Source organism: Eulemur rufifrons, chromosome 27 (assembly GCF_041146395.1).
Source record: "Eulemur rufifrons isolate Redbay chromosome 27, OSU_ERuf_1, whole genome shotgun sequence".
NCBI classification, from domain to species: Eukaryota; Metazoa; Chordata; class Mammalia; order Primates; family Lemuridae; genus Eulemur; species Eulemur rufifrons.
This window is the reverse complement of record NC_091009.1, coordinates 13,767,174-14,041,586: the sequence shown is the minus strand read 5'-3', so window position 1 is coordinate 14,041,586 and position 274,413 is coordinate 13,767,174. Positions and strand designations below refer to the sequence as shown.

Below are 274,413 nucleotides of genomic sequence, written 5' to 3'. Positions count from 1 at the left end.
GCCTTTTAGGTTTTCCAGAGAACCTATTCAGAGTTCAGCGCATTGGGTTTTTTCTTCCTCCCCACCCACACCCCCAGAAAAATAATTAGAAAAATTTTAGGAGGGAAATCAGAATACCAGCTGTAAACCAACATGGTTTCCAGAAGCGCAAGTAAAGGCTCAAACAGAAGACAATTCCCCTGAGAGGCTGGAGGAATTTGGGGCTGAAGGCAGTTTTCCTAGCTGAGTGGCTCTGGCCCTAGGCTTAGGGGATCCCAGATGGCCCTTGCTGCTCCTGGGGGCTAACTTCTTTTGCAAGACCCTCACACCTGCCCTGCTAGGTGCAGCCTGGCATACTCAACAGCAACGCCAGCCTTCTGGACCCTTGGAAAGATCTTAGCTCAAACGCCCACTCTTTTCCCAGATAGTCCTCTGGCTCCTGACTGAGGAATTTCTAATTCTGTGCTTAATGGCTCCCACTTGAATATTCCACAGGCCTAGGTGTTTGGATCAGAATTTGGCTAGGGGCGATCCTGATGCTGGAAACCAGCAAACCTTTGGCCTCTAACTCACTCACTTTGAAATTAGAGCCCTGGAAGGTCCCCTTGGGGCTGCGTGGTCATGGAAAATAGGCCAAGTTTGCCTTAGGGCACCCTCTCCCCATTTTCTGCCCTGGCCCACTTCCCACTCAGCTCCACCTCATTGCCAGGAAGGGATCAAAATGCCTCCGTGCCAGTCACCAATGTCTGCGTATTTGTTCTTCCCAAGGGTATTTGCACTTGATTTAGGAACATGGCCTTACATTCAAGGAAAACCTAGCGGCAGGATTACAAGGCATAAGCTCTCAATCAGGTGTGGCGGGTATCGTGGGGCATTGCTCTTCTGAACACCCGCGAAGGCTTCAGCCCAGAGGGGGCCTCCCTAACCCGCTGCCTGCACAGGAACTCTGTGAAGCAGTGGGCACCCGTCCGTCGCAGTCACACATGCCCATCAGCAAAAACTCAGTGAGCTGCACCCCCTCTGTATGTTCATTCATTTGTTTAAAGCATATATTCCTTTACTTTTGTACTAACATGTTAGGTACATTATAGAAAGTACACAGCATAGAAATGTTAAATGAATGAGATGCAAAATATTATAAACACAGGTTCTGGCATTTTCTCTCAGAACCCCAGAGGGGGACCGTGGGCACCTCCTGGTAAGTGCACACCCCACTTTGAACACCACTGCTTTCGTGCAAATCAGCACACCTTAACGGCTTCCCACACCACCGTGCGGCACTCAGCCTGCGGAAAGGCAGAATCCCCAGGAACTTCTAATCTGGGAGATGAGGCAAAAAAAAAAAAAAAAAAAAACCCACAGACAACATAAATTTAAATAATTCGAAAGCCTGATAGGAGAGCTGTCCCCAGACAGTAGTGGCTACAGGTGCTAAGAAAAGGTCAGTACACTGTACAGAGCCGTGGGGTTGTTCATCCTCCCTCTCTGGGTCTCCAGAAAAGGACACTGGCCATATCCCAGCTCTCTCCTGATTGGAATTCTTTGAACCCTCAAAGTGCTTTGGCAGTACTACTCCCCACGGCGCCGTGGGCCCATGTCGCTTGAATATTATTTTTGATTTGACCACCAAGATGTTAATGATGATTCTGTTCCATTTTGAAAAGGATCTGAGAAAGTGTACAGGTCTAATTATATATACATATTTATACATGTGTATTTTTGTTTATTGTTACATTTTGACATTGAACTTTCTATTAAATAATTTTTAACAGTTGGCCTGGCTTTGTACTTTTTTTTTTTTTTTGTCTTTCTTCTTTCCTGTATCCCAGGGAGGGAGGCTGTTATAAATGTCTGCAAAAGACCCTGCTGAGGTCCTTGTCCCTCCTCTCTTCTGCCCTCTTTCCTATTCCATGTGCATAAGGGCTCCTCCTTTCCATTCTTATATGTTCTTCTGTTTTTGGAAGATATGTGCTACATCAGGATCCTATTTGGAAGGTCCCCAACCTTGTTTTCATCTCCAACTTTCAGGGACAGCCCATGCTGTCCCATCAGCCTCAGCAAATGGTACAAAAGTTGCAAGAATGGGCAGTGGTACAAAATGATGCCATGAGCCTTTTCTCTTACACGCGCCCCACCACACACACACACGTGTGCATCTGCACGCATACACGGTCCTGTCTGTGAGGACCTGGACAAGTTACTTAACCTTTCTGAGCCTGAGCCAACTAAAGACAAAAGTTTTCTCATGGGTTTGATTCGAGGGGATCCCATAGTAAGTGCTAAATAAACAGCCACCTAGTTCACAAAGACTCTTTTTGTTGTTGTTCATTCACTCTACTCATGCAGCTGGCGTTTGTTAATTGCACAGTGAATGCCGGGCACTGGGGCCACCCGCACAGGACGTGAGGGACGTGAGGGTTTAAGGAACTCCCCACTCCAAAGTCAGAGGCCAGATGGGGCAGGATGGAGAAAGAGGCCTGGACCTTCCAGTCTCTCGCACACCCCTCTCTCAGCTCGCTGACCCTCGGCACGTTTTGGAGGCTGAAAACAGCCGGTTCTGCTCTGGCCTTCCAGGATTCACTGGACAGAAACACACACACGTTCCCGGGGCACTTTGTCAAAGCAGGAAGCCACAGACACTTTCCCGTTGCTCTGTCTGCTGTCCAGCCTGTTGACCGCGGTGAGCGCCGGTCTGATGAGCCCGGCCAGCCTTCCGCCCCCCACCCTTGCTCTGGGGAGCAGGCCGTCTTCCTGATTTCCTAATGGTGTGGCGAGAGGCAGGCAGGGAGGGCTCCGCCAGCCATGGGGGAAGGAGTGGATAACTATTCCCAGGCTTTTCCCTCCAAGCCATAGAGCTGGAAGTTTGGATTTGCTGCCGAGTTTTACAAGCTGTTGAACAAGGCAAAAGTAAAACCTGGACCCAAACAACAAACCTGTTCCTCCGAGCAGAGGCTCCCTCAAAACCACAAAGGCCAGCCAAGCTCAAAAGGCTAACAGCACCCACCTCCCCCCATATCTCATACATGCGTGCACGCACACGTGTGCACGCGTGCGTCTCCTGAACCCCTGATTGACTTGGGGGCTTCCTTTAACCTCATGCCAAGGAGGAGTGGAGCTCCAGAGACCACTCGCCGCCCACTGGTGCTCACTCCCCAGCTCTTGTTGGCTGCTCAGCTCCCACTTTACTGGTAATAGCTGGACGGCAGCCCGAGGCCAGTTGCCTGGGGTTCTCTTGTTGGAAGCAGCTGTGGGAAGTGGGACGTGCCGGGTGGAGGGAGGGGGAAGCCACAGAGCCTGGACGCGTGGTGGGTGGGGAGAAGTGAGGCGCAGACCACACAGAACCCAGGCCTGAGTGGCGTAGGAGCAGGGACTGGTGTTGGGGGTGGGGGCTTCTGCTCCTCAAGGGTCTCCAAGCCACCGTCAACCCTGCCACTGGCGCGGCCCCAAATGCAGTGATCTGGTGGAGGAGATACAGCTTTAACTTCCTCAACCCACATCATGGTCCTAATCCAACCACCCACTTCCCAGCAGAACTTGGCTTCCGTCCTCTGGTCTGCTCTCCGCCTGGTCCCCACCCGACACTGCCACGTTCATTGCCCACACTGGCTCCAGCTGCCCATCACCAGGAAAGCCCTCCCCTCTCTACCTGCATCCTAACCCTAACCCCAACCCTAACCTCAAACCCCTAACCCTAACCCTAACCCTTCCAGGTCCTGTTAAATTGACCACACACACACGAGGCCTCCTCACCCCACGGCCCAACCCAGGCCAGTCTCTCCTGCCAAAGAACATTCCCTCCAGGCGGGGCCGGGTGTGGGTGGAAGGTGGGGTAGGGGTCCCTGACAAGGCTTGAGCCAGGGAGAATTCCGGAGTAAGCCTAGGTCTCCAAGTGCAAGGTGGGGCCCCGAGACCCAGCCGAGTTCACACACTCACTGACTCCGCCACGCTGCCGTGCTGAGGAGGGGCGATCCCACGACAGAGCCGGGTGGGTGGCAACTCCGAGAGCTGAGCCGACGACGGAGAGAGTGGAACGCGTGTGTGGGAGCACACAGCATCAGAATGTGCATTGTGAATAATGCTGTGGCATTATTTCCAGTAGGAAAAATGGGATACAATCTCAATACTCATCAAAAAAAAGAATGGATAAACTAATGAGGTCCGTGTTGTGTCAACGGGACTAAACCACAAACACAACAATACAGCAAACAACAGTGAATGAAAAATATGCAAAGGATACAGCATGACACCACTTCTAAAAAGTTGGAAAGCTTGCAAAACCGTATCACATACCACGTGTGTGGACACTCCACGTTTAGTAAAGGCATAAAAACATGCCTGGGGAAGAGGAATGCCAATTTCAGGAGAGCAGGGCAAGGGACGGAATGGCACGGGGGAGGGTTAACAATGTCCTAGTCGTTTAAAAGATCAGCTGAAGCAAATATGGAGAAATAGAGTAGTTGCATATTTGGACGATATTCTCTCCACTCTCCTGTGTGCTTGTAATATTGTAGCATTTTTAAAGGAACCAAGAGTGGTCCAGGAGCAACTTGATGTCAGTGTCTAAGTGCAGCTGGCTTCGGCTCAGGTGCTGCGGTCGGCCACAGGTGAGAACAGTCACGGGCTTTTCAAATCTGTGCTTCATCTCATATGTCTATGTCCTTGTCTCTAGTTTTCCCGTAGAGATAACAGATCCCCTGGGGTCCCAGACTGTGCCTTCCTTTGCGTCCCACAGCTTCAGTGGGCTGGGCGTGGAAATGGGCCTCAGCCAATGCTCTGGGATCAGATTCGCTCATCTTTGCCCCAGATGAGGCTCTGTCCAATCTTCTTGGGGTGTTGAAATTTGGCATAAAACACCTTGTCCACATGCCTTTCCCCGAGGGCTGCGTGACCCACCCGGACCCACACACACGGCCCCTCGGACTTGCCCGCAACCGCTTTTCACAACATCTCAGAATCCTCAGGGCAGAGCAGTCCCCAGAACCTTGGCCAACGTGGACTGAGCAGCTGGCATGACCCATGACCCATGACCCATGACCCATGACAGTGGGTCCCACCGGCAAATGCATAAGAAGAATCACCTGGGGGATATATTTATATAATATATGTGTGCATATATACACACACACATATATATGTATGCTGACATATCCGACTCTTCGAGACATCCCATTTGTCACTTCCAAACTGCCAAGTTTGGGAAGCAGGGCCTGCAGTCCAGAAACCACTGGCAGGTCCGGGGTGGACGGGAGAAGAGGCGAGAGCACCCTGCTGTCGGGAGAGGGGTTCCGTAAGACTCGGTGAGTTTCTCTGTGCAGTTCCAACACACCAGGGGAGAGACGCCTGCCAGTAGCTCTCCTTCCAGAACTTGGTTCTGCAGGAGTGTCACGGCTCAAACAAATGGAATTAACTGTGGATAAATGCTGGGGGGGGAGGGTTGAGAGTCTGCCCCCCCACCCCTCCGCAAACAGATAAATAAATAAATAGAAGGTGCCACCTGGGCAAAGCTGCTGGTTCATTGGGGATCTCCCCGGGGGTCCCCACTGGGACTGCTCCCCTAGGGAACGGAATGGCCTGGGGAGCTTCTCAGAGCACCAGCGCCCAGACCTCGGGGCGGCTAAGTCCGAGCCTCTGGGCTGGGGCTGAGCGCTGGCAGTTTTCATGTCACCTCGGGTGACGGCAAAGCGAGGGAGAGTTCAAGAACCACTGCTCCACCCTGCATGCCACCAAGCTGGGCACTGGCAAACCAAGCTGAGCAGGCCAAACCCCGTCCCCGAGGAGTTCCCCAATGGTAGGGTGCCGGTCTGTGAACACACACCCCACGGGGCTGAGAGAGCCGGGCAAGGACACTCAGCCCTTCCTGGAAAGAATCCTTCAGGGAAGCGTGGCGAGAATGAGTGGGGGGGAATGTGCGGGCCCTGTGGAGGGGTCCCCCTCCCCTGGCCCCCCTCCCCGTGAGTGTCCCCCATGTTGATGTGGGACAAGAGAGTGAATCACCCCTGGATGACCAAGAGCGGGGGCTAGGGAAAGGCCTGGAGGGTTCAACTGGCTTCCAGATGTGCTTTTGCTCAAGCCATTCCACAGAGAGAGAATTTCACGAAGCCACCCTGATAGGAAACCAGCTACCCACCCACCCCCACGCCCCTGCCTCCACCCACAACTCCTTTTCTGGGCAGGGGTTTCTGCTTCATGGCCGGCATCAGGCAACAGCCAGCCTGCTCCTGCCCTGCCAGCTCCGGGCCGGCTGCTCCAGCCCTGGGAACAGCCCTGGCTGCGGGAGCCACGTGAGGTGGGAATTCAGCATGGGGAATAAGCCCCGTCCCCACAATCCCGCCCCAGGAAAGCCTTTGTGACGAGGGGGATCCCTGGCTGGTTCCAAGGGACTGAGCTCAGCGCTGCTCACTCATCCTCCCTGCAGGGCTCCCCCTGCCGCACACACAGAAAAGTAGGACTCAGCGCCCACCGCCTTTGGGAAGGGGAGCTGGCTCGTCAGGGTTATTACAACTGGGCCTGTGGTGCTTGAATCCCCGGTGAAGGAAGGTCATCCTGGTGACTTTGGGAACTGGCAACTGGCGTGTCACCCAAGGCATGTGCAGCGCCCAGGCTCATGCTGGAATTCCAAGCACCAGATCCAGCTGTTTGCAGAGTTCTGGTCATTGCTATGCTGGGCACTTGGTCACTGACCTGACGCTGCGTCCTCCTGATTTGCTGTCCTATCGGGGCCGAGAGCCTTGAATACAGGGAACACAGGGAAGATCCAGTAAAGAGCAGTCGTAGAGAACGATCTGCCACCATCCTTCTCCCCAGGGGCGGCCGGGGGTGACGATGCTGGCAGGGGTGCCGGCTGGTTTCCCCAGAGCACTTTTGTGTCAGCTGACGGCTCCCCTGGACGTTTCCTGTCCGTCAGTCCCAGTCCCAGGCTGGGGCCCGCAGGGATGCAGGTCTCCCATGATCAGACTGGAATACAAATGGGGCTTCGGATTTAAAGAGCAGGTCTGAGTGGCGGGAAGAACGCGTGAAGGAGAAACCCCTTCCCAAAGCTCCATCGTTCTGCAGTGAAAATTCAAGTCACTAACAAGGCTCCGTCTGTTTTAGTTCCAACCCCTACTCCCAGGCTTTGCCCAAAAAAGGAAAAAGGGAAGCTTTAAATTAAGTCACCCTAAATCCTCTTTTATCCTTGCAATTATGTCTGGTATTTGTGTCTCTGCCAATACAGTGGGACTCTGATGCCCCCTGTCCCCTCTGGCTCCTGCTACGGGCTACAGAGGGGCCCCAAACACCTCTCTCCTCCCCACCCCACCCCCAACACACAATTAGAAGGAAAAGGCTTGAGAAGCCTCCAAAATATAAACACTTAAGTAGAGTCATCAGCATCAGCAGGAAGACCCCGGAGCAAACTAAAGCCTCTTCACACATTGAAACATGGTCACCGCCAGCCCTGAATTCCCACCCTCATGTTCCAGGTGAGATGTGCTTCTTAGCAGAAGCCACGTCCACCAACTCTGGCAAAGTCCACTTCATACAGGGGAAAAGTGGCATCAAAGTCATCGCTTGGTCCTCAAATGATCCATCCTCTGAACAGTCGCTGCCACTTACTGAGCAGTGTCTTAAGTGTTCTCTCCTGGAACCCTCTTGATAACCCCGTGGAAATAGGTGCTGACCACTTATCTTCAGTTGGGGAAATTGGGCCTCAGAGAGATTGAGCAACCTGCCCAAGGTCACACAGCAGTAAGTGGTAGAGCCATGATGCGAACTCAGGTCCACCTGCCCTTAGAGGCCTGGTTCATAATTCTTCAGCTGCAGTGCCACTCACGTGTGTGCCCAGGGTCATCGTGCCACCGTGATCACACTTTGCTTACGCTCTTTGCCAGGGCCACCACTGAGCCACCTTCTCCACCTTCCTTCCAGTATGTCCTGGCCCTCCCTTCCTTCAACTGAAACAGCTGTCCTAAATTTGTCCCTCCTGGACTGAATCCCACCAACGTCCCCTCATGAGTGGACACACCCTGCTGAGAGGCATGTGAGCGGATCCAGCCAGTCCCTGCAGCCCGGCCAGCCTGGGGCCCAGGCCACCCTTTCCTCCCAGCAGCTACCACTTGGGGATTCCCTGACTTCCTTCTTTCCTCCTCACTGCCTTGCCAAGCTTTCTACTCACCTCGCGAGCTTTTCTGCTCACCAGCTGAGTGACATGGAGACCGTCTGCACTGGTCACCCCAAGGACTCTCCTGAGTTGTGCCCACCTCTCCCCAGACCATTCGCGAGAGACCTGTTCCCGTGACAGTCCCTGCAGCATCCGGGCCTATCAGCCCAGGGCCTCCCACGACTCCCGGCAGACTCCTAAAGGACCTTTGTCCGTTTGCCAAGGACTGGTTCATGTGTTGTCACTGAATTTATTTACATTTGCTACATGTCGTATTGGAGTAAGGGACAGTGAAGGCAGGCGTCCCACTACCCACAGAGCCACCTCTGTCCTGTCCCTTGGGGAGCTCAGTGCACCCTGCCCATTGGCTGAGCCAGGCGGCCACTAGGAGCTCTCCCCACCCCGCCTGGGCTAGTCTCGTGTCCTGGAGCAGGGGGAAGCTGGGGGCAGGCACTGGTTGGGAAGGTGACTTTATCAGATTAATTCTGCTTGGTACAAACCCTGTCTCCCAGCGTCTGTGAGCAAGATGACCCAGCCTCTTGTGTACCCAGTGGTTTCCAGGCTGGTGGGTGGTTGTTTTTCCTCCAAAGCCCTTGGCCAGCCCTTCCTCTCACCCGAGGGCTGTGGTTTGGAGAATGTTTTCACTTGAAACATTCAGGCCTATGGTGGTATTTGGAGTTGTGAGACCCTTCTGTGCTAAAAGGGAAAGATGACTGGTCTATTTAGAAGCTGCTAACAATCCGCAGTGTGAAGAACAGGCAACAATTCTGCTGCCGAAATGCCAGCTTTCTGAGAGCAGCCCCAGGGGAACTGGCTGTGTGGCAGTCTCGGCCCCTGCGAGGCGTGTTCCATCTGGAAGACCCCACACTAGAGGTGGCAATGCTTCCAGAACATTGTGCCTCTGTCCTCAACCTCTTCCCAGAATACTCTCCTCCTGGGGCCTGTGGTGCTCTCCTGCTGTGAGTGAGATCACTTTTCCCAAACCAGACGAACTTTGCTCTGGACAAACGAGAGAGAGTGGCCGTTTGGAAACGCCTCCAGCAGCTTCTCTCGGGTCTGGGTTGGTAGGCCACCTCCCCATCACAGATGTAGGCAGAGGTCACCCGAGGGACAAATCTGGCTTTCTTCTTGGGACAAAAGGGTGGCCCCCGGAGCCGTGGGTACATTCCAGAATGAGGCTTCACTTCACTGCAGCCTGGGATCAGGAAAGAAGGTGTGAATCACAGGTTTCTAAGCATTCAGCCTAATTAAAAACTGACCAGTTTACTAAAATACCAAAAAGCTTGTTTCAAAGATTATCCACAATTATAGGAATGGTGTTCGTCTAATTTATCAGAATGATTTTTTTAAGGTAACAAGAATCCTAATTAAAATCCTGATCTGCTTTTGTGTAAAAATTGGCAAACTGATCCTAAAATGTATGCAGAAAGGATCTAGAATAGCAAAAACAATGTTGAGAAGGAGGAACAAATTTGGAAGACAAACACTACCTGATCTGAAGACTTACTATAAAGCTACAGCAATCAGGGAAATGTGATATTAGAGTATAGGAGGATTAATGGAACAGAATAAGAATCTAGAAATGGGCCCCAACATATGTTGTTAATTGATTTTAAACAAAGGCGTCAAGGTAATTCAATTGGGGAAACAATGGCCTTTTTAATAAATCGTGCTGATGAAATTGGACATTCATGGGCATAAAATGAACCTTGACTCTTACCTCAAACCACACACAAAATTAACTTGAAATGGATCACAGTACTAACTGTAAAAAGTAAAATATAAAACTTCTGGAAGAAAAGTAGAAGATAAAGCCTTTGTGAACTTAGATTAAGTAGAGATTTTTAGAACACAAAAATCATGAATCATAAAAGTAAAAATGGGCAAATTCGACTTCATCAAAGTTTAAAATTTCTGCTCTTCAAAAGACAATGTTAAGAAAAATGAAAAGTCAAAGTACACACTGTAATAAACATGTGCAAAGCATATATCTATTACAGATGTACATGTGTACCTATTTGGTAAGTATATGCAACATCATTAGCCATTAGCAAAATACAAGCTAAAACCACAATGAAATATGCACTCACTAAAATGGCTAAAACTAAAAAAGACTAAAAATAGCAAGTGGAGCAACTGGAACTTTCATATTTTGCAAATGGTTTAACAAATTATGGTCTAGGCGCAGAATGTAAAGCTACTTGATAACCAAATGATAAAAGGGATAACTACTCACAGGTGCAGCAACACGGACGAATCTCCCAAGTATTGTGCTGAGTGCAAGAAGTGGCTGACCAAGGATTGTGCACCACCCGATTCCATGTATATGACGTAATGGAAAAGTCAGAACTCTAAAGACAGAACACAGATCAGTGGTTGCAAAAGGCTTAGGGTGGGGAGGAAATTGCAAAGGGGGACATGAGGGCACGCACTCTGTGGAATGATAGAAATGTTCCATATCTTGAGTGTGGTGGTGGTTTCATGACTATATACATTTGTAAAAACTCCTTGAGCAAACTGAGCACCTTAAAAGGGTGAATTTTATGGTAAGTAATTATACCTCAATAAATCTAACTTTAAAAAATAAATCTCCAAACAAGCTTAGATAATAGAAACTCATTAATTTGGATCCCCAATATTCATATTTAACGACAATGTATGCCGAGAGAGGCCAAATGTTACATTTACTATATCTAAAAATGGTTATTTGGCACTTTTGTTATCCCACTAGGAGGAAGGAGGAGGGACATTCAAATTACTACGTAGCAGGCAGGCATCATACTAGACATTTTGCACATGATTTTATTTAGTCTTTGTTGTAGGTCAAGCTGTGGCCTCCCAAAATGCGTATGTTGAACCCCTAACCCCTAACCCCTAACCTTAAAATATGACCGTATTCGGAGAGGAGGGCCTTTCAAATGATAAAATGAGGTTGTTAGGATGGGCCTGAGTCTGCCTGGTGTCTGTAAAAGAAGAGATTGGGGCACACACAGAGACACCAGGGGTGCGCTGGGGAAGGACCATGTGATGATGACACAGTGAGAAGACAGCCACACTGCAAGCCAAGGACAAAGGCCTCAGAGGAAACCAATTCTGTCAACACCTTCAGTTTGGACTGCTACCCTCCAAAAGTACAAAAAAATAAATTTCTGTTGTTTACGCCACTCAATCTGCGGTATTTTGTTGTGGCAGCCCTGCAAACTGTTGGCAGTGTAGCCCTTCCAATACTCCGACAGGCTGGAGAAAAAGCCCAAGGCTCTGACAGTGTCAGCAGCCCGCCCAGACTCCAGTGGCCGGAGGGGGTGCCCTGGGGGTGGGACACAGGCCTGTCCCACACCCAGAGCTCCCACCACTACTACCCTCCCTGCGCCTCCCCAAACCCTCCACCACCGAGATTCCAATCTTAGGGAATCAGAACTGGCTCCTTCTCACTCTCAAACAACCTACGCTGCTCTTAGTAAATGTTGAATTGATTTGAATAATTAAAGTAATAAGATTTCAGGATGCAAGACAGACCTACTTTAAATATCCAGCTAGTTTTCAGGACAAGGAAATATCATTGATTTTTATAAACAGCAAATGTGATTTTAAGAACTGATAGCTCACCCACCCACCACGTCCTGAGTTCTGTGAGTGCTGGGCCCAGTGACAGGCACCAGGAATGACAAGGGATGGCTCCCGGCCCTATTGTATTGTCAGGTGGGTCTTAGAGGACCGGCTGGGCTCGGGGACAAGCCCTTCCTCCTCACGCCACTCAAACCTGACAAGACAAATGCTACCTCTTGAAGTCTGTTTTTTAAAAAGGAGGAATAAATAAAGCAAGAGGCTGAAACTGAATGAAATTCAATTCTCCCATCTCTTCGTCTCCTGCCTATTAATAGCCTCTTTGAATGAGTCACATTGAGACATTTCTTCACTGTCTCTGAGAGTGCTTCGTACTAAAATAGTTCCCGAGCCATTTTTCTGTGTGCCATGACGCTGGGACAGCCCGGACAAGCACGGCTTCTGGAAGAAACATGCATGTAAATCAGGCTTCACCTGGGCAGGGTGGGCTGGGGCCGGGGTCCAACACCGGTTGGCCCCTCACAAGCTCAGAGAACCGAGGGGCACAGCCGCCTTGTGTTCTGGACCCTTCTCCAGCCTCCTGGCTGCTCATTGAGAAAACACCGCATTTTCTCCACACGCCTTGGTGTTGTCTAAACGTTTACCTGGTTCCTTTAATGGCTTTGTGGAAAAACACTGTCTTGCTTCCTTCCACATATGTGGAATGAAGGGACAGAGAGAAACCAAATGAGATGTTCTTTCTCCCAGGACCCTAGGGCCGGGGTCTGCCTGTCCCATCCTTGTCCTTCAGATCCCAATCCCTCCTCAGCAAGCGCCTCACTCTCCTCACCTCATGCCCACCCACCGCCACATTTTCTCCTCTGTCCCAAGCCATTTTTAACTATCTGACTGGGAAGGATCTGACCTGACAGGACAATTAAATATTAATACCGTGATTGAAGAGTCTGTGGGCAAATCAATTAAACATAGGACATGGGGGCTGAGGCATTTTTAATCTATTTCTGTCTTTCTGTCAGGAAAGTTCTTGCCTCAGATCCTGGTGCCCAGGAGCTGGTATTGATTCTGGAAGGTGGGGCCGGCTGGCTGGGTAGCCCCTCACCACCCTCCTCGGATAGAGGCCAGGCCGGGGGCTGATGTGGCCTTTCTCCTACCGCGAGGACAGGACACTGACTCCATGTGTCAGTCCCCTCATCCTCCAGAAAAATCTTCCCAGGACCAGCTGTCACTCTCTTTGGGCTCCTACCTCGTGCCAGCTCACATCTGCCATCTGTAATTAGTTGATTTTCATATCGCACTGCGCCCTAGAATTTGGGGACACACCGAGGGCAGGAACCGTCCTCTTCATCTTGCTACACAGGTCCCCACCCAGTGCCTGGAATCAGTGGGCACTTAGTAAATGTTTGTGCAACAACAAGGTGATGAAATCTGCCGCTTGTTACAACTTCCTTATTTCTAACAGCAAATCTGTCCAACGACAATTAAAAGCTTAATTCTTCCACCCCTTTCGAGTCAACTGGAGGTAGCATACAGGTGACAACATAGCTTCCACAGAGAAAGTCTGGGGCTTTATCCAACCCATGACCCTCCCTCTCAGCTAGTTCAAAACAACCTCCCATTTATACAGAATTCTTGATTTGTAAAGAATTGTATCTTTAATGATACAATGAAGCTGAGGGTCCAATGGGGAGTCTGCATCACGAAACTTTCTAATGATTGTTTTCTTTTCTACGAATATTTCTGATTCTGACTGAGGCACTGACTTACCCTTAAAGAAAGTTCTGAGACTCCTTCTCAGCAGTAACAGGGACTTCTCAGAAGAAGTTACCTGTTGTTACCATTGAAGTAGCTCTTCCCAGGGCAAGATGTGGCCCCCAAAGTACAAAATGATGGCAGCATGAGTCAGAAACAATGTTTTCCTGCATTTTATTTGATTTATGGTGTAAAAATAAAAAGTCTAGGTTCTGCATTTCTAAAATGTGCTGGTTAACGAAATGTCATTTGTAATTTTTTTTTTTTCTTTCCATTCTTTGGAAAATGTGAAGCATTAGCACAGGGGAGAAAATGTAGCCTCTCTTCATTTTGCTTAAACCCAGGAAGGTTTTATTGAGTAGCACCTGTTTGGGTGGACCTCAACAACCATTTCCAAAATAGAAGAGTTCCATTTGTAAACTGTTCAGGAAACAGACCGTGCTCAAAACTGAGCTCGCTGAAAAGAATTTAGCAAAGTTATCCTGCTGTTTCGTCACTTGCTTATTTTGCCCCCATGGAATTTCATGTCCTATTTTTACACTATATTTCACCTTAAGATGACAAAGAAGGCCTTTGAAAATTATATAAAGTCCATTATTTTATTTGTTTATTAAAAAGTATTTTGTCTTTTAATTAGCATTAGATCTGAAAGAGTGCGGCTGTGTATATTTACATATTTATTTACATATGCACATATGTTATGTATATTTGTATGCTATGCAAACGTTTGTATGCTAGGCATATTATGTATAAACATTGTACATTATATATTATATAAATTAGATAATATATAATTATAACAATTGTTATATAATATATAAACATTTATAGCTATGCATATGACTATATAGGTATATTTATATGCTATGTATGTAATTATATATATATATATATATGTACAGGGTCTTGCTCTCTTGCCCAGGCTAGAGTATAGTGGCATCATCATAGCTCACTGCAACCTCAAACTCCTGGGCTCGAGCAATCCTCCTCCCTCAGCCTCCCAAGTAGCTGGGACTACAGGTGTGCGACACCAAGCCAGGCTAATTTTTCTATTGTTTTGTAGAAAAGGGTCATCTGATTCTTGCTCAAGCTGGTCTTGAACTCCTGGGCGCAAATGATCCTCCTGCCTCGGCCTCCCAAACAATGGGATCGTTTGAGCCCAGGATTTTGAGGCTGCAGTGAGCTATGATGATGCCACTGTACTCTAGCCTGGGCAACAGAGTGAGATTCTGTCTCAAAAAAGATAAAATAAAAATAAAATAAAATAAAATTGTGAAAATCTCTCCCAGTCACCTGGTAAAGCTCTATTTAAAGATTGCCCAATATTATTAATAAAAGGTTAGGAATATGCCATATTTTTAGTCATTCACCTTTATAAGTTCTCAGTTTGTTTCCTGCTGTTTTCCACAACAGGAATATGTAGTGAATATCTTTGTACTTGGGGCTTTATTTCTACAGAATAGGCTTCCAGAAGTTGAACTGATGAGTCAAAGTATTCTTAGACTTGAAGTGCTAAGAAATATTGCCAGAATGCACTCCAAAAATGATGTGACATTCCATGTTTTCACTAGCAATGAACTCTTTTCCATGAATCCCCACCAGCAATGTAATTGCTCTTTTAATGTTTGCCAACCTGACGGGTGAGGAGTGCCATTGCACTGTCATTCTGCTTTGCATTTCCCTGACTCTTAACATTAGCAAGCACTTACATAATGATCTGCTCTGTGTGGGGCTTAGTTTGCACCCAGGCTCTATATGGAGCACTTTACATACATTAGTTCTCAATCCTTACAACCATCCTGTGAGACACATATTATAATTATCTTCCTTTGTAAGATGACAAAACTGAGGCACAGGAAGGTTCCATAACTTGGCCAAGGTCACACCACCAGGCAGTCTGTCTCTACAAGAGCTTACCCCAAGTACTACACATGGCTCCTGGGTACACAATGTTTTCATTTGATTGTGGATACTTCGGAACGCTTTCTATTACCTGCTTTTTGTATATTTTACTCACTTTTCTACTAGATTGCCTTTTTTTTTTTTTTTGAGACAGAGTCTCACTCTGTTACCCAGGCTAGAGTGCCGTGGCATCAGCCTAGCTCACAGCAACCTCAAACTCCTGGACTCAAACAATCTTTCTGCCTCAGCCTCCCAAGTAGCTGGGAATACAGGCATGCGCCACCATGCCCGGCTAATTTTTTCTATATATATTTTTAGTTGTCCAGCTAATTTCTTTCTATTTTTAGTAGAGACGGGGTCTCCCTCTTGCTCAGGCTGGTCTCGAACTCCTGAGCTCAAACCATCCTCCCGCCTCGGCCTCCCAGAGTGCTAGGATTACAGGCTTGAGCCACCGCGCCCGGCCCTAGATTGCCTTTTGAGTCTCAATTTAAAGAGCTCTTTGATATACAGATAGTTACTATAAATTCTTTACCTATAATCTTTATTACAAATACTTTTTCCTAAATTTATTATTTGCTTCTTGATTTTATGTTTTACATGTGAAAGTTTTTAAATTTTATGTGTCAATATCTATCTATATATTAATATAGATATATATATAGAGAGAGCACACTTGTTTCCATATGTGTGTGTGTTTGTGTGTGTGTGTGCCTAAATTTCTTTTTAAATTTTTTTCATTAGTTTAGGGCTTTAATCAATCAGAACTTTATTTTTGAATATGATACGAGATACGGGTCCAACTTTACTTTCTTCCAAATGGATAGCACATGGTTCTGGTACCATTTATTATAGTATATTAACTGTCCTTTCCCTGCTAGAGTAAAATATGCTCTTTTTCATGTAGTATATTATATTGCTGTATGTATTCAGATCTATTTCTGGGTTCTTTATGTTGCTCCGGGGATTTTATTGATTTTTCTAAAATTCTCTATGCTACATTGTACTGTTTGAATTACAGTGGCATTAGCAAATGATTTATTTTTTGGCAGGAAAGTCCTCCTTCACTACTGTTTCCTTATGATTTTATGTCTATTATTGGACATATAATCTTGAAACTATGTATCCAATTAAATAAAAACTCTACTTAAATTCTAATTAGAATTTCATTAATTATACATTATGTATAATTATACTATTGAGTATATATACTCAATATGTATAGTAATACAGTATACTATTACTGAATAATTTTCCTCATAATTATACTATTGAGGAAAATGACATTTTTATGGTATGAAGTTTTCCCTTCCATCCTATATCTTTTGATTGTTTTTCTGATCTTGCTTTAGATTACTTGATAAAATATTATAGTTTCTTTCATATGGCTCTTGTGCCTTTCTTGTCTATATTTATATTCCACAAAATTTTTTAATTAGTTCTAATATCATGATATTTCTTGGATTTTCCGTGTACAAAATTGTACTTCTAAAGGGTGATGCATTTCACCTCTTCTTTGCAAATATTTATAATAAAGTATTTCAATGTGTTGTTTTCTTTTCTTTGTTTTCATTAATCAAGATGTATTGTTTTCTTGCATTTACTATAACTTCAAACAAATGTTGAATTATGATGATAATGAGTATGTCTGTTGTGTTCTTGACTTCAATGAAAATGGTATTCTCATTTCATTATTTATAATGATGTTTGCTATTGATATTTGTTGAACTTTGTATTTACATACTTTTCTTCTATTTATATTTTTACTTAGAGTTTTTTTACTAATAATGTGCTTTGATATATTGATATAATGAATTATATTGATTTATTGATATTGAATCATTCTTAGAATAAGCCCTCTTGGTCAAATATTATCATTCTTATGATACATTGTTCTATTTGCTTATTCTTTCTTCAACATTTTTGCAATAATATTTATTGGTATGGTACTATTTAATATAATTTTCTTGTTTTAAACTTTTTGAAGCTTTCTCACAGGTTATTCTCAATTTATTCATAGGATTTTTTTTCTTATTTTAAAAGTTATTTGTATCCTTTATGGCTTTCTGTAGCTAGAATTTGCTCCCTAATTTGTTTTTTAATTTATTAAATAAAAGCTGGGGAAAATAATGATTTTAAAATGCAAGCCACTTTTTCCTGAACAGATTGAAATTCAAATTCACTTTTGATCAGACTACCCTTTTGTTCTGGGAAAACCATGTGACTAAACCCTGTGGCTTCATAGAATTCACTCAGAGAAAATAGTGAAATTATCCCTATCGTAAAGGAAATATTTTTGCCTAAGATGCTAAATGTTCTGCAGGGCAATACAAAGGTGCATGCGTTTGCATGTGCTTGTCACTCCAAGTGACAAGTCTTCCCATCTCCTGCAGTCTCATCCTCTGTGTTTTAGAAGCATAAATGAAAACTCCCCTGGTTTACATTTTTAGGTTTCCGAAAGCATATCCTTCCCTATTCCTTCTTCTAGTTAGAGCCAGAGCAATCACACCAAGATTTCAGCTCATGTTTATCACACACCATCTCAACAAAATCTGCTAATGCCACACAAGCCCTGGGAAGCAGTTCTTGCAGGGCTCTACCACTTTGGGAAGCAGCAAAGCCTCTTTGGATTATCCCTACTGGGGTGTGCTGGTATATCAGCTCTCTGTAAAGTAAATAAACAAACAAATAGCTCTGATTTGTAGCATTTGCTGATTTTCAATTTCTGTAGTGTAAATACTCCCACAATAAAAGATTGCAAGTTACCAATAAAATTCCACAGCCTTTAACAACCAGCTTGCAAAATTCCTGAATATTTAACAATTGGTTTCTGAGATCCTGTAGAAGCTGACTCCAGCATACCACCTGCAGGGCTGTCCTCCAATTCACCAGGCCACCCCCAATCAAAATCCATCTCATTCTCACAATTTTGTCATTACTGAGAACTTACCATGGGTCACACGGTCCTAAAGACATTGCAATCTGATCTCATCTAATCCTCACAAAATCAACTATCCCCATCTCCATTTCACATATCGTGGTTACTACTGGAGAATTATCACCCTCCTCCTGGCCCATGTTAGACATGAAACATGACACTACACTGTTGGGCAATGGATTTCTTTTAAGCATAAATTTATTTTTTTTTCCATTACAAAAGTAATGAAGCAGTTTGCAAAGAAAATTGGAAAGCAACCATTAATTCTTACATGTTTTAAGATTATTTGATGTCATGGAAAAATGTTTATGACATATTGCATAAAAGTGGAGTATAGAAACCTACAATATGATACCAATTCTATAAAACAGTAAAGATATTAATGCAACACTGGGAGTAAAGGAAAAATGTAGTAGTTATCTCTTTTGAAATATTTTTTATTAATATGGAATAGTTGTACACATTTTGGTGCACATGTGATATTTTGACACATGTAGAGAATGTGTAATAATCAAGTCAGAATAATTGGGATATCCATCACCTTAAACATTTCTTTGTGTTGGGAACATTACAAGTCTTCTAGCTGTTTTGAAATATATACTAGACTACTGTGAAGTACTAATATAATTTCCAACAGTAGTTACCTCTGAACAGTGAGAAGTAAAGTTTTTCTCACTTCCCCTCTTGCAGTTTTCTGTATTTCCCATCAATGCATCAACATATATTACAATTATGAGAATATTTAATGTATATATTATTTTTAGTTGGAAAATATAAAATGAAAACAAAAACCTATGGCCTCACCATTCAGACTCAACAACTGTTCCATTTTGATGCAATGTAATGTTTTTGAAAGAGATTGAATTTAAGGCCCGGCGCGGTGGCTCACGCCTGTAATCCTAGCACTCTGGGAGGCCGAGGTGGGCGGATCATTTGAGCTCAGGAGTTCGAGACCAGCCTGAGCAAGAGCGAGACCCCATCTCTACTAAAAATAGAAAGAAATTATATGGACAGCTAAAAATATATATAGAAAAAATTAGCCGGACATGGTGGCGCATGCCTGTAGTCCCAGCTACTCGGGAGGCTGAGACAGGAGGATCGCTTGAGCCCAGGAGTTTGAGGTTGCTGTGAGCTAGGCTGACACCACGGCACTCACTCTAGCCTGGGCAACAGAGTGAGACTCTGTCTCAAAAAAAAAAAAAAAAAAAAAAAAAAAGAGATTGAATTTAAAAGAAACGGCATCAGGAAGCGTGGGCTCCAGTCTACGAGGCAGCTGAGCACCCCCAGCCCCGCCGAGCTGTGTGTAATTCACAACCCCCTGAGCGCCCACCTTCACCCACAGGACCTCTCCCACGTAGCTTTTTCCATCATCTCTAATCGTCACAAAAGTCCCATTGCAGAGATGAGGAAACTAAGACACTTGCTCTCTGTGAGGACAGGTACTGTCTGTGTCTCCGCACAAAGCACCTTTTATGGAAGGCCTGATACGTAAGAGCACGCACCGCTATCAGACAGAATTAATCATGTTCGGGGCACCGCCACTGTCTGGCTATGCCTCCCTGAGCACAGAGCTTCCATTTCTCATAAAATAATGATTGCAAGATCGTGTCCCTTAAGAGCTGTTGTGAGCATTAAATGCCACCGTGATGAAAGACCCTCGCGCAACGCTCGGTAACTTGGCTACGGTCCGAGGCGCGGCTGGACCTGAACACGGACGCAGCTTGCTCCGAAGTCCGCGCTCCTCTCCGCTGCACAAAACCGTTTCTCTTCTCCACCAGAGCCCGTCTCTGGGCGGGGTTTGCTCGTCCAGGTCCCCGAGCTGAGCCTTCCGCTGAAGCACGTCGCCCCCCGGCGTCTGCAGGCCCGAGGTGCGGGCGCGGGCGCGGGCTGGGCGCGGCCACCTCCCTGTCCCCTCCCGCCAACCTGGGCTCCGCGGTCCTCCCGCCGGCAGGTGGCTGGAGGACAAGCTCCCCTCTGTCCCTTCGGGGACTGTTCCCTCCTGCAGGTCCAGCCTCCTCCTTGCTGACCGAGCATCTTGAGCAGCTGGATGTCCCTCCTCCGGGGGTTGTCTCTGTCGGGCTGTCGGGACCTGATCTAACACCTTCGCCAGGCAGGTGGTGGCCTCGCCCCGGCCTCGGAAAAACGTCGGAGCGCGAGCTGGGAACGCGGCCCTCCCGCTGCTGGCGACCAGGCAGCGCCAGGGTTCTTCAGCGTTTGCAACAGCCCTGCCAATTAGCTCGTACCCTGCCCACATGCCCGGGACTAAAAAGGAAGCAGGCCAGGCCTGAGCAAAATTAGACAATGGGCTCCGGGAACACCGAGGGCGAGGGCGGCGGCAGCACCTGCTGTTCTGTCCCCTCTGGGCTGAAACCGGGCAGGGAGTCGGAGAGGGAGGGCTGCGGGGAGGGTCCGGCGAGCTGTGCATTTGCTGCAGGAAGGGCTTCCTCCACGCTCCAGATGGGACTCAAAGGGACTCAAAGGAAGCGGCCCAGGGGAGGGTGTGGGGAGGGCCAAGCTCCGCGGCTGGAACCTCTCCAGGCCCACAGAATGTTGGTGCTCACACCTGGGGTCAGTCGCATTTCTATTCTGCCTGGAGGAACGACCTCAGGACGGGGCTGTGCATCTCCCTTCTTGTGTCGTGCATAGCACCCAACACAGTGCTGGTCACTCAGAGCCGGTGTGTGTGTGTGTGTGTGTGTGTGTGTGGAAGATGGTCTGGTTCAGTGGTTGAGGATGGAAATTTCTGGAGAGAGGCACATGTGGGCTTTTGCCCCACATCCCCTACTCCCCACTCTGTAACCTCGGCTACTTGACTTCTCAGTTACGGTTTCTTCCTTTAAAAAGCAAAGAGAATAAAAATATCTAACTCGTAAGGTACCTTGTAAGGATGAAAGGAAAGGAAATGTTGGATCCATATAGTATGTGTTTATAGAATTACTGGACTCTCTTACGGGATGAAGAAATATTCAAGCCTTACAAAGGTGATATTTTATCTCTGAAGCACCAGTAGGTAAGAAGGCAAAGACATAAAAAGGAGACGTGTTACGAACACTTCTCAAGGACCTGCCAGGTGGCACACACTGGGCCAGGTGCCCTACCTATGTTATCTCATTTTACATGGCAGGTAACATTTTTGAAAGATTGGGGAGCTCAGAGTCAGATAGCTTGCTGGTGCACTACAGAAACAAAAGAAATGTTAAAAACTGGAATGCCTGCTGTGACAAGACACCTAATTAGAAAACAACGTCATAGTGAATTAGCAGAGCAAGTCTCCAGCTCTGCCAGAAACGCTGAAATAAATGTGCCACCGAGGAGTCACAGAGCAAAGTCTGTTACCACCCTGGTGATTCTGGTGATTCTATGCACGAGTCAGAGGTCTGACGAGGGACTGGGCATGTGTTATGTCTTAGCGTGATGCTAAATGCTGGTGCTTCCAGATCACTGAGAGACTCCTATAGTGATCCGAGATCTTCACGTCGATTGAACTTGTTATAATGAGGAAACATGAAGGTAACTCAACCCACCAAAATAAAACACTTTGACGATGACTCAGCAGCCACTGAATGGTAGATTTATATAAAGATTCTTTCAACTTGCTGAGACGTTTCACAAAAGAGAAGTATAGATTATCCTCAACTTACGTTTGGGGACTCAGAAATCCATCGTTACAAAGACAGCCAGTGCTGGTATCATCCCTTCATTCCCTCACTTATTTTTCCATTCATTTAACCACAGAGGGTAAGTGCCATATCACAATGAGTGGAGATGAGGTGACACAAAATGCCAAAGAAGAGATGGTACCTTCCCTTAAGGGACAATGTCATTAGGGAAAAATCCAGTGGCAAAAACTGGCAGCTATGCAAATAACTATAACCCAGGTTTGGGCTCGGATAGGGCGTCCGTGCTAAGAAGTTTGACGTTTATTGTGCAGGTGATGATGGCACCATCAAATGATTTTGAGCCTAGGAGGGTGTGTTCTAGGAGACAGTGGTGGGGCAGAGGGAAGGGGGCCAGTTAGGAGGAGACTGCAGCCGTCCTTCATGGACTCACCCCTCCCTGCCCAGCTGCCTCCCCACCCACTTCCTCCTCCTCCACCCACGGCACTCAGACTTTCCCTCCAGCGCTTGGCTGAAACTCTTCTTTCCTGTCACCAATGAACTTGTACTGGTCAAAGTCCAAAGACTACTTTCCCAGGTTCAGTTTAGAGATCTCTCTATTCCACTTACACAGTTAAACACTAACTCTGGCTGGAAACTTTCCTCTGAAACACAGCCTCTCGCTGCTTTGCCTGCCACCCCTCTGGCCGCTGCTGCTCTGATCCGGGCTTTGCATCAACCTGCCCATCGATAAATACCGGTGTTCTTAAGACTCGACCTTACCTCACTTCTGATCTGAAACATTCCCTGGCAAATGTCTTGCTTATTTGCAACTTCTACAGCTAAAATCCCTCCTCCATAGAAAACTCTCTTAATAAATAGAACCTGCAAATGGAGGACTCTTTGGGGGAAATTTTTATCACTACAGTTCGTGTCAGCATTATATTATAATTAATTCATCTCTATCTATATTAAGATAAAGACAGAGGGTCAGATAAATAATGTCCCCTTCCCCGTAACCCTCATTGTAGGTGTGCTGGAACTATTTGTGTCCACAACTGGACTAGTGGGATTGACTGGTGGAGATGAGGTACAAAAGAGACCGTTTAATCTTCTGGGTGACTTTTTGCTGAATGAAGGTATTTTAAAGCATCATCGCTGGTCTCTCAAGAGATAATCTGCTTCTCTCTAGCCTCTATCAGCAAATTGATGATTAAAATAAGAAGGGAGGTTCCACAAGGGTTGGAACTATGCTTTGTTCATTGATGTTTCCCTAAGACCTAGGAAAGTGCCTGGCACAGACTCATAAACACATGGGGAGTGGCTGTGTGGTTCAGTCCGTTTCATATTTGAGTGAATGGAAGTTGTACCCAGCTGAGGCCATGGATTAATAGATTTGGAAGAGATCACTGGGATTTAACAGCTTCCTATCTTACATAAATTTCTTACTGCATCCAAAAGACTCCAATCTTTGTGGGAGGCCCCTGGCTTGGCCATCACAATAGTGAATGAGGCAAGGTTTAGGGATGGAATTAACTAGGCATGAATTGGTCGTCGAATATGAACATGGAAGCTCAAATCCAGACTGACAGATTTTTTTCAATCTCAGCACCATCAATCTAATTACAAACAGACGAAGTCTTTCTAAAAGAAAGAGATATTTATTCAGGAGCAGGGCATTGCAACAGGAACACGCGTGCCATAGTAAACTATGTGCATACTCGGAGAGGTAAAGACGAAAAAATTTAAAGGAATAATGAAGAAGATTATGTAATTGTTTTGAGATAATGATCTTTGGCTACAAAGATCAATAACAAGGGTCACGCCAGTCCAAGGTTTTTGGGCAGATGTCCTTGCAGAAGTACTTTTTTGTGTAAGTTTGTGGTTTTGCAGTCTTTTGTGATAGCTTTTTTGTTAGCAGGCATACAAACGTGAGAAAATAGCATTTCCTGGCTGTATGTTCAGATTTTTGGTTTTTTTTTTTAAGCACTAATGACTCCATTTTGATTCTGACAACTTTTACACTTTCCCCTTTGGATTAAGGTTTTTTTTTTCTGGAAACATCTCTGATCAATCATCCTGTAGTTGGTTTTGATGTACCTTGGTGCTAGGATGGACCTGTCCTGGTTCCTGGTCTCATCTCACGTTGGGAGGAGCGAATGGTGGCTGAGACTTAGTGTCAAACCCTTTAAGCCATATTTGAGCAAAAAGGGAGGTTTGAAGGGAGTGGTTCTCAGACTAAGTATACCAGGAAGCCATTATTAGGTTCAATTTTATCTGTCCCATAGTCTTTTGCTAGCATCTCAAAGTGCTGGGCCAGCATTATTCTATTAGGAGTTGCAAAAATTTTAACAAGTATCAGGGCCAGGCGCGGTGGCTCACGCCTGTAATCCTAGCACTCTGGGAGGCCGAGGTGGGCGGATCGTTTGAGCTCAGGAGTTCGAGACCAGCCTGAGCGAGAGCGAGACCCCATCTCTACTAAAAAATAGAAAGAAATTATATGGACAGCTAAAAATATATATAGAAAAAATTAGCCGGGCATGGTGGTGCATGCCTGTAATCCCAACTACTCGGGAGGCTGAGACAGGAGGATCCCTTGAGCCCAGGAGTTTGAGGTTGCTGTGAGCTAGGCTGACGCCACGGCACTCACTCTAGCCTGGGCAACAAAGTGAGACTTTGTCTCAAAAACAAAACAAAACAAAACAAAACAAGTATCAGATACAAAGTTTAAGAAGGGAAAATACATAGCAAAAATTTAATAGTAATATGACAATCTCAGTTTGCATAATAGTTTTGAGCCATGAACCTAGGCTTAAAGACAACCAGTTGAATAAATCAAATGACCTTAGGTACTTAAGTGAGAACTGATGTAACCATGTGACCTGTTTTATTTTTTGACCAATAGATATTAAAGTGTCTCTTAGGTTCTGCAGAGCTACTAGCAGAAGCTACTGATTGTGAAATTTCACTTACACCATTATCTTGCCAAGTGAAAAGGATAGGAATTAGGAAGGGTAAAAGTCTCATGATATCAAGTCATGTTTGACCTTTTCGGGAAAGCTGTCCACAGTGTGAAAACGTTAACTTCTCCTCCTGGTTTGAGTTTTGAATGTCTGTGGTCATGACATCGGGTGGTTTGGTGAACTTCTTATGTGGCCCGTGCACCAGTTCCAAGAATCGCTGACTTTTTTGGTAGTGATATTTCTTCAGGTCCCATTTCTGACACCATTTCTGTCAACCTGAATAACAAACAGAGAAAGGCTCTCTAAAAGAAAAAGATATTTATTCAGGAGGAGGGCACTGCAATGGGAATAAGCATGCGTATTTGGAGAGGTAAAGGAAGACAAAAGTTTTTAAAGGAGAAATTAAAAGGATTACATAATTGTTTTGAGATAATTATCCTTGGCTACAAAGATCAATAATAAGGGTGACACCAGTTCAAAGTGGGACAGGCAGTTGTGGGTCAGATATACTTGCAGAAGTATTTTTTGTGTAAATTTGCAATGGCCTTTGTGCAACGTTGTGGCTTTTGCAGTCTTCTGTGATAATTTTCATTATCAGGCATACAAGTGTGGTAACCTTCTCTTCACAGCTTTTGTCAGATCTATTTGTCAGGTTTTATTTTGTTGGGTTTTGTTTTGTTTTGTTTTTTAACTATAGTGACTCCATTTTGATTCTGACAATTTTGACAGCTAAATGTCTTAAAACTTGTAGATCAGAGGCTCCTCTCTGATTGGATTCTGGGCATGTCTTCTCATTAAATATAATTTAGAACCTCAAAAAATTTTTAAGCACCTAATAAAGACATCTTCTCCAAAGAGCTGTTTGGAGTCTGCTCTAACTGGCAGGGTCCAATGCAACTTGCTTACCAATTTGAACTCATTAGAAAGTGCAATGAGTGCAGTAGTCTACCTCCTCCATTATTGCCCTATCGGTTTACCAAACGTATTACCTAAATGCTATGCTCATTTCCTTCTTGGTAAGGGCCAGCCTAAAGTTCCCAGGGCAACTTTGCCCAAGTTGTCAGTGGACCTTGGGCACTATTCTAGGCCATGCCACACACCTGCTCCCCCTTCACCTTCTGCCTTGATTGGAAGCTTCCTGAAGCCCTCACCAGAAGCAGATGCTGGCACCATGCTTCTACAGTCTGCAGAACCATGAGCCAAATAAAGTTCTTTTCTTTATAAATTACCCAGTCTCAGGTATTCCTTTATAGCAGCACAAAACGGAATAATACAGCATTTAAAATGTGATATGTTCCTGGTACGTTGTTAGAATTTTTCTGTAGATGAGATGAATGTTTGCTAACTATTATTCTGAATGTTTTGTCATGAATTATGCTCTCTGGTGAAAAACATGAGCATTTCCTATATGTAGGGTGTGTGGGGGGGTATTTTTTTGGGAAAAGTCTTAAAACTATTTTGTAAAGAGACCTGCCCACATGATATGTTTCCCTCCATCCTCCTTTTTCTTTCTTTGTCAAACCTTTTTTAACACTATGTACCAGGTACCGTGTCCTCCCCGTCATTACTCTTACATCATATTGGAGCAAGTCTTGAGTTCGGCTCTTTAAGTTTTATGAGAAGATGCAAGCATTCCTGCCCATTCGGTTGGTTTTGAAATCACATGGACCTGCTCTCGGCATTGCAGAATCCACATCTAACCTCATTCTGCTTGACTCTGCCATCCCAAAGGTTATTCCAGACTTACCTCTCTTTTGTCCTTTTTTCCATTAAGGTCAAAGGTTCCATTACTGGTTTCCAAACTTTCTTTAAGACAGAGAATATTTTTCTTCAAAAGAAAATTGATTTGGAAACCAAATATGTCAAATAGACTATTTTGACGCTACTCTATTTCTGTCTAAAATAGGGTGGAATGTTAGCTGCCTCCCTCACTCTCCTGCTTTCTCCAGAGCCCTGAGAGAGCTCTGCTAAGCCTACTTGGCAAACCACTGTCCCATGGAGGACTGATTTACCTGGAGCTCAGCCTCTGAGAGCCTCCGTCCAGGCTGACTATAAATCTGGAGTTGGGCTGAGAGTCAATTTGGCCTTCAAGCTTATCAGTTCTGTTCCTTGTTTTTTTGTATATTTTAAAATGAGCTGCCTCCTTTCTCAGAATCGATGGGCAAAATCACACATTCTTGTGTCCATCTGGTGCGCTGTATCACATCCGAGGCTACTGCAAAGTGATAAAAGCTAGGATTCAATTTTGAAACAAGAGGCAAGCAAGGTACTGTTATTGAAGCAGGCTTTCCAATCCCTAGGACTTCGAATTTCTTTTTCTCTGCAGTGCTTGTGCAGGGAACCCCACACCCCACTCAGTGTAACCAGGGGCTTCTTACCCTTAGTCAAGAAAAAAAAAAAAACCCACTAGATAAGCAGGTCAACTGTCAGATACTTGCAAAGAGAGTAGCTTGGGCACACATTGCAGAGAATAAAAATCTGGCTGGTCCAGTGTGTATCTCAGGAGGTGGGGGAAGGGGGGAGAGAGAGAGGTATTTCTAATTCAGACCAGCAGCATAATTCTACCATCTGCTGGAAAGAGTCCCCATGCCACAAAATTCTGCAGTTTCCCTACCTTCTCACACCCCCACACTGTTTCCACTTCATTCCTAGGACAGGCTTTCTAGAACTGGAGAGATTTGAGAAGCTGTTGGTAGAGAAATAGTTTTTTATACATCACCTCCCAAATCTTTCCCAGCATTTAGGAGAAAGGAGGGTGAGGCAGTTTTGTTTTTGTTGTTGTTTGTTTTGAGGAACATTCTTCTTTTCCTCAATATAAAAGTAATACATCTGAACATACAAAATGCTGGTAAGAATATGCATCCATAGGGTCTCTTATACACTGCTGGTGGGAATGCAGTTTGTTGCAATCTTTTTTATTGTTAATTGATAAATTATAATGTGTATATTTATGGGGTACAATGTGATCTTATGATATGTGTATATAGTGTGCCATGATTCAATCACGTGAATTAATATATCCATCACTTCAAATTTTGTTTTGTTTTGTTTTTATTTTTTCCTTTCCTTTTTAAAAATTGTAATAGATTTAGAGGGTACATGTTGAATTCTGCTACATGTCTATGTTGTATAGTGGTGAAGTCTGGGCTTTTGGTGTACCCAGCACCCAGGCAGGGTACGTTGTCCCTCATAGGTAATTTTTTGTCCCTTACCCACTCCCAACCTCCCCCCTTTTGAGTCCCCAAAGTCCATTACATCACTATGCTGTGTGTCCTTCTATAGCCATAGTTTAGCTCCCACTTATAAGTGAGAAAATGTGGCATTTATTTTTCTGTTCCTGAGTTACTTCACTTAGAATGATGCCCTCTAGCTCCATCCATGTTGCTGCAAAAGACATTGTTTCATTCTTTCTTATTGCCGAGTAAGTACTCTACTATATATACGTGTAATGAATGAAACGGGATTCCTGTCTCTTACCATATATAAAAATTAACTCAAGACGGATTAAAGACTTAAATGTAAGACCCAAAACAATAAAAAAAAATCATAGCATAAAACCTAGGAAAAACTCCTTTGGACATTGGCCTAAGCAAAGAATTTATGACTATGACCCCAAAAGCAAATGCAATAAAAACAAAAATAGACAAATGGGACTTAAGTAAACTAAAAAGCTTCTGCATAGCAAAAGAAATACTCAAAAGAGTAAATAGACAGCCTATAGAATGGGAGAAAATACTTGCAAACTATGTGTCTGACAAAGGACTAATATCCAGAATCTATAGGGAACTGAACAACTCAGCAAGAAAAAAGCAAACAACCCCATTAAAAAGTGGGCATATGACACGAACAGGCATTTTTTTAAAGAAGCTATACAAATGACCACCAAACATGAAAAAAATGCTCAACATCACTAATCATCATGGAAATGCAAATTAAAACCACAATGAGGTACCATCTTACTCCATTTAGAATGGCCATTATTAAAAAGTCAAACAACAATAGACGTTGGCATGGATGCAGTGAATAGGGAATGCTTATACACTGCTGATGGGAATGTAAATTAGTACAATCTCTATGGAGATTAACATGGAGATTTCTTAAAGAATGAAAAGTAGATCTACCATTCAATCCTGCAATCCCACTATTGGCTATCTACCCAGAGGAAATGAAATGATTATATCAAAAAGATACCTACGCTTGTGTGCTTATTGCAGCACAATTCACAATCACAACAATATGGAATCAACCTGAATGCCCATCAACTGATGCGTGGATAAAGAATGTGGGGTTGGGGTGTGTGTGTGTGTGTGTGTGCGCGCGTAAAAGCTCATCTCGGAGTGTGGAGCCTAGTGGCTTCTCTTTTACTGTTTTCCTGAGTCCAGGAGCTTCTTCTGGCTCTTAGCCAGTCCCTGGCTGGGCAAGTTGCCTCGAACGTTTTCCTTACCCACTTTCAGTGCTTCCCATTGCTTCCCTGGTGAATCCTAATGTTCTCTCCTAGATGATCTGTTCAAAATGTGAGAATCTGCTTACTATTCTGGTCCCTTTCTCTGGAGGAGGCACATACTATCTGTGTCTAATCAGCCATCTTGATCTTCAAATACTCATTTTTTTGTGGTGAGAACACTTAAAATCTACTCTTTCAGCAATTTTCAAGTATACAATATATTGTTATTAACTATGGTCACCAGGCTGTGCAATTGATCTCATATTCCTCCTGTCTAACTGAAACTTTGTGACCGTTGAGAATCATCTCCCCATTTCCCAAACCCCTCAAGTTCTGGTAACAACCCTCCTACTCTCTATTCTGAGTTCAATTGCTTTAGATTCTACACACTAGTGAGATCATGTAATATTTGTCTTTTTGTGCCTGGGTTATTTCACTTAATATACTGTCCTTTAGGTTCATTCATGTTGTCAGAAATGACAGAATTTTCTTCCTTTTTAAGGTGGAATAGTATTATATTATGAATACGTATATACTTTTTAAGCCATTCATCTGTTGATGGACGCTCAGTTCATTCCACACCTTGGCTACTGTGAATAATGGTGCAATGGACATGGGAGTGCAGATATCTTTTTAGCCTACTGAGTTCAAATCCTTTAGATATATACCCAGCAATAGAATTGCTGGGTCATATGGTAGTTCTATTCTTAGTTCTAGTCTTAGGTTTTTGAGGCACCTTCGTACTGTGTTCCATAATGGCTATACTAACTTACATTCCCACCAATAGTATACAAGGATTCCCTTTTCTCTACATTCTCACCAAACACTATATTTCATTTTTATTTTGATAATAGCCCTTATGACAGGTATAAGGTGATATCTCATTGTGGTTTTAATTTGCAATTTCCCTAATGGTTTGTGATGCTGAATGTTTTTTCATATATCTGTTAAAGGGATTGCATCAAACCAAAAAGATTCTGCACAATGAAGGAAACAATTAACAGAATGAAGAGACAACCTACAGATTGAAAGAAAATATTTGTTACCACCAAAAGCAATCAACAGATACAATGGAATCCCTATCAAAATACCAATGACATTCTTCACGTTCTTCACAACTAGAAAAAAATCTTAAAATTTGTATGGAACCCACTAAAGAACCCAAATAGCAAAAGCAAGCCTGAGCAAAAAGAACAAAAGTAGAGGCATCACACTACCAGACCTCAAAATATACTAGAAATCTGTAGTAACCAAAACAGCACAGTACTAGCATAAAAACATATACATAGACCAATGGAACAGAATAGAGAACCCAGAAATTCATCCACATATCTACAGCCAGATGATTTTTGGTGCCAAGAACACTAACTGGGGAAAGGGCAGTTGCTGGGAAAATTGGATATCCATAAGCAGAAGAAAAAAATCACACCCCCCACCTCTCACTCTATTCAAAAGTCAACTGAAAATGGATCAAAGACCTAAATGTAACACCTGAAACTATGATACTACTAGAGGGAAACATAGGAGAAACACTTCAGGACATTGGTCTGGGAAAATACTTTATGAATAAGTTCTCAAAAGAACAAGCAGTACTCACCAGAAAATTGGTTTCCCTGATCATCACCTAAATACACATCTGGGAACGATACCAATCGGATATCAGACTGAGGTGGGGGGTGAGGGTAGGGGATGGGTGTATGCCTACATGATGAGTGCATTGCGCACCGTTTGGGAAATGGTCACGCTTGAAGGTGCTGACTCGGGGAGGGGGAGTGGGGAGGGAATGGATATATACCTACATGATGGGTGCAATGCACACGGTCTGGGGAACAGACAAGCCTGGAGCTTTGACTTGGGGGGACAGGCGGTACATGGGCAACGTATGTAACCTGAAATTCTGTATCCCCCATAATAAGATGAAATAAAAAAAATGTTTTGAAATACAAGATCAATATAGAAAATTTTTACAATTTCCAACTGTCAGTTGCTTACTCCAAAAAAAAAAAAAAGAAGAAGAACAGGCAACAAAAGCAAAAATAAGCAAATGAAATTATATCAAACTAAAAATATTATGCACAGCAAAGGAAACAATCAACAGAGTGAAAAGACAACCAACAGAATGGGAGAAAATATTTGCAAACTATTAATCCAACAGGGGATTAATATCTAGAGTATAGAAAGAACTCAAACATCTCAACAGCAAAGTAACAATCTGGTTGAAAAATAGACAAATGATCTGAATAGACATTTCCCAAAAGAAGACATACCAATAGCCAACAAATATATGAAAAAATGCTCAGCATCACTAATCATCAGGGAAATGTAAATCAAAACCACAATGAGGCTCACAGTGGCTCACACCTGTAATCCTAGCTCTCTGGGAGGCTGAGGCGGGAGGATTGCTTGAGCTCAGAAGTTCAAGACCAACCTGAGCAAGAGCGAGACCCTGTCTCTACTAAAAATAGAAAGAAATTAGCTGGACAACTAAAAATATATATAGAAAAAATTAGCCGGGCATGGTGGTGCATGCCTGTAGTCCCAGCTACTCAGGAGGCTGAGACAGAAGGATCGCTTGAGTCCAGGAGTTTGAGGTTGCTGTGAGCTAGGCTGACGCCCCGGCACTCTAGCCTGGGCAACAGAGTGAGACTCTGTCTTAAAAAACAAACAAACAAACAAACAAACAACCACAATGAGATATCATCTCAACCCAGTTAGAATGTCTATTATCAAAAAGACAAAAAATAAATGCAGAAAAAAAGGAGCTCTTATACACTATTGGTGGGAATGTAAATTACTACAGCCACTATGAAGAACAGAATGGAGGCTCCTCAAAAAACTACAAATAGAACTACCATATGATCCAGCAACCCCACTACTGGGCATTTATCCAAAGGAAAGGAAATCGGTATATCAAAAAGACATGTGCACTCCCATGTATTGCAGTACTATTCACAATACCCAAGATATGGAATCAACCTAGGTGTCCAACAACTGATGAATGGATAAAGAAAATGTGGGGCCAGACACGGTGACTCATACCTGTAATCTTAGCACATTGGGAGGCCAAGGCAGGAGGATCACTTGAGGCCACAAGTCCAAGACCATCCAGGGGAATAGAGAGATCCCATCTCTACAAAAAAATAAAAATAAAAAAAGTAGCCAGGCATGGGGTATTCACCCATAGTCTCAGCTACTCAGAAGGCTGAGGCAGGAGGATTGCTTAAGCCAAGGAGTTTGAGGTTGTGCTGTACTGTAGCCTGGACAACAGAATGAGACCCTGTCTAAAAAAAAAAAAAAAAATGTGGTATATACACACAAAAATGTGGTATGAACCCACACACATATACGCACGTACACATATACTATTCAGCCATAAAAAAGAATGAAATCCTGTCATTCACAGCAGCATGGCTGGAACTAGAAGACATCAGGTTAAGTGAAATAAGCCAGGAACAAAAAATTAAACACAAGAAAAATATAAGCAAATTAAACTCAAAAGGTGTAGAGGGAGGAGATAGCAAAGATAAGAACGAAAATCAATGAAATTGTAAACAAACTGTAGGAAAAAAAATAATAAAGCCCAAAATTTGTTCACTGAAAGTATTGCTAAGTCCCTAGCTAGACTGATAAGGGAGGAAACACAATTCACCAATGTTGGAAATGAAAGAGAGAATATCACTACAGATCTTATGACAATAAAGATAATTAGGGATTATTGTGAACTTTATATCAATAAATTCAACAACTTAAATGAAATGCACAAATTCCTTGAAAAACATGACTTGCCAAAACAGACAAAAGAAATGAGAAATCTGAATAACTATCTATTTTAAAAATTGAATTTGTTATCAAACCCTCTCGTAAAGAGAATTCAAGGTCCAAATGGTTTCACTAGTCAATTCTATCAAAAACATTTAAGGAAGAAATAACACCAATCTTAAATTCTTTCCAAAAATAGACGAGGAGATATTTCTCAGCTTGTTTTGAGGCTAAAATATACCAAAGCCTAATAAAGACATGATAAGAAAAGAGAATCAAACACATCCCATACAAATACTGACACAAAAATTCTGACCAAAATATTAGTTATTCAAATTCAGCAATATATAAAAAACCAAAATACATCATTATCAAGTAAGGTTCATCCCAGGAATACAAGACTGGTTTGATATTTGAAAATCATGTATATATATATAGATAGATAGATAATATTGAATAATTTCTCCCTAGTTTCATGAATAAGGCAAAAATATCCACTCTCACCTCCTCTAATAAACATTGTACTAGATGTCCTAGCCATTTTCATGAGCACAAAAAGTAAAATAAAGTCATTGATAAAGATTGGAAAGGAAAAAGTAAAACTGTTTTTTCTTCAGACAGCATATTTGTTTGCATAGAAAACCCCAAAGAATCTACACAAATGTTACTAGAAGTAATAAGTGAATTTTACAAGGTTGTGTAATGTAGGTCAAAATAAAAATCAATTACATGTCTATATATTAGTAACAATTTGAAAATAAAATTTAAAAACAATTCCATATCATAAGCACAGAACATTTAGGAATAAATTTAACAAAAGACATGCAAAAATTCTACACTAAAAGCTTTAAAATATTTTGTTGAGAGAAATTAAAGAAGACCTAATTAAATGAACAGACATACTATGTTCATAGAATGGATGACTCAATGTTGTTAAAAGAGCCCGTTCTCCCCAAATTTAATCTCAAGATGCAATATGATCCCAATCAAAATTTAATCAGGCTTGAAGTCCATTCTAAAATTTATGTGGAAAAGCAAAGAACCTATAATAGGCTGAAAAGGGGCATCAAGATTAAAAATAACAAATCTTGAAATAACAATCCTGAAAATAGCAAAATTGTAGGACTCACGCTACCTGATTCTAACACTTACTAGAAAACTACAGTAATCAAGAGAAAGTGAAAGTTGCATAATTGCCATGAGAACCTACTAATTTGATGTGACTGTATAATATTGTTTAAGGCTCATTTCAATGTAGTCGATCATTTCTTATCACAGGACAATAATAGACTATCACTGTCAAAGCAAACAAATAAAAAAAAAAAAACAAAAAAAAACAAAGCAAAACCCACAGGCCACATAGGTAGCACAGTATTTTCTAAAGTGATTATCCAACGCTTAAAGTTACAAAGACCATTTTTCTATTAAAGATGGTCACCTAAAGTTGCATTCTGAATAATGCCCATGAATAAAAAGCCCATGAATTTATGGACTAATATGGGAGTGCTAACACGTCCTTTGGGAATTAGGCACTTACCCTCCCACCCCCCAGGGACTGGCAGAGCAAGAAAACCCAGGCTTCCCCCATCACACACCCCTTCTCTTCCCAGGCTGAGACTCCCTGCACCACACAGCCCAAAGGAGACAGGAAGTGCCTTCTCCGCAGACAGGCAGGCTGGCTCCCAACTCACCAGTCAGGTAACTAACTGGTGGATAGAGAGGCCAGCCAGAATGTTACCTTAAGGAGGACCCTCTCTATTGAACCACGGGGCGTAGGAAACACATGTTACACACACACACACACACACACACACACAGCATCCTTGGACCCAGATGTTTTCACTGTCTCTGGAGACTGAATGCAATGGCTACCACCGCTCTCACGTGAACAGATTTTATGTGACTCTGCCCCAGATTCGAAGCTCCAACTGGAAGTCCAGGACACGTGCCCCTGCCTGGCAGAATGCGAGCAGTGAGCCTACCCCACCGCTGCAAGGCAGGCCCTCAGAGCAAGCCTGTATCTGACAGCCTTTAGTTCTACAGTGGCATTTCCATGGTGGGCGGGGTGGGGCCCACCAACGGAGAGAGTGGAGGGAAGCATTGTGAGCGGACAAAGCTAGTATTCTACAGAGGAGAAAACCAGGTCTCAGAGAAGTTAGGTAACTTGCTAGGGTCACACAGCAAGTAAGTGGTTCTGCATTTATAAGATCAAATACTTCCTAAGCAAGGTCTGGGAACTAGAGGCTTCAGGAATTTTGGTTCTTACACACGAAAGAGAAATTTGGTGTGTGGGGGAACGCGGAGGGTGGGGGAGAAATAACAACAACAAAAAGCGCAGTTCTCAAGAACCAAGGAAAAATGATGTCCCACTCTGAATCTACAAGGCTCTGTGTGGTCTAAGGCTATGCCAAGGAGATGCTTTCCCCTATTTTTTCCAGGGAGATGAGTTGTGCAGTGTCCATTTTTTTTGACGGTCAAGTTAGAATTCCCAGGAAAGCAGCTGTTTTTCTTGTGAAGCCAGCGCTTTGTTGGAATAATTGTTTTGCTTCTATTCAAAGTCCCCAGTGGTGATCTAGCACCTCTTATATTATCCTGGATACAGCTGGAACCCATTCTGCTAAGTGAAGTATCCCAAGAATGGAAAAACAAGCACCACATGGATTCACCATCAAATTGGCAGTAACTGATCAACACTTACGTGCACCTGTGATAGTAACACTCATCGGGTGTCGGGCAGGGGGGAGGGGGACGAGGGGATGGGTATATTCACCCCTAATGGGTGCGGTGCGCACCTTCTGGGGGATGGACACGCTTGACGCCCTGCCTAGGGTGGGGCAAAGGCAATACATGTAACCTAAAGGTTTGTACCCCCGTAATATTCTGAAATTAAAAAAAAAATTTAAAACAGATAAGCATATATTTAAAAAAGTCCTTTTCACCTGTGTTCCCATAATCGTCTTTGACAACGTTAAGCTCTTTTTCTGGTTTTGGAGATTGTGCAAAGACAGGACACTTTGCAGCCTCATCCCTCGGGCACTGGGTGCGCGACACTCTGGGCGGCTCTCGTTCTATGCGGGGGAGAGTCTCTGCGCGGCCGCCCGGGCTGTCGCCTTGTCCATCCGTGCCAGCGCCACCAGGAGGCCGCTTTAGGTACTGCGCGGGAGAGCGAGCCAGCGTCCGGCTTGGCCGGACCGATCCTGGGCTCTAGGGGTGGGAACTCCGAGAACAAAGGCTGATGTCTTGAGGACGTGCCCTCCCTCGTGTGTACTTTGTTTCGTGCTGAGATTCAATTTATTACTCCGGTCTCCAGTCACACCGATCTCTATAAACAATCCAAGCCACTCCTTTATTGTTTCTCCCCCAAACACCTGGCTTCTGAAAGCTTGTTACTGTTTCAAGCCATCTTTTTCTATTGTCTTTTGAGAGATTGAAACAATTAGGTTTGTTTCAGCTGGTGGGATACGCTCCCCGCATGTCTACCTGGACCTATCAGAAATCAGAAGATAGATCACCCAGCCAAAGCCGCCACTAGCGGTGACACAGAACTGATTGATACAGTTAAAACTTGTAGGTGAAGCTCTAGGACAGCAATCTGGAGAGAGGAGGGTAGAAGGAGGGGACTTCAAAGCACATTTACATACAGTGCTTTGCACAATTGTGGTGAGTTCTCACAGTAAGTGTGGCAATGAGCCAACTGCTTTGAATACAGCCACGCTTTGAAACAGGTGCTAACGTTATCCTCACTCTACAGAGGAGGAACTGAGAGATCCATGTTCAAGGTTATACAGAGTAAGGCGTGGAGCTGGGATTCTAACCTCGGCAGTCTAACTCCAGGGTCTGTACTCTTAACTTCTCTATTAGGCATAATATTACCTGTCCTCTCCCAGATCCTTGGTGCCACCGCTAGGACCCTCCCTTCTCAGAGACTCCTTTCTCTTTCCAATTTCTCCCCCACCTCCACGCGCTTAATTTAGCCAGAGTGTGTTTCTTTGGTTGCAGTTAACAACCCCAACTGCTAAGTCCCAGTTTTCTCATCAGTAAAATGGGAACAACAAAAGTATTAGTCTCCTACAGTTTTGTAAGTTCTAAGCACCCAATAAAATTAAACATCCAATAAACGAGCATTGCTATTACAAGATAGTAGAGAGTTTCAAAGAGATTTAGAAAGTACTGGCTTAAAATGAGATCTCTGACTTGGTTAATCTACAATGTTTCATGATTGCCTTACCAATACAGAGATAAACAGGTTACCAATCTTCCCTGCAGCTCCCTATGTTACTGAGAATTTCAAATTTAGAGATGTCAGAATCAGTGATTCGGGTCTAAAGAGAATCATTTCTGCCATCACCACAAAGCTTGGGAGCCTGTGGGTTTGAGACCCACGAGAGAGTCCATCCAACAAAGGATCTGCATCTCGGTCTCACCATTTGGAGCTCTGCCCACACATGTTAACCCAGATGAATAACAGCACAACAGAAAGTACAGAATGTGTTCTTTTATTAATGGGTTTATTCATCAGGAAAGGAAGAGAAGAATAAATGCTGGCAATGAGAATAGCCAGTTTTCAGGGAATTAAAAGACAGTTTTTGCTCGAACATGCTGTAAGTTTAAATCAGGAACAATCAATTATCTAAGTCAGTAGTTTTTAAACCGTGTTCAGTGGAGCCCTGGAGTTTTGCAAAGGCATCTCGGGGGCAGCTCTGAGGTTAGTAATTCTCTCTGGCTGAATGTTAACTCACGGAGGAATGGAGGAACCGAGGCTACAAGGCATGAGGATGACTTTGAAGCAGATGGACCAGAACCCTCAGGCTTCCTAAGGGCACAGTCATTCTGGACACGTGTGACCTTGTTCAAGTCACTTCCCCCCTCTGCCTTCTGTCTTCTTTTCTGGCCAATGAAGAGAATCGATGATATGATAATCACAAAAATGTTTTGTCTCTGAAGTTCTGAGACCCCAACATGCACTGTGTTCTCTTCAATATCTATTGTCCACAAAAAATGTTTTCAGGATTACCTTTGTCCAGCTGTCTTCAAAGCTGGTCCATCATTTCTTTGACATTTCCCAGTGACTACAAATCCTAGCCCTTTCAGGATAAATGTGATTTGGGGAACTGACAAAAAATGTTCATTCCTGAACCAGCTCCTGGCAGATGTGAAACCAAAGTGAATAAGGCCACATTTTCCCTTTCTTCAAGGGGATCCTAGGCCAGTGATAAGCTGGTAGAACACACTGCAAGCAGATCTCTTGTGTGGTTTATAGATCTCTTTGGCCATTCTGAGGGGAGATGATGAAATGTTTGAGCCAAAGATCAGAAACACTGGTAGTTGCCTTGAAAAGAAGACTTCTCTCCTGTCTACCATTTTGAAGGGTTCTGACAAATACCCTCTTACTCAGGGACCACAAGGCCTGAATCTGCAAGCAGTTCATTCTCCTAGTCCTACCCTTGTGGGTAAGTGACAAGCATCCTCAATTCCCAGATCCCCTTGGTATCTGGCAGGTTCGCAGTTGAACATTGTAAAGTCTCTGAATCAGCCTTTGTGGCAGCCGTATTACATTTGGCTCAAATGGATTATTGTGCATAGTTAGGAGTCTGCCTGTGTAGTAGACATCAAATTTTAATGTAGGTTCAAATCCCAGGCCCATCTAACTGGCCTGGTCTTCCTATCTCTCCAACTGCTCTTTTCCATTCACATCCATACAAGTCCTTCCTCTTCTGCTGTCCTTAACTGCCAGGAATCCTAGGGCTACAGATTCTCTTTTCCCTATTCCACACACTTTTCCTGGTAAAGCTCATTTCTTCCCAAGGCTTTGAACCCTGGCCAAATGCTGCTTACATCCGTGGGAGGCGTGCAGTGTGCATGGGACTGGCTGAATTGCGCAGAAATCCAAGATGGGAGGGCTCTGGTGTGACTTTTGTTTTTGAGATGGGGTCTCACTATGTTGCCCAGGCTGGTCTTGAACTCCTGGGCAAGTGATCCTCCCACCTCAGCCTCCCAAGTAGCTGGGACTACAGGGCCATACCACCATGCCCCGCCTGGCAATGATATTTTTCTTTTTCCTTTTTATTCGTTAACTGACCTACACTTATTTTTAAAATCATAATGCTTATTTTATAAATTATGAAAATACAGAAATATATAAGGAAATAGCAATTGCTTATAATCCAAGATAACCACTGTTAATGTTTTGGCTATTTAAAATAGAACCTCACTCCGTGATGATTTCCATCACTCTAACCCCTTGCCATAATTTTTTTTCTTCATAAATTTATTGTCCTATTTATTTTCCTCTTTATTTTCTATCTTGTTTACTATGTTTTGTCCACTGCTACAACCCTAGGTCCTATGATAGCATCTGGCATATAGAAGACACTTACTCAGTAAGTCATTGTTGAATAAATGAGTCAATGCTATATATGTATATATCTCATACTTTATATGCAGTTCTAGATTTTCCTTCAGTGAGTATATTTTGGCATTCCACAGACTTGTTTAAAATTCTTCAGTGATTTCTCATTACCCTTAAAACAAAGTCCAAAATCCTTACTATAGTCCACAAGCCTGAGTTTCTAAACTCGATGTTCCCAAATTCACTGCTCAAGATAAAATGAAAGGTTAAAAAAAAAAAAAAAAGAAAGCAAAGTGGTAAAAAAACTTCAAGACATTAAAGTATAAAGATATATATATAAAAAAAGTATAAAGATATACACAGTGATTCTTAAAATTCAAATTAAAACTAGACCAGAATATTTACATATTTTATTAAATCTTTACAATCAGTAATTATAATCAAATACACAATTATATACAGGATTATATACATTTTGCCCAGACTTTTACATCACAGTACATAGTTTCCCTTAGAAATATTGTATACATTTATCACCAAACAATAAAATCCAACAACAGTAGTGTTACAGCACCTGTTAGTACAGACATCTTTTTCATAAATTACATCATAAGAAAATATACGGCTGTAAATTGGGCTTTTAAAAATGTCTTTTATAAAATCTGAACATACAATATTTCATTCACAGAATGTTTTTTTTTTTCTATGTTCTGACTGAAGCCTTGTGCATAAAACGACCGGTTGGAATATTTACTAAATTCTACACCCCTCCCCAAATTATAAGCACTGTTTGAATTACTTATGCTGAGCTTTCTTTATGATGAATTTGGCATGGGAGAATTTGCTGAGAGAACAAATGCTGGCTTTACTATAAAAAAGGTTGTGTGGTGGTAATTTAAATTTAAAAAACTTCTTGCAAGAATAATTATACTAGTGAAGTTAAAATCAGAATGCACAATTTTTCATTTTACTCTCTAATACTGTAAAGAAAAGGGGAAAAGTATAATGTCAAAAAATAATTTATTCTGAAACAATTAAACTCTTTTTGGAAGCCTCTTACAGGTTAATAAAAAAGAAAACCTACCCAACAAAATATCCCATCCCAAACATACCTAGTAAATTATAAATCTTTCACACTTAAAACTTTATGGGAAAAGTACTGCAAATTAGGGCATATCATTTCAATGGACTTTTTTATAAGCAGAAAAAACTATCGCTATTTTATTTTTAGTAGGTAAACAAGTTTTAAAACTCGAAAATACCTGAATTAAATACTTGTCTAATATCTAACTTTTAACTTTCAAATGAAATCCTTACTTGATTCCGGGTTTGTAAACATTGTATAAATCTTTCTTAGTCAAACAATTTTATGGCTGTGGTGATCACTCCAGCTCTATTTCTAAGCAGTCAACATTTAACTGAGGTAGACCAGATGTTTCTAATTCAGGGCCTCATGGAAGCCCCTGAATCTTTAGCAAGTAAATAAAATGTCTATAAAAGGTATTTAAAATACAAAACATAAAACAAAACAAAACAAAACAAAACAAGACTAATGTTGTCGGGGTTTTTTAATGAACTGCAAAAACAACTTTGTGGCAGTATGTCAAATAAGTAAATGAATGTAGAGTCAATTACCATGTTGGAGTTTGGAAGCTGAACATTATATCCTCTTTTGTTAACTAGGGGAAAATTGAGTATAATTCTTTTTGGGTATTAATGCTGGGTATTCCTTCAATTGTTAAGCATAGTTGGTTAAATTTTTTTCTTTTCTTTCTTTCTTTCTTTTTTTTTTTTTTAAGGATTTAGTTCTCTAAACAAGTGAACAATTTACTTCTAACCACCAATGAAAGGCAACAGCTCCCCCTAGCGGTCAAAGGAAGGGAGATTGGCAGTAGGTTGGCTTTTCCTAGTGTCACACAATCCTTCATGCCATCAAGTTCTCCTTGTTGGAAAATAAATTAGGTTGCTTTCATAACTTAGAAAAGTTGGATTGGGACAACAATGGCTTTGAACTACAAATACAAAACCAAATCAGTGTATATAAGGCTTCTATAATCAAAGTCTTAGAGGAACATCTGCTCCTTTTCTCCAAGCCCCAGTCCTATAAATCAAGGCAAGTCAAGTAATTAAGCTTTAGTTATTTTGGCAGCTTTGCAATTAAGATGAACAAAACACTATGTCTACCCTTCTGTATACAGTATGTATTATAGTTCTATCATCTTACACCAAATTTCACATGCACAGAGACTAAAAATATCCATTTTGGTTTCAGGCTTAATTAAGAGCCAATAAAGAAAGATCTTGTATACTACTCTTTTTTTCCCCCCCTCCCCAAACTGAGTTCTCTATTAGATTTATTACTCACTGACCCAATTATGTTTAGCTGGAATTTCTGAAAGCAGGTATTTATCCCTTTATGAGAGAATATGTCTACCTGGGCTCTAAGACATACTGTACATGAATATACATAACGACAACACAGCACTGCTGCTCTCCAACAGCTCCGTTTATAGTTTAAGTTCACCAGTATCTCAAAACTGTGTTTTAGGAAAAAGTTAATATGTAATGTCATGGTAAAGAGAAAGGAAATTAAGTCTCTCAAATATTCCTTTAGAACTGATTCAGGTAACTTTTAAAAATAAATAAAATGAGGAAAGCCATGATTTCAACGACAGGGCTGTCTACAGATATGAACAACAAAATTTTTAAAACTTAAATGTGGCCAGCTCCAGACTGCCACCAAAAACCAAAAAAAAAAAAAAAAAAGGAAAAACATTTTTCATTAATAAGCTATATGGCTATATGTAGTTGCTACTATGTACATTTTTTACACAGGTCACCATAGACTAATTTTCAAGTCCATATCAGAAGGAATATTTGTTTAAAAAAAAAAAAACGCTAAAAACCATGATTCAACAGAAAATGTGACAGACTCCTTAGGTGCAACTTTAGAAACCAAAGTTTCAAAGGAAAAGACAGTAGTTACCCCAGGAATTTTAGATCACTACCACAGTTATATCATGGCTCCGTAAGATAGAAAAATGGAAGAAAAATGTATTCGGCTGTTGGCGATATGGGCCTTGTGGCTCAAATTGCATACCAAACATGGGATGGAGTAAGGCTGATGGCGAGAGGTAACCACCTCTAAGTGAAATGAACTGGAAAAGATTTATAATCTACCCTACAGGGATATAATGCTAGTTCCATTTCAGAGTAGTCATAGCTTTCCCAATGGAAGGCCCAATGGGAAGTTCATATTGCAACATTATAGTTTCTCCATTGCTCCATTTTTCAAAAGTATTAAGTAACCAATTTCCACAATATGTTATATGACCTTTTTACCTGGTCCCACTGATTAGTCTTTGTGCACAGAACTCACTGAGAAAGTACACTGGCTTCACCTTTGGTTTAAATGAAAAGGACATTTTTAAGAAGGAAAAAAATATCAAGTTATCTTGATCATTTGTCACAAAATGAAACAAGTGAAAGTGATGTGCAAAGACTGTTTTCACCATGAATGTATCTGTGTCACCACTGAGGCCACTTAGAGTGTTTTCGTGAAGGCAGCATAACCAGAATGCCACAATACTCGTATATGTCTTCCCAAAAGAGCCTCTAACCCCAAAACCAAGACAGCTGAACTTCCTTTAATCAGAAAGTTATCCAAACTCCTATTCCCCACTCCACTATTAACTGAATTCGTTTTTTGTCTATCCAGAGAATGTAGAAATCTGGTTCCCAAGAATGCCCAGGATCTTTCCCTGGCCTGAGGGGTTGCAGGGTGGTATAATGCTGTCATTTGAGGGGCGAATTGTGGATTTCCATTTTTCATGGGACAGTTTGAAACAAGGTCAATTTTAACACAGCATGTTCCAGATTCCTATAATAACTATGCCAGTCAGAACGTGGTTGTTCATCACCATACTTAAAGCCTCCCATTAGAGAGCCTGCTTAGTATTAGGGTGTCTGTTGACCACAGTTTACCTTTTCTTTTTAAATACCTACCACCAGATTCTTCAGTGGGTCACAGCTCACCCTTCTCCATCATTTCAAAGGCTTCTATATCTTCATTCCAGTCTGCTAATATGGAGTCTATAGGCTGGCCCTTTTTACCCCAGCTAACGTTAGGATTGGAATCTTCCTCAGTGTCTGATTGTTCTTGAAGTTGGTTATCTAAATCTGTACATTCACCATCAAGATTTGTAGTCTCAGGGTATTCTGTGGGATTAGATATCTGTTCAGAAGGGGAAGGGCTTGCAGCATTGTCCGTGTCTGCTGGAAATAATGATTCTGGGTGAGAGTTTAGAGAACTTTCCTCAGAAGACTCTTGATCAACCAAATCAACCTCATGAGAACCTGACGTCATCTGTTCAGCACTCTGATTCTGAGAATCACTTTCAGGGGATGGTTGGTCTTCATCTTCCGTTTCTGAATCTGTATAAGAAAGAAACACATTTCATTCTACTTATCCTCTCAAAAAATTTACTACACTTTCCAAAGCGTGTTGGTTTTTACGATGAAATGAAAAAAATAAAAAGTCAAGAGGCATGACAATAACTGATAAGACTGACTTCAGTGCATATTAGTAAGCCAAGAAATATAATAACTAATATTAAAATGCATATAAATTTGCAACAAATGGCTAAAATTTATTAGATACCTGAGTTCAGGGAAGCTTGTCCATGAGAACATACCAAATAGAAAAAATTTTAAACAGCATATAACATTGCTATGTTTTAAAATAACATTCCTTTGGAAAGTGCAATTCCTACTCAGGAAGCCATAAAGATGCAGCTAGTACAAGGTTTTGAAATGATTAATTTGACTGATCAAATACAAATATTTTCACAAAGAACTGGGATTATGTACAAAATTCTATTATTGTAGGTCTATGAATTATAAGATATAATCATTCTAAAACCCACTGGGAGACTGAAGAGTGAGTTAAACTTCTCGTAATGAATACATTATGAAACCTCTAGTAGGCATTTTACTTAGGGTTCCTAAGAGCATCAACGCCTACACGCCACCTCCTCTCAGCCTCTGCCTCTGTGATGCAGTCAGCCAGTAAACATCTTCCCAGTGTCCATTCTGCATGGTGCTAGGGATAAAATGAGCAGCAAAATCCAATACTATATACCTTCCCTTATGGATCTGATAGTCCAACTGGGGGAAAAGATATTTACAAATAATCAGAGAAAATAAATGGAAAGCTCCAACTGTGACACATTATGAAAGAAAGATATGTGTATTAGGAAAGCTTATGGTACAGCTGTCCCTCGTATCTGTGGGGGACTGGTTCCAGGATTTCCCACAGATGCCAAAATCCAAGGATGCTCACGGCCCGTATATAAAAATGACATAGTATTTTCGTATAACCTACACACATCCTCCCATGTACTTTAAACCATCTCTAGATTACTCTCCATGTTACTTATAATACTAATACAGTGTAAATGCTAAGTAAATAGTTGTTATACTGTATTGTTTAGAGAATAATGACAAGAAAAAAGTCTGTCCATGTTTGGTCCAGACTCTTTTTTTGTCTTGAATATTTTCAGTCTGTGGTTGGCTGAATCCACGGATGCAGAACCCACAGATTCGGAGGCCAACTGAAAGGAGACTGGTGAGTTCCTTCAGAAAGCGACACATGAGCTGGGATTTAAAGAATAAGTAGAATTAATTAGTCAAAGAAAGGATGGAAGATGGACTTATTGAAAAACCAGAACAACTGAAGGAAATGTGGGCATACCAGAAGGTACAGGTAGGTACTGCTGGGGCACAGAAAACAATTCCCCAAAACATGGGGCTCTGGCACGCTGAGTGCTTTGAAAATCGAAAGACCTCAGAGGTAAGCCTCAGAACCAAGGTCTGTCTCTGACCTTTCCCCTGCCTTCCCTCTCTCTGATCCTCCTTCCTGAAGCACCCTGAGGGACTCTCTCTGGAATTTTCTTATCTAAGAAAGCTTCTTTCCAAACTAAATGCAAGTGTCTGCAAAATCCCTCTCAAATAGCCAGGAAAGATTAACCACCAGGGAAGAGAAGAGAAGAGCCTGGGAGTCCTGACCACGCCCAGACAGACTTTTCTTCTGTTCTTCTGAGGGCAGTGCCAAGAGATTAACTGGGGGGGCTTTATCAAGACAATATGCAAAGAGAATCATTTACTCCTCAGTGCCTGAGCACTGGGCCTATTTCTTCCCTCATCTCCCTCTCCCCTAAGAAGAGGGCATTTAAGCCTCAACCTCCTCTTTGGGTTCATATTCCCTGGGGCTCCTGTGCACCCGTGTGCAGGTAATACATTTATTATTCTTTTCTCTTAACCTGTTTTTTTGTTTTAGGGTTGTCAGTCATGGCCTTTTACAATGGGGAGGAAAGGGATCACCCCTTTATTACCCTACAGTGCATATATATTCACCCTGATTAGGTGCAATTACTTGACTAGATAAATTCATGTTCTTAGGTTTTTTTTTTGGAGAGGGAAGAGGTTGAAGAGTACCCATACAGTCTGTCTTCTAGCCATGGAAAAGGTACAATTTAATTAGGGAAACCATGGTGGGGCCTAAAGAAAGCAAGGATCTAGTTTCTTAGAGCTTATTTATGCTAAGTTACCCTAAGTTCAAGGGAGAACAAAAAGAAAGACCTTCAAGTTTCTTTCTAGATTGTTTTATTCCAATTTAGAAGGATAGGAAAAGGTTTAAGATTGTTCTATTTCGTAATTAAAGATAGTGTTTGTGATTAAAAACTCCCCTGGGGTTACATGTACAGTATTATTTTGGAAATCTAGCTAATGCAATAGAAGAAAATAATCGGTGTAAATATAGGAAAGGAAATGATAAAATTATCTGCATTTTCAGATTCTGATTGTATAATGTCAAAGCAACTGTAATGAAAAAATACTATTAAAATTAATTTAAAAATTTGGTAAGGAGAGTAAAAATAAGTATGCAAATACCAATAACTTTTCTGTAGTAGCAATAACTGGCTAAAAATGAAACCATTAAACCTTTTCATAATCAAAATAAAAGTTGTAAAACACAGAATTAAATTTATTATGAAAGGTACAAGACCCATATTGCCACAAAATCATAATGAAAACATAAAACAAGGCCGGGCACAGTGGCTCACGCCTATAATCCTAGCACTCTGGGAGGCCGAGGTGGGAGGATCGTTTGAGCTCAGGAGTTCGAGACCAGCCTGAGCAAGAGCGAGACCCCATCTCTACTAAAAAAAATAGAAAGAAATTATATGGACAGCTAAAAATATATATAGAAAAAATTAGCCGGGCATGGTGGTGCATGCCTGTAGTCCCAGCTACTCGGGAGGCTGAGACAGGAGGATCCCTTGAGCTCAGGAGTTTGAGGTTGCTGTGAGCTAGGCTGACGCCACTCTACCCTGGGCAACAAAGTGAGACTCTGTCTCAAAAAAATAAAAAAAAAAAGAAAACATAAAACAAGATCTGATTACATTTATAGGTATATTCTCGGATGGAAAAATCTTAATATTTAACAATATTTTCCTAATTTATATGTAAAGTATACAATTATATAATTCCAAAACGAATCCCATTTTTACTTCTTTTGGTTTTTGCTTTGGAACCAGACACAACGTAAAGTTCTTACGGAAGAACATCATATGTCAACGAGAAGTCAAGAAATTTTAAAAAGAATCAGTGAGGGGAGAATCGCCATATCAGACAATAAAACTCACTCAAAACAGCACAGTGTTTATTACTGGCACAGGAATAAACTAATAGATTAGTGGACCTGTTTCTTGCTAGTCCAGAAACAGATCCAACTATGTAAGAATATATGACATATAGCAAAGATGGTAGTTTAATTCAAGGACAAATGGATGATTTGCTTAATAAATGGTGTTTAGTAACTGACAACTCAACTGAAATAAAGTTAGACTCCTAACTTATATTAAAAAAATTCTATATTAATTAAAGACCAAAAAATGATAAAAATTCCAGAAGAAACTTAGGAAAATATTATGTCAAAATAGGGCAAAGTGATCTTCGGAAACCCAGGAGCCTTAAAGGAATTAATATTTTTGATTACATAAAAATTTTAGAAGAAAATCATATAAACAAAGTCAAAAGATGTTATGCTGGGAAAATATATATATATATCTTATCTCTGTCTTTGTCTCTCTATATGTGTGTGTCTTTTCTAGATTATTTATAGAACCTCTATTTATTTATATGTGTGTGTGTAAATACAGGAAAAGAAATGCGCCCACACACATAAATAGAAAGGTCCTATAAATTATATAGAAAAGACACACAATTTTATGTAAAGAGGGAAAAGCATATGAATAGGCTATCCAAAAAAGAGAAAAAGCAAATAAAAAAATACCTATAAAAGGAAAATATGCTGACTAAAATTGGGGAGAAATATGTATTCTCATATCTTGCTGGAAGGGATGTGAATTGCTATAACCTTTTTTGGAATACAACTTGTGACATCTATTAAAATTAAAAAGACCCATATCCTTTTTGCCAACATTCCATTTTAGTAAATTTCCAAATTCTATAAAAGTATCCATATGTAAGAAAACATGTACAGGAATGTTTCCTACACCATTGTATATAGTGACAAAACAAAAAAACCTGGAAATAATTTGGATGCCTAATAGTGAAATGGTTAAATAAATTACAGTATCATCATACCATAAGATGTAATGCAGCTTTTAAAAGAATAAGTTATGCTATTCTACTAGCTTGAAGGAATGTTCTTAATATAGGTTTAACGGTAAAAGGCAAGTTGCTGAATGATATATATAGCGTATCCCATTACTGTGAAAAGAAAAAAGTAATCTGTAATTTGGAAATGTATAAAGCACAAAGGAAAATAAAAGACATTACACACCAATGTTAACATTGGTTAGTTATCTCAGGAAGATGAGAGATTACTTTAAAACTTTTAATACATCACTGAATTGTTTAATTTGTTACAAGTTTATTTTTTTAATTTAAAAAATTAAGTTTTTAGCAATAATCACTCTATGAGGCACTATAGCAGTGGTCCACAACCTTTTTTGCACCAGTGACTGTTTTCATGGAAGATAATTTTTTCACGGACTGGGTGGGGTGGGTGAAGGATGAGAGGTGGTTTCGGGATGGTTGAAGTGCATTACATTTATTGTGCACTTTATTTCTATTGTTATTACATTTTAACGTATAATGAAATAATTATACAACTCGCCATAGGTTGGGGACCCTGCACTATAGGAAAGTCACTGGGCATCAACTAAATTCAAATGCACACATACACACGCACACACACATTTAGAGAGAGAGAGAGAGAGTAGGATTTTGAAGAAGACACCCATAGAAGAAAATATTTTAGTTCTCACAAGCTAAGGAACTACAGAACAAGAAATAAAGGCAATAATCAGGAAAGAAAAAACGGCAGTTAGAGGTGTACAAAAAGATAGAAAGGAGTTATAGTCTGCCACATGGCTACAAATCTTCATTCTAAGGTGCCTGTTTTTACCAGTATGTGAGATCACAGTCTTAAGAGCATAATGATTACAACACTGAATTGAGAAATGGTGTACCAGAAACACAGGAAGCAAAGAAAGAATGGAGAAAACCTCAAGATACAAAGAAAAGAAAATCAGTAAGTTTTAATAATAAGAGGGGAAGGGAACCTTGGCAAGGACTTAGAGATGGGATGTTCTATAATTGTTCATTCACTCATTCATCTGTACATTCAGTGTTTACTGAAAACAAGGAATATAGAGATGAGAAGTAGGTAAAGAATTATATAATACAATATAAATATCATAGAACTATATTTAAAAGACACCCTTAAATTTTGCCTAGGAGAGAGAAAAATTCATAAAGAAGGCAGCATTTGAAATATAGGATGGCTAAATGTTCTCAGAGAGGAAAAGGGTCATGGGTGTGGGGATAGGGATGATAAGGCATTTCTAGAAAAGAGGGAAGAGATGTGCAAATACAAAAATGCTTGAGAAAACATGCTTTGGTTGGAGAAAGGAGGGTAGGTAAGTATCAATTTTGCTTACAAGAATGTTTTAGATGTTATTCTCCAGACAAAGAGTCCATCTGCAAATGTACTAAATTTTTCTCCTTGGAATTCTTTCCAACAGCAACCTAAGTTCTACAGTTCAGCTCCAGAACAGATCCACCCCAGTCAAGTTCAGTGGGGGCTGATCTTAGGAAAATGACACTTGCCTGACTTAAATCAGGAGCAGTTCAAAGAATGGGACTGTTTTTTTCTTTCCCCCACTTTCTCTGTCTGCCTCTTTACCAGGCAGGCACAGGAAAAGCCCTGAAATCATTTGGCTATTCCCCACAAGACACTGTAAGCCTACACTCGAATAAGTTGCAAGCATGACAATGTATTGGAACTTAAAAATGTTGATTTTTTTTTCCCTCGAGAAATACTATTGAGAAAAGGAAACTGATTCTTAATTGTAAACTGCTTCAATTTGGATCTAACGGTAACAACACAGTGCCTTTTGTTTGTGGACACTGGGTTGGAATAATTAAGTACATTTTGGAAAGATGAAACACACTGAGAGACATGCTATTGAAAGTTCTATTCAACAACAGACTGTGGATAACTTAACTTTCAGCAGTGTCACTGATTCAACTTGAGTGAGCAACATCTCCACCTGATAAAATACTTATGATTCTGAAGAAGAATGTGTTATAAGATATCAGAAAATTTTTGCTTTCAGATATGTTTATACTAATGTCTGGGACTTACTATCAGAATAAGAAGATGGTGGTGAGGGCTTGTTTGGGGCTTCTATTTTCTGTATTAATATGTGGAAAGGACTACTCAATCAGCACTGTATAACTTTATAAGGAAAAATACCTATTTATGGAATGAGATTTTCAGAAAGGGCAATCTGGAAGACATCTCATGGGTGAAATTTTAAGGATGATATTATTTGGTATACTTACATAATCCTAACTAGTACCCATAATATGGGTACAATCACATAGGGCCAGATACATAGCTGGGAGACAGAAAAGGAATGCCAACTGGGTCTTGTTCAGTGTTTCTCAAAGAGTATCTGAGGAATCAGCTACATCACAATCACATGGATGCTTGTTTAAAATTTCAGATTCTGCTCTCCTGCCTTTAGAGAGTCTGGTTGGTTCACTACTGCGGAGTAAACTCAGGAGCCTACACTTTCAACAAGTACATGAGCTGGTACTGACGCAGGGGAGAAACACCGAAGTATGCGGTAACAGTATAGGACAAATTAATGACAACCACTATGGACCTTAGCTTCTTAGGATATTATCCTAAAGAATAAAATAGTAGGTTTCATAAAAATATTGTCATTTTTGTTACATTGAAAAATATTAACAATTATACTATAACCTGTTGCTGATTTAGTTAATATAGCTGTTTAGTTCTCAAAAGAGCTACTACACAAAAAGGGGGTTAAGACCTTTCATCAAAACATCACTCTATAGAAAAACATAGCTCAATAAATTTATGGACTGTAAAAACTTTTTAAAAATATCATTTAAATAATGCCCTTTTATTGCAAAGTCCTTAAGGGAATACTGTTCCCCAAGAATTTTTTTTTTTTTTTTTTTGAGACAGAGTCTTGCTCTGTTACCTGGGCTAGAGTGCTGTGGTGTCAGCCTAGCTCACAGCAACCTCCAACTCCTGGGCTCAAGCAATCCTCCTGACTCAGCCTCTCACATAGCTGGGACTACAGGCATGCGCCACCATGCCCGGCTAATTTTTTCTATATATATTTTTAGTTTTCCAGCTAATTTCTTTATGTTTTTAGTAGAGATGGGGTCTCACTCTTGCTCAGGCCGGTCTTGAACTCCTGACCTCAAGCGATCCTCCCACCTCGGGCTCCCAGAGTGCTAGGATTATAGGCATGAGCCACCACGCCCAGCCCCCAAGAATGTTTTTTTCTAATACCCTTTCTCTGGTACGGGAAGCACATACTTTACCATAATCTTGTGGTCCTAACCCCATCCACCCACACACACATATGAGCTTTTAAAACGAGTCAGTATTTTACATATTTTACATTGTATTCAAATAAAAATTGATTGAAAGTAATAAATACCAAAACAACAATGGCTTTGTTAGAGTGACTCTTACATGGACATGGACCAGTGAGTTCATCTATTATAGGGGATGTATAATTAATAGAATTTGTTATGACAGGATCAATAAAGAATTATTATGGGACTAGCTGACTAGACATGAAAATAATCTAGTTAATTAAACCAGGTATTTCATGGTATCCACTGAAACAAAATTATATATGTATGTGTATATGCACACACATATATACACATATGTAATTTAAGGCTTATTAATGCAAGATACTTACTACTATTAATAATGTAGCTTGGAATAATTTTACCTTTTAATATTGCTGCTGAAATTCCAGTGGTAGCACAAAATAGGGGGGGAAAAAAGCAAAGGCATTAAGAGTTACATGGAATAATAATTTGCCTATTTTTGATGTGCTTAATGTAGGAAAGAAGATCTGAGTTTAGAAAAAGGGCCCAGGAAAAAAAAATTTTTTTTTTTTTTTTTGAGACAGAGTCTCACTCTGTTGCCTGGGCTACAGTGCCGTGGCATCAGCCTAGCTCACAGCAACCTCAAACTCCTGGGCTTAAGCAATCCTCCCGCCTCGGCCTCCCAGAGTGCTAGGATTACAGGTGTGAGCCACCAAGCCCGGCCAAGGAAAAAAAATTTGTACACAGGAGGATTTAACAAGATTAGAAAACTTTTGTATTTCTTTCTGTTTTCATCTATACATCCTTATATACATATGGTCTACTCACTCCATTGCTCTTAAATAGTTGATATTTCAAAGAATATCAAAAAAGAATAAAGCAATATAAGATGACAAGACAAAACACTGAGTAGGCTAGCATTAGATTGTCACGAAACTTTTTTTGAAATGATGTCTCACTTGGAAGTTACACTAAATTGAATCAGTTTCCCACAGATCTATCAAATACCACAGGGGATATAACAACATTATATAAATTATACAACTTCATCCATTTAGGGGGGATGGGAGGAGTATGGCATTCTCTATACCCCAGCAGATGAGAAAGACGTCTACCACAAGTGGGATGATAGCCTATGTCTGATGGCTCACTTTATCTCATTTCTCTACTATCCCTGGGTATGAAACTATAGAGAATACTAGTAAGACCTTGCATTTATATAGCAATCTGGCTTTCAAGGAGCTTCAAATTACAAACAAACGTTTTGGCCTAGAGAGTACTATTACTCCCTTGAATTAAGACATGCCTATCTTGTTCTTCAGAAATAGCCATTTATAACTCTTGTAACTTATAAATATCCATGTGATAAACTTAGATCTCAGTGGGGAGAAGCTGCTAGATTTCTATTGCCTTCACCAAGATAATGGTCATTTGATTATTGGTGGCCTGATGAGACCAACTATCATATTGTATACAACATTCCACACAATCTCTTCATAATCCTTACAAAAGAAATATACAATATCCTATCAATGACATCAAATGGTGAATATTTCTGGATGTTAAAATGGCTTTCTTTATGTAGTTTCTTGTATTTTTATCAACTAAACAGAATCATGGCAAAAATTATAAATTACATATAAAAATAGAATTCTAAACACATCCTAACTCAGCAAAGCAAAATAAATGTTTTACTACTCTTATTTCCAAAAATAAAAATATATTTTGAAATCATTTTCTTCTTCTTCCCAGAATTAGAATGCAATCATCTTTTAAAAATTTTGCTTGTTTTATTAATGAACCAAAAAAAGGGTTTTTTGTGACTCATTTTTGTTATCAAACTAGCAAAATTAATGCTAAGCTGTATAAAAAACAAATGGTTCTTTACCCTTACCTCGATCCTTTGCTTTGTCAGAAAGGAGCACTTCTACTTCCTCATATTCCCGGATGGCATCCAGTATGATGCTTCCTTCTTTGCTGAATAAGAACAGCATGGGGATCTTGATGTCATCTGTATCCTTCCCGTCACCTGCCATCTGGAACAGAGGGGCAGTATCACTGCTGCTCCCCTCATTGTCATCTAGCCAGAAAACGAATACAGCAAACATCAAAACATCCATCCATTACAAAGATCTACCTAACAGTGGTTACTGTTTTTTACCTGTTGACAGAATTAATTTTATGCATCAAGAACTTCAAAAACAAACATAATTTTGGACTCACTAATTATTCTAGAAATTTACTTCTGAGGAAATAATTCAAAGGAAGCAAAAAACCCTATGCTCAAAGAAGTTTATGACAGTGCTATTTATAATTGTGAACTGTAACCATTATAATTATAATTAACTACTTGATGGGACACACACAAAAACAGAATGATATAGTAACATATGAAAGTAGAACACAAAATTCTATGATTATGGCTATAAAAATTTCATATGCTTATTAAAAAAGTGTAGAAGTGGAGAAATTCAATGACTTGGATTGCAGTGACAGAATCATAATGAATTTTTGTTGTTTAAATTTTCCTCTAATGGCATTACTATATTGTTTTATCAAACTAGAAATTGATAGTTCTTTAATATAATGCACACAAAGAAGTTATGACTACAGAGGTCTTTCCTCTACAAACTGAATTAAACAGTACACTATTTTACACTGGTTAAACAGCAGTAGTAGTAGGACTACTAATAGTAGTAGTTACTAACACTCTGTGTTACTAGAGATGCCAATTAGGTTCACCTCCACTCTCATGTGCCAGTCTCCCTAAAGCGCCTGTCCTGTCTCACAGTGCTTGCTGTTATAGGCCCTGCTAAGTGCAGAAGACAACATATGACCCAACCTCTCAGTAATAACTGATTAGACAAAGGATGGCTACCTGACCCTAAGTCTCCCTGGGAAACCTACAGCTGGCACACAGAAAGACTATTTCAGTCAGCAGTGGGTAACAGTCCAGGTAAGTGACACAGACTTAAGGCCAAGATGCAGTTTAGAATGGCCATTTTGGAATAATGAACAAAGAGGGAGCAGGCTGGTGAAAAGCTGGAAAATGAGGTAGAATTACAAAGAGCAACAGAGGAGGGAGTCCAGGGGGACCCACAGATGGAGACAGAGAGAGAAATGAGAAAGATGTTAGCTATCAAGGTTCCTGATGATTTTTAGTTCCCATTTCTATCTCCTGGTGAATCCCCATTATATCTGTGGCTCTTGGGTTCAATGAAAATAATTCATTTTCATATAGCGAACAAACCTCCCTTCCTAAACCAACTTAAGTAAATTATCTCCTGCAACCAAATGATTTCTAAGATAACTTGTACTTCTAGTCCTTGCAATAAAAACAACTACATCCTAATTTACTCATTTATATACAATTAAAACCAGGAAAAATAAAACAAATGCTTTGTTAGAAACAAAAAACTTAGGACAAAGAAGTCATAAGAAAGTTTCTCTTTAAAAATTAAATTTTCTGAGAATAAGGATGACTGCCTCTTATTTCTTTATCCATAGAACCCAGTATAGAATGCTGCAACTAATAGCTACCAAAGAAAACACTGGTTAGACTTAACAATCCCTGCATACTATAGAATATATAATGAAACTTAAACTTTGCTGAAAAATAGGGAATATCTAAAATACTACACAAAGAAAGTTTTTTTAAAAAATATTGAAATATATGTTCCACACTGTATTTTTTATAATTTTTATTTCTATTTTGAAGTTCCTAGTAAGTAGAGATGTTCAAAATGATAGCAATGGTAAGATACTAAATTCTTCAATAAAAATAATCTCAGTGTGGGAAATATCCAAGAATAAAAAGGATACTTAAGTCAGGGGTCAGCAAATTTTTTCTGCAACCTCCTATATAGTGAATACATCAGGCTTTGCAGTCTCTGTTGCAATTATTCAACTCTCCCATTGTAGTTCAATGCAGTCACAGACAATATACAAACAAATTGGCATAGCTGTGTCTCAATAAAACTTTACAAAAACAGGCAATGAACTGGATTTGACCTATAGTCTGTAGTTTTCTAACTGCTGGTTTAAGTTATTAAACAAAATTTCTAATACATACTTAATTAATGAAATTTATACATTCATTAAATCAACAGTGGAGTGCCCATATGGGATAAGCAAAAGGAATAGTAAATAATTTTTCACTGAAATAAATACTAATATTTTACTTTAAATGTTTATTTACCTTGAATTTAGGAAAAAAATCTATCCTAATTAGGAGCATAAAAAAAGAAATCGAAAATAGATTTCCCTTGTTAGAGAAGCTGTACAGAAGAACTCACAATTAGGGTGAGTCGCCAGGTCTTCCAGTTCTTTCTGAATGTAAACTACTATTTAATACACAGAAAAATGTGTATTTGCCCCAATGGCCTGCTTGTCACGAAATAACTGATTTTCTGTGAAGTATAAAAAGCATAACCCACCAGTCGAAATATATGAGTAAAATGATATAAAGTTGGTAATATGTAATTTCAGTGGAAAAAGACCCAAGGGGATATAAATCTGCTAGCAATACTGTAAATACTACTATAGTATGTACTGATACCTACGTCCACTATAATGTCAAGCAATTTTATATATATTATCTTTAAACTTTATAATCACCTAAAAGATATTTATCACCATTTCCACTGAAGCTCAAAACATATTCTACTAAAGAATCAGATTAAAAAACTGAAATTGGAGGCCGGGCGCAGTGGCTCACGCCTGTAATCCTAGCACTCTGGGAGGCCGAGGCGGGTGGATCGCTCGAGGTCAGGAGTTCGAGACCAGCCTGAGCAAGAGTGAGACCCCGTCTCTACTAAAAATAGAAAGAAATTATCTGGCCAACTAAAATATATATATACAAAAAATTAGCCGGGCATGGTGGCGCATGCCTGTAGTCCCAGCTACTCGGGAGGCTGAGGCAGTAGGATCGCTTAAGCCCAGGAGTTTGAGGTTGCTGTGAGCTAGACTGACGCCACGGCACTCACTCTAGCCCGGGCAACAGAGCGAGACTCTGTCTCAAAAAAAAAAAAAAAAACTGAAGTTGGGCCAAGGTTACACTGCAGTGTTGTGGTCGAGCCAGGAACTGTACCCTCACGTGACTCCAAAGCCTGCATCTTCGCAGAGGAATGGAAATTTTCAACGGCTCCCCAGTGGAGGGGACAAAGTGTAATTCTTGCCCTTCAGAGGTTTTGGATCTCACGGGCACATTTTCTTATCTGTGGTACTGGGTGCGTTTACCACTCACTCTTATCCCACCATACTTGACCCCAAGTATTTTCAGACATTAATATACAGAAACCCAAATCTAGGCTTTCAAAAAAGATATCAGATACATAGAAATTATTAAGAGTACTGGATTACCTATCCTTTATGTTGTCTAGTTGAAACAAAAATAATGACAAACTCTTTGATAAAATTTTAGAAAATAAAAACAAAAATCCTAAAAATTATCTCCTCCTAGTCAACACAATGACATGGAGGATTACTTACCAATGACAATGCCACCAATGGCCCCGGCATTCTGGATGTTGCGTGCCTTTTCTGCAAACATGCACTGTCCTCTTTGTATCAGAGCGATTTTTCCCACCACTGCCTCAGGGTTAGTAAGTTCTGAACAACCATTGTATGGTTGACTGCTTGCAACAAATCCTCTTGTCTGTCAGAAATAAAAGTAACTTAAATACTTTAATCTTCTCAAATTGCAATCTAGTCATTACTCCTCAGTATTTAGAGCTTTAAGAGAACTAGAACTCATTTTTTTCTAATTAATAGTTAGCATACAATTTTGTTTTAAACATTTTGCATATCACAGTACCCAACCAGTATTTCTATTGTGCTTTGCAGTTTATAAGGCATTTTTATGTAAATTACTAAATCTGATCTTCATAATGACTCTGACCAAAACAATACAAATAGTATTTCCATTAACATATGGGGAAACTGAGACGCAGGTAATATAATTTGCTCAAAGGTACAGTGTTAGTTAGTGGTAACGTTGGGACCTATAGGCAGCTTCACTACATTTACAACAGCTGGGAACCATTTTTAAACTATCATTGGTAACTGGAAAACTTTTTGAAAGAGGGGGAAAAAAATACATTTAGTCTATAGGAATCTGCAAGCAGTTCTTTTTCCTAGAAAAATTAAATCCACCAGATAAGTGATTTTTTTTTAAAGTTGTTAATATAAAGACATATTAATATCCTTCACTCCCTTAGAACGTAAGCTCTCTGAGGGCATGGATCTTCATGGGTTTTGTAAACTGATATATAGCAAGTGGTACCTGGAATACAGCAGGCACTCAATATACAGTTGCTGAATGAATCAATGTATAAACCTTTTACATAGTTTAAAATACACATTAGACAAAAGTCTGAATTCGGAGTAATAGAATGGAAAGAACATTGGCTTTGGATTGTCAGGATACTTGGGCTGTGGTCCCAGCTCTTCAATTAGTCAGATGAACCTGTGAATTGTTGAGCTATGCAGGTCTTTGTTTCCCACGTTACAACTAAGAGGTCCTACTAGCTTAGTGTTCTTCAAAGTTTGCTCGGTGGAACTTCAGGGTCCCAGGCTGGCTATACAGCCACTTGAGCCAGAGCACTGCTGCTTTTAGCTGTTTTTCTACCTTAAGCTCCTGAGTTAGATTTGTGTCCAAAAAAAGGTTCTAGTGGTTGTTAGAAAGTTTGAAAACCATTTTAGATAAATTAAAGGTGCTAAATTAGAGAAGAGACCAAGAAATTGGATATAATCTGAACAAAATTTTAATTAAAATTCTATAAGCATATTATATAAATTATGACTCAAATTTTTAAGATATTTTACTTTACTTAAATCTGAGACACTGAATACTAAAGTTTTTAAAACAAATTAAAGCTACTAAATTAGAGACTCTAAAAAATTAGACAATACTTAATGTTTTCAATTCAATTTCAACACGCATACTTTAAACTTACATTACCTCTGTATGTTTAGACAGATCCGGCCCAAACTGAGCTGGTCCAGCAGTCAATACTACCCTGCCAAAAAACGGGTGGGAAACAATTTGTACAGCTCGTGGAGGTAGCTGCTGTTCTTTTTGTTGCTGACTTGACAATTCAATCATCTCCTGCATGAACCTCAACCCATCTTCAGCATCAATTGAACTAGCAGCCTATGAAAGAAACAGATCCATTTTATCCTTCCTTTCTGGAAAATCCCACCAACTTTTCTGATTTTCTAAATACAAAGTGCTATAGTCTCCCACTCTAAAATTTCTCCTTTCACTTTTGGTCACCAAGTATTTATGGTTTACTTGTCCTCAAAAATATTACTTGCAGAAATATTTTCTGAAAATAACTCATCTGTAATTTTTATCAGTGTCACTCTCACTATTCTATAAGCCACTTTTGATGCAGTGAGAACTGGACTTCTATCAAATGCTCGCTTTGCTTGCTTTTCCCACTGGCTTCCCCTGTGAAGAAATAAACCTCATAACTGACCCATACTTCCCCTACCTGAAATGGAGAACTAACAACCAGATACAATTTGATTCAAAACATATGTATCAAGTACTTATTCTATCCCAGCACTTGCCTAGGCACTGGAGAGACGGTCATTAACAAGTTTGTGTCTAGAGGAGAAACATGTAAAATTAGCTATGATAAAATTTCTCAAGTGGGAAAGTAAAATAGGAATACAGACAAGGGAACAACTGGTTCTGCTGTGTGTATCTGGGAAAGATTTAGAATGACATTTGACTTGAGTCTTAACAGAGGAAAAGGTGAAGAATGACTGAGTATAATAGAAAAAAGAAGATAGATTCTTGACACTTGACAGGAAAAACCAACAGGACATAATAGGAGTTGGAGGATGGGGGAAGACAGAAAGGAACTGGGAGACAGAAGTTAAAGCCTATGCTGAGATTTCTAGGTTTGATTACTTAGAGAATGATGATAGAGTTTACTTGCATAGAGAACAAAAGAAGGAAAGATGGGTTGAGGTAAAGGCAGGAAGAGAGTAAAGAAGGAAGAGATAATTCAAGTTTGGACAGATTGAGATTGAGATGCAGAAATGCACAACAGGTAGATCAAAGCTGAGTTTAAGATGAAAGTTAGGAATCAGGGTTACTTATATATATCTAAGAAGTCATATGTACAAAGATGATAGCTGAGTTTGTGGAAATAGGCAAGACTGTTGAAGAACATACAGGGAAAAGAATATCATCTATATTCTTGGAAAAGTGCCTACACTGAGTGTTTGTACCAAGAAAGGAGAGAGAGCTACAAAGGAATCTACAAAACAGTGAACAGAAAAGTATAAAAAGAACTATGCTGCTGAAATATCCTGGAAGCCAAGAAACGAAAATGTTTTAAGAAGAGGTCAGTCAACAGTTACAGAAAAGTTAAATCATATAAGGATTAGGATGCCACTTGGTAGCCACTATGTCACTGGTGGCCTAAGTAAAAGCAATGTTCTAAGAGATGCCACTCCCACTACCAGGAAGCAAGGGTGAGTAAAACGTAAGGAAGAAGGAAGAATACTCTTTAAGGATGGATGTGGCAAAAACATGGATAAGATGAAAATTTGAAGGCATGGTGTCATTATGGGAAGGTTAAATTTAAGATTAAGGGATACCTGAGTATGGTTTTTGGTAGAAATTTATTCATCAAACTATGTAGTTTTTTGAGAATCACTACGCTAATAGGGTAAATAATTTAAAGACCTCATGTTATAAAAACTTTTAAAGTAAAAATCAATAAAAATGTCCCCCAAAATTATCTTTCCTAGGCACAGACAAATAAAATGCCTATAATAAAATACTTAAGATTCAACAGCTCTTTAGAAACCAAAATATAAAACAGATGTAAATAGTAAAACTAATTCTTAGCTCTTAAACTTATGCTCTAAATAAATGTAATAGTGGAAAGACAATGGACTGAGAAACAGAAGAAAATTTAGATTTGAGTCCTACATTTGAATATACTAACTTAAGCAAATTGCTCAACCTATCTCTGACTTAGTTAACTTATACTACAAAGGAGTTGAATTAGATGACTTTCCAAGATACTTCCGAGTCCTAAAATTCTGATTCTCTTAACTTGAAAAAATGTATTTCAAGTTTTTAAAAAGTCAAATGTCATTATCTTATTAAAGCTAATGAGACCAAAGAAAGCAGAGAAGCGATGGTGTCTAATTAGTACAGCAATGTCTTACTTGGATTGCATGTTGGACCAACTGGACTCGCCCATCTTTGAGGTGAATCAAACTCACCCCCATCTTCTTCAGGATTTCTAAATGCTCAGGGTTAGTGGCCATGAAATCTCTGGCTCTCAGAGGGGGTTTAGCTCCACTCCTGAAACTCTCCTCTCTGCTAAAAGCAATTATAGGCAAGGCTTAAAAAACTACAAGTCAGAACTGGCGAAAAACACAAGCCAATTAAAAATAATGTTAAATATGTACAAAATTGCTAGTTTTAGAACAAATAAAACTATAATAACTGGAAACAGTTATTTTCCTACATATAATTTAGGTTATTAATAAGTGGCATAGCTTTCAAATAGCATATTTTCCAGTTACAAAAGCATGTATATTGTTTATATATGGTAATATGAGTCAACAGCATCGTAACCATTTGAAGGTACAGAATAGGTTTGCTTGGGCATTTGTAACTACTGATGTTTTCCTCTAAAAACAAGATGTTTCTCCCAATATTTTAAAAGCAAAATAATATTTATATCAATAAATGATAATGCTCACATAAAAAATATATGTTTTTAAAATTTTCCTGCAATGGCCTTTCTAATGTAACTATTTGGAAGAAACTGAACTCATTAAGCCAAAAATATTTTTTATCTAACAAGCAAGAGTAAGTACTCCCTCAAAAAATAAAAATCCCTGTTTTTCATGACACAGAAACTACAGACATAAGGAAAAACACTTTCTCTACATGTCTAAGATATGGAAATATTTGATCAAACTGTTATGTGTAAAAATGAGCTACAGAAGTTAAAAACTGTTATATACTACCCACTTATATTACTTAGTTCATTAAACAAAAGACAGATTGAAAACTTCCATAATAATAAAAAAGACATTATTACAAAATGAGCTTTACTATCTAACTTTACTGAAAATTTTTATTTTAATTAGTGATAACTACATACCTCAATATTTTTGGTCTAAGTGAATGTCTTCTTGGGTGTTGTTATATGTTCCTTAAGTTCTCTGTCATTTACTAAGAATTAACTTTGATATTAACAAATAAAAAATAATACATCTTACACTCTGATGAGGCCTCTAGGACAGCTCTTATCCACCACATTTTTCAAGGGTTCACGAATGCTCTGGGCATACAATGGGTCATTAGGGAAGAGAATCTGAGTATTTGGACAAGTCCAATCAAAATTACTGTCATCCAGTTCTGTATATTCTGAGGTCTACAATATAAAAAAAATTTTATGTAAATAAAAATAATTATTTTACTGAACATTATGATTTTTTAAAAGAAGACATTTAATGAAGTCTAAGTGTATACAGAATGTAGTAAAAACAAAATAAGAAAATGTTACATGTACTTTTCCTCCTGCCATACATATATTTATTGAATTCTAGTCATAGATTACTTTTCACTAGAAAACAAACATGGAAATAAAAAAGAGAATAAGATATCTAACTCAAAAACTCACTGTATTCTTCTTAGAGATGTTTTGATTTGTAGTAGAGAGCCAAAGAGGTAACAGATGAGCTTCTGTTGTAAAGATATAATCTTCTATGTCAAAAATAATGTCTTCTTTATCAGCAAATAGTAGGTAAAGATATTTAAACATTTCAGCCAAGAAGAAAGAATCCATTCTAAAATGAAAAGTCACAAATAAATATAAGAACATAAAATACTTAAATGCCAACTATCTGAGAGCCGTACAGTCAAGGTCAATAACCCTGTCTATACTAATTTAGATGTCCAGTGTTCTACAGAGGATATCAATCTCCCAGTGGCAGAATAATCCTGACTCCAAGTAAATTCCATGGTAATGAAAAAGACCAGAGTAGCTGCCTAACACACAGGTACACTAAATCTTGTCAATAACGCAGACAAGATTTTCCTATAGGTCTTCCAATAAGGAAAAGTTCTCTGTTTCTTCTATAGAGAATCAACAGCAGGGAAATAACCCAGATGAATTTTATTAGTGAGAACCACATAAGAATCTTCAACTAATATTAAGAGAACTGGATAAAGTCATACAGTTCTGCTGGAGTTTATTATGTAGCCATTTAAGTGATAAACAAGAAGGCTTTAAAGGTAATCATTTATAAAAAGTTACATGAAAAAAAGTACAACAAAGTCTCATGGGCTATGATTATAATATTGTAAGCATTTATATAACTGTCAAGAAGGGAATGTGGAGAAATAAAGAGTAAAAATATATGTGCCTTTACAAATGATTTAATGTTATTGTTTTAATAACTTTTTAATGAAAAGTTTAAATAAAATTAAAAGTGTCAGAAAAAGAGCATAGCTGGTAGATGGAGTTATAGTAACATCAAATTTAATTTACGACCTCCCAAAGCACCCTGGATTTTGGCAGTAATAAATAACTTTTAGTTTATTGGACAGGGTGCATAGTTTCACACCTCTGGCCAAGTACAATTCCTGGCACATAGTAGGCACTCAATAAACATTTACTCAGTTGAATGCAAGTTTAAACAGCATTACTGAAAAATGAGCTGGAGAGGTAGTGGAACGCAGTGGATGGGCTTTGGAAACAGATCTTCCATTAACTCTGTGACCATGAGAATATTACATGAAGACTGCAAGCTTCACTTAACTTCTATAAAAGGAACATAATAATACACTCATGACATTGGTGTAAAGACTAAATCAAATACTAAATGTCAATTATTTAGCAAAGTAGCTGGCATATTATGATATCAAAACTACAGCTATGATTTTTCCTACATATAAATGATTTTTTGATTTTTTATTTTGGAACAAAAACTCATCTGTAATGCTTCAAAACTTTTTGGCCATTTGGGGTCTCAATCTTTTTAGAATAAACTTTCCTGTCAATCTGCAATACACTTATAATTTAACCTTTTCTAAAGGACAGTTATTACATGAGCAAATGCTATATGGAGAACTGCAGACTGTTGAGCAGGATGATTGATTGATAACTGGCAAATGCTAGAACTGATTATGAAACAGATGATTTGTATACATTTAGAAAAGAATAGGACCTGGTAAGACCACTACAATATGAACTGGGCAAAGCTAGCAACCTGAGTATTATGTCATATGACCTAATTTGTATTTTAAAAGCCATAAATGTATACATAAATGCAAACATACAGGCATTAAAAATGTCCTGAAGATTATCAAATTGTTAACAGCGATTATCTTAGGCAAGTAGGGGAGAGTGTCTTAGGAAAGATTTTCATATTATTTTTGCCATCTAAATTCTTTTTAGTAATCATCTGTTATTAGGAAAACAGATATTTCTTTCTTTTTTTTTTTCTGGGTGATTTAGTAGACTTTTTATTTAATACTGTGATTGCCATTTTTCACAGGTAATTCCAAGATTGAAATAATAATATATTTGATTCCTTCTTAGAGTTTAGATCAAAGTGAAGCAGCTTCAGTTTATTTTTCCTGCTTTACAAAAAAAGTAGAGAATTCCATCGTATTATTTATTGCTGTGTAACCAATTATCATGAGCTTAGAGACCTAAAATAATATGTGTTTATTATATTACACTTTCTGTGGGCCAAAAGTGTGGGCACAGCTTAGCTATGTCCTTGGCAGGGCCGAAATCAAGGTGTTAGCTACGGCTGGGGTCTCACGTGAGCCTCTACTAGGGAAGGAGTAGATTCCAAGCTCACATGCTTGGTGGCAGCATCCCATTCCTTGCAGACTGTTGAACTGAGCATCTCAGCTCTTTGCTGGCTGCACCTGCCCTTACTTCCTTGCATGTGACCCTCTCTAAGGTAGCTTACAATCTGGCAGCTTGCTTCTTTAAAGCCAGCAGGGGAAAAATTTCTCAGCCAGACAGATATTGCAATCTTACGTAATGTAATCATGAAAAGTGACATCCTTCAACCTTGGAAAAACAGATACTTCAATTTTAAGACCTGTGTGCATGTGTGCTGGTGAGCTGGAGGACAGCGCTGGTAGATCCGCAGGGGAATAAGCAACCAAAAGCAAAGAGCCGGTAACTGAAAGCTCTCAAGTGCCATAAGGCACTGGTCACAGTCCAACCAAAATTCTTCCCAACAATTTGGATGAAAAATTTTTTGTTTATCCAAACTGCAGATCACAGAAAACTAGTAGTTTAGCTAATAGATAAAATGACTGAAATGAGATTCAACCTCTCTGTTTGGTCTAGAAACTGGAAAAAAACAACAAAATGAAATTTTTCTAGGTTAATTATAAACTTCTAAGTTTACACTAAAAAAACAAACTCAGCTGTTCCAGGGCAGGGTGGAAAACACCCATTTGTCAGCAGGCTATATAGTTACATATCTGAGGCTGGTTGATCACAAGCTCACTTTGAGTTGAACATAATAAAGCTGCTAAAAAAATCTGAAGCACACCTAGCAACACAGTATAATAAAGATTTGTAGTGCTCAACCTTTTGTCAGGCTAAACGCATCTTAGAGGTACATGGCCCCAATGATGAACAGTGAGTTGAAGTAGCAATGGTTCTCAATTAGACAGAGGGTATAAACTTGTCAGCCCCTCAGAAAATCAGTGACCCCTTGTTTGAATCCAGATAGTTACAGTGCTGTTGTGCTGGGCAGATCCTGAGAGTATGGTTAAGTCTGGACATTATATTTTAAGAGCAATTCTGTATACCTGAATATAATCAGAATAGGGCAAAGGCAGTGGCAAGAGGTCCAGAAACAATGTCATAAAAGGAATATCTGATGGGGGGGGGGTGTTAAACTTTGAAAAATGTAACTCGGCTGGGCGTGGTGGCTCACATTTATAATCCCAGCACTTTGGGAGGCTGAGGCAGGAGACTTGCTTGAGGCCAGGAGTTTGAGACAACATAGCAAGACCTGTTTTCTACTGTCTCTACGAAAAGTAGAAAAATTAACCAGGTGTGGTGGTGCATGCCTGTGCTCCCAGCTACTTAGGAGAATGAGGTGCAAGGATTGCTTGAGCCCAGAAGTTCAAGGGTGCAACGAGCTATGATTGTGCCACTGTACTCCAGCCTGGGAGAGGGAGGGACGAAGGGAAGGAAGGGAAAGGGAGGGAAGAAAGGGAAGGAAGAAAGGAAAATGGAACTTCCTAAACAGAGTAAATCATGTCTTCCTCTGTAATTCCTTAATGTGTTGCCTCTTTTCCACTATGAATGTGTCGCATGGTTGTGATTATTTCTTTACACATCTATCTGATTCATTAACAAGTCATAGAATGGAAGGGACTAGTTCTATTTTACCTTTCTATCCTCACACCTAAGTATAGTGCCTGGCACATAGTAGGTGCTTAATTATTGCCCTTTGAATGAATTGCCAGTATAACACAGTTGTCAAGAGCCAATCTGCCTTGATTTGAATTCCAACTTAACCTTACAAATTGTGTGACCTTGGGCAAGCTCCCTAACTTCTCTTTGCCTTGGTTTCTTCATCTTTAAAATGAAGATTATAACAGAATTACACTTTTGAGGGTTGTTGTAAGGATCAAATGAGTTAAAGCATATAAAGTGCTTAGAAGGGTGTCTGGAGTACAGGAAACAGTCAATAAACGTCACAGACAAATACAACGTGTATCTGCTTTCGTTTCTCGCTGTTACCTGTGTGCCTGCTTCCAGAAGTCTACCCACTTCCCATCAGCAGTGGTCAGGAACAGAGGTTCCAAGACTATTACCCAAATACTCTGAGTAAAGGACTAAGGGACAACCCTATGAGTAGGTAATGAGTGCTGTGTTTCTCATGTCTGCGGTCCCTCTGCCTGGAACTTCTTTTACTTCTTTCTTCTTCTAATTCTTGCTCATCCTTCAGGACACAGGACTCTCCAGGAATCTTTCAGTGACTATCATATCCCAACATGTGTTTCACGCCCCTTTTAATGTGTTTCATAGCACTGATACTATGTTTTAGAAGTCTGTTTATCTGCCTGTCTTCAGTGATTCAATGACAGAAAGGACATGTCTTCACATCTTTAATCCTCAAAAACTAGTAATAACCCTGGCGCATAAAAGGCCTTAGTAAATATTTGTGGAATGAACATTGCTAACCCAATGAATAAACAAGCTTTAGCATTCATTTAGAGATGTGATAACCAGGTTAAGCGGTCTTGGAATAACTGGAATGTTTGTGACTATCACAACACTGACGAAACAGTGCTCTTTATAGCTCAGTACTTCATGCCATCCACATCCATCCAGTAGCCAATGAAACAGGAACTAACACTGGTCTTCCCCAGCCCTTCAAATCAGCAACAGAGTAAGAGTACACACAGCTTTTGAGGAAATCTTGATTAGGCACAACTCATAATCCAGATCATTCATCATCATCTTGATAATTTCTAATATCTTACATAATATAAAAAAAATTAACAAAGGGGGAAAAACATTTCAAATACTCCTAACACCAATGTTCTGACATTTAACAATCATTCATTCATTCATCTATTTAAAAATCATTTGAACACCTACAATACGCAAGGCACTAACACACTAACATAAAAATACAAACTTTTCAAACAATTTAAGAGTGTGTTTATTCAAGACAGTTTTAAAAAATAAAAACAATGAACTAAGGTTTGTGCCCTCAAATACCCTTTGCAAAAGAATGAAACTTATCTGAACTCTAACTAGCAGTAGTATTTTGTGTTGTTTCAGAGTTACTCTGAGGAAACGGGAGGTTGGCAATTGTTTTACCTGTCCTCATGACTTCCAGTCCGAACATCCTTCATGGCAGCAAATCCACAAGGCACTCTAGCATATTTATTTAAATTTTCAATAAGTGTTTTCCCTACTTCAAGGTAGTAAGGATCTCCTGTAGCCTAACAAAAAGGAGAATATATGTATACACATACATAGCTTATATACTACCACATACCCATTCATTTATCCAATATTTATTGAGTACCTACTAGGTGCCAGGCACCGTATCAGGCACTGGAACACATGTTACATAGAACTGAGCTCTGAAAATAAGCCATGGACCTACTTTACAGAATTTCTTAAATATACAATTGAAAGGTTGTACAACCATATTATCTTTGCCTTTAGATTAAATTTTTAATGCCCAGAAAGGTTACCTGATTGAAGAAAGGCAAGAATATGCTTTAGAAAGCATCTCTAGAACATAAAATTTCTCTTTAAAAAAATGCTTATATAAATATTTAAAAATGGCATAAACTTACATGTCAATACTTGCATCTTTCAATAACTCTATACACTAGATAAATAAGAAGTATGATATATCCAACCATTATAATATTAAAAGAGGACTTTGAAAATCCAATTACTACTATAAAAGAGAAATTTAAACAAAGAGTGGGGGCTAAAAAGCAAAGAGAGGTAAATTATCTTACTTTATACAGGAAGTAGGTACTTTCCGCAAATTCTGGCCTTAAAGGATGTTGAGCCCAATGTACCCTGAAATCTGTAGTAAATGCCTGAACAAAACAACATACAAATATGCATTAAAAATATGATTAAATAAACATGTAGCTCTAAAATACACAGTAGTACATATTAACTCATAAATAGGTAAAAGCAATTAGAATAACAATCATGACATGTTTTCATCAATAGAACATCAATTTTCATTGCTTAAAAATCACAATTCATTTTGCAAGGTTGCTATTTTTACCAACTGAATGGACTGCTTTTTAAATAAATATTTTGGCTATTCGCAAACTCAGAAAAACTCAGTAATAAAGTAATGAAACTCAGTAATGCCACAAATGGGTCCAGATTGTCTACATAATTATGTTTTCTTTTTCTTCCTTCTTTCTACTTTCTCCTCTTAATTATTATTTCCCTAGTTTTCGTATTTGTTTAAATGCTTTAAATTGACAAATAAAAATTACATATATTCATGGTATACAACATGGTATTTTGATGTATGTATACACAGGATGGCTAAATCAAGCTATTTAACATATGCATCACCCCACATACTTTTTTTGTGTGATGAGAACACTTAAAACCTACTCTCTTAGCAATTTTCAAGTATGCATATTTCTATTTTAGCATTATTTTAGCATATGTTTTCTAACAATCTCAAATCCTTTGTGATGAGACAGGGCATTGTCTAAAAATAAAATAAATAAAATTAGTCCATTTGAAATTTATTCAATAACAGAACCAACTGGTTTTTACAAGAAGATAAAAATAAAAAACAAAAACTTTTACAGAAACCAAATAAACACTTTATTTGTGATAGATGTATTTAGTTGAAACCTCAGTTTATTCTGTATGGATATGAATTTTCTCAATGCACAGTCCTACTCACCTGAAGGCTAATAAAACTATACTTTCCAAAACAAACACTTTAGGAAGCATTCTAAGTTGGTGGAATGCTTAGATAGTTCACAGAGGGTAGCCAATAAGCAGGGATAGAACAAGGCCATACACACATTTGGAAATTTTAATGGTACATTTCTGGAAAGCCAAAAAGTATGCTATTAAAATCTTGTCATATCAAGCTAGCAAGAATATTTACTACCTATATAATGTATAAAAACCAGGAAGAGTAATTCTCAATTAGCATGAGGAAAGGCTGGCATTCTCCAAATTTCCAGGGAGCATGTGTGACCAGCAAAAGTATATTTAATGAATTTAGTTTTCATAAAACAAGCTTCAGAAAATAAAAAGTGACAAGATCTCCCTAGCTGGTAGGTATATATAAAAGTTAGAATGGGGCAATATTACAATGGCATGGGTTAGAAAGGACTGAGAAACAGAAAGTTGGAAATCTTTTTACATAAAATAAAATGTCAGCATTACCCTAAACTAGACTTCTGTTAATACATGAAGAAAAGCAAAAACATATAAATACTGTATAAATAAAAAATAATTAAACTATTTAACCAGGAAAAAATAAAAGAACAAGCAAGCCTTAAAGATGCCATTTTCTACCTTTAAATTAACAAGTTATAGTATATACATATATATAAGATTAGAATTCCAAAGATTATTTGCTTACCTCTGGTAGAAAATTGTGCTTTTTAATCACCTGATATAACATCTCATGAGTTTCAATAGCAGGTCTAATATCCCCCTTTAAAACCTAGAAGTCAACAACAACAAAATTACCTAATAAAATATAAGCTGATTTTTATCTATAATCATTATATAAACAGAAAAATGTATATTAATACAATTTTGGAATGTGATTATGTTTTGGTAATTCAATTTTAGAGATCACAAACGCACTTAATTAAAATCATTTTACTTTCCTATTAAAAAAATAGAGTTCTTTATACCTGCAAACCTGGAAAAAAGGCAAGCAAAGCATCCATCCAAGTCCGAGCATTCAGCATTGGTTTGTGGATATGCACATCAAGGAGAAGAGGTGGTTGGCTAATGTACCTCATTATGGCATCGTAGTGCTAAAAGATCACAATATGCGTTCATGAAAGTAGATGAAAAGAGATGTACTAAACACATTAAATAGCACTGTAAAGAAATTAAACCAGAATTTATCCATAAATACACTATCAATTAACTATGTAAATATTTAAATTATTTTGGATGGAAATCTTCTAAAACATATATACTCCTTTATGTCCCGTAACTCAGATGTAGAATATTGAGGACTATATTTAATATGGGACCTCCTGAGGAAAGTTAATCTGATACCTTTATGACCCACTGATGTTCTTAGGTTCCCTTGGAATATAGTTACAGGCTTCTATATTACAGAATTAGTTTCTGCCTATGTCTAGGAAGTTTGGTCCTTTCTCAGCTAACATAATATTCTGGTGTTCTAGATAAGTGCAGTTGTACAACCCTATAATCCCAGCTACGCGAGAGGATCATTTGAGCCCAGGAAGTTGAGACTAATCTGGACAAACATAGCATGACCCTATCTCAAAACAAAATAAATAAAAATAAAAAAATAAAAATAAACCATTCTAGTGCTAACTACTATTTAAACTAACACATCTAATCACTGTTGCCAGTCTTACGGTCTGCTCTCTCTGCTTTTATGCTCTTAGAAATTCTTTCTCCCCTTCTTTTATCTTCTTCTCCTAGTTATTTCTCAGCTTTGACAACAGGTTGAGTTGTAGTAATGAGTCAACAAAAATACTATCTGTCCCCAATCACCTCAAGAAATTATTGTTATAATAGTATTTTTTAAAGTATTCAATTGATGACTTAGGGGGTACAAAAGTTCAGGTTATATATATTGCCCATGACCCGCCCATCCCCCCGAGTCAGCTTCAAGCGTGTCCATTCCCCAGACAGTGCGCATTGCACTCATCGTGTAGTTATACCCCATCCCATCCCCCCCGAGTCAGAACATTCAAGCGTGACCATTCCCCAGATAGTGCACAACGCACTCATCATGTAGGTATATACCCATCCCCTCCGCCCACTCCCCACCTCAGTCGGATACCCAATTGGTGTTATTCCCAAATGTGCACTTAGGTGATGACCAGGGAAACCAATCACCATTATTGAGTACCTGCCACAGATGAAGGCACTATTCTAATCACTTCATATGCATAAACTCATCTAATCCTTCTAATAATCCTATAAATAGTATTAGTACCACCATATCACAAAACCAGCGGTGGTATAACCAGGATTTAAACCAGGGCATCTCCCATACTTTTGACCACTATAGCATAATGTCTCACATATGTAACATGGGTGAAGTAATAGGTGAGCAAATAAACAATAGATTATTTTTAAAAGAATACAGTGATATAACTGATGAGTTTGCTGTATTAATTTCAGTTTGCTTCAATTACAAAGGTGATCCAACTGTGTTCAATAATTCTCCCTCTGTCCCCTAAAAATATGCCTGTGGTTCTGATCCAGTCTTAAGACTTGCAGACTCGCATTTGAAATGAATATTCACTAGTTTCCCGAAGTCTTTGAAGCCCTGTATACGTGGTGTGACCAAAGACTAGTCCAAACTTTCAAGACCTCAAAAAGAGCTAGAATCCAAAAGAGAAAGCTAACTAGTAACTTATTCCATTAGTTCTCTTCCTTGTACAACGTGAAATCCATTTTATCACTTATTGGCATATCTGGAAATTTTCTGATAAAAGATGAAAATAAAACTACTTTGCAAACTAATTGTTTGGAATGTACGTAGCTTTTACCCTTTCCCTGCTCAAGATCATCATGGAATACTGACACAAAACCACTACACACTTAAAAACAAATTATTTTTAGAATGTCACACAGGTAACTGAGTTTCTATCAAAATATGGACTCAAATGAAATTGGCTATAAAATAAATGCAAAATTGGATCAACTTACTGTATTAAATCTTTCCAGAAAACTGTCATCTCCAAGCAAGACATAGGCTTTCAATAGATATTCATAATATGAATCAATCCCTGCTCCAACTCCACTATCTATGGAAAAACATACAAATGTGGTTTTTCATTAAACAAACATTAAAAAATTTTTAGAGTACAAGTGAGGGTACTAGTACAAGAAAAAATTAGTTTAAATATGAAACTGTTTAAAGTAAAAATTATACATTTACAGAAATATTAACCCTACTGTATGAATAATGGCTTCCTTGTTGATAATATTTTCTGATTAAAACAAATCTTACTTTGCAAAATTGGTTACAGAGCACTTATTTAAAAGCAAGAGATACTACATAGTTTTAAGATTTTTTTTTTTTAAGTTTTCTCAGTGAGGAACTTCAATGAACAAGCACTAGAGGGTGCCACTATGCAATTTCTTGACTGAACCCTTAATTAGTAAGGCATTAATCTTTAGAGTCGTAAAAGATACAAAAACAAGACTACTAGTGTTTGGAGGTGCCAGTTCTAATTGCTAAACTAACATACTTGCTGGCTTCTTCCTCCAAGATCATCACAGAGGACCAAAGAAAGAAAACAACAAGGGAAAAAAGAAGAAAAAAACTCTGTAAGAAATCTCTGGGGAAGAGGGAGGGAGGGAAAGAGGATAGCTTTGACCTGGACTATGAAAGGATAAAAGAAGAAACTGCTAGAGCTTTGCTCCTGCTTCTCCTTCTGCCACTGCCTTGAGACATAAAGGCTCCTCCTACACTTCAGACCTCTGCCCCAAGTATTCTCAGGAGAAAAATCTGCGCAGCACAGAAACCTGTGTAAGGAAGTGAACAAATGAGGTGGGGACCATCTTTAAAACAGTCTCTTCCCCACCTTTTCTCCTCCTAATTCCTAGGCTTGGTGAATTATAATCTAAATTAAAATTACAATCTTAGAAATCCCTACATCAAGGGCATCAGAATTTCTAGGAGTCCAGGCATCAGTATTTTTAAAAACTTTTTAAAATTCAACTCTGAAATCACTGGGGCTGATAGGGATTGGAACAGACCATCACACAAAGTAGGAGACACGGAAACAAGAACTCCTAGAACAAAAACAAGACATGGAAGAAACAGGACTTTTTAAAAAGAAAAATAATGTACTGGAATAAGAGTTTATCAGAAGAAGAAAAAATATTAGAAAAGGCAAATCAAGAATTTAAAATTAGCCCAAAAACATATTAAAGAGACAAGAAAGGTATTAGCAATAAAAAATGAGAAGAAAAAAATTAAAAAATCAAGATGTACACAGAACTAAAAATATAACAGTCAAAATAACATAATAGATGCATCGTGTGGCAGCAAGAATACAGCTGAAGAACAAATTAGCAAATTAGAAGACCATGTGTAGTAACCTCCTAGAAGGAAAAAAGAAAGGCAACAAAAGAAAACATAAAAGAAAAGCTAAGATGTGGGGGGATAGAAATAGAAGTGACAGTGATTTATGTCTTTGCAAAAAGAGAGATAAAAAATCAAAGGGATAAAATATCTTTAAAAAATCCATTTTTAGCAATGAAAAACAAATTTTTTATTTGAAAGGGCCCACAGAGTATCATAAGGAGAGATTAAAAAAAAAAAAACAAAAACCCTACATCTAAGATTATGTGACTGTTTAGAAATTTTTCTTTGTGTTTGATATTCATGGTTTTCCAGAAAGAAAGAGTAGATTACATACAAGGGCATAAAAATCAGAATGACATCATACTTTTTAACAGAACATAAGAAGACAAAAAGAGTATTTTCAAAAACTTGAAGAATAGTAACTTACACCAAAAAAATGCACAAAGCTAAACTATCTTTCAAATATGAAAGCACAATAAAACTCTTGTTAGGTACATACGGCCTTGGAAGCTATAAAAATCTGAAAATAGTTGGATGAAATATTTAAATAAGAAAAGCGACAAACCCAGGATTTGTTATCTTTAAATAGATAGGGGAGAAGGGGGGGGGGGGCGCGCGGGGAGAGAGAGAGACAGAGCCAGAGAGACAGAAGCAGAGAGATCACTAAGACCAAAAGAAAAAGGAGAAAATATAGTCATACTCAATAAGAACTAAATATCAATACAATAGCAACATAACAGGAAGGCAGGCTGGGGCAGGGTGACATAAAGGGATGAGAGGGCATAATAAAGTTCATGTCATTAGGAAATAGACATAGGTATCAATTAAAAACACAACTAAAAAGAAACATAAAAAAGGTAGAACACAATAAAATAACAATTAAGATAGAATAAATACATCCAAATATATTAAAAATATATAGATGTAAATGGACTAAACTCACCAATTAAAGGACAAAGACTGAAAAATGGATTTTAGAAGACTGTAAATTTTATAAGAGAGATACTTATAGTATGAGCACCCACAAAGATAGAAAGTAAAAGGATAAAAAAAGACTTATCAGGCAAATACTAAGCAAGATAAAGCTGTTGTAGCTATATTACTATCAGATAAAATATATTTTAAGACAAAGACTACTGTTAAGAGATGGAGAGGGTCACTACATAATGACAAAAGGTTCAACTGAGATAGCAGTTTTAAATGAACGTACCCAATAAAATAACCCAATATATACAATAGAATATATAAAGCAAAAACAGAACTACAGAGAGAGATTAATAAGATCATAATCGTTGCTGGAAATTTCATGTACTTTTCTTAATTCTTGATAGGGTAATAAGCAAACAGAAAATCAGCAGGATCTACACACAATCATTAACAACCGAGCAAACTGACATTTATAGAATTCTATATCCAACAATTAGAAAATACACATTTTTTTAAGCACATATGGAACATTTACAAAAACTGACCAGGTTCTAGGCCAAAAAGAACGCTCTAATACATTTCAAAGGATAGGCATCACACAGATCATAAGTATCTCATATTATCATATACACCAGTACTCCCCAACCTTTTTGGCACCAGGAACCAGTTTTACGGAAGACAATTTTTCCATGGACCAGGATAGGGGGATGGTTTCAGAATGATTCAAGTACATTACATTTATTGTGCAGTCAAACCTCTTTGCGAATGACAATCTGTATTTGCAGCTGCTCCCCAGCACTAGCATCACTGCCTCAGCTCCACCTCAGATCATCAGGCATTACATTCTCATAGGAAGCGCACAACCTAGATCCCTCACATGTGCAGTTTACAGTAGGGCTCACACTCCTGTGAGAATCTAATGATGCTGCTGATCTGACAGGAGGCGGAGCTTACGCAGCGATGCAAGCGATGAGGAGCGGCTGTAAATATAGACGAAGCTTCACTAGCTTGCCTCCTGCTGTGTGGCCTGGTTTCTAACAAGGCACAGACCAGTACCGGTCCGCGGCCCGGGGGTTGGGGACTGCAGATTATAGATCATTGAATTATAAATATTATGATAAAAATTTTATATGTCCCCACATATTTGTAAAGTGCTGCTAAAAACTCAAAGAAAGGAGAAACCTGTGAGAACCACTTTTACTTCACATTATACACATAAATCAACTCCAGATGGTTCATGAACTTCAATATCAATAATAAAACTTTGAAACTCTTAATATAAAAGTGAATACATCTTAGACCTCTGATTAAGAAGATATTCTTAAATAAGACAAAGAAGTATTATTCATAGAAGACTGATAAAGTTAACTATATTAAAAGTTAAAGAGAACTTAAAGTGAAAGGACAAATAAAACTGGAAGAAGATATACCCAATACACATAACTGACAAAGAATTGGCATCAGGAATATATAAAGAATTTTTATAAGTAAAAGCATAAGTAACCCAATAGAAAATAGATAAAAAAAACAAGAAAATCCAATTCAAAAAAAAAGGTATACACATATGGCCAATAAATATTAATATAAAGATATCTACAACATCATTAGTGATCAAGGAAATGCAAATCAAACCAAAATGGGATATTACTTGTATACTCATCTGATTAGCAAAAGTTTTGAAAATATGACCATACAAAGTGTTGCAGAGGATGCCAATCCACAGGATCTCTTATACATTGCTGGTGAAAGTACATAGTGGTAAAACAACTTTGGAAAACAATTTGACATTACCTCCTGAAGGTGAACATCAACTTACCCTATGATCTAAAAATTCCACTCCTAGGTATGTATATAGCCAAGATGAAAGTCTTATATATGTACGACAGTAGCAACTACAAAAATAATCATGGCACTACTGTTCACACTAACAAAACCCTGCAAACAACTTAAATGCCCATGAGCTGTGATTTATTCATCTAATAAAATATCATACAGCAGTTAAAAAAGAATGAAATACAACGTCATACAACAATATGTATGAGTCTCAGCAATATAGCAAGTCCTCACTTAATGTTGTAATTAGGTTCTTGGAAACTGTGATTTTAAGTGAAACAACATATAATGAAACCAATTTTTTTCTCATTAACGTTATAACAAAACAACATTATTCGAGGTCCTGCTGTGCACTGCTTCACCTGAAGTCGCAGTTTCCAAGACCCTATCACAACATTAAGTGAGGACTTACTGTATGATATTAAATTTTTTTTTTAAGTCTCCAAAGGGTACATATGACATAATATCCTTTTATAAAACAAAGCAAAAAATATACTTTCTCAGGAATACATATAGATGCAATAAAACTTTATTAAAAGGAAAGCAAGGGATTGATCAGCAGAAGAATGATGGTTACTTCAGTTGGGAGGAGGCTGAGGCGTGGTGTTCCAAGGACCAAATACAGAAGTAGTATGTTGTCAAATAAGTTGCTGTTGTAATGGATGGTCCATTTGTGGGTGCTTATTACATAATTAAAAATAACTAAATAAAATGGGTCATGCCTGGACTAACGATGAGAGTGTCCTGTCATAATCAAGAATTATAATTAATTCAAAATTAATTATGATTAATTTGCACCTGAGGTCTGAAGGTTTAAAAAAAAAAAAGAAAAAGAAAAAAAAAATCACAGAATTCTGAAGCCAGGATTCAGATGTTTCAGAAACCCTTTAGATAAAATTTAGAAAAATTTTATACAATACTGAATAGAGGCAATAATTTTATTTTAATACGCTCAAACTAATTATTTTATAATTTTTATTTATTTAAACATGGCAGTTATATTTTATATATAAACAAGATAAATGTTTTGGAAAATAGAGAAATGTATAACAGATATACTCTCAGGAATACTCTAGTATATTTCCATTTTTCTATGTTTGTTTATGGGAGTGTTTTATAAAGAAAAAATCGTATTTTTATATAATTCTATATCCTATTTGTTCATATATAACATTGTTATATGTTCCTTCTATGCTTCTGATTCATTTTAATAACTTAATATTTCAACATTTCTGTAAAATAACTTTCTTAGTTATTATTTTATTGATGGTGACTTAGATTGTTTTCCAGTTTTCCACTATAAAATAATTATGTGATGAACATCTTTGGGAACAAATAATTTTCTATATTTTGTATTATTTTCTCAGGTTAGATTCCCAGATGTAAAATTATTAATCAAAGGGACTAACATTCCATTAGTGGGTACTTACTTCATAGTACATATAGTACATGCCAGACACTGTTCTAAGTGCTTTACGTTGGTTAACTCATTTAATTCTCATAAAGAACTCTATGAAATAAGTACTATTAATATCCCCATTTTACAGAAATGGATAGAGAGGCATACAGAAGTTAAATAATCAAGATCAAATAGCTTGAATTTCAACAATATGATTCCAGAGTCTATGCTCTTAGTTACTAGACTATACTCTATTTCTGGAGGTAGGGAAAAAAAACATAAGGATTGATGATAATATTATTAAATGCAGATTCCCACTAAACTACACATTGATGTGAGATGTTTGTGGTACTCTGACCCTCTAGTCCTCAAAGAAATCAATTCTAGCGTTTCATCCATACCCTATACCTATAATGCTATATCCATTAAAAAACAGAATACTAAATCATCTAGAATCAGTGTGGTATATTTGGCAACTCCTTAAAATATGTGGCTCAATTAATTAAAATTCTAGCAATCCTGTGAGAAACTATGCTTTATAATATCCCAAAGATTATTTTAACAAATAAAAATCCTTTTCCAACCATTTTGAGGATATGAAGACTTGATTTCAAAAGCTAAATTTACCTTTTCGTACCCAGTCTCCAGTATGAATATTTATAGTCACACCCACTAAATTACTACTTCGTTGTCTTTTTTCCCAGAGAAAATCAAGAGCTTTTCTTGCATATTCCTATAATAAAAAAAGAAATGCATATTTGAAGAACTGCATGTCTTTGACAAGTAAAAAAAACCAGACAAAAATCAAAGGCCCATAGGATATTTTAAAAACTGAGTAAAATTAAGATAACCATTTGTAGTATAAATTTCCTTAAAAGTCAAATCTTGGCTCTTTTTCAGCCAATTAGTATATAGTTAAGAATGACTCTGAAAATGCTGTTTAGTAGAAGTCTCACTTTGAGGCCATTCATTTCATCTACTCTTGCAGTACAGGTTCACGTTCACACATATGTATTATTAAATTATATTAATTGCTGGCATAATTAGATGTACTTATTAAAATAATTTCTATCACTTAAATGCAAAGTGAAAACCTTCTTAGATACTCTTAGAAAATTGGAAGAGAATTTCAAAGTTGGTATGCTATCTCTGAAACAGTCATTTCAGATTTTCCCTTTTAAATGGTATGCAAGTTTGTCAGTGAAAAGTTAGTAAATCAATTAGGCTACTCAATATTTATTTGATAATACCAAACTTATAACCTTATGATACCATTTTTTTCTTTTTCTCATTTATTTTTATCAACTGGATACTAAATGAAAATGAGTTCTTAATCAAATTATTGGCTTTGGACTAAAAGATGCTACAAAATATAAAAGCAAAGGGCGTGTACAGTTGAGTTTCTAAATTAATTTCAGAGCGTGAATCTATTTAGCACTGCAGAAGTACTTCTGTGAAAGAAAATACAATTAAATCAATTTCTCGCTTTGTAGATTTAACAACAGAGTATAAAATAGTTTTAATTCTTGACTCAACCTATTTAGGCTGATTTCTTTTAAACAAAACAGGTTATAACTTTAATTAAATGGTGGAATTTCAGAGCCAGACAATTTCATAAAAATTATATCCCCTACTTTTATTTTATAGCTATGAAAATAGACCCAGTGAAATTGAAGATTTAACTGAAGTTTAAAATTAAATTTTAGGACAACAAGTATAAGAATTCAGATCTATGTATATATTAGACCAAAGGTCAGCAAACTTTTTCTGACAAGGACCAGACAGCAAATATTTTAGGCATTATGGGTCAGATAATCACTGTCACAATTACTCAACTCTGTCACTGTAGCACAAAAGCAGCCACAGACAGAAATAAACAATTGAGCATGGCTGTGTTCCAATAAAACTTTATTTTCAAAAAACAGGCAGTCGCTGGACTAGATGCACAGACTGTAGTTTGCCAACCCTGTATTAGATTGATGCACTGTCAACCACATCAGGTTGCTTCTCTGACAATAAATTACTGTATATTCAAATAGTAAAAAAAAAAAAAAAAAGGAGTCATGATTTTCAACAGATTTAACTCATAAACACAAAATAGCCCAATGGAAAGAGTATGGGCTTTGAATTCAGAAAGACATGGATTCTAATTCTAATTCCACTCATTCACCTCCTAGCTGCACAGGTCTCTTATTCTCTTTGAGCCTTATTTTCCTCACCTATAACTGCATCAATATCTCAGACAGTTTGTAGTTTATATTAAACTAGAAAATATGCTAAAGTGTCTACCCTTTTTATTGAAGGGAAAATACTAGTCAACAAGGTATGGAATAAGAATCTAAGTTTAAAAGATAAACCAAATGTGATAAATCTGTCCTCAGGACATTTGAACATACACACAAAGGCCATTTAACTTGTTCTCTTTATAGCCAGTCATATCCAGTGTCTGTAGCTTCCATCTGGAAGTCTACCAAATAAAACACAGGGACACAGTATTTCATATAAGACATTTACAATATCAAGGAGTTATCAAACTCATTTAAGTAATATGGCTAAAAAAAATCTTGTAAGAAAAAAAGCTAAAAATTTACTGTATAGTTTGTGAACAAACTGCAAAGTTGGATTTAACATAGCTACTTCACAATGATGTCTATGTTTTCGACAATTAAAAACTATGTAATGAAATTCAGACAAAAAGTCCACTGAAATAACAGGAATTCTCCAACTGATAATCCTAAAACTTAAACAATGAAGAACAGATATAAAGTTAGCTGTGCCCAGTACCCAGGAGATCAAAGACCATAAAAAGCCAACCTCAAATATTGTTGCTCCTGTGAATCGACTTAAAGCTGCAAACTCAAGGATCAAGGTACCTGCACAAGCTGTACAGGTATCTGTCTCAGTTCCTGTCCGAGCTTCTGGTTTTCTGATGCCAAACTTTAAATTAATCTAAATACAATTAGAAGATTATCATTAGCAATTATCAAGAGATAATGACTTCCTGGTAAGAAACTACCTTCAATCAAGACTTTTTATAAAGTCATAAAAATAGTTCATAAAACCACGCTGAAATTCAATCTGATAATCTTTATGACTTTCCAGTTAACATCTAGGGAAATATATTCTAAGCACATAATACTCATGGAGTAAATAAGTTTTTATTTAGTTCCTTTCTCTATGATATCAAAGCCCAGTATCATCATAACAATTATATAGAGAAAATATCTTCTACAATAATTTCTTTCTCTGAACAGTTTAACCTAGTAAGTACAAGAATAAGGGAAGTAGACCAGCTTTGAAATTACATGTAATTCTTTCTCCAAGGTCTATGCGAATAAAGAAAGAAAAATAAATAAACAAAGAAAAAAAATAAAATAAAAAAAAAAGAAATTACATTTAATTTAAAATTTATGAAAAAACAGTACTATATTATATATTAAATAGTTGTTCATAGAGAAAAAACTGATTGTCATAGTATGAAAGGAGATTAAAACTTTGTTTACAGGTGTTTTAAGTTTGAAAATATACAGTGTATTGCCTTGATGGAAGGCTAACAACACCAGGAAAATTTTTCAACGTGGTATTTCTTTTGTAATTCAAACACAACCAGATAATACTATAATACATAACCTGGATTAACTAGACCCAAACTGATCAGAAACTGATAAAAACTATAGTGTTTTTCAGCAATCCAACTAAACAACAAAAAAGGAGGCACATGCCAAGGATTTTGCTAATAAAGAACCAAAAAGTCAAATATAAAACATCACGGTTATGTTCTCGGGTTAGTTATTATTCAAATTCTTATAAAGAGAAGCTCAAATAAACTTATATTTCAACTTATCTGCAGAAATCAGGTGCTGGGTAGGCCTATTCCCTTAACAGTGTCCAATCAACAGATTCTAGGCATTTCTAAACAAACACCCCCTCAACAACAAACAACAAAAGTAAAATGTAGGTGAGACATGGGGAGTTCATCACTATATGTTGTCTTCAGCACTGCCACTTATGTCACTTCCTAGAATGTCACTTGAGGTATTTCCATGTGTTGTTGGCCTGGCAGTACTCCTCCATCCCCACCCAAATTTATAATTATCGCTACCATTTGTACTTCTGTTAGATGAAGTAGTTTTAGGTAGTTCTGTACCATGAACAAGAATGAAAAGTATTTCTTGCCTATATCCCTATCTTATACTGCCTATACCCCAATCTATAGACCTAAAATTGAAAACTGATACTAAGAATAATGAACGTAAAATGAAGCAATCCTCAACAATAAAGTTTAATTATATTAATTACACTAAGGTAAAGTGTAATAATAATTTTTACAAATATTTCCAATAAGAGTCAATGTGAAAAATATTTTCTGATTAGTTCTATTAATTACCTCAATCAACTAGTGAGTGTTTATTTATTAATTACCTACCATGTGGTAGATATTATGGTAAGATACAAAGAAATAGATCCTTGCCTTCAAGGAGCTTAAAATTGAGAAAGACCAAATAAGACAGATAGGTAAATAGAGAAAATAGCGCATAATGGAAAAGCATAAATAAGTACCAATCAAATACAAATGCTAATATCTAAAATTCAGAAAAGGAAGTATCACTGGCAGTAGTTGAGACCTCAGAATGGCAAAAGTCCAGGGAGTAGTCATAAGAAAGCAAAAGCAAGACAGAAAAGAACATTTGTATCCTATTTAAGTATCTTTTCCCTTAAAAAAATGGAAATATTTTGAATGAAATCATGAATTTAGCATTTGTTTTTAGAGAGTCAAGCATAGTCTTTATGGTAGATCAGAAATGACAAGTTAATTCAGAACCTAGCAGGTGCATTGTAACGTGTGGCCAATTATGTTTTGGAAATGGCAGTTCCTTAGGGCCATGTTGCTATGGGCAAAATTTGTGATAGTGTTAGTTCTGCTGTATGTAATTTTAAAATTTATAAGATTCATCCATGTCAGCCACTTAAACTGTACTGCCAATATAATTCTGGAACTGTGAGAAATTGTACCATTGAAGTGCAATAGTACGTGCGGCTTAAAATTTAGCAGGACCACAAAAAAGAAACCATAAAAATATTTACTGAGGTTCATTGCCAGGGCGGAAGGTATTTCAAGAAAATACTCATGCCTGTGTTCTGTTCCTTGCTTTCTCAAATATCGCGTGTGACTTTTCTGAAGTGGCAACACAAGCCTGTGTTGTGTCTTTTGGTTATTACAACAGAAAGCATATGAAGAATCCAGCATTTCTTTGCATCCATGGACATAGTTTGGAGACATAAGGAATATTCTGACCCTTTTTAAAAAAGGATTTTCTCATGTTTTTATTTAACATAAATAAAAGAATAACATTAAAAAAAATATTTAAAATGTTTGTATATTGAATTGTATGCCAAGGCGATTGCTACAAAACTGCATAAAAGGACTAATTCTTAGTACACTATCTATACTATCAGATCATTTCAATTCTGTGTGCTACAGATAAGTGGTATTATTTTGGAGCATTTCAGGTTGCTAATAAAAAGGAAAAAATATATAAGTGGTATTAAACAACTTTTAAACGCAAAACTAAGATGCATTTCAGATGCCTCCTGGGGGAACGGCCATTTCCACAAGACAGGGCTTTTGGGCAATCTCTTGTAGACATCTGATCTAGAGGTTGGTAGACAGGTTCCTGTCCTCCTGATGAGGTCTGAAATGATCGGGTGCAGAGAGGGCACTGGGAGCAGCACACACTTACTACTGCAGATGTTAGAAACCATGAGCATATTGCTCTGCTTACTTGAAAGGCTTAAGACAAAAAGATGAAAAGTATAATAAAGATTTTATACTTAGAAGGAATTTTGAACCTGGTTCCTCCTGATTCTGTGTTCCTGAAAGTCACAAAGTGGCTTTTAAAAAGGGCCCTTTTTTATTGAAAACTAAAACGTGTAAATTACCTACACTAAACTTATCTGCCTCATCTATTTGCTACACTGGAAAATTCTTAAAATATGCATAAATCATAATAGAATTCCCATTAATCTTATATTTTATGGATATAATCATCTACTCAACCTTAGCAATGAGGTCTTATCTGAAAAGCTGGTAAGTTGTTTTTAATTAACTTTGAGGAAACAGTATTACAAAGTATGGACTAGCTCTAAGGTTTATATGAGAGTTTAAAAATGACCATGAACTCTTACAACAGCATTTCTGCCCCGTAAATTCTTCTGAGTTAAAACCACTAATGCAAATACTATCAATTGTGCATGTACATCTTAGAGAGACTGATTACACAAATTTTAATGGACAAAAGCAATATTTACTAAGGGTACATAAGGAAGGCTGAGAAGGCAGTTATTTTCCTTTGTAGTCCTCCTCTAAAAAATAATTTTTAAAAATCTTGACACTTCAGAGGATAAGGCAATAATTTAAGTTTCTTTTACCATAATGCTCACAGTATGTTCTATTTCAAAAGCAATCAACAAATTTAACATTTACAAAAAAAAGTTCACATTAAAATAGAATTCCATTTTTCCTCATTAAAAAACAATGATAACATTCAGCGTGGGCAACAAAACAATGATACATGCACTTTTATACAATAATGAGGCCGTACAGAAGTAGAATCTTTCTGGAAAGCAACTGGGCAGAAAGTATCCAAAGTCTTAAAAAAAGCATTCCCTACTCCATGACTTACTATTTCCTCTGCTAGTAATGTAACCTAAAGAAGAAATTTAAAAATGCATAAGAAGACACGTATAAGAATGTTCTTAGGAGAGCTATTTAAAATATCAAAAACTAGAAATTGAAATAGGAGATAAAATTCTAGTCTGTTTCATTACAAAAAAAAGTACTGGTCATAACCCACTAAATTGGCTGGCTGTGGTGGCTCACGCCTGTAATCCTAGGACTCTGGGAGGCCGAGGTGGGAGGATTGCTTGAGGTCAGGAGTCCGAGACCAGCCTGAGCAAGAGCGAGAGACCCTGTCTCTACTAAAAAAAAAAAAAAAAAAAAAAATTAATAGAAAAAATTAGCCAGGCAACTAAAAATAGAAACAGAAATTAGCCGGCATGGTGGTGAGCACCCAGTTACTCTACTCGGGAGGCTGAAGCAGAAGGATCACTTAAGCCCAGGAGTCTGAGGTTGCTGTGAGCCAGGCTGACGCCACGGCACTCACTCTAGCCTGGGCAATAGAGCGAGGCTATGACTTAAGAAAAAAACAAAACAAAACAAAACAAAAAAACCACTAAATTGATGGGTAAATCAATGGGCTGTGACATCTAGTTTAAAAAGTACTACCCTGTATCATGCTGTATCTCCAGTCAAAGATGACTCTGATTTGATCTGAGTTATACTGGTAAAGAAGTTATACCAGATAATAGAGATGGTAGGCCTAAAGGCATGGAATGACGACAAAAAAAAAAAAAAAAAAACACCCTAGGGGTTCGGGGACTATAGGTTGTTTTGGCTGAAATGGCATGGAACAATGATTTCTCTGGAATATGGAAGTAGGAGAGAACATTAGAAAGTCTACTGCCAAAGAATTCTAAAGTTAAAGGATTCTAAAAGTTATATAGAGAATTCTATATAAAGAATTCTAAAAGTTAAAGGACACTCAATAAAAGAGGGAGAGTCGATAAAACTTTTAAAGATAATTTGATAAAAACTGTTTTAGTGATATTAAGTTTTCAAGTGCTCTGAAGCATAAACCAGAGAGAAAAGAGTAAGGTAGGTATTTACAGTAGTTTAGGAATAAAATTGTATCCACTTCAAATAGCACAGCAGCGTTAAGAAAGAAAAAAACTGATAGAGCTTAGAAACAACTGAGGTGTCTGACTTAGGTAAGAGGGAGAAAGTAATAGTGTTAATAAAGAATGAAATAAATTACGACAGAGAGCTCTTTCCATTTTCAATGACTTCTTTCCCTCCTCTTTAAATACAACATTTTCTTGGGAGAAAAGGCAGCTGCCACCTCTCCTTTAACTGCCAACAGAGAAGAAATCTCAAAATAGGTGGTTCATACCTACTTACTTTTCACCTATTTTGAATCCTTTTTCTCCCCTTTATTCTACCACACTAACTACATCATTCAAGGCTCTGTTTGTACCCAGTTCTGGTCAAATTTTCTAGAATATCTCCTCCTTCTCAAGTTCCCTTTTTTAGATTTTATACTACTATGCACTGCATTATGGTTTTCCTCCTAAATCTGAATACTCTCCTTCTCTCTGGCTCTACTTCCTCCTCATACCCCGCTCTGTCCTGTGTTCTCTCTATATTCTCTCCTTTGAAGAGTTAACACCTACCTACTCTCCCTGCTTCAACTATAGCTTCTGCACAAATAATTCTGTGCCTAAGTTCCAATCTAGCATCTGTTTCTTCTAATCTAATTCTCACATCACTCAAATTTAAGTTAGATGAAAAGTCAATATAAATTTGTTACATAGCTTTGAAGCATTTTTTTTCCAGCCTCAAGCAGGAGAGGAACAATAGCTCTGATTACAAAAATTCACTGTTTATAACAGAAAAGGAAGTACATAAAGACTACCGTATTGTTTTGAATTACTTACTCTTGGGTAAGGAAGGCCACTGGTAGTGTTGAAAGCTGGTAAAAGTTTGTAACCTAATTGCTTTGCCATTTGAAGAAGTTCATCATTGTACCACTGCATGTATTCACCTTTTTCTTTCAGCATGATTGCCAGGGAGTGTCCACCCAGAAGACCCCTATGATCACAGAGAGGAAACATTATCCACATCTTACAGATACTTAAAAGTCACCACCTAAAAAGGTGTGGGTATTTTGTTATCAACAAGTTAGCATACGTAAGGAAAGACTACAGAAGAATTTAATGCTTAACACTGGCTACCCTTTTATTGCAAACTATTACAACTACATAGCCAATATAATTTTTTTAAAAATCATATAATAAGCCCAACTTCTATTGGTTGTAAAGTATCTGGCATTCTTAAATACCTTAAATTTTCTGAAAACAAAGAACATCCTAGACATATATTTATTTTAACAAATTTCAAATTTAAAAATCTAATTATATCACTATGAAATCTTTAACTGTTAGTATAACATTTAAAAAATAAAAAACAACACCTCACGCTGCATTAAATGTAATAGATTAACAAACTGTGAAAAGCTACATAACTATTTTTGTATTTAACTGAAGAGTAAACTCACTTTGACAAAAGGAAACGAGCTACAGTAACACAAAAGTAATCATTAACTATAAAATTTAATAATGTTGAAACCTGAATAAACCCTATAATTTCATATCTTTAAATGTCCCAGGAGCATTTTGCCCTGTTTAGTTGAGAGGTAATCCTATAAATTGTTTCATTTGGCTTCTTTGAAGAAGTCCTTGGCTAAGCTTAGCAAACTATGTGAGCTAGTATAACACCCGTGATGTAGTCACTATAACAAATGTTCAACCTACAGTCTCTTTTTAACAATGCACAAGGATTACCTTTGATTTCAGTCTACAGCTATTTCCAAAGCCTGCTGCTGTCTGTGACTGTTAGAATGCAAGATTACCCCACCACAGCCTGTGTTTTGTAATACCCCAACTTGTATCTTTTAAATATGAGAAACTTCCTGCTTTATTACCATCAAGAAAATAAGCTTTCCTGTTATTTATAGCTTTCATGTCTTACATACTTACCCCAGAACTCTGATGTTTGTTTCAAAGACTGATACAACTACATCGTTATCTAAATTAACATCTCTTAAAACTTTTCTCACCGCATCTTCAAATTCTTTAGTTTTATTTAATACCTAGGAGAAGAAAATTATGAAATAAAGTGTTTTTCTACCAAGTCAAGGAGAAATATCCTCAGCATGAGCTACTAAAAGCAAGTTAGTATACTTTAAGACTCTAAAAAGTGACAATACAAAATAGTATTTTCCTTAAGTATATTATAAAAATGTAAAACTAAAACTAAAAAAATTAAGTGCCTCGTTATATTATATAGCATCATTATATATTTCCTTTTTAGACACTCTGAAATATCATTAGGACTTTAAAACAATTATCATCAGAACTGCTATTGGATTCTTAATGACTTAGAACTACATGAGGTGAGCTCTACTGGGACTTGGTTACCAAGTGAAAACAAAACAAAAAAACCATCCTAGTCACACCAAACGCCATTTTACAAGTTGCTTATTCTCAGAAGAAAGCATTTTCTTCAGGCCATTTTCAACTAATCCTAAACCATACACCATCTGCATCTTTACCCCACGGATGCCCCATCCACTAACTAAGGAGGCCATATATTGTGGTGGTCAAGAACATGCCCTGATTTGAATTCTGGTTCTTTCACTCACTACCTGTGTGATCCCAGCCAAGTTACTTCCGTTTCTGAGCCTGTTCCTTCATCTACAAAAAGAGAAAGTACTTACTCTTATAGGATTGTTTTCTTAAATGAGATAATATATATAAAATGCTTTTAATAAAATATCTAAGTGCTTAAGATCATTACTATTATTACCATGCAAGTCTAGAATCCTGACTAAACTAAGAACTCTGTGCATTCTTGCAATAAGCTCCAAAAAGGGGTCACTGTCATTATATAGGTTGCTTTGATTTTTCAGTCTAAATTAAGGCTGCACGATGAGATGTTACTTAGAGCCATAGATGTGTTAAAAGTAGTTTTCCTTTACTTGACTGTTTATTCTTTTTGTTTGATATTTTATAGTGCTTTTTTACTTGATTTGATACTTTCACTAAAAATTTTAATTTATTGAATAAAAATAAAACATTCCATAAGAGTATCTGCCTAAAATTCAAGTAAAAGTAAAATTCAGGGTAAGTCTTGAGTAAAACAGAACACAAAACCTGATTTTAAAACTGACTGCCTGTCTCAATCTCAAAGCCCATGTAAATTCTGCAGCAACGAACGCAGATGCATACAGCCCTTCTATCTCTTTAAGAATGGGCTACAACTGTTCTACTCTTCCCACCCTCCACAAACATACACTTTTTAATATCACTTTGTTAATCTTACTCTTTTCCTTCTGAAAATTTTTCCCTCTTCAACTCTTACTTGTAGTCAGATTTCCTTCCACATATTTTCTTTAAGGTTTGAACTGCTTCTCTAACTGAAAAATGGCTTTTTTCCTTCTCTCCAAAATCAAAAACAACAAAGTAAATAGTACCAATACCATTTGTTTAAAAGAAGAATAAAAGTGGGAAGAGAGTTCTCTTTGTCCATAATTAGCCAGAAAATTCACTCCAACAGCCCCATTACTTAATGAGTTTCTTAAGCTCCTATCTGATAACAAAGGATAAATTCAGGTCTCATCCTTTACCCCATTATCTTTAATTTTTTTCAATATATTTTTTCTACAGATTTCATGGTACTATTGAATTTCATTGTAAACTTAAAGTTTTAGTGTCTGACTCCAATACAAGCAATAGAAATGAGATAGCTGCAATTATGAACACTGTAAATTTAAAGATCAAACTATGACAACTGAAATTCTACTTAACATATTAATATTATGGATTGACCAAAATAAAAACAGTAGGGTTGTTTGTACTGTTACAAACAATATGTCCTATTAGTATTTTCAAATTGCTAAATCACAAAATAAAAAAAAAATCACAAAGGCAAAGAATATTAGAAAGATGAATGATTAATGCTTGTACTGACAAAAGGTACAAGGTAACATTCCTTCTAAATGTGGGGAAAACTTTCAAAATACTTTAAATTCCTGTAATTCTTCTGTTTAAATTAAACAGAAAATGAAAAAAAAAAAATAAACAGAAAATGTTTATGATAAGGATAAAAATTCAAAATCAATTTGTGTATTTCAAAGCTTTGAAGATATGTAAGTTACTTTGATTATTTCCACTTGGAAAAACTGAAATTCAAAGATTTTATAAAGTTTCATTTTTTAATGTTTCTAAGACTGTATCAATCTTTCTTCTTGACTCCTCTTGAAGATAGCACCAACAAATAGAGGTTACTTATCTGACTCTAAAGCAAAGATCGGTAAGAAATAGTATTAATATCTTATAGTTAATAGGGACCAATATCCACTCTAGGCCCTTCTGAGATGAAAACAGGGGCCCAGAGAAGATAAATGATTTGGCCAAGGTCATACATATCAATATTATATGATCACTTCTGGTGGCACAAGGAACCAGAACTCAGGTTACACTACAGCTTCATCTACTCAAAGTGCAGTCTGCTGAACACCACTGGGCAAACTTATTAGGAATGTAGACTCTTGGGCCCTGCATTGGATCTACCGGATCAGAATCTGCATTTTAGCAAGATTCCTAGGCAATTTGTAGTACACTGAAGTTTACAAAGCAATGCATCATTGTGCTGTGGTTCAAGTAATTTAGCACACATCACCTGGAAATTTGTTTAAAAACAGACTGCTGGACCTCACTCCCAAAGTTTTGATTCAGTATGTCTGGGATAGGACCTGAGAATTTGTATTTCTAATAAGTTCCCAGGAAATGCTGATACTGCTGAACCAGGGATCTTATTCTGAGAACCAATGCCAGATTGTATACTTGGTATATCCTGAAGAACATAACCTTTATAGTAACTAATGGGTGCCCAATTAGAGAGGCCAATGGACTTTTAAATGTGGAACATTATGCAGCCAGAATAACTTCATCTCTTTAATTTCTGATAATATTTTTCAGAACACATAATCTAAGATCCACGTTCATGAAAATCAGCTACGAACTTACAGAGAAATGATGGGGAACCTGCTATATGGAAAGATAAAGCCAAGATGACCACATGAGAAATAAATTTAAGTGCACCTATAATTTTTTCTAACACATAGCTTCTGCTCCTCACTTACTCCTCAATACCAAAGTAGACCTAATATGCATAACCCAGCTATAGTCACAAATATTTTTTAATTATTTTTATAGAGATAGGGTTTCACTATGTTGCCCAGGCTGGTCTCGAACTCCTGGCCTCAAATAATCCTCCTGCCTCAGCCTCCCAAAGTGTTGGGATTACAAGCATGAGCCACTGCGCTGGGCCTACAGTTACACGTAAATGACACCACTTAGGTGGGAACCTATGCCTCTCAGGATATTTCATGTATCTTTTTCTCTTTCCCTATCATATGCACAAAACCTAGAACCAGTAAACTAAAAACAAGGCATGTAATATTCTCTTTCTCATAGTTATTACAATATAGTTTGCACATTCTATTGATCTCTGAAAAATAAAGCTGTGACTTTCAAAACTGTGACCCAGCTAAAAAGGTCTAAATAATCATGGTTTTCTCAACCATGGCTGCATTTTAGAACCAAAGCGAAGCTTTAGAAGAATAAATAATAATGTCCAGCCCTATTCCAGAACAATTACATCAGAATAACTTGAGAGGGTTTATTTTTTTAACTTCAAAGGTGATTCTAAACTGCTCTTAGAGAATCTTTGTCCTAACATAATTTTTAAAATCCCCCAGTGAAAGAAGAAGCTAGAAACAACATTAAGAAGAAAAGCCTGATTCCAAAAAGTTTCTGCCACCCCAAAGATTTTTGATATTTTAAAATATTAATCAGCACTTGGGACATTAACACAAGGTTGAGAACTATATTTTAAGGAAAATCCTCAAACAAGCCTACTTTTATACCATAATGATCTAAGAGTAAAAAACTAGAAAAATACTGTATTTAGAAATCATGATACCTGGAACTCAATCTTTCCCCTCTGCCATCACAAATAGTCCTGAACCAGAATTAATTAAAATGATTATATCATATGAGATTGAAAAGGAGACCTAAGAAGTGATCACTTGGTACTAAAAATCTCCAGTGGGAAAAATAAATTATTATGAACGTATCATGTAAAGATTCTAACTTAACAATTTCAGGATCACTGAAGCATGTCATTATAGAACAACATCAGTGGAATTTTCTAAAATTATTTCCAATAGCTTCAACCTCCTTATCCAAAGCGGAAAAAATCCTTCCAGATTAAGGTGTCAACACACGAACTGAAATTCCCATAAATTATAATATTTGGGTATCTCCATTTTTCTACATAATTCCACTTGACATTCACTTGACATCATCAACTCAACAATGTGAAAGATTTATTTAGAAGCAAAGATCTGAACATCTTAAAAGGCTTCTATTTCATACTTACTGTGTTATAATTATATTCATAAGTATGCATATTATAAAAACTTATAAAATCAGTAAATCCAAGAAGAATCAAACCTACCACAAGAGTGTCCAAAGAATCAATCAGTGTTAGGGAAAATCTAAGAAACAAGTGTAAGAAGATATAAAACATTAGAATTCTAAATATTTTATCCATGAACATACAAGCAAACTTTACCTACTCACTGGTAGTTTCTGTTAACTAGTACTTCCATGTATCTACACTGAAAAAACTTAAAAGTCTGAACATTACATTTACGTTCAATGTATCTACATATCTTTCAAGATGCAGAGAAACATTCACCAGCACTTTTTAAAACAAATAAAAACATTAAAGTATTCATACCTTATAACATGTTAAATGACTTCATATACATTTTTAAAGTTACATGAAAGTTATATACATTTTAAAAGTTGCATCCAGCTTAAAAAACAACTAACTTTTCTCTGATTTAAGAGGCAAATTGCTTAATTTTTTTATAAAAGATTACAGAAGGGAATACAGGAGCTTAATATAATACTTAAAGCAGTCTTGAAAACTTAGCCCATTCCCAGAAATACTACTGTACAGAAACTGCCTCTGTGAAGTCTAAGATTTGGGAACTCTGAGATGCCACGCCATGCCTTGTGTTAATACTCACTTTCCCAAGGCGTCGTCAACATCACCCCGACTTGGCTCCTGGCCTCTAACTCGACCTCTACAGGTTAAAGGCATAAGTTCATCAGCTGGGTAAGCATGTTCCTGGAAGGAAAACCTTAATAAATCACTAACGAAAAGAAAAGAAAGCACTTATCATTTAGAGAGTATGACCTGATCACAATTGATCAGGTTATACTAAAAAAAGTTGTACTAAATTTACAGTCTGTGGAATCTTTTAAAAAAAAAAAAATTTAATTACAAATGTAATACATGCTTTAAAAGAAGTGAAATACAAAAAAATACTTCTTTACAAAACTGATAATCCACTTGCCCTTCCCTAATCTCACTCCCTTCTAGATTTATCCATATACATTCAAATACATGCACATATATCATTTTAAAATTATATTTACAAACAGGTGCTTATGCCATATGCACGTATTGCTCTAAAACTTGTTTATTTAAATATGGGTTTTTTTTCCCATGCTACAATGTTAAGATATACTTTATTCTCTCTAATAACATCACGGTGATAATTTAATACTAGCTATTATTTGAGTACTTATAGCCTAAGCACTATTTTATATACTAGTTAATTATCAAAACAAAATTATCTCCGTTTTGCAGATGAGAAAACTGAAGCCCAGAGAAATTAAGTAAGCCTAGATCATGTAGCTAGTAAATGATGAATCCAGAATACAAAGCCAGGCACCCAGAGCCCATACACGTAATAGTACCTGCTCCTCACAGTATTCCAACATATAGATATATGCTAAAATGTGTTTATTCCTCTATTGATGAACATGTAAGTTGATTTCAGTGTTTCACCATATAAACAATGCTAAAATAAAAACCCATGTACATACAGCTTTTGTACATATGTTAGTATTTCTATGGATTATTTACCTAAAAACAGACCCACTAGGTCAAGGGTATGAATAATTAATTTTTGATAAACACAACCAAACTGAGCATACCAATTTACACTCTTAATTATATTCTCACTAACACAGGAGATGATCAGTGGTTTACATTTTGCCAATCTCCTGGCAAAATGGTATCACAAGGTTCATTTTTAATAAGGATAAACATCTTTTTGTATTAGCCATTGCTATTTATTTTTTGAAATGTTTATACCTTTTGTCCATTTTTTTATTGGTTGTTTTTGTTTTTGGCCAAAAGAGACTCCTTACACATTATGTTTGTTACATACAGTAAATATTTTTCTCCTGTCTTTTGTCTGGCTTATAACTTTGTTTATGGTGCTTTCTACCTTAAGCTTTAAATATGTAGTTATATCTATCAGTCTCTTCCTTTACAGTTTCTGGATTTCAGGCATACTTTAAAAGGATTCCCTGAGCCTCTGAAAATAGTACTCTTACAAATTGTTTTACATTTAGGTATTTACTCCATCTGCAATCTACTTTTGTTTACAGTGTGAAATAGAAATGTAACTGTATTTGTTCCCTCAAAATAGCCAATTTTCTAAATGCCACTTTTTAAACAATCCATCCTTTCCCCAATGGCTTGAAAAATTAGCTTTATTAGTTCCAAAAACAAACACATGTCTGTAGTTTTTATTCTGTTCTACAGACCTATTTGCCTATTCCTACTCCAAAACCATTATATTAATTATTCTATCTTTACATCATGCTTTCTCAAACTTACTCTTCTGGATAACGTTAAAATTTCCTTAAAATTCTTTTGAAATTTTAATTGGAAAAATCTAATTTCGCGAGAATTGATATCTTTACCAATTGAGTCTTTCTGTTAGAAATATAGTATATCACTGTATTAATCCAGAGCTTCTTATATAAATTCAGTTTCTTCCTATAATTCTCACATATTTCTCAATATTTATTAATAAGTGCTTTATAGTTTAGATTACTGGGATTTTTTTTAAACATGACTATAACAGATCATTTCCAGTCTGGATAAAGTACATGCAGGACTCCTCCTTCCTGCTCACTATAAACACAATAAAATGCTGAATAAATTTAAAAAAATAGTTTGTAATACATAGTTGAGTTTGAGAATAAGAAACGAAGTTTTCAAGTACCAAAAGTGAATAGTATAGAAAATAAAGCTGCCCAACATGGGTATTGGGAATAAAGACAGTCTTTAGTGGGAGTTATATTAATGCCCAAAGGGTATGGCAGTTGATGCTGGTGGCCCTGCATACACATGGCCATAAGCCGGAACTACACTCCGTCAGTTGGGTGATTGCTTCTGTGAAACTGGACTGGAACATTTCCACCTACGTGGCTGTGAGTCTTAACAGAAAAGAAGAGAAACAAGGAAGACATGCTGAACTTTGTATTTCCTTCACCAAGGGAGAGTCCCTGAAAGATTCCTCTAAAATTAATAAAATATGACTGTGCTAACTACATGTTTCAATTTTAGATGCTATTTGTTAACTCCCTGCCAAGAATATTAATATACTCATACTTTTTCCCATTCAATTTAGGTTTTTGTCAGTTATGTAATAGGCAGTCTCATTTTGTATGGTCTTGCTACACCCAAGTTTCAGTTACTATAATTATAATTTAGTTAAATAAACACCCAACACCAAGGTTCAAATTTTAGTTACCATGGCATATTTACTTTAATTACACAAAATACAAACTTTGCTGCTAGCTCTTCAGTCCACAAATCACTATGTAAATAATATGTTCATTATGATCAGTGATCAATCACATTACTTCTTTCAAAGTCAGTGAAATGATCACTTTTATGTTATTTAGTTCATGCACAGACAGCAAATGTGTTTCCTCCTTGTAACCCAGTGATAATCTTATATAACAGTTTACAAAAATGGATAATCAAAAGGGAATTAGTCAATAAAGATGAAAGTTCAGCAAAAAAAAAAGGAAAAAAAAAAGATGATGAGGAAGAAAGAAAAAAAAAAAAGAAAAGTAGTAACTCTGGAAGCAAAACTCTAATTGAACATAAATGGGGTTATAGAAGAAATAGCTGACCGTGGGAATGTTAACATTGCCTGCATTCAAGAGACTCTAGAAGATATGCAGCCAGAGAAACTTAGTGAAAGTCAAATTATTGACATAAATTAAGAAAGTAGTTGTGACATAAATTAAGAAAGTAGTTGTGACATAAAAGATGAAGATGTCACAGAGGAAGCAATACTTGCAAAACTCTTCCCATGAAAGAAATTCCCAGAGATATTTCATGACGGCAGAAAGAGCAAAGGATAAAATGCTTGAAGCTGATCCAAATTTAGAAAGGTACATGACAATTCACCAAGTATAAAAAAGATGCCTGTTCCTTATCTTAAGTTATACAATGAGAAGGCAGCAGTCAAGGCAAGCGCTGTTCAAACTAATAATATACTATTAGTTTTGCTATTTTTCCATTTCTCTATATACTTATAATCATAAGAAAGAAAATTTTTAATGTTTGACAAAGATTTTCGAAGATTTATAACATCTGCATTCTGATCTGGAACCATAATTCCCAGAGTTGCCAGGGTTAGAACTCTACTTAAGTGGAGTTGGCACACAGCATTTTTCTAAGCTTCTTCATTCCTCGGTTTTTATTTTGATTCATCTCTTGACTGCCTGATGTCCTCAGTTTATTGTTTATTTGTTTGTCTTAAAAGAATATCATAGGTATTATACTTCTCTAATATTCCTGGATTAGGCTGTCTCTTGCCTTACTTGAAAAACAATTTGAATGGTTATGAAATGCTTGAGATATACTTTCTTCCCTTCAGAAATTTGAAGAGACAGTTCCACACCCTTCTTACATTTAAGTATTGCCATGCCAAAGTTTCTAAGACTAGTCTGATCTTTTGTACATTGTATTAATGTATGACTTGTTTTTATTACCTGAATGCCCAAATGACTCAATTCTTGAAGTTCAGCAAAAATATTACTGATTCCAAGTCCAACTCTCTCCTACTACCTCTCAATCAATCTAATTATTTAGATTCCAGACTCAAAGCACATTAGCAGCAGAAAAATAGACTAGAGACCAGGAATACTATTAATAAACACATGGTCAACAGAAAAGAGAAGACCTAAAAAAAAAAAAAAAAGAAAGAAAAGAAAAGAAAAGAAAGAAAGAAGAAAAAAAAGAAACAACCAAAACTTTTAAAGCAGGCTAAAGAATACAAAAAGCATTGAAAACTACAACTCTTAATATTCAGAAAAACTGAGTGATCTATAATGATTCATTCCCTAAGTAGAAGATTCTAGGCAACAAATGTTTTGATATAAAGCTACTAAATTCTGAATTCAATACTTTGTAATTTTAATATTACATACAATTTTTCAGCATAAATTCCTGTTTTTACATGTCTTTTCACGTGTAAAATTCCTAACTACTTTTATTTTGTCAATTCCAACAGAACTAATTTCTCAGAATGCACATTATTTATTATTTTATAATTCATATTTAACACATATAAACAATACTTAGAAGTCAAGGAAAATAAAATTTAAGTTGCTAATGTATTTTGAAAGATACTTTGTAAAAGATCATTCAAATGTTAACTAGGTTGTAGAGTTCCTTACTATGTTAAACTACTGCTTAGAAACTACTGCTTAGAAAACTTCATACCACTATTTTTAGGGTTTTGCAAAACACACACACAGGCACACACACCTCTGTCTGAAACTAAATATGAAGTCAAACCTCAAATTAAATATGAAATTCAAATCATGAACTTATCTAGACAATAAAAACATTAATAGCAATTGCAAACCAGAATAATCAAATAAGGGAGTTTTGAACCAGGGGTAAAAATACTTTGTCCCTTTGTTTCAAGATTAAGGATAAAAATACAACCACAGACTTCTCTTTGAGCTAACCACAAAGTAAACTACAGATGGCGTGCACAAATCCAGAGCAATGCATACGTGGCAAATAAACAGCCTTATTAGGGTTCAAACATCCTGGTTATTTAATGTACGGTAATACCTGCTCTTCACAACATACTGCCAGAATGAGGGATAAGTAATTCATATTGATATGACTCAGAGCCATGAAAAACACCTAATAATTATCATTCAGAAATAAAACTCAGGTGATAAAAAGAGTCCTATATAAGTAGAACATGTGCCTAGCTAAAAGCAAAGTGCAAAAATAAAATAAAACAAAACGTAACAGATTCTCCATATGAGACTCTAAATTAACTAGGGCCTTTTTTTTTTTTTTTTTTTTTTGAGACAGTCTCACTCTGTTGCCTGGGCTAGAGTACTGTGGCATCAGCCTAGCTCACAGCAACCTCAAACTCCTGAGCGTAAGCAATCCTTCTGCCTCAGCAGAAGTAGCTGGGACTACAGGCATGTGCCACCATGCCTGGCTCATTTTTTTTCTATATATATTTTTAGCTGTCCAGACAATTTCTTTCTATTTTTAGTGAGAGACAGGGTCTCGCTCTTGCTCAGGCTGGTCTCGAACTCCTGACCTCGAGCAATCCTCCTGCCTTGGCCTCCCAGAGTACTAGGATTACAGGCATGAGCCACTGCGCCCGGCCTTAGCTAGGGCTTTGAGGTGATAGAACTCTACTCTAAAACACTTAAGTCAAAGCAGCGTCAAAAATAGACATTTTAGTAAAACCAATTCCAAAACTAGGTAAAGGGAGAAGATTTTTATGCTACTAAAAATAATAATTTAAAAAATCATTAATTATAAAAGTGAGTTATTAGAAACATCAAATATTCTTACTCCTTGAGACAGGTAAGATATTCTTTCCTAAAATAAAAACTAAATGATATCTGATAAGCCATCTATCCCATATTGATAGTATATACTAATCACTGATTGAACTTGCACAATTTATCAGTTCTCTTTCCATGCCCCACACCAAATTTTCCTACTCCCTTTTTTTCATCATTTATACTAACTTATTAACCATTTTTCAGGTGTTTAGGAGTCTATTTATATACACTATTAAGCTATTAGAATAATTTCCTATACTAAACATTTATTGTCCTTTTAGGTATTGTATCTTATGAAATGTTTCTCAGCACTGAGGAGAAAAAAGTAACAAAAATTGAGTTCTCTCATAAGATTTTAAATTAATCACTACAGAGTAGAGTGTTAATATACTTTAAGTTTGCACTCAAAGTCACATGAGAACAGAAGTTTCCAAATTTTCCAAAATATCTTAATTTGGTTTTGGTTAACAATAAAATAATGCTAACTTATGAAATGTTATATGAAATAATAAATTATAATAAATAATAATGTTACAATGAAATAAAGTCTTGCTACTGTTTTTTAAAAATGATCATAGCAATTGATGCAGAAAAAGCATCTGACAAAATTCAACACTCTTTCATGATGAAAATTCTCAGCAAACTAGGAATAGAAGGGAACTTAAACCTGATAAAGGGCATCTATGAAAAATCAACAGCTAACCTCATACTCTATAGTAAAGGACTAACTGCTTTCTACCTAAAATTAGGAACAAGGCAAAGATCTCAGCACTTCTTTTTCAACATAGCACTAGAAGTCCTAGCCATTACAATAAAATAAAAAAAAGAAAGAAATGGCATATAGATTGGAAAGAAGTAAAGGTCTCTTTGTTTGCACGTGACATGATTTACTGCATGGAAAATCCTAAGGACTCTACAAAAAAAGCCTACCAGAAATAACAAGTGAGTTTAACATGGTTGCAGGATAAAAAATTATTGTGTTTCTGTATAATACCAATGAACAATTGGAAATTAAAATGTGAACAACAATTTACAATAGCATCCAAAATATAAAATATTTATGAATAAACTTAACAAAAGCTGTGCAAAGACATGTACATGGAAAACTATAAAACATTGCCAAGATATTAAATAAGGCCTAAATAAATGAACAGAGACACCATATTCATGGATTGGAAACTCAATATTGTTAAAAAGTCAGTTCTCCCAAAACCAATCTACGGATTCAATATAATTTCAAAAGATTTTGTAGAAATTGACAATGTGATTCTAAAATTTGCATGGAAATATAAAGGACCTAGGAGAGCCAAAATAATTTTGAAAAAGAACAAAGCTGAAAGACTGACATTGCCTAAGTTTAAGACTTACTATAAAGCTATAATAATCAAGAGAATGTGATATTTGTGTAAGGGTAGATGGTTAGATTAACAGAACAAAATAGAGTTTAGAAACAGACCCATGTATATATGGTCAACTGATTTTCTTTACACAGGTGTCAAAATAATTCAATGGGGAAAGAATATTCTTATCAAGAAATGGTGCTGGAATAATTGGACATCCACATTAAAAAATATATAAACCCACCATTACCTCATACCATAGACAAAAATTAACTCAAAACGGGTCACAGAAATGAACATGATAAAATTACAAAGCATCTAGAAGAAAACAAGAAAAACTCTGTGACCTTGGGTTAGGTAAATACTTTTTAGGTAGGCTATAAAAGGCATGAATTATCAAAGAAAAATCATAAACTGGACTTGATCACAACTTTAAATGTGCTTCAAGTCGCTGTTAAAAAAATTAAAAGGCAAAGCACAAACTGGGAGAAAATATACGTAAAATATATTTGATAAAGGACAAATATCCAGAAAATATTACAACTTTCATAACTCAGTAATAACAACAGGACAAATTATCTGATTTAAAATGGATGAAAGATTTGAACAGATGCTTCACCAAAAAAAGATATAAGAATAGCAAATAAAAACACTGGAAGACTTTTGACATCATTAGTCATCAGGAAAAATCAAATTAAAATCACAAGGAAATACTACAACACACCCACTAGACTGGCTAAAATTAATAAGACTTGAAAATACCAGGTGTTTAAGAGGATGTGAAATAACTGAAACCCATTGCTGGTGGGGAATGCAAAATGTTATAGCCATTTTAGAAAAGTTTCGTAGTTTCTTAGCAGGTGAAACTTATGCTTAACATATCACCTAGTAATCCCATTCCTACTTGGGAAATGTATGAAAATATACGCCCACATAAAAACCTGCACTCACAGGTTCATAGCAGCTTTATTAATACAGTAATAGGCAAAGACCAAAAACAAGTCAAATAGTCATTGGCTGGTAAACGGATAAAGAAATTGTGTTTTATCAAGTCAATATTGAGTGAAAAACAGGAGATGATGTATCTCCAGCAACATGGATGAATCTCAAAAACATCATGCTAAATCAAAGAACCGGAATCAAAAGACTGCGTACTCTCTGATGCCATTTATAGGAAATCCTAGGAGAGGGAAAACTATATTCACAAAAAGCAGATCAAAGCTGCTGGGGGTCAGAGGTGGGAAGAAGGAATTTATTGCAAATAAACATGAAGTAAATTTTCAGGGTGATGAAAATGTTCCATGTCATGATTGTGGTGGTGGTTAAACAACTGTAAAATGATCAAAACTCAGAACTGTGCACTTAAAATTGGAATTTTACTCTCTGTAAATTATACCTAAAAAAGGTTAATTAAACAGAAATACCTGGTTCCACCGAGTTAAAATCCTATGTAGAATATCAGAGTGTGATTACAAAACACTATGAGAGGATACTACAGAATTTCTTGTTTAATCTTGGTAGGGTTTTAGGATGTTCTAAAAGTAGAGACCAAGGAACAATGACTGATACATGATAATCTCATAACTGTCTGCACAAAAAGAGGTAAATATAAATTTCTATCTCCCCAAACCTACCATTAGTACCATTTCTAAAGTACTTTGTGTACGGAATTACTCTTTTTGATGAATGAACTACTAAAAAGAAACAATGGATACAGAGTTTCAGATAGGGAAGATGAAAAGTTCTGGAGATCGACGCTCAACAATGTTAAAGTTGAAACTGAACATTTAAAAAAGGTTAAAATGGTAAATTTTATATTATGTATATTTTAGCACAATAATTTAACAAAAAAAAGCATAAGGGGGAGAAAAGCATTGTAAAAAAAAAAATGGTACATAAATCTAGAAATCCACAGGAAGCTACACTTTAAAACAGGTTGGTTTGAATGATGAAGACTACTCTACCGTTTCTTTCACAAAATCAAGCTTACAAGTGGTTATTAGGTATGATTCTACTAGTTAAAGGAAATGTTGCTTTCCAACTCTGTTCAAGCTTTTTGTAATGTTTAGGGCTCTACCAGGTATAGTTTTTGCTTATAACAGTTTAATTGAATTGTCTAAGGAAAACAAGAAAAACACTGGCAGACAAATATATCAGAGAGCTCAGATCCGAAAAGGCTCTGTGTTTGGATGGCCCAAATACATGTCATTTTCTCAACTAAATTAATCTGCAAACTGAACTAAACACAAATACTCAAAACATGCTAATAGAAGCCCTAAAGTGAATGTGGTCTGGGGTTAAAATAAGGTCACACAAGAACCGCCAAAATAAACATCAAATTTCATGTTATTTGGGGAGAAGAGAAAGCCATCTGTGCAACTCAGTGTGAGTCAACCGCAGCCTGACCGGGGCAAGAGACATGTCAATCACAGTCATTATGATGTTAATAGTTATGCCAACCAGTGATAAAATCAGAAAATCCCTGGCAGAGATATAGTAATCTACCTAAAGCAGGCAGGACATTTTTATTAAGAAATAGCATTAATAGAACCTTCTACTTCATTAATAGAAAGAAAAAGATAAGCTCAAGGGGTACATGCCAAGAACAGGAAAGAATGTGTAGGCTTTAAGAAAGTTCTATGTATAATCTGGGGAAAAAATTCTAAGTTAAAGCCTAAATGAATCTTAGGAGGGAAATTTCAATCTCAGGCAAAGAATAAACAATAATGATAGTAGCAGTTATTATCAGCAGCAGTCAGTAGCAAACTCTTACGTAGCGCTTCCTAATCGCCAGACACTACTTCTAAGTACTTCAATTATATTAACTTGGTTAATCCTCATAACAACATTGTGAGGCAGGCAAACCATTGTCTCCATTTTACAGAGATGAGGAAACAGGCACAGGGAGAGTACGTAACTTTCCCCTGGCAACCCAGCTGGTAGGTAGCAGAGCCACCTCACATCCTGTTCCAAGTCCTGAGTTCTTGCTCTTAATTATATCATATTGCCTGTCTTTGGAAAATACCACCATTCTCCTGGGAACCAAAACGTTCAAGAAATTATTCTAATTGCAGACCAGACTGGAGCGCAATATTAGAAAGAACTAGTAAGAAATGAGGAAAAGCTTGCAACATTTAATAAAAGCCCACCATATACCAGGCATATTACATTTTAGCACTGTGGGCAAATAACTACAACTAAGTAAATAGATTTATAGACTTCAAAATTCACCATGAACTTATATTTTTAATGAGGTTTAATTAAATTATTTCTTTGAGTTTAAAAGGCAAAGATATATCACAATAATCAAATGTAAAAAAAATTGATTTCGCCTTTACAACTATTCAATTCAGTTCTTTCAAAAAAAACATTTAATAAGCATTTGTGGATGAGGCACAATGCTAGGCATAAGACACATAAAAGATAAATTTATTAAAAATGAAAAATAAAGAAATTGGCCCATCCTTAAAAATCTATAGTCTACAATAACTCTTTGCAATGATTTCTACTTACATAGGAAGACACCACACAGACGGGTTAAATGATCTGTTTAGGTTCCAAGCTAGTAAACAGCTGAGACAGGATTTGAACTCAAACCCACCTAACTCCAAAACTTACACACTTTTACTCAACAGCAAGCTAACAGTGTTTCTTAGTAACAGGAAAAAATTTTCAACTGACTTGAAATAACAAATATAAGGCACCTAGATTCTCTTTAATATTTTAGAACTGTGTCATGTTAGTTGAGAACTTGAAAAGGGGAAATGTAAATTCTAGAGTAAATCTTAGGTTATAGATCTCATAAAGATTGAGCATAGAATAAGCACACTGCAAGAGTCACTCATGTCGTAAAACAGTTGAATAGCAGTGGGCTACAGATGGTATGGTGTCACTGGAAATACGGAAGGGGATGTAACTTCTAGGAGTTCCCGGTTTTGGCAATGAAATCCCTCTCTCTTAGATCTTATAAGTAGTTGTAGCAGAAAGTTACCCACTTAGGTCCCAAAAGGAACTGGGCCAGAAAGTCCTCTGAGAGCTGCCCTCAGTACCTGCTCTGTCACAAATCCATTAATTAAGTGTAGTCTGTAATTGGAAAAAATGTATTGATACAACTTTCTGCCATTTCACCTAAAAGGGACAAGATATCAAAGATACTGTGCTTTACAAACAGAGGCTCCTAGTCACAGTGAGATAATGAATTAATTCATCCAGCTTTATACTATTTTATTCAACTTTGGAATCAAAAGCATGCATTTATGGGACAGCTAAGGTTTGAGGGTATAGCATTGATCCACTTGGCCATCTCAAAATTATCAGCCTAGATTTGTTAAATTATGCTTTGCCCAATCTGAATCAACCAGGGAAGGGATAAATGATTTTGAAAGAAATATTAAAGGTTGCCACGTGGGTGAAAAAAAATTAATTCAAAAAAAAAGAAATATTAAGGGAATGACTAAGGTCTTGAGAAATGAATTTAAAACTATATTTTTGATATGTTTATATTCCAAAAATCATCATAAAACATCTATTAAGAACTCTTTCCAAATGCATAATTTAAAAGGGAGCAAGGATTATCAAGTATGTTTAAAAATATAAAAATGCATAACATATATTTATACATCCATAGATAACAATTAATGCTAACGTATGAAGATATTGGTTAATATATAATGAAAAATGGATTCACAGAATCAGTTGAAAAATATTTAAAGCAGAATTAAAGTCAATTCTCTGCCAGACTTTTCCCAACTACGTTTTAAAGGCTGTAATCTTAAAAGAAAATCTGCTGACATATTTTAAAAGGTAAAAACAAACTTGTAAGAGATAATTCTAAGGACAATTTGATTAAACTTTCCAAAATCACACAGATTTATATGCAAAACTTTCTTTTGAATGCTAAAATTTGCTAGCTATTTCATCCACATTGTTGTGAAACACATCTCCAGAACTTTTCATCTTATAAAACTGAAACTGCTATTTCATTATACATGAGCACTAAAACATTTTAAAACAGTATGTATCAGCATACTAGAAAGCAAAATATATCCAATTCAGAGTCTATAAGGATATACTTTGGACAGAAGCTAAGTGATGGTTTATCTCTTTTAAGCAATGGTTTTCTTCTTAGAGTACATAAAGTAATACTGTAACCAGTTTTTTAAAATTAAGATAGTAAATTCCTTTAAGGTCAGAGATACATCCAAAATATCTAGCTATATAAAGCACTAATGAACAGTATTGATGGTGCCCGAGGAAACTGTTTAAATACAAAGTTTCATAGCCTAATTTCAATTTATTCTTACCTATTTAATAAAGTGGTTCTCAAAGAACCACTACCAGAAGTACTATTAGCCTATGTTTGACTTGCTTTCTAAAACCTTTCTTTTAAAAAATATGCTGGTAATATGGGTTTCAAAATTCCCAGTTGACTGTGTTCAGATCATAACCAGCTCACATAAACAGTATGTAAGGATAAACTTTCTACTTACCATATAGTTACCATAAGCATGATCAAACATTTCCAGTACTTGATTCCTAATTTTAAAAGAGCAGAAATGGAAAAAAGTTAAGTATATTCTATTTATTGTCTTTCAAAAAGTTAATTCTCCCTCATAAAAATATACCAATAAAAAACAAAAGAAAAAGTTAGTTAGGGACACAGACAGAGTCAGGAAATATACCAGTGGATAAGCTTTCTTGTACCCACACAAAGAGCTGAATCAAACTTTAATTATTCCTAGTGATTCATGTAAATTTTATCTAATTATTCCTAAGACAACTGATGAAGGATACATCCTCTGATCAGAAAGAAGGAAATCTGATGCTGAAAAACAATTACCTCTTAACACAATTATTTAACATATACGTCTTGAAGGGAGAAATACCTGGATAGGCCCCAAAAGGAATCATTATTGCCTACCCTCTAAGTTCTACAGAGAGGGGTGGGTGTACTGACATGAAATAACAACACTTCATGAAGCCTCTGCCATTCCCCTTAAACTGAATAAAACCACTAATGCCTAGTTTAAGTACATATTTATTAATGTTTGTCAGATTTTCAAAAGATACATTTTATGATGTACTATGCTACTCTTAAAAACTGTCAAAAATCAAGTAGGGAGCATTCACCTCCAAAATGAGAAATACTAATGCACAAAAAGAGATCTGTGTGTTTTGGCTAACTCTGTTTCTCAAAATGTCCAAGACAGCTGTTTAAAATGCAGACTTCTGCTGGGCATCTGGTGGCTCACCCCTATAATCCCAGCAACCGCGGAGGCTGAGGCAGGAGGATTGCTTGAGTCCGGGAGTTCAAAGGCTACAATAAGCTACGATCGTGCCACTGACTGTACTCCAGCCTGGGGAACAGAGCTAAACCCCTCTCTCTAAAAAAAAAATAAAAGAAACAATGAAGGTTTCTGATCACCACATGAGAATTACTAAATCAAAATCTGGGAGGTTGGGACCAAAGAATCAGTCTTGCAATTTAAACACTCAAGTTTGGGGGCTTGAGGGCTATAGGAAAAAGTACAAAAGTTAATGTTATGGCTAGATAAGGCCAAATAATTAGCAAAGAAAAAATACCTTAACAATCTTTTTTTAACTCTTCTTTTACCAAAGTTCCAATCGTTAATGGCAAGAATTTAAAAAAATGTTAAAGACAATGACTGGCTATATTTTTCTTTTGCCTCCTGTTACACTGCAATTGTCACTTTAAAAATTGTAATCATGAGCCAGGTGAGGTGACTCACGCCTGTAATACCAGCACTTTGGGAGGCCAAGGAGGGAGGATCACTTGAGCCCAGGAGTGTGAGACAAGCCTGAGCAACATAGTGAGACCCCATTTCTACAAAAAACAGAAAAATCAGCTGGTTGTGGTGGTGCACACCTGTAGTCCCACCTATGTGGGAGGCTGAGCCAGAAGGATCTCTTGAGCCCCAGAGTTTGAGGTTGCAGTAAGCAATAATGATGCTATTGTACTCTAGCCTGGGCAACAGAGCTAAACCCTGTCTCAAAAAAAAAAAAAAAAAAAAAAAATTTTATCATGGATGATGAAATACTGATAATAATACAGCTAGCAGACAGAAAAAAACCTAATTTTCAGATCTTGGCTATAATGAACAGCAAAATCAAGTACAACTCAAACTTGTGAACTAAATAAATTAAGTCCTGACAACTTTTTATGAATAGTAACCATTTAAAAACACCTAATTATTAAAAACATGATCTTACCATCAGTTTGCTCAAATATTCTTTTTAAGTTTATACATATAATCATAGACTACAGATCAAATACCCTCAGGAAATTATAAAGTATCTTAAAGAATCCCTCTAGATATTATATTACAGCCGATAAATTAGATACATAAGCAAAAAAAAAAAAAAAGTTTAAAATGTCCCTTTCAAGCAATGATCAATAAATAGAATATGAAAGCTCTTTTTTCCTTCCCTGAAATAGAATACAAAATTATTACCAAGAAGTAGAAATTCCTGTAATTAGCAATGGTAATGCCCAGACATGTGCATTACAGGTGACATAAGCTTTAACTTGCTACTCTAACTTTGCAAGCATTCATTTTCAAGATTATAAGTAAATTATGATTGCATACAAGAACATACTATTTTCCAATCCTTACATTTATGCAGGATGCAATCAGCAAATTTCACAGCACATACTTTGAAATGGAGACATTTAGTATGCAGTTGCTCTGACTTACACATGTAAGTCCTAACAAAGTCATATTTAAACACAGAATAGTACAATAATTACTATATTAAACAGAAAAAAAAGGTTTCTATAAAGTTTTATATCTATTCAACAACTGGATAAAAATGTATTGGAAATTAGAGCCACAGTCCAAAAATTATGTCTTTCTTCATTTTAAGTAATTTCTGTAAGTCAGCTTTTTCTCATTACATCACCTGTCAATGTGCTATACAAACTGGATTTATACTTTTTTTAATGAAAAGATAACATTAACAAAACTTCCTTTTTTTTTTTTTTTTTTTTTTTTTTTTTGAGACAGAGTCTCACTCTGTTGCCCAGGCTAGAGTGCCGTGGCGTCAGCCTAGCTCACAGCAACCTCAAACTCCTGGGCTCAAGCGATCCTCCTGCCTCAGCCTCCTGGTGGGACTACAGGCACGTGCCACCATGCCCAGCTAAATTTTTCTATATATATTTTTAGTTGTCCAGATAATTTCTTCCTATTTTTAGTAGAGACGGGGGTCTCGCTCTTGATCAGGCTGGTTTCGAACTCCTGACCTTGAGCAATCCTCCAGCCTCGGCCTCCCAGAGTGCTAGGATTACAGGTGTGAGCCACCGCACCCGGCCTAACAAAACTTCCTGCTGTAACATTTAGAAAACCAAAAAACAATATATTCCATGAAGGCTAAGAACACATATGACCAGGTAAATAATTCCATAAACTATAAACTGCAAGCAATTGAGCAACTGCTTACTATTTGTGACAATTCCAATGTTTATCTGCTGTTTGGTTTGTGCTAGTATTACAGGTATAAACCACCTCACCCCGGAAAGAAAAGGTGTGGGGCATTTTCTGCTTTTTATCAGAAATCATTATTTGGGCTTTTAAAAAACACACTGGCAAACTGAATGAATCAGAATTCAGTTTTCTGAAAATTCCCCGAAGAAAGCCATCATGTAATTGTGTATGTGATTTATAGCTCTAGATTCTTCCTCTACCCTTACTCTAAACTAGAAAAATCTAAATTAACAAGCCTGAATATTCTCACCAATGCTGCAAAAAGAGAAGAAAAGAATAAAGGGAAAAAGAAAAAAATAAAAAGAAAAAAAAAGAGGGGGCGCAAAAAAAAAAAGAAAAAAGAAAGAAACAAGCCTAAATAATTATACTTTCAATTTCATAAATGATCTCAAGTTTTGAGCTGAAATCTCAAGTCAATTTGGTTGGACTTTTCCAGTTAAAAATTAATTTTGAGCCCAGTGCAGTGGCTCACGCCTGTAATCCCAGTACTCTGGGAGGCCGAGGCAGGAGCATTGCTTGAGCCCAGGAGTTTAAGACAAGCCTGAGCAAGAGTGAGATCCTGTTTCTACAAAAAATAGAAAAATTAGCAGGGCTTAGTGGCGCCCCCTGTAGTCCCAGCTACTCAGGAGACTGAGGCAGGAAGATCGCTTGAGCCCCGGAGTTGGAGGATGCAGTGAGCTATGATGATGCCACTGCACTCTAGCCTGGGAAACAGAGTGAGCCACTGTCTTAAAAAAAAGTAATTAATTAATTACGTTCAAAAATGATTTATCCAATGACTTTTTCAAATAAAAATTTTTAATTAAAAAGGGAGAAAGGAGAGTGGTAGTCAAATAAAATACTTGTGGTCCTTAACAGACTTGTTATTTCTCTTCCAAGTCTTATGAAAAGTTCAGCACAGTGGAAAGAGCATGGGCCCTGGCGTCAGACAGACCTGGGTTGGAATACTGGCTCCACCAATTAAAAGCTCTGCAACCTTGAACAAGTCAACCTTGAGTCTCAACTTCCTCCTCATTTGTAAAATGAGGACCACATTCGGCTCATTAAGACACAGGGAGGATTACAGAGATAACATAAGTAAAGTGCCCACAGAGTGGGATATTCAGTAAAACAGTTATCAATGATATATTAAATTCATGAAGAGAGAAAATTTAACATACTTATTAGCGTTTACCAGTAATTTTGTTTTGATGGTTGATACTTCAACTTTTTTCCATTAAATGTACTTTATTGCCATTTTATTTAGAAATATAAGACTCTTACAATGATTTAAATGGTATTAATTTACAAAGTAATTACGGTTAAAAGGAGGGTTCCGCTGCCCCTCCATCCTAACCCCGTGAAATAATCATCTTTCCACTTTTTTCCAAGCTTAGAAAATTTTTTTCATTTAAAACAATACGAGATAGTACTATACATGTTATTCTACAACTTGTATTTTTTTTGTTGTTTGTGTGTGTGTGTGTGTGTGTGTGTGTGTCTGTGTCTTGGTAATATATTCTGGATAGCCTTCCAATGACATACCTCCTCCTTCTTGTCTGAATATTATTCCATAATACAGAAGCACTATATTCAACCACTTACCTCCAAGGAATAGTTCTTTCAAAATGCACATCCTTGTACACCTATTTCTACATAAATAGTGCTTTTATTTCTGTGAGGTAGATTTCCAGACATGAAACTGATGAATCAAAGAAGTATGCACAATCTCAATTTTAGGACATACTGCCAATAAGTTACAGCAAGTCACAGTCCTACCAAGTTTTTTTCCACACCTTAACTATCCAGTACTGTCTTACTGTGTATTGTATTTACTAATCTGGTGGGCTATCTCACTGTTTTAATCTGCATCTCTCACATTTATGAGGGTCAGTAACTTTTCATGTCTATCTACAATTTGCATATCCTCTTCTTACTTAACTGCTCATGTCCTGTGCCCATTTCTACTGGTTCTTGGCTTTTTTCTTATTCACTTGTGGGACCTCGAGTATATTAGTATTATTCACTGAATTAAACGTTGTAAATATAATTGATAATTTTATGACACTTTCAAGACTGATAAAACTACTCTGAGTAAAGTGAGTAGGTATACCTCACTGGACATTTGAATAACACCAATTATTCTGTTCTATTATGAAAATGTAGTGCAAGAAAACACTGCAAGGAAACAGTAAAACATGTTAAGTTCCAATGAACGCCCCCTTTTCCGTAACAGGTGTAAACACCACTTCTTTGACTACTGTGAGACTGGCAACATTTTCCCAGCTGAGAGCTCACTTGTACAAGAAATCTAACCATCCCTCCATCGAAAGGCAACCACAGGACTCCTGCGCGCAGTGACACGGACGGTAGCCCCTTTCGCGGGTCACTGACATAGCAGCCGCGTTGACACATCGCGGCTGGCCTCAGGAGCCCGCACATGACACCGATGGCCCAGGCGACAACCCGACAGGCCCTCGGGGTTACGGCGCGAGCGCCGGCCCTCACCTTCCCAGAGCCTGTCCACCCTTCCAGGGTTATCGCGCGGCAATAGCCGAGATAGGAGAGACCACTGCGCGCCCGGTCGCAATGACAGTCACCTCGCCCGTGGTCAGCCTCACCGGGAAACCCACCCCAGGCTGCCAAGCACCCTTACCCAAGCTTCTGTTTCTCCTCCCTACTCATGGGCTCGGCCCCCGCCGTCCACACGGACGTGGCCGACACCAGGCAGAGCACGGTCGTCGCCGCCACCAGGCTCCATGACGTTCGCTGGGGGACCGGGGACCCACAGCCCCGGCAGCCGCCGGTTTCGCTCATGGCCCCCCGGTTCCGCGCACGCGCAGCTGCTACGCCCGGTCGGTGGGCCACATTGCCGGACGCCGGTGGCGAGGGGGCTGCCAGCCGTGCCGAGGGCGGGATGTGGAGTAACGCGGACAGCCGCCGGCGCCAAACTATTTCCCGAAGCCACCGAGCCGGTCCCCAGCGCCAGCGTTGCCACCGCCCTCCGCCCTCAAAGGCCGGGAGCACTTCCCCCAGCTTTCCGGTGTCGTAGTCTAGGAAACCGCCTCCCCCAACGCTACTTCCGGGTAGGGCCGCAGTCCTTGAGCCTCAGGACCAATGGGGATCACATCGGAAAGGGGCTGGCTCCGGCGACAGGAGAGAGCATTGGCCAGGAGAAGTGAGACGTGGACAAAAGGCGGGACTGGGGAGGGATCTCTCGCTTCGACCCTCCTCCGATCCGCGGAGTGGCCGTCTGAGGACTACCGGTCCCAGCGTGCACTGCTTCCGCCCCGGCGCTCCCGCAAGCCAACGCGGAACCTCCTCGCTCAATTTCTGCCCGGGTAGGCGCGCTGCACCCTGGGACGTGTGGTCCTCCGGGGGTCACAGGCTGTTGCCGGGCTCCCACTCCCCTGGTGCCCTGCAGCCAACCCTTCCCCGGTGAGCTGCCGAGTCCCGGGAAACCTGCCAGCTATTTATCCCTCTTCCTGCGAATGACGTTCCCCCGAGGGCTGGCTGGCTGAGGCGCACTGTCCCCACGTCTGTGCTGCATGCCTTAGGCAATAGTGTTGGAGTAGTCCTCTGCCCTCAGGGAAATTACAAAACACACTAACAGCAAAATGAATTGAGCCTTTGATGGCATTGTGCTGAGGGTTTATCAACTCTAATAAGCAAGTAGCACCATCCCCCTCTGCAGACAAGGAAACCAAGGATTAGAGGCAGTTAACAAACCCTGCGCACACTGCTGGATTAGATTCCAACCAGCGTCTGAGGCAGCCCTTGCATTTAACCACTGCGCTGTACTACAAGGATGAAGGAGCGCATGTGAGGCCTATTAATTATAGTTATCTTAAAAGCTCAATGTAAGGAGAGCTCTGTGGGCTGCAAAGAAAGTTTCATGAAGGAGATCGGAATTTGCAATGAGTTTTGATGACTGAGTCCCTGTCCATTGGCAAAATGACAAGTAGATTTCTCTTGAAAAACCACATTGTTTTTCTTGTGTGATAATTCAATAGGTAGGTACGGAGGTTAGGAGCTTGAATGTAACCTCTATGGCCACAATAAATCGCTGACTTACCCCTCAGCAGCATTCAGCTCTCTTTCTAGGAACTTTTCTTCCATGACTTCTATCACCTTACCTCTTATCCTGTTATCCTCTTACCCCTCTGATTGACCATCAATAACCCCTGCATCAATAACCCCTCTTCTTTCACTCCTTTTTTCCACTCTATTAAAAATGCAGGTGTTCCCTTAAGGTTTTCTTTTTTTCCTTTTTCTCTCTTGCACTCTAATTATTCTTGGTGATTTCTTCTACTCATCATATCTCTATGGTTGATTTCTAAATCACTATCTGTCCTGATCATTAGACCCACATTTTGACCTCCTCCCTAGTAAAAATTTACGTATGTCTGGCCCAAGTGTACTGTGTTCTCTGATTCAAATTAATGCATCAGAATTATCTTCAGCTCATCTTTTTTATTCATGATCTGTGTCCACTCAGTTGCCAAGTTATTAATATATAGATTCCACCTCTGTTCTCTTTAAAATCATTACTTGTCTTTCTGCTCCTACTCCTGCTCAGGTCAAGCCTTCAGTACCTCTTTCCTGAACCATTGCAATGGCCTTCTAGGGTGATTTCCCTGCTACCCCACTTCTTCCTCTACGTGACTATCAGAATTGGCATCAACGACATCTGAAAACTCCAGATCTGGACACTTCCTCTCTCTCTTCTATTCTGCCCTGCCCTCAAATCCTATGTGAGAACTAAATAAATTCTCACCCTATATCCTTTCTGTGCCTTTGCTCATACTGTTTCTTCTGCTACCCCACCATCTTTGTGGAATACTCACTACCTATTAAGGCTTGGTTCAGATTCCGTCTCCATAAAACCCTTCCAAAATCTCCCAGTCAACAGAAGTTACCCTTTCTCCTCCTCCTCATTGCATTCTGTGTCTTTATTATTGCATTTTTCGCTGTCTGCTTGTGCACTAGATTTTGACCACTTGATGGATATTGGCTTTAGCCTATTTTTAGATTGTCTTTGTCTGTTTTCTGTTGCTATAACTAAATACCCAAGACTGAGTAATTTATAAAGAAAAGAAGTTTATTTCTTATAGTTTTGGAGGCTGGAATGTCCCAGAGCCTGGCACCAGTATCTGGTCAGCTCTGGTGATGGCCTCATGCTGTGTCATAGCACAGGGGAGAAGCAGGCACATGTGAAAGAGGCAAAATACAAGGGGCCACCTTGCCTAATAACAACCCCCTCTTGAGATAAATAATCCAATCCCAACTGAGAACTCACTCTAGTAAGAACCCACCCAGACCTGAGAGAGTGGCCTCGTAATGACCTAATCACCCCTTAAAGGTCCCACCCTCAATACCACCACACCAGGGACCAAATTAACAACATATAAATTCTGGGGGACACACTCAAACCATAGCATAGGCATATTCCAAAACTGCACCTCTCCTGCTATAGATGCTCAATAAATGTTGAATATACTTGTTTCCTTCTTCCTTCAGTATCCTTATCTATAAAGTGGGAATAATATAATCCTTTTATCTATTTACATGGATGCTGTGAAAACACATGAGGTCATTTCTGTACAATGTTTAATTTTATCCTTTTTATGGACCTGCAATCTTACATTAGTTCCATCCTGGATCCTCTTTGGCAGCCTTAATGATGAAGTTAGCTAAATAAATAAATACCTATGAGTTGATCTTGGCTCTGGCATGGAGAACATGACAAGCTGAAGGTCAACACTAATCACCCATTATTTGAAAACTAAGAACAAAGGAAATAGAAAAATAGTGACCTTCAGTTATATAGATATATAGTCAAGTCAATTATTTGGAGTGGATTATTGGCAATAGCTCAGTTTTCTTTTCCTTCCTGGTGTTTCAAACATTTATAAGAAGTCAGAATTAACTATTAACTATCATAATGGAAGAGCATACTAAAAAAGGAGAACTGGCTTTTAATGTTTAGCAGTTTCTGGCATATTTTTTTTCAAGTTAACATTGTATTTTTAAAGAGTATAGTGAGAAACCATAATACATTTTTTGTTGACTTGCTAAATAATAAGCATCTTTTTCTGCCTTACTGAAATTCAATTCCTAGCCAATGGTTGATACCATTTTTATCTGACCTCTGCAAAACCCTAAGTAGAACAGCTGATGTGGCCTCAAAAGTTTTGAAACTTACCATATCTAAGGTGAAACCCATGGAAGTGAAAGAATAGTATACTCACAAAGTGCATTTCAAAAGGGAACCCATTTTTAACGCCTTAATGAAAACAATAGAAATTCTTAGCTAATTGGCAGCTTATGGACACTAGGAAAAATTTACATTTTTTTTTGAAAACCTATACCGTTAGTAATAAAAAAGGATATAGGAGTTAATTGAGAGAGCTTGGTATTGGACAGGGGGAAAAACACTGGTGGAACGTACTTATGGAGAATAAGGATAAGGACTTCTAAAGAATATAGAACAGATTTTAGATGTATAAAGATCATTAAAAATTGTAAGAAATAAAAACCATTTATAAAATGCCCTTTAACCAGTTAAGAGTGTGTTTGCACAGCCTTGTAGCGTGTGTAAATATGTATGCTCACTTTCCTGCCTGGATGTGTCAGAAGTTAGGGAGGGATAGCAGCCCTGTGTAGAGCCATATGGATTCACAAATACAAGGGAGAGGTGCCACTTTCATTTTATGACTCAGAAATAGTCCTGGGAGGTTGGGACCAACTGTGTAAGTCTGGTCACAGAACAGCAGTCGCCCTTAAATGACTTGAATTCTTTAGTACTGCAGATCTAATTACTCTCAAAACTCTAGTGTGGAATTTGGGAGTGGTGATTTTGTCATTCTTCAAATCGCTTTTTCCTATTATTTGATAGCCTGTGGAATTTGCAGAACACTTTTCTTCTTAAGAACCCAATCTTGCAAACATTAAATAAAGACAGTACTTATTCCACATTCACAACTAGGAACTTCATGGCCTTAGAAAGAGCACTTCATGAAAAAGGTACTCAGCGAATGTTATGAACTAACTCCCTGCCTGGGTGTCTGACTGACTCACCCAAATTCCAAGAAAGAGAATGAGAAGAAGTGATTCACTAGCCCTAAAGACGTCCGCAGGGCTTTTTCCACCTCTCAATCATGCTTTGAGATTTGCAGATATCACTTCCCGGTCAGATTATTATCTCACTCCTTTCACTGGCAGCAGTACCAGCTCTCCCGGGCAAGAGATTTTGCTCCTGTGTCAAGGTTTTGATCTCACTCCTGTGGTGGGTCTCTTTTGTTTGTTTGTTTGTTTGTTTTAATGCCCAAGTGCAGCTGGGATTTTGTTCGTCTGCTTTTGTTTAGGGGTCTCTTATTTAGTAGCCATTTTCCATTCACTTCATGTATCAGAAGCCAAGCCGAGTCACATGGCTCTTGAGCAAGTACATTTTGCCTCTGGTCCCTCTCTTAAATCCCCATTTTGCACCATCAACTTACCAGTATAGTGTAGCTACAAGGTTTTAAGACAGCACTATTCAACAACAGTCCACACAGGTATCAGAGGCAAAGAATAATGGCTCTGAGCCAGCTCTTTAAGCAAATTACTAAATTTCTTTGTGCCTTAGTTTCCTCATTTGTAAAATGAGGTTAAGAATAGTACCTACCTCACAGGGTTTTTAGGAGGAGTAAATGGTTTAATTGTTTTAAATGCCTCCCTTCTCTAGGGATGATGTGAAGATAATGAGATGATATGTGGAAAATATTTAGTATAGTTTGAAAGAGCTCAATAAATAGTACCTATTGATATTATCATTATTATGGGGTAGAAAAGAAAAGTTGCCATTGTCAAGAGTAGGATTCAAGGGTGAGTACAGCTGCACCACAGCACCCACGGCCCTGGTTTTATTCTCAGCTCCAAATCTTGTCCACTTCTGTGCTTGCTAACTTCATGCTGCCCCATCCAAAAATATAGCTCTCCTAGACCTGCAACTCAAGAGACCCTTGAATTCAGGTGCGGTTTCTGCCACGCAGACCTTGTATGAGCTATAGAACCTCTTCCCTGTATTAGAGTGAATATGCATACAAACACAAGGTACTTTTCTCTCCTCTTAAAATTAAAACTGGCCTCATCCGTAAGAAATTTGAAATGATAAAGATTGTGGAATAAATTGTCAGAAAATGTTTTCAGCTTTTTGTTTGTCTGACTTTCCTCAGTTTTACTTGGTTTTTACAAAAACTCATCTGACCCATCTTACCTCTAACGTCCGTGGGATTTAGAAAGATAGTGAGTTTTACAAGTTATCTAATTATATATGAAACTGAGGATGGAAGTGAAAGGTGATCATGCCAAAAAGCACTAGGAAGATAATCCAAGCATTTGGGCACTTAAGAATTAAATATAAGCTATTTCTACAGTGACCCTAATGTTTCTCATTATCCAAATTGAACATTCTTCCTAGAATTATAATCCAAATCCTACATTCTTACTTCTAGGAGCACCCTTTGTGTGTATATATGTATATATATTGTGTGTATGTCTATATCATGTATAGATATATAGATACACATGTGTAGAATATACATATATTGTGTATATATGTACATGTATATAGTGTGTGTATACATATGTGTATACACACTCCCTAATACTATCTTTTCAGGCTTTCTTTCCCCATCCCATAATTCTTAGACAGAGTGATCCAAATCTGTCAGACCCCTTCATTTTGTTAACCTCAGAGGTGTGCTTTCTATTGAAATAAATGCTGACAGTCCTTAAATACTTGAAACTAAACATTTCCTGACCTTCTCCAGCTTGAGGTTGTAAGAATATAGTTCTTTATTTCTGTTTATACTCCAAATGTATTGAAAGTTTGGGATTTTTTGGTTGGGATTGTTTGTATGTTTTTTACAAATAGGGCTTTTAGCATTTTAGGTGATAAGCCAGGAGTAGGGAAGATTTGTCATGGCTGAAAAATAGAATAGTTCTTGGTTTCTTTGCAGATCAATCTCTTTGTGATGTTTTAAAATCAGTACACAACCTCCAAATATAAATAATCGTACTTAAAACTTTGAAGCTGTGGCTTTAGGTACCATTGCCCTCTTGAAGATCATCATATTTTTCTTGGCACCAGCCAGTGAGGCAAGCAAGCACAGTTGCATTGTGCATGGAAATGTGCTATTGTTAGTCCACTGCTAATGATTAATAGACTTTATATTATTTACAGAACTAGCTCTTAAGCAAATATTATCTTCAGCGCCTTCCTAGCCCTTCTTTTGGGGTTCTGGGAGCTTCTTTTGTCACAATCTCTGGGATCCCAGGCCTCCCCCTGACATTAAAAATATTTAATGTTTTTTTTTTTTCTGGTTTTTCTCTGTGTTACCTCAGACCCCTTTCCTTCCTGTTCCTCTTCATCCCGCATGTGCGCACACACACACATACACATTTACTTTGTGCCTACTCTTTTTTTTTTTTTTTTTTGAGACAGAGTCTGGCTCTGCTGCCTGGGCTAGAGCGCCATGGCATCAGCCTAGCTCACAGCAACCTCAAACTCCTGGGCTCAAGCGATCCTACTGCCTCAGCCTCCCGAGTAGCTGGGACTATAGGCATGCGCCACCATGCCCAGCTAATTTTTTCTATATATATTTTTAGTTGTCCGGTTAATTTCTTTCTATTTTTAGTAGAGATGCGGTCTCGCTCTTGCTCAGACTGGTCTCAAACTCCTGACCTTGAGTGATCCTCCCGCCTCGGCCTCCCAGAGTGCTAGGATTACAGGTGTGAGCCACTGCGCCCAGCCCCCTGTGCCTACTCTTGAGCACTGGACTTAGAATCAGTCAAACAGAAGGGGACAGAGGGAAAAACAAAACAAAACAAAACAAAACAAAGCAGATGACTTGGGTTCTACAGATAGATCTGCTATTTACTGATCTATGCAAGTCCATTTCTCTAAGACTCAGTTTTTTGTTTTCTTTTTCTCCATTCATACGGCTAAGAGAATCAGGCAGAGGTTCTAGATATTGAATAAGATTAGTGCTTTAAAAGGGAGAAATAACTGTTATGAACAATTCAATCATGCAAAACTACTGGCTTATTTTTATTAATACTAGATAGTCATAGCAGCCAAATTATAGAAGTGGGGGTGAAAATTATTCCCCAACAACCTCATAACCAGTTAACAAACCAAGTCTCAAGCCAATTTCTGTTACACAAACAGATATTTATTAAACAAACATTTGTTAACAAGGTAATACACTTGTTCTGTGAGCTTGATGAAGTCTGTCTCTGTTCTTTTAGGTTTTGCAATCATGACCTTGCATGAAAGTTTCACTGGAAACAGATAAACTGTATTCCAGAGCCAGGATTCTGTCACTATTACAATAGGCATCAGGCAACTGAAAGTCCTTCAACCCACACACCATCTCTAATAGTCTAGCTTTTTACAACTTGTTCATGCAAGGATGGGAGTGCCTCTAAAATATTTTAGCCAGGCCACGTATCTTGGAAATCACTAATTCTATCAATGAGAGTCTATATCTAACATCTGTTATGATGATTCACAAACCACTAATTTCAACATGAAAATTCACTTTTGACATTTGTTATATTAAACAGAATGATCTTTGGTATTAATAAAAATAAGATTGAGAGATGTACTTACAGTACTCACCTCTGTAGGGGTCTGCCTGATGAGACCACCAGCTGCCATCTTGGAATATGAATTTCTGGGCCAGGCAAGGTGGCTCACGCCTGTAACCCCAGCACTTTGGCAGGCTGAGGCAGGAGGATCGCTTGAGCCCAGAAGTTTGAGGCTACAGTGAGCTATGATTGCGCCACTGCACTCCAGCCTGGGTGACAGAGTGAGACTCTGTCTCAAAAGAAAAAAAAAAGAATATGAATTTCTGATTAGGGCATCTAACTGCACCTTGAGTGTAACTTAACCTAATCCATACATAATATATACTATCTGTGTTGAAAAATTTTGAGATATATTTGCAGAAGACATCATCATGGTTATAATATTTACAAAGGATATTCTATATATCAGGTGCTCTCTCCCCTCTCCCCATGGGAGAATCATATCCTTGTTTTACAGATGTAGTAAATGAAGTTCACAGAGAGGTTATCTCACTTTCCACAGGTCAAAAAGCAGGGAAATGGTAGTAAAGTCTGGTTATAAGTCCAGACTATTTCTGCCATTCCAGGATGACCATAAATTCTGGTTTGTTTGTGACAATCTTGATTTACATCATTGTTGAGATATCCTATCTGATGAGTGCCCCATTTCATTTTCAAAAATATCTCAGTTTAGGCCGGGCGCGGTGGCTCACACCTGTAATCCTAGCACTCTGGGAGGCCGAGGCGGGTGGATCGCTCGAGCTCAGGAGTTCGAGACCAGCCTGAGCAAGAGCGAGACCCCGTCTCTACTAAAAATAGAAAGACATTATATGGACAACTAAAAATCTATATAGAAAAAATTTAGCCGGGCATGGTGGCACATGCCTGTAGTCCCAGCTACTTGGGAGGCTGAGGCAGTAGGATCGCTTAAGCCGAGGAGTCTGAGGTTGCTGTGAGCTAAGCTGATGCCACGGCACTCACTCTGGCCTGGGCAACAAAGTGAGACTCTGTCTCAACAACAACAACAACAAAAAAAGTCTCAATTTAAATACTAAATAATACGATCACTTAAACTATACGACATTGTTTCTGAAGTCCAAGGACCTTCCTCCTCCAGTTATGTCAGACTCTATCGGATGTACGAACAAGCTATAGCAGTGTTCCTGGCCTGGCCTCCTTTTGGCCCATCACAATGTTTTGAATATAAGAGGGGGAAAATTATGATTAGGTGGCACAAATTTAGGCAAAGAAAGTTCTGCTAACATGAAATACAAGTCTTCTCCATTACTAAGAAAGATGTAATAATGAGTCACTAAAAAATTGGACAGACTAAAATAATCTATTATAACGTGATGAAGATTACAGGAAGAAGATTAAAATCAACATTGAAATTGAGTTATGTTTTCAACAATGTTTGCCCAAGAACATTCATATTGACTACATTTGGTGTCCATTTATATTATACTTACCCTAGAACACCCAAGGGGAAAAAGTTTTGCACCCAAATTTTACTACATGAGGTATAATATCAAAATAATATCTTTGGTGTGGAATTAGATTTACCAGTCAATTGTGGGAACTAGCTGAAAAGCACTTCTCTTGGAGGCCGTGCAAATTTACTCAAAGAACTTTCCTCTTTCAGGCAAATCCCAAATCCCAAACTGCTGCCATGACCTTTTCCTAAAATGATAAAAATAGCTATCTGTGGATGGGTATGGGTGGAGAAATGCTGGCCTTTTCTCGTCTGAGCATTCACCATGGCCCAGACGCGCAGGCCTGTGACCCAGCAGAGAGCAGGCCTTCAGAACTAAGTGCCATTGTGTGAGGCAAAGGCAGCCCTGTCATGCGCCATCTGTCCCATGACTGTTGGTCTACACGGTACTTACGCCAATCAGAGACTATCGTTTCATTGTTTCTCATGGCCCCTTTTCTGATGTTTACTATTTGTTGGAGCTTCTGCACCAAGGTTAAGCTGCAGCCATTGACCTTTTCTTGCCTCTTCTGACATTGCCTGAGGCCGTGTCAGCAGTGGGCTCTCCACAGTGATTGGCAGCCATGGCAGACTGACCCAGCACAATTGAAGAGGCCAGAAAGGCCAGTGAAACAACCTGGAATTCTCTGATTAAATTCTTTGCATTGTGCCTTAGAATCATTTAGATCCAAAGTCTTTCTTTAAATTCCAGGACTTTTGGGGAGGGCAGGGGGAAGACAGGAGAAAGAGACAATCAGAAATTAAAATTGGTTACCATGGTGTGGGAGAGGAAATAAGTCTTTTAAGCAGGAAATGCTAAAAGGGATAGAGAACTACTTGTATGGAATTCACACCTATTTGAGTCTAAATCACGAGTCTCCTCCATAATGAACATCCTTTCTAATTACTGAGATGTACACAAAATTTTCTAGTAAAATTGTGTCTTGCATATTATTATTCATTTCAAAGGATCAAAACTCACTATAGAAATTCCTTTTGAAAAGTATCAAAAACTTATGCAAGGAGATTATTTTAGGGCAATTTTTTCTGTGTAAATAGTTGTGAAAATGCAACTTTTAATGGTTTGCCAAATCAGTACTCAGTACATGTCAAGCATTTAATAAATATTTATTGAATGAATAAATAAAGTTCCTGAAAGATGGAGACGTGGGTAATTTACTAGTGATACCATCTTTAAAAGTTTCAGCACTATACGTTAGTAGAAACCTTGCCAGAATTTATAATAAAAATATGTTTAGGTCTTACCTACATCTTGAAAATACCTATTAGGCATCTGTGCTGTCAGGACAGGGTGGGGGTCACGGGAGTGTTTTCAGCTGGGAAGATAGGAGAGTTGTGATATTTATCACATTATCCAAAGAAGAAAACTCCATTCTTTCCTAATATAATTAATGAACATTACCTGCTCCCCATCCTCCTCCTTATTGTTAGGGTTGTAAGAAAGTCGTGGCTAGTATATAATGAGTTCTAACACCATTCTGGGTGCTTTATGTGTACTTTATTTTTATCCTCTAACAGTTCTATAAGGTAAGTTCTATTACAATTCCTATTTTCCCCGGTGAGGAAAGTGAGACACCAAGAGGCCCCTGGGTGGCAGAACCAGGTTTCAAACTCATGCAATCTGGGCCAGCACTTTGGGAGGTCCAGGCAAAAGGACAATTTGAGGCTAGGAGTTTGAGACCAGCCTGGGCAACAGTGAGACCCTATCTCTAAAAAAAATAAATAATTTTTTTTTTAATTAGCTGGGTGTGGTGGCATGCACCTGTAGTCCTAGCTACTTGGGAGGCTGAGGCAGGAGGATCTCTTGAGCCTAAGACTTCAAGGCTATAGTGAGCTATGATGGTGCCACTACACTCCAGCCTGGGTGACAGAATGAAACTCTGTCTCAAAACAAACAAACAAACAAACCTATACAGTCTGGCCAGAGACGCAGCATTTGACCAGCCAATGCCCTGCCTCATGTAATAACTTTCTAACAGGGGTTAGCATGTTCCCTACTGCCTTATTGACTAAAACAAAATTCTGTTATTTAAATATTCAGTATGCTGCTCTCATATTGGAAAACATTACAAACTTTGTACCACTTTTAACAATATTTATTTGACTTACAGGACATTTACATTACCTTCAAATGAGTTTGTTTTCATATTAAAAAACATTCATTAACTCATGAATAATTCACTGTTCTCCTCCCAGATACAAGACAAAAATATGTAGAATGCACACAGTCTAGGGTGGGGGGAAACCTCTCTGATAGTTATAAAGGAAAATAAAAATCTAGGACCACCTCCTCCCCCAAACTCCTTATGCCAAAGGGAAGGTCAAGCATGGAGGCTGAGTCACGCAGCACCTCCTTCCAAATGAATAGTTGCTGCTAACATTATGCATCTACCAGGTACCCATGGAAGTTAAAAGGCCTCAGGTGGGTGAGAGGCGTGTGAAGTTCTGCCCACATAGATCATTCATAAGGAAATTCTTTGCTGGTTTCCCATAAACAAGGACAAGCAAATTGTAACTTTGGGTCTGCAGGTTAAGTCTAGCTCCTAAAACTAAAATCTGTTCAATTCCACACTAATGACTATTGACTACAAGTTTATCTTCCTGGTGCAGAACAGAGACAAGATAAGATTAATCATTCCTCCACCTACCTAGGGACATTTCCATAATTGATGCTTCCTTCACTCCCTCTTTCTCTTCTAACGTTTGCCTTGTCTTATGTAAAATATAGATTTCCTGGGCCTCACTAGAATGTAACCATTTACCTCCCCCACCCTCCCACCCCCACTTTTTTTTTCTGTAAGCCTTTCCTTAAATCCTGAAGTTCCAACATGCCCCTTCAAATAAACAGTCACAGGTTTTTCTGTGGTTTGTGTTTTTTCCCTAGGGCTCATCCTCAAACCTTGGCTTAATAAACCTCCATTAATTGAGATCTTTGCCTCAGTCATTTATTTTGGTTTGTCATACAAGAGATAGAATATACACAACAAATCATCATAAAATGGAACAGAAAATAAACGCCATTATAGAAATATAAACTAAGAGCTATGAGGTCCAAAGCCCTTGACCCCCTGGGGGCTTGCTGAAAAATCCTGAGACAGATTGAGTAAGAGGAGAAAAGGCATACATTATTTAGCACGTATACACGTGGGCCTTCAGAACGAAGACCCAGCCCACAATGGGGCGCCATCTTGAAATGATGCAAAGAATGTGGGCTCAGAGCATGGCCAAAACCAGATTGAAGTGACAAGACAGGTTATGGGAGGGAGAAAGGAAGAGGACTGGCTAGCAAAGGTGGTCTTGTTAAGCCGATGAAAACTCACAGGTAGCAGCTGTCAGAAAGAATAGAAGGTGAATGTTTCTTTTCAGATCTTTAAAGGTGTGAGGCTATCAGTTAATCTTTCCTAGGTCCAGATAAGGAAGAGCACTGGCTGCACTGGTGCAGATTCTCTACAGATGCAAACCTCCCCCGACAAAAGACAGCTCTGTAGCTGTTACTTCTGTCTGCTGGCCCTGTGACAGCCATCTCAAAATATGTCAAAGAAATACATGTTGGGGTAAAATATTCTGATTTCCTTCAGAGCTAAGGGAGTTCAGGGAGGTAAAGCTGCCAAATTCAGTGACCTAAAACTCCAAAGACTGTCCCATCTTCTTCAGCGTCCATTGTGATAGCTACTATGTATGAACCATGATGAAGTCTTTGAAGATATCACAACAAGGAGCAAGACCCTACAGAAGCCATTAATAATTCAGCATTTCATGGTCATGAGGTAAGCTTAGTTGACCTTAGGTAAATAATATTTGCCCCACTTGAAATATTTGATTACCCTTTTCTGACAAATTGTGTTCCTCAATTTTCTGAAAATATTGTTAAACTCCAAACCTTAATGAAATCTGTGCCTAGCCCACAGTGCTTATACTAATGGTACTTAATAAATACACACCCATGTGCACATTTGAAAATAAAACTCCTTTACATCATTCCCAATAACTATTCTCCATTGCCTTCATTATGCTTGATCCATCTTTACATTCATTCATTCATTCATTTAGTCATTCAACAAACATCTGTTCAGAAGTAGTAGTCTGGATTGATGCCTTTATTTCTTTATAACTTGGGCAATTGGTTGGATGGTCATGCCACTCACCAAAATGGAAACCACAGGATGCAGGACTATTGGGAAGAGGGGGAGAGAGGAGCTCAGTTGGGACATGATGAGTTTGAGGTGCCTGTTTGACATTCGGGTGAAGGAATACAGTAAGCTGTTGGACATGTGGGTCTGGAGATCAAGAGAGAGATCTAGGCTAAACAGAAAAGATTTGAGAGTCACTAAGCCCCAAGATGGTAGTTAAAGCCATGGAAAAGTGGTTCTTAACCTGAGGGGTAAGGACCCTTAGGGTGTCTACTGGTTGCTTTAGGATGTCCGTGTAATCCTAAAATTATATGCAACATGCCCTCCCCTCAGAAGATTCCTGGATTTTATCACATTCTCCAGGAGTACCATTATGTCAAAAAAAAAAAAAAAAAAAGGCTAAGAATAAGTGTGAAAAGAGAAGTTTCAGGGAGAAACATTGAGGCTCTCCAATATTTAAGAAATGGAAGAAGACTGATTTTAAAAAAAGGCCAGAAAGTTTGGAGGCAAACCAGGGAAAAGAGTCTCAGAAGTCAAAGGATGAGAATGTTTCTTTTAAGGGAACTTTTAAAATCATATGATTAAAAATAATAGGCTGGGCGCAGTGGCTCACGCCTATAATCCTAGCACTCTGGGAGGCCGAGGTGGGCGGATCATTTGAGCTCAGGAGTCTCAGCAAGAGCAAGACCCCCGTCCCCACTAAGAAAAATAGAAAGAAATTAGCTGGACAACTAAAAACATATAGAAAAAAATTAGCCGGGCACGGTGGCACATGCCTGTAGTCCCAGCTACTCAGGAGGCTGAGGCAGAAGGATTGCTTGAGCCCAGGAGTTTGAGGTTGCTGTGAGCTAGGCTGATGCCACGGCACTCTAGCCTGGGCAACACAGCGAGAGTCTGTCTCAAAAAAATCAAATCATATGATTAAAAATAATAAACAAAGTTTTGAGCACAGTAGTACAAATGATAATGTTGATGCTATTAGTTATGATACAAGCCAATGTGCTGGAAGAAAGAGACTCCAAATACAATGGTTTATACAAGATACAGGATATTTCTCTCCAGACAATATTCAGAAACAGGTGGGTGATTCAGGGCTGATGGGCAGCTCTCCCCCGCAGCATTCAGAAATTTGGTTGCTATTCTACGCCCTAATAGACATTTCCATGGTAGTCATTGGTTCACCAGCATCATATAAACCTTCCAGCCTGCCTGAAGGTGGAGAGAAAGTGGAGGAAGGCAAGCAGCTGCCTTTATGATTGATGTGACCCCAACATTGAACCCCATTCTCTGCTCATATCTTATTGGAAAGGAGTTAATCAATTGGTCACACCTAGCTGCAAGGAAGGCTGGGGTTTTTATTCTCTAAATAGGCAGCCACATACCCAGTTTAAACTCAGAAATTCTATAACTAGAAAGGAGAAGAAGATAACAAATTTTGGGAGACATTTGGTAGTCTGTGCCAAACCTTTGCCTTGGTGCCTTTACAGTCATGATTATACTTACAGTGAAAACGTGAATATGAATTTTTGATATGTTTATAGATTTCTGAAATGGATTAATATGGAAAATCATATCCATTTTACTTTTAATTTTGCTTGTTATGTATAGTTTGTCTATGGAATCCCTTAGTACTGTGAATAAATATCAAGATCGTTTTGGAGAGGTATTTAAAAACCTCGTTATTTTGATTTGAGCCCTGGGGAAATTTTACAATTGCAAAAGTAACCCGGTTTATCTTTATGACTTTTGTTATTTTTTCTCCTCTGTATAAGATGCATAGAAATTATTTGTTACTGGAAATGCTGCCAGGCAGCTTCCCTTGATAGTACTTAAATCCCGTGGTGATGAGAGACACAGCTAGTAAACAGTGAAAGCCGTAACGTCGGTAACGGCAGTAGCTCCTGGAATAAAAGTATAAAATAAAATAATGAAATATAATGAGATGGCATAAAAGTCCTAGAGGGCTGTTATTTACTATTCTACTTACTTTTGGAAAGGTAGAGCCTATTAGAAATTGGTAAGAAAATTTAGTGGTTTGCAAAATTATTTAATTTATTTATTATGGGGTTTTGGTGAGAAAGCGGAAAACTATGAGAGAATGTGTATCTGTTAAACAGAAGTGTTTATTCATCATTTCCATTCCTCCAGGATGCCAGGGAATCTGGATTTAAGAAACCATTTTCATACATTTATCAAATCTTTATCAAGATTTTGTTTGTACTCTCAGAAATTTTGTTAGTGACTTTATTAATGGCATGTTCTAGAACTATGCTGTCTTACGTGGTAGCCACTGGCCACAGGCAGCTATTGAGCCCTTGAAATGTGGTTAATTCATAAGTATAAATAGACTTGTAGATTTTTTTCTAAGATACTGAATTTCAAAAATTTGTTCTGAAAAAATAATGTAAAACAATGATTTTTAACATTGATTACATATTTAAATGATAGCATTTTAGATATATTGGGTTAAGTAAAACATACTATGAGTACTAATTTCACCTGTTTACTTTTACTTCTTTTAATGTGCCTACTAGAAAATTTTAAATTACATCGTGACTCATTGCTATTGGACGGTGCCAACTTAGCTATGAAAGAGAAAGGATAGACAATCTCTTTTTTTCACCTTAATTGACCTATTCTGTGGCCCAGAGGTTATAGAGTTTTAAACCAACAGCCTCTCCACCCGAAGTTCCCTCACACTCCAAATCGGCGCAGAATCACTGACAGTGAATCCCAAGGACAGAGGCCTTGGACTGAACAACTTCTAGCGGTGGACGTCTTACTACTCTGCATGATGATCTCCCCTATCTGTGGACAATTCTAACTATCAGAAAGCCCTTTCCCACACTGGGAAGAAATTTGGCTCTTTGTACTTTCAACTTCTTCTAAGATTTTTTTTTTTCTCCTAGCATCATTAAAATAAATCTAATCCTTGCGATATGAGTCTTTCTTGTTTAACTCAAATTTCAAAGCGCAAGGTAGAGTGTGGGGAACTGTCAACAGCTGTCAGCTTCTTCCATCTCCCCCAGCTCAAGTCTGCTCCTCCCCAGGCAAACAGAATAATCCCTGCTCTCTCTTAATGTTGGACACATTCTCATTTGTCAATAGTTCTTTTACCACAATGTTCTTTCTTCAAAACTCTGCAAATATAAGTTTGTGGGAGAAAGCAAGAGTCATTATAGGATGAAAATATTCATTAATGAACTGACCTCTAAAAAAGTTAGTCTGCACTCAAACAGCACTTTTGGTTTAACACCATTGTCTTTAGGACACAATAAGTTCTTTGGAAGAGAGAGAGTGATTTAAATATCAAAGGATTGGGAAACACTGTGGAAACATTGATGAAGCCCTTTTAAAAATGATTTTTATGATGGTGAGGCAAAATTCCTATGATGTGAATTGTCTCTTATCATACTACCAATTTCTCATCAGGAATTGTTTTTACACACAAAAGATCAGCACACTTGTGTGACAGGTTGGGAAATCGTGGTCCCAATATTTTTCAGAAAGTGGAGTCTCATCCTCACCCTTTGAATCTGGCCTGGTCTCATGATTTGCTGTGGCAGATAGAATGTGATGGCAGCGACACTGTGGAAGTTCCAGAGCTTTGACTTCAAGCTTCCTTCCAGCTTTCACTTTTGGCCTCTCGGAATGCTTCTGCCATGGTCAAAGAAGCCTAAGCTCCTCTATCGGATGATGAGTGGCCACTTGGAAACATGGCCCAGCCCAAAACCAACGCCAACACCCTAGGCCCGTAAGTGAGGCCACCCGGGAGGCTCCAACCCCAGTTAAGCTGCCAGCAGAAGGCAACCACAGAGTTGACTCAGGATTATGAGAAATAAAAGATTTGTTATTTTAAGCTGTTAAATTCTTGGGTGGTTTGGTATGCAGCAGTAGATAGATAACTTGATTCATTTCTTCATTCATTCCAAGATTAGTGCACAAGTGAAATGATAAACTACATTTTCACTTTTGCATAATTAACCTCCTGCTCTGTTATCTCTCTGGCTTTTGTCCTGCATCTCCCCTTCATACATTTTAACCCCATGGCCTCCCTCCTGTGCCTTGAACATGCCAAGGACAATTCTGCCTTAGGGACTTTGTTCTAGGTTTTTCCTCTGCCTGGAATGTTCTTACCTAAGATATTCACTCTACTAATTCCCTCACCACCTTCAAACCACCAACTCTGCAAGAGACTGACCCCATTAGGGCAATATTATCTCTCAATCTTTAGTTTTTATGCTTGATATTATTCTTCCCAAGTTTTGCTCCCTGATCACTTTTCTTTAGTTAGTCCAATATGTGTTAGAGGAATGAATCAAGGAATATCTAGGAATGCAGATTTTACATCCTGGAAACTAAAATAGAATGCCATATTTTCTTGAACTACAAATACGTTTTCTTTCCCATTCCTGCATCTCTTATTTTTGAGAAGAAAAATCCCAAATCATTACTGTTTTATCCCTTCCCTCTTGCCATCCTCCTGATGCTTTTAAGTACCTTATGATACCCCATAAGGCCTTTGCAGTGGTTTGAATGGTAGCCCCCCAAAAAGTATATCCATGTACCACCCTCCACCCCCCCACCCCACCCCCGCCCCATAATCGAAGACCAACTCAGATGAGAAGGCCACGTGAAGACTAAGGCAGAGATTGGAGCTATTCAGTCACAAGCCAAGGAATGGCTAAAGCCACCAGAATCTGAGAGAGACAAGGAAGGATTTGCCTCTAGAGCATTCAGAGGGAACATGGCCCTGCTGACACCTTGATTTTGACTTTGTTTTGGGCCAGGTAGCCATTATACTTTTTCTTGGTATCCAGATTGGATTGAAGATATAAAATGTCAAGTTTCTGAGCCCTAAATCATAATCTGTACTCAGCCACTATCTTGGTAATTTAAGCAAATTATTTTGCCTCATTGGGTCTAAGTTTGGCCACTTCTAAAATTAAAGTAGTAAATTAGATCAGAAGATCCCAAAATTGTATCTTGAGGAACTCAAGGCTATAATGGATGTGTCCTACAACACATCCCCACCCCCCACGACCAGAGCCAAGGACTGTGGATAGTGTTATGGGCTCAAACAAGTTTGGGCAACGCTGGGCCAGATGTAAACTGTGTCACCTCACCCCCTGCCTATAGCTGATTTGGACCAGGGATAAATACCTGACCAGGAATTTTGAATGGAGATTCAGAAATTATGATTAGTGTTTGCTAGTTCCTAGAAATAAGGATAAACGCAATGGCTATGGTGTGGTCACAGTCCTCTTTATGTACAGGAAAGTAGAGGAAGCTGTAACACACTGCAGATGGATGAGAACGGAGCAGATATGCAGAGAAAAACAGAAATAGGAGACCAGGCAGCGTCAGACACAGTGAAAGATGGAGAAATTATGTCCCGATGGATTGGGAGTTCTATCGTTTTCACGAGATACTTCTAAAACCATAAAATAAACTCTCCTCTTTTTGCCTAAGCTATTTTGAGCAGAGTTTTGTTACTTGCATCCAAAATAGCATTGACTGACACAGGAAGATTAGCACTTGGTAGCTAACGTCTTATTGGTGCATCTGAAATACGACGGAGAAGAAAGTCCTGGGAAACAAACCTCAAAAGCCTAGGATGAGAGTTAAAGGTCCAAGCAGACAATAAAGGTGAAGAAAGCAAACTTTACATACTTCACATGTAACTTCATTACTTAGTTTAGACAGCAGGAGAGAAAAACAGAATTTAATGCATCCTCCTGATTCTCAAGGATTTTACTACAACACTGCTGATTCTGAATTAATATTTTTCAAAATGGATTCTTGATAGCAGCTGTGTATAATTTATAATGTAAAGGGTCACCAGTTTTAATTAAGAGGAACAAAGTCACTGTTCCCATGATAACTATTATATTACTAAGAGGAAAAAATATTTCATTTAAAGAAGTGTCTCTCCAATTTGTATGGGTTTACCTAACTTTACTATATGTTTTGTTTTGTTTTTGAGCCAGGGTCTCACTCTGTCGTCTGGGGGCTAGAGTGCAGTGGCATCATCACAGCTCACTGCAATTCAAACTTCTGTGCTCAAATGATCCTCCTGCCTCAGCCTCCCTGGTAACTGGGACTACACAGTCGTGCCACCACTCTGGCTAAGTTTTGTATTTTCTGTAGAGACAGGGTCTCACTCTGTTGCTCAGCCTGATCTCAAACTCCTGGCCTCAAGCAATCCTCCGGCCTTGGCTTCCCAAAGTGCTAGGATTACAGGTATGAGCCACTGTGCCCAGCCAGTTTACTATACTTTAAAGAGTAATTGCAAAATTGTCTTGTTCATGGAGATGTGTTTAAAATGCTTTGTGTCCATGTGTTTAATCTCTCCTTAAAGGAGTCTAGCAAATTTATCTTCAGGTCATTTCTTTCTACTGAGAGAAAATTTCTACCTGTGGTTTTGATCCAGAAACCACTATTGTGCAACAAAAAAATTAAAAAGGACACATTTCATACATCAAAGGATGTTCAGATGAAAAATTTAAAACTCGGTAGGCTTTTCAGATTTCAAATAACCATATGTTGTATTTTTCACAGCATGTCGTGTTGTGCTTTAATGAGTGTGATCTCTTTTGTATTTGTAATTTCTTGAGGCATATCGAGCAAGAGGAAATGGGCTTAAATAACTTGAGCTGTCTCTCGTGTTAAACCTCTTGGGTGATTCCTCGGAAACACGCAGCCGAAAATACAACCTGGGAGCTCCTAACTCCCCACTGGACAGTCTGTCACATCTTGCCATGCCAGGCGCCTGGCTTCCCATGGTGGGAAGAAAGTGCCAGCAAAGTGGCCCAGCAGATGCCAGGGCGTCATTATTGGAATTCTCGTGAAGATCTGAGTCAAGGTCAGAACTTCACAGAGCAGCAGAGTCCTTCAGAACAGCACTTGTCAAACGGTTATTTTAGGGAGCCAAATTTTAACTTGGCAAAATATTCTGATGATTTCTTTCCTTTCACTTTATACATCACTCCCAGTTATGTTGTTAAAGGGCCCAAGGATAGGAGTAAATGCACCCCCCAAAAAATCCCTTAACTTACGGGATTATGAGAAAACAGGGGACCAAATGAAATTCAAATTAAAATATTTTTAAACATTCATGTTTTTCTGATTTTGATAGTAATACATTTTCATTGTGGAACACGGAGGGCAGGGTGGCAGATGCAGAAGACATTAATAACCACTTCAAATCTCGCTGGCCCGAGCAACTCTTACCATTTCAGCAAATTTTCTTCCAGGCTTTTTTGCCTATGCATATGTATTTCATCATCTTGTGATTTTTTTTTAAAACTCAAAACCCTAGTGAAGGCTTTCCCACAGTATTGCAATTTGTAAACAATTCTTTTCAAGGTTGCTATACCCAGGTATATTGAAAATGAAACAGCATAACAGAGAGATTCAAATGGTTCTTCTTGGTGCTTCGAAGTTCATCATAGCTGTGAGTTTGGAGACCTGTAGTAGTTGGAGAAGACAGTTATCTTTCCTTTCTCTTCTTCCTGTAGTTTAAGTGGGGACTCTCTGAATCCACTTCAGTAGGTAAATGACACAGGCTATACCTTGATGGGGAGGATGGCATTTACCTCCTCCACATGCTAGTGGTATAGAAATCACAGCCAGGCACAAGCCACATTTCTCAATAATGGTGTAAGCCATTCATGGTGTAGTCATAGCCACATTAGTAAGGTTTGGGTCATATACATAATTTTTAATGACTATTCTATGAGTCCCAGTTTTGGGTGGCAAACACTCTTTTAATGTAAGTAATTAATTTAAAAATCAAATTAATGTAAATGTGTCCATATCATGGAGGGTCCAAGAACCAAGCTTGCAGAATCTGCACCACTGTCTCTGGAGGGAGACACTGCTGCTAGACCCTCTGTCACCGCCACTCTGGGGGTGGGTATGTCTCTGCTACCACCACCCTCAGCAGAATGAGTTTTTCACAGACACCTCCTTCTTCTTATCAGTCATTTGAATTGAAATTTTATAAGAGTGGGCCTTGGCTGCAGGGAGAGTGGAAAAGTAAGTTGGCGATTTCTAATTTAGGAACAGGTAGGCTTATAAGGTGAGAAATTTCCCACATATAGGAAGGCTGTTCATAAGCTGCTGAGTGGACAAAAAGTATAACAAAGTACAATACAGCTGTGTAATGCTCTATTGTATAAATGTTTCATAATATACTTAATTCCTTTGGTGTTAAAAATTCAGGCCATTTTAGAAAATATACATTTTTAGTCAGGTTTATTGAGGTATAATTTGCATGTAAGTAAAATGTACTCTTCTGTACAGCTTATCCATTTTAGTGTATGGTTTTTTGAGCATTGACAAATGCACATGGTCTTGGAGCAACGACATAAGCAAGATATAGAACAGTTTCTTCACACCCCAAATTCACTCACATGACACTTCAAAGTCAATCCTCCCCCCACCCCCAAATGGTGGTGACAATTATCTATTTTTTTGTCCCTATAGTTTTTCCTTTCCCAGAATGTCATGTAAAAGGAATCATATAGTATGTAGCCTTTTTTAATCTGGCTTTTTTCAGTCTGCCTAATTATTCTGATGCTCATTGATGTTACTGTACATATCAGTAAAGCATTCCTTTTTATTTTTGGGCAGTATTTCATCACGTGGATGTACCACAGTTTGTTTATCCATTCACCAGCTGAAGGACATTTGGGTTGTTTCTAGGTTTTGACAATTATAAAAACAGCAACTATATACATTTGCATACAGGTTTTTGTGTAAACAAAAGTTTTCATTTCTCTTTCATACCACCTAGAAGTGGTATTACTGGGTCATAGGGTCAGAATATGTTTAACTTTATAAGAAACTGCAAAATTGTTTTCCAAAGTGGCCATCCCATTTTGCATTTCCACCAGCAGTGTATGAGAGTTCTAGTCGCATCCTCACCAGCACTCAATTTTGTTTTTATTTTATGTTAAAAATATATGTTAAAACATATTAACATATATGTTAAAAATAATTTTGATGCTAATCCTTGATGAAATTCCAGGATAGAAAATAAAATTATGGAACACAGCATTACAACATGGGAAATTCAGTGAAAAGTCATGCTCTTCTGTTTCCTCCTGCTATAGTTTGAGTGTGTCCCCCAAAATTCATGCGCTGGAAGCCTGTTCCTCAATGCAACAGTATTGGGAGGTAGGGCCTCGTGGGAGGTGTTTGGGTCATGGGTGGACACCTCATTGCTGTGGTTTGGATATGGTTTGTTTGGCCCCACCAAGTCTCATGTTGAAATCTGATCCCCAGTGTTGGAGGTGGGACCTAGAGGGAGGTATCTGGATCATGGGGCTGGATCCCTCATGAATGTGTTGGTGCCATTCTTACAGGGTGAGTGAGTTCTCACTCTTAGTTCCCATGAGAAGTGGTTGTTGAAAAGAGCCTGGAACCTCCTCTTCTATTGCTTCTTCTCTCTCACCATGTGATTTCTGCACACAAGGATCCCCTTCACCTTCCACCATGAGTGGAAACAGCCTGAAGCCCTCCCAGAAGTAGACACTGGTGCCAAGCTTCTCATACAGTCTGTAGAACCATGAGCAACATAAACCTCTTTCTTTTATGAGTTACCCAGCCTCAGGCATTCTTTACAGCAGCATATATGGACTAAGATACTCACGAATAGAGTAATGCCCTCTCATGGAAATGAGTGAGTTCTTGCTCTTGCAGGACTGGATTAGTTCCCATAAGGGCAAGTTGTTGTAAAGTGAGGCTTCCTCTCATGTTTGATCTCCTTTTTCTCACACACACACACACACACACACACACACACTTTGCCTTCCACTTTTCCACCCTGCTATGAAGCAGCATGAAGCCTTCGCCATATGTGGTTGCCCATGTCCAAAGACTTCCTAGACTACAGAGCCATGAGCTAAAGAAACCTCTTTTCTTCATAAATTACCTAGTCTCTGGCATTCTCTTATAGCAACAGCAAATGAACCAAGATACCCCCCAACGTTTCTTATAAAATCTCATTGTCTTGGAGACAGGAAGAAAATAAGAATGAAGCAGATGATAGTAGTTAGGTGAATTATTGGTTGGTTACCTGGCCAACCTAAAAAAGTTCCACGTAAGAGAAGGTTCTTAGGAAAGAGCTATAAGACATGTCTTGTATCCTGTTTTTATTTATTAAAAACCTTTGGAATTTTGAAGGACAGTTACCCTTGCCCATGGAGGAGAGGAAATAAAAGCCACCTGGAAGTCTAGAAGAAGTTATTATCTATATATGCATTTCCTCCATTGAGTCTGTTGTGACTTCAGATGTTCCTTTGATTTCTCTAGCTTCCACATTTGTCCTTTTTATTAAATTTGCTCATCTAGCTTGTGATTTGACTGATTCCTTATGCACTGCCCACACCCCCTTGAACAACTCTTACTACCAAACTCACTCATTTCCCTGGCTTCGGATCTGCTAGTGTCAGCATTTTGACAATTGTTGTTGGCTTCAGACCCAGCCCTATCTTCCAGTTTTCACCCAACCCTTGCCTCAATGTGTGGGACTTGGCATTACTGATAACTTGAATGGAAACTCTGATGGTGTGTAAATCAAATTTATGGACGACATAAAGCCAGGGGAATAACTAATATGTTGGATGGCAGAATTAGGACAGAGAACATAGGCTGGAACAAAGAACTGTAACAAACAACATAAATGGTAGCTGAATGGAATTCTGAACTTCGTTTTAAAACTCAACTACACAAGCACAGAACGGGAAGTATGAATTACCGCTGCATCAAATGGAAATGACATAAGGTTTGAGCAGATTGCATTTCATGTGAGTCATTGGAATGGTGCAATAAGTGGAGCTGCCAAAAACAAAAACAAAAACACAACCCCAAAAACTTTCGTGTGTCCTGAAACCACACTGGTAGACACACAAAGTGGACTGGTCACATTGGAGATGATCTCTCTTTACTCCACCAGTCAGACCACACTTAGAATATCAGATTCTTGGGCATTTGCTTCACAGTGTTTAGCAGACTTGGGTGCGATTCGGGGGTGAATTTCTTAACCGTTTTGCATTGTTTACATCACAGGGACCTTAGGAGAATCCAGTGGAGGCTACTGACCTGAAAACTAGGAGGTGGTTCCTAATAGCTAGCTTGATTTGGGGGTAACTTGACTCTGAAGCCCCCTCCCAGAGGTGTGGGTGTACAAAAACACGTGGTCAAGTTTCATCACTAAAGCAGAATTATCTCAGTAGGCCGAGAGTGAGTGAAGTCACCAGCTCCACAGACCCCTTTGGTACACGAAGGGATCATCAGCTATAGCCACTTGTCTCCCACATCTGGGATGGGTGATATTTAGTCAATACATTCAACACGTATTGCTATATGCAAGGACCTATGCTCTGCTAGGGATACAGGGATTGAAGGCAGGGTACCTGCCCCAAAGGCACAGGGAAGGGAGGTGGCCGCAGTGGAGTGAGAGAGGATGACCATAAGTGGGCAAGTAAATTAGGGTGAGAGTTCAGAAAGGTATTACTGGCTGTGGGGGCAGGATAGGGATTATCCGGACTTTTCCTGACTCTTACAGGAAAAGTGGGAATGGGCCAGATGGAGAAGGGAAAGTCAGATGTTTTTGGCAAAGGAAAGAATATGGCAAAGATTTAGAGATGTTCAAGCAGGGGCAACTCCCAGGTGGCTGAGGAGAGAATAGCTTCAGTTGACCACTCCCAAGGCCTCCATCAGTCCTGTCCAAGCCACATCCAATAAATATATACTCAGGCCGGGCGCGGTGGCTCACGCCTGTAATCCTAGCACTCTGGGAGGCCGAGGTGGGCGGATCGTTTGAGCTCAGGAGTTCGAGACCAGCCTGAGCAAGAGCGAGACCCCATCTCTACTAAAAATAGAAAGAAATTATATGGACAGCTAAAAATATATATATACAAAAAATTAGCCGGGCATGGTGGTGCATGCCTGTAGTCCCAGCTACTCGGGAGGCTGAGACAGGAGGATCGCTTGAGCTCAGGAGTTTGAGGTTGCTGTGAGCTAGGCTGACGCCACGGCACTCACTCTAGCCTGGGCAACAGAGACTCTGTCTCAAAAAAAAATATATATATATACATATATATATATATATATATACTCTAAGAAAAAACTCTGCACTTCTTAAAATGGATTGATTATTGCGTGCTGGATGTTTGGTATAGACAGAAGACAAGAAGAAAGTAAGTTGATGCCATGCTGAGTGTCCCCACCACTGCTGGACTTGATTTCCCCAACATTGCTTCCTCTCTTGGCTGAAGCTGTTGGTGTAGCTAGCGTTAAAGCTGAGATTATAGACAAGGTTTGGGCTCTCCCTGGCCATGTTCACCCTCATAATTTGAGTTTGCGGATGTCGGGGACCACGTCTACTGTGTTCACTTCTGTTTCTCCACCACCCACTGGAGAGCCTGCATGTAATAGATACACAGTCATTATTTTTTGGATGAATAAATTCATGGAGAAATCAGCAACTATGGATATGGTGAGTAAATACTGTTTTATTTATTATATGATTACAGAGAGAATGAATGTTTTGCTCAATGCTACCCACTGAAAATAAATGTAAGTTTGAACAGCAGTTCAATTATCGCAAGAGTAATCGCCCAGTGCTGCATTAGGGATGTGATCCAATTCCTAGAGAAGTCAGCATATGCGTTATCAAAGCGTAATTACACCTGACATTAAGTGGCTTCCCTGTAGATTCCTTCCTGACAACAGAAAAGTAAAAATTCCATACTAACAGCAAGAGTGATTCACCTTTTCATTTCTCAGGGCTGTTCCTCCCAGCTCAAGTATGACATTTGCTTAAATAAATGACATCTGGACAGCTCTTCAAGGACAAATATTTTATTAGGCTATAGGCACCTGGCAAAGTAAATACGTGGTTACAGAGTGTTTTAAGTATTTACTTTATATAGTGACCAGAAAAATCAAGCCACAGTGTAGATTTCTTTTCTTGAAGTTGCAGACTGTAGAAGGCTGTGTTTTTATAGTAAAATAAGACGGCCCACGTTGCCAATTTATGTTTAAGTCAATGATGTTCTTCCTTCCCTGTGTTAACATTGCTGTGTAGCACATATCACTCAACACTTGTTAAAATGCATTAAAATCACTTTTGTCTGGGAGAATTGTGAAACCCTTTGAAATCACTAGCTCTGATATGAATGATTACAACACCAGACTTGAGAATCTTTATAATAAAATGCATAAGGTCTGAAAGCTTTTGGAAAAATTGGAATCTTATTTTTGTGGTCTCCAAAATCCATTTTTTTTTTTTTTAAAGAGAGTTTACACTATATAATGCAAGGCATACTGTCTCTGTTCCAAAGGAAAAATGAGCTCATTTTTTTTCAAGGAAAATATTCTTTCTTTGTGAAAGGTCAATAGTAACATAACTAGTTTAAAATCATGAAGTTTTAGCCAAAAGCCATGTCTTAAGGTTTTATGCATTTCTAATGTCTTTGCCCATAGGAGAGATCCCCAGAGCAGCACACAGAGGTTTTTCGTGCTGCTCATTTAGATCACAATAACCTTGCTCCAATCTGCAAATCACTGAAGCAGCACATACAAGTCTGTACAAAAAGCAAGATAAACTCATTGTAATAGGAAGTCATTCCATTCCATATGTTAAAATGAATACACAATATTTCCAATGCACTTTAGTTTCCTGTTCCATCTTCAAATGAAACAATCGTCTTGCTTATTCTAGAGACCTTGTCTTTTGTGAAATATGTTGAGAAAAATTCTTGGACCGTGTTCTTGAGTGTGTCCTGCCACTTAGTGCCCGGTCCTCTCTGGCCCGCAGGATGGATAAAGGAAGGGCACTGATGTTCATCTATTCAATGCAGCGAAATGCACTTTCTTTTAGGGTTGAAAAAAAAAACCTCTTAGCTTTCCAGCGGGGGCAAGAAGCCCTGAGGTGAGCAAAAGGGAGGAAGCTGGGAAACTCCAGCGTGGAGTCAGCCTGCCTTGGAGAGAAGGGCAGTGTTTGTAGGGCCAGGCGCTGCGCCTTTGGCTCCCTGCCTTACTGGGCAGTGGAACTGGCTGGCTGCTCCTTGGACTTTGGACTTAAGACTCAACAAGAGCAGAAAGTTCAATTAAAAACCGTCTGTCTCCCTGCCTGACAGCAAGCCCCAAGTCAGCCCAGCACAGCAGGGTGCCAGGTGTGGAGTTCCCACGTTTCCTGAGCTGCTCCTGTGCCAGGCACCGGGGACATTAAAGTCACTTGAGGAGGTAGGAAGCCATTATTCAAAGCTGTGGGTTACTAGCAGGAAGCACAGATGATGACTAAACCCTAGTTTCTGTCCTTGAAGACAGGAGCCGCTGGGAGAGACAGGAAGTAAACATAATTTCAATGCACCGTGCTAAATGACAGGATATGAGTGAGGCCCTGGGTGAAGCAGGGACCAAGGGAGAAGTGGCCTCTACCTTCTTTACCGACAACGGGATCCCTCCTAGACATGAGGATCTAAACACCCCAAGAAAAGATACAACAATTCAATACGTGAGCATATGGACACTGATTGTTATTCATTATTTATCACCTAGAAACACAAGAAACGCTTCATGGAAGGGGCCGAGGAACATTTTAATTCCTCGTTCAATGGTTGAACTGTGGGGCAAATTCTCTAAAGCACTGATACAAACTTACTTGATGGTAAAAACAGACTCTTAGGACAGGATGTTGGGATGGGATATTAAAATCGATGGAAAGAAACTTCAAGATGTAGTACCTGGGACTGAAACTTTTGGGAAATAATCTGGCATTTTTCTGAAGGATAAGAAATAGAACAACTCTTTTTCATCTTCTGCAAGTTAAGTCCATTTCATCTTTAACATTAATGGTTATAGGTCATGATCAATTTAGAAGATGTATTTGTGTCTATTTCCATTAGCATGTAAGTTCCAGGAGGAAAGAACAGAGTCTTTCTCGCTGTGGTACTCAGAGTATCCCTAGAGCTTGGTACCTGACAGGGACTCGATTAACTTGCTGAATGACCAAACAAGTGATTTCTACTTTTGATACCTTGGCTTTTGTCTTTATCTATTTATTTGTTTTGTTCCTTTCTGGGAAGGAATCAGGACTGTTTCAACGGAAAGAGAGAAAGCTGTCATTGTTTGAAACTTAGCATGTTTTCTCTTCTAGATCAAATTCCCTGGGGCCTTTTAATGCATACTAGAACAAGCACCTTATCTTTTTTTTTTTTTATTATTACTAAGCCCAGTACAGTACGTGGTGTGCAGTAGCTGTTCAAACAATGTTTGTTTAATTGGTAGGCTTTAGGCTTGACAACTTAGTTAAGCCCTTCGCTTAACAGGCTAAGGCTAATCTGGAATGCTGTCAGGCTCCCACACACCAAGGAAATTTTCTTGCCTCATCTGAATTTTCTTAAAAGGTGATTAATTCCTAAGACTCAACAAGATTAATTAATAAGAAAGTGATAGCAGGATTAGTAACAAGCCAGCCAGTCCCACAACCCACACCTACCTCCCTCCATTTCTCTCCATCTGCGGGGCACGCGCTGGGCTCTGTGTGGCTGCGCCCGGCAGGGTGACTGCTCACGAACTACTCGTTCTTGCAGCCTGACTGTGGACAAAGGCTGAGTCCTGAAGAGACGGTGAAGTTGGTATAGTAGATGGTGCAGCTGGAGTCGCAGTATACATTTGCATCCATATAAGAAATTAAAAAGCCTTAAAGTGCGTAAGAATATTGCACCACGGAAACGTGCAGAGTGTGTTGAAAACTGTGCTCTGACTGTCTTCTAAGTCTTCACTGCAGTACCACTCCCTCCCTCAGACACCCCGGCTCCTGGCTCCCGCAACCCAAGCCGGCCATTGCCTTTGTCATTCCTGTTGAGACACTAGAGCAACAATGCATGGGAGAACAGCTCAATTCCACAAAGGTTTGCCTCGGTCCTCACGCCCTGCGTGCGTTTCCTCTGCTTTTAGTATTCAAATTAAGGAGACTGTTAATAATTTTTTTTTTTTGGTAAAAACTCACATGCAACCCCTAAGTGTGCCCATACTATAACCCTTTGATTGGCTTTGTCAAAGAAAGACTTTTGCCAAACTGTCCCTCTCGCTATTCCAACGGCTGCTCTGGGGAGCTCTCCGGAGCACCTGCTGACTCCTTCACGTCGTCTTCCTGTGTGACTGGGACATCGGTGCTCGGAGAGTCCTCTACCAGCCACTGGCACTCGTGAACACGGGCAGGCTTGATCTCCTCTGCACTCACGCTGGCCGGGACCTGGCAAGTGCTGCTTTCTCCTCCCATCGATTCCTGCTCCTCAGAAGCCTGGCTCTCACGGGGACAGACAGGGCCAGGACCCAACCCGCACCCTTCCTGCAGCACGGCCTCTCTGGCCACCACACCCTCGGCCTCTCCTCCCTCCTTCGTGACCAGCGCGGAAGCCTTCCCTGCAGCCTCCCCGGCCTCGGCCGGCTCCTCTGTGGGGCCTGGGCAGCTGGCACCCTCGGGGAGCCCCCCGCAGGCCACCCCGCCACCGGCCTCGGTCTCCAGAAGAGGAGGACGGGCCTCCCTCTCACTGCCTTCACCGTCTTCCAAGTTGTCCGGAACGGAGGCAGCTGCCTGGTGGGCCTCAGTGGAGATTTGGGTTTGTTCCTCTCCTTCCTCATTTTCTTGGGGAACAAGGGTCTCCCCATTTGCATCTTTCTCAGTTGCTAGAACAGATTCCACCGGGACTTCCACGGTCTCCGTCAACAGCTTCCTGAGCTCCTTCAAGGAGCCTGAGGCAGAGCCGGATTCTGGCTTTTCATGGGTGGGTTCTTCATCCTCAGGGGCCCCCCCAGACCCCAGCTCTGAGCAGTGTGTGCCCAAGAGCCCTGCCGTGTCCTCGGCAGCCACAGGAGTCACAACAGGGTCACCCATTCCTGAGATAATCACTTGCCCGGCCCTACCTGGGGGAGGGCTGGGCCCAGGGCGAGGAAGGCCTTCTCCTGGGGGGACCCCAGGCTGCTTCTCCTCCGCCTCCTGGAAAACCTCATTACTCAGGGTCTCACCGCCCAGAGCGCCTGGCAGAACGGCAGGGGCTCCCCTGGCAGGGCTGGCCTGGTTGGACCCTGCGGGGATTTTCAGATCCGTTAAGCTGGACACGCTTTCACTGGGCAAGGCCATGTTGTCTTCAAATAAGTTGTGTTTCTTCAGGACAGCAGCTTCCTTTATCACTGAAAGATAACAGAAAACAAAACGTGGCATCAACACCTTGTCCTGGCCCACCTGGATTTTCTGGTTTTATCGAGAAGCCACAAAGTCCCGCTCTCAGCCTCTCTGGCTAACCAAATTTCTCCATTTCAAATACCGCCCTCTTCCAGGTAGCCCTCCCTGAAGACCAAAAGGCTGTAAACTCTGTCCAAACTCTGCGCCTCTGTAGTGCTCATTCATTCACTTACTCAAACAGCAAATGTTTGCCGGGCATCTCACATGGCACAGGCACCGGGGACCCAGAGCTGAATAAAACACGGGCTTTGCTTTCAAGGCACTCATGGTCTACAGCAGCATCGTCTGTATCACCCAAGGAGCCCCCATCACATTTTATTAGCTGCTAATATATGTGGCGCTAGTTTGTCCACCGGACTGAAACTCCTCTGGGGCAGGGGCAGACCTTCCGCTTCTCTCTTTTTCCCACACTGCAGACCTGAACGTGTGATATGGACCCAGTAACGAGAGAGCCTTGTTGACCTGAAGTGTCCCAAATGAAGATCTGGGAAAAGGTCTTGAGGGAAGCAAAAACAATGACAACAGCAGCTGACACTTTTGACCAGAGGCTCCTGCTTATGACCGGGCAGGGGTCGTAGTGCCCAGTAATATCACATCCAAGGGGCGCCATTCATACCGAAGACCACACAGATTTGTGTTTTCAGCATAATTTTGCAGCAGCTAGCAGTAGAGTTTTCTTCTCTAAGGCAATCTGTATATTGTGACAATTTTCTGACACAGTGAAGTGCCTGTAGGAAAGCAGACTTTCTCTCCCATCCAAGTACTAACCAGGCCGACCCTGCTTAGCTTCTGAGATCAGACGAGATCGGGCAGGTTCAGGGTGGTATGGCCATAGATGTAGAAGTCTTTTTCTACACCCAAAGGTGCCCATGGTGGGCTGGCAGTGGTTGGCTGAGCCCTGCCTTTATGCCAACTCTGTGCTGACACCTTCACATTCCTTATCTCATTGGATCCCCGGTGATGAGCTACGGTGACCTGGGGGCTTGTGCTTGGTTAGTTTTCTTTGCAGAGGAGTTTGTGTGATACTCAAGACCTTCCAATGGAGATCAGACATGTTTTAGGCCCACAGTGGATGGTGGCCCTCTCCAGCATATTTTTGTAAAAGTTTTCCTATCCACGCTCCAATGCCAGGCAGGGCCTGATTCCATTCAGATGCTCGAGTGCTAACAAGGTTTGCAGGGTACTGTGTCATCACCCTGTGCCCTTCTCTGTCTGGCTGGGTGAGGCGAGGAATGTGCTGAGAGAGCAGGGAGACGCCTTGCTGCTGGAGTCACCTCCTCCCGGCTCTGTGCCCGAGAAGAGCCCTTTTTCTTTTGTCATGACCTATCCAAAGTTTAATCTCGCTAAGCCTCAATATTCTCATCTGTAAAATGAAGCTGAAAATTCCCATCTCACAGAGCTCATATTTGCACCAAAAGAGAAAATAAATATCCAAAGGGCCAGCACAGTGTGTGCCGCATCGTGAACGCACAGACAGGGCGAGGGTCCTTCCTGCTTTCCGCCCCCCTCCTGGCTGTCTCTCCCCACCTCGCCGACATCCCTTTCCTCTGCCCGTTTCTTACCTTACTGAGTCCTATTTTAGGAACCACCCCCCCCCCCACTCTGCGGGGAGTTCCTTCCAGCGCCAGGTGACCTTTCTTACCTTTCAGGGTTTCATCAAGGAGGATCTGGTGTAAAATCTCCTCGTAGACATTTTCAACGTGGATCATGTTGGTATGATCGGCAAAGATGAACTGCTCGTATTTCTGAAGCTCCTGGAGAGTGAGAGAGAAGACAAAGGGGAAAAGGCTGAGATGCCCGTTCTTAGAGGAGATCTGGAAAGGGTGGCTCCCCCTCAGGATGCCCTTCTTGGGGTGCGTGGGAGGAGGGCGAGGCTGGCCCAAAGGCAAAAGATGTTTAAATAACAACTTAATTCAGCAATAGTTTATTGGGTTCCCTTCCATCTAATTCACTATGCTGTGACCTTGCCACTTCTATTAATGGTCCGCGATAGCAGGTGGCATGATCCTTTGGCAGTTCCCTTCCCTTTCCTTGTACTGGGCACACATCATATGCTGTTCATGTGGGGAGACGGCAGAGATTTTTGATCATCTTAAGTCCTCATCAGTGGATTTGAAGCCTCCGTTTCCCCCTCATTACCAAAGTGCTTCCTTCTTTTTTTTTTTTTTTTTATACCAAAGGTACTTTACCAAGGTATCTTATATACAGTAAAATGCACAGATTTTAAAAGTACAGCTCAACTTTAAAATACATCAACATATCCAGATAACCACAACCCAGATTAAGACAGAGAACATTCCATCGCCTCCCTCCATTCCCCGTTCCAGACTTCCCCGAGATATAAGCATCGGTCTGATATCTATCATGACAGAGTAGGTTTGCTTGTTCTTGAATTTTATATAAATGAAATCATACATTCTTTTGTGTTTGTTTTTGAGATTCCTCCATGTTGCTGCATGTGTCAGGAGCTTGTTCCTTTATATTGATAAATGGCATTCATTTTATGGATAAACTAAAATCACTTATCCATATTCCTATTGAAGAAAATGGAGATTTTTCCACTTTGTGACCTTTATGAATATAACTGCAATGGACATTCTTGTACGTATTTTTTTGTGGATTTAAGGACCTATCTTGGGTATATATCTAAAAATGAGGCCGGGCGCGGTGGCTCACACCTGTAATCCTAGCACTCTGGGAGGCCGAGACCGGAGGATTGCTAGAGGTCAGGAGTTCGAGACCAGCCTGAGCAAGAGTGAGACCCCCATCTCTATTAAAACAAAAAAAATAGAAAGAAATTAGCCAGACAACTAAAAATATATAGAAAAAATTAGCCAGGCAAGGTGGCATATGCCTGTAGTCCCAGCTACATTGGAGGCTGAGGCAGAAGGATTGCTTGAGCCCAGGAGCTTGAGGTTGCTGTGAGCTAGGCTGACGCCACGGCACGCTAGCCTGGGCAACAGAGCAAGACTCTATCTCAAAAAAATAAAAATAAAAATAAAAATGAGTTTTCTGGGTCACAGAGTAGATGTATGTTTATTAGAATGGGGCCCCTTTTCAGGTTGGGACTCTCTAGTCAAGGACTCTTCAGGAACACTCTTCTCTTTCCCTCCAACCAGCCCTGACACTCATTGATTCCCTCGAACACAGCCCAGGCATGATGCAAAATCCCTTACCCTCCCTACCTTCCAAGGGTTTCCAAATGGTTTGCTTATTATCACAGCATGAGGACGGGGCAGGGATCAAAATGTACCAAATCATATCCCAGTGATTAATTTAGTAATCTTTGTACCTGGTGGTCCTGGGGGAGGGCTCCCCACAGGTGGCCCTCAGAGAATCAGGGACTTGACAGTGGGACTTGATGCCTTTTTCCTGGAAGGATAGGATTTACTGCAGGTAATCAGACACTTCTCCGTGCTAGGACTTGGGGGTGCTGTGCCAGGACCAGATCACAGCAGGCAATAATGGGGTCCCTTTATACCCACCCAAAAAGAAAGTCAAAGGATTGAAGAGACATGAGTTTCAATGACCCCTAGAGGGTCTATAAGACAGGACTGACACGCAGATATGGAAAGAGCACCGCCCAGGAGACTGAGCACTCCCTGGCCTAGCCGTGGGCCCCTGGGTAAGCCACACAGCCACCCTGCCCCTCTGCCTCCTCCTCTGCAAAATGAAGGGCACAGGCTCATGGTCTTCCTCTCCTCATTCTCCCGACTGTCATTCATCCCTCAGGACTGGATGAAAGCATGGCTCTGGGAAGTCCTCTCTGACCCCGTAAGCAGAGTCTGGCACTTTCCCTGGACTCCTCCCCATGAGGCTCCTGCTGTGCTCCTCCCATGGCAGCCTGTTTGCCTGTCTCCTGCCTCTACCCTGTGAATTCTGGGACAGCAGGGACATTGGCCTGGCGCAATGCCTGGATCATATTTAGTATATATTTAATACGTGTTTGCTGGGTAAAGAAACAGAAGATGTTTAACATTTCCACCAGCTAGATAATTCTGTGGAAAGGAATAATTTCTAGGGACATTTATACTGCTGTGATGTGCCCAACTTTACAAAACAGGTCTTCTATATTGAATTGATTGAACTGTGCCATATAATTAGTTCCCTGGGCCCATTAAACTGGCATTCCTAAGGGTGGGTCTTGGAGAGTCAGCATTTTTTTTAAAGCTCCCCAGACAATTCTAATAGATAGCTAGGGTTGAGTACCACAGATCTAGGAAGATGCAACTTCAAGAACCAAGGTAAACACACCTTATCAAAATAAAGGTTTCTTCTATGAAGGAGATAATCCCCTAATTTATCTATTCTATAAATCCAGATTTTTAAAAAGGTCTTGACACCGATACAATGTCCTTCATTACTAGAAACTCTGGGTCACAGGCTCCTTTGAAACCAGTCTCTCTTGATTAAAAAATGACAAGAGCCTCTCACAGATAGGATACAACTCACTCTGCTGATGCTTGGAAAGAGGGGGGCTGATGAGAAGGAGAACCCTCTGTACCCTTCTCCTCATCTGGGAGGAGATGGTTCTGAAGCCCCCAAACTACCTTTGGGATTGAAAAAGAAAAAAATCCTAGGTAGAACATCTGTGTGCAGACACGTGTCAAGGTGGACCCGTCCCCATTTGAGCTGCTGAACTGTTCCTCTACATAAAGCCAACAGATGGTCAGATAGACAGATTCCTTGCTCCCCTGGCTTATTCAAATCCTTTTCTATTAAAGAAATATGCCCCCAGAAATAAATGCCAAATACTGGATATGCTGATGAGCGTCTGAAGAAAAACAGCATTTACAGACTATAAAAGTGACCAAAGACATGTCTGCAGTAAAATAACTCATGCAAAGGATTTTAATGTTCCAGGGCTTGGAGACGCTCCCAGCTGCCAAAAAGCCCTTTATAAATTCTAAAAACCTCTTTATCATTTGTTCCAAGAGGGAGCAGGCCTTGCAAATGTCCAGGCTCATAGATCATTTTTGAAATGGAGAAGTAGTAGTAATAATAATAATAATGATAGTAGTAGCAGGAGTTGATACCGTTTACTGAGCGTCCACCGTGTTATAGGCGAGTGTGAACTGGGTTCAGACTCTGGTGGTTACCAGCTCTGTGACTTTGGGTCAGTTACTTAATGTCCTCATAGGGTTGTTTTCAGGCTCTGCTGGCCCATCACGGTGCTCTACAGACTGAGGCACACCTTCATAATCATGGCCGTCACCGGATGCCTGATGTTTGTAGAAGCTTTAAATGGTTTCATTGATTTCATTAAACAAACGTTATTGGGTTTAACAGAACAAATATCCTTCTGTAATCATCTTACAATCTTTTCAGGACGTAACGGTCAAGTTTCAGGAGACATGTTAGAGCTATGAGTCATACTATTACATAATGAGGAAAACCTGATAGCCTTTCGTGTTCTATGTCAACCCTTAGCTTGGCTCAAATTCAGATCATCGCCCTTTGAGATTTTGTCTAATCCAGGGGTCGGCAAATCCGGCTAGTTTTTTGTTTTTGTAAATTTAATCTGTTTATATATATCATCAGTAGCTGTTTTTGCTCGACAACAGCAGAGATGAATAGTTGCAACAGAAATAGTATGGCCCATGAAGGTTAAAATATTTTACTATCTGACCATTTACCAAAAAAGTTTGCCAACCACCCCCTCATCCAGTCTGTTTTGCACGTGCACCATCGCAAAAGAACTTGGAACTTCAGAGGCAACAAGAGCAGGCGCTCCTTGGAGTAACCCATCCCCTTACTGGTTTGCAGGTGGATGCCAGTGCCTTCTGCACGGTGGGAAGTGTGATTTGAACCAGAGCCTCTTGAAATATCTTCTTCCGGATGGAGCTGCTGTCATAATCATATTGCTGTCAATACAGAAACATATGTTAAATAGCAACATTACAATCTGTTGACTTTCACTTAAACAAAAACCTCAGCCACCCGCCTCCTCTTTCTTCCTTCCCCTAATTTCTGCAAACATTTGCATTACCAAGGTCTCAGAGATCTTTCTATGTAATTCCCTCACACTCCAGGCACGGGTATGACTGATAAGGACCCCTCTCATCCTCTCCTCTGACAGATGTGGAAACTGAGGCAAGACAGAAACAGAGTAGTGACTTCTTCTGTATTACAAAGAAGTTGGGGCTAGACCTGGGGGGTGAGTTTGTACTTCGTCACCCCTGTCCCGGGTGGGTGCATAGGAGCCAGGATCGTCTGTTACTCTGCATCCTGGAAGCTGGGTTGGTGGGTTGTAATGATTTCCACAAGGGAAGAGAGGCCTGGCTCATAGCTCCATTAACACTGTGACATGTTGACCAAAGCAGTTCAGTAACTAGAACAAGAAAGATGATGATTCTCTCTGCTCTGCATTGAACATCCAACCTTGGAGACCAGGGTTTAATTTTAGATGTCACCTCAAGGCGATCACCGACAAACTGGAGTGTAGTCACAGGCAGGTGAGCAGGAGGGTCAGGCCAAATGAAGAATGGTTAAAGAGATGAAGGCATTTATACGGGAGGTAATAACTCGGAGTAAAATTATAACTCTATTCAAACAACCCAATGCTGCCACGTGGAAGGAAGTTATGAACAAAGAGGGTAGAACTGGAATTACCAGTGGTGAGAACTTTGGTCTAACATAAGCAAACATGTTCTTGCAGTTAAAAGTGTCCAGAGATGAAATGGGCTGTCCTGGGAGGAAGACAGCATCCTGACACTGGAGGAGTCCAGGCACTGGTGGGATCGCCCCTGGGGGGCACATTCTTAACACTGGATGTGAAGTTGAACTAGAGGCATGCTAAGTCCCGTTCGAACCTGAGGTCCTAATATTTGAACACCTTTCTACTTGCTGCTTTCTTCCTTCTCCTTCTGTCTGCTGAAGCACTTAACACTGATACTACCTTTTCTTTCAATTCAATTGCAACTTCGTTATTATTTGTGTTAGCATGATCAATATTGCTTTTAATCTCAACAGTTTGGTTGCTAGAATTTCCTATCACGTCCAAAATTCAGGAACCACCCCTAGGCTCTGTGGGACTTTGACCTTCTGTTCCAAAGCACTGTTCAGGGGGAGTAGGAGGTAGTAATACATTAGTAGACTAGGTGTAAGGAGAGTTTAGCTTTAAGCTCACCATTCACTAGCCTGCTTAGCTTAAGTGAGTCACATTCGCTTTTACAGAGTCAGTTTCTTTATCCGTACAATGGGGACATATTCTAATTATCTCATAAGTTCTTGTGAGAATCAAATGAAACAAAGTTAGGTTAAAAAACCTTTAAAATATGCCACATATATGCGAGCTTCTATTATTAAAACCATTTTGGTATATGCTTATGCAGAAATACATTTAAAACCATCTCATACGGCAGTTATCTTTTCCTTGGAATATTTCCTTTGCCATGAGGTTTTGATTTTTCTTAAAAACATTGGGCAATTTAATGGATTTTACTATCCTGTAAACTCTTTGAAGAAAGAGGTTATGCCTGGACTATTTTTATATCCCACGCAATACCCACAATGCTTATAGTGGACAGCCAATAAATGTCAAGTTCAGAGTAAGCTGGGACGCATCCCTTCTAGCTGTGGGTAATGATGCCGATGACCCTAAGTAGCCACTAGATGGCAGAACAGGCATGAAAGTGAGGTTTGAGGCACTTGCTGCCGATTAAGAGACAGTCACCGGTGCTTTGGAGAAGGAGAGGAGGAAAGATTAGAGTGAAGGAGAGAACGTGGTATTTTCCTCTTAACAAAAGAAACAGGGGTCACATTCTTGTTTTATGCTTCCCACAAACGAGAGACCAAGTTTTACCTTTAAGACTCGGAGCTTCACCTTCTCGATGGCAGCTGCAGTTTTGGAAGCCTCTCCTTGCAGGTGCGGGGAAAGCAACTGCTCAAAAGTGAACACTGCGTTCTCCATCAGCTGGAAACCAAAAGCAGCACAGAAACAGAACACAGTCAGAATCTGGGACTGCTGTCCTCAGGCACGTCTAACTGGGCTTGGAGGGCAGGGCGGGGATGAGCCATCTGAGAAGAGTCCCCTCGGGCGCTCCTCTGGGGTGACCCAGGGCAATGTCGTCCCACTACCTGAATCGTGACAAAACAGCTACTGACCACAGTGGGGTCAGTAAGAGGTTGAGAAACACACACGCATGTATATATGTATGTGTGCATACATGTGTTTTTTCCCATCCCCTCTCCCTCATCTCTGAACTGGAAAACCCAAGATCGTGGGACTGAGAAGTCCATCATCTCCCGTGGTCATTTTTCTTCCTGCGTTCCTTACTAGCTGCCAGGTATGCTATCCTGTTAATGGGTTAGGGAGCTGAGGTGGGAGCATTCTCCCCTCGTAGGTAGACGTGAGCCATCCGCAGCATCTCTCCTTCCGCATCTCTTCCTGCCTCTGCAAGTCTGGGCAGGGAGGCAGGGTGAGGGCTCGGTGGAGACAGTGGCTGACACAGTTGTGGGTCAGAAAACGGAAGTGGCTCTGACATCTTATTCTCTGCACTTTCGCCTGTATCCGCTTCACCAGGGTCCAGCATTACCAAAGGGACTTCTGTTCAACTGTTGCCCAATTTTGCTCCTTGTTCCTCTTTAATCCTTCACAACTCAAGGGTTAGATAAAATGTATCGCTTAAACCGGCCCATAACTTTTAAGGAAAAAAAAAATGCTCCTTTCTTCCCCAAGCCTGTGATCCTAAAGCACCCAATACATACGCTTATCACAGCACTTCAGCCCTGCAGTGAAGTTATCTAAGAATGCGTCTCACTCAAGCTCCCTGAAATGGGACCCGGCACAGTGTGAAATGGAATTACGTCCTTATAGCTTCAGTGATTGCACTCTTTCTTCGTTTGGGAAACTCCACGTACAATATGGAAGGAGTCTGTGCTATCCATTCCTGTTCCTGGGGAAATGGTTCTTTGTGAGGGGAAAAAAAGAGAAAACTACCAAGTAAACTCAAGAAATTCAAATATGAAGCTGTGATTGATTGATTGGTTTACTCTTAATTATGTTGGGGAATTAATTTAAGCCAATGGTTCCCAATCCTGGCTGAAAATTGGAAGCGGTAGGGATGAGGGTGGGGAAGTTTTTTTAAAAGTACCGAAATACATATACTATGTATAATCAGACTCACTGGGGAGGGGGCCTAGACATCAGTATTTCTTAAAAGCTCCCCAGATGATTCTAATGGGTAGCCAAGGTTACTGATTTCACAAACCGAGCAATTACCAATTAATGCTACTTTATTTCTCCGTGATGTTCATCAACATGGAAGGAAGATAAAGCCAGCTGGAGAGACAGAATATGTCCTCTGTCAACATGATGGCCAGAGAAATGTGACTTATTTCCCTGAGCTGCACTAGTGCTCCAGTCTCGTCTGCCAGAACTTATTCCTCCGCTCTCGCTCCACCCTCATGCACCAAGGATGCCCCCGCTGCTCCCACCTCCTGCATGTAGTTCTGCGTCCTCTGCACCACCAGGTCAACGTGGGGGAACCGGAAGCGGCTCTTGAGATCCTGCAGGCGCTCGTGAAGCAGGTCGACTTTAGTGTAACAAGGTTCCATCTTCACAGAATCCAGTGGAAGATTCATAAGCCGGTCTAGATTCTGCATTTGAGTGAAGGGAAAAATGAAACACCTCCAGACTGAGGAGTGATATTTCATACATATTGCACGCATTCTAAACAATCCAATGTGCATCAGTAAAGTGAATCACTGCTTGGATCATTACTAAATATGTGACATCTTCAATTGTCTTATTTCCCTCCCGGTGGGTCCCTGGGGCAGCTCTATTGCTAGGACGAAGACCAGCAAAAGGACCAACCGGACGATGAGCAGACCCAGGGGTGCACTCAGTGCAGCTCCAGCTCTGGGTGGACGCTAAGATCCCACTTCCAGACTCAAGAACCAGGCAGGCAGGCTCTTGGCACACAGTTGCTGCTGGGCCCACAAGCCTCCAAAGCCTTCTTTAATGATTGACATCCCTCTCTGGAACCCCCAGGGCAGTGGCGGTGTTCCCTGGACTCCTGGACTCCAGGAGGGAAGCCAAAGTTTCTCACAGTTCTGAGAGGCTCTGCCAAGGCCCACAGGGGTTCCCTCTGCTATGGGTTGCTCCATGGTGCTGGTGGATGGGAGTAGGATAGGAAGAGGCCTGACCTGGGAGGGGTATCCAGGTTTAAAAACTGGGGTCCCTCCTCCTCTGGTTTGCACAAGTGACAACTTAATCTATGAGGCCATGGGGCTTTCCTGGTCAGACGACATCTGCTCAAGCCCTCATGTGTTGTCAACAGACTCTTACACTACGAATGTTGTTGCAACAGAATGCCTTCTACGTTCCAAGCTGCTTTTAAAATAATTTTGTAAAGTGAATACTGGAGGTTTAAAGTGAACGGGAGAATGGGTGGCGAGGAAGAAGACAGAAAGAAAGGTGCTGAAAACGGAGGCTCTAGGGAGAAAGACGGTGTAAGAAAGGGTGAGTAGGAATAATACAGGATGCCCTGTCTGACTTTTAGCTCACAGAAAAGAGATAAATCTAGATTTCTCTAAACAGGAATTTTGAAATTCGTGTTTTAAAACAGGGCCCATTCTCATCGTGCTTTAAAGGGAAAGTATCACTCCCTTTAAAAAGTGAGTTATGGCCGGGCGCGGTGGCTCACGCCTATAATCCTAGCACTCTGGGAGGCCGAGGTGGGCAGATTGTTGGAGCTTAGGAGTTCAAAACCAGCCTGAGCAAGAGCAAGACCCTGTCTCTACTAAAAAATAGAAAGAAATTAGCTGGACAACTAAAAATACATAGAAAAAATTAGCCGGGCATGGTGGCGCATGCCTGTAGTCCCAGCTACTCGGGAGGCTGAGGCAGTAGGATCGCTTGAGCCCAGGAGTTGGAGGTTGCTGTGAGCTAGGCTGACGTCACGGCACTCTAGCCCGGGCAACAGAGTGAGACTCTGTCTCAAAAAAAAAGTGAGTTACGGAGAGGTCCACTAAAGTGGAATTTGTGATCGAAAGCCACTGCCAAACTTGCCCCTCCTCACACAATATGGAATGTGTCTATTTTTTTAAAAAATTATATCATTTAAGCAGCCAGGAGAGGAAAAATGGGTTACCACTTTGCTTCTATCAGCTTGGCAAAAGTCTAAACAAGTGATGACACCGATGGCTGATGGGACTATGGAGGAGAAAGTCCCTGTTGGGCACAAATAATAGAAATGTAAAATTTAAATCTTCCTTTGAAATGCAATGGAAACATTTGTTAACATAACAAATATGCCTTCCCACCTAGCAATCCTGTCCTCAGAATGTATCCCCTAGAAATAAAAGCATCAGGGTATAAGAATATATATACACAAGGTTATTTATTGCAGCTTTGTTCGTGGTGCCAGCAATATTGGGGATGACTGATAGTCATATACGAAATATCATGCAGCCATTACAAAGAATGATTTAGAGCTGGAGCAGTTGCCTTGGAAACAGTTTCATGAGGTATTTTTAAATGAGAAAACTGATAAGCAGAGCAGAGCATAAAATATAATCCTATTTTTCTTAAACCAAACAATCTTAAAAAATAGCCAATAAATGTGTGTGTTTTATATGCTATATAAGCACGGGGAAAGGTATGGCATGGCGTATGCTAAGTTGTTAACACTGATTACTTGAGGGGAGGTGGGTGGCTTCAGGGAAGGAGGGGGAGTAAAGGCAAGTTAAGAAAAAACAGGCTGCAATAAGAAACCTCAAAGCCGTTAGGAAATAGTCCTGTTTATGTGCAGTTTCATATGTGTATAGATACATAAAGAAATAAGAAAGGAGAAGAAGTAGAGGTATGTGGTTTTCTCTATCCACTTGTAGGGATGTTCATCGTATGTCAAGTGTAAAACCAAGCTGCCTCGTTATGTCTTTGTCAGTGATTCTCAAACTTTAGGGTGCACCCAATCCTCTGGAGGTTTGGTTAAAACAGACTTCTGGGAGAGTTTCTGATTCGGCAGATCTGTGGTGGGCCCAAGAATTTGCAATTTTAATTCCCCGGGTGGTGATGATATTGCTGGTCCAGGGACCACATTTCGAGACACATTGGTCTATGTCATGACTCTGTATTTTTGAAAACAAACCAACCAAACAAAGTTCTCTAAATGAGAATATATGCTCATATATTTCATGAGCAAAGAAAAAGTGTAGGAAAACACATACCAAGCTATTTATATCAGCTAATTCATGGGGTTAGGAATGGAGGTGCCCTAGGAGTTGGAGGTGGGCTAGGATTAGTGGGTATCACTGGTGGTGATTAATTTTGCCTTCATATGTATATTTGAATATATTGTTTCACTTGTACAAATACGTTATTATTTTTGTAATTTGAAAACCATCAATAAAGAAAATCAGGTGGATGGATAGATAAATGGGTGGGTAAAAGTGGGGCAGCTGGATGGATGGAAGAAAGGCTGGATGAATGGAGGGAAAGGAGGGAGGAGGGGAAAATGGCAGATGAAGCCCCACGGAAAAGGCAGCCCAGGTCCTCCTCGGCTGTGTGTCCTACCTCCTTTAGCTGGACACTGTCGTTGGTGGTCTGGAAGCTCTGGCTGAGTTCATCCACTTCTTTTTCAAAGAGCGCGCGTACTTCCCTGAATCCGGAGCTCACTGGGTCCATGAGCTCCTCCAGGATGGACGCCAGAAACGGCTGCACATTCTCCACACAGCTCTTCTCTGCTGGCTGGGCCACCATCGCTGAGGTAGGAGATAGCCAAACAACTGGGACTTAGGACAAAATTGGATTCAGAGGCTCTGGAGTCAGGCCAGGACTGGATGGTGCCCCACGGAGCCATTTGCCAGCCAAGCCGAGCTTAAACGGGCAAGACAGACCAGCACAGGGAGCCCTGTGCCCGCGTTCACCAGAAAGGAAAACCACGGGACACTCTGAGAGTTGAAGCAAACAGAATCTCCCCTCTGCCCGAGCTCTCCTTTGCCCTGGGATCAAATGCATGTTCTGCTGGGTCCCTCTGGACATGCGATGCCTGATACAAAGAAGAAAAGGCTGGTGACCCACCCATCTGCTGTCAATCACCATCATTAAATGTGTGCAGTTTGTCTTCTAGAAACATAGCTTGTTAAGTTTTAATTTCTTTCTCTAAGAGTCTACTAGTCAGTATAATTCCATCCCCCTCTCCCCACCAAAAGCCTTTTTACAAACTCAAGTACATTCTTTTCTTGGGCAAATGGAACCAAATTCCACTCTGTTTGCCAACCAACTCCCATCCCTATTCCCAATTAAAACAAAACAAAAACAATATTTCTTTTTCTGATAAGGATGACATGCTTAGTGGCAAAAATGTAAAGAGTATAGAAAAATCATAAAAAGGGGTGAAAAAGTGTCACCATAATTCCACTCCCCAGAGGCAAATACTGCCCTTTGATTTAGGAGAGGAAGAGCACAGTGAAGATGCTGACCCCGCAAGTCTGGGTGGGACACGAGAATCTGCATTGTTTTCGGTGCAGAGGTCACTGTCATCGTCAGCCCGGTTTGGAAGCAGCACTGTGCTGGGGGAAGCCTGGGCTGGGAGAGGCCTGAGCTCGCTCCGGGGACTGGAAGGCTTGTGGATCTAGCAGGTCACACAGCCTTGTCAGTGTCCCAGAACTGAAAAGGGAAGTATGACTTTGAGCTGGCAGCCAAGCCCTGCATTTTACAAATGGGGGAAAAAAAAAGGAGGCCTCGAGATGTTAGACGACTTGACCAAGGCCACAACCTAATTTGCAAAAGTAGGACTACAAGTGTGTTTCTTAAGTTCTTATCGGCAAATGACAAGCTTGCAGTGCAATGAATGGCCACAGTCTTATTTCAACTGGTAGGAATATTTCACAGAGTTATAAAGGATCAGATTGTGGCCTCTTATTCTGAGACTCTGAAATGACTAATACTATTAATATTACAAATAAGTCATAAATAATTTGGGTTGTAAAACATTATATGACAGGTCATAGAATTAGTAGGAGAAAAACCTTTTTCAATTGTATGATTCAAATGTGAAACAATCTATGACTCTTCTACAAATGGCTTGCTTGATACCAAAATGCAAAATTGTTTGCCGGGGGGATCAATTAATGACTAGTTCATTGACTTTGAGAGAGGAATTATTCGAGAAGCATCTAACTGAAATTTCAGAACAAAGCTGAACATGGGTAATATGAAGGCTGGGCAGCAGTGGGCAATTTCACCTGCTGGGTGGGGCCGCTGTAGGCAGGCGAGGGCCGTGGAGGGGGGGGAATGTTCCTCTGTCTGCCCTCCCTCCCAGCCTGTTTACCACTACGCGCTCCAGCGCCTTTATTCGGTGTTTCTTTTACCTGTGACTTCCTTCCTCTACCTCTGCTCGTAAACATCCTACTCTTGTCAAGCCCTGGCGCAAATTTCTCCCACTCAAGACAGCCTAATGCCCCGGAACCACCCCGCAGCTTCCTGAGCTGTGGTCTGCAGGTGTTTCCTTACGGGCTGAATAAATTTCACGTCCCATTCTTAGATGCTCTGCTATTTTTCAAGCGTGCAGAGATGCTATTGTGATGAATATGGTGTTGCGACCCCTGGGTTCATGAACCTCACGGACGGGAAGGCAGCTGTGGGAAGCACTTGGACAGAGCGAGGACGCCTGAAAGGCTGGGGCCAGAGGGGCTGGGTCGGAGCCCGACTCTGCCACACACGAGCTTTGGCATCTCGGGCAAGTCACTGAATCTCTGCCTCCATTCTCTTATCTGTAAAATGGACATCATAACGGCAATCACTTCTTGGGATTACGGTGAGGAATAAATGAGTTTACCATATTCTAAGTGCTTAGAACTCTGGAAGTGGTGCTGCAGAAAGACTCTAACTGTTAGCTACTGATAGGATCATAGCAAACATAAAACACTCTGAAGTTAGTTCATATCTGGCTTTGGAAAGCATCATGTGCACAGACACACCTCCCTTGCTGTAGCCGTGCGTCCTCTCCTCTCCTCTCAGCAGGACCTGTTCTAGGAGCCCCGAAGCAAGCTGGGCTGTAGTACGAATTATCTGGATTGCAGAGGACAATGCACCAAGCAGACAATCCCCTCTCAGGCGCTACGCCTCATGAGTACAGGAACTCCTTGATCCCTGCAAAAGCTCCACTGCCTTGCTTGGGAAGGAAGCACTTGGTCAATACTTTTTAATGATCAAACGAGTGAGTGTGTAAGCAAGTGAGTGAATAATCTGACCATCTAACAAGACTGTTGATAAACAACCACAGATGAGCCTGCATGCTCTTCCTCTGAGCGACATTAGGTGTGGTGTGTTTGGTGAGTTGTGGGGGCCCCAGACAGAATTGAGAACCATAGAATATTATCCTACAGGATTCCTGAGAGCGATCTAAGGCCTGTTGTCTGGGAACAGACGAACTGCTTTTTCTGTCCAGGGTCAGATAGTATATATTTTCAACTTTGCAATCTTTCCCTCCATTCTCGGTTCCAACTGCTCAATTCTGCTGCCGTAGCACAAAAGCAGCCATAGGTGATACATAAATGAATACGCATGCCTGGGTTGCAATAAAACATCATATACAAAAACAGGTGGCGGGCCAGGTTTGGCCCAAGGGCTGCAGTTTGCCAGTCCCACTGTTGTGGGCCCCCTGATTTCAGAGAAAACTGAGGCAAATGGAAGTCGAGTGACCTCCCCAAGTACACATAACTGGCTGATGTTGGAGTTGGGGCTAGAAATCCAGATTTAGTGACTTTAAGTCAAAATGTTAGGCTTTCCTATCAAAGGAAAATCCATTTATCCATTGATTCAAGCGTTCACTGACAGTGTGTATGTGCCAGGCACGGGTGCTAGGCCCGGGGTATACTAGAGACCAGAGTAACACGGCTTTGCTCTTGGAGAGCTTACGGCAGAGAGGAGGCGAGGCAGAAGCCATTCGAGTTCAGCGTGAGGAGTGCGACAAGGCACGAGGGGGATGCAGGCAGTGTCAGAATCCACAGGCACCACCACAAGGCAAGAGGCAAGGTTTCCTCTGCCTTGTGTGTCCATGAAGCTTCCACGACAAGGTCCAGGCCCCTGACATACTCCTGGCGAGCTCCCATCACAGCCGTGGTCACCGCCTCCCAATTTCCTCAGCTTAATTCTCCCCTGAAACCATGTGTTCCCGCCATGTGGTGGACCCCTAAGTGCACAGCTGATTCGATTAGCAGGAGCACGGATTATCTCTACTGACCTTTGATCTTTCCAATTAAGAAGTTCTTTGAGTTCACGATCTGATCCATGTCTGAGCGGATGGTCCCCTCCAGGCCCTTTGTCAGAGCCCGGCATTCCTCCTTCAAGGCACTTAATCCTTCCGAAACTTGCTGCCGGACCAGGTTGTAGGCCTCCTCGAGGAGCTGCGGCAGGAACGACAGCACATAAATCGGGGCTCTGTCAAACACAAGCGCTGATGGGGTCAAGCAGAGGGAGGGGCCCTCGTCACAGACTGTCATAACATAAACAAAACGGCACAGGCGTCCTAATTTTTCTTTCAAAGTTTGAGTCTGTTTGCATTAGTTATCAGGGAAGGGAGACCGAGCAGGCCCCGAGGTAGGTATTCCTCCCCCCAGGGAAGAAATCATTCAAAACAACAACAAAGGCCCTAAAAGAGAAGGGAAGGGGACGTTCATTTTGAGTGGCCCAGTTGCAGGGCACAGTCGTGGCTTACACAGAGCCAGGTCCTCTTTCTGTCGTTCTTCCTCCCCTTCATTTTCGGCAGCAGGTCTGTCTGCAGGGTTGGCAGGAGCTCCTCCATCACCAGGTTGCTCAGCACCTGCAGCGCGGAAGACAGCCCCAGAGTCAGTGGGTCGGTGACGGACAGATTGGAACATCAGGCCACTCAAGACGTCGCTGTCCTGGGCTGCATGAACTCTGTAGGTTCATCCTTTAACCCAGTTCTGAGGCCGCAGAAATCTCAGCTGAGACAAACCTTAGAGGGTAGACATTCTTAAACACCCACGAGGAGCAGTATGTCTGCTGACATTCTCCCCTTGCTGTTTGCCCGACGTAAAGAACAAATTCCTCAAATTTAACCTCCTCCTATTCCAACTAGAAGAACCTACTGCATTTAGGACAACACGGGAAATTTCAGTAGCAAACTGTGACTGAGTGTCAGGCATGGTTCTGGGGGCTGCAGTCCTAGTCTGTATCCTCTGGGACTGTCATCCTCCTCAAGTCCCCTCATGATCTAAGAGTCTTCACGCTCTTTGTCCCTACTGTCCCCTGGACCCCCTTCAATCCTCTTTAATGTTTGGAGAAAGAAGGGAGGGGCAGTGTGGAGGAGGGGTGAGAACAACCCCACACTGGCTGGCACAGAAAGCTGAAGGTGCTGCAGACGCCAAGTGAAGTGGGTGCATTTTTGCTAACTCTGCACTTCTGGTGACCGTGCAGTTTGAAATACTATTTTTAGTTGAGTTTTATAAAAATGCAGAATTTTGTTCTACAATTTTTTAAAGCTGTGTTGTTAGCACACAGAACATTTCATTGCTGTTTTTTGAGGAAGGGGCATATGTCACTGATAGAATGTGCCTGAAGCTGGACTGATGTGGGGGAAACATCTTTCCCTTCTAGTTTTGAGAAACTCCCTCTTGGTTCCAGGGATTCTCTGACATTGACATGCACAGCCACCTGGGCACAAACGCCTTGCGGTGTGGAAAAACTGAGATTTGTTTTTATGTCCTTGTCTCCCTCTCCTCCTTCAGCATAAACTTAATTCCTTTAAACTAGGACACCTGTTCGGACCTGACCCTCCAAAACTGGTTAGCAGTGTGGCAGGCAACCTGGACCTTCCAGTCATGCCGTAAAGATGGCAGCCCTCAGAAGCACAGCAGTTCTTGTTTTAGGTTGTGGGTCTTCAGACTGATAATTCTGCCATTTTCATTTCACTTCCTGAAAGTCAGGGTCAGCTCATGAAAAGCTGTCCAACAACATGCTACATGTGAAATGTCAGCCCTCACCGTAACCAAGAGGGGAATCAAATGAAGACTTCATTGGGTTTTCTGTGGCTTTCCGACCCGGGCAGTCCATTGAAGAAGGGAGTTGGAAAGTTTGATTCATACTATTGACAACTGTCTGTCCATGTCCTGCCTAAAATAACATGACTGTTTATAAAAAGCATCTTTAATAAAGCTAAATACAGTTTGAAAGAAGAAAAAGAAAAAGAAGGGAGTAACAAATACTTTGGAACAACTGGACATGTGTGGGCTGAGCAGAATATGGGGGGTGTCTGAAATTTTCAGGTGCTTTTTAAAAATTTGTTCCCAAATCTCTCCCCAGATTTTGCTTGGATCAATTAAAATGTTACTCATTGAATCTGAGCAGCATTCTGTACATCCACTTGTTCCAGTGCTCGTGTGGCACTGGCCCTTCCATCTGTACCCTTGGCCCTGAGCTGCAAAAGCTTTGCTGTTCACATTCACTTAAAAAGAACATGAGTCTTTTGGGTCCCACAGCTCAGCCTTTGATAGTAGGTTCAAGCTAGGATTTACAAAAGGGCAAGCGTAGTTTTAGGAATGGAAGCAGGCAGAAAAGTCGAGCATCGCTCAAGACATCTGTTCAATGAGTTTGAAATAATATTTGTTCAAAATAATTGACCTCCTCCTTCTCACTTCTCATAAAAATTCAAATTACGCTTTGGGAATTAAGGAAGATTTTCTCTGAGGTCATTGGTCAGCCTCATGCTAGTGGAAACACGCATGAGCTCACTAGATCTCCCCTTTCGCCAGGGCCCTGCTACAGCAGGGTGTGATGCTTCAGCTGAACCAAACAGGACCCTCCCAGGGTGGAGGGGGACGCGCCGTCTGGTCCCGCTGTGCCTGTGGGTCCCCGGGAGAGAAGGCTGCTCAGGTCAGTGCAGCAAATGGGGCTCCTGTCATCTGCCTGGTGTGACACAGGTCATAATGGGGATGGCATTTCCACTAGCCCCGGTAATTCACTGGTGGCGATGTTTTCGCCTGTCTCCACCATTCTCTGGGGGCAGTCCAGGGATGAGTCACCAGTTTCTGAGCTATGTACGAGGAACTTGACACGTGCAAACCTCCATGGAAGTGAGCAGGCCTAACAGTTAGATCCAGCAGGTAATTAATAATCCACAGAGCCCATCCTGCTCAATGGGATAAGCTCTTGTTTGGAACACATCTGCCCGAAGTGTGGCGTGCAGAGAGCGAGCCACGGAGGAAGGAGGCTGACGCCAGAACTCCAAATCGATGGGTGGAAAAATATTTAACTCAAGAATCACAATAATTGTCCTAATTTATCCCTTTTGCAGAGTTTGGCTTGAATTTGAGCATAAGTGTGAAACGGGTTTGAAAAGATGCAAATGTTGTCTACAGAGGCCAAAGAAAAAGAACATTCCATTTGGGTGGGCTTACAGTTTTCTTCTAGTCTTTCCCACACAGTGTTCCAAGAAATTTGCTTCTATTTTACAACTTCGGGAATCGAAAAAGGAACCATGTCTGGGGAAAAAAGAAGGGGCTGGGAATGGGTTGCCAGGGTCGGGTGGGGCGAAGGCTCAGGCTTAGACGCGGGCCAGGCCTGGCCTCTGGGTGCTGAAACCCAGCGGCGTCTCGTCCCAACACTGTCCCCCTCGCCCTCTAACCTTCAGCCCCGCCTCACCCCACCCTGACTTTGTGAGGGCCCTCACGGGCCCGGAGCCCACTCTGGGACCCCCTACCTTGGTCAGCTCCCCACAGGCAGCATCCTAAGCTCGTGGGCTCTTCTAGGGAAAGTAGCTCATCTGACAGATAAATCATAATATTGAAGGAGTTTCCTCACCTCCTCCCCTCAGAACGGGATCCACTGAATTTTACCATAAGGGACCTAAAAATATCACTTTGTTTAAAAAAAAAAAAAAAAAGAGGAGGTGTTGTATAAATGTAACCACCGGGATGTGGAGATTTCTAAATTCTGTCACACGTATGAGAAGCCAAACGTGTCATTAGGTTGGTCAAGACTAACAGACCCAGGCTGTCCCCCTGAAGGCCACACCACAGGGCTTCCTTTCAGATGTGGAGGCTGAGAGGGAGGCGCGAGCTCCAGGGAGCCTGTCCCCGTCCTGAGGTGGCCCCAGCGTCTGGCCAGGCTGCTGGTGCCCTGCCCTCGTGGCTGTGCGGGGAAAGACTCCATTTAAAGGGGGTCACACTCAACACCGCTGGATGACAGACAGCTCTAGAACGCCGGGATGAGGCCCAGAACACGTGGTCCTCTCGCCCACCTGGCTAATTTAAAGACAACAAATATACCAAATCACTGTAGGTACTTTACATTTTGCAAAGCACCTTCCTTCATGATCTCATCTGATACGTTTGTATTGACAAGTAGAAAATATGTTGATGTTTTTACTGGTGTACAAATATTTTCACCTTAGCAGTCTGTCAGGCAAGTTATTCTGAGATATTTGCTTTGCCTGGACACTTGCCTAAAACAACCACTGCCATGAGGCCTGCCATACTTGCTGTGTGAGTCATTACTATGCAGATAGTACTAGAACAAGCGCAAAAACCTTCCGAATACAGGCTCCTAGGGTAGAGGGGGTTAGGACAGTGTTCCGATTAAGTTCATAGCAGACAGGAAGAAAAAATGCAAATAAATCCCAGTGCTTTAAACAAAAGATGTCATTTTCTCAAACTCAGTTATGCCAAGCCATTTTCTTTAATTACTTGGTAGCTTTTCTGGGCTCCTGACCTCTTTTTTCTAAGTCTTAGAGTAGATACTGCTTTACTGTTAAGCTCCATGTCTTAGAACTTATGGTGAACCTTAATCTTTACCTGGCCCCATACCAGAAAGTTCTTGGAAGCCATGTCCTTTTACCAGCTTCTCCAAGCTAGTTCAAAATGCATTTCTGTCACAGGCCAGCTTTGTGACTTCAGCCAACCTCTCTGAACGTTCTCTCTCTCACCTAGAGGGTGTTGGACAAATAACTCAGCACTCACATTTTGTGAGTCTGTGATTTCACTCAAATTCCCGGGGGGAGCAAAACTTCTCATGGGGTCACTTGATAACTCCAGATTTTTCTGATCTCTTTTCTGTTTTTTCTTTTGTTTTCCCACTTAACAATATTTTTTATACTGCAGAATTAGGGCCGTACTCTGACCGTTTTGCACTGATGCTTTATGACATGGATGTTATGTCCGGATCCGCATACCCTCACACATGTACGCTGCCTTATCTTCTGGTGCTTTCTATGTGTGTCTTGCCTCACCACGATGGCAAGGGAGGAGTCGTTGAGTTCTCTTATACCTTAGAGCACTTAGCACATGCAGCCTACAGCAAAAATCACAAAGTACACAAAACACAACAAACTCAATACTCAACACCCAGAGGGGGTTTAGTAAGTACCTGTTTTCAATGTTCTCATGAAGGAATGGGACCTGATGTAAGATTTCAAATGAAAGAAAATAATGTAGCAAGTGGCACAGCTGAACTCAAGGAGCTAAATAAATGTATCACTTAGCATCTTCCCATGGCCGGTGCTGATCTTTGCTGGGCGGGAGACAGAAGCCACCATTCCCTTTGTCATTTATCAGCTTAGCATGTGACCCTGAAACAGTCAGCCTCCTGCAGTGGGCAGGGAGCATTCTCTCTGGTCCATCTCTGGATCACTAGCCCCCAGCAAAGCACCTGGCATATAGCAGGCACTCAATAAATAGCTGTTGAATGAATAAAACTAGGCAAGTCACCTAACTGTCTTATGGCAATCTCAGTTTTCTCATTTACAAAATGGAAATAATAGTAACTGCTCTCCCCACCTTGTAACATTAGGAAAACAAACAGAGCTAGGATTTGAACATTACAAAGTATCAGAAAAAAGCATTTCAGTACTGGTCTATGTATGAAATATATTGGTTTACGTGCAGGCCAATCAGTGTCAAATGCTTTAGCCTCCTCTCCTTATGGTTTTGTTTTTCTTTTTGGCATAAGCACAGTAAGTCTTTAGTCCGTTGAGATTTATAAATGAATGTGCTTCCCCAAAATATCAGAAACCAAGAATTGGTTAAAGTTCTGGAATAAGTCTCAGGTTGGGAAGAGATGAGTTTAGAATCTACCAACAGAAGGACAAGATGATGATGGTAAACATATGTTTTCATATGTAAAACAGTAAAGAACAGCTCCATCATCATGAGAAAATGCTTTTGGCTTCAGATGTTTAATGACCATACAGAGACAAGACACCATCTTGCATCTTCCAAATATTTTTCCCTAACAACAAGTTTCCCCAGCCCCCAAAAGAGGTACCCTGGAGACGTGGCCAAAAAAAAAAAAAAAAAAAAGAATAGCATTCTTGGACACTGTGTTCCTCTAATTAAAGAAGCCCATACCCAGCCTCCTCTTCTCGGCTGAATCAGCCATGAGATTGGTGTCACCATGGAGGCCAGGGTCACATCATAAAACACAGTTTCCTTTGGAGATTTGTAGCACTGTCCCTGGGACCAAGGCCACTGAGGTGCTTAGGCCATGACCGGCATTTAATTAGGATAGTGAGAAATTATAATGTACCACAGAAGAAATTATAATTTAACAGAGAGGACAGAAAACTAAAAGTTAAATAAAATATATAGAAAACTGTCTAACACTTTTAAGATTTGTTTCTATTCGTTACTCCATTTACGTATCATGCAGTAGATAAAGACAGCTGTGTGCCAAATGCTTGTCCAATTGCATCTCATTTAATTTTCACAACCCTGCAAGGTAAATGTTATTATTCCTACTTTTTTCAGAGGGGTAATCTGAGACTAATGGAGGTTAAATAACTTGGCAAGATTTAAGTCCAAGTCTGCTGACCCTAAAGCCCTGCCACACGCTTTGTGCTGTACCTCACTATTCACATTTGTTTTTAGTCTGGAAGCATAAGATCATTTGAAAGAATAATTCTTTTTATAAAAAATGGCAAAAGTTGTTCTTTCCACTGCCGTTGCAGTGTTTTTGGCTGCCCTATTTAGCGCCTGGTTTGGTTGTCTTTGTAGTGGGTGCCTGATATGAGCTTGCTGAGCAATGCTTCTTCTAGACAATGAGAGGGATGGCCTTAGGAACCACATCTTCTATTCTTGTAACTTTTTTAATTTGATCATTTATTAAAATGACCCTGACTTCCTACCACTCGGACAGAGACAGGATCCAGAATTCTGAGCCGTGTGTTACCTGGATCTCATCCCCTGTGATCATTTCCCATGCGCCGTAGTGACCCTTCTCCTGGCGGAAGAATTGCACCGCTTCCAAGAAGGCTTGGGCTTCAAACGTCGTCTGCTTCGTGTAATCTGAAGGAAAGACGAAGGGGGATTTAGCAAAGTAAAACATTTCATTTGACATTTTTCCATGATGCTTCAAGTGCAATGTTGAAGGCATGGAATTATGAGACGTAGAAAAAGTTAAGCAAGTACTGAATTCAAAGTTCACGGGCAGGTGTACATCATCATATTACTTGTTCACTGTCCTAGCTGATTAATTCTGCCACTTACTGGCCAGGACTAGCAGCGGGTCCATCTCCTTTCTTTGTCTTATAAATGCTTTCTGATCCAGCCCCAGGCCCCTGGTGACTTTCTGCTACCGACTCTAGCACCTCACTCATGTGGGCCATCCCTTAACAGCACCTCTTGTGTTCAAAGTATTCCCTCCCAGTTTCCCAAATGAAACTCTAATTTCTTTGTGGCTTACTATCAGCTTTCTATCAAAAGGACGGCAATATAATATGCAAATTTATGCAAATGAAAACCAATAATTGCTAACACTTTTAGCAGAATACTGTTCATCTCAGTCCTTCAGGTATTTCATCGAAACCTCACAAAACCCCCTGAGGAGAGTATTATCATCCCCATTTTGCAGATGAGAAGAGGAAGTGGAGAAAGATGAATGAATTGCCTAAGGTCACACAGCTACTGAGTGGCAGAGCCAGGATGTGAATTCAGGTGGTCTGACTTCAGAGCCTGCTGCGAACCACGACACACTACGCTGCTTCCAATACTAGTCTTATGCGTTTGCCCTTCCGAACATACTGGAATTTAAAAGGTGTCATATCTGAGAGGTACAAAGAACTAAAAGCAGAACTACCATTTGATCCAGCCATACTACTACTGGGTATCTACCCAAAGGAAAAAAAGACATAAAATAAAGACATCTGCACTCGAATGTTTATAGCAGCACAATTCACAATTGCAAAGATGTGGAAACAACCCAAGTGCCGATCAATCCATGAGTGGATTAATAAAATGTGGTATAGGTATACCATAGAGTTCTACTCAGCCATAAAAAATGGTGAACTAATACCTCTTGTATTATCCTGGTTGGAGCTGGAGCCCATTCTTCTAAGTGAAGTATCACAAGAATGGAGAAACAAACACTACATGTACTCACCACTAAATTGGTACTAAGCGATCAAAACTTATGCACACATAGGAAAGGAACATTCATCGGTGTTGGGAAGGTGGGGAGGGGGGCAGAGGGGATAGGTGAACTCACACCTAAGGGGTGCAGTGCACACTGTCTGGGGAATGGGCACGCTTGTAGCTCTGACTGGGGCAGTGCAAAGGCAATTTATGTAATCAAAGCATTTGTACCACCGCAACACTCTGAAATAAAAATAATAGTAAAAAAGTCTGAGAGGTAATGTCCTGCCACAAGGAATGAATATCTAATGGTGGGTTTTCAGGTGTGGTGGAGGGAGCTGGGGCTGAATGGGCCTCTCAGAATTCCATAAATCACACAATGCATGCAGTGTCTTCATTTCTAACACATAAATTAGCTCTTGGGGGAAATAGTGACAACAGAATTATAGAAATCTTAGTGCAGAACTGAACATTAGAAATAATCTAATCAAACAGTAAAGAAATCAAGGGGAAATAAAGTGGGAAAGGTGAAGTGAGTGAACGTCGAAGTTCCCTGCCTCTCCCTCCACGGGGCACGGAGCTCCCCATGTAATCTACATTTACAGGGCAATGTTAGATTGGTCGGTTGCTGATGGCTGATTCTTGGGAGTAGGGCGCAGGGAGAAGGAGGGACCATCACAGCTTCACACAGTGGGATTACTCAGTCAAGGATGAAATGGTTGATGTGGGACTCGACAGAACTAAACAAGGATCAATCTGCTCTGAAAGACGACAATCGATTAATAGATTGTGGATGACTCTTCTGAGATTGGCTTACTAGTTCGTAAGCCTTAGGAACTTGGAAAAGAGAAAATACAATTCAAGGCATAGCTTCTGCAAGAGTTCAAGCACAGTTCTTCACAGTGAGAATACGATGAAGCCCAGAAACTCCACTTTCAAAAATGTAGAACAATAACTGACATTTCTAATATCAATATAGGGAGTTGGTCAAAATCCATATCAGAAAAAGGGCACATCCCAAGAATCCAGTTTTTAAATGAAAGTATTTTTTCCTTATTTATTTATTTTTTTGGCTTTGCAACTGATTTAGTGTTTAATCTTAGAGGTTTGGAAAGCAAAAATTAAAGTCTTGCTATAAAATTGACAACACCATCAGTAGTGTCCTCCCCCCAGGGAGACGGTGATATGGGGCTCAGTACACTGGGACGACCTTACCAACTGAGATGGAAACTGTAATCACTACATTGGGATTCAAGATTGACTCATGTGCTCTTATTTTTAACAGCTGTTTTCATTTCCATCCTAAGAAAACAAAGAGATGGAAGAAAATATGGTACTGTATTTGGATAGAGTAAATATGGCCAGACCCTCGAGCCAGGGAATGAAGTTTTAAATCCTTCATGTCCTTACAAGAAACATACATTTATTTATTTCTTCCCCTGCTGACCTCAGGAGAAAGTGTTTGAAATCCTGTCTGTTAACTTCTATATCTCTATCAAAGCAAACGATGACACTCCCACGGATGACTGCATTTTCAAAGATCTTTGGAAAAAAATAACTGAAGAAATGGAACTTGGAGACAATGATGTGAGCATCAGTGAGAAGTCAAAGAAGGAATAGAAGGAGAGCTAGAGGGTACCAGCAGTGGAAGTGAAGTGCCTTAATATAGGCAGAGAAGAAAAGTATTAGTAATCAAATGAATCACCAAGAAATTATAGTCTTCGAACAATGAAGCCTCAGAGAATGAGAGCATGGATCTGAATTCTGGACTCTTTACCATTAAGAAAAACTTAAACTAGATTTTAACTACTCCCTTTCCATAGGGGAAAAATGATCTAATCTACTGACTCATCATTAGTTTTTCAGCTTATAAACTGATTAAATAAATTAGTTTATGCAATGTTTTTAGAACAGAATCCCCACACAGTAAGTTGCTTTATGGATATTTGTTCTTATGATTGTAAGCGAAGCTCAAAAGCAATTGCCAGAACATTAAGCAAATAAAGAACAAAAGTTTGCTTTGTGAAAGATAGAATTATACTGCAATGGTAATATGACCTTCACTTCTCCTAAGTTGTGTGCAAAGGCGTTGAACTCAGCCAGAGGGTACAGGTGTTTGAGAGAACCCAGATTATCAGATACTTGATCAACTTCCTGCCACAGATCTCATGGGAACAAACTCCAGGTTCGCAATCACTGGCTCTCCTGCCAACACGCCAAGTTGAGTTTAGTTCGGTGACCCCCAGAATCAACAATGGTTTTTTGGTTTTAAGGCTTCTTGCAAGCAGACTTTTAAAAGAGGCAGATGTCAGCCCAAACTCTGTTGTTTCCGGCACCCCGTAATTACCAGGATGCTGGGAAGCGACTTGACATTAGTGAATTCAGCTCCCGCATTTCACAGATGAGGAAACTGCAGCAAGAAATGGTTAATCTCGCAGCTGAAGGTCACACAGCTGGTCAGTGTCAGAGCCAAGAGCTGAGAGTTTGGCTCTGGCGAGTCCCGAGCGGCCTTGGCACTCACGCTCACTTAAATCACAGACTATGAGACTTGGAAGTGATCTCAGAGGTCACCAACCAAAGCTCTCGTCAACGCTGGGATCCCTCAGAATCCCAGAGAGACATTTGTGCGGCCCCAGCTTGAATATTTCCAGTGACAGGAAGCTCACAATTTAATGAAATAGTTCTTTCCATCACTGAGCTGGTCTAAATTTTCCTTCTATTCAGCCAAAATGTATTTCCATGAACTCTCTCTCTCTCATTAATCTCATTTCTCCCTTTCAGAGCAAAAGAGACAAGTTGACTCCTTTTCCATATGGTAGCTCTAAAAAACAGCAATCACCTGAATACCCTTATTTTCCTGCAACCGTTCTTTCAACAACTTATCTTGTGGATCTTTTTAATTCGGCCCTCCCTTTCTCTTCCTTCCCTCAGTGACCCATTCTAATTTATCAGTATCTTTCTTAAACTTGGCCCCTACAACTGAATACAATACACTGTGCATTGTCTGACTAGTGTAAATCACATAAAGCAGAAAGACACTTTTCTTTTTCTGATCTCCAACCCAGCAGTCCTCAGTCTTTTGACACCAGGGAGCAGTTCCACGGAAGACAATTTTTCCAAGAACCAGGGGGTCACGCAGGGGTGTTTTTGGGTGATTATGTTCATTGTGCACTTTATTTCTATTATTATTACATTGTAATATATAATGAAATAATTATAGAGCTCACCATAATGCAGAATCAGTGGGAGCCCTGAGCTTGTTTTCCTGCAACTAGATGGTCCCATCTGGGGGTGCTGGGGACAGTGACCGATTTGACAGGAGGTGGGCCGCAGGTGTGATGCTAGCCACGGGAGCGGCTGTGAATACAGAGGAAGCTTCTCCACCCTGCTGCTCGCCTCCTGCTGTGTGGCCCACTTTCTAACAGGCCACGGACCGTACCAGTCTGTGGCCCAGAGGTTGGGGACTACAGCTCTACCTTGTTTTTTAATATAACCACATTGTCATACTGTTGACTCATACTTCCTTGTAATCAAATAAAATCCCTGTACCTTTTTCATATAAAACTCTTGCCAATCGAAGCCTCTCCTAACATGTACCTCTGCTTTTGACTTTGAAGGACATAGTTTAACGTGATGCCTATTAAATTACAATGTACTGTGACCGGCCCAGCGTCCCAAAGCCTGCTCAAATCATTTTAAAATTGTAATTCTGTCTCCAGCTCCCTTTCACCTCAGCATCATTTGGAAATTTGGTAAGCTCGCCTTCTGCGTTTCTGGCCAAATCCCTGATTAAAACATCCACCAGGTCAGGGGCAAGGAAAGAGCCCTGGGAAACCCGAAGCATTTTAGGAGACATGTGGGAGACACATCTTGGCCATTCATTCAACAATCACATCCTCAGGACCAAGAAATGTCTAGGAAAGCACTGTTCTCGTTAGTCTCTCCCGATTTCCTCATCCGTGCAGCTGCATGGAAAACTCATATTTGGGAGACATAATTAAGGATTTTGCAAGGGAAGGAAAAATTCTCTAGGCCTCTCAGGGACAGTTATTCAGAGGGCAAGCCAGAAAGAAATCACTTTTGGTTTTTTTTCCACTTACACAGATTTATAACAAATCAGAGTCCACTGAAACAGCGAAGCACCGAGGCCAGTGGAGTCACTCTGGGTTTTGACTCTGGCTGCTGTGTCGGGCCTCCCCGACTCAAGCTGAGTCTGGAGGCTGCCTTGTTGTTTTATTTTATCCATAAACCACGCCAAGCCTTGTTAGCTGATCTGCTTGGGGATTTGTGAAAGTTATGTAACAGCATTACTCACTGCGCTGCTATGGGGCTCTTGGTGCTGATGTGACTTCTAAGCTGTCTTGCAGCGTCAGTCCGAAGGCACCTTTCCTAGGAGAGCTGCAGGGAGCCTGTTTGCCCTTGTTTCTTGTAGAACAAGGGAGAAGGGGCACAGAGGAAGTAGCCAACATTTACTGAGTCCCTGCCATGGAGTATGAACCTTGCGAGATGTTTACACACACTGTCCTTATAATCTTTCCAACATCGGGTAGGAATTAATATCCCCACCTTACAGAGGACAAGGAAACTAAATTTCAGGTAGGTTAAATAGCTTCTTTAAGCTAGTGTGTGGTCCGGCAAGGCTCACACCTCCAAAGTCCTGTTATAATACTTCATGGTTTAATGTTTTAAAACTTTTTATTTTTTTTTTTTTTGTTGAGACAGAGTCTCACTTTGTTGCCCAGGCTAGAGTGAGTGCCGTGGCGTCAGCTTAGCTCACAGCAACCTCAGACTCCTCGGCTTAAGCGATCCTACTGCCTCAGCCTCCCGAGTAGCTGGGACTACAGGCATGCGCCACTATGCCCGGCTAATTTTTTCTATATAGATTTTTAGTTGTCCATATAATGTCTTTCTATTTTTAGTAGAGACGGGGTCTCGCTCAGGCTGGTCTCGAACTCCTGACCTTGAGCAATCCACCCGCCTCGGCCTCCCAGAGTGCTAGGATTACAGGCGTGAGCCACCGCGCCCGGCCTAAAACTTTTTATTTTGAAATAATTTTAGAGTCACATACTGTTGTAAGAAAAAAAATAGAGAGAGATCCCATATACCCTTCACCTGTTTCCCCCCAAAAGGAACATTCTGCAACACTATAGTATAATATCACAAACATGAAATTGACATTGATGCGGTCCAACCTTCTTATTCAGATTTCACCGGTTTTACAGGCACTCCTGCGTGTGTGTGTGTGTGTGTGTGTGTGTGTGTGGTGGTTTAATTTTAAAGTTATTTTAAAAGGGACTTTCCTCCTCATTAGAATCATGTAATCCCAGAGTTTGATCATAGATCAGGGATCATCTAGTCCAAACCCCTCATGTACAAGTGAACAGATTGAGGGCCAGACAGAACATGACATGACATGACTAAAAATAGAGCAAAAAAAAAAAAAAACCCTCACTGGAACTAACAGTGAATGGTATCCATTTAAATGAGGTGGTAATAGAGTTTTTTTTTTTTTTTTTTTTTTTTTGAGGCAGACTCCCACTCTGTCATCCTGGCTAGAGTGCTGTGGCGTCAGCCTAGCTCACAGCAACCTCAAACTCCTGGGCTCAAGCAATCCTTTTGCCCCTGCCTCCCCAGTAGCTGGAACTACAGGCATGTGCCACCATGCCCGGCTAATTTTTTCTATATATTTTTAGTTGTCCAGCTAATTTCTTTCTTTTTTTAGTAGAGACGGGGTCTCGCTCTTGCTCAGGCTGGTTTTGAACTCCTGAGCTCAAACAATCTGCCCGCCTCTGCCTCCCAGAGTGCTAGGATTACAGGCGTGAGCCACCGCGCCTGCCCGGTAATAAGAGTTTTAATTTTTATTTAAAAACATATTTCTACATGACCAACCTAAGCAAATATTTATTCTATATTATAAATGATAATTCTTATAGGAAGTAGCCCCAGGTACTTAGAAGAAACTGATAAACTACCAGGGCCCCTGAACTATATTTTGTAAACTCTTAGACTAAGATATTAATCTACTGACCAAATCATATTGTGTTAGTGAACACAGACCTACCAGGAAGAGAGGAGAAATATGTCCCCCCAAAATGAAAATGTATACTGCAGATGCAGAAACCCAAGGACGAATTACAGTGGCGTTGCCCTGGGTGAAAATACAGATACCAGAACTCACTCGGAGGATAGAAAACTACTCAAACAAATGGAAGAAAGGTGTTTCTAATGAAGACATTGTTTTGAGAAAAATTTTTAACCACACAGAAAAATACTGCATGCCTCTCCAGCTAAAAGCAGTGAAGCTCATGAATTCTTGACTTGTCAATAAATATTAAAAGACTGTCAACAGAAGAAAGGAAGTGGTGATTAGTAGAACCAGTAAAGACAGACTAACCTCATTTCCTTTAGACAGACGTACTAGATTGGTAGATTAGAAGGCTGTTATAGACATCCTGTATGCAGATTTTAGCAAGGCAATTATTAAATCATGTCTTGCATGATTTTGATTGGCACACTGAAGAAGTTTAGATTGGCTGATAACGCAAATAAACATAAATAGTTAAATAATCTAAATGACAGGTGCTGATTAAAGGACTGTGGTTATTAACATCATAGAAAAAATCTCCAGGGCATCGCCCTCAAAATATTTTCAATTACTTGGAAAAGAATGTGTGTGCATGTATGCATATATATATATATATATATATTAGAGTTATTAAATTTTATTTCCCTACTATAGGCCAAGCACTGAGGTAGGTCCTGAGGATACAAAGCTGAAAAAAAAAATATGACTTTTAACTTCAAGTTCCTAACAGTCTAGTGGATGACAGAGTCAGCATCCAAAATGAAGCATAACATGGATAAATTAATCTAGCACATAAGTCCAAAAACACAACCACAAAAGTATATGATATGAACCTCATACATAATAGGTATGTAAAAAAAGATCGGTAAATAAATACATTGAATAAGTAAAGGTACCAAAAACTCCCAAAATCCGGGGGTTTCACTTAAAGCAGGTAAGTTGGGGCCTCAGAAATGTGGACTACAACAAGGCCAAGGATGGTCACATACGGATTCTGAGATATGCTCCTCTGAGCTTATCATTCCAAACCTGTAGCTCATGCCGAGCACCAGAATATTTTACAAACGTTTTTAAAATAAAGGAAAAAAGTGGAATACTTGTGAAGAAGATCAAGTGAATGATGAATCTCAAAGCCTTGGAAAGAAAAAAACCTAGAAAAGAAGGCGTTTGTATCTATGTGAAGATCTGTAATGTAAAAAAGGGCTTGATTTGTTCTATGTGGATTCTGACATTACAGCCAGGGTTGTGCAGACTAGAGTGTGGCAGATTTTGACTCACCATAAGGAACAAATTTCTAACATTTAGGCTTATCTTAGAGTTAAATAGAGCCCAACAGGATGTCAAAAGTTCCCCTAGAGAGGAAGTGCTCCATCAGGGTGAGTTACCTTCTAGAAGGTGTACAGACTTGCTCAAATCCCTCTGTTATATGCTCTAGCACCATGTGGCCTCCCCTCCCCACTTACGACAATTGTAATTTTACAGTTATTAGTGTGATCATGGGAGACACATCTTCCCCTAGACTCTAAGCTCCAAAAGGACAGGGGGCTACTGTTCGTATTCACCATGGCATCCCCAATCCCTAGTACATGGACTTATCAAATATTTGAAGAAGGAAAGAAAGGAGGGAGGGAGAGAGGGAAAAGGAAGGGATTAACACACTAGAAGGAATGCTAGATTAAATCTCCTATAAAGTTCCTTCCAATCTGAAATCTCATATGTTTACAAACGAAATCCAAGTGTTGCAGTGTGTTACGTTGTCTTAATGAGTGAGTTCCTGCCCACAGGTGTAAAGAGCTACTGAAAGCAACTGTTGTGCTCCCCCCCAGTGCTTGTCAGACTTCCCTGAGTACCAGGACGAATTTGCATTTCTAACAAGCTCTCTGGTGATGCTAGTGCTGCAGGCCCAGGAACTCGGAGGACCACTGCTCTACCCAGCTTCAGGGGAGCGAACATCAGAATCCCCCGTGGTGCTTACTAAAAATTCTATTCTTGGTCTTGCCCCAAAGATTCTGCATTTAGCAGGGCTGGAATTGGATTCAGGAATCTGCATTTAAACAAGCTCTTCAGGTGATTCTGTTGCAGGTGGTTTACGGATCACATTTGAGAAAAAAAAAATTACACAGAAGAAAAAGATATAGTAGAAGACCGTGACTCTCGAATGCTGAGGGTCTTGATAGCTTTGTCCCCTCACTAATAGGTTAACAATGGGGACACCCTCTGTCAACTTAGCAGAACAACTTCATGCAATACTTCAAAAGGAAAATATATATTATTCAATCGATCACCCACTTAACACACATGAACCCTTGTACTTAATCAAAGTGATGTTTAAATATAGTACTACAATGAAGCTTTATAAAAAAAACCTGTGGACAAGGAGCTAAAACTTCGGGCAGGCTCATAAAGACACCACTCCGAACACCTGGAAGTCTAGGTGTTCCACGGGAGATCCTCCGCTCCTTTCAGGAACAGCCATCATTGTGTAGACGTAAATCCTCAGGTAACCCTGGTGGATCTCATTTTTCCTTTTTTAGTACTCAGTGGATGTGTGGGTGACGTCTTGTGTGTGAGAGCCTTCTTTTCTCTAGCATGAATCATCTCAGTTACCATCACCTTAAGTTTTTTGCAAAGCCTTAAAAAAATAAAAATGACCCATGCTCCAGTCTATTCCAAAAAGCAAGGATGGTGTCATCAGACCCCCGATAAGGGAGGAGAGAATATTTCTTTCTTTCTCAATACCATCAAAATACTCTGTGCCCTGAAGATGTGATTCATTGAACATGATTTCCATGGGTTCAAAAGAGTTAATCTATCACCCCAGGCGAGTTAGCTACCTGGACAGAGTCAGGCCAGGAGAACAATTGCACAATTATTTCCTATCTGCCCAGGACAAATATACATGGCTGTATATGGGTAGATTTGTATTCTAGGACAGTGAGTGCAGAACTGTCTCCCAATCCCCTGGTAACTATTTGTGGAAATGCTGCTGAAATGACCTCAGGAGAAAACAAATTACACACCAAAACCTAAGCAAAACAAATGAAAACGATCTAATTTCCTCTTTAAAATGTGAATTTAAAAAGTGTCCAACACATAATGTTTCACAGGCACAGTTGCGGCAATGCACACACTGGGGTAATGTTTCAGCTCAGACCACAGAAACTGGGTCATGTGCCTCTCGGTGACATTGTGGGGAGCTGTGTGGCTTGCTCTCCGCAGGCAGAAACTCACCACACAACCTGGACACAGTTTAAAGCAAGCTTGAGTTTTCAAGTAAATAGAGAAGATGCTCCTCTAGTTGTGGACTTGTCCTTTGTTTTTGATGACACTTTCTCTTATTCCCAGAAATGGCTGCTAACAAATGGGTCTTGGTATAATTTGTCACTGTAGCACACAAAAATATTAGGGAAATTCTTCTTGACCAAGTCTATGGATAACCTTCATCTTGTGAAATCAGGACACCTAACTCTTAACCAACATCCACAAGAGCAAACTTCCTGCAAGTAAAGGCAGACAGTGAAATGACGTGACCAGGTTTACACCAGAAAACAAATTGCTGGAGTCGCTGGCATTAATTGGCATCACTTCATCATAGCCTGACAAACCCACAGAGTACAGCGCTGTCTGATGATGCTCTCTGGGGATATTTTACTCATCATTACCAATGATGGATATAAATACAATGGCATCTACCTTGAACTTGTCAGAGGATTTAACAGTTTATAACATCTCATTTGATTCTTAACAGCGATCTCATGAGATAAGTAAGCCAGAGGTAATCATTCTTGGTATAAAATGAAAAAACCTGAAATCAAAGAAGTTTATGTCATTTCCCAAGGTCATGTGAATAAATAACTCATTTTATCAGGTCATCAAATAAGAATAAAAATTATAGGTGGAGTATAATTTCTAGTCCCATCAAAAAGGACCCAACGTTACTCAAAACTTCCAACTAAAGCAGTCTATTCTTGTCTAGGAAAACATATCTCAGTTTCCTTATTTGCACCCTTTCCCAAAGAGCTAAAAAATTCAATTGACTCATGCTTCATTCTCTTCCTAAGAGGTAGGGACAGCAACCACCAACTCTGAAACCCACCACTCTGCCCTGATTCGGAAGGTGAGAACATTGGCTAATTTCATGGTCCCCTCCTTAGGTTTGGAGGGACCATATACAATTTAATCCTCAGGTTCTCAGGCACCAGATCATTTTTTCTTTAATGGGAACTTCAGCAGTCGTGTGCCAATAAAAATCGTGTCTATATTCCTGACCTATTACAAGAAGGAGCAGTACTGCCCACAGAATTCTTTTTAATTTCTGGGCTAGCTTAGCCTGCAACGTGCACCAATGTTGCACAATTGCTCTAAGCTGAAAAACACAGGGAGAGCACGGTGCCTTTGGGGCGCTTGAAGGCCTGTGACTGTGGATCAGCATGTGCTGTCTCACCAGGGGACCCATTTAGCATGGCTTTACGCTTAGGGTAAATGCGTGATTTTATTGTGAAAACTCTAAGCATGCACCGTTATTTTCAGGAAATTTCAAGGGGCATCTTACTTAATAACTTGGCTAACAAGTTTAAGCAAAACAAGATAGGATTACTGATTGGAATATTATACGGTCACTAAAATAACAATTACGATGACTTAGACACATTATGGAAAAGTAGTTTGGGGTTCATTTGAATTGCAAAGAACAGATTATAAAATTACGTATACATCCTATTAATCAATGTAAAATATGCACCCGTGTGAGCAATGATTGAAAGGGAATGCGTAAGAAATGAAGAGTGAGGGATTTTGTGGCTCCAAGTTTATGAAATGTTAAGACTATTAATTATCCTTAGGAAGATACATGGCCATCTAATGGCTTTTTTTTTTTTTTTTTTTTTCAATATTTGCCTCTTCAGAGTCAAAATGGTCCTGGGCAGTTTGCTTCTTAGAATCTCAGAGAGTCCCCGGGAGCTGCCAAACCCCAGCGTGTGCTGTGGTCCCAACACTCAGTCCATGAGTGTTGTAAAATCAGTAACTGTAGTGAGAGGAGTTTCACACCTGCAGACCAGCCTTCCTCTCCCTCCAGACCGGCAAAGCTCCAGCCCAGCTCCTCACTCAGTCCACCAAGCAGTTTCCAGTGTGATTTCAGCCAAAGAGGTCATTTTGTGTTTCCTTTCCCTAAAGATATCGTTGAGTGTGGTTGACTCAGGAGAGGTCTTTGCTGCCTCCTTCAAACGTTTTGCTTTTCGTGAGTGGAGGGAAAATCCTTATGTCCTGGGGCACTTTGGGGATAGCACAGGTGTACACGCGTCCAAAGGAGGGGATGTCATCCATGACACAACAGGATAAACTTGTGTCCTGCTACACTATAATGTCCTTGAGGACAGGGACTGTCATGTCCTATTTATCACGGTATCCATAGGCCATAGCACAGTGTCCAGTAAGAATTAAAACTGGAGCTATTTCCACTTCTACCACTTCTGCTGTGGAACTCCAGGTGAGTTCCTTTGCTTCCCTGGCCCTGTTTCTCATTTCAAATGAGAGGTTGTCTGTCGTGTCTGCTTTTTAAGCTATGAAACAGTGTAATTCTATGATGAACTTAAAGTACAGTTCATTTTATTAACATTTGGATGATGCTTTCCATAATAGTATTCCAACTTAGGGACATAAAGTTCCAGCTTCAAAGCTACCTTACCCTTTTCTTCACACTAAACTTTCTCTCTCTTTCTCTCTCTCTCTCAGATACTCATCTTTCTCTGAGCTGCAGAAAGTCATCAATGTTGCTACTAGAAAATATCAAATGCCATGTGACTTTCATTACATTGCTATTGGACAGAGTTTTTCTAGTGTCTCTATGCTCTCCTCATTTCTCCTTCCACTTCCCTGAATAACAGTTCATTTCATGGTGATTTCTGCTGGGTTCACCCCATGGGCTATCTCATTAATTAACCTAATAAAATAGTGAAAATATTCAAGTCTGCCATTTCATGGTCTATGACAAGATACATAGACCACGTACACAAATACATACCATTCTTTGGGCTGCAGAAAGTAATCAATACTTGGTTTCAAAGGCCTGCCCCCAGGAAAATGGAAGGGGAAATGGGAGCCCCTAGACCTGTGCTATCCAATACAAATACAATGAAAGCCACATATGCAATTTTAAATTTTATAGTAGCCACATCAAAAAAAAAAAAGGTACGATAATATTTTTAATAATGTATTTTATTTAATCCCAAGTATTTGAAATATGTAATCAACATAAAAATTATTAAATGAGATATTTTACATTCTTTTTTTTAATGCTGGTGTGCCTTTTACACTTACAGCACATTTCAGTTTGGACTCAGCATATTTTATGTGATCAGTGGCCACCTGAGGCTAGGGGCTGCCATATTGGATGGAGCAGGTCCAGATGCTCATGGTTCAATAGCTATGTTGTTTATCTGAGGTGGGGCAGATTACAGAGGCGATGAAAGAGAGCACACCGCCGCACGCTTGTCTGTGTTCAAACACCATCACTACAAAGGGGATCTGTTTTAATCGATAAAGAAGGAAGAAAGCTGACTTTTCCTCTAAGTCATCAATAGACGCATAGCACAGTTCATCTGGTAGAACAACCCCAGGATCAAAGTAATGTACAAAAATAAGAAATTAGATAACTTGTAACAACTCCCTTTGTGGATTACTTTGAGTTCAAGTTTAAGACTCTTGACAATTATATTTCACTCGCAAACCCTACATTATGGGCAGCAAGGGCGGCTTTAACTTTGAGGGCTCTCTAACAACAATGCCATATCATAATATTCCTGCTCGGTGTGGTAGAAAACTGCTAACCAGCAACAGTTATTAGATGAGATCATTTCCAAACAGGATACAGCCTTACAACAATCTGCTATATTTAGAGTAACAAATTGTTCACCCCGCTCCTTCCCTCCACCAAAAAGAAAAATCAGCTAAAATGTTTGATGGATTTAGGTGCCCTGTTCCTACTGTAGACAGTCTCAACAGTGGCCATGGACTTGAATCATATGATGCAATTAACTCACTCCATGGAACTATTTGAGTGAATTGGTCCAGTGATCTAATTCCTTTATGGTAAAACAGAAAAAGAGGAAATAAAAACAAAACCTCAATTCTTGTGTTGAAAGTGTCAAAGCTTTGAAGAAATGAGTGTGTGTGTGTGTGTGTGTGTGCATGTACATTTTCCATGATGGTGTGTTAGTTATAAGTAAGTTAATGCCTCTTGGGCATTCACAGTTTCTAATGGTATTTTTTTGATGTTGTTTTTGGAGACAGAGTCTCATTCTGTTGCCTGGGCTAGAGTGCAATGATGTCATCATAGCTCACAGCAACCTCAAACTCCAGGACTCAAGCAATCCTCTCACCTCAGCTTCTCGAGTTGTTGGGACTACAGGCCTGCACCACCACATCTGGCTAATTTTTATTTTTTTAGAGATAGGGGTCTTGCTATGTTGTCCAGGCTAGTCTCAAAACTCCTGGCCTCAAACAATTCTTCCACCTTGTCCTCCCAAAGTGCTAGGACTACAGGCGTAATAAGCTACTGTAACCGGCCTCCTAATGGTATTTTTGTGACTAAAATATGATGGAATCATAGAAATATATGTGCTTTTAATGTCCAGTCCACTTCCCTACTACTGGGGCAGTATTTATTACTAAATAGCTGTAACAGCATATAAATTCTTCTAGATCTATTATCATTAGTGATAGTAAAAGCTAATATTTATTAAACAGTGTAGGTTTACAGACTAAAATGAATCACATGTAAGTCATTCAGAAGACGTTGCCGCTATCGTTCCATGTATCACACGTTAGAACACAAGAGTTCTCATTATCGGGCAGTTCTCCCTCAAGTGCAATGTACATTTCTTATGTTACAATTGAGAGCATCTTCGGTAGAGTTGAACATGACATTAGAAAATCATTGTGTCTTCCCAGAACTTTTCTTTCAAGCTAAATAATACTTACAACCCCATGCTTACTTTTTTTTTTTAAACCTTCTCTGATAGTACTCTGTATCTGCACACCTCTCTTAAGTTTTAGGCTGGGAATAGATCTCCCTGTTTCATTCTGTGCATATTTAATACCACTAATTTCATACTGAGGCCCACCCTGACCCCTCCAGTCCCCGCCCTCCTGGCCCCTCTTAATCTATTCTACTATTTTTCAACAGCACTTACCACATTCTATCATATTACATAATTTGCTTATTTATGATGTTTATGGTTTATTTCTTGTTACTGCCATTGGTCCCTGACTAGAATATAAGTGTCACAAGAACAGGAATCTTTGTTTTGCTCAATACTGTATCCTGAGTGTCTAGAACAGTGCTTGGCACATACTATATACTCAATAAATATTTGCTGAATAAATGAATGTAAATCTGATCAATGATTATCAGTTTCTAAATTAAGATCAAATTAGTACAGAAGTATTCAGCTAGAGTCTAGACTCGTGTTTCTAGTTGATTGGTAAGTACATTAGGCAAGACAAAGTTAAATGTCTAAATTAAAAATACACCTTTATTTTATTACAATATAAAAGAAAGCAAATGAATTATACTGGTAATATTCAGTCTTCAAAAAGTGTGTTATTCTTTGGTATCAAGGGTTCAAGGTGCCGATTACTTCTGACTTATTCCCATGTTCTTCTTTCTAGCTATGAATACTGAGTCTGCAAGTCTAGAATGTTCAGTTATGCTCACTCACTTTTCAATTTAAATAGAGATATCAAATATTAAATCCATTTTAGGCTCCTGTTTGACATCTTTACCAGTTTTAGAAGTTAGATCTCATGGCTTTAGATTTTAAAATATTGTGCCTACATGCTATCTGGAGAAAACTGACACAACTTCCTTTTTTAAAAATGGGAATCCTATTCATTTGGGTCTATTTTTGATTGCCATTTTCTCTGCAATGTTTATTATGGTGACTGATATATAGTAGGGGCTCTAAACATATTTTTCATTTAATGAACAATTCATTCTGGCAAACTTCAAAAAACCTGACCATGTACATTTAGGAAAATAGCAACAAATATGGTATAGTCAAAATACGGGAAAAAATTTTAACTAGGAAAAAAGTGATAACTGATTGACATAGATTCTCTGTATACAGGAGAAGCAGATTTGGTTCATGGGCATGAAGTTTGTGTGGGAAATAATGATAAACCCACCACCTGCTCACCAGCACCCTGAACAACCACAAGGAGGGTGAAAAAGAATATGTGCTTGGAAAAGAATGCATAATTATCTATAATACAACAACGAGTGTGATAAATGCTATTAGAGAAACAAAAGGCTCTGGGAGTCTGGCTTGGGCTATGCACGTTTTCATGCAACAGGGAGCTAAGTAGCCATGGCTGGGTTGAATCGTGGCAGGTGGCCGGTGTTCAAGGCAAAGGGAAGAGCATGACCCAAAGCACAGAGACAAACCACACAGAGCACGTAGGATGTCCTCATCAAACAGCATTTCCTGTTTTTAAACACCCAAGCTATGAAATAATTCAAACCCACCTGTATAAAGAGTTGCTAATTTGTATTAGGTGCAGATACAAAATAATGTGGTTATAAAGACTTCCAACACAGAGCAAGGCAGTGGGTTCTGGCATCTGCAAGTGCGAGGGGCTTCCTAACCATGACCAAGATGCTATTGCGTGAGGTGACACAACATGAGCAAAGGACTGAGGACAGAGCCGCCACTCAGCAGGTCCTCTACAGCCACAGTGACTTTCCTTCACTCAGTGTGTTAACTGCAATCTGGAGCTCAGTGTGGACAGCGAATGCACATTCTCACAACATTTAGTTTATCCCCATGAGTGTGAGTCTGGTTTTTAAAATGAATTTTTAATGGCCGGGCGCGGTGGCTCACGCCTGTAATCCTAGCACTCTGGGAGGCCGAGGTGGGCGGATCGTTTGAGCTCAGGAGTTCGAGACCAGCCTGAGCAAGAGCGAGACCCCATCTCTACTAAAAATAGAAAGAAATTATATGGACAGCTAAAAATATATATAGAAAAAATTAGCTGGGCATGGTGGTGCATGCCTGTAGTCCCAGCTACTCGGGAGGCTGAGACAGGAGGATCCCTTGAGCTCAGGAGTCTGAGGTTGCTGTGAGCTAGGCTGACGCCACGGCACTCACTCTAGCCTGGGCAACAGAGTGAGACTCTGTCTCAAAAAAAAAAAAAAAAAAATGAATTTTTAAGATCTCTCCATTGAATATCACATGCAATAATTTAATAATATTTTCTAAAATAACTTATAGATTAATGTAATTGTAACAAGAATCCCAGCAGGCATTGGGGGATAATTAGCTACATGGAATGTAAGTTCCCAAATAAGAATATACGCCTAAAAATGGTCAAGAAAAGTATATGAATGAATTGTAAGTGGAAAATTTTCTTATGTATAAGAATATACAACAAAAATCTACTGTAATCAAATCAAAATTCCATCAACATGGGAATAAACAAATGAATCAATGGAAAAGAGAATATCTAGATAACCACAAGAGATATGTAAATATATATATGTAAATACACACACACATACATATAACTTTAATATATGGCAAAGATAGTTGCTTAATTCAGTGGGAAGGTTAGATTATTTAATATATGGTGCTGACACCAATGGTTATTCATTTAAAGGGAAAATGTTAGACTACTGACATACATCGTATAGAAACACAATTTCCATGCAAACTGGAGATTTAAATGTTAAAAATATAGCAAGATCAAAACTTCAAGAAAAATTGAGGGAATTATATATATAATCTAGCATTAAAGGAAATCTTCTTAACACAGCCAGGAAATCCAAAAGCCATAAAAGCAAACATGGACATATTTGGCCGTACAAAACTTAGACACCTTTGCATGGCAAAAATATCATAATTAAAAGTTAATAATGACATAGTTAATGATAGACAAGTGATGAATTTGAGAAAAGTGTTTCTAATGGAGATATACAAATTAATATATTAGATATTAATATCTATATTTTCATAGAGTTCTTACAAGAAAACAACAAAACAAAGAACGAGACAGAATGAATGAATGAAAATGAACACGGCAAAGAACATCGGTGGACTCTTCACACAGAAGGAAATCAAAGTGGCTGACAAGTAGCAGATAAGACACTCAGACTCATTGGCAGTCAGGGAAAGGCCACTCAAAATAAAAAGGAGGCTCGTTTCTTGTCCATCAGCTTGTCAAAACAAAACAAAAAAAGGCACTAAAAAGCCTACTGCTGTCAGGGATGCAGGAAAAAGAGTACTCTCATACTCTGTAGAAAAGTAAAATGTTATAGCCCAGCTGAAAATTCATCTGGCAACATCTGTTAAGTTAAAAATACATTTACCTACCAAGAAGAGGAAGCCTGGAAATAATAATAAAAACAAAAATACATTTACCGAGCAGCCCTACTTCCTGGACTCTGCCTCATAGAAATGAGAACATGAGGCTATATGTACAAGGATAAGTACAAACATACTTATGTAATCATGCATTATAGTGGCCAACCTGGAAACAAAGGGAAGGCTATCGGGAAGAGAATGCTTGAACAATGTGAGGTACAAACCATAGAATATGGGCCAGTCGCGGTGGCTCATACCTATAATCCCAGCACTCTGGGAGGCCGAGGCAGGAGGATTGCTTGAGCCCAGGAGTTCAAGACCAACCTCGGCAATAGTGAGACTCCATTTCTACAAAAAATTAAAAAATTAGCTGGGCATGGTGGTGCATGCCTGCAGTCCCAGCAACTCAGGAGGCTGAGGCAGGAAGATGGCTTGAGCCTAGGACTCGGAGGCCACAGTGAGCTATGACGCCACTGCACTCTAGCCTTGGCAACAGAGCAAGACCCTGTCTCAGGAAAAAAAAAATACATATATATGCTATAGCTGCTAATAAATTAATTAGTACAATGTCAGTTGACTTGGAAGTATTTCCATGAAGCCCGTTTGAATTAAAAAGAAAAAATGCAGAAAAGTATGTATTACATAGACCCTTTAAAAAAAAAAAGTGACCAAACCCCCTGTAATGCATGTATCTATACAAAGAAAAATATGGAAAGACACATACAGGGTTTTTAATATTATTTATGGAGGAATTAAAAGAATGGAAGGAGAGAGTGAGGGGGAAAAAAGCCTAACATTTACAATATGATCCAATTTATGCATTTATATAAAATTTTCTGTATGTACAAGAGATTTTTAAATAAAACACAAAAAGCGAAAACATTTGACTCAAGAAATTAAATATCTGGCTCATTAAAATTCTCTGCTGCCTGCAAACACATCCTCAGGCTACCCACGTTTATCAAAGCTGCTCTTCCTCCTGGGTAAGTCACTCAACCTCCCTGTGTCCTTATCTTTCAAAGTATGGCACTAGAGTACGTGATCTCTAAGGTACTTTCCAGCTCTGGCATCATCATTCGATGCCTCTGCTTCTTGTGTCACTGAGTTCAGAGAACACAAGTTGATCTGGGTTCCCCCAGTAACCACGTAGCCTATGGAAACCAGCCGAAAAGGATCCGAAAGCAGAAGCAGAGTGTATCCCACAACCTGATTTCTGTTTCACAAGTTCTGATTTTTTTTTTTTCTTGACGAGGCAACTAGGCCAGTGCTTATTTCCACGGTGCTGCAAAGCCACCGCCATGGTCCATAAGCAAGCCCACCTTGCTGTACGTTGCTGGTACGCCCTGCAATGCTCACCCAATTTCTGTAAGTGACTGTTAGCCACCAAATAGGCATTTTAAGGGAAGGGTTGAGTGCCAGTGTCATGGACAGCATGGTGAGAACTCTGTTGCTTGGCAGGGAACTGAGGTCTGGAGCAGGAAAGGGGACCGCTGAGGAGGGTGTGTGCAGGCAGCTGGCTTAGCACCCAAGCACTCCTGCAAGTCAGGGCCATAGGAAAGTGGAACCAGAGCCAGAACTTAAGGGAAGAATGTACTACAGGGAGGAGGTGGGGGAGGTGGTCAGGTCAATGCAAAGACAGTAGATCCCAAAGAGAGGGAAAACAGAAGAGGTTGGAAGAACAGACCCTCTCATGAACTAGCTGAAAATGAACCTGGGAACCATAGTGCTAGGTGGGGTTGGATTACAGCTATAAGATTAATATAGGCCAGAGCTGTAGACTGAGTGATGGGAAGCAAGGTATGCTTTAATGGGCATTTAAGGATATGCAAAGCTACAGGCAGTTGGGGTAAGGGTGGGAGTTCAGCAAGAAGTACACACCCCTTAAATAGCACTGGGGGAGAAAGGAGGCAGACATAGTAGGCAAACACTGTAAACTTCCAGAGTAAAAAAAGAACCAATTTTATAAACATGCAAAAACATTGCAAAATATTACAAAATCATCTTCAAAAGATGGTAACATTATGACTTATCAGTCACCACTTTTATTTATCCGCAGACATTGTGAAAAGAAGTTGTTCTATTAGGATAGAAAATAAAACAAAAACTATACTATGAACTTTGTTTATGGGATGGCATTACAAAAGTTGATGCGTCGTTTTATGAAAATATTTTTCTATCTTAAAAATAATGTATGATACTGTAAGTACCTCTATCTTACCGATGAGGAAACTGAAGAGTAACATAGCTCCTAAGTGGTAAAGCCAAGATTCGAATTCAAAGTAGTCTTCTAAGATAGAATTCCAAATGCAAAGCTTACAACCATGACACCATAACACCTCTCTCCACAAATAGAAAGTCCGTTTGAAATATGCAATCTCAACTTTCGGAGAAAGCTTCTTGCCTGCTTAACGTCTACTTCATGAAGAGACATACACTGTCACATCCAAGCAGTTTGTGTCCACGAACGTTTCAGTCTTGCTATGGCTACCGGAAAATGCATGGACCAAGCTGAATATTGTAGCTCTTATTTTCAAGTATGTTCTAGACCAGGGGTCAGCAAACTTTTTCTGTAAAAGGCGAAGTAGTGAATATTTTCAGCTTTGGAAGCCATACGGTCACTGTTGAAACTAGTCAACTCTGCCATTTTATCGCAAAAGCAGCCCAAGAATACGTAGGCAAATGGCGCGGCTGTGATCCACACAAGCAGGTGGCAGCCAGATCTGGTATCCGGACCATGGTTTGCCGGCTCTTGCTCCGGACCGTATGTTCTTTAGGGCTAATGTGCCATGTTACCCCTTCACAGAGTCCTTTCCTTGAACCCATCTAAATCGAGTCCCTCTGTTAAAATTTCTTGTTGCATCTTTAACCTACATATCTCAATTCATAATTATTTTTGTCTTTATTATTATTACTAGTCTGTAACCTCCAAGAAGGCAGGGATCGTATCTGTTATGTACACCACCGCTTCCTAGCACCTGGCAAGTGCTTGGCATACAAAAGGCATTCAGTAAGTATTAGTTGGCAGAAGGAAGGAAAGAAGGGAGGGAAGGAGGGAGGGAGGGATGGATGGAGGGATGATATCAGTTCTTCACACTTAACCTTGTTCTTTGTTCTGAAGTGGAATTAGTATACTCCAGAAAGCCACCTTCCCTGGCACCTCTGTGACTAATCCTGTGCAGTCTTATGGTACCATTAGAAACCAAAGTGCCCCAATGTCCTTTTACGTGAAAGAAACACAAATTTTCTGACCTTTCCTCCACAGGTGCAGCGGCACCCAGTTATTCTACAATTCAAAGTGAAGAAATAACGATAAGATTCACCTGGTCTTTTCCTTGCAAAAAGTCAACGTTAGACCGCGCCGAAGCGCACATTGGAAAGTTGCCGACAGACCTTCCTTGGCACCTGCAGACCTTCCCTTGCTTATCTTCAAACGCTCCCCCTGCCCGGCTAACACCAGCCGCTGTACCACGGCCGGAAGTGACCAGCCAACACTGGGTCTCTTGATCCTCCTCAGGGTACCTGCCTAGTCAGTGCTCCACCTGTCACCACGTTTATTTACTTTTTTTTTTTTTTTGACATGGGGTCTCACTGTGCTGGCCTGGAGTCGCCATTCACAGGCCTGATGAAAGTGCACGGCAGCTTACGGGATCCTCCCACCTCAGACTCCCGAGTGGCTGGCACCATAGGCGCGTGCCACCATGCCAGCTTGCATTGGTTTAACAGTACAGGCCTCTTCAAAGGCGCTCCAGGAACTTCCTGTTCAGTAGTTCATTCTCTGTCACCTCATCACAGTATGTGTGGGTATTACTTGTTGACTAGTCCAATGTTTTCTGCTTTACGCAGTCTTTGAACACTAAGGCGACTCCCCTCTCCCAGACCATCAGCTGACCTTATCTTCCTCTGGAACAACTGACACTTTATTTTTAGAAGGACAAAAAAAAAAAAAAAGGATGATAAGATTATTTTTGTTTTCATTCTGGCAGATACAGAACTGACAGGAGGCTTCACCTCTGATATTCCGGAAGTGTTACTCCTTCTAATACAACAAAAACGCAATGGCATATTCAGAAGACGCCTGTAATAGATGCCACCTGGGGGCTTTAACTGAGTTCAAATTTGGTTTTTACTAATTTTGAGTTATAGATTCAATTTCTCCTTTTAATTAAATAAAATTTCTAGAAGCAAGCAATTGCGGTTATAATTTCAGGATCTAGATTGCTTATATTTACAAGAGACACTTTTACCTTTTGGAGTAAAACAAAATATGTCTTATCCTTCTTCTATGTGACAGAAGATGTCTAAAGATTTTTTCCTCCCTTCAATCACTGTCAGGCTAAACATAGCAGTTTTCTCAGTCTTATAACCGAGTTTCCAGACCTCTTACTCCTCAAACACTAAACATACTCTAGTATATTACAGCAGCAAGAGCAGAGATCTAAGTGTGAATCAGGCTTAGCTATCTAATAGCCTTGTGGACCTAAATAAATGTCTTAATTTCCATGAGCCTCAGTTTCATCTGTGAAATGGGGATAAAATTATTTCTCCTTAGTATTGTCATAGGGATTGAAAGAGCACATATCAAGCACCCATTATACTACCTGGCACTCAATAATTGATTGCCAGTATTATTACTATCTAAAAGCCCTCTTAAAATGTGGCAGGGAAAACAAAAAATAATTCTTCTGGTGTCAGGCTCTTTAATATAGCAGTTAGGAGTTTGAGTTTCAGAGTCAAACATTCAGGATTGAATTCTCACTCTACCACTTTGATAACTATCTACCACTAGGCAAGTTCCTTTACCTGTCTAAGCCACGGTTTCTTAAAGATCATAACACAATTTAACCAAACGGATTGTTGTCAGCCTTAGCACAGTACTTGGCATATAGTAGGTGCTCAGTAAATATTAGCGGTGTTAGCTAGTATTTTGTCATTTTAATTGGCAATCATATTTCTGACAAGCTATAATGTACAAACTATTTCCTTTCTGTTTTCTTCCTCCAGGAGCTATATAATAATCAATAAACATTCTATAGACACATTATTTTTGTTTGTGAATAAGTATGAATTGTACATTTCAATAAGGTGGGATTAGAGGAAGCTATTATCTTCCCTGCCATTATTCCAGTAAAGCTTCATGAATAGGACAGGTTTCAGAAGCCACTTCAATGTGAAAGGAAAAGTCTGTAGAGGTAAAGGAATGTTGTTTGGGTTTTTCTTCTGTTAAGTCACTTATTCAAAAGTGCAGGTAAGTTACAGTAACCAAGGTGACTGTAAAAAATATGTGTAAAATGAAAACAGATGTATAAAAATATTAAAAATTTTTTAAACAAAAAGAAGGGATGTTTAATGGGGCACAGGCAGCAAAACAATAATTTAAATAATGTCACAATGCAACAAATTTCACTTTGCCTGTCCAGTCTTCTTCAAAAATCTGACTCCGAAGATTGATTTTTGTGAAATCAATAAGACAGTAAGCCAAAAATACTGTTTTATATAAAGAAGGAAGACTTAGAAATGATAGGAAGTGTTAGGGAGCATAAGAAATGTTGGAAAGTTGGGCCAGGCACAGTAGCTCACACCTGTAATCCTAGCAGTCTGGGGGCGGAGGTGGGAGGATCGCTTGAGCTCAGGAGTTTGAGACCAGCCTAAGCAGGAGCAAGGCCTCTCTCTCCAAAAAATAGAAAAAATGAGCCAGGCTTGGTGGCACGGGCCTGTAGTCCCAGCTACTCAGGAAGCTGAGGCAGGAAGATCCCTTGAGCCCACGAGTTTGAGGCTGCTGTGAGCTAGGCTGACGCCACCGCACTCTAACCTGGGTGATAGAATGAGACTCTATCTCAAAAAAAAAAAAAAAAAAAGAAAAAAGAAAAGTTGTAAAGTTGATGTACTTTTGGAAAAATGAAAAATGAGCAAATAACTGCATGGGTAGTCCAGGAAGAAAACTGAGACTTCAAAGAAATTGCCTTTGCTGTTAATACAAGAAATATAGTCCTTTTCCCAAACAATCTGGATTGCTCTATTAACTATCCTTATAATTTCCATATACTTCTTCAAAGAATCACCTACTTCCTACGCTCATTCATTCAGTTAAAAAAAAAGAAAATGAGTGTGGGCTCCCTACACCCCAGCTGCAGCGGTGAGGGCTGAGATGCAATGGTAGGACAAAGGCCCGGCCTCTAGGAGCTTCCAGTTTCAGAAGTCAGACAAATAAACAGTCAATGATGGTGTGATGTGATTAGTACTGTGATGCAGGGAAAGAACAAGGAGGAAAGAAGGAAGGATTGGTGACTAGACAGAAAGAAGGAACTCAAAGGAGCTTCCATCCAGCTCTGATAGATTAGGAAGGCTTTCCAGTGGAAAAGACATTGAACCTAAGGCCTTTAGAAAATAAAACTAAGGAGTCCCAAAGTGAGTTACTGGCCCAGGGTTTAGTTCTAAGGGCAGAAGGAAGACAAAGGGTGGTAAAAATACAGTTAAAATTCTAGGATATGTTCTCTGGAGGAAAATTAAAACAAGAAATGTAACTATTAAGATTATAATGTGTAACAATCCATTTAACCCAATTCTTAGTTCCCTATTATAATATTTCAATTTTAAATCTGCTCCCTTTTCTTTAGTTATTAAATTCACATTTCCACTGACATCTTAATTTGACCATAAGCTTCTTAGATCGCTGGTAAAGGATCAATGGTATGAACAGAGCCATACTGTGTTCATTTAAAACCACCAAATGCAGAACTAAAAATCAGAGGTGAAACCAGAGATGGAAACATGTTAGACCACTGGCAACTCACTTACCCATGCTGGGAATTTTACATCCTCCATCATAACCAAAAGCCAACCATAAATGTCAACCAATCTACCTCGAAAAAAATGACATTTAGAACTTCACCTAGCAATCCTAGGAAGCTTTTAGCTTTCAAGGTATCTATAGAAGAAATAATGGGGCTGGGCGCGGTGGCTCACGCCTGTAATCCTAGCACTCTGGGAGGCCGAGGCGGGTGGATTGCTCAAGGTCAGGAGTTCGAGACCAGCCTGAGCGAGACCCCGTCTCTACTAAAAATAGAAAGACATTATATGGACAACTAAAAATCTATATAGAAAAAATTAGCCGGGCATAGTGGCGCATGCCTGTAGTCCCAGCTACTCGGGAGGCTGAGGCAGTAGGATCGCTTAAGCCGAGGAGTCTGAGGTTGCTGTGAGCTAGGCTGACGCCACGGCACTCACTCTAGCCTGGGCAACAAAGTGAGACTCTGTCTCAACAGAAAAAAAAAAAAAAAAAGAAATAATGGAAGTTTTGTACTTCTTTCAGCCAACTGAAATCCAACATTTCTTCTCAATTCTGCTGTTGGTCATTTATCAGCACACCTGTGAGTAACTTGGTTAATTTTAAAGTCAAACACTAAATATGATGACCTGAATCTGCACAAAAGGTATGAAGTGCAGCACCTGTACTCATGCAATGACACCAGCAAGGCCAGCCAGGAAGCTGAAGTGTACCCCCATCTCACACACACACCCCCCCACCGCACATACCCAAAGTGGCCCCCAACACACCACACAGATCCAAAGTGGCCCAGCTGTAATACTGCATGCCCTTAATGAATATCCTTGTTGCAAAAGTTTGTGGCTTGTGACTAGGGCATTCGGTGACAGGAAATACAGTTCACTCTGTGTTTGCTAAGCTTTTTCTGACAAGAAGTGGTAGAAAGACGCGAAGTACTTATGTTCTCAGCAAGGATGACTCATTACTATTACCAAAGGGAGTCTATGAATCTGTGGAAAGGCTTTTGATCCTCAACTTGAAACTATCTAATCAGATGTCATAAAGCTTAGAGAAGAAAAAAGAAGGGTACCTTCAATTACTATCCTCCTGGCAGGGCATTTAAGAATGAAAGGACTGACTCACCATGCTTTATTGAACCAAACCACTTGGGGATTGGGCAAGAGCTCACTTGAAGTGAGATGGAATGAGGTCCACTTTCCAGTTCTTTTATTCCACCTATTCTTGCAAGTTAGGAGAAAACAATTCCAAAAACTCTCCACTGTGGGTTGAACAAGCTGGCCTTACAAACTGAGTCTTGTTTATAAGCAATGGCCATGTCTGGCGTTTGTTTTGCTCCCCTCCCCCAGCATCTAAGACAATGTTCTGAATACAGTAGACCCTTATTAAAAGTTCTTTTGTTCCAATGTTTGTCTATCCTGTCACTTAAAGTGTCATTGATTCCTGACATACATGCACAAAACTAGAATAAAATGCTAATCTCCAATCTAGCTGACTGGGCAATCTCTATAGTTTCTATGGAAAGCTGGGGAAGGAACAGAGAAGTACCCATGAAGAGAAGTCTTAGTTCCTTTCTTAGCTGGTACTGCCCTCGTCTCCCACAGGAAAGGAAGTTGGTCAGGAGGGGCTTGGTCTAGGAAGATGTGAAAGTGGGTATTACACAGTCATTGCCTCTCCCCAACTTGCTTCTCTTTCACCTTTTTTTCTAAGCCCCTTAAAATAGGAATGTCTCACTAGGGGCCAGATGTTGGTGACTTCAAGCATGATTTGTGGTCTCCATAAGAAAATACAAAAAAAAAGTTTTTAAATCAGGTCAAGTCAGGACTCCCCCCTTTCCCCCAGCAATAGCCATTATGGGAATCCAGTTAACAGAAGAAAATGCTGAAAGGAAAAAATAAAAGGCTAAGGATTTAAAACATAAAGAACTGGTAATACATAAGTACCATGAATTTTACAACCCCACCCCTGCACCATACCCCACAAAATCATTCTCAGCTGTCTATTTGCACAAGCCAAGAAAATTCTAGCTCTGGAGAACATTTCTACATGACACAATTTACCACAGGAACACCCTTTTGGGTTAAGGCACAATTTCATGTTTAAAAGCAGAGACAAGACTTAACTTCTGTATCTCAATTGTCACGTGAATGCCAACAGACGTACAGCGACTCACTTCCCTCTCAAATCGGGATTAAGAAATTACCCACGCCAACTTCAGTAAGAAGTGACGAACTGCAAATCACCTGGTCCTGAATAAAGAATTGGAGTAGATTTTTTTTCTAGCAGCTAGTAAAATACAGTAGGTGTTTAATAAGTGCCTGATGACTGAGAAGCCAAATGGCACAGGGATGATGAAAAACACAGTGCCAGCCTCACAGGATTGCTGTGAGGGTTAAAGACGTTAAGACAGTGGTTTCCTAGGTGTGCATCAGCATCAGCATCACCTGGGAACACGTCAGAAATGCAAATTCTTAGAACCCACTCCAGACCTGCTGAATCACACACTCTGGGGGTGGGGCCCAGCAATCTGTGTCTTCACAGGCCCTCCAGGGCATTCTAGTGCTTGCCCAAGCAAGGGGAGTAGACTGTATCACTTTCAGGGGGGTTGCTTACCTCTGGGGTTTTTGGGTGCCTCTAAGTGAGAGGTGGTAGATAGTCTGTCAATCGGATGGAAGTAGAGGACAAAAGCAGAGAGAAGAGAAGTTTTTGTCTTACTGGAGTGGACCATCCAGACACCTATACATGAGGTGCAGCCTGCCAGAGTGAGCTTTGACATCAAATTAGATAATGGCGTATAAAAGAAAAAGGGTCACACTGCAGAACTCAGTAAAGAAAATAGATCTCAGTTCTACTTGCTATTAGATTCAAGATTATTTTCAAAAAAGGAAATCCTATGAAGAGCCCAGTTGTGGTACCATAACTAAAACAGTATAGTTTATTTTATAATTGCTAAGCATATTGCGGCCATTCACTACTTTTTTTTCTATCCACTACTTTTTAATTCTGTTATTGAGTATCACTTCAAACACCAATTTCATATAATAAAAGTCATAACTCTTTACTAGTAGTATAATTTAAGCAGAGTAAAGATTAAGTTGCTTAAAGCAAAATAGCTTACATTTGAGAGGAGGGCCCTAGGTGACAACCATTCTCTAACTTTGAAGGGATGCTGTTTAAAATACAGATTTCTGTCCTGCCATTTGCAACACCACGGATGGAAGTGGAGAACATTATGTTAAGTGAAATAAGCCAAGCACAGAAAGACAAATCTTGCATGTTCTCAGTCATATGTGGGAGTTAAATATGGAAAACAATTGATCTCATGGAGACAGAGAGTAGAATGACGGTTACCAGAGAGTAAGAAGGGTCACAGGGAGTGGGGGATAAAGTGGGGATGGTTAATGGGTGCAAAAATATAGTTAGATAGTTAGAAAGAATAAACAATATTTGATAGCACAACAAAGTGACTATAATTAACAATAAGTTAGGGCAGGCCGGGCACGGTGGTTCACGCCTGTAATCCTAGCACTCTGGGAGGCCGAGGCGGGAGATCGCTCGAGGTCAGGAGTTCGAGACCAGCCTGAGCAAGAGCGAGACCCCGTCTCTACTAAAAATAGAAAGAAATTATCTAGACAGCTAAAAATATATATATATAAAAAATAGCCAGGCATGGTGGCGTATGCCTGTGGTCCCAGCTACTTGGGAGGCTGAGGGAGAAGGATTGCGTAAGCCCACGAGTTTGAGGTTGCTGTGACCTAGGCTGATGCCACAGCACTGCAGCCAGGGCAAAAAGAGCGAGACTCTGTCTCTAAAAAAAATCTTTGTCTACAGATAACCTTAAGTGTGTAAGTTCTTCTAACGAAGCAAAGTTTTCAGAGCTAAGAGTTAACTCTTTGTGTACAGGAAAGATTTAAACTATTTTTGATGGAAAGCTTCCTAAAATGCATTCCACATTTCTTTATCATCTAATGCAAAGCATACAGGGTATGACTTGATCTTGATGACTGAGGTTTCTTTATTATTGTCGCTATGGTTGATATGAGCTATAGTTGCAGAGTATTCAGCAGAGAGTTGACCGAATTCTTCAGTGGCCCTACAACCTGAAAATGTTCTGAATGTCAGGATTAGCTTTTGAGACTTTTCCCCAAGGCCAAGGCGGCAAATGAGCCACTGAAGACCCTCTAGGGCAATATAACGAGGCTGTAAAATGAATGGTCGCTTCAAAGATGGAAGCAGCCTTTGTAAAACTGCTCTTCCTGACAGTGAACTTGTCAATACCACGCAGTTTTTATCTACGGGTGCCCAGCAAGATGGTATGCTCTATACCTCAGCCAATCCTTTCACTGAAAAAAACACGTACTGGATAAATTACACTTTAAAAAACCCTTTTCAATTCCTCAGCATACTGGCAATGAAGCAGGGAAACTGTTATGGGTGAACTGAATACCCCCAAATTCATATGTTGAAGTCCTGATCCCCAGAGTCTCAGGAAGGTTGTTGGAGATGTAATTAGTTAAGATGAGATCATTCTAGATTGGGTAAGCCCCTAATCCAACATGGCTGGTGTCCTTATAAAAAGGGGAAATTTGGACACAGGCATATACACAGGGAAAATGCCATGTGAAGACGAAGGCAGAGACCAGAGGGAGGCTTCTCTAGGCCAAGCCGTCTCTCACTGCCATCAGAAAGAGATACCCCTGCCAACATCTTGATTTTGGACTTCTAGCCTCCAGAACTATGAGACAGTAAGTTTCTGGATGTTTAAGTCACCAAGTGACTTGTTACAGCAGCCCTAGCAAACTAATATAAAAACCCAAAAATGTAAGCCAAGCCTTGAAGCCAGCTTCCTCTGTGAAGGCATTAATAGAACCTAGTCACCTTAAGCTACCCTTTTCGTAGCCTCCCAGGACGCTGAGTCCCAGAATCAAAGTCCCAATCCACATAATGTGCCAAATTAAATTTCAGAAACCACCCACATACAAATGGTCTTAGTCCATTACAAGGAAAATTGCCTGTCTCAAATCTAGGCATTGAATGAAAGAGATAAATATTTCCCTTGAGAAACCATAATCAGAAGCATATCCCCACAACATTTATGGTCTAAATACACATTAACTGGGCAGTCCAAATATCTGGAAGTGCCCTCAAGCATCTGGAGGAAACACAAATCCTTTCTGAAGGAATTTACCTTCAATTGGCCTCAATGAAATAGAAGCTCATCATCAAAAAGCACAAAGGACACAAGTTAATAAGGTACCATGAGTAAGAGTCAGCACAAATAGCAGAGAGCAGAATACAACCCACAAAGACCCCAGGTCTTGGAATTAGCAAATGCAGAATTTAAAATATTGTTTAACATGTTTAAAAATAAAAAAGGAGCTGAAAAAGTGAGTAAAAAGCAAGAGGTTATTTTAAGTACCATTCAGATTAGAAAAAGAACCAAAATAAGTATTAGAAATGAAAAATATAAAAATTAAAATCAAAACTCAATGGATAAGATTAATAACATTAAAGATGGAATAACATAGAAGTAGAGAACTGAATGACACAGTATAGAAACTATTCAGAGAGAAAAAGAGAAAAAAGACAGAAAATATAAAGTTGAATGTTAAGAGATGAGGAAGATGGAATAAAAATGTCTAATGTACATCTAATCAGATTTCCCAAAAAATATTGCATATCCAAACTTATGGGATTCAGTTAAAACAGTATGTAGAGGGAAATTTAGAGCATTTAAATGCTTGTATTGGAGCAGAAGAAAGGCTGATGATTAATGAGTATATACTTTTCTAGTGCTATAAAATAAATTATCCCAAAAGTTAGTGGCTTGAAATGACAAATATTAATTTTCTCTCATAGTTTTGTGGGTCAGGGATTCAAGAGCAGTTTGGCTGGGTGTTTCTGGCTTGAGGTCTTTCATGAGACGCAGTCACATGTTGGCCCAAACTGTGATCATCTGAGGGCTTGCCAGAACAGAAGCATCCGCTTCCAAGGTAGTCTACTCACATGGTTGGCAAGTTCATGCTGGCTACTGGCAGGGAAACTCAATACCTCTCTACTTGGGCCTCCCCCGAGGGCTGCTCTTGTGTTCTCACAGGATGATGGCTGGGCTCCCCAAGCGAGTGGTCCAAGAGGGAGAAAGTCAGGCAGAAGTTATTCTTTTTGCAACCTATTCTTGGAAGTCACATATGATCACTTCCACCACATTCTGTTCATAAGAAGTAAGCCACTATGTCTGGTCAATATTCAAACGGAGGAAAACTAGACTCCATTTTTTTAAAGGAAAGAGTGTCAAAGAATTTGCAAGCATTTTCAAATAATCATAATGAGCTAAGCATCTACCTGAAACGATAAGAAAACAAACCCAGCAAAATAAAACCCAAGGAAATAGAAGAAAGGCAGTTTTAGTAACATCAGAAATGAATAAAATAGAAAACAAATATATAATAATCTGTCAAGTCCAAATTGGGTTTTTCAGAAAAAGTTGATAAAATTGGCAAACTTCTAGTAAGACTGACCAAGAAAACAAGAGCAGAGACAGAAACAAACAGTATTAGAAATAAAGAGAGAACAACTATAGATGCTACAAAGATTACAAGGGGCATCATAAATATATCCTTAAAAAATACGAGGATATTATACATAACTTGAGGCCACTAAAGTTTAGAACATAAGCAAAGTGGACAAATTTCTAGAAAATTGTAACCTACTAAAACTGACTTAAGAAATAGAAAAACTGAACAATCCTATAACAATTTAAAAATCTAAGTCAGCAGCTTAAAATCTTTCAAAGGGAACACCAAGCTAAGATGGTTTTACTAGCAAGCTCTACCAAATATTAAAAATACAAATCATTCAGGTCTTACATAAACTATGCCAGATTATAGAAAGAGAAAAAAGAGGAGAGGGGAGGGAACACATTCTAACTCATTTTATGAAGCAAGAATAACTTTGATTGCAAAATTTGAAAATGCCACTAAAAAAATAGAAAAATTACATACCACATACACTCATTAATACAGATGTGAACGTTCCTTAAGATACTAGCAAACCAAGTCAAAATTAAATTCCTATAAAGAGGCAACAAACAGAAAGTGGTCCTTGCAGCACTGTTAGCTATCAATAGTGGAAACAACTGAAATGCTTCTCAGTAAAATAGATATTAGAAATGATGGCATATTAATAGAACATAATTAGCATTGCAAATCAACATATTACAGCTACAAGTTATAACATGATGAATCACTGGCATATAATATTGAAAAAAGAAGTCATGAGAGAAGACACATAGTAAAATTCCATATAGATAAAGTTTGAAAACATGCAAAATGGTTAAGCATATGCAATAAAGCTATAAAGGAAAGCAAAACACAAAATCCAGGATGGAATTCTCTCAAAGAGAAAAGAAAGTTATAGGATTAGGGAAAGACACAAGAAATTTCAGAGGCAATAGTAATGTTCTTTATACTTTAATCAGTATGTTTTAATCATAATATATCCCATCTACAGGTTAAAAAAAAACCTTAAAAGCTATTAAAGCTTTGCCACAGTCAATCATAACATCAAAAAAACCTGTCCAGTGATTTTGGAACCTACCCAATCTAAGTAGCACACCAAAGGAAAAAAAAAAAAAAAATTGCTTGAATTAACTTCCACTCCCTGCTTGCTTAATTATTTTGTAGTATTGTTCCAATTTCTCACCCTTAACTACTATAATCACACAATTTTAGACCTTCATACCAAAGAACTATCTGGTTCATTGGAAGTGGAAAGGAGGGGTGAGAATGAGTGGTTTCACTGAAATAATAACGTGTTTAACAGGCCAAAAGAAGTATTCAAATGTACAATAGATTCATGGCAACATAGTCTCGGGCTACAATGAACCTATGTACTGGTGGTGATACACACTAAATGGCTGAGAGAGAGCAGCAGTTCTGTTTATTCTAGTCTCTGATGGAGACCTGTTCTTCCACTTCCAACTCTTAGATTGCTTTGAGAGTTTCAAGCAACTTAAGTAAATCCATAAGTATAAATAATATGAAAACATGTTTTAGATCTATTATTTTTAAAGTATTCCAACCCATGTCCTCACAAGCAGTCTTCCTTTACAGAGTTTTTATTTAAATTGTATAAAATCATATATGGTTTGCATTTTAGACTACACAAAATTTAACCAGTAAACAAGCTACCCTATCAAATATTTTATCTTCAGAGCATGTCTAAACTAAAAGATACAGTCACATTTAGCTGGTGGACAAAATACCAAGTTCAACTCAGATCATACTACTTATAGAGAAGCCAGACATCTCCCACGTCTCAGGTGACCTAAAGTGAATAGCCCTGGGTTTGCTTCACTTGGACCATGCAAATGTATCTTGCAAAGAGTATTTTGAATTAATAGTAGCACGTTTAAAATGCCCAAGAGATGAGTCTTTTATAAAATAACACTGAGAAGACAACATGACACATATAACTGAAACAGATGTCAAGAACCAGGTGTCAGGACAACCGGTCCTTTGCCACTAACTAGCTGTGACCTATATAAGTCTTATCATAATTAAACCCCGAGGGATTGGAATAGGTTACCACAAAGGTCCCTTCCAAATTTAGAGTTTTTTGAATAACCAGCAAGGACCAGAGAGGAGGAAGTGATAACTTAAGAGAAAACCACATACTCACAAAGGATAGAGAGAAATATTTTTAATTGTAGACAATTAACTATGTGAGGAAAAGAGCACAGGCTAAACTCTAGGAGAAAATGTAGTCCAAGCAGAGAACATCCTTTTAAAGAATTTTGTTTGGGGCAGTTCTATGAAAAGTAGAAATTGATATCTATTTATTTATTAGCAAGCAGTTTGTTGGCAGCACATAGAGGATTTTAAATACGTACTGTAACACCAGTATACTACATAATATTTTATACAATATTTTACAAAGAAATGTTTACAAAAATTGTGTTTTAATTTACCTATCTCCAAACATTATTCATTTGTAACAAAATGTCCAAAAGAGCCTAAGCATAAGTTAGAATTTTCCAACTCTGTATGTGTGTATCCACAAATATAAGCATGTGCCACAAAAGTTAAAAGTATGTTTTTATATATTACAAAATAAAATTCATTGTATATTATCAGTTGGAACTGATTGATGCCCATACTAGACACTTAGTTCTTCAAGTAATGAACTTGCTTCATAGGTGAGAATGGGCTCCGAGCAGAAATTAAGTTGGCGAAAATAGATCTGAGACTTGCTGCTGAGTGCTGGACGGCATAAAACATCGTGTTCAAATAAACACATCAAAAAGGATTTGCTCTGTCTGATTTGAATTGTAAGGTCCTTTTTTGTTCTCATATTCAATTTAACTCAGCAACATCTATTGAACACCCAAAATGTGCAAGTGTATCAAAATCAAATCTAATAAAGGCATTTGATTTAACATGGGATCTCTGAGATAGTAGCTCAAGGCATACAGCACTGACAGGGCAACCAATTCCAAAACGCAATTGCTGCTATAGCTCCACATTCCGCCTGACTCACTCCACCATAAGCACCCTCGGATGCTGTAATTGTCATTGGTGATTGAGCTAGTCCAACTTGAAGCAGAGGTTTGCAGAGTGTCTTTACGTCATTGTTGTCTTATTATCACAATACCCTGGGCTTTTCTTTGATACTATCTTTTTCAATCTATGTGTCTTCATGTTTCCCAGATATTGTACTGTCCCCTCGTCCTTAGTGTTTATGATGACGTGGGCACTGGCATCTGTTCAGCGGCAGTCTCGGCTGCCCTTTGAGTTAGCACAGCGCTGTGGAACAAAGCTTTGCCAGCATTCCTCCTCCTTTCCAGAATCACCATTCACTCACCGATGGCTGCTTCTAACATCCAACTCCTCTGCTCCCCAAATCCTTTAGGCTGAGTACGGTGGCTTTATAGTGACAAATGCCTTCACTCACTCATGCACCCCTCTCTGGGGCCGGCTACCACCCTCTGTCATAGGCCAACGCTTCCTAAGTGGCCTCCTGGCCGTGTAGCCTGCCACCCTCCAATACACCCCCCATACTGCAGCCATTGTGACCTTTCTAGAGTGAATGTCCGGTGAGGTCACTTACCTACTTAAAACACTTTAATGATTTCCTATTGCTGTGAGAATAAAGTCCAAATTCTTAATATGTATCACAAAACCCGGTAGAGGCTGGATCTTGCCTGTCTCTCCATCTTCACCTTGCTCCTCTCTCCTCTCTGAGCACCAGCCACACAAAATTTTTTCAGTTCCTTTCATGGTCCGTGCTCTGTCTCGCTTCCTGGCCCTCGCGTATCCTATCCCTCCTTCCAGGAGCACTTTTTTCCACTTCCTGCAAATTCAGGTGCCAAGGAATGATCATCCTGAGCTGGAAGAACATTCCCACTGATAATGACCATTATTCCATACTGCACGTGTTCAGCCCTCTATATTTATCAGGAGTCCTAACTGTATCCCTGTAACTACAATGAGTGTATTTTGCAAACTAAAATTCTGAAGAATAAGACTGAATTTTGGACAACAGGACTATCTCAGAACATCTTGGCTTTATATTAATGTAAGTCCCATTTTGTGGCAGGGGACATTCAGAACCATGACCTTCCTTGATCAGAGACAAGCAACGGCAGCATGACTTTAAAAGGGACAGAGAACAGCAGCTGCTCTAGGCGCATGTCATACAAGGGGCTTGATATTTAGTCCAGTGAGTTGGACTGGAAGATTCTCCTAAAGATTACTCTTGTGAGATTTCCCTATGGCTGCTCAGTGAAGAGATGCCAAAACTAAACCCAAACAAAACACACACACACACACACACACACACACATCTTTATGATCCTTAGGAATGTAAATAACCTTTGAGGCACCCAGAGGCTGCTCCCTGCCTTGAAAGAGGGAGGAGCACAGGGCTCCACCTGCCCTTCCCTGCCTTAAGAGGTGGGATTATTAAGAACTGGGTGTCACCAGGCCCTTTGTCAGGGTTAAACAGGAAACACACCCTGCAAGGATGAACAGGACAAGTGGTTCCACATTCAGAATCCATGGACATAGGCACCTAAACCAGTTCAAAGCCAGCACTCCTGGGCCTTGGCTGGGTTGTGGAGGCATTTGGGCACTGGGGATGCATCCTGGGCACCCCAAGTGGGATGAACAGTGGCCCAGCGTCGGCTGCTAGAGTGTCTGGGACCCAGTTCTCAACGGAGACGCATGGTGGCCCGAGAGCCAACGAAGCACTGGCAAGAGCAAGCTGCCAGCCCTCCTCTCCTGGCCTGGGGACGCAAGACAGCAGGCTCCCAGCGGCCCCCTCAGGGTTTCTGGACTTTTTCACAGCCTTCGTTTCATATTTATATCTAAACTCTTCTGATAATTATGGGGAAAATACAGTTAATTGGCAGCTCATAAAAATCTCACTGGTTTACTCAAGATCCACAACAAATAATTAGAACAGTGGTCCAGTGCACTGAGGAAAACAGAGAGGGAGGCAGGGAAAGTCCCCCGAGTTCACTGGGCCAGTCAAGGACTGTTCCCTACAGTGTTGCGATGGTCTCTGGTTCTGACTGAAGCTACTGGAAGGGATGTCAAATTAAGCCTGCGGAGAGCCTCAGAGAGGAAAAAAAAAAAACAGTTTCTGGACAGAGGAATGTGACACAGAAGCAGGGAAATATAACGAGACCGCATTATCTTGGTGCCTTTGATAACATACTGGAGAGCAGAGTTAGGTTTCAAAGCCACTGAAATCTTCCATAAATGGAGTCTAAATGCAGGCTACACAACCTCCCAAAACTCCCCAGAGAAATTCCTATTATGTACATGGAAGGGGGAGCGCAGCAAGTCCCGTTTGGCTGAGCAGGGAACATTCTCTGCTCAGTGAAACTTCGCGGTGCTTGTGGTTAGCGCCAACTGCATGTTCGTACTAGAACAAGGCCCCAAACGCAGAGGGGTGAGTGTATCGGAAAATGAGCCAGAGGGAGCAGGCAGTGCTGGGCAAGTCTTTGTTTCTAAAATGTCAAAACCACAGGTAAGATGTTAATAAGAGCACCATTATTATAACGTTCCTAACTAGTTATGGGCCAATAGTATGACAAATGTTACTCAGAGTTGCTATAGCAAAATAGAGTGACATCATCTTTTTCCATCAGCCTGCTATCGATACACAAGCTAAAGCCAAGAACTGGCTGAGACGCATCACCGGCGACTCTCACCCCGTGGGACTGACACTGTCAGGGAGGCCTCCCGCTTTAAAGGAAGAGCACAGTCAAATTAGCCATATTAGGAAATGAAGGCACACAGATGAAGCGACTGGGCTCAAATGTCACCTGCTCAAAGAGGCCTCCCCAGCCAGCTTAAAGTACTCTACTCCCTGCATCACTGGGGAGTGACCTTTATAACTCTTTAATGCATTAACTCTGATAACTACCAGATGAAATTTGTGGGTGTGTTTGTCCTTCCTCCCTGTTTGAAGTTAGACTCCAAGACAGAGCAACTTCACATGCTTCTGCTCTGTTCCTGACACCCAGACAGAGGCTAGCACAGAAGAAGCTCTTGCGTGCTCCTAGACTGGCTGCCTTTGCAATTGCCAAAGAACAAAGAGTTCAGTTATCTGTAACTGAAGGCTTCACGGAGTCCAGAAAAACCAGCATGCACGTTAATATATCGAAAACATCATGTACTGCAATGAAAAATCTCTTTTATTATAGATGTAATACTAATTAAATCCACACCTAGAGGCAAAGTGTTTGGCAGCAACACCACTCCAACAGTGGCCCAAGGACCGGTGGCAGCAGCAGCAACCCTCAGCAGTTTGTTAGAAAAGCAAAATCTAGAGCCTCATCATAGTAGACCCAGCGAATCTCGAGAATCTGTGTTTTAATTAAGTTCTTCTGGTGGTTCTTAAGGACCCTGAAGTTCTGAGAACCAATGACTGAGAAATAAATATTAGATAATAAACTGCCACTGATTTAAGTAAGTAACTGTTATTCAGAAATAAAGGTGGAAACAAACAAGAAATGTCATAAAGATTATTATTTTGTCAGGAACAAATTGGCACATTCTTGCCGGCATTTAAATGTAAACCATCAGGAAAAAGGAGCATGATTTATATGCAAAATGGTCTGCATAAATAAACGCAGAGAAGCCCAAATGCCTGCCTGCATTTGCCATCAGCTAATGCTCACATGCCCTGTTCCGCTGAGGCCCCCCAGACCCGATGAACCACCAGCAAGCAGGCCACGCTCCTTGTGTACAACACTCGCTTCGCTTGTTTCCCTGTCCTTGCCTGGGGCAGCACCATCTGTGGCTCGTTCTAAGAATCGCTGTAACAGATGACGGACCAGGGCAACTCAGGAAAAGCAGCCAGCTGGGGACGAGAGGGAGGCCGCGCCATACCGTGATTTAGATGCCGGATGCAGTCACTCAAGAGCGTGCTAAACTTCTTCTGCTCGGCAGCCTCGCGGAAGCAGAAGTAGCCGTGTCTGAGGAAGGGCTGCCACAGGTACACCGGGAATTCCTTTGGCATGACCACAAAGGGCTGAGCGTTCTCCTTCTCCCTGGAGGCTGAAAAAATATTGAAGACACAAATACATTTTAAAGCGTGTATCTTTTATTGCAAATATTTATTTCAGGCTGTGACGGTAACTATCTGGGGCCGGCCATGGGATGGAAAGTTGGTACAAGATGTTTTCATAGGTGGGGAAATGGGAGTGCAGGCTCCCCTCCCGTTCCTCCCCCAGGGTCCCCAGCCTCACTGCAGCAGGCGGCCAAGGCCAGCAGACACAATCTTTCTCAACTTCCTTAAGTCCAAAAGACCTGCAAACAGAGCTCCCCCTTCCCTCCTGCCCATCTGCGGACTCACCTGTCCACCTGTGCAGACTCACGCTACCCTCCCCACGGGCTCCAGCTCCACCAGGTCGGCCTCTGCCTTTCGCTCTCCCTCCTCCCCACCACTGCTGACCAGCACTTGCTCCCTCCACGCCATCACCCCTACTCTGACCTGTTCTGACTCCTGCCCCACCAGCTTCTGAAACCCGATTGCTGAGGTCACTTATGTCATCCTGACCGCCAGCCTATGGCTGTTTCTTTATCACTTGCCCTTTTAATCTGACCTGTAACATCTGTTGCTGCTAACGATCCCTTCTTTTGAAAACATTCTTTCCCCTTGACTTCCAGGAGCCCCTTTCTCCCCCTGGCTTCCTTCCTTCCTGCTGTTTAAAAATTGTTTCCCCTTCGTCACTTTCATTGGTTCCTCTGCCACCTCTCTCCAGCTCCCCAGTGCTGGTGTTTGCCCTGCTCTCTGCCGGTTTCTACTCCACTCGCAGTCTGTGCCCTCGAAGGGTGGGCTCATCCACGCCATGACTTTTTATATTGTGTTTACAGTCACGTTACTCTTTCCTCCTTCCTTTCCATCATGTTTTCCCATAGAAAATTCTCACTGATCCTTCGAAAGGCACCTCGTCTGGGACGCCTTTGCTGGCACCACCCCCTGCCACCAGAGACACAGTTAGGTGCTCCCAACCTGTTCTCAACTATTGTAATGACCTGTTTCTCTATCTGGCACCCACTCTCAGGGTGGGGAGATGGGGTGAGGGGGGTGAGATGAGCTCCCCTGTTGGTTCTCCCGAGGTTCCCCTCCCCAGGAGGAAGCAGAACTGCTGCCCTGGACTGTGAGGTCCTAAAGACACAGACCTTTGTATCCTCGGCCCATAGCACGGCTATGGAAATTGGTAGATAGTCAACTCCGGTTTATTGAATGACAAATGTGCCACGTTGGCCTAGGAGATTTTAAAAGCCCTGGATAATGGGACTTTTCTTGCCTCAAAATCAATTCCAAGAAACTCATGTTAAACCATTCTACTATTCAGATCCCTTTAACTAAACTTCATTCCTTTCCGTGCATTCCTGTTACATGATATGGTGCTTGGCTAAATGAGTCCCAGCTTGTTTCCAGAGTCATGGAGAACAAGCAAGGATACCCACATCTTGGAGAAAGGAAAGGAAAGGGGACCCCCTGAGAGGCCACCGAGAGCACTGGGCACACGAAGAAATGAATCATTACCATAAGGGAGGCTCCAGAACCGAGTTGGCTATTGGCAAATTAATAAATCAGGATTGGCTTAAATAAGGAATAGATTCCTAGGGCACAGATGGGAGCCCTGTGCCTGTGTCCTGGAATCCGAAGGTGACAGAGTGGCATGCATTGGGAGCATGAACTCTGGCCCACCAGGACCTAGCAAAATGCCGGGCACATAATAACATAAGAGGGAATTAAGGTAGGAATGAACAAACAAAGGCATGACTGAATGCTGTAGAGAGACCTATAGCTGTAACACAATATCTGTTCTCCCTTCTTTCTTGGTAATTTAATACCCCTGATTTTTAGTTGGGCAAAGTTTTAGTTGGACTGCATAAAATAAAGACTATACTTTTAGACTCCCTTGCAGCCTGGTGTCCTCACAGCTACTAAGTTCTGACCAATAGGATGTAAACTGAAGTGGCATAAGAATTTTCCTGGATGTATCCCTAAAGAAAAGGAATAGGTCCTCCTCCTCCCCTTTTCTCCTTCCTGCTATCTGGAAGGAGAAAGCTACGGCAGAACCTCCAGCAGCCACCTAGACTCTGCCAATACGGGTCACAACCTAGAAATAAAAGGAGAGAAAGCTGGAAAGAGGCTGAGTCTCTGAGAAATTTATGGATCTATCACACCAGCCCTGGACTAATATGCAAATATTTTTAGTGAGATAATAAAACTTTATGTATTTAATTTGAGTTTCTTGTTGTGTGCAGCAAACCAGATTCTAACTAATAAAATGCCAAATAAGTAAATCACTTTAGCAAAACATGAGGGCATTTTTGATACATCGTCTTAGCTGAACACTCTGTAAAGAATACATTTATTCATAAGCCTCTAGTGCTTTTCCTTGAGCAAGGTTAATTCCATCCATCTTTATTGTGCCTTGATTCTTTCCACTAGACATAGTATCACACAGTCAGTCTTCCCGATTGACATGGTTTTCTAAAACAGTTTTCCGTGCCTTCTCCAAGAATGTCACAATTTTCTACAAACGGCCGAAAGCAACATTGACCCGTTGCATTTAAAAGCCTCAGCAAGCCCCCTAAAAGTCACTCCTATTAGCCTCTAGTTATCTCTCACTTAACCTTTTACAACAATTTTCCAGATGCCATCAGTCTGCATTTTTTCTAAGTTGAGTTATAAAGACATCACAAATGATCTACTGTAGAATATTCTATTTTTAAAACTCAGAAGGCCACACTATTCAATTTAAAAAGTCATTGAAATGCCCCAATGTGAAGCCCTGGGCCAATCGGCATTAGACACACAGGGCTTGTGTTTTTTCATCCTTTTCATTCCTTCTGACATGATTTCATTAATAAATCAGTAAATATATTGTCTGTTCTGGCTGATTTCATTGGAAAGTTCTGGAGAGATTTTGAAGAGTCAACATATTGGTATTCCCATTTCTAGCTGCAGCTCCACAGCCAAGATGGTGTATAAGTAGATGTTGAGAGGAAATATTATAATACGCATAGTACACGTAAGTAATATTTTAGCCTGAATTACTTAGTAATAACTTGTTAATCTAGGTTTATGATCCATGTACTAATCCTATAATTGTGTTATTAAAAACACCATACTGAGCATTCTGCATTGAAATGACAATTGATAAAATGATTATATTTTCTCCATAAATTCTAATGAAATGATTATGCCCATTAATAAGAACCAGGGCTCTCTTCAAGACACCGTGTAATTACTGTGCAGTATGATTTACACAAAGCTAGATGGAGTTATTACATTATCCACAGTCCATGAATCTCTATGAATTGCCCTCTTTGGCCTATATATGATCCATCACTTTCTCTACATGAAAAAAGTACAATGAATGAGAATCAGAGAATGTTAGAGCTAAAAAGACCCTTCTAGATTTTCAAATTCAAAGCCCTGTGTTTGAACTGGAGAAACAGAAAGCAGAGAGGTTCAGCAGCTGGCAAAGGTAAGACATTTGATAAGTGGCACAGTCAGAACCAGATAAGAATCCAGGCTCCCAATTCTCAGTTCAGTGGTCTTTCCACGGCAGCAGTCAGTTTTATTTAGAGCCAGGAGAATTAATGCAATGCTTTTTTTTACACAGTAACTATGAGTTACTACTGCATCTATTAAAAGATTTTTTTTATTTAGGGCATTTTATTACATACCCTAAATTAGAAAAATAATATTCCCTGACAGGTCCAGGCTTGCTTACTGAAAGGTGGAACAGTACATTTCGTGGACCAGGCCCTACCTGTTTGTTTCTGCTGCCCTGTAGGATGCTATCAAAGCCTGCAACATATTCCAAAAGCTTCAAGATACCTGACCAATAGCACACTTCCCATGTGCTAGAAACACAAAAACTGATTTGTATATTACTGAATAGGATTTGAAATAATAGAAGGGGTACAATGTTTACATAAATTAGAGAAATCACACTTTCTATTTGTCTATGGAGCATGGGTGTCTAGCCCTAGGATTCTTAATCTTGGCATTACTGATATTTTATGCCAGATAATTATTCATTGTTGGAGGCTGTCCTGTGCATTACAGGATGTATAGCAGCATCGCTGGCTGCTACCCTTTCCAAGTGTGACAACCAAAGATGGTCTCCAGAAAATCTCTCTCCCCAACTAACAATCACCACTCTAACTAAACAAAGAAGTTTGGGAATTTTGCCTTGAAAAAGAATGCTAGCAACTCACCCAGAGGGTCTGGGAAATGCTTATCAGATAACAGATTATATTCTTCTTCTGAGGTTAACACCTTCCCACCAGCTGGAAGAATTCGGCTTTTAGGAGCAGCTCCTCTCTGGTAGGCCTGGGGAAGGAAAGGCATAAATGAATGATTTTTTTAACCCCATTTAGAGTTTTGGAAAATATCAAAAATATTAAAATAGACAGACGCAGACACATACACCCAGAGTTAGCAATCCCCGTATCAGGTCAATGAGTGAGAGTCATTTATTCAAACAATATGCTTGGCATACCCGCTAACTGCAGGGTAGTACTTTACTACTCCTGTGTGATGATCACAACAGGGTAAGTTCAGAGTCCCTAATCTCAGGGAGATTCACTGTAGGTATGTTCTCAAACGGGGAAAACATAATCTCAGTAACTTCTAGAAAATCCGCACATCATTTACCATTTCAGGTGCTAACTCCTGAGTCATTCTGATAATAACCACAACGGTGACGATCATACAGACACTGCACAAAATGCCTGGTGACCGATGTGGGCTATGTATGATGACTAATGCGACTGTGGAACACGTAACTACAAAGATGGTTACCATGGATTTTCATCAAAAACATTAAAATGTTGCCATGCTAACATATGCCACCACTTTGCCCTCAGACGTGAGACTATTTTCCAGTAAAATGATTAGAACGGAAATCCAGTATCACAACATCGGAACAAATCTGGCTGGCACAAGAAGCTCTGCTGTTTGAGAAACATAAAAGAGGCATAGCGCACTGCAAAAGTGGTTTAAGGTATACCCGCAAGGACACACGGATAAGGTAAAATTTAAGTATTATGTGCACGTGATGGGAAGGCTTAAGTCAAGGCAAAATTTTGAAAATAGCAACCTAAAGCCAGGCTGAGAATTAAAACCAAAAAAACCGTGAGATCCCAAATTTAGAGTATACTCTTGAGAACAACCAAAATAACATTGATCTAGGCAAAAAATCTGAATAACAATAACATATGCTGCATCAATGAGATAGTGACTGAGAGACCCAAACAGAATTAATTCCCAGATAACACGGAAGTTTATTTTCATTCTTGTAAAACCCAGTAATCAACTAACTGCATAAGCACATCAGGGACCTAGAACATAAGAGAAGAATCTAAACTTGTATGATTTTGAGAACAGTTAGGAGCAATTTGATTTAGACTGGACTCAAATGGGAATTGCGTTTTTAGTTATAACAGGCCCCAATGTTGGTGTTTTAAACACTATGTCATTTAATACTCAAAATAATACTAAGCATTAGATATTATCTCCATTTTGCACACGAGAAAAAATGAATCTTAAAGAGGCTGAATAACTTCCCAATGGCCCAGCAGTGAGCAGGTGACAAACCCAGCGTCCGTGCTCACGTCTGTCCAGCCCAGGGCAAGTACATGGGCAGTAGGAACTGATTATCAAAATGCTTCATCTCCCTGTTTAATCACCAGTCAAAAATGAACCCTCAATAAAATAATAGGCAATTTATAGGTACTTAGGTATAATCTTAAAAAACAAAGCTATAAATTAAAAAACAGGATATTACTAAAACTTGGAGGAATTATGGAAACCAGCATGGACTTTTTCTTAATACCCAAGTATTAACAAAATACTTGTCGTTTTTTTTTTTAAATACTTGGTTGTTACCAAATTCAGTCGCCATATCTTAATAACTTGAACAGGCTCCTTTGAAAATGATGAACAAAGAAAAAGCAGTAAAATGCACAACCCGCAAGTTGAAGGAGCAAGCTTAAATAAGTGACAAGAGGAAAAACACCAACATTTGATTCAAAATGAAATTTCAGTTAGTGTTCAGTGTGGTGAAAACCTTAATAAACCCAAGAACGAGGTCTAGGGCTGCTTCCTCCCCATCGGTCAGTAGTTACCACACTGACAGCTACTCTCCACTGGGCTCTCCCGCAGGCCTGGCCATGCGCTAAGAGCTTCAGTACATTCATTCAGTCCTCACCACACCACCAGGAGAAAGGCATCACGCTCACCACACAGAGAAACTGAGGCTCAAGGAGATCTGTAACCTAGGCAAGGACAGATATCTAGTTACTGGTAAAGGTACCATTCAAAGCCCATGGTATTAAGCATTATGTTACACTGTCTCTCCTCAAGCTTCCCTGGAAGGAAATTATAACAGCCCATACAAAATATAAGGTGATTTGTTGTTATTATTATTATTATTATTATCTGTAGTGTAGTGATAATTTGCTTCTGAGAACAAATTAAGTGTTGAACGAAATCCTAAGATAGATAAGCAGAGAAAATATTAGCTTAATCAATGTTCAAAAGACTAAGCCTACCCAAGCGAGTTCTTGAGCCTTGTCTGGGAGCCTATGTATTGTATTTCATTCCACCAGAAATGGGAAGGAAACACATTGGTACGTCAGCCTGAAGCCTCTTCCTGATGTAGCACCAGAGCTATTGCTCAGAGTGTTCTGTGGAGGTGGTCTTGACTAGTCTTGAACTTAAGAGTCCAGAGAGCAGAGTTTAAATCTGTTACTATTCTTAGGAACCAGGCAAATTCAATGACAACCTTACTAAATAACTCCTCAGTCACCTGTCATGGATGAGCTTCAGAGTGGGAAGACAGAGAGAGACAGGTATCAGGAAAGCGACTGAGAAAGACCTCGAGGCTCAGCGATCATAGGAAAGGCTCCTACGCCAAACACTGGTCACTCAGCACAACCTTCTATTTTCATACTCACTTGCAACCACTTGTTCAATGGTTATCTTGCCCACTGGCCTGCAAGCATCTGTCTGATAAACTGCTGTGGACCCAGAACCTTGTATCACACCTGGCATGCAGTAAGCATTCAATAAATATCTGTTTGCTGAAATGAGTACTTACATAAATGAGTACTTGTTGAATGAATCAATTTCAAAGGAAAGGGTATGCCGATCAACTCAGCCAATGTTTTAAGAATATTGCAAGAACTAGTGGTAACAGGAAATGTCTTACCTCTTTGTTCTCATAGCTCTCCACAACAAAATCATTTTTAACCACAACATATCTGTCCTTCCATTTCCTTATGTCTTCAGCAAACTGTGATAGCTCTGCTTCATACAAAACAGTTCCAGGCTCCAATGGTGGCTTAAAGAAGATGAATACAATTAACTATCACAGCAAATGATGACATACCTGTGCCTGCTAAGTTATCCATGGTATTATATTTTAAAACAACCTTGTACTGAGATACTGGGGAAATTGTTGCTTCCACCTCTTCCTCCACAATTTCCCTTTCTCACTTCTTGTGACCAAATGCACATATTTGTCTTGTTGCTATTTTTATGATTTTTATTTCCCTCCATTATGCTATAAGAATAGAAGCATGTGGTAGAAGGGATTGTAGTAATCAGGTTGTGCCTTGCATGACTTAGTATGTGCTTGATCAACTCTGTGGGAGAGAGGGAGCGAGGCAGGGAGGTATAAGTGTGGACATCTACCCTGACACCCTCAACATGCCTCAGGGTTAATTCCTGAAAAGCAAGAGCATTGACAGGCTCTTCCCATTGTCATCACACCTGCAGGTGTGGCCTCGACAGCCAGTGCTCAATGGTTTTCTCAGACTCAAAGGCCATGGGGCCCCAGGCTATAAACACTTAAGCCTTCCCAGTGCTGCTATCTGGTTAAAGGACAAGCAGGTATCAAGCCAGCAAACCTCAGTTCTACCCCTTCTACTTAAAAGTTTGAGCATTTCTCATTCATCTTGGTGATATATGTGCCGTAGAGGAGCTTCCGCTAGATCCCTAGTTGGTTCTTCCACGGGGTTAACTGTGTGAGGATAATTCCCATCCTGCCTCCTTGTGCAATTCCCGTATTATTTCAAAATATACGAATGGGCCTCTTGTCTTTCACATGCCACTGAATTTACATCTATTTTCCTTTTATTAAAAAATCCTAGTGCCTTCAGAAACTTATCCATCTACTTTTGAGCAAAACTGTACATGAGCCATACAGAGAAGACAGATATGCCAATCTCTTTTAAGAATCATCTAAGGGATGAAATAAATTCCCTTCCAAATTCCAGTGCTTAATATTCTGTCCTGACAGATGATGAGGCAGTCTCCTATCTTGCCTCATTAAAAGGTAAGACAGAATCTCACTCTTCTCTTTAAATGAGCTGAAATCACAGTATAAGCTGCACTTTATAGTGCTTATGTGCAGCTTTTCTTAAACCTAGTCCACTTAATCAACGGATAAGCTTGTTAAAAACCTGGCCTCACCCTAGACTTGCTCGCTCAGAATCTCTGGGGGTGTGGGCCAGAATTTGCATTTTTAAAAAGCTCCCTAAATTTTGAGAATCACTGTCTTACGGGGAAAACAGTCCATGATCCCTACACACTCAAGCTGCTGAATCTACCGTGAACTCCATCTCTCAGCAGTACTGGACTCATTTATTATTTGTTCCTTCTCAAAACCCCCCTTGATTTGCCTTCTGGCACATTATGCTGTCCTGATTTTCCTCCTACTCCACAGGCTGTTTCTTCTTGGTCCATTTTGCTGGATCCTTCTTCTTTTTCTGATCTCCAAATGTTGGTGGGGCCAGTGCACGGGTTCTTTTCTCTGTCTATATTCTCTCCCCTGATCATCCATGGCTTTAACACCAGTTATAAGCTAATGACTCCCAACTGTCCATTTTCCAGTCTCCATCAGTCTACTGAGCTCCAGATCAGCACACCCAGCTGCCTGTTTGATATTTCCACAGGTGTGTGTCAAATAAGGATCTCAGCCTTCACATGGCCTGCAGGGAACCCACGATCCCCTTCCCCTCGACTCTTGCTTCTCAGTAAAAGGCGGCTCCATCCACTTATTTGCTCAGGTTGAAAATCAAGAAATCATCACTGACTTCTCTCTTCTTCCATCATCAGTAGTTGTCAGCTCCATCATAAATACCTCTTCTCACGGCCACGACCACCTCAGTCCCATTTGCCATCATCCTTCCCTGGGATGCCACAGTCTCCTCCTGCCCCTCCCACGAGTCTGTTCTTTACAGAGAGGCCAGAAAGATCACTTAAAAGTATACTGCCCCCTGTATTCAATACCCTCCAGTGAGACTTCCCATCACATTTACAACAAAATCAAAACCCTTATCGTGGACTACGGGTCTGCATGATCTGGTCCCGACCTGACTCTCTGCAGTCCCTGAGCATCCCTCCTCCCTCGCTCAGTGCCCTCTGGCCCTCCCTGGCGCCAGGGTCTTTGCACTAGCTGTTCCATCTGCCTGGAATACTCTTCCCCCAGATCTTCACACAGTCCAATTCTCATTTCACTCCAGTTTCTGCTCAAGTGTGATCCCCACAGAGGTCTTCCCCAGTCGCCTTCTCTTAAAAAATTCTTGTTTTATTTTTCTTTGTAGCATTTATTATTACCTGATATCACCTGATATTCATTTGTTTGTTTTATTACCTGTCTCCCATGTGTGCGTATAAACTCCAAGAAGGCAAAGAATTGGTCTTATTCCCCAGTTCTTGGAATATGGCCTGGCACATACATAGTAGGTGCTAATCAACTTCTGTTGAAATTGTGGTTAATTATAGTAATGGAATGAGGGAGTAAGAATAAATTAGAGGATTCAAATAGAAAATCATATTTGATCAATAACCAAAATAAAACTGCTCATAGCATGAGACACTGAAATTATGACTTTTTTTAACTGAGCTTCACTACAGCAAGTCAAATTTTCTGATATCAAAACATCAGAAAAAACACATAGTAAAATTGGAATCTTCCTAGTTTTCTTTTTATATGGGTTAAACTATCAACAAGAAGTAACACATCCTAACTTCCAGGCAAATAGAGTTTTGGGGGCATGAAATGATTTCAGAGCAGAGGTTTTAAAACTGCTATTCAAATCATTGTTTATCTCAGAAATAGTATGAGCCATAAAGCTTTCCCCAATGGAGAAACATGTAAATCGAATGTCCAGGATTTACCTTGGTCTTCAAAAATTGTGACGTTAAATCCCTTTGCTGCTCTACCTCACTGCGCACGTGATTGCAGAAAGCCACAGAGTACTGACGACTGTAGTAGGGACTGAAGTTTTTGATAGCAGCCTCAGTTTTCCCTGGAAAAAATATGAAAATGAGAATTCTGAAGTGTAGTGTATCTCGCAGAATAGACACCTCTCTACGTAATTCTGTAAACATCCCTCCAGCATGTCTCGTTCCACTGATCCCCGGGGACTTGTTATCATCCCAAAGTCCCCGAGAACTCTGACACCAGCTGCACATGCCTTGATGTCTCTCTCTTCTTCTGGCAGCATCCTGAGAGCCTTCAGGGACCCACGGGACCGTCCATTCAGTGACCAATAGTGTTTATCTTCATTTCGTGTCTTCCCGTGCCACCCGAGGCTCCCGGGTCCCAACTGTAAAGGTGCCCACGGGTCCTCACTTTTCTTTGAATCTGTGTGACCCTGAAGCAGGACAGGGAAGTCAGCTATCTGACACCAGGGACCAGCAACTGCAGTATGGTCTCCCAGCACCGGAAGTAAATAAAGCTAACTCTTAACCACCTGGGGGGAGCCTGAGCACTGGAGATGGAGGGATGGGGAGAGACATTCGTGTGCTTTTCCAGCCCGTGCTTAGCTTTAGAGAATGCGGGAGTTGCAAAGGAGGGAAAGGAGGAGAAACAGGAGAAAGGGCAAAGGAGCGTTCTGAAGCAGATCAGAAATCCTCACAACGTTTCAAGTACTTGCTACAGAGTAAAAGCGGTTAGTGCACAGAACAGGATATTAGCTTCAGAAAAAATAAACCTGATAGAATATTCCAAAATATTTTTAACTACCTTCATGTGCATTTGGCATAATTTTTATTTTTAAAATTGGATATTATAATCGATAGAGAAACATTAAAATTGAACTACTGGCAAGCTTTGTTTAGAGCTGTTATGCAGGTCAAATTTCAAAAGTAAGTGAAGAGTTCTAACCGCATTGATTGAAATAATAGCCTGAACCCACAGCTGCCAGTCTCTGTGCCCATAGACCCGTAGCCCCAGACACCCACAGTGTGGGAACACACCATATATGGAGAATCCTACTTTTGCTTGGGCATTCAGGTCTCATGATAGGTACGAGGTAAAGAAGAATTCTTTCTTATTCACTTAATAAAATGTCATTGACTGGGCATATTTATGAGCTTTAATAATTATTACTTGTAAGGTGCTTTGAGACCTGCTAATAATAGATTCTGTAGAAATGCAAATAAAAGTTCCTATAATCTGAATCAGGCATGCTTTTACTTGCCCTGTGAGTTTATGATATTACTCTTAATCAGTATTTGCATACTAGTTTAAATATACTCAGGCTTCATAGCTATCCAAGTGATGATTATATTATTAGCTTTTATTCAGTGCATAAGTAGTAAAATCCTCTATCCTTGTCTGTAATTTGATTACATAGGAATGGGACTTCTCTGAAACTTCCCACAATGAGAATGAGTATTACCTTATTGAAACATATAAATGATTAACAAAATTTGCCCTTTAGGTCCAAGTAACCACTCTTTGGTCTATCAGAAGAGCAAGCTGTCACTTTCTGATGCTGTTAATCATTTTTGCACTCTTGAAAGCACTTGGATTGAAATGAAAGGAGGTAGATGTCCTTTCATGACACACTCTACAAAGCTTTGAAGGCTGCTTTTCTGCCAGTTCACCAAACTTCTCACAGGGACGCCTTGTGTCTGGTGAGGTGCTACAATGCCATCACTTCTTTCCAATGTTTGAGAAAAATGCTTCTGTTATTTGAATTACTGCACGTGGTACCATCAACACATCAACCGCTAGGTAGCACTTATAAGGAAAGGACTGTAGCCTCCTAAGGCAATTAACCTAATAACTAATTCAAAATGTGAATAAAATAACTAACAATATCACAAGTTGTTAACGCCTGAAGCTATTCCCCAAATATATCTGGATTTTAGATTAAACCTGTCTAAACCCAAATAGAGGAGTGTCCAGTGTAGGAACCTTGAGAATGAGACCAAAGGCTGGTGCTGGGGCAAAATACCACTGTGCTTAGGAAGATGGACTCTGGAGTCGAACAGACATGGGTTCAAGTCCCATCGCTGCTACTTACAAGCTGTGGGACCTCATGAGAGTTACTTTCTCTTTCTGCTCAAATGTAGAATGAAGAAAACAAGAGTAGCAACCTCCTCGGGCTATTGTAATGATTCCAGGAGATAATGCAGTAAAGTGCTCAGCACCACAGCTGGCACACAGAAAGTGTTCAACAATTAATAATAATTAAAACAATGATGATAATGGTGATGAGAGCACCTCTTAGCCAAGCACCAGGAGAAGGTCCTCAAGCTGAACTAAGAAATTAAGGAGAAGCCAAAAAGCAAGTTGTTTCCCGTAACTCTTGAACCAGGGCCACCCTGCCCTGCTGCGTGCACGCAGAGAGCTGTCCCCTGCCCCCCGACCCCCACTGCAGGCTCGAAACAAATATAACCTACATTTTCACAGATGTTTCAGCATTAAAGGGCCTCAGTGCACTCCCGAATTAAAACCAACTAAATAAATCACAAGCACTCGTGAGCCGAAGCAAAAAGCATGAGTTAGTGGCTGTGTCCACTGAGCCTCTCTCTCTGAGCCTCCATTTTCTCACCTATAAAATGGAGATAACAAGATGGCCATACCACAGGGTTATGTGAGGAATACATAAAAAATTCTGCATGTAAAAAAAGTGTCTACAACAGTGCCTGATACATACTAGTTGATCAATACATTTGACTATTATTTAATATTCCACCATGAAAACATTCAAATAAGTGGATCAGCCCACAGGCACCACGTAAAATAACCCCAGCTGAAACAATCCTCACCCAAGAAGAAGAGATCTTTCTGGAATCTTCCCAGCTGGAAGCAATCTCACCTTCTTTTGCATTCTCCCAAAACGGCACCTTTTTTTTTTCCTTCTTAAGGAATCTGTAACTAGTTGTGACTGTGTACCATTTTTGCTACAGCTGTTTAAATATAGCTTATCTCTCTTCCAAGAGTACACTATACTTATATTAATATATTCAGCAAATATTTGTTGAATGAATGAAAGAATGGTTGAGTAAATATTCAAGAACAAAGTAAATTACAATGCATTATAATAATGAAACTCACATCATGCCCCAGTAAAAAAGAAGGGTACAGTTTTCAGCTTGAGTATCTATTATTAAAAATATACACTCTCAAAACTCAATTTATATTTGTTTACAAAAAAAGTCAGGCTTACAGGTTAATTCCTTTTTGTTTGCTTGTTTGTTTTTAAGAGACAGGGTCTCACTCTGTCGCCCAGACTGCAGTTCAGTGGCACAATCAAAGCTCACTGCAGCCTCAAACTCCTGGACTCAAGGGATCCTCCTAAGCAGCTAGGACTACGGGCACCTGCCACCATACCCAGTTAATTTTTTAAATTTTTTTGTAGAGGCAGAGGCCTCACTATGTTGCCCAGGCTGATCTCAAAGTCCTGGCCTCAAGTGATCCTCCTGCCTTGGCCTCCCAAAGTGCTGGCATTACAGGCGTGAGTCACCATGAACGGCCTCTTCTTAAGCTTTTAAATGAGTTTTGTCTGTGAAATTATTTGTGGGAAATTATTTACAAACAAAATCCTTTCTTGGCTTGTTTGTTTTCCTTGACTAGTCTGGAAACAAGGGATGGATATAAGGGTCTAGTTAAAACTTATGTGAAGTCTGAAGAAACTGACAGATTTGTATATTTTTTCATTTTAAAAGATTCTTTTAAAACCAGTTCCCAGTCCTAAAGCAGTTGAACTCAAATCTACTGTTTTATCTACAGTCTTTTTTGAAAGATGCTATTTATAGTAGATTATTCCTAGTGGCCCCATCATTGCCAGTGTTGTCACGACTATCATATACTCTAAAATCTTCTCTGAAATATACAGCTTCCTCCCTATTTTAATTACTTTTAGAAAAGTAGCTTATAAGTACAAAAAGATATAAAAAAAATCCAAACACAATTTTTCTACTTTTCCTTCTAATCTTTTTTCAGTTATTTTTAAATAGTTGAGATTATTATATTTTATATTCAATTTTATTTATTTAACAGTTTATGGTTTTTCCTATGGCATTACCAAAAAAATCATGATTTTCAGATGTCACATTTTTATTGTTACTATGAAAGAGAAAAATACAGAAATTTAAAAATAAGTTTATTTTAACAAGGTGGTAATTTTCTGGGAACTGAGGCCAATCTACATATGAGAAGATTAACCAGGCCTTTGGCACAGTTTCTTATGAACTGTTGAGAATTCAGGTGAAGATTAATTTTGGTAAGCAAGACAAATGGCTCTAAAAAATAAAATATATTTAATAGTTATAAAATAAAGTACAAAATCCACTATTGTTTATTTTCCCCAGAGTTTCTCAAATTGTAAAAGTTTAAAAGTCCTGATGAATTATAACATTAGCTATGGTCTCCGGTTGCTAAGCACCATCACTTCACACCTTGGGGTGGAGAAATTGAAAATCCCAATTCACAATACAGAGGTGCAAAAATCTAATTACATAGAATAATGCCCAAGGACTCTCTTTTTCTTCTAGTAAATGCCTTAGAGAATGGGGATAAATTGGATTCTCCATAATTGAACTAAAGGGGGTATGTGAGTATTTTTAAAGAACATTTATTATTGGTGCTCAAGCGACAGGTTTTTGAACAGCCTCTACTAGGAAAAGGCCAAATGATTCATGGGCAGCCTTGACTATGCAGCCTACACTGCAGAAACTCCACCTTGAGTTAAAAATCAGACACATAGAAACCAATTTCAGTTTTCTATGATTTACTTTGGATATTAATCCACAAAGAGAACAAACAAGCACTTATCCTCCCAAGAGCTCATATTAAATATGTCAAAGTCATTCCAGGACCCTCCCCGGGATCAGAAAGCATCTGAATAAAGCGCGGGCATGCTTAAGAACAAACAATAAAACGCAGTTTCCTGGTTTTCAGAACTCATACTCAGAGAGATCCGAAATTCTGTGAGTAAAGCCAGTAATGCCTGAACTTGCCCTCAGACTGTTGGAGACCCTAAGTTCTTCCCAAACCCTGTTCTGAAAGCAAGCCCAGTATCTTCAATACAGGTACAAAGGTGAGGCCGTCAAGGGCATTCAGTGAGTCCACGTGTACTTACAAATGCTACGTAAGGGGGCGAACACCAGCGCCAGTGGGTAAGCAGAAGCAAAAACAACGTTTTCTACAAATGACCAGAGCCACTGAAATCAATTAAGGTCCCATCAGCACTACATATTTAGCAGAACAATATCTTCAAAGTTAATATTAGTAAGTGAAAACACACTACCATTTTATGTTACAATGACCACTACTTTATTCTATAGAAAAATAAAAACCCCACTGTGGTCAAGTATTCCAGAGAACAGCTTTCTAGAACTTGAAAGCCTTGAGTCTGGCCTCTTTTTTAAGGGAAAAAATATATATATTATTGGCAGGAAAGTATACATGTGTAGACATTTATGCACACATCTTGCTTTAGCTGTAATTAGATGACAGCTCACTTTAAATCTCCTTCCATTTCATTTGAAAAAAGTGCTTGGAAATTTTCAAGATTATTTTGTCATTACCTCACAGCATGCCTCCAATTTTCTCATGACACATGGGATGAGAATAAATCTTGTTTATTTTGCCACTTTCCTAAGCTGTCTAATGTCCCCCAAGAAAGCCACAGATTGGCTGTCTTTTTCTTTATAAAAATGAGAGGGAAGAGTGTGAAAAAGAGAATTAAACTAATCTGATACAGCTGCTTTCTCAGAAGGCATCACAAGAACTATGAATTCATGAGAAATAATAATGTTTTTGCTCATTAGACAACCTTTCTTGGTTTTGAAGAAAATACATAACTGAAATTCAAAAACTGAAATAATGAGATTCCCTTTGCTCTTTTTGTGTCTAATCATAGTTATTAAATCTTTTCTGCATATATTTTATTAAAGGCTCTCAGATTGTTCCAAAATCCTGAAAAGATTCTTTGCTTAGCGATTGCAACCATGCAAATGAACACAACACGCACATTAAAAGAAGTCAGGCCAGACTTAAAATAAACCAGGCAACAAGCCTAGGAATTTTAGTGATTTCTCCTTCCAACACGTTAGGTTCTCTGGTGTCTCCTTCAGGTTTCTCTCTTATTTTCCTCTTTTCCCCTTATTTCATTTCACTTTTCTTCTTTCCACACAGAAGTATATTTCTTTGAAATGCTTTCTTTATATTTTGCATTCCTTCTCTCTTAAGAATCTATGCATTAATGTAAAAAAAAAAATGCATTTCTAGATAACTGTGTTTTGGGCCCGGATATGCTTGTTTTAATAGTCTGGTGATATGGGTAACAATCAGGAGTGGCCTTGGCTAGAAAATTAAAGGTGGCATTGCTAGGCTTGGGAGGGTCCAGGAAAAACTTTGCAAACTATTCAACATTTCTGTAGGCCAGCCGACTGTTTTTTGAAACTATTCACAAAGGTGAAAGAGTACTCACTAGTGAAAATTATTTTAGCATGCTCTAACTCATCCTCACAAGGTTTTGAGAACTGCCAAAATGGTCTGACCCACTGTCTGCTTGATCTGGTCAGGCACTGCATGTCTCTGGACGTAGTTTTCCTGATAACAATCCAAACATCCCCAATAATAAAATCTGACCTAGAATAGTTGAAAATACAGCTCATCACATAGTCAAATTTTATTTTTTTCACAATCTAATGATCTTTTTTCCCTCCGGTTTGTGCTTTCAGTGTATGAATTAGGAAATCCTTCCTTAACCTTTTGTTCATAAGGCTATTCTCCTAGAATATTTTCTCCTAAAAGTGCTTTTTGCATGAAGGTTTTTACAACCTAGAATTTATTTTTGTGTAGAGTATGATTTAGGAATTCATATTTTGCCACACAGATAACCAATTGTTTCATCACTATTTATTGAACAGTCTGCCAATCACTGGCTCAGTTAATCACTAAATTTAAAAATTCTTGAATAATGTATATTAATGAAAAATCATCTAAAAGCTATTGTATGTGATGCTCTAAAAATAGAGACAGAAAAAAAAAAAACCTACCAAAAACCGAATAGTGTTAACTATTTAGGGTAGTATCATGTTTTCTTAAGTCACCTCTTTTGCCTATGGAAATTGCTCTTCCATAAGGTGAGTTCACGTGGCACTTAATAAATGTGCTGGAACCACATGACATCAGCTCTGCTTGGAGTCCAAGTCTCACAGGTAAAATTCACTTGCTTCTAACTAGTTATTACATGCACCAAGGGGATTAAATATGCAGTAGAACTATAAATAACTGAGGCTACATTCCACAGTATGCCTAAGAAAACAACCTGAGTTCATCTGGATAGTAGCATAGACATGCCAACGCTAACCACATTCCAACATCCATATATTGATGAAAAGATCACACAGACTTTTAGAGCTGCATGGGGTCACAGTGGTCATCATCAATGCTCTCCTATTTTCAGATCAGAAAATAATTGGCCCAAGGTCATAAAACTACTTAGTAACAGAACATTTATGAACATTGAAAAAAAGATTGGAGCCAATTTAAAAATTTTTCCTCTCTGTTAATACTATATTGATTTTTATGGAGGAATTCAAGCCCTTTTTTAATTAATGAAGGAATGTAAGTACTCTTTGGTAATAAACACTACATGGTCAAGAAGTCTGGGAAATGATCTTAAATTTAGGTTAAAAGATGTTGCAATGGTTAATTTTATGTGCCAACCTGACTGGGCCACAGGGTGTCCACACATTATTCCGGAAGTGTCTGTGAGGGTGTTTCTAGATGGGATTAACAGTAGACTGAGGAAGGAGATTGGCCAGTCTGTTTTAGTCAGTCACTCTATGTGGGTGGCCCTCACCCTGTCAGACCAAGGCCTGACTAGAACAAAGCCTGAGGAAGAGGCGATCTTCTCCTGCCTGAATGCCTTGAGTTCCAACAATGATCTTTTCCAGACTTTGGACACGAACTGGAACATGGGCTTTTCCTGGGGCTCCAGCCTGCTGGCTTTTGGACTGGAACTATACCATCATCTCTCCTGGGTCCACAGCTTGTCCACTGCAGATCTTAGACTTGTCAGCCTCCATAATTATGTGATCCAATTTCTTATAACTAACATATACATATATATATATGATCTCCTATTGGTTCTGTTTCTCTGGAGAACTCTAACACAGATGTAATCAATTGCAATATATTACTGAGTCCCAACACAATAATCAATTTCTTTCATTTATGTATATTAAACTGTTGGCTCAATAACAAGTTAAAAGCAATGCAAATAGCTAGTGCTTCAATGTAATGAGTTTTAAAATTTATCAGTAGAATCAGCATGCCAATGTGTTCAGAACAGACTCTGAAATACATGGCATCTGTATTTAAAACATTCCATTAAATGATCTACGAAAGACAGTAAAAGCATTCAGCTCGGCTTCCTCCCAGTTGGCAGAGGTTGCCAGCAAGAAGGCACAGACCCAGCAAAGCTCTGGGCACCAGGGAAAACAGTTGACCTTATCTGAGTACCCCTTAATCTCATTCAGGTGTTCCAATTAAGTTGCATCACTGTCTCAATTAAAGCTGCAGTCTTTGCTGGCTAATACCACAAGGCTCCCTGGGAAATGCACTAATTAAGTAGATTTTCTTATCTACTGATTAAGAATCTGTTTTGCACAAAATCAAGGTTAAAAGGTACTGCTACGGACCAGCCCCATCATATGCATGGTATTTGAAATGTTTTTTAACAAAGTTTCTCTGATCTATTTTCTGTATCCTACATGAGCCGAGAGATGAGATGTATTGAGTTATAACAAGATTTTTGTGCGTACATATTTTCCTTAATTATGAAATATTTCAAACATACACGATAATAAAGTGAATAACATATCTAACTGCTACCCAGCTAAATAAAATGTTAACATTATGCCACATTTGCCTCTAAAAAACATTTAAACAAAATATTACAGCTACATTTGCAGACCCCTCTACCCTGCCCTACAACATAACCAGACACCACTATGCTGAAATTGGTGTTTATACCCGTACATCATTTTAGACCCTTACAACATATGTATGTATCCATACATAATTAATATTACTATTATGCATGTTTTTAAACTTGACTCTACTGTCTCCTGTCATTCTGCCACTTGCTTTTTTCACTCTCATTATGGTATATATCATATATACATGTGTATACATACTATATATAATACATATACATGATATGTTTAATTCTAGTTTATTCATTTTAACTATAATTCTAGCACATACTACAATTTATTTCCTTGTTGATGGACTTCTCACTTGTTTCCTCTCTTTTTGCTCTTATAATCAATGCTGATGTGAACATTAGTTCATATATCCCCTGGTGCATATATGCAGGTTTCTCTGGAGCGTATGTTTAGAATATCAGGGCAAAGTGTGAGCATCTTCACCTGCACTTGATATTGCCAACTTGCAATTTGGGATGCATGTCACATCCCACCAGCAGAGCATGAGTCCCTTCCTCTCACATCCTCAGAAACTGTTGGTATTGTCCCACCTAGACATTTTTGTCTATTTCGGTGGGTGAGAAATGGTGCCTTCATTTGCATTTACTAGTGAAGTTGAGCATCCTTTCCTACATTTATTGGGCATTCAGGTTTCTTACTCTGTGAATTCATATCCTCTCCCCCTATGTCTTCTCACTGACATGTAGGCATTGTTTATAAATTTTAGGTATAAATCCTTCTCAGATATAAACATTATAGTAGGTTATCTTTTCCCAGTCTGTGGCTTGTCTTTTCACTTTAATTATTGGGTTATGTTGAACAAAATTTTCAAGTTTAAAGAAGTCAAATTTAACAAGCTTTTTCTCTCTGGTGTGTGCTTTTAGTGTCTGAATTAAGAAATGCTTCCTTAACCTTTTGTTCATGAGGATGTTCTCCTACAATATTTTCTTCTAAGAGTGCTTTTTGCATAAAGATTTTTATAACCGGGAATTTACTTTTGTGTAGAGTATGATTTAGAAATCTATATTTTGCCATACATACAATGAATTTTTCCATCACTATTTATTGAATAGTACAATTTCTCCAAATCTGTATAGCCTCTTCTGGTATATATTGTTTCCACATTTGAGTGGGTTGTTTTGAGGTCTCTATTCGGTTCCATAGGTCTATTGTTGATAATGATACCATTAGTACCATATGTCTTAATTATTATAATGTCATAACAATTTCTGATATCTGGAGAGTAAAGTCTTCCAACTTGGTTCCTCTTCAAATTTTTGTAGATATTTTTCACCCAATGCCCTTCCACGTGAATTTAGGATGAATTATATCAAGTTCTGTGGGAAAACAATGTCAGCATTTTGATTAGAGTAACAATGAATTTAGGATTATTATGAGGCTGACAGCTTTATGATATAGTTTTCCAATCTAAGACTGCTGCTAGCCATATAGCACTTCTGTTTAAACTAGGCAACTAAACGCTTCCTCAGGGCAGATGCAGCCAGTTCCACACCAATGGAGAATGCAACATGGGCTGGATTTTATCTCTGACTGCCCTCCAGCCCTAGATATACTGAATCAGAAATTCAGAGAGTGCCACCCAGCAATCTGTGTTCTAGCAAGCCTTCCAAGCGATGATGATCCACACTGAAGTTTGTAACCACAGGTTTAATCAGCCCCCTATTCAGGGATACTTGGGCAGTTTTCTTTGTCTAATATAAGCAATACTGTAATGAATCATCTTACATAAACCTTTTGTACCTGTGCGGATATATATATATATGATAAATTTGCAGATATAGAAACACTAAGTCAAAGAGTAAATGCATTTGTAATTTTAATAAAAATAGACAAATTGACCTCCATAGGAATTACACCATTTTGAACTGCAACCAGTATCATTTAAGATTGTCATTACCCACAGACTCACCAGCAGTATGTTCTCAAACTTTTGTATCTTTGCCAAGGAGAGACACATCTTTTATGCAGATGTAGAGGGCTAACAAGAGCTCAAGACATATCATCCCATCTACCTGACCTCCATTAAAACTATTAAGGGTTAACAGAGAATGGGAAGAATTATTTCCAGGATAGAAAGTTGGAATGTATATTGTATAGTCTCACAAAAGGAGAGTTGTAGGTCCAATATGGCAGCGCTCAGTGGTGGTATGAGTTGTGAGGAGTTCACCGAGTTCCAGGAATGACTCAAGGTGATAAGGACAACTGATGACAGAATAGTACATGAATTAAACACTGTGTTAAGCACTGCGGTTCCAACAGCTTCCTTTGCAGAGAAAATTGATGCCAGCCAAACCTGTAAACAACTTTATGAGTCTTTGATGGCAGCTCATTCCAGTAAGGACAGAGTCATAAAAAATTGTATAGCCCAGACCTCAGCAGGGAAAAAAAAAAAAAACCCTCCAAGAAGAAAGAGAAAAGAATTTGGATGATTTAACGTGATTAAAGCAACTTAGAAAAGAGCAAAGTTGAAATGGATGCAGTCAGAACTGAATGTTGACGAGTGGTAAATGACAGGAGCTGGAAGATGTTTAATGAACGCTGCCAAATTCACGCCAAGCCTGTAATGAATGAATAGAAAGAGACAGACTCTGTTCTTAAGGACTAAGTCATCATCTCATAAGAGCTAAGCATGACAGATACCAACAGGGCAGGCTTCCTGGGGTGATTTCTGAGCCAACAGTCCAAGACCTTTTGTTGATTTCCGTTCCACTTAGCCAAGACCTCAAGTATAAATAATTCTGATAATTATGGAGAAATTAACTGCTATTTTATTCTGATTCTGTAAAACAAAAGAAAAATTTGTAACTATTAAAATAATTTTCTGACGCAGTGTAAAAAAATTGTAAATGGCAGTTAGATACAACTAATATTGTACTTAGAGTTCTGTATTATGATTCAGGTGCAATTATTTCTTTTATGCAGATTTTTGTAGGCCAGCCTGGAAACATTGATAATATTGTTTCTACAAGATAAAGGTATTCCAGAATCCAAACCACTGATTTAAATTTGAAATATTTGGAGTTACATGAAGGACTGCCTAGACATAAGCAGTGAAACTGTTATATCCACATTGCAAAAAGGAAACATTTTAAAAGTTGATTCTCTCTTGGACCCCGTGAACTTCCTCTTGATTGGACATAGATCAGAGGTGGATAGCTTCCAGGGATGCAAATTTGGTTTATTGTGCTGTCAGATTAGTGGCTGTCGTCTGTCTGCATTCCCCCAATGTGTTACCATTAGAGGTTCATACCAAGCCACTCACAGATGGCCCATTTGGTTTCAGTACTGACACCTAAAAGAAGACTTCTGGGGTTTCAGATATGTCTGAAGAGGGTTGGTTCAATCTCAGCACCGAGCGAACCTTCAATCCTTTCCCTTGAGCAGATTCAATCTCTGCTGAATGAAGCTGGATTTACAGTGCCCCAAGATTCTACTTCAGAAATGTGTAGGTCCACCTCCCTGTTAAACTTGTTCCACCACTTATTAGTTACATGACTTTAGGCAAGTTACTTTATTTCTAGAATACATTTGGCAGATGCGGAAGCCATCTGCTCATCTGCTTTCCTTAAGGGAATAAAATGGGATGTTTTCAGAGTACATGAAGCTCTCCAAATAAAAGATACAGACATTACAAGAGAGGTTATTATGTGCAGAAGCAGAAACTTCATATGCTAATAAATGTGTCTACTATGGTTTCTGTGAGCTCTTCTCATCAAGGAAGCTGATTTGGATAGTATAAATAGATACCAGTGGGTCTGCTTTGTAACAGAGATACTGACACAGGGAAACACAAAAATAGTTATGAGGGGAAGAAGAAAGCTGCAACAGGTAAATAAATTATTTATGTGTAAAGCTAAGGAAGCTTAGGTTGCAAACTGCACTTGAGTTTATATTTAAAATGTTTCACTTTATTTAATTGCAACATATACATGATAAGGTTAGGCTAACTAAGTATTTGAATTTTATTTTACTAGTACAGTAGACGGGGATAACTTAGCTATGAGCAAAAAAATAAAATAAAATAATTCATTAACTTCCCTTTAGCCCCTTGTATAATTTTATGTGTGTGTGTATATATGCACATATATATATATCTCCAAATAAACTATAACTTGGCCAAAGCTTTAAAATGAGGGGTTTTTTAAAGTAAAATATTCAATTTCCAAGAGAAGACTGAAGATTGCTGGTTCCATTTAACATAACAAAATATAAATATTTTATATTTATAACACTATAACAAAAATAAATATTTTTTAATTATTAAAGGAATGAATGTATGAATGAATAAACCGGGTATGTATGAAGACACCATGGTTGGTCCACAACATCCTTTCCTTTTTCTTTTCTCTCTCCCTCTCTTTCTAACTTACTATTCTACTATTCATCTCCTTCAGCCTCCTGATTCCACTCCAGGTTTAGTTTCTGTCGCCACCTATCTTTGACCTCCGGGGTCCCATGGTTTATCCATTTACTACCACAGTCAAGAATATCTTTCATTTTCTTACCCCTAAGGAAATCTTTCTTCAAAATCTGCCCAGCCAATTTCTAGCCATGGATCAACCCATCTGCCCATTTTCCTGGCTGCTTCTTGCAGGCTTCCAAAGCAGTACAGGAAACATTGCAAAGCTGTGCGTTTGGCTCCGCTAAAAACAAAGGGGCCCCACCAAACCTTTTCTTATCTCAACAAGAACTGCCTCTTCCACTTTTCAGAGCAGCCACTGCATCTTCACAGGTATCCTCAGACTCCCTTCTCCAGCCTCCCTTCACTCTCAGAAGACTTCTTTTAAGAAAATAGAGGCTCTGTAAGTCTCATTTCGCTCCTGTCCACCTCTAAGTTCATCTCATCAACCACACTTTCCTCCTTCCTGCCTTTCTCCAAAGGAAGACAATGCAATATTTTCTTCCAAATTGTCACCACATCAATTATGTCCTCTTTCTTGGATCATCATTCTCTTCCTCTCCACTAGTTTCTTCCCACAAGTCCTGAAGAAGAAAAAAAAAATATGCATCTACCTCTCAGGCAACTGCCCTCTCTTTTTCCCTTCATCATCAAACCTCTTGAAACAATATCCTAAATCCACTGTTCCTGGATTCATCACCTCTCTCTGCTTCTTAACAAGCCACTCTCCGTCTTAGAAACGCAGCTCCGGGCTGTACAGCCAAATGACTCCTACGTGTGTGTCCGCCCTCCCAGACTCTCCTGAGCCCCTGCCATGTATTTCCAACCGGCTCCTGCTAAAAAAACCCCACATGGAAGTCCTGGCAGGCACTTCAAACTTGCTCTCCTCTCTCAGTTAGCAGATTCACCATCACCTGGGTGCCTGCAGTGGAAGCCGCAGAATCATCTTTTACTCTCTCTCCTCCTTTTGGAGGAGTTACCAAATCCTGCCCATTTGGCCTTGGGAATCTCTCCCAAAAGCAGCCTCGCCACGAATGACTGGTTCAGGCCCTCATCTCTTGCAAGAACAATCACTGCCATGAGTTCCTAACTTGTCTCCTGCCTCTGCCCGCCCCCCTTGCAGATCTGCTCCTCACACAACCAGCAAAGGTGACAGTGGTCAGGTAACTAACTGACCAGGTCCCTCCCCTAATAAAAAACAAAACAAAACCAAAAAACCACCTTGGGCTCTTCCAGGCTCTTCTCAAGTTGGCCCAGCCCAGATCTCCAGCTTCTCCTCTGCCCACAGAGCATGGCGTGCACTGGCCAAGGCACAGCATGTCCCCACCACGGCTGAGCAAGGCACGTCTCTAACCTTCTGGGACACGTGGAAAAACAAAACAGACTCAAAGTTCCTTTGGGAATAATTTGAAAAGAGAGACCCTTAAGAAGAAAGGAAATGAGCTACTCTGTCATCTGTGGTGCTTTGGACTCGTCTACGTTTGGGCAGTGGCGACAGGTGTCTATGTTTGGGCAGTGGCGACAGGTGAGGGGTGAAAAGCACTAACTCCCCCCCAGGGGGACTCCGTAAACATCCCAGTGACGAGTATAAAACACGTGACTGTGCAATGCCTTCTGTGAGTCAGAGGCTTTTTCATAGTCTCCAGATAAATAAATAAACAAAACAAACCTGACATAATAATGAAAAATAGTGAAATATTTTTTAACTCACATATACTCAAAAATCATCTCCAAGCTGAAGAAATTTCCCTTCGAGTGGAAAGAGATGAAAAGGCTTTCTCAATCAATTACCCGGTAAGAGAAAGAAAAAATATATCTGAGTTGGCATGACTTTAAACAAGTAAGGCCTGCCAGCCCGAGTCAGGGAAATGGATGGCCAGGAAATGAGGCAAACGTTAAAGAGGAAGCGGTTTTGAGCCTTCACCTGGAGGACCCTGAGGAGCAGGAACCCCACACGATGTGTAAAAATAGAAAATCAAGAGTCTCATCTGAAGAAAGAAACTCAGAGCCCACGACTAGATTATCACAAAGACATGGCGTACGTCAGTTAATCCTTTATGGCTACTGGAAGAGTCTATAAGAAGACACATAATGATTGACACATGATTATACATATTTATAGGATACAGAGTGATATTAATGATCAAATCAGGGTAATTAGCAAATTCATCATCTCAAATATTTATCATTTCTTTGTGTTGGGAACATTCAAAAATGTCTCTTTCAGATATTTGAAAGTATATAATAAATTATTAACTACAGTGCTATGAAACTCTAGAATTTTTTCTTCTCGTCTAGTTGTAATTTTGTATCCTTCCACTGGCCTCTCCCCATCCCTCCCACTCCACACTACCCTTCCCCGCCTCTAGTAACCACTACTATACTCTCTACTTCTGTGACATCAACTTTTTTAGTTTCCACAAATGAGCGAGAACATGCAGTATTTATGAGATATGTTAATTATCATAAAATTTAGTAGCTTATCTATTGCTTTAAAGGTATTATATAAAAGTTGGAACAAATAAAAAGTTTCTCCCACCAAAAATAAATTTATCCTCTGATTTCATTATGCATAATAAGGTGTAAAAAAGTAGTAAGATCAGGGAAGTAAAGCATGGTATATTTTAAATTGAATTATAAAATTAAAAATATATTTGTAAATAGACCTAACATGTAAAAATGTATCATAAAGGTAAGCAAAAACAACAAAAAGGTGAACATAGACTTTTATAGAGAGGGAGATGACAAAGAAGTAGAAAAAATAAAACCAGCTGAGCAGAGAAAAAAGACTGGAAAGAAATATACCAACATAACAGTGATTATCATTGGGGAATAGGCCCATGGATAAATTTTTTTTTTCTATTTTTATAAAGGGCTATGCTTTGCAGACATTGTATTTTAAAATGGATAAGAAAGACATTTTCTCCAAAGAAACAGTATAAAGTAATGACCTGCTTAGAGAGCACACAATTATTTGCCCAAATCACACTATTACATATCATTAAATTAGTATTTAAAAATCAAGGCAAATGGGTGACCTATCAACCGCCAAAGCATGGCAAAATCAATCCAATAATTTCAAGAGTAGTTATAATCAATAGTAATCTCCAAAATAGCATCAATTCTGCCATCGTTTTCAAGAATATTGAGATGATTGACATAAGTGATCGATTTATCTAAATTATGATTCTGGGCTCTGGTTATTTTAAGCATGTAGTCCCAATTTTAAAGAACCAGTGATTGTATAATAATGCCAATTTGGACTCATTTGTTTCTCTTCTCACTTTTGCTTTTATATTTTGATTACAACACATAACACTTTTGAAATACATTAAATGCTCATTACATGTACATCAGTAAGTAGAGGGGAGTAGAAGTGGAGCAACAGCCCTCCCACTGCTCCACCTCATCCATTACCTTTTGCACCCCTCCATTTCCATGTGATGCTCACCCACCCTGCCACCCCTCCTCCCCAGCCCACTCTACCTCCACACATGCAAACGATCGTGATGTAAGTGAAAAAAGAACCCAAATATACTGGGAAATATAATAAGCATGCAAAATACAGTCATAAATTATTTTTCTTAACAGTTTCATTCCATTTGGCTTCTGATTAAAACAACAATTTCTGTCCTCATCTATAAGATTTTGCTATCATGGTTTGTCCATAGAAACTCCCTTGCTTGGAATTCCAGCCACTCCTTTTCTAAATCCCAAAATAGTTTATTTCTCTTATCAGTGTTTTTGAAGTATCATTTGCATACAAAAAAATTCACCAAGTGTAAGAGTGAAATTATGTGAGTCGTGACAAATGTTTATAATTGTACAACTACCACAGGATCACGATACAAGATATTTTTATCACACCAAAAACCCAATTAAAAAAAAAAAAGCAGTTCAGATCATCTAACACATAATCACTGTTATTCCCATAAAATCACAATATTTTAAATGCTTCCAAACAATGTTGTCCTTTGACTTACTATGTGAGATTTAGTAAGCCTGGTTTTCTAAAAGTTTGAAAAGAAGGTCTATGCCACTTATTTTTTTTGTAAATAACAATTTCCTGGGATGGTGTTTTTTACCTCAAAAAAAGATAAATATAAATTTTAAGACACTCAGTTTTTAAGAAATAAAACTCACTGTGTAAGAATTTCCCTCTGGAAGTATGTCTCTTTTTCTCCACCAACTGGGTTGTACATTTAAATTTAAATTTTGGTTTTTCCTTAATATAACAATAAAACAAGGACTGGCTAATTGTGTAAGCTTCACAAATACAGAGTCAAAAATGTTAAGGCATGTACCTGATAGATTAAATTTCCATTAAATGCTAATAGGAAGATTCGTCTAACTTTTACTGAATATTGTGCTTGATGCTGTCAACATTATCACGTTTTATCATCTAACCAACCGTAGGACTGCACTCAGCAGCTTAGAACAGAAGCAACCCTGTTGAGATAGTAATAATAGGAGTAATACCAAGAACAGGAGTCAAGAACCCTTCTACCCCAAAAGGCTTCCAAAGGATCACTACATCCAGCTCCAAGCTGAAGTTGCCCTGTTCATGTTCCAATGACCTTGGCCTCCAGAAACAAAAGCAACCAGTGTGTTTACCTTCCACGTCTTTCCTGCAGCCTTTTCAAGACCATCCAGTTGGCTGAACTTTTCTTTATCCCCTTTCACGTCTTCCTACTCAGTATTTCTTTTACCAATAAGTGACTGGAGAGAAACGGGATAGGGTAAAACTCAAATCTCTCCATCTTGCAAATTATCAGCAATGCAGTGAAATAAGTCTTCAGAGATTAAACTCTAGGTACACTGCTGAGAGGAAAGTTTGAAATCTGCTCAATTCAGAGTGAAGGCTGCCAAAACATGCATAGACGTATCTATCAACCTTCAGCCTGGCAGAGGAGGGGACTGACAGTTTGATTTCTCCTGGCAGATTTCCCACATGTCTATTTGTAGTGCAAACTCCACAGCACAGGGACGCCTGAAATGAGCATGCTCAAAGAGATAAGAACGAAACTGACTCAAAGAAGGTAAGTTATGTGATTCCAGTGATTTCAACATATCCTTTCTTGTGGGCATATGGAAAGATATGATTTATGAAATGTGGACCGTCAAGAAGTAAAGCAGAGAAGAAAATCACAAAATCATCCATTAAATAAACTCCTAACTGGTACCTGTCATGGGTGGAAGGGAGCAAGGGCAGATATGACTATGTTGTCTCTACAAATAATCACACAACCACTAACTTGGGAAACAGAGTTTAGGTGCATGGATGCTCTGTGCATGAGCCTCCCTTCCTGCAGAGCCCTTTGGTAAGATGACCATGGTCACTAAAGGTACGTCATGGTTTTAGGATACGTTTTAGTGCACACCAGGAAACCAGAGCCATGAAGGGATGTGGTTCAACCAACTGAGTCTTTAGTGATAAAGGAAATACTTAAGCAAGAAGCAGATTGGTCTGTGGGCACGTTTTAAAGAGAGTGTATTTCATTGTCTCTAATATGCTCATTTTTTTCACATTTCAACATCTCTAAATTGGGAGTGTGTCTTATAATCAACGGGGTCTTATAACTGCCTCCACCAGCTGCTATGTATGTGTGCAATCTTGGCCATGGCTGTTCAGAGTGTTGTCACTTTAACTGAGCTTTGTTTATAGTTAGTGTTGAATTTCATTGCCATTTTACATATCTCTAAAAAATCACACTGCTTCAACACTGAAATAACAAATTATTGTCTAAGTAGAAAAGGTATGGAGATGAATTTGTAGAATAAATTTGTTATTTGTGGAATAATGACTACAATTTCTTATTTTATTGCGAAGCAACAATTAATTGTTTTATAGGATCTAAAGAAGAGGTAAATGAAGTTGAGTTGCATTTGCTACACAAATGTGTGGCAAAGGATTATCTTATCTCATGCCAAGCAATATAAGACAACAGGAGAAAATGCCAAATATCTCAGAAGAGATGCAAAAAATGTCAAAGCAATGAGAAGCCAGTATGACCAACTCATGTGCAGTGCGGGATAATTACTAAACAAAATTGACAGCGCTTTTTTTCTTAAAGGTACATAAAATAGCAGTGTACTGACAATTGAGGTCATATTCAAGTCAATGAAATACCAAAGTCAAGTCTGTCTTTGGCACCCTCTCCATAGTTTTCCCTTCCTTCGGATACCTCATACACTCCCCAGCTATTTCTGCACATTAGTGTTGCCTCTCTTAGAGATACTCATATTTGAAATATCATATCTAATTATGAAATGAGTTATGTGCAAGGCTGGTTCCAGCTGTAAAACTGTTTTGTATTATTCCTTAAAATCATCTAGAACACGCAGAAAATCATAGGTTCAAATATATATGACTCTTTTATTGGTAGCTATAAACAGAGTGCCAATTCATCTAAAAATCATAAATTCTTCTCTTTTGCATATTTGGCTACTTTGATTTGAATTTTATGATTTTCTGAAAAGATTACAAGCTATTAGTAATGTTTAGCATAGTATTTAAGAAAGACAAGATTTGGGCATAAACAAAGAAAAACTTGTCTTCCCCTGTATTCCTCCTTAGTGCCAATCTCTTTTATCTGTTTTCTTTAGCATGTAGAAAAATTATCCCTTCATCCCTATGAATGACTGCCTACAACCAAAAGGAGAAACACAACAGATGGCGATTATAATGGTAAACTCTCGACAACCCAGAAAAATGACAAAAAACTCTCGCCCCCAGAATTTGGCTGAAGACAGAGAAATTAAAGAGCAACGAGACAGAATTAAGTACAAGCTCCCAGTCTGACATCAAAAACCCTCTCAATACTCTCACGATACTCCCAGCTACATTTCACTCTTACTTTTACTACGTCCCTGTGCTCCCGCCGAACTAGAATACTGTTCTGCCACGTGACCTGTGCCTTCCCGCCCATGCTGTGCCCCTGCCTGGAATGCCCTTTCTCCAAGTCCAACCCAATCCTTCACAACCCTACCCATCCTTCAAAGCCTATTCATTCCAATTATATTAAGCACAGTCTATATATAAAATACTGAGGATAGAAATAGAAATTCAGAAGGTCCCTGCCCTAGAATCCACCAATCTGACCTATCTTAAATGTTACGATCTGCAAAGCCCTTTTGGATCCACTCAGCCACCTGTGATCTCTCCTTCCTTTGAATATCCTCCTCTAGTATTTTAGAATCTCTCACTGATCTCCTGCTATGAACCAGGAATAATGCTGGGCACTTTCCCTTACATTTACATCACTTAATCCACACCACATATTCACAAATAGGGTCTCCATAAGACAACTGTGCATGTCAGAAGACTGATGCACATAAATGCACATTCGTGGCAATGCTTGATTAGGGACCAGAACCTAGGTCTATTGACTTTTGTATCTGGGGCTATTTCCATCAATATTTCAGCAACACCCACTTAATATTATTATTATTTGTATGGTTATCTTACTTTATTATAATGAAAGCTTAAAACAAGAATTAAATCTTACTCAGTCTAACATACAGTTTGAACACTCGCTGTAAAAATATCTGGTTTACAGCAGGTGCTCAAACAATGTTTAGTCAGGAAGTTGTGTTCCAAGTATTCTGGTGAATGGCAGCGCTGGTTCATAATCATGGGGGTCTGAGAACCAACTGACCTCCCTGGCATTGTGTGAAATGGGGACATATAATCCTTATTGGAAGTTGGGATAGAGGGAAGACGAGAGCTGAGAAGGATCTCAGAAGGTATATGGGAAATCATGGGTTCAGGAAAGGAGCAATAATCGATGATGACCTGATTGAGACTGGAAGGTCTAAAGCAAGCAACATTTAATACATAGAAATGTATTCAAAGAAAAAAATGTGAAAATGGGAATGAAATTTGCAAGAATTCAGACTGGCTTGATCAAGCTCTGTTCACAGTTCTGTGTGACACATAGGTAAAGTTTAGTTGGGTAAATCCCGAAGTCTGAATCCCGGGACTCCAGTGGAATCAAGAGTTATTTTTTTTTTTTCAAGCTTTGACCTGGGATCCAAAATGAAAAACAATCCTCCTTCTCCAGGAACTTATGCAGCTGAGAGAGAGCTCAAGTTGAATCTAACGGTAGAAGCTGGTCCCATAGTAGAAAGGGCCTCCATCTCATGGGTGAAGGCAAATGCAGATGAGAGAGTCACAGGATTTCAGAATTGGAAGGAGCCACAGCTATAATCTAATCCAACCCATTCTTGTGATAGATGCAAAAACAGGGGAGAGCTAAGAGTCTATTTGAAGGTTTACACTTATGCTAAACTAATTAAGTAACATGAGCTCACCCACTCAGAACTGACCTCATCCAAATATAGCTGTGTTCCCAGATTCCACCAGCAGTCAGTGAAAGCCACACATACTCGGAAGGAGCACACATGTGCTCTGCTAAACCATGGTGGATGCTGGAATCAGAGGACCCTGAGAGAGAAAAGAACAGGCGAGCTCACAAATTCCAGGATTGTAGTTTAGAGGCAGATGGTCTCCTTGGTTTTGATCCCCCGGAGAGTGAAAGTAGAAAGCTTTCCAAGGGCAGTGGGGATGGAGGGCCATCCAAAGGAGCTCTCTGTTGGGGCTCATATTTCTCATACTCCCATGTTGTTGCCTCCTGGTTTGTATTGGTTTCCTGTGGCTGCCGTAACTAATTACCACAAACTTGGTTGCTTAAAATAACAAACTTATTCTACAGTTCTGGAGGCCAGAAGTCTAAATCAGAATCACTGGGATGAAACCAAGGTATCAGCAGGCGCACCCTCCGTCTAGCAGGGCCATACGCCCTCCGGACTCTCTAGGGGCCAATTTGTGCCTTGCCTCTTCTGGCTTTGGTGGCTGCTGGCACGCCTCAGCTTGTGGCCGCAGCAGTCCACGTTGCCTCGGTCTTCACATCGCCATCTCTTGTGTGTGTGCGTGCGTCTAGCCTCCCTCTGCCTTTCTCCTATAAGGATGTATTTAGTGATTGCATTTAATCGCCTCACCTCAAGACCTTTAGCTTAATCACATTTGCAAAGACCCTTTTTCCAAATAAGGTAGCATTTACAGGTTCCAGGGATTACGACCTGATATCTTTGGGGAACATTCTTCAACCTACTACCCCACATTCATAAAATTCATCCCCATGATTAACATAAAGATACTTCCAAATAAAGAAACCAAGGTTCTTGTATGAAGCCACACTGCAAGACTCTTCTCTGTCCTAGCCTTTTCCTCCTTACACGGGGACATTTCTTTTTCTTTATAAAGAATTAATTGTAAGTTCATCTAAGGAAGCAATAAATATTAGGCAATACGAACTACCTAGATATTCATTCCTGATGTCTGTTGAGAGCTGATATATTTTTTTTTCCTAGAGGCAGGGTCTTACTATGTAGCCCAGGCTGGGTGGGGTGCAGTGGCTATTCACAGGTGCTATCCCACTACGGATCAGGACGGGAGTTTTGACCTGCTCCATTTTGGACCTGGGCTGGTTCACCCCTCCTTAGGCAGCCTGGTGATGCCCCACTCCAAGAGGTCCCCATATTGAGCCAAACTTAGTGCATACACCAGACTGGCATAGCGCCCTACAGCCCAGAACTCCTGGGCTCAAACTACCCTCCTGCCTCAGCCTCCTGAGTAGCTGGGACTACAGGTGCAAATGACCACGTCCAGCTGTTAATAGCTGATTTCCAAATCATTCCTAAGGTGGTTCTGGAGGTCACACAGCTTCTATTGACCCACTGGAACCCTGCTACTCCAGAAAGTGGCACTCAGGACTTCTCCCTTTCTTCTCCACACCACCACACAGAAAAGGCCCAGTTATACTATTCCCTTGCAGACAGGTGAAGTTTGTATATTGTTTGGTTCATCCATTATCTCAATAAATATTTCTTAACTACCTCTAACGAGCCAGACACTGTGCTAGTCTTTGGAGACACAGAGATGAAAGGTGGGGCTGACGCCTTCGGGGAGCGCGGGCAGAAGTGGAGAACGGCAAACACAGTAAACCTGACGGACGTCACAATAAAAGGGAACACAGGTGCTGGGGGAAGCTAAAGCAGTGGAGCAACACATTGAGGAATGAGTCAGGTTCTAGAAACAGAAAGAACTGGGTTCAAATCCTAGCTGACCACTTAGTTCCTTACTGCATGACCTTTGGCAAATTACTTAAGCTCTTTGAGCTCTGCTTTTCTTACCTGTAAAGTGGAGACAAACACCACCCACGTTAAACAGCTATGTGAAGTATAACGCAGGCAAAGTACTTGGCACATTGCAAGTTCAAGGAGTAGCCAAGTCTGCCTGAGGGCCTGGGGAATCTTGACAGAGAGGTCAGGCTTGAATTGAGGTAAGGCCGGCAGGTAGAGCTTGGTCAGGCCCGTCAGGCAAAGGCTGAAAGGGAGGGGGTGATTGGAAAGAGGGTCACAAGATGAGGCTGGAGAGGTGAGCAGGAGCCGGTCATTGAAATTAACAGGCAGCCACTGCAGACCTTCAGTGGGGAAGTGACATGCTCGGATTTACGCAGATGTGTCAAGGATGGTTTGGGGAACACAAAAAGATTAGAGTTAGAGAGATCAGTGACAATTTGGTGCATAATCCTGACAGAAGTTCACAACAGCTTGAAGTCAAGCAGTGACATGGAAATGAATAGGAGAGGAGGACTATGAAAGACATTTTGGAGTTAGGATTTACTATTTAGTGGTGGGTCGTCTGCGGCAACTGATGGAGAGGAAACAGACAAGGATGGCTCCAAGATTCTCAGGTCGTATCTGCATCATCTCAAAAGTAAGAGAATCAGTCTGCCCCCCTTCCTTCCCTCCTTCCTTCCTTTTTTCTTTTTCTTTCCTTCTCTCTCTCTCTCTCTTTACCCTCTCTGTTTTCTTTCTTTCTTTCTAATAAAATCAAATCTTTCTTTTCGAATCAAAGAAGAAATTTAAACCGGGACAGGAATACAAAAGTATGTTGGACATATTTTTCAGCTTTCAAGTGGTTGTTTTGACATCGTGCAGCCACTATAAATGTATTTTTAAATCCTGTTAAGCTTCCTATTCAGAAGATTTAATGATTCTAATGGAGCTCTCAAGTTAAAGCATACTTCTCACTAATAAGAAATCATCGAGTGCTCAAAGAGCTTAATGCCAAATATTAATAAAATATTAAAGGTAGAATTTTAGAGTTTGCCCCAATAATCATGACCGACATGCCACGGCCAGTGTTAAACCACATCTTTAAAAGCTTGCTGCAGAAGCTAAATTGGGTTACGTGGGCTGGGTTATGTTAGCTCACATCCATTGGCTAATTTACTCCTGAAGCAAATTGATTAGCATCCCATCTAGCAAGGATTATGCATTATTTTGACATACTTTTCTGAGAATTTTGCTTGTCTTGCCCTGACGAACATTCATTCAACCTTTCATACATGTGCATCGAGTTGCAATTATATGCAACTGTCCTAGAAGCTGCAGAAGTATTAATCTAAAGGAGAACACGGTTTGGTGCCAAGGCAAAGGTGAGATCCAGCAGGTTCAGAACAAAGTAGAATGCAGCGGGTACCACACAGGAGGCTTCTCATGGAAGCCCCTTTGCCAAAAATGCCTGCCTGCCTCCCTGCCCACCTGCCTGCCTTCTTCCCTTTCTCCTTCTCCTGGTCTCAATTCAAACATTATTGCCTTTAAGAAGCCTTCTCTTTTTAGGCAGAATTTAAAGTTTCCTTTTTGGAATTCACAAAGCCCCTTCTGAACACATTTTTAAAGCATTTATCACATAATATTTAAGAATGACTAACTGGTTTTAAGTCCCCATTTTGCCACTTGTCATCCAAAGGACTTTGGGCAAGTTACTTTACTTTTTTCTGCGCTGATTTCCTCATCTAGGAAATGGAGATACCAATACCTGCAGAACTGGCTATGATCACACGGAGCAGGTTATATCAAGGGCTCAGCACCAACCTACCAGTGTCAATGCTCAACAGGTGCTAGCCACGACGATTATCATTGCATACTTAGAGCTCTGTCTCCCGCACTAGACTGTAAAGCTCTGGTGGGTAGGGATACATTCATCTTTATATCTCCAGACTCTGGCAGGGCACTTGGAAAATGTTGAATACATTAAAATGTTCAGTGGCCAATATCCTGTTCTGGAAGTGTCTCTGAGAAGATCCTCTGGAGAAAATATCCAATTAGTAGATGATGATTCCGAATTTAAGCTCAGAAGAAAATCATCCAAAAGGAAGGATAGATTTGAGAGTTGTGTACAGTAGTGATATCAAGAGATAGACTATAAAGATAGAAGAGAGAAAGAGAAGACACAGCTTAGAATAATCTCACTTTTCCCAATTTGGAGAAGAAAGAAAAAACAAGGACGGTGAGAGAGGAGGGTTGGTCAGGTTGGCTAGGGAGAAGGGAAAAAAACCACAGGGCATCCTTGTCCACGGAACCCACAGGAAAAAAGAGATTCAAATGAAAGCAGTTGTATCAATAGTGGCAAATATTGGAGAAGAGGAGAATGAAGACTGAGAAAAATGTATGGATTCATGAATAGAGGTCACTGCTACTACGACAGGGGTTTTAGCAGACAAGTGAAGGTGGAGTACAGGGTGGTAAGAACTGACAATGAAAGTGATGAATATGGAATCCTACTCTTGAAAACAAGTTGAGGGTGAAGGAAAGGAGAGAGCCCTCCCAGGGGACACCAGCTCAAACCATCAAAGGGATTTCTTGGCAGTGGGGATGGAAGCAGAGACATGGTGTGTGTGAAATGGGAAAGACTTTTGCCTGTTTCCAGGATGAGGAGAAGAAACCAGTGAGGAGGCAAAGTCTCTGGATCCAGAGTAAGAACAAAGGGAGGAAGTAGCCAGGTCCTGGGCTAAATTGGGATTATGGGGCGACACCCCTTGCCCCAGGTAGTGGCTAATTCAGAGACCATGCTGGCAAGAGACCTCAGCGGCCAAAGCCCCTGGATTGCAGAACTGTGGCTGGACCTCAAGGCTAAATAAGAATCTCCACGTCCACGGCAAAACACACCGAGATTTGAAGAAATCATTGATCTTGGATGGCAGCAAGAAAGCATTATAGTGAATAAATTTCCCCAAATAACTTTAGCAGGCCTGTCAGTAACTTGGAACTTCTTAAATTTTTCCAATTGTGTAACATCACAGACTTCCCTCGACACCACTCAGCAGCGAGTGGCTTTAAAACACAGGAAAGAAAACAATTTATGATTTGTTGCATTTAAATGCTTTTCTGATGGAAGCACAGTGATGAATACATAGTACCTTAATTTAGTGTAAATTAATATACCATAATTTATTTTGGTAAGGGGCTGACGAAAGGACTACTATTGTTTTAAAACCTTCTGATAATAATATGATTCTTATGAACTTACTATTAAAGCAGGCATTTGGCAAGAAAGTTAAGAAAATCAGTTGTAAAATAATTTTTTTGTAAAACTTTTCTCATTTGTTCTGTGAGTAAAAACATATTCTGCATTCTCAGTTAATAGAGGAAATAGATAATCTTTGTTGAAATGTGAGGAGGCCCTTTCTGTTTCTGAGTGGAAAAGGTATGGTGAAATCCTCCACATTTTGTCACTCATTCTGCATGAGATGCGGTTGAATAGACTGACTTCCTACATCTCCTGGCTGTGAAAAGGACAACATGCTGCAAACAGGTACAACAGAAAAGTCATCCAGACACACTGGAGTTTATCCTTTCTTATATCCCAATTATTTTCTGATTCACATTATGGGAAAATTTGACGTACATTGTATTAATTCTAAACATGACTTAGAATAATACACAAACCATTCAGGGATTCAGCAAACAGAAGAAGGAGGAAAAGGAAAGGGGAGAGTTTGAAGAAAGGAGAGGAGAAATTGAGGCAAGTAAACTAAAGCCAATTGAAGCTATTTGGCATTCCTTTCCCTCTCAACTCCAACAAGTGTAATTCTACATTAGAAAAGTAAACATCTAAAATGTCAATACTTTCATTTATTTTTTTTATTTTTTTTTTATATATATATATTTTTTTATTTCATCTTATTGTTATGGGGGATACAGAACTGCAGGTTACATACGTTGCCCATGTACTGCCTTTCCCCGCAAGTCAGAGCTCCAGGCGTGTCCGTTCCCCAGATAGTGCGCGTTGCACCCATCATGTAGGTATAAATCCCTCCCTTCCCCAACCCCCCTTCCCGAGTCAGCACCTTCAAGTGTTACCATTCCCCAAACAGTGCGCAATGCACTCATTGTGTAGGCATACACCCATCCCCTCCCCCACCCCCCACTTCAGTCTGATATCCGATTGGTGTCGTTCCCAGATGTGTATTTAGGTGATGATCAGGGAAACCAATTTTCTGGTGAGTACATGTGATGCTTGTTTTTCCATTCTTGGGATACTTCACTTAATATAATGGGTTCCAACTCTCTCCAGGAGAACCATAGAGATGTCGTATCTTCATTATTTCTTATAGCTGAGTAATATTCCAAGGTACACATATACCATAGCTTACTAATCCAATCATGCATTGATGGGCATTTGTCACGAGAATAAACAGACCACCTACAGAATGGGAAAAAATTTTTGCATACTACACATCAGATAAAGGACTGATAACAAGAATCTATTTAGAACTCAGGAAAATCAGCAAGAAAAAATCAAACAACCCTATCAAAAAGTGGGCAAATGACATGAATAGAAACTTCTCAAAAGAAGATATAAGAATGGTGAACAAACATATGAAGAAATGCTCAACATCCCTAATCATCAGAGAAATGCAAATCAAAACCACAATGAGATATCACTTAACCCCAGTGAGAATGGCCTTTATCAAAAAAACCCAAAACAACACATGTTGGCGTGGATGTGGAGAGACAGGAACACTCATACACTGCTGGTGGGACTGCAAACTAGTGCAACCCCTGTGGAAAGCATTATGGAGGTATCTTAAACAGATTCAAGTAGACCTGCCATTTGACCCAGCAATCCCATTATTGGGCATATACCCAAAGGAAAAAAGGTCATTGTGTAACAAAGACACATGTACCCGAATGTTTATAGCAGCACAATTCACAATAGCAAAGATGTGGAAATACTTTCATTTAAAGAACATGGGAGAGATCCCTGGATCTCCTGAATTCAGATCCCTGGGGGTGGTGGGGAGGGAGGGTGGCACCTATATCTTGCAATACTCGTTGCTTTACTCTAGTTACTAAAACCAATTAGAAGTGCTTCCCACACTAAATAACATCACAGACTGGTGTCTGTTGTCATGTTCCTGCAACATTCCAGAGATACAGACACAACTGGGCTTAAACAACAGGTCACCTGCTCAGAGATTGCGCATATTTGCCCTAATGTGTAATAAATTCTTCAACCACTCATTCTGTAGCTGTCTGACCTCACATGTAATTCAGGTGTGGTCCCCGCAATTCTTCTTAAGAAACAAGTCATGTGAAAGTATTAGTGGCGCCATGAATGGCGTCTCTAGGACCTGGATCAGTAAGGAGGGGCAAGTCTGTAATTGAAGTTTTTGAGGTTACATCTCAGTTGATGGAGTCAGTTGCTCTAACAGAGAAGTGCAGAGAGCAGGTGAGCCTCCCACGAGAAGGGTGTTCACAGTTCTCAGGAGAAGAGGGAAGTTTTTAACCATAGGGAAGGATATGGAGACAGCTCAAAGACAGGTGATTTTAAAATAGAGGACTGATCTTGATTCAACTTCCCACAGCTCATAAACAATAACAGACACTACATTAAGACATGCATGGGCCGGGCATGGTGGCTTACACCCCTAATCCCAGCACTTTGGGAAGCCAAGGCAGGAGGATTGCTTGAGGCCAGGAGATGGAGACCAGCCTGACCAACATGGTGAGATCCTGTCTCTACAAAAAAATAGAAAAATTAGCTGAGCATGGTGGCACACTCCTGTAGTCTCAGCTACTCGTGAGGCTGAGGCAGGAGGATCACTTGAGCCCAGGAGTTCGAAGTTGCTGTGAGCTATGATGACCACACACTCTAGCCCCAGCAACAGAGCGAGTCCTTGTCTCAAAAAAAAAAAAAAAAAAAAAAAGACAAAGTAGAATATCATAATAGTATAATAGTGCCTACAGTTTAAAAAAAAAATTAAGTAGACAATTTGAAGTTTAGTGAGGTCCCTGTGTTATTATTTACTCAAATACACACAAATTATTGACTGTAGAATAATTTCTGAGAGTCAACAGAGCTCATAATGAAAGCTATATAGGCCAAGAAATACAATAATAAACTATCAGAAAAATAACTTAGTAATTATGGTATCTTTGCACTTCCTATGTGCATGAAGTTATGTTTTGTTTTGTTTTTTTAGTTCATTTAGCTGTTTTCAATTTAAAAGAGGAAATGCATTCTGTCGGTTATAAAATACAAAAACACTTAGCTTTGGAGCAAATCTCTAGCACAGCAGGAAGAACACAAATGAAATCAACAGAAGCCTTGAATTTCATCACCTGTTTGAAAAAGAAATCTTTACAAGTACATTTAAAGGGAAAACTTTAATCTTAGATACATGTGCAGTAGAAATGTGCCGAGAGCTGCTGTTTTTAAAAGAACCACGTTTCTCCCAGACGCCGTGTACCGGTGTGCCCTACTCACTGCCACACGCAGCACAGCGGTAATGGCTGGTGGGAGCAGTCTCTCACCCCCAAACTGTGACTCAGCACTGACAGCACTGCCAGCCCCCGTAACTGGTCACAGCGAGTATGACAAAGCCACCTTCATGGCACTAGAAAATCAAAAATGTTTTGGAAAAATCCTCAACCCAGAAGAGGAAGAAGTACCAGGCAAAGATAAGAGAATCAGTGAGAATGTGAGCCAAGTGTTTTGCTTATTTTGGAATGATCTAAGATGTCTCTAGAAATTTGATAGACAGTTTTGTGATCTAAGATGTCTATAAAAATGGTTCAGTTTGGTTCATACGCCCCTGCTAAAAGCTTTGGATACCAGAAATATGTACGTAGACACAAAATGCTGCCACTTCGAATTCCCTGACCTCGAGTCAAGACTTTTTGATTTAGATGTCTGTGAAGAATCCTTCTGAAGCTGGTAAGCCTAAGGCTCCCAGTTACAAAATTAGATCAGAATGAGTTCCATGGGAAGCCCTCACTGGCCACAAATGGAAGGACAATGGGCTTGGCCTGAAAGAATAAAGGAAAAAAGGAGAGATGCTTTAATTCAGACTTAAATTCAATTTTTAAAATGATAATTCTTTGGTATTAACATAAGCGCCTGATTGCTGCAACTTTAATATACCAATGCATCAATGCCATTTCTTAGACAGAAGTTTCTGTTTTCCTAACAGAAGCAAAGAGGTTGTATTTGGGGTTCAGGTTAATGAAGCAAGCACATGCTGGTACTGAATGACACAGAGAAAAATGACCATACTATTTAGAAGTTGACCACGTATCTTGCTGCTTGAATATTTGCAACTTGCTAAGGAAATGCAGTGTAACAAGTCAATACCAATAACTCAGCAACTGCAAATTATTGTGCAAAAATGACTCCCAGAATCTTTCTTTCTATAGTTAGTGGGACCTTATATAAATTAATTAACTTAAAAATCTTTATTAAGAGCTGCATTTTCTAGTGCACTACACTAGACACTGTGGGTGATATGGAAGAATACAACCCAAAGGGAAAACAGAAAGCTCAGGATTTTAAGCTTATCACAAAAAAGGGGTGGGATGGGTAGGATGATCTTCTAAAAAGATACATGGAAAAATCATGCACTACATTTGTCCCTGACACATTGTACAGCCACAGTGGTACAGTTACTTCTACAGACATTGCTGATTGCTGACTTTGTGTACATAAGAGCATCACGGAGTCCCCTCCAGAAGATATTCAAGCACCACTAGTGTAAGAAGAGGATGGATGATGGTCACTATTCCTTATGGGGGTAGTGAGGGGCTCTGTGCAGACAAGATATGGTCAGCCAAGCTTGCTGTCCATCTTTCTGCATACTCGTTCTGGAATATAATAGTCCACTGAGATATGGTGAGTCCACTAACCCACAGTTCAGTTCTTGGGTCTCTATGGGAATGATCACACTGCTAGGAGACCAAAGGAGCATCATTGGCACCTAAGAAGTCACAGGCTAGAGATTAAAAGACCCTGGCACACAGGTGGGGTTCTTGTGAGCTCTTCCTCCCAACAGTTAGGACTTTGGAGAAAAAAGCATACTGGGGAAGTGAACAGCTAATGGGAAGAGGTGAGTGGTGAATAGGATGTCATTCTTTTTCTTTTTTTTTTCTTTGTATAATCCTCAAACTTAAAACATTTATACATTCAGCAACTTCAGCAAAACATAATTTTTCTGTTGGATGCCTGTAGGTAATGCAGTAATGGGCTTTGGGTAGGGTTGAAGTACACCTCACGAGGACAGGAAAGAAAGCCTCCGAGACTATTAGGTAGTCTTTAAATCGAATATGGAAAAGGAAAGAGAGCCATGCTCATATAAAACCATGAAACGAGTTACCACAGACGTCCACGATCATGTCATGGGAAAAGGAGAATAGTGGTAGGAGGAGCCATGAGATTCTACATGACACAATTGGGAAAAGTTCCCAAAGTGATACTCTCAAGGGTCTCATGGTTGTATGGGACCAGTCCAGAGCATGGGAACTTGAGAATAAGATGGTTGGTAAAGACGATCCCATAATAACTACTGGGAGATGGTAGTATTCCAAAGAAATATCTGTAAGGAAGGGAAGTAAAGAAATATCACCCATCACCTGTGTGAAAATCCATGAACCTAGGTGGTAAGGATGATGAAGAAGTGTTCAAATGAGAATTAAATGAGAGGAAAAGAAATCATATTATTTATGAAATAGATATTCTGGCCACATGGAAGAAATAGAAAATGTGTTTCTAATTTAGTTTACCATGCTGGCACACAGGCATGAAACAATTATGATGGGGAACTTCAACTACATTTGATTGGAGACTAAACTAAAAACAGAATGTCTGGCAAGTTCCTGCCTAGACTGAATAGCAACTGTATTTCTCTACAGAGAGAGGAAGTAACCAGGGGAACTGCTACTTGGAGAGACACCGGCTAGTGAAGTGAAATAATGAACCTTGGTGACATCAACGATGTCATGATAGCATATGGTAGAACCCCTGTTAACCCCTATCCACTCATCCAAGGCTTTTTGCTCTCTTTGTAAAAACATGCTTTAGAAAGTTTTGATGGAGAGTTACTAAAAATAATTACTGTTAAATTATGTGTAGGCAAGACAACTTTGTTTGAAACTTAAAAACTGCAAATAGAGATCTACATGGATCTCGTGATCAGATTTCTTTACAAGGCCTGGCCCAACTTAAAAGAAACCAAAACTGAAAATATTAGATGATGCAAAAGTGACAACATGGAACTCCAATCAATATTTTTTAAAAAGACCTTATCCCTATGTTGAAAGATCGGTGAGTGAATACATTTGTTTTGTTAACATATTTTAAGTTAAAAATAAGATATTCAAGGTACACGTATCTTTTTATGATTTAATACTTTAACCATCTTTTTGATTCATTGTCCAACTCCGTTCCAACAGCAATAGACAAAAGACATTTATCCTGGCATTTGATAGCCAGGTAGAAAGTGGTTGAAAATATAATGACAAAGTTTGGACTCCAGGAAGGCAGACTTCAAAAGGCTCAGCAAAAACAGAATAATGACTCTGGGGCAAAAGAGTCTGAAAGAAAGTCTAGTAACACCCATCTGTTCACAGACTACGAACAATTCTGTCTACACAATCACAGCTTGTGATTCCACCAAGGGAGAAATGATGGGGGTTCCTACATAGTTCTATTATGACCTCTGATTTCAAAAAGGCTGGGATCAAAAAAGAAAAAGAGGGGGCTTCTCAATAACAAATGTAAGAGAGTGCTGGGGGTCTCCAAATACAGTGACAGACAGATTGACACCTATGGTTTATAAGAACAGAAATTGTTGTCATGGTTATGTTAACAGCAAAAGAAATACCAGGAAGAGGTTAGTCAGAGGTTTGGCACCAATGACACGATATTGCTGGAACAGCAGAGTGAGAGGAGAATGGCCCCACTGTTACTTTTGTTCTTGTTTTCTCTTCTAAGAATACTTATTTTCAGACTTAAGACAGTAGACTCAATATCGTTACAGCAAAAGGAAGACCAAGATTGGTAGAGATTTAAAGTGAGTGGTCGGATGCTGTAAAATAACCGCAATCCAGTGTACTGAAAAAATTTACAAATAAGAATGTTAAGCTGTTGTCAACCTCGTAGAGGCGCTGGAAGAGTCCAATGGACAAATGTAGACCTGATTCTCAAAAAGAGAAAAGAGGAGGGATGATGGAGATTTATGCAGATTTATGTAAGCCCTGGAGCTTAATTTGAACACCAGGAAAGATCATGGAGTTAATGGGATGATTTGAAATTTCATGATAAAAAAAAGGGATCATAAATAGTATCTGTTTTGACTGATATCAAATTTATTGGAGAAATAACAGAGATAATTCTTCTAAAAAGCCGGATCAAAACCAGAAAGAGGGACACTTATTCTCCACTCTTTATATTTTCATAAAAAGAAATCTAGAACAACAGGCAGGAAAATTTGCCTAAAAAGGAGCACAGAGTTCAAAACAAAGAAATGCATTGTTTCTCCCAAGCCTTGCTCTCTATTGAATCACATGACATGTAGTCATGGCCTTGGAGATCTTTGTAAAAGTGTGACAGATCTTGGACCCAAGTGAGTTTAGGAAGGTTAAATATACAAAATATTAATAGTAGAGAGTGATGCTATAAAAGCAGGTGTGCTGTAGTAAAAACAGGGCTGGCTTCAGACACAGAAGGACAAACACCATATTATTCCACCAACCTGAGGTATCTAGAATAGGCAAATACATACAAAGTAAAATAGAGGTTACCAGGGACTGGGGAGAGAAGGAATGGGAAGTTATTATTTAACGGGTACAGAGTTTATATTGGGGATGATTAAAAAGTTTTCGGTGTAGATAGTGCTGATGGTTACACAACATTGTGAATGTATTTAAGGCTGTTGAATTGCCCGCTAACAAATGGCTAAAATGATAAATATTATTTTATGTATATTTTACCATAATAACTTTAAAAAAGGTCTAGCTTTGACCAAAGAGACCTGGGTTTGAATCCCAGATTCTTACAGACTGAGCTCTCTTCCTATACAGACAGGAGCTTTGGTGCTGATCAGGGCTAGAGACCAGGGAGAACAGGCTGGGCCTGGGCAGGAGCGGGAGGCAGAGGAGGTGGTAGAGAATGTGGCACAGGAGCTAAATGTGAGCCAAGAGGCAGGGTTGGAAACCGGGAAGAATTCAGTCCTGGCACAACTCACTAACAACGTAACTGTCCAAACATGGATTGGTTGGCTTTGGGAGATAGGGAGTTTCCTATTACTGCAGGGATGGAAAGCTCTCACCCCCCTGGTAAGGGCATTCAAGCATGAAATGACCTTTAATGACCTCTGAATTCCCTTCCAAAAGAGTAAGCAGGTGATGTTTACTCCTTTACCATAATCTCCTTAAACTATAAGACATATACGGAAATGTCCCCAAATAATGGTGAAGTGGAAAAATAATGGAGATAGAAAAAGAACTGTCAGATTATTTATTTAACCTATTCCCCTATAAGCATAACCAGGATATTCAAGAATGTGTAGTAAAAAGAAAAGACTCCTCAGCAATAAGAACTGGCAAATATAATAGTGATTATATAAGCTCATGAAATTTTTTTCAAGAGTTCCTTAGGTATATATGGTACTTAGAAAGGGCTAATTCAGGTATATTTCTATCTGAAAGCGGCTTAAATTCAATTAACTCCTGTTCAAAGCAAATATTGATTCATTCATTCAACAAACAAGTATTGAGGATAGATACCATGGAATACAAAGAGGGTAGGAAAATGAGTAAGATAAAATTTCTGCTACTAAAATCTCAGACTAGTTGCTGTGTTCCACAAGGTTCAAAAATTCAGTGTGGCTGATATGCTACGCATTTATTATGCCTTTCTTCTTAAAACTATAATTTTAAAAACTGTTCACACTCTTTGACACCTAAGAAGTCATTCTAAGAAAATAATTAGAGATGTACATAAATATTTATGCATTAGGATGCTCACTAAAATGTTATTTATAATAATGAAAATTTTAAAATGACCCAAATGTCCAACAAGAGAAGAATGGTTACATAAAGTATAGGATATACGGAAGCTAGTAGCATCCTCCACAACCAATAGAACTTAAGCTTTAGAAGCATATTTAGTGATAAGGGAATTGTTTGTGATATAATATGGAGTGGCATTATACATATTTGTATAAAATATGTTTCAAATTTTGTTTTTTTTTTTTTTTTTTTGTTTTTTTTTTTCAAATTTTGTTTTTTATATGTGTGAATATATTTATGTGAAATGTTGAGAAGAAAGAGAAGAGAAAGCAAATAGATCAATAACATTACTTAATGGATTGAGGGGCATGGATAATTTACTTTTTTTCTTTATATTTTCCTTTGTGTTTCATGTAGTAATTTATAGTGAGGATTAATTGTTACTTAAAATATTTAAATAAAAGTGATGTTTTAATATCTTCCCCTAAATAAATAAATAAAAATTAAAAAATATATATCTTCCCCTAATTTTTGTCTAAAATCTTTTGGATTTATTAGACTCCTGACATTTGGTGAGAGATTTGCTTTAGTTCTATTCTTTGAAATCAGATTATTGTTGAAAGAAATGGGCTGATAATAATAACTAGAATAGCTACCATTTATTGAGTCCTTCCTATGAATAGAATACAATACACGTGTGACCTAATGCTCACAGCAAACTGTAAATTAGCTGTTATCACCCATTTTACATATGGAAGAACTGAGGTTCAGTTACATAACTTGTGCAAGGACCCAAACATGGGCTGCTCTGAATCCTTGTCACATTCCTTCCAGTGAGTCACACAGCCGCCCAACCTCCCCTTCTGCTCGTCTGACCAATGTTAAGTTTAAGTACTGTTAAGAGATAGCACACTGCACTTCCCTCTAAAAACAGAGGACATTAATCCTGTGATAAGGTTTTTTTTGTTTTTTTTTTTCAGAGTAACTATCAAAACTGAACTAGTACAGTGCTAGGAAGGCTGAATTACACATATTCAACTGAAAAATCACAGGCTAGAATTTAAGTCTCATTTCCCAATTGGAAAATTGGAGATGACAATATCTACAGAAAATTATGTGGAATGGGGTTTGAGTCCTTGCTCTGCCACATAACGGCCTAGGTAAGGCTCTTGCCCCACCAGACCGACGACAGTCATCACCATCACTACCGCCACTGTCACTGTTGAGTGGAGGCCAAGAAAGCAGTAATGAAGAGATAATTCAATCAAGTATTTATTTAAAACAACTCTTTCAAGAAAATAATTTTTTATCTGCTATCTCCAAAACAGTTTAAGGAAAAGGGGGTTATGAAGGTAAGAACCGACCCCAACCCAAGTGAATGCGTTAGCCCTGTTCACTAGTGCAAAGGAGTGAATCTTCGTTCATTTAAAAGTAGATGGTCTCATGAGATATTAATAACAAAGTTGTCTCTATTATCCTGATGCGAGGAATCTGAGCCTGTTGGTGAGAAGGTGCATGATTTTTTCCCCAGGCCATCCAGGATTGTTAGCCTAATGAGATGAAATTTACAAAAGGTAACTGAGTGATGAGAAGGAGTTAATGTAATTTATTCCCCAACGTGATTTACTCCACGTTCTCAGGCAGGCAGGCCCCGGACACACTGCCTTTTCACTCCATCATTCTCCTGATATGTAACAGGGGCCATTAAGCTAGGTAAAAAGATGAATTGCTAGAGATCATTATGCATGCCTTTAGCAGCCCATGAAATGCACCCAAGAACAATAAAGATATCTGATGACCTGTCAGGGAGATGCTTATGCAAATGAGAACATCGTGATTATACTTCTGCTTGTTCATCTAAAGGCTATCATGAAATATAGATAGAAAAACTTCACTTGCTCAGTAGCATCACAAATAAGAAGCTGGTTTTAGATTAGGATATGCTAGGAATGAAAATTCATGGCCAAATACCTAATTCAGCTATAAAAGAAGACAATAAAGGACATGGATCAGCATCCAAGCTTATTTCCTTTGGAAACAATAATCTTATCGCATGACAGTTCTTACTGCTCTCTTGAATTATAGTATCTGGCACTGAAAATTATTTATAATCCTCAGAAGTAAAATACATTGTAAGTATATATCATCAGCATCTTTCTGCTCTTAAATAGTGAATGATATTTCTGACCTGAATTCAGTAACCTTCAACTTGTCCATGAGAATTAAGACAAAAAGAGGCTGAGGCAAAGCCATACAGCAAACTCCTCACGGGAGCATAAAGTCAGCTCAGTTATTCTGAAGCCAGGCTCTTCCTGTCCTGGCTGCGCAGTGAGCGACACTCTATGTGAGAGAATGGCTTTGGCTTCAAGGAGAACGTCATCCATTAAATATTAGTCATGTGGCTTTTACCACAGAGCGTCTCCCTGGGCCTCAGCCTTGCTATCTGCAAAATGAGGATTATAGTACCCGTCTCAGAGGGTCGTTGTGAGAATTTAGATGAGGCAACATGTAGAAAGTTCTTAACATGGTACCTGACAGGAAATTAAAGGACTCACTTAACAGATGACAGTTACTATTAGAGGAGACATCCCTCTGCCTCCCTGACTCCTCCACTTGAATCTCAAACTTTGCATGTCCGAAAGGGATCTCTTCATTTTCTCCCTCCAATGTGTTCCCCTGGTCTTCCCGCTTTCCCTAAGTGGCAACTCCAGTCTTTCTTTTGTTCAAATCACAAACCTTGGAGTCATCCTTGAAGCCACTTTTTTTCCCTCCTGTCCCACATATCTCACCAGCAAATGCTGTCAGCTCGACCTCCAAACTGTATTTATAACCCAACCACGCCTCCCTACCTCCTGCTTCCCCCCAGTCCAAACCACCATCATTCCTGACCAGGGTCAGAGCCCCAGCTTCTTCCCATCTGACCTGCTTCCTCCCGTGACCCTCTTCTAGTCTATTCTCCACACAGCAGAGAAATCAACCTACATCAGTCCTCCGCCCAGAACTCCTCATGGTTTCTCTTCTCACAGAGTAGAAGCCCAAGCTCTTACAGTGGCCTATAAATCCCTATAAGATGTGACCCCACTGCCCTCCGTCCCCATTGCTCACTCCTCTGTAACAGGCTGGCCTTCTTGCCTCACAGTCCTTACTACTACAGGCCGTCCTATTATTTCTTTATTTTATTTCCCCCCACCGCCACCTCCATGATGTAAGTCCTACGAGAGCAGTGATCTAGTCTGTTTTCTTCATCCTATTTCACAGAACAGGGCATGTTCTATTTAATGACCAGAAGGAAAGACACACAATGAATGCCTCACTCTGAGAAACAGATGCGTTCTGTGAAGCTTGGGGTTTTATGGACTAAACTAAATGCTGCAAGTTAAGGCTGATAAGTTCATCCTAAGTAAGTCTGGAAAGATTTATTAAATTAAACAACATGTTTCACTAATGGGAAAACGGAGGCCTAAAGACAAGCTCAAAGTCACATAGTATATGTTACTAATAGAACCGGGACTCAAATGAGTTCTCCTGCACCAAGTTCATGTACTTGCCCCTGAAGTCCATGCTTTCTAGTCTCAACTCCATAAATTAAAGAAAATCCATGTAAATTCAGTTCTGGTTTCAACTGCTTGACTAAGGATTTTGAGGGAAATGGTTTTATTTGATGTATTGTTTATTTAAAATCTTTGGTTTTAAATTGAATAAGGTATACTACTATCAATGATAAGACAGCTACCGGTTGTTGAGTCCATGTCCCTATCACAGTGTTAAGTGCTTGACAAGGATTAGCACAATGAATCTTTACAATCATCTTCCAAGGTACCATTATCTCCATTTTGCAGTGGAAGAAACCAAGGTTGGAAGAGGTTAGGTAACTTGCAAAAGACTGCGCCCCTAGCAAGAGCTGGGGCCAGTATCTAAACTTGGGCAGTCTACCTCCAGAGCCAATGCTCTATGCAATCAATACAGCTGCACGGTTAACAGTTTATCATAAATGTTTTATAAGGATTTATCTGCTCGGGAAGTTCATTTTATTTTGTCCACTTTTCTGAAAATGAGGCAGATGCATATTGTAAATATCATTTTGAAAGTTTTTATTACAAATCTTAATAAAGCTTACACTCATTTGCAGAGTACATCATAATGTATACCTTTTGTCTTTTAATTAACAATGCAAGATTTTAAAAAAATCCCCGGAGAAATGCTGAGTTTGGTTATTGATTGATGTATGGTCAAGACATCACACATTTTCATAAAAAAACATTTGAAGACACGCAGGGTTTGTGCTCAGTTGCTCAGACATCCATTGACGTCAATAGCTGTGATGATCTGAAATAAGCAAAGTAGTTAGCTATGGTGCCTCAAGAGTTTCTTCTGAAAGTGCCAAATAATATTGTAGAAATTAAGTGCTGAAACATGAAACGTGTCGGTAAGTGGGTCACTAAAGTTGTCACAGGTTGGGGGGGCATTCTTTATGGCTCTTTTCAGAACTTAGAATTCTAGAAACCACTGGAAATGCAGAGAAAGTTCAGAGAAAATGAGACAACCCCAGAGTCTAAGTGACATATAATCTTTTCCAAAGAATGCTGAATAAGATAACTATGTTATTTCAATTTCAACAGCAAATTACATGACTCGGGGAGCACTTACAGTATTTAAAATTCCTAAGGGGGGAAAATGATGTATTGGCAATGCATTGTTTAAGATCAGAAACTTTTTATCTAAGCTCTTATCTTAAGTGTCACCTAAATACAAAAGGGCTCAATAGTGATCCTATGGAAATTGCTGAGTTACAGAGGGAGAGTGATTTGGAGGGGGAAAACCTATGGGAAGGAATATTCTGTGACAAAGAGGTCAGAAAAGATTCCAGACATCCCCTGCAATTTGGCTGTAGAGTCTAGAGTGGGAGCCGAGAATAGAAAATGGCACAGAAGGAAATGAAACCCATCCTTTATTTCTTTTAATTGCTATCTACTCTGCCACCTCCTGGCTACGGAGAAAGGGGTAGTTGTGTTAAATACTAAGGTTCCACGTGCTTCCATCATTTTAAGACAAAATCTGGAAGAGTTAAGAATATCTTAGCATTTCTCTATGAGCTGAACCATTCAACAAAGGGAAATGCCTGAGACCAGGAGCGAAGGATAATGACCTCAGGGCCTCTTTTATCTGAGTTCATGAGAGAGTCAAGTACCAGCCAGTCTGTCTGCCTGCCTGTGCCTGCAATTGTTCAGTAGCAAGGGGAAGCTATACTTAAATTTTAACTAGGGTTGAATAATACATCAGATTGGAAAAGAGGGTTGTCATTTTCAGCATTCTTATATTAATATATAACTCTGAATTAGGGTATGTTCTGGTTTGGACTGGAAACTTAAATCGTGGAAATTTTTGGTTTGGTTTGATTGAATACCATACACTATAAAAAGAGCTCTGTACTAGGAGTGTGGAGACCTGAATTCCAGTCGTACATCTGCTATTACTAGCTGTGCGGGTGGGGGTGGGGGGACAGCTCATTCAGCCTCTCACGTTACAATAAAAGGGTCGGATTAGATGCTTATTGTTAAGACTCCTTGCAGCTCTATGACGGTTCTATGCATCTTTATTCAAGAAATGCAGTCTACACTCTGGGAGGCCAAAGCGGGAGGATCGTTTGAGCTCAGGAGTTCAAGACCAGCCTGAGCAAGAGTGAGACCCCGTCTCTATTAAAAATAGAAATAAATTATCCGGACAACTAAAAATATATAGAAAAAATTAGCCGGGCATGGTGGCACATGCCTGTAGTCCCAGCTACTCGGGAGGCTGAGACAGGAGGATCGCTTGAGCCCAGGAGTTTGAGGTTGCTGTGAGCTAGGCTGACGCCACGGCACTCACTCTAGCCTGGGCAACAGAGTGAGACTCTGTCTCAAAAAAAAAAAAAAAAAAAGAAATGCAGTCTAAAAGAAATATCATGTGAGCCATGGATGTGAGCCTCAAATGTTATTTTAAGTTTCCTAGTAGCCATATTAAAATTTTCAAAAACTGATTAAATTAGTTTCAGTATATTTTGTTTAATCCAACGAGACCCAGAATAGTATCACTTAAATATGCAAGGGCTATATTAATGAGATATTTTACATTCTCTTCTTTGTATTAAATCTTCAAAATGTGTGTGCATTCCACACTGGGATCCTATCTTCATTTGGATGGGACACACTTCAAGTGTTAAAACAGTCATATGTGCCTAATGGCTGCCGTAGCGGACAGTGTAGATTTGGAGGGCTTCAACTTTTCCTACCTAAAGATACAGTAAGCATATAGCATGGCCTACCTTCTAATGAGAATCCACTTAAAATAGAAAAGCTATTCATTGAAATGTTAGGTTCAACACGCTGAGGGTGATACGAGGAAAGAGGTGACTCACAAAGAAAGGGATGGGACTTTTGATGGGAATGGCCAGTGTGGAAAGATACAGAGGAAGGCTGTGTCAGGTGGAAACGAGAAGTTGGGCAGAAATGATGTAACCCAGCTCCAGGCCTGGTCCACAAAAATCTACACATCATCTTCCGCTCTCCCTCTTCCTTATCTGCAGATACACCCAGTCTCCATTTAAGGTCTTTGTGGCTCTAAGGATAACGGAGCCATTAGGTCGGAGGTTCCTAATCTAGGGTCCCTGGACCCTCATGGGCTCTGTGGATCGAATTCAGGAGGTCCCAAAGTTGAATGGGGAAAACAACATCTGTATTTTTATTAACCTTTAACTCAAATTCAGCATTTCCTTCAGTTCTGAATGTAGGCAACAAACCACAACCGAATTTAGCAGTACTTGTGACTTTGTCACTAATAGATGTCACAGATGTTTTCATAGCACATTTAAGTTGCCGCATATCTTAGAATAGCATTTCTTCAAAGTGACAGTAGTGATTAAACCCTCTGTGAGACCTTGTCATTGAATGTATTACTGAAGCAGCACATATATTATTAGATCATAGATTTTAAAATATTTTGATAACCGCATTTAAGTAAGATTGGTTTCTTTTATAATCCTGTATCTATTTTTTAAATTTTAAAATGTTATTCTGAAAAGGAGTCCACAGGTTCCACCAGATCATCAAAGGAGTCCACGGCACAATGCACTAGATGGAAATAGTCTGGGTCCACACACAAGCCTGCTCCCCTGCACTCAGCCCACTAGATCACACTGGGTTGTGGACTGAGTGTGATGTAAATCAGTATAAGCCACTGAGCTTTGAGGGATGTTTGTTTCGGCACTTAACCCACTCTGACTAACACACAGCTGAAATACGGCTTTGGGCCACTGCCGACTGGTTACCACGGAGACCAGATTCCATGCATGAAGAGAAAGGTACCAGCAGTGATGTGTTGGTAAGCCAGGTCTAAAAAAAAAAAAAAAAGCCCATTCAATTCTGAGTTAGGAAGAGATGCCCAGATCCTGCTCTTGCCAGCCAGCATGAGACAGCTCCCAGCAGACCACTGGAATTGGTCTATATTGGACAGTTCCTATAAAGATATCTTCCTATTGCCCCTCCCTAGTTTGAGATGAGGGGTATGAGGAAGACCTTGAGAACAGGTGTTTAAAGGTTCCTATTTAAACCCTTGTATCTGATGCTCTCATAATGAATAAATAAAGCAGAATACCTTACATGCAGTAATTTGTAAATTCAACAAGCTGTTGAAAAGAATCTAATTAGTACTAATTACAATACTAGAGTGTCCCAACATATTATAATGCCATTGCTTCTGCAGAGGCATTGTGTTTAAACACTCCAAAACATTAATTAGTCTGCAGAACAAATGTGTGAGATAGGTATTATTCTGCAGTATGTGAAAGCCAATTATTTACTCAGCAAAGGCTTGATGCCATTACTGATAGTAAAACACACTGATTAGCATAATGGTAGGACTGGGAAATCTGAGAATTATATTATATTTATTACATTATGTTATTCATTTCTGACCTCCTTCTATTTCACTGGACATTACTGCTGTCCCTGTTTTACATATGAGAAACTGAAGGCAGCCGGTCAACAGATCCAAGATCTGCAGAGAATCCAGCTTCAGACTCAGTGAGTCCTCAGGACACTGTCATGCCTGTTTTTCAGATTTGAAAGCTCCAGTTATTTTTATTTTTTTCATTTTATGCCTTGCTTCCCAAACATAAATACGTTCTTTGATAATGAAGAAGTTGCCTAACGGTATCATTTTATATACAGTTAATTTAAAGTGACCTGCAATGCCAGCTTTCACCTACTTGTAAATTACACATTGTTTTTTGCTAATATGTAGGTGAATTTTAATTTCTGGATTTAGCTATTTATGATCTACCGTCTCACCCACTGAAAACATCCACTTCAAAAATAGCCAAATAATTTAGAATTAAGATATGGAATCAAAGGTTTAATAAATCTTTCAATTAATTCCAAGGGATAAATTATGAGTTTGGTTTAAGGTGGCTAAAGTGGCTAAGTCGCTGTTCAAATCCTATCAAGTTGGTGCTTTTTTCCATTAAAGAAAAAGCTATATGGACTTGAAATTTCTGGAAGAAACTCTTAGAATTTCAGGAAGAGCATTCGATACCCTGTTACCTTTTCTCTGAGACATTTGCTTGCCTAGCACATAGTAGGCGCTCAATAAACGTTAGCTTTTACTATTGTTATTATCATTCCTCAGACCAGAAGTTATCGTTTTTTAGATAAGAATTGACATCTCAGTTGATAAGCACAAGTGTTAGTCATGCTCTAAAATTCTCATTTACTTTGTTTAAACAATACATTTCAATTATGGTTACTAATTTAATCCTCTCTCTAAAAAAACCATTTTAAATATTTACACTCCACATATTACACATTCACCATTGTTGCTAATAAAATTTATCTTTATTCTAACTCAAAGCCTGCAACTGCTTTGCTTAGGCAATCACTCAGACTTATCTATCTACTTCACTCAGCATGAGTTACATAGGAAATAATTCTTTAAACAAACAGATCCAATCCAAATTTGGAACAATCTCTCAATTCTTTTGCGCTCATCATAGCAACTGCCACTATTAGCAATGTCCTCTCTAAAACAACATCCACAATTTCCCTTCATTTCTGCACTGACCCTGCTCATCTGCTCCGGCCCCAGCCCAGCCCCAGCCCAGCAGCCCATCCTGCTCACACGATTCTCAGCAGGCTGCTCTGCTCCTTTGGCAGCTCTGCAAAGAATGTCGGTCCGCAGTTCCCAATCTCCGGGCCTCTGGTACTGGTCCGAGCCTGTTAGGAACCAGGCCCCACAGCAGGAGGTGAGCAGCTGTGTGCAAGCAGAAGCTTTATCTGTATTTACAGCTGCTCCCCATCGCTGGCATCACCGCCTGAGCTCCGCCTCCTGTCAGATCAGCAGCAGCATTAGAGTCTCATAGGGGTGCGAGCCCTACTGTAAGCTGTGCATGCGAGGGATCTGGGTTGCACGCTCTTTATGAGACTCTAATGCGCAATGATCTGAAGTGGAGCCTAGGTGGTGATGCTAGAGCTGGGGAGCCGCCATAAATACAGATTATCGTTAGCAGAGAGGTCTGACTGCACAATAAATGTAATGCGCTTGAATCACGCCCAAACCATCCCTCCACCCCCAATCCGTGGAAAAATTATCTTCCATAAAACCAGTTCCTGGTGCCAAAAAGTTTGGGGACCGCTGAGTGACAGGTCAGTACAGCTACATTCTCCCCACATGTCCCAAAAGGCTACAAAAACACTGTTGTCATATTGCTCTTTCCTGAAGACTGGAGACTAAAAAGATTTTCTGTATCTTCCAATTCCCTCCTCCTCATGTTCATGTTTTCCTCTACTTTGGCATGTGGAGCATATTTATAATAACTGCTTTCCAACCTTGTCTGCTAATTTCATCATGTCTGTAATTCCTGAGTCTATTTCTATTGATTTATATTTTTTTCTTTATAGTTGTGGATATTTTTCTACTTTTTCATTTGCCTAGTGATGTTCAACTGGATGCTGGATAATGTGCATTTTATATCATTGAATGGGTATTTTGTTGTTTCCCTATAAAGAATTTGGACTTTGTTCAGGCATGCAGTTAAGTTACTTGAGATCAGTTTTATCCTTTTGAGGTTTGCTTTTAAATTTTTATTAGAGCAGGTCCAAAGCAGTCTGTAGTCTAGGGATAATTTCTGCTCACTACTACTGAGGAGTCTACCTGATGTCCTATATATTACAACGTCTTTCTACTTTGGATGATGGGAGTATGAAGTATTGTTAGCTCTGGGTGAGCTCCAGGAATTGTTTGTTCCTAAAAATCCAGAGACACGCAATCTTCCATTCCATAAAATGATCTTCTATTTCTTTGATAATTTTCCCCCCTTCATTTTCTTTGTTCTCTATTTTCTGGGACTTCTGTTAGTCCCATATTGAAATTTTTGGACTAACCTTTTAATTTTTTTAAATATAACCTCTTTTATTTTCCGTCTTTTGATCTTTTCGTTCTACTTTCTGCAAGATCTCCTCAACTTTATTTTCCAAGGCAACAACTAGAGTTTTTTTTAATGTTGACCATCAGATGTTCAGTTTCCAAGGGCTCTTCCTTATTGTTATCACTGTTTCTTCATCACATCCTGAACTTGTTTTACAAATGCAATAATGCTCTTATTTTTTGAGATAGTCATTACAGATTTAAAAGTTTTTTCTACTTTCATTCATCCATTAAGCAAATATTTATTGATAAAGAACCACACCCATCTATTTGCTGAGAATATAGCAATGAATCAAAACAAAGACCCTGCCTCTATGGCACTTGTTTTCTAGTGGTGGTCGGTGGTAATACAATATTAAGAGGGATCCCCTCCCATCAAACCTCTCTCCCTCTTGCCTCTTGCTCACTATACTCCCAACATACCACCCTTTCCTCAGTTCCTTCAAGTTCCTCCCCCTGCTTCCCCTTTGGAAACTGGTATCTCTACCCAAAATATTCCTCAAACAGATACCAACTTATTATCCTCCTGAATACCATATCTTTTCTTTTCTTTCTTGGTTTTTTTTTTTCTTTTTTTTTTTTTCCTTGCTCTGTTGCCTAGGCTGTAGTGCAGTGGCATCATCATAGCTCACTGCAACCTCACACTCCTGAGTTCAAGCGATCCTCCTGCCTTAGTCTTCCACATAGCTAGGACTATAGGCATGCTACTATGCCTGGCTAATTTTTGGTTTTTTGTAGAGACAGGGGTCTTGCTCTTGCTCTTGCTCAGGCTGGTCTCCAACTCCTGGCCTCAAGCAATCCTCCCACCTCGGCCTCCCAAAGTGCTAGGATTGCAGGTGTGAGCCACTGTGCCCAGGTCTGAATACTATATCTTAAGTATATCTCATCTCCCTGCCCTATCTCTACTACAAGTTTTCTGTCTCAGTGTTCTTTTTATTCCCTTCATGACACTTAACCAAAATTTGTAATGTTGGTTACTACCTAATAGCCATTCACACTTCCTTCTTGCTAACTGAACTTGGTTTGGTTTAGGTATTCATGATCCTCCCTATGGCCATGTGCTTCAGAGCAGTGGCCCTAGCCCCAGTCCAGGGGTGAATCTTGATTGGCCTAAACAAATCGTGATAATTCCATACTCTTGCCAGTGATGGCTTAGGAAGGAATGTGTGACCCAATTCCAATCAGTGGGATGTAAGAGGAAGTCTGCTAGGAAGGCATCTGAGAAGGGTTTCTCTGCTCTTATAAAGAGATTCAAATACATAGGCCTCTTTTCAGCCTCTGGGACATTGCTGTACCTAAGAATGTGATACCTTTTCTGCTCCAGCCGCCATTCAATCATAAGGAGAGCTAGTCCACAGAGAGTAGAAAAATAGAAATAAGCTGGCCTTTGGTGATATCACTGAGCCACTAAATTAATCTTATCTTCATACTTCTTTGTGACATTCCCACGAGCTCTTCCTGAGGAATCTACCAGATAATGAGCTTCAAACACCAGAGAGACATCAACATAAAGACTGATGCATTAAATAACACTTAATTGTGAACAAAGAGTAAATGAGAACAGAGAATAGAATTTAATGGTTCTATGCTCTGGCATAGTAAAAGCATAAAATAAAGTTAGAGGTGAATTGAATTAGCATACACAAAAATTTTGTTACTGATTTTTAAAACAGCTTGTTCAACAGTTTTCTATAATCATAACTGATGTGGCATATTCTGTTATTCTGAGGCTGCTGTGCATATTAAGTATGATAAAGCAAATGAGAATTAGGGTATATTTAATTCTGTCATCTCCTGTGCCTTCGAAAGGAGACATAGATATAATGTAGAAAATACACATTTTTTCCTAGTTCTGTACACTAAAAAAGTCCAAAAACAATGGCCACCCCAGTCATAGTAATGAGCATCTTTAGACCCAAATCATCATCTTGAAATACCATTTCCCACTAAAAGAAATCAGGGTTCCTTGGAGAGTTTGCTTCTTCCACATGGGACAGAAAATAAACAAGATGAGCCTAAAACATCTTGACCTACCAGATGGCAAAGAAGCTATCAAATACTGGGTAATTTCAAAAAGACTCAGGAACCAATTTGTAGGGGATTTCATTGGCTAATGATGGGAAATTTAAGCTTCAATAAAGATAAGAATTACAATGGAATTCATGAGTTCATAATGACTTTTTTTAGTCAGTTGATCACCTTTAAGGGATGATAAGAAACCAATAAATTACCTTGAAATGATAAATAAAAGGAAAGGATAGGCCGGGCGAGGTGGCTCACTCCTGTAATCCTAGCACTCTGGGAGGCCGAGGCGGGTGGATCGCTCCAGGTCAGGAGTTCGAGACCAGCCTGAGCAAGAGCGAGACCCCATCTCTACTAAAAATAGAAAAAAATCCCCCATAACAATAAGATGAAATAAAATAAATAAATAAATAAATAAAAATAGAAAAAATTATCTGGCCAACTAAAAATATATATAGAAAAAATTAGCTGGGCATGGTGGCACATGCCTGTAGTCCCAGCTACTTGGGAGGCTGAGGTAGTAGGATCCTTAAGCCCAGGAGCTTGAAGTTGCTGTGAGCTAGGCTGACGCCACGGCACTCACACTAGCCTGGGTAACAGAGCGAGATTCTGTCTCAAAAAAAAAAAAAAAAAGGAAAGGATAAAGTCTTCTTTCCCTGCCTTTGAACTATAATACTAGGTAACCAAATATGGACAAGGAAAGTATCACTCTATAAAATTATTCCAGCTAATAAATGAGAACAAAATGACATAATTAGAACATCATCATTTTTCAATCTTCAATGAATGAGTGGATCCCAGCAATGAGCATCAATGGCTACTAACATCACAAAAAGAGAGACAACCAGGTATTACGCGCCTCCAGGTGAAGAACACAGCACCGCTTGGTCTTAACAAAAGGGCTGATCCTGAAACTGATCAAGTCTCACCATCCCTGTCAATGTGTAGAAAATGCAAGAGAAATGTGTGGAACTGCACCATGAGCAAACTCCAGACCATGGAAAGCTTTACATGTCCAACAGCCCAAGTTCTTCAACAGATAATCTGCAAGTAAAAGAAAGAGCTGTAGGGGAAACCTATAGATTAAAAGAGACTTAAAAGACATATTTTTTTAAACAAAAGAAATTTATTATCTCACAATTCTGGAGGCTAGAAATCTGAAATTAAGGTGTCAGCAGGGTTGGTTTCTTTTAAGGCCTCTCTTGTTGGCTTATAGAGGGAAATCTGTGTCTTCACACATTCCTCCCTCTCTCTGTGTGTGTCTGTGTCCTAATCTCTTCTTATTTAATATAAGGACACAACTTATATACAATTAGGAGCCACCCCAATGACTTCATTTTAACTTAATTACCTCTTTAAAGATCCTGCATCCAAATACACGCATACATTATTTTATTACAGTTCACTTTATTGTGTTTTGCAGATATTTCGGGTTTTTAGGCTTTTTAAAAAAAATTTTTACTGGTACATGATAAAACCATAAGTAAATATGAGAAAGTTATTATAAAATCTAATTAGTCTATTAGTGGACTATTAATCTATTAGTGGGCTACTCCAGTAGCCACTAAATAGCCATACCTAATGGTATTCAGACCTGTGTGTCGTCCCCTCCTCGTGAATCTGAGCTGGCCCTGAGACTTGCTTTAACCAACAAAATGTGGCAGAGAAGGGCCAGGCACGGTAGCTCACATCTGTAATTGCTTGAGGCCCAGAGGCTGAAACCAGCTTGGTCCACACAGAAAGACTCAGTCTCTACAAAAAGCAAAACAATTATCTGGGCATGGTGGTGAACACCTGTAGTCCCAGCTATTCAGGAGGCTGAGGTAGAAGGATCTTTTGAGCCTAGGAGTTCGAGGTTATAGTAAGCTATGATTGTGCCACTGCACTTTAGCCTGGGTGACAGAGTGAAATCCTGTCTCTAAAAAACAAAAAAAAAATTGTTTAAAAATGTGGCAGAAAAATGCTGTGTCATTCCAGGCCTAAGCCATAAGAAGTCCTAGCAGCTTCTAGAAGCTTTTGCACTCTTGCAAACCCTGACCTACCATTTAAAAAGCCCAGTACCCTACTGCCGAGATAATGGAGAAAGGCCACCTAGAGAGAAAGAAAGCCTTCTCCACTAAATCCAGCCACCAGCTGATCTGCCAGCTGAATGCAGCCACAGGAATGACCACCAGCAAAAAGAAAAAGTAGAAGTGCCCAGCTGGACCCAATCCAGATAACAGAATTGTGAGCAAATAAATACTTGTTTTAAGAGCCAATATCTCTGAGCTAGTTTCTCAGGCAGAAATAGATAACTGAAAATAGTGGTTATTTTTGGAGAGACAAAGGGGTCTAGAACAAGGACACAGGGCACATGCAAAGCTTCTGCAATGACCTGTGAAGTTCTATTTCTTGACCTGGGTGATGACTACATAGATATTTGCCTTATAATGATTCACTAAGCTATGCATTTGTTTTGTACAGTTTTCTGAACCTATGTTTCATTTTAAAATAGAAATAGTTTTTCAAAAGGAAAAAGAAAAAAAAATCCACATGGTTTGGCATAGAGACATTTACTCTTCTTCCAAAATTCCTTGAGACTATGGACTTTTAAAAAAATCACTTTGAGGCTCCTAGTAAAAACTATTAATATATTTTAATCCTATAGGCTCATTCCACACAACATCAAGCATAGAAATATAAATTTTTCTTTGGATCCTAGACCTTGCAATTTGCAAAACTGAATTAGCTACTTTCATATCTCTAAATCTTTTATTCTGTCCTCTAAGTGAGAAGAAAACATGCAGTACCAAAAACAGGCTGGGGAGATGGGGAATACTTTTAAAAGCTGGCTTATATTTTCTTATTGGCAGAAACTTGCTATTCTCTCTTTAAAATGAATTTTCCAGTTTCAAAGGAGAAAATCTGTATTGCATTTGGGGTTTTGTTTAGTTGTGTGTGTGTGCTAGTCTGGAACTGTTAGAATTTTAGACCTCATGTCCTGTGCTCTACTAAAGTGCCTTAAACAGACTACAGCACATGAACTGTGCTTTTATTCTTTTGTCTCTCTTTCCATTATATTAATACTTTTATCTCTACTTCTGACTTCACTTCCCATTGTACAATGCAAATTGTTTTATGTACCTTGTTTCTTAGAGTGATGTTACCTAGCTATACTGACAAAAAAAAATTTAACATTTTTGATTAGGAGATGAAAATTCACTGCTGTAATTCATACTGCATATTTTGTAAAACTTTCATAGTACGTTTATGTTAATTAAATTAGAAACTACTGTTACAAATTGGGCTCTTGCTGTTGCACTTTCTACCTGTGAACCCAGTTCTGACCCTCTCAAAGATTACAACAGAGTAAACTACAATCAGTTCAGTAGTCCACAGTAAAAATATAATAATAAAAATTACTATTGTTACCCTGGTAGTTACTATTACTAGAGCACCCTTGATTATGTGGTCCTCTTGCTACCAATGTCCAGAGCAAAAAGACATGTTTTCGTCAAGACCAGGCCTTGATTCAGCATCTGACTCTGTGGAGTTCATCAAGGCTTATATTAGAACCTACAAAAGGGAAGGTCACTGTTTCTTCCACAAATACAGGAGAAAATATTCCTTTGTCACAGTCTACTGTTTTTACTTTCTTTTTGATTGAATCTCAGAAATTTTAATTTGCAAAATCCTTTATGACTTTGCAACCTTAGATTTGGGGCTTCTTAAAGAGGGTCCTATTCTCAAGGTCTTGGTTTCCACTTACAAAGACTGAAGAAGTGGAAAGTAATTGCTGACACTAGACATTCCCGCTCTGCAGTAGTTTTTCTTATTTGAAACTCCTACTATTGAATAGCTTCATCAGTAGTTCGGCATGCTTGAAGGCATTTTTTAAATCAAAATATAAAGTGACCAATATCATTATTTATACTGAGCCCTCTCCCACTTCTTTCTCCCATCCCTGCTACTCCCACCAAGGGAGCTGCAGTGACTCACTTCTTAGAGGAGTCCATTCATTTCTACAAATTATAAACTCAGGCAAATATTAATGGTATAATCTTTATCCACTTTCTAGTTTCCCTGGATTAATTTTTCTTAAAAGGGACCCAATAAGGCAACACTTAGTGTATTGGTTAGGATGCTTTTTGCCAGAAGAAACAGGAAACAATTATATATTAGGATAGGTTTGTCTTTGGATAACAGTAATATCACAAATAGCACTGGCTTAAATAAAATGGAAGTTTATTTCTCTCTTATTAAGGTCCAGAGGTAAGTAGTCCAGGGCTGGTTTGGAGGTTCTACTACACGCAGGGAACTAAGCCCCTTTTGTTCAGTTACTCTGTTCAGCATGAATACTTCATGATCCAAGATGATGGCTCCAGCCATGGTCACAATCCAGCCAGCAGCATGAAGGATAAGACAAAGGAAGTCATACCCTTCCCCTTTCATGTCACTTTCTGGAAATAGCACATACAACACTTCTACCAACATGCCATTGGCCAAAACTCAGTTACATGACCCCAACTAGTTGCAAAGGAGGCTGGGCAATATCATTATTATGGGAGTTCACATGCTAGAATTTTGGGGTTCTTTATTAAAGATAGCAGGGGAGAATGATATTGGGGATAATTAGCAATCTTGACTAGCCCGACTCAAAAGGGATTTAGTATCTCTTGTAGCATGAAGTACGCAGGCACAGTGCAGCAGGTGGTCAGCAACGTTTGTCTGGGCTCAGGCTTCTCTTCTCTGACATTACTTCATCTTTGCAGTGCTCCAAGTTTAGGCTTTGTCTTTAAACTAGCTCCCCTCCTGCTCATCAAGATCAAAACCACTGTTCCGGGCAACCCATTCAGAGGCAACAAATTCCAAAGGAGGAGGAGAGGAAGTACCCTTTGCTTTGTCTCCTTTTTAAAAGAAGAGAAACCTCTCTGGGAAGAAGCTAGCAAACTTCCCCCTAAGCATCACTGGCCAGATAGCATCACAATCCCATGCCTAGTATAATCTCTGGCAAGGGGACCACACCCCCAGGAAAGGCACAGACCAGTCAGCACCCGCTGCTCGGGGGCCATAAATGGAGCTGGCCTCTCTGAAACAGAGGCTGCATGGAGAAGTTTCACTACCCGAACAAAACTGTGGTTCTGTTAGAAACAGGACTGGGGAAAGGATGTTGGGCTGACATCCAACAGTGTCTACCATACTCCATACCCTAACTTTTCCATCACAGTGTACTGCCACTGCTAGCCAGATAACCTGGACTCTAAGATTACTGTCATAATTATCCAGGTTAAATCAGACCAGCTTTTGTGTCATCTCCCACGAACAAATCATGACTGAAGAAGAAGCAAACGTGGACTAGCACTGCACGTCTAGACTGAGTGCCAACATGTACACCTCTCCCCATCCTCCACCTTGCCCATGGAGACTTCACTCTAGACACTGTTTTCAGCATAAATTTTATATCTAGCCACCTTAGTTAACCCTTGTGGTATAAATATGAGAGAATTCCCCTGAGAGAAATACATGTTTTTAAGCTGAAACTCATTTCTTACTTTATAAGCATCAGGTCATAGATGAGCACATCAGAGGAAGCCACTGGGCCCTTTACTAAGTATGATGGACTATGCAATAGTAAATCTGTGAAAAGAACAGTTTTCCTAACTGCTGTCTGCAGCTCGCAGACCCAGAAGTGCCTACCAGCCTACCCAGATCTGTGTAGCCCACAGTTCTCAGCGGCGGCACTGATTTTCCAGTACTTTTCTGACCTTCCACAGGACTTCTTATACGGGAGAGTTTTTAGATTTGTTTCCTTTTTGATTCATAAGAAATTCAATGGTAATTTCTCAAAGAAAATAAAATTATTGCTTAAACAGGAAAACACATTGTGCTTTTTTTTTTTTTTTTTTCAGCTATAGTTCAATTTCGGGCATACCAAAAGTTTTAAAGGAAAAGGAACCATGCCACAAAAAGAGAAGAGCACTTTAAATTGACCACGGATGACTGGATTATATAAAAGCTTTCTTCCTCGTTGAAGGAAGACACTTTTTTGGGTCAGTGCTAAAAGCATCACTAAAGGCTAACACACGACTCTGCCCATGTGATTACCAGTTGGTCCCAGTGTTATTTATTAATAGAAATGTCTTACCAAAGGAAGTTACTAAAAGACCTCTAGAAACAACCCTAAAAATGTATTCTGTTGTACGAAACGTGAGTATGGTAGTAATTTTGAAAACGAATATCTTTAAAAGTGAAGTACCTCCTGAACACATCTGTTCTATCTTTACCTAGAGATTGACTAAATCCTAAGAAACAATGTATTTTCAAAACATCCACGTGACACAGATGTTTTGAGGCACACAAACCGAATGGCAGCTGTTAAATGATCTGTCTAGAAATAAATGCTGATCTAGCATCATTAGCATACTAGAGGGACCGCCGCTGATAACACATACAAAATGAAGTTAAGAAAAGTCACTCAAAATACATGACTCGCTATTCTCCATGTTAGCAAAGTTTATCAAGCTTGAAAGAAAGTTATTGTCTCAGCTACAGGAGCTTTCAAATCTATAATATTTCACTGGTGGCTACTTTATGAGAAACAGGTCATAAAATTGTATTTAAACTTTACCGTCAAACTTTCAACCATTTTGCTTACAATTGAATCGAAGCTTGAGAATATTTATAGGCTAAACGATTGACAAAGAGGTAAAGATAGGCCTACGGTTCTGTTCCGGGACCTGGGGCTTCAAAACCATCAGGAAATTACAGCCCCGTGACCTTCATTTGCTCACACACTAACAATTCACAACACCATGCATTTTTCCAAGGTTCTTTTCTCTTTTGGCAAGACTAGTATTCTCACACGAAGCAAAGAGTCATTCTCCCTGGCAGTATTCTAACTTTAACTCCTCTCTTCCCTCTCGCACTGCACATATCTTGGAAGTGCCTTCCTGAATATAGAATGAGGAGATAAAATTGAATGTAATGATCTTCACACCACCTGCTATAGTTTTACTCATTCAAGCACATCCATTACAAGTTCTTCCCGTGCCCTAACTCCCTCATACTTGTGTATGGGCAATAATGTAATTTCAGAATAAAGAGGGTAATACATTTTCTTCTCATAACTACAATGTTTGCATCAGCAGCAACAACTTTCATGACTATGAAGTCTTTTTTAAGCAAGTTAATCCTTCACCTTGCTGGGCTTCAAATGATTACAGTAGATGACCATGCTTTAACTTTAGGTGCTCATAAGCCTTCCAGTAAAATAAAGTCTTAGAAAATAAATGCCACGAACATAACTTTGCTAACCACCAAACGCAGGCGCTTTCTCCCTATGTTCTACTACACTGCTCTTTCAGTCTCTATACACTGCTGAAAACAAGCATACGGCCAAATTTTTAAGACGAAGGCAGGCTTAGTTTAGCTCTTTCACTAAAAGAAATAAATCATCCATCTTTTTCCCTTTTAATAAACAACAGCAAAGTGATACTTGACCACTTTTAATCCCTGACAGTATGGGTTATTGATGATCTTTTACCTCCCAAAGTACCGGAGCAGGAATCTGGAAAATCAATTACGTTACTCTTCAAGTGCCCTGGTTTGATATCCTTTGAAAATGGTTTTAAACGCTGTGGTGACCGAAAACAAATTATAGAATAAAGACACCAAATAAATGCCTTCCTCTTAGGAAAAGGTTCAAGGGTCAGAAAGAGCTATTGGGAAGAACTTAACCATTTATTTAGAGAAGTACGTTAAAACCTAGAGTTTATTGCCCAGTTTAGAAGATATTTTTGAAGCCAGAAGAAAAGAAAAACACTATATTGACAAGATTACCAAACGATAAGTAGTGGCAGAGGTCAAGGTTGGGGGCGGGGAGGAGGGGAGCCAAGTACACCCAGGAGACAGAGCCCTGACTTCCTGCAGTTTCAGTTCAGTTCGGGTTTTGTTTTCTTCTGCCGCAAGCCCTCTTCTGAGTCACTACATCTCTGACGGTTTCCCTCAATGAGTTTCTCCCCACCTATAACTTTAGCAACTGTTACAAAACAGGCCAGGGTTCCTCTTTTGCTTTCCCCCCTCTCCGGGGAGGGAAGGGGACAGAGCAACTCGGGAACGTCATGACACCGTCCTTTCTGCCTCTGATGAAATCATCCCGCGAGTGAAGCCGGAGAGAAGCCGCGGCCCACGCCGCGTTTCCCAAAAGGCCAACAGACCTGGGGGGAAATTCTGCTTCAGACGCCGGGAATCCCCAGGGGCATCTCTAGAAACCAGGGATATCCCCGCTGTTTTATTTATTTTTTTATTTTATTTTATTTATTTATTTTGCGGCAGGTTCAGAAACAGCTCAGAACTAAGTCCAGGGCCAGGTCCCAGCAGGGTGTCTGGGCGGGGACAGAACTGACCCCAGGCGACGCGGCAGAGGCGGCGAGGGGGTCCCCACCCGGCATCCTGCACCTGCCTCTCCCCCCCCCACCCCGTCCCGTCCCGCCCCCGGTCCCCGCCCGAGCCGCCGCGCGCCGGCGACCTGCGCTCCTGCCGTGAGCGGCCACCCCGGCTCGGCTGGCGGGGACGCGTCGGGGCTCCCCGCGCCCAGCGGGCAGAGAGCCAGGGGCGCGCCGCGGACCCCGCCTTGCGGACGCCCCCTCGGGGGCGCTGGGGGCAGCCTGGCCCCGGGTCCGGAGGGCGGGCGGGCGGGCGTACCTCGGATGTAGGCGCACTTGCCCTCGTCCAGCTGGCTGGAGGCCGAGCCGCCCATGGCCGCGGTGCCGGGTGTGCCGAGCGCGGTGACCGCCCGGCCCGCTCCCCCGGGGACACTGACCGCTCCCGGTAGGCGCCTGCCGCTTGCTCCTGGAGGCTGATGCGACGGCGAAGCCCGCGCTGTAATTAAAGTGCAAACTTCCTCCGACGGGCGAGAGGCGTCGCCGTCTGGGGCGCCTCCTCCAGGTCCGCGCCCTGTGCGGGGCGGTGGGCTGGCCCGGGCCGCCCTCCCGCCTTCGCTTCGCTGGGGAGCTCGGGGAGGCTCGTCCACCCGAGGACTTCCAGCTCCTCCACTTCGCTTTTGCTCCCTATTTGTACTCCGTGTTTTCACCTGTTTGGGGGCAGCTGAGAAACACCTGGGAGGAAGTGGACCATTTCGCAAGTGACTGTAAACCTCTGGAACCTTCCCCATTCACGGCCGGGGAGGGGGAGTTCAAGATCGCGTTGCCTCCTGTGCAAGAAGTGCCAGTTCTTCTCAAGTACCACCTGGGACCCTGTTAGAAATGCAAAATGTCAGCGCCCTCCACCTCCACCCCTACACACACACACACACACACACACACACACCCCTGAGACACCGGCGTGGGGCCCGGCATTCTGTGTTGTCACAAGCCTTCCCAGCATTCTGATGCCCGCCAGAGTTCAAGAACCAGTGGGAAACTATACCTTCCTGCAGCCAAAAAGTTGGGCCAAGGAGGGGGTGGGGAGTGAAGGAAAAACAGAAAGAGAAAAATGGAAAAAATCAGGGAAAAGCCAAGACTGGGTCCCACAATATACTCCCAGACCTGAAATTTGTATTAATAAGACTTAACGAAAGTCTGTCCTGACACCTCTAGTTTCCATTCCCTTCCGTAACAAACTGGAACCGGATCATCGGAATGGGCATTTGTTCTTTTCCCACATCCACTGTTTAGCTTGGCAGCTTCTCCGAACAAGCCCGGCTTGGGCAGAGGGGTCACCACCGACGTCGTCCTATTCTTAGTAGTCAGTTTTTTAGCGACTCCTATTGACTTAACCTCAAGGTCAAATGGTCTGTACACACTAGAACCAGGCCTGAGCAGGACGCTGAAGGTTTTCCCACCCCCACCCCCACCCCCCAAGGTCATTAACTTGCACTTTAACAAAAATATTTCTCACACCTCACACCCAGTCTCTCCACCCTACATTCCAATCCCTCATTACATCCTGTCAATTCCACTTTCAAAATATACCCAGTAGCCAACCCATTCTCATCCACCGCCATCCCGCCAGCTCCCCCATCGTTTCTTACTTTGATCATTACAATGGCAGCTAACTGGTCTCCTGCCTTCTTCAGAGAAAAAGCCACGGAGTCCGTCGCAGCCTGGGCGGGCTTCCTCTCTGACCCCGTCTCCCACCGCTCCTTGCTCTCTCTGTTCCAGCCGCACTGGTCTTTTTGTTCTTTCTAGGACACGTCAAGCTCAGGGCCTTTGCATTTGCTCTTCCTTGGGGTAGGATGCTGTTCCCTCACATTGTCACATGGGTTGCTCTCTAAGCCTCTCACTTCATTCAAATGTCCACTGAAATGCTGATAACTCAGAGAGGTTTTTCTTGACCCCTGTGTAAACACCAGCCCTAGGCTCCCTCAGCTCCTTACCCTTCATTCTTTCTTTCTTTTTTTATTCTTATTTTTTTGAGACGGAGTCTCCCTCTGTTGCCCCAACTAGGCTACAGTGCCATGGCGTCAGCCTAGCTCACAGCAACCTCAAACTCCTGGGCTCAAGCAATCCTCCTGCCTCAGCCTCCCGAGTAGCTGGGACTACAGGCACGCGCCACCATGCCTGGCTAATTGTTTCTATATATATTTTAGTTGTCCATATAATTTCTTTCTATTTATTTATTTTTTTTTTTTTTAGTAGAGACGGGGTCTCGCTCTTGCTGAGGCTGGTCTCAAACTCCTGAGCTCAAACTATCCACCTGCCTCGGCCTCCCAGAGTGCTGGGATTACAGGCGTGAGCCACCGCGTCCAGCCCCTACTTTCATTTCTAATCACATCACTTCACCTCCTCTGACATATTCTTTGTCTGTCTTCCTCCATTGAGATATAAACTCCATAAGGTCAGGGATTTTTCTTTGTTGTCGTTGTTTCTTGGTTTCTTAATTTTTTTTAACTATCAGGTTTTGTTTGCTTTTATTTTTCTCTGAGGGCAGGGAAATTTTTGTCTGTTACGTCCTCTGATATAACTCAAATGCCTAGAATAGCACCTGGCACATAGTAGGTGCCCAAGAGGTAACCGTCAAATAAGTGAATGAATGAAATATAAAATGGAAGAATCTGGACTCAATGAAAGCTATGATCTCCGTGCATAAAGAGCATTTCCAGATAACCACTCAGTGATTTAAACTATTTAATGTTCACATCTTCCCTCCATATTCTAGTCGGCTCTTCGGATTAAGTGTGTCTTCTTAGAGTAGTAATTTCTTTCATAATATAAATTGCTATAACTGTGGCACAAAATGCGGTTTTAATATTGTTATTGACAAAAAAAACTAATTTGGGTCTCCTGCCAGAAGTATAGTTTTAGCTTGTCAGCTCTTGTTTAGGAATACTCTGAGAAAAGACTGATGATTCCAGTCTATCTATTTGCTCGTTTGTAACATTCACAGTTGGAACAAGGTACTAACACAGGGAAGGATTTGTAGGTATAGTATCAACAGGTTTGTAACTTGGCAGTTCCAGCTTTGAATCACTTAATGGCTGTGTGATCTAGTCAAGTTGCTTAACTTACCTATTTCAGTCTCCTCATCTGTTAAATGGAGCTGATAGCATGCACTGCATGGGTTGTGGTCAAAATTAAGTTTCATCAGGTCCGTGAAGCACTTGACATATTCCCAGGAGCATAGTAAATGTTTAGTAAATGGAAATTTAGAATTGTTATTATTAGCAAGGGCAAGAGTGATCAAGGAAAGCAATTTTCTAGAGAAAGTGAAATTTTAATTGGACCTTAAAATTATTGACGTTACATTAAGAGAGAGCTGCTTCCTTTTCCCCCCAAACAAATAAAGTTCTTTCCCCCCCTCCCCCCGCCAATGGTTTACAGAAAAAATTAAGGAATTCATTATTTCAGTCATAGTATTTAATGTTTGCAAATCCTATGTGGGCATCATTTTATTAATCACACACTAAAAATAAGTCTCCAAGCAATTCAATAACTTTATGAACCAGATTCAATTTCTCATGATTCAAATCAGCTAGTTCAGAAAATTTCCTATGCAATTTTAGTTTCTGTACTGTATCTGTGTACAGTATTCTGTATTAAAATACTCTTAAGACCATTTCTTTCATTAAATATCACATACTAAAATGATTACTTTTTTAACATCTTCATTGAGCTATAACTCACATAGCATAAAATTCACCCATTTAGGTTACGTTTTTCTTCAAAGGAGCAAATTAGTTTAATAGACATTTAATATCTTTAAAGTGTGTGTGTTTTGGGATTCCCTTGCATGTCATAGAACTATGAAGCCCTTGTTTGCAATGCTTTCATTGGAGTTAGGGGCATCTGTCTATTTAACTGCCTGCAGGGCAGAGACAGTCTCAAACATCTTTGTACTTCCCCAAGTACCTTATACTGCCTTGTAATATAGCAGCAGCAACTCTGTAACTGATTCATTGATAAGTACACACAGTAGGTTACATCAGTTACTAATTTAATCTTCACAAAAACCCATTGATGTAGATATTATCATTATCACCATTTTATAGGTGAGGAAACCAAGGCCAAGAAGTTTAAGGAATTTAAGGTCATCTGTGACCTAGGCTTGTCTGACTCCAGAGTTCATTGTCTTAATTATGATACTGCTTCATTTATCTAAAATCTAGATTTTATTTACATCAGTAATCCAGGCTTAACTATAGAAATTAGAGAACATAGATAAATAAAAAGAAAAAAAGGGGAAAAATTAGCCAAATCCCAACATCAGTATCTTTAGATAACCTCAGTTATCAGTTTGGTGTCAATTCCTATAGATTTATATATAATTATAAATATTTATATATAACTATAATTTATGAGTATATGTACAATGTTATAATTACTTATTTATCAAAATAAGATAATGCAGTCTGTATCATAATTTTTCATTTGTTATATTTTTACTTAAATATCTAGATTTAGGTCAATGGTAGTTCATTGTATAAATGTAGCTTAATTCATCCACCTACCAGCAAA

At 39.8% G+C, this 274,413-nt stretch overlaps 2 protein-coding genes and 1 pseudogene across 4 annotated transcripts; 1 reads left to right on the top strand and 2 right to left on the bottom strand.

Moving 5' to 3' along the window:
* Positions 1-39,862: 39,862 nt before the first annotated feature.
* Positions 39,863-110,609, bottom strand: EDEM3 (ER degradation enhancing alpha-mannosidase like protein 3). 3 transcript variants are annotated; one of them, XM_069459319.1, is made up of 21 exons: positions 110,271-110,609; positions 104,624-104,669; positions 92,115-92,215; positions 91,535-91,574; positions 86,989-87,101; positions 85,888-86,041; positions 80,149-80,283; positions 77,962-78,067; positions 71,789-71,886; positions 69,778-69,903; positions 69,498-69,581; positions 67,879-67,962; positions 67,220-67,344; positions 62,024-62,189; positions 61,620-61,774; positions 60,552-60,705; positions 58,318-58,509; positions 56,847-57,012; positions 53,251-53,436; positions 51,725-51,772; positions 39,863-43,811 (listed from the first exon to the last, which is right to left on the bottom strand). In XM_069459319.1, exons 1-21 carry the CDS (start codon positions 110,429-110,431, stop codon positions 43,402-43,404), a joined length of 2,850 nt encoding a protein of 949 aa, XP_069315420.1. In that variant the 5' UTR covers positions 110,432-110,609; the 3' UTR covers positions 39,863-43,401. The 3 variants fall into 3 exon arrangements, with proteins under 3 accessions (XP_069315420.1, XP_069315421.1, XP_069315422.1); XM_069459320.1 differs by lacking the exon at positions 51,725-51,772; XM_069459321.1 differs by lacking the exons at positions 51,725-51,772; positions 86,989-87,101; positions 91,535-91,574.
* Positions 110,610-136,407: 25,798 nt separating this feature from the next.
* Positions 136,408-270,711, bottom strand: NIBAN1 (niban apoptosis regulator 1). Its single transcript, XM_069459724.1, has 14 exons — positions 270,164-270,711; positions 213,385-213,515; positions 210,410-210,541; positions 207,414-207,528; positions 203,052-203,219; positions 164,248-164,363; positions 157,781-157,885; positions 157,307-157,469; positions 153,634-153,821; positions 150,552-150,713; positions 148,918-149,028; positions 146,870-146,977; positions 142,756-142,867; positions 136,408-141,061 (listed from the first exon to the last, which is right to left on the bottom strand). The coding sequence occupies exons 1-14, from the start codon at positions 270,630-270,632 to the stop codon at positions 139,959-139,961; spliced, it is 3,183 nt and encodes a 1,060-aa protein (XP_069315825.1). The 5' UTR covers positions 270,633-270,711; the 3' UTR covers positions 136,408-139,958.
* On the top strand, positions 224,595-225,043 carry LOC138375807 (protein MIX23 pseudogene; annotated as a pseudogene).
* Positions 270,712-274,413: the final 3,702 nt, after the last annotated feature.

Bases quoted from the DNA above. Each gene is read 5' to 3' on its own strand.
- EDEM3 (XM_069459319.1), bottom strand. From the start codon at position 110,431: ATGAGCGAAACCGGCGGCTGCCGGGGCTGTGGGTCCCCGGTCCCCCAG. The intron at 91,575-92,114 runs GTGAGTATTAAC...CTTGTTTCTTAG, and splicing joins GTTGACGACGCCTTGGGAAA to ATTTTCCCTAACACTGATTG. The intron at 71,887-77,961 runs GTAAATTTAGCT...GTTTTTCCATAG, and splicing joins TGGAGACTGGGTACGAAAAG to ATAGTGGAGTTGGAGCAGGG.
- NIBAN1 (XM_069459724.1), bottom strand. From the start codon at position 270,632: ATGGGGAAGGTTCCAGAGGTTTACAGTCACTTGCGAAATGGTCCACTT. The intron at 210,542-213,384 runs GTAAATCCTGGA...ATCTTCTTTAAG, and splicing joins CACAATTTTTGAAGACCAAG to CCACCATTGGAGCCTGGAAC. The intron at 164,364-203,051 runs GTATGGCGCGGC...TCTTTCCTTCAG, and splicing joins CATCCGGCATCTAAATCACG to ATTACACGAAGCAGACGACG.